Source organism: Lissotriton vulgaris, chromosome 8 (assembly GCF_964263255.1).
Source record: "Lissotriton vulgaris chromosome 8, aLisVul1.2, whole genome shotgun sequence".
Taxonomy (NCBI): Eukaryota; Metazoa; Chordata; class Amphibia; order Caudata; family Salamandridae; genus Lissotriton; species Lissotriton vulgaris.
Window position 1 is genome coordinate 34,750,904 of NC_141696.1, and position 284,477 is coordinate 35,035,380.

General features: G+C 44.0%; 2 protein-coding genes and 1 pseudogene across 2 annotated transcripts in view; 2 read left to right on the plus strand and 1 right to left on the minus strand.

Moving 5' to 3' along the window:
- LOC147693321 (extracellular calcium-sensing receptor-like) overlaps positions 1-17,930 on the plus strand; it is an 18,451-nt gene extending 521 nt beyond the window's left edge. The window contains exons 2-6 of the mRNA XM_086935928.1: positions 567-679; positions 11,786-11,844; positions 12,834-13,125; positions 16,144-16,986; positions 17,580-17,930. Of these exons, the coding sequence (XP_086792054.1) occupies positions 567-679; positions 11,786-11,844; positions 12,834-13,125; positions 16,144-16,986; positions 17,580-17,930 (1,658 nt within the window). The remainder of the gene's footprint in view (positions 1-566; positions 680-11,785; positions 11,845-12,833; positions 13,126-16,143; positions 16,987-17,579) is intronic.
- Positions 17,931-105,431: 87,501 nt separating this feature from the next.
- On the minus strand, positions 105,432-108,533 carry LOC147693322 (transmembrane protein 115 pseudogene; annotated as a pseudogene).
- Positions 108,534-110,552: 2,019 nt separating this feature from the next.
- On the plus strand, positions 110,553-224,588 carry LOC147693323 (vomeronasal type-2 receptor 26-like). Its single transcript, XM_086935929.1, has 5 exons — positions 110,553-110,557; positions 114,310-114,601; positions 155,854-156,081; positions 197,987-198,110; positions 223,666-224,588. The coding sequence occupies exons 1-5, from the start codon at positions 110,553-110,555 to the stop codon at positions 224,586-224,588; spliced, it is 1,572 nt and encodes a 523-aa protein (XP_086792055.1).
- Positions 224,589-284,477: the final 59,889 nt, after the last annotated feature.

The following is a 284,477-nucleotide window of genomic DNA, read 5'->3' on the forward strand; positions in this document are numbered from 1 at the left end:
CCCAAACGCCACCTCCGATCTGCCAGCCACGCCCTCGCCGCCGTCCCACGCATCCGCAGAGCCACCACAGGAGGAAAGTCCTTCTCCTACCTGGCCGCCAAGACCTGGAACTCCCTGTTCGAGCAGTAACGGCACCCCCTCCCCCCCCCCCCTTAGCGCCTTGAGACCCTACGGGTAGGTAGTGCGCTCTATAAATGTCTTTGATTGATTGATTGATGAGATGACAAGGAGGTCACTGGGGAGGCTGATGGGGAGGACCCTGTTGTCACGCAAGAACTTGTATCTATGACTAGTACGTTGGCAGCAGATGCGATCAAGGATAGCCAGCCCAATATGCCAGATCACCTCCCCTGGCACTCTCCCTCACTGCTTCCACTCCTTGCCTACACTTTGATTAAAAAAACTGCATAGATGGAAGCAACCTAGATGTAGCTAGGGGGCAAACATCATTCATTATATCAGACATTAATATGTTTAACTCCCCGCTCATAGAGGCTACGGTGGTAAATCATGCTGCCTCGTCAAACCACAGTGAACAAGATATGAACAGTTTTTTTCTCTCTCAGACAGGATTTGGTCTGTGTCAGGCTCTGGATCAGGGTCTGATTTATCGGAAGACTCTAGTGAGGAGGTTTCTGGTAGCGGTAAAGAAGAGACCGTAGCCACAATACGCAAAGCAGTAAGGAAGACAACTCACCCTAGATTGCAAAAGAAAAGATTAAGATGGGACCATTCAGGCGCAGATTTACTCAGTACCTGTATATTATCATTCCCTAAAAAGGATAATACAGTACCCTCAGAACACCCTACATTAGACACGGTCCTTCAATGCATTCTTTCCCATCACGAAGAAACGCGCCAAGATAGCAAACGTGCACAGACGGCTATGCGTAAGATTCAAGGGGCCATAAGGAAGGTGGTGAAGTCGTGCGTTGAAATTAAAACAGAACCTTGAAGAATGACCTAGCAGCCGAGCACACAACCACTAATACTTGTTGAAATGAAAAGGGAATGCTGTCACCCAAGACAGCTCGAATGCCGTAATCTCAGAGACTGTCCTGGAAATCCTCTAACACATGTCACAGCAGGCAGGAAATGAAATTCCCAAGAAATAAGTCGAACTTTAGTTCACCTCACCTGAGATCCTGCTTTTGATAATAGGGTAATGAGTGAGGATACGTTATATATTTTTGGCCAATTTTCTTCTTAAAATGCACCTTCCTCACAAATACTCTGAGAGGTACTTCTCACCAACAAGCAATGCAGAACTGCAGGCTCAGCATATAGATGTGCAGGATGGAGAGAGTACAGAAAGGGGAGATGACAGGGCTGGCCCCCTGCGCCAATGCGTTGCCAGTGTGGAAATGAAGTACTCTGATGCAGAGGTGAGTGAAAAATTCTAAAGCGAACTCTGAAGGAATGTTCCAAGGGAAGGAAGGAAGGAGGGAGGAGGGAATGTACCAAAGAGGGAGGGGGAAGAGGAGGAAGATTACAACAATACTCATGATGCCCAAATAGTCGATCTGCAATGGAAACTAGAGGACCATGAAAATCGACAGCGCCAAAACAATCTGCGGGTGCTCGGTGTACCAGAGGGAAATGAAGAGTCTGATGCGCTGGCATATATGGTCTAGCGTCCTTATTGCTCCCGGTCCGGAATGATACAGCAAGTCGGTTTTTCTAGCGCTGAGAAGCTGCGTGGTGAAAACAAGGTCTGCTTCTCTGTCCTTTGATTTGGTAGCGTGACCAGAAGGAAGGTTCCCCTTCCAGAGCACTCTGTGGCGTATTCCGGCTATGTGGCCCGCGCCCTTTTGAAAATTCAGTCCTGCTAGGACATCTTTTTTGGACTTTTATAAGGAGGATTTGACAAATTAGGCTTGTTGCTAACAAGGCTTGATTGCTATTCACTGACTTTGGTTGGTCTTGAGGAGAATCCCAAGATTTAAAGGGATTCGAAATGCGTAGGCCGTTGGGTCTGCCCATTTTGCCCTTTTGCTAATTTGTTTTTGCAATTCTGTTGGCAATAATACACCGAATTGTGTTGCATTTTGAATGAATTTAGTCATTTAACTTAATTGAATATGGTGTATTTCCTCGAACAGTACACATTGTAATTCATTCATTATTTCTTTGCTGGCAGACCTAGTACACTCAAACTGGTTTATACATTATCTATTTGTTTGAGTACCTGTTTGAATGAATGTGTAAGGTATGATTGTGATATGATTGAAGATTTATGAATGATGGTATGTGTGATTCTTTGGCTCATTTTTGTGTCCATTTTCATTGTTGTTATATCATTTTGTTGGAATTGTATTCTGAATCTCAAACTATTTATCTTTAAACCATTTTTTTTTAAATAAACAGCTATTGAATAACACCCAGATGCATTGAACTGTGGTCTATGCATTGGTGTCAACTTCTCTGTTTCAAATAGAGTATCAATATTGGCATTCTCTCTTATTGTTCAGGCATATATGGTCGACATATTATCAAAGGCTTTTCCGGATCTCGAGGGGTGGAACTGGTCATTGGAGGTACAGAGAGCTCATTGGGTCCCGTTCAATCTTAAGCACCCAGTGAAGCACGACACAAAGTCCCAGGCGATGCATGTCTATTTTGGTAATTTTCTACTCCGGCAGGCAATATACAATAAAAAAAAGCCAATATCGAAGCAGGCATACCTGTTGCATCCGGCGCGGTTGAAAGTGAACAAGGGAGATCATACTCCGTTCTTTACCTCTGAAATTAAAGTTAAGGAATATCTGGAAGCCTGGGACGATAAGAAATAGACCACTTTTTAGTTTCCGAACATCCAAATCTGTTAAGCTTTTCCCCTCTCTCTTTCTTGTTGTTTCTCTCTCTCCCTCTCTCTTCCCAGCATAAAAGTAGCAAATAACACTTTAGTGGGATGATGTTTTTAGTATGCTTTGGGAGGGTCGAGGGTGGAAGAGAAGGTTTTGAATGTATTTATTTTTTTCCTTCTCTGGCTTCGAGATACCTAGCTTCCGGGAAACTAATGCCGGGTTGGGGGGCAGCACTCATCACACCAGACTCCTTAGTCTGGATGCCTTTCTACAGGGGAAGGGGTCGTGGCAGGGTTTAAGGGCACGAGGGCTGAGGGACGGGTAGAGGAGCAAGAGCATTTAATTCAACAAAAGCCAAATGACCCAGATGGGTTGAATAACTATTTGTTCAGTTAATGTTGGTGGTCTTAACGATAAACAAAAACGTTTCAGAGTTGGTGAAATATTAAGAAGCCTAAAATCTGACATAATATGCCAACAAGAAACTCACATTCCCTGGGGGAAAAGAGACCTGCTAGCTATAAGGGGCTATAGCCTTCTTGCCTGTTCCACCCAAACCTCAACTATCAGGGGAGTAACGATCAATGCAAAGAACTGCATTAGTCCCGCTAAACGGGTATTGGAATATAAGTGGGGAAGATGGGCTATCCTACAGCTCTATTTGGGATTGATTATTTGCACGATATATGGCTCTAATGAAGATGACCCACACATTTTTAATGATTTAGAAATTGAGGAAGGACTCCTGGTGCTCTGATATATGTTGTAAACAAATGGGAGAGAAAGGGTGGTTAGACCTTAGAGGTCTAGTACGAACTCCTGGTCCCCTTAGATATAATAATTAAACAAATGGAGGAGTAACCACTAAGGATACTAAATACCTGTACAGTTATTACGGTATTGAGGTGCATGCCCTGCGACCCAATCTGGGACAATACTTTGTCCTTAGAAGAGCCCTCACTCACCAACCTAGTTGGTGATATGCTTCATCATCGGGGTCCCACCCGGATAGTCGAATGCCATCCAGGTGTGCTGCGACACCTGATTACAGTAGAGCTGGTTATTTTTTATAGTTGATATGATTAGAAAAGTGTGTTTAAAAGTTGTCTCAACACTACCCACTTGAAGACTTTATTCTGGAGTGGTTGGGCAACCAGTAAAAAATATATATACAATTATATTTACATGTGGCACCTTTGCTAGACCTACGTGCAGTCTGGTACTGCCATGCGGGCTGCGCAAGTACACCTACTTGCCAGTCCCCAAACCTTCCCTTAACTTCATGTTAGTCACACCAATGGTAGGCCCAAGGGCAGGGTGCATTATAAGCATAAGGTAGGACAAGCCTGATGAGGTTGGCATGTCCTAATAGTGAATCACAGCCATATTCGTTTTTCACTATTGTAAGGTTACCTGCTCTCAATCAGTTAGAATGGGATGCCAGGTTATTAATGCTATAATCTGGCTCGGGGAGCATGGTGCAATGTCGAGTTTGGTATCCCTGAACTCAGGGTTTAATAACGCATCCTTTTGGGTGGATGGTTTTTAGGCTCTGTGTTTGAAAATAGCACTTTTAGTGTCTAACTGTTACCGGTTTCTGCTGGTTTGGTGTGTGTGTGACAGGAGCTGGGTGGCTACAGAGGTCTGAATGAGTCAGTGTGGGAGGAGTGGGGCATTTGCATTGAGAGTAGGGGAAGAGTAGCTCCTGATAGCCTGCCCTGCCTGACAGAATGCTGGCTCCACCTCCTGTCAGGCGACTGATGGCTCTGTGCCTGCCAGGGACGATCCTGGCCCCACCTCCTACCAGGCAACTGATGGCCCTGCCCCTACCAGTGACAATGCTGGCTCCACTTCCTGCTGGGCGGCTGAAGACTCTGCCCTGCACCGTGAATAGGCCAGGTGCCTCGGCCTTGCAACACCCACAACAAACCCAGGATGGGGGGAAATTCCCCTGCATGGACAAAGGGATCAAAGCCAAAAAGGGGTATAAGAGAAGGACCCCTGAACCAAGAATTTAGATCACTTCTGACAAGGAAACCTGAACCAAGGACAAGAAGCCTGCTGATCCAAGGACTTGCCTACCCCTTCTGCCAGTGTGCTGTTTACTGGGGGGAATCCTGCAGTCACTTCTTTATTTTTGCCAAGGAACCAGGAGAGAGGAACTGTGTGTGTACTCTCAAGCTTTGCTAAAGAAAATCTCCAAGGACTGGAAGAGTGCCAGTCTCCTGCTGAAGTCACAGGACTAAAGGACTTCATCATCTGCTTGAACTGGAGCGTGGTGCTTCCAGTAATCTAAAGAAACCAGCAACCTCGACGTCGACGGACGCCGCCGAATCCAGCTCGACATCGTGAGTAAAGGCTTCAGTGTCCCGCTCCTTCGTCGCCGGCCGCTGGGCCCGATCGACGCCAGTAGCGACGCCAGTGAGTAGCCGCAGCCCTTCTCGACGCCGTGAGCGCTGCTCGCTCTTGCAACATCATCATCGACATCGACGACGATGCTGTATCCTGCTTCGCCTCGTGAGCGCTGCTCCTGCCTGACTTCGGTCGATGCCGCTGCAGATCGCCCCGACTCCGAGGCCCGATCGACGCCAAAGACGCGACGCCGGACATCTCGACGCCGCTGATCATCGTGTGCTTCGCTTTTCCAAGGTACTGTGTTGTGGGGGTCTGTGCGACTCCGGGCTCGACGTAGCGCTCCTCGCGGTCGACGCTGAACCTTTGGATTAACTTTGCCTCGACGTCGTGTGACTCCTGTGGGGGTTACATTGTTGCCAAGAACTGTGATTTAAAGAAGAAGAGTTGCTTTTGTTTCTAACGACTTTTTGCTAAGAAGAAACTACACTTCAACTATTATTTTTCCTTCCAAGAGTATTTATTAAGACTGTGGTATATTTTTGTCGTTATTTGGTCTTGTGCTAAGCCTTATATAAACATCCTTATTTTTATAATACTACTGTGTCGTGTCCATTTGTAGTGTCTTCACTTTATTACTGTATATGGTCATAAATGCTTAATGCACTGCCTCTGAGATAAGCCTGTCAGCTTTGCCAAGCTACCAAGGGGGTGAGCAGGGGTTATCTAAGTGTGTGATCCCCTTGCCCTGACTAGAGGAGGTGAGTCCCTATTTGTCAGAAGTGTATACCTCTGCCAACTAGAGACAGCCAAGTCTAACAATGACTCATGAAGAATTAGCAGTATCAAAGCTCCTGTATCGGAGCGTGCCGTGATTGAATAATAAATGGAATAATGCGGCGCAAAAACAGATCTTTAAGATCTAGTTAAAAACACAACTAACACACTAGCATACAGGCAGCACAAGCAGTCATACGCATGCGAACAGATAAGCAAAACGTTCTTACTCGAAGCACGCTGATTCAGGGCTTCATGAGCTCCCCCAACCCTGCTTTACCAAGCAACCACCATCTAAAACGAAAAGTGGTAGGGAAGTGAGAGGATCTGAACAGTTCCGTCGAACCTTGACTCATCGGGTCGGGAGATATTTGGACTTACTTGTGTCATCAGGAGGTCAGGCTGATTAACCTAGCAGCGGTTCGGTCGGGAGCTCCGTGGGAGTGAGGTACGGGCTCTAACACAAACCTAAAGTGTACTTCCGTGTTTGCCGTGAATGGGCGGGGCGTAGTCACGTGGGGCCCGGTTGCTAGGGTAACTAGTGCTCGAGGCAAACGCTAGGCTTACGCAGCCTCAGATGGTTGCGCTGCCCAGATAGCGTTGTGAGCTTGGGATTCAATGAATTAACTCATTTTTGGGACAAAAGGAGATGCTCGTCAGCGTTGTGTTGGACCAAAGCTAATTCTTAGTAATGGAGTTATCAGAAAGGAGGGGGGGGGATCACTAATTGATCCTACAGGGGACAGAATCTTGTAACGGGTCAGTATTCCATGAACTTCAAACAAATACCGGATAGTGATTTTAACTGGAGAGCACTGTGTTCCAGGGGATATTGTCGTTGAGACCTGTACTCTGGGTGGACAGTCTATATATTCAACGTTGCTCTTTTTCATAGAGTCGTTGGGATAATCTGTCACCCAGTGTTAACTGTTCTATGACAGTCCATGTCATATCATTGGGCATGTGGTTCATGGAAAGGTAGTGCTCAGTCAGTTTTGTCATAGATTTCTTGCACCGAATGGTGCTTCTGTGTTCGCCAATTCTTTGTTTAACCTTCCTGCTGATCATGCCCACGTGCGAAGGCTGCAGGGACAGATGATAAGGTATACTACGTTAGTGCTATTACAGTTGGTATGTGACCTGATGGTCCAAGTTTTTCCTGGTTCCAAAGAAAGAGTTTTCGTGTTCTCTGTCAGGTGACACTGGCTGCAATTGCCACATTTATAGTGCCCCGTGACGTTTGGGAGGCCCCACGCATTGAGGACTGTAGGTGTTGGTGTTCCAAGGTTTTTAGGTCTAGTGTTAATGACCGCGTCCCTTATGCTCCTGGCTCATTTGAAGGAGAAAAGGGGTTTCTCCCATTTCAGATTGGCAGTATTGAGTATTTTCCAATGTTTTTGGATGGCTTTGGTCACACTGTTTGATGCCGGGCTATAAGTAGTCACACAGGTCAGTGGAATGTCATTGTTGGTCTTTGTGACATCTTCCAGAAGTGTCTCTCATTGTTGATTTCTGGCTCTTTTCTGGCATTTGTTTAGAATCTTTTTTGGGTAACCTCTAGACTCTAATTTAGAAGTAAGGTCTCTAGCTTGATCTCTGTAGTCGTTCAGGTTGCTGCAGTCAGCGCACCAAGCACAAATTCTATGTCTGTCTGCACTGGATTAATTTGCCCTCACCGCACTCTTTCTCCCCGTTTTTTTCCACAGGTTTTTATTTGAAACTACACAGAGAACAACACTTTTTAGAAATCACCGGTTTGTGATTTCATCTACACAACTAGGCTAGGGCAGGATACACCTTAGCGTGTGTAGACCACCCAACCTAAGATACACTGGTCCTGATGAAAACCTCTACAATCACACGAAGGTTGAAACATGTAGACCTACCCTTTTAACTTACTTTACGTCTATTTTCTGACACCACAGCCTGCCTAACCAGGCAAAGGTGCCACATGTAAATATAATTGTATATATATTTTTTACTGGTTGTCCAACCACTCCAGAATAAAGTCTTCGAGTGGGTAGTGTTGAGACAACTTTTAACCACACTTTTCTAATCATATCACATATAAAGAATAACCAGTTCCACTGTAATCGGGTGTTGCAGCACACCTGGATGGCATTCGGCTATCCGGGTGGGACCCCAATGATGAAGCATGTCACCAACTAGGTTGGTGAGTGAGGGGTCTTCTAAGGACAAAGGATTGGCTCTGATATATGGCCATGAAAAGTAGAAATACCCTAAATGCTCAACATGAAAAAGTTAACTCTAAATATTCCCCATCAGTACTTGATCTTGAGGCGGGAAACTGGAAGTCCCATAGTGGGACATACTATGATGCCTTTTTCAACTATTTTGCTCAGTATTTTGGCCTAAAATCAGCTATCAGAAACCCCAGACACACAAAGAAAAAAGGGTTCCCATGATAACTGCTAGATATTAAACCAACATGTATTGGTGTATTATTGCACACTGTCATTTTATGAAGTACAGTTATTATAAGAGCATCTGTAAAAGGCTCTAATCTCCAAGGGGAGGAAGATTTACTACACGTCTAGAGATTAGTCTGTACTTCAATTTACCAGTCCCTGGAGGCATAGCTGCTTAAGTGGCTCTCTATAAAACCTTGGGCCAGGAAGCCCAGCAGTTAGCATGCACTTTGTTACAGTGAACCAATACAGTCTGTCTCTCATTCTTTTGCTTATATTGCATACATTAGCATACTTCTGGTTATTGAGACAGTCTAAATTAGGTAAATTAAATAGTACAATATTTGATACTACAACCAAAGAGAAAATTACTATGTCCAACTTTCCTGGACAGAACTTTAAAGAAGCCAACATCTTTGCAGAGGTAGATGGTAATATTTACTTCTCGGATGGGGCTGTGCGCATGTGCTGTGCTCCTGTTGGTCTCTGCTGTCAGAGAGGTGACTCTACAGTCTGCGTGTAAACTCCTGAGCTGGGAACAGGACAGCTATTCCAGGGATGGAGACCTTATTATTGGCGGAGTGTTTATCATTCATTCAGAATACATGTCCAGCGAACTCGTCTTTACAAAAGAGCCAGAGCCGATATCCTGTGAGGGGTAAGAGTGGTGCAGCTTACCTTAAAATGTAGAAACATGTCCATTAAGTGTTCTGTGAGAGGTAACTTGAGTTGGTTATTGTATGTATCACATAGAGTGTGCCTGCAACTGTACCAGAATCTGTATGAGCAATGAACCATAATACGCATACAAATCTCACAGCAAATTTCCTGTGAGAATAAGAGCAGAAAAGTCATAACTGATATCTTGTGAGGGTCAAGAACAGTTTATTAGCATTTGTATGGATATTCAGTGTTCATTAACACTAATTTAGTTGACATGTGATAAAGTTCCCCAGCCATAGTTTTTAAAGATATTCCAAGTCACAGAAGAGCTCCATGGCCATACAGAGGAAAGGTTGAGTTCCTTTATAAGGTCATGAAACTTCAAGGTACTGTGCAATATTCTGATATGTACGGTAGGGGGTACTTTTTACCTTATAATACATGGTGACACTATCACCTTTCCCAGAAATCACTAAAACATTGTTAAATTCCTTGGTTCATTGCTCTTTCGTATGAATAAGATATTTTACAAATATGAAAAGTAGAATCTATTTTGCAAAATTAAGCACACCAAAAAGCAATTAGATAATTGTTGCAAACATTTTGATACAAGTCAGATTTAATTTAACAACACTTTAGCTCAGAATATGTAGAAACAAGTGGAAAGATTCTTTCTTTTCAATAATTATCTAACCCCTGGTAAAATGAACATATAGACATGAATTTCCCTTCAGCTAATTACTGTTCATCTAAATAAAGTAGAAGAAAGAAAATACATGTTTCTTTTGCATTTTGTCCTGTCTTTCACCTTGCTATCTGTATCTAGCAGCAGGCAATATGATGTCAGAACTCAACTGTAATAAGTTATTACATTTGAGCAGCTATAGTGTTTCTTTATTGCAAGTGACTAGGTGCATCACAGCTTGCCAATAATAAGGACATTAGAGATGGGATTTATACAGGGATGGGAGAATCCGAAGAATTATAATATTACAGAAGTGTCATATGCCTGATGAAGCGAGGGATAAGAATAGGACCTTGCTGAAAGCATAGAAGTGTAACAGCTGACTATATTCTGCAAGCTGTAAGAACATCTTACTCTAGTGAGGGTTTACTACAAGCCTACAGCTGTAAATATGTGAAGCTGGAACTGCTGCTTATAACAATGAGTATCAAGATATGTATGCATCTATGTAAAGCGCAGACACAACAAAGTCCTACGGAGTGCTGGACCATAGTGCAAGCCTTAGCATTACATTTGTGATTATTAACAAGAGGCTAAATGCTCATGGGTGGTGGATGATTGAGGGTTTTGGATCTTAAGTATAGCTTCTGCTTTCGTACTCTTGTTTTTTCAAAATGTACTTGTGAATTTTGGTTTTGTCAGCTCTTTGATTTGATTTTTTGACCTAAAGTTGAATTATATAATGTAGAATATTTTTCCTGCAGGCTTTTCGAGTCAGTGTTTGCCTAGAAATGAAAGCACACTGTTCAAGTTTTGGGGAACGGTCAGAAATGTACACCCGGGCACCAGGCTTACCAATTGCTTATTTCAATTTTTCTGGGGACCTTTCGGATGGAGTTGGCCAAACTACTGGTCTCCACTGTAATAATTTTTGGGCACTTTGAAATATGGTAAACATGCATCAGTAGATGAAAGGATTGTGGAGGAAAGGTTGTGCCCTAATGGAAGATTATGAAAAGGTAACATAGACCCATCTAGAATGCTCAAGAACTGGGAACACATGCTCACTGTGGCCTGTGTAATGTGTGCACCGCTAGGTACTTTCTGAATTGCTGAAGGGTTGGGGCAGTTTTGATGTTTATGATTATGTTGTCCCTGATCCTAGAAGGGAATAAGAACACATTGGGCCATTTTAGAAACAAACTGCGATAAATATCACAGAGCACGCTTAGTGCGGAATTTTCTATCGCCAGCCATCGCTGGAATATATCGCCACGCTAATGCTGTATTAGCAACAATTAGCACTATGGCGATAAATATTCCAGCGATAGCGGGAGGGAAGGGCCAACATGGCGACAAAACTAGCGATGTAGCATGGGGAAGGGGGAAAACCTTGCTGATACAACCCTGTGGTCGTATCAGCATAATCCACTCCCCATGTTAGGTATTGTTAAGTCAGGAAAATAGCAGGTGTTAAAAAACCGGCAATGACCCCGTTTAGCGCGACTTTTCACGTTGCTAACTGGGGCCGGGGCCTCCTTGCTAATAGGCCATAGGCCTGTTAGCTGCTGTTTACCAGGTCTGTTGGTCGGGAACGCCTACTTTGCATGTCATTAGCGATAAATATCGCTGACATGCAAAGCGGCACCCACACCGGTTGCTTTCGTCAGAAAGCTGTCACTTTCTGCTGTTAGCAACAGCTTGCTGATAGGGCGATAAAAAAAATGCCGCTTTAGCAGCAAAAAGTGCAGCTAAAGCAGCGATAAGGCCCTTGGTAATATGCCCCTTTATTATTGTACCTATAGATGTGTCACAGGTGAGATCCTTTGAGGGAACTGGTAAGATGTGTTTATTACAGTGTGTACAGAACGGTCATTGGCGATACCGTGAAGTGTACACATACGTGTTGATCCCATGCAGTTGATGAGGGCAGGCTACTGGCACTTCAGACATTCTTTCTACATCGTTTCTCCCTCTCTACTCCTCCAATAGCACAGCTTCTGTCCTTTCTTACTTCCGGTGCAGTCCTCATTTATACAATTTCCCTGTAGATATATTGAATGTTTGTTCAGTATAGTGTTGAATATAAACCACAAGACAAGGGTTGGGAAAATCACAGCATCTGCAACAGGTAATGTCTGATATTCACACATCTGGTACAAGATTGTTCAGCACCTGGTCGCTGATACATATGTCTCCTCTTCACTGATAGCTATGTGTCCACTTCAATGCTATCTATGGGTCCTCTACACTGATACCTCTTTGTCCTTTTCAATGCTATCTATGTGGCATTCTTACTAAATTCTGTTTAATTGTCACTGATATCTATTATCGACTTTACAGATACCACATTGTTCAGCACCTGGCTACTGATATCTATGTCTCCTCTTCACTCATACCTATGTGTCCTCTTTACTGATACCTATGTGTCCTCTTCACTGATACCTTTGCGTCCTCTTCATTGATACCTATGTGTCCTCTTCACTGATACCTATGTGTCCTTTTCACTTATACTTATTTCTTCTTCACTGATACCTAAGAGTTATCTTCACTGATACCCATGTTCCCTCTTCACTGATACAGATTTGTCCTCTTTACTGATACCTATGTGTCCTCTTCACTGATACCTATTTGTCCTCTTTAATGATACCTATGTGTCCTCTTTAATTATATCTATGGGTCATCTACGCTGATACCTCTGTGTCCTCTTCAGTGCTATCTATGTGTCATCCTTGCTAAATCCTATGTAATCATCACTCATATCTATTATTGCTCTTCGCTGATACCTGTGTGTCCTCTTCACTGATATCTATGTGTCCTCTTCGCTTATAATTATTTCTTCTTCATTGATACCTAAGAGTTCTCTTCACTGATACCTGTGTTCCCTCTTCACCGATACCTATTTGTCCTCTTTACTGATGCCTGTGTGCCCTCTTCACTGATATTCATGTGTATTCATCAATAATGCCGATGTGACTTCTTCACTAACAGCTATGAGTCCTTCTCATTGATACCTTTGTGTTCTCTTCACTGATATCTATGTATCCCCTTCACTGATATATATGTGCCTGTTCACTGATATAGATGTGACCTATTCACTGTCTTCTTCTTTTTTGAAAGGTTTTACAATCGGTATTACAGAGATGTGCTGGCCATGGTTTACGCCATAGAGGAAATTAATCAAACGCCAGACCTCTTACCAAACGTGACTCTTGGTTTCCGGATCTTCGATTCCTGCATGTCAGAAATCCAAGCAATACGGAGTACTTTGGAACTGGTCTCAGGAAAGAAAGCACTTGTTCCAGGATATGGCTGCCCAAACCACCCACCACTGTTAGGAATTATTGGAGAAACATTTTCATCATTAACTGTCCCAATGGCCAGGATTTTAGGAGTTCTTCATTATCCCCAGGTAATGAAAATTGTCTTTCAAGATAAAAAAATGTTGTGCTACAAGTACTGTGGCATTGTGTACCTGTACAGGACTGCTAAACATGTACTAAGCAGAGTAAGACATAACAATGTATATATATTTCTCAGAACACACCATGATGGAAAGTAGGGGGAACCCACCAGATCCCGGTTCTGGCAGATAACTTACAGGAAACAAATGCTGAATTTGTTCTGGTGTCATATTCTGGCATAATTCAACAGGGCCAGCAGCTTTTTGGCATTCAGTTCGGTGAAGGAACATGCAGGCAGTGAGGGGGTTTTCTTATTTTAACATCCATCTGCAAGCAAAACAAGGACATAAAAGTAAAGGGCCATGATCCCTCCTGTAGTTCAAATATCATTCTATTGGGGAGCCATCTCAAGCCTAACACCTAGATGCCAACGCATAGGAAAGCCATTATCACAGGTTGAGAACCACTATATTAGGAATCTATTCAGGCTCCCGCGCAATACTCCTTTAATACCACTCAGATTAGATGCAGGACTGATGGCAATAGCAGAGGTGCTGAGTCTTAAACCCCTACTGTACTGGCGCCGTCTGTGGTCGACTCCTGAACTTCTTCCCTATAAGGAAGAATTGTCTGAAGTCTTGAAGTTGAGGGGTGCTGCCAAACTCCCCTGGTTGGCCCACATCAAGCATTTGTTAACAGATATGGGCCTGGGGATTTGTTGATCTGACCGGAGTTAGCCTGTACACTAATTTCCAGGAATCAAATGAAGGCTCATTATGAGAACTATAGAATGGCTTCCTTCATACTAGCTCTAAAATAGGCAAACTAACCAAAGCCTTTCTGTAAATAAAAGACAGTGCTAACCTTGAGAAAGTGCTAGATCTTATCAAACCTGTGACAGCAAGAAAGCTTTATCTACAATTTAGATTTGGGGTCTTGCCTCTTCGATGTTTTACATCGAACTGGAGAACCCAGAATGCGGTCTGATGTCCCGCTTGCAATCACCCCGAAGAATCAGAGCTCCATGTCTTTTTCATTTGCCCAGGCTATAACATAGCGAGGAAAAGATGGCTGGTGCAGATTTGCAGGAACCTGGGTAGCAGGCGCTGTATTGAAGTGTTTAGGATACTGAAGTATGATCTCAGTATCCCAGTTGTCTACTCAGTTGCAGGATTCCTGTTTTCTATGTGGTGCAGCAGAAGGTTTTTTTAATGCATCTAATGATCTATTGAGTAAGTTATAGCAAACAATAAGGTTATTATTGCTATTTGATATAATCTACCACTGTATCATAGTATATTGTCTTATAATGAAGGGTTTCCCCGTTGCTTTTTATCAAAGTTTTTATCTAAATTATTTACTTATTTATTGCACTATGCACTTTCCACAAATTTGTATGTGTATGTGTAACGATCGCACTTTTCTCCTTCGTCCCTTCTTTTTTAATATGGAATTAGTGTCATTTCTAAATCAAGTTTGTAATGTTTTTTATCTTCCTGAAATGTTATGTTTTAAAACTCCTTGACTGTATTTGCATAAACAAATGTTTTTTTATGCTGCGATTTTTTAGGTCACATTGACCGAAATAAAGTTTCTTTGAACTGAACTGTATTAAGTAGTTGGTGTCATAAATATATTTTCCTTTTTCGGGGAGAGCTGAAGCACTGAGATAGAATGTCAATATTCACTTCTATTGTGTGTTTTTTGAGTTCTGAATGTCTATCCCCACTCTAACTCTCTAACAAGTTATGGACTGCTCATTTTGCTGCTCTGAGAGTCAAGTGCTGAAAAGATGCACTTCATGCTCAGCTTTCAGGAGCTAGAGTAGGTCTGGTGTGGGGCTTTAGTGGTAAATAGCCTCCAGCCCACTGTTGTAGTCCAGAAACCACTGCTTGCCCTGGGACTCTCAGAATGGTTCTGACAATAAGTAATCAATACTTGCAGTAACAAAACTCCTTCTTCAAACCACCTTTTCCCAAATAAATGTTGTGAGGTTCCACTTCTTTTCCCACCCTGGAAGAGCATTCACTCCATCTTGCCACACAATGGGAAGTCTATATACAATGTGTGGAAACCTGGGAAATTGACATATACTTTGCTGATAAAATTCATGTGTTTTGTTCGTGGGTTTATGTTTAGGTGTAGTTCCCTGCAAGTAAATGCCTGTTGCTTTTGCCTGTTTCATGCAGATAAGCCATTCTTCTGTGCTGCCCTCCCTGAGGGACAAGCAACAGTTTCCGTCTTTTCTACGCACTGTGCCGAGTACGCCCACTTTACATCTCATTGAAGATGCAAAGGGATGCGTAGCAAAAAAGGGTGCTAACATTCGATTTTGCATGTTAGCACCCTGTTGTTGATAGGGCAATATTTTTATCTCCGCTTCTTTGGCTTTTAAAGCCAAAAAGGCGGGGATGAAGCCCTTGTTAATATGCCCCCTGATTCCCCAGCTTCAAACCCTAGCCGGTAAACCATACCCTCTCAAATTGCATCAAGAAATAGTAAATCTGGGCCTCAGTCTTACACAATCTCACTCTCCATCTGTCACTGACTATCACTCACTTTCTATCTCCACTCTCTGACAAGCCTTGGGTTGCTCACCATGCTGCTCTGAGAGTCAAGTGCTTAAAATATGTACTTCATGCCCAGCTTTCAGGAGCTAGAGTAGGTCTGTGTGGGGCTTTATTGGTAAATAGCCTCCACCCCCACTGTTGTAGTCCAGAAACTACTGCTTGTCCTGCGACTCTCAGAATGGTTCTGACAATAAGTAACCAATACTTGCAGTGACAAAACCCCTTCTTCAAACCACCTTTCCCCAAATAAATGTTGTGAGGTTCCACTTCTTTTCCCACCCTGGGAGAGCATTCACTCCATCTTGCCACACAATGGGAAGTCTATATACAATGTGAGGAAACCTAGAACATTGACATATACTTTGGAGATAAAATTCATGTGTTTTGTTTGTGGGTTTATGTTTAGGTCTAGTTCCCTGCAAGTAAATGCCTGTTGTTTTTGCCTGTTTCTTGCAGATAAGCCATTCTTCTGTACTGCCCTCCTTGAGTGACAAGCAGCAGTTTCCTTCATTTCTACGCACTGTACCAAGTAGCGCCTTCCAAAATACTGCCCTGGCACGACTAACAAGGCACTTTGGCTGGACCTGGGTGGGAATGGTAATTGCTGATACCGAGTCAGGTTTGCAGGGAGGAATGAACATAAAAAGGTCAATTGAAGATGATGGTGGCTGTGTGGCATTTATGGAGAGAATAAGTCCCCATTATCCCCAGGACAAGATCTTACGCATGGTGGAAATGATCCGCTCTCATTCAGCGAAGGTGATCCTGGTGCACAGTTCTGAGGTGTATGTCAAGGCATTACTAGAAGCCCTCCACGCACTGAAGGTGGAGGACAAGATCTGGGTATTCTCAGCTTCCTTTGCCATAACTCCAGGACTATTTGCAAATAAATCCTGGAAAATACTAAATGGTGCCCTAGGGATTGTTCCTTACACTGAGGCCATGCAGGGCTTTGAAAAGTTTCTATACCAACTTCACCCCTCCACGTCCACAGAAGACATATTCATTAAGCTCATGTGGGAGCAGGCATTCCACTGTTACTATCCAGAGAACAATAGGACCAAACCTGCAGGCCTCAAACAGTATGGAAGGCAGCTGCCACCTTGTACAGGGAAGGAGACATTGGGCAGAAATGCTTTCTCTTTGTTTGAGCTGAATGACTTAAGTTACACTTACCAAAGCTATCTAGCAGTATATGCCTTCGCAGATGCCCTTCATGCTCTGTTTTCTTGCATAGCAGGGCATGGACCATTCACTGATGGGGCATGTGCCAATCCTGATGAGATCCGGCCTTGGCAGGTAAGAGCAAATCAACTTTCTATCACAGACAAGCCAGCCAACAAATGCTCTCTAACTTGCACATCTCTTCCTCAACACCTTCTTTACATCAAGGGATGTGTCTACACTCTGGATAAAAGTTTCTTCTTCCAAGTATTTAACCCCTTCGATGCTCATGACGAGCTCAGCTCGTCCTGAGGTACACCTCTCGTGTGCTCATGACGAGCTGAGCTCGTCATGCAAAAGGGGGTTCTGAAAATTTCAGCAAAGGAGGGAAATATGCTTAGCAGCCAAGGAGTTAATGTGTGTCAGGAGTTAGCAGTGTGCATCACAAGCACATTTTACACTGGGCCAGGATTCTTTGCCATCTCATACACTGTTCCAGGTCCACTCTACAGACTGCAGTTGTCACAATTCAGAGAGCAGCAGAGTAGCCTGACCTATCTTTTGGTGTGCAGAGCTCTCCACCCCGACTGCAACTTCTCCATAGTCGTAACCTTACTATTAAACCATAGTTTATAAATACCGTAGAGTATTATAAGTTTACCTTTGTGAATGAGGCCCTGCAAATCTAACATATAAAGATATACCTATTTTTACGCCATCTCAAATAGGTCCTACATTACCTGAAAAATCTGCATGTGGAGCCAGGGACAAAGAGTGGAATATCCTTTGATATAAATGGAGACATCACTGCCTCCTATAACATCCTGAACGTGCAGATATCCCGCGACGAGGTCTTCCAGACTGTCAATGTGGGAAAACTCACCCCAAAAGAAGCGAATGGAAGAGATTTCATCATCAACAATACTGCAATCCGATGGAGCGATGGATCATCACGGGTGAGACCTGAGTATGGATATAACTCGCACACTAGCTACAATGCTTTTGACTTCACAATATTTCTACCAATAAGTTGCAATGCCTACAACTTCATTAAATACAAACTCATAGTAAACCAATAAAAAATACTTATTCAGAACCCTCTGATTTATAACGTTAATGGTAATGCATTCTGACCAGGAACAACATTTATGGCATTTGCAAATACTACATCATGATTGAGGTCATGAGGATTGCCTTTGATGTGCTGGTTCTGCTAGCGATGGTGGCTTAGAGAAGGGAGGATTTTGGAGTTAGCCATAACTGGTAAATTTCAATGGTCTTCTGGCTTTAATGAATAACCATTCCTGAACTTTAACTGCGGTTTTCAAGGGAATTTTTGATGTGTTTGTAAATATAAATTAAAGCATCAAAACCAAAACTGAACATAGCTTCACTATAACAATACATTCATCAGTAAGAAAGACAGAGATAGAGAGAGTATGTGTGTATGTGTGTTTGCATTTATATATTACCTAATAACACAGGGGCATATTATCAAGCGGGTTTATCTCCGCTTTTTTGGCTTTAAAAGCCAAGAAAGCGGAGATGAAATTATCTCCCTATTACCTAGCTGTCGCTAACACCAGTTAGCGAAAGCTAGTAGGAGATAGCGACCATCTTGGGCCCCGCTTTGCATGTCAGTGATATTTATCACTAATGACATGCAAAGTGGGCGTGCCAAGATGTTAGCGACTGGAAACAGTCGCTAACATCGCTATCTCCTATTACCAACTTTTGGAGATATTCGCGCTAAGCGCGAATATCTCCAAAAGCTAACACCTGCCCTGAGCAGTTCTTAGCCATGTTATCCAATGGGAGGTGGATAACATGGCTAAGAGCATTAGCTCCGTAATGCATGAATATCGCTGACTTTTCAGCGATATTCATGCATTGTGGCGATTTTTATCGCATTTGCGATAAACCTTGGTAATACCAAGGTTTATTTGCGGTAAAAATCGCCGCAGCGCTGCAGTAAATTTTTGTCTCTAACCAAGCAATAGCGATAATTATCGCTATTACTTGGTAATATGCCCCACAGTTCCTCAGTTTGTGACTCTAGTAAACAGATTACTATTACTATTACCCTAAGTCATTTTACAGAACGTTTCATACTCAGAGAAATTAATGATTGAGTCTGCCTCCTATACATTTGACCAGGCGATGTGAAGGTAACAAAAGAATCATTGTAGCTTAGGGAATATCCGTTTCAAACTCCACAGGAGCAGTAGACACCGTAGAAGGTTAGATTTCAGGGTAAGCTCTCCTCTCTCCTCTACCAAAGATCATTGGTTGTGTTCTCATTGCATCTGTCACATACAGCAGATAGCTAAGAGGCTTCCAGCCCCAAAGAGAGGGACCAACGGAAGCAGGGACTCCTAAAAAGAAGGAGGGGCTTGCCAGGTGATGACTGGAATAGAGCATATGGTAACAGAAAACCTAAAAATTAGGACAAATGCATTCAATCAAACCCAAGACCCTGGAAACCTTAAACCACAGAGCACTGGCATGTGGCTCCGAACAGATCCCAGCCTTGAGTCCTTGATCCTAGCTTTGGGTCAAAGTCAAGGCAGGGAGACAACTCCACCCACTTGGACCAGACATGCCTACCTGTCTGAACAATATATCCTGTAAAGTGTTACTCACAATTCACACACTCACACAGGAAAATAAAGCACTTCAGAGGTGACTTTTCTACGTGCTGATGCACACAGATCCATTGGGTTCAGACAGCCTGTGGCTCTTGTCAATGCAGACAGTGAGGATTGATGCCCTGAAGGTTTAGAGCTGTGTGTGAGCACAGCTCAACAGTTTATCAAAGTAGGAACCCTCTCAGCTGAGAGAATGCAAGAGTACAAAGTACTTGAAAATAACGTTTTATAGCACTTCATTCCACAGGTCTGCTATTTCTAAACACTTTTTTAACAGATGCAGTGGCACAGCTTATATTAGTAGAGCAGGTGCAGTATCACCGTGGCCCAGTGAACCATGATTAAAAATAATGTATTTATCATTTAAAAAGCAACTGGAGGGGCGTGGTCTGGCCATGAGGGAGAATGGCCGCCTGAGAGAAGAGCTCTGCTCCGGGAAGGCACTCATCCAGAGGCAGCCTCATTTGCAGTGAGCTTGGGGCTAATAATTAGACATTTTCCAGAAGGTGAAATTACCTAGTCATGAAGAGTGTGTTTTGTTCTGACTGTTGACCTTTTTTTTGGTGGGCTTTTCTCAAGCTGAAGAGTGCCTGAGGAGACCAGCGAGCCGGGCCTTTGACCTCATGACCTATTTGGAATCCCTGGCCTCAGGTAATGAAGAAGGCCTGAGGAGAGGAGCGCAGGGCCTTGCCTAATGCACAGGCCTGCCTTCGTGTAAACACTTGAACTTGACAGCAGAGATATGTGAGGCAGACAATTCTCTGGTTTTCAACTTTGAAATGTCAAGTGGTTCTTCACAGATAAAGGTCAGTGTCAAAGTTGTTATTCACAGAGTAAATGAAAGACTTTCCAGTCATGGGAGCTGTTCTTGAATTGAGGCACTTCTGAATTTAAAAAGAAGATAAATAAGCTCATGCCGGTAAGAACTGTCTTTGCCTTTCTACACTGTGGCTGAATTCTGTGACTGAATGACCCTTTCTGGGGTTAATTATGACTAAAATTATTATTTCATTGGCATTTTGAAAACCGAAGCTCATGTGAGTAGCTGAAGCATCTCACAAGCTGCCTTTCTGTGATGCCATTAACATATGAATTGCCAGCGCTTTAAACTCTGATTTACAACCTCTCTAATAGCCACCTGGAAACCTTTACATGAACATTAAAGAGCAGCTTTCCAGTGAACCAATACTTCCTGTATTTGTGGGGAATAATTATTTTCAGAATGTCACCAGCTAGATCAACAGCTTTCTAAAATAATTTACCACAGAATCTCTTCAATTGTCATTTGGAATCCTCGTGAAGGGAAAGTCAGAGAACAGTGCTTCCAAATGTATTAATACTACCAGCATCCTTGGAAGTCCTTTATTTTTCAAAATGTAATAAGTAAGACTGGCGCAGTGGTTTGAAGTTTTTATACATATTATCTCAACATTATGAAGTTTATAGTTGCAATCATTAGTCATTGCTTGCTTATAATGTTTTCCCAAAATGTTATGAGGAGCTTCAATCAATCAATCAATCAAAGACATTTATAGAGCGCACTACTTACCCATAGGGTCTCAAGGCGCTTGGGGGGGGGGGGGCGTTACTGCTCGAACAGCCAGGTCTTGAGCTTCTTCGTGAAGGAGAGGTGGTCTTGGGTCAGGCGCAGGTCGGTCGGGAGGAAGTTCCAGGTCTTGGCGGCCAGGTAGGAGAAGGACCTTCCTCCTGTTGTCGCTCTACAGATGCGTGGGACGGCGGCGAGGGCGTGGCTGGCTGATCGGAGGTGGCGTTTGGGAGCGTAGAAGTTGATTCGGTTGTTGAGGTAGCTCGGGCCTTGATCGTGTAGGGCTTTGTGTGCGTGGGTGAGGAGACGGAAGGTGATTCTTTTGTTGACGGGGAGCCAGTGCAGGTCTCTCAGGTGTCTGGAGATGTGGCTGTTACATGGGATGTCGAGGATGAGTCTGGCTGAGGCGTTCTGGATCCGCTGAAGTCTCTTCTGGAGCTTGGCGGTGGTTCCGGCGTAGAGGGCGTTGCGGTAGTCCAGTCGGCTGGTGACGAGGGCCTGGGTGACGGTCTTCCTGGTCTCCGTGGGGATCCACCAGAAGATCTTCCGTAGCATGCGCAGGATGTTGAAGCACGCCGAGGAGACGGCGTTGACTTGCTTGGTCATGGAGAGGGAGGAGTCCAGGATGAAGCCCAGGTTGCGTGCATGGTTAATCGGTTTGGGTGCGGTGCCCAGGGCGGGGGGCCACCAGGATTCGTCCCAGGCGGTGGGCGTGGAGCCCAGGATGAGGACCTCCGTCTTGTCAGAGTTCAGTTTCAGGCGGCTGGTCATCATCCACTCGGCTACCTCCTTCATCCCTTCGTGCAGGTTGGCTCTGGCGGCGGCGGGGTCGTTGGTCAGGGAGAGGATCAGCTGGGTGTCGTCGGCGTAGGAGATTATGTTGAGGTTGTGTTGGCGTGCGATGGCCGCGAGGGGACTCATGTAGACGTTGAAGAGGGTAGGGCTCAGCGAGGATCCTTGAGGGACGCCGCAGATGACTTCGGTGGCTTCTGACTCTTCCGTCGAGGAAGGAGACGATCCATTCCAGTGCCTTCTCCTGGATTCCGACGTTGCTGAGGCGTTGCACTAGGGTGCGGTGGCAGACAGTGTCGAAGGCCGCAGAGAGGTCTAGGAGGATGAGGGCCGCTGTTTCTCCGTTGTCCATCAGGGCTCGGATGTCGTCGGTGGCGGCGATGAGGGCGGTCTCGGTGCTGTGGTTGGCTCGGAAGCCGGACTGCGAGGGGTCGAGGGATCCGTTCGTCTCGAGGAAGGCAGCCAGCTGTTTGTTGACGGTCTTCTCGATGACTTTGGCTGGAAACGGGAGGAGCGAGATTGGGCGGTAATTCTTGAGTTCGGTGGGGTCTGCTGTAGGTTTCTTGAGAAGAGCGCTGAGTTCTGCGTGCTTCCAGCTCTCAGGGAAGGTGGCGGTGTCGAAGGAGGTGTTGATGATATCCCGCAGGTGGGGTGCGATGACAGCGTCGGCCTTGTTGAAGACGTGGTGAGGGCAGGGGTCGGTCGGAGATCCGGAGTGGACGGAGTTCATCATGCGGACGGTGTCTTCTATGCTGATCGGAGTCCAGGCTCGGAGGGCGGCGGTGGGCGGCGTTGCTGTGGTCGTGGCATGCGTCGGTTGGGTACTGAAGCTGTTGTGTATGTCCGCGATCTTGTTGTGGAAGTAGGAGGCGAGGGAGTTGCAGAGATCTTGCGAAGGGGTGATGTCGTTGTTTCCGGCGTTGGGGTTGGAGAGCTCTTTCACGATGTTGAAGAGTTCCTTGCAGTTGTGTGCGTTGTTGTCCAGCCGGTCCTTGAATGCTGTTTTCTTGGCGGCGCGGATCAGTTGGTGGTGCTTCCGGGTGGCGAGTTTGAGGGTGGTCTTGTTGTCCGGTGTAGGTTCCTTTCTCCAGGCTTTCTCGAGGGCTCGGCAGTTCTTCTTGGAGCTCTTGAGTTCGTCGGTGAACCATGGGGCTTTCTTGCTGCCGGGTCTGCTGGGCGGCGTCCTCAGCGGGGCGAGTTTGTCCGCGCAGTTGCTGATCCACTTCGTGAGGTTGTCGGCGGCCTGGCTGGGGTTTGCTGAGCTGGCAGGAGGGTGCTGGCTCAGGGAAGCGGCGAGCTGGTCGGCTGTGATCTTGTTCCAGCTTCTACGGGCAACCTGTTGCTGGTGGTGGTGGATCGTCGTTCTCTTGAAGGTGAAGTGTACGCAGCTGTGGTCCGTCCAGTAGAGTTCTGTGGCGTGGCTGAAGGCGATGTCTTTGCTGGATGAAAAGACGGCGTCGAGTGTGTGTCCGGCGAGGTGGGTGGGGGTGCTCACCAGTTGCTTCAGTCCAAGGTTGGCGAGGTTGTCGAGCAGGGTGCTGGTGTTGCGGTCGTTGTTGTTCTCCAGGTGGAAGTTGAGGTCCCCCAGGAGGATGTAGTCAGCGGAAGGGAGGGCATGCGGGCTGACGAAGTCGGCGATGTCCTCACTGAATTGAGTGCGTGGTCCCGGGGGTCGGTAGATCAGGGTGCCTCTGAGGGTGGTCTTCGGGTCGGTGTGGATCTGGAAATGCAGGTGTTCGGCGGTGGTTAGGGTGTTGTCGGTGCTAGTCGTGATTCGGATTGTGTTCCTGTGGATGATGGCGATGCCTCCTCCCATCTGGTTGGCGGTGCGGTCCCTCCGGGTGATCTTGTAGCCGTCTGGGATGGCGATGGCGATGTCGGGCGCAGAGGAGGCGTTCATCCAGGTCTCCGTGATGAAGGCTACGTCAGGGGCTGTGGCGTCTAGGAGGTTCCAGAGTTCGATGGCGTGTCTGTGGATGGAGCGGGTGTTGAGCAGGATGCACTTGAGGTGTTTGCTGCTGGTGTTCGGCTTGGCAGGTGCTGGTGCCGGGCAGGTCCGGATGCAGGTGAACTTGCAGGCGAGGCAGCTGAAGGGTCCGTGGGAGCGTCGAGGGGTGGCTTGGTAGCATCCTGGGGATCGGCCGGTGTTGAGTTCGATGAGGGTGGTGGTGGTGTACGTCAGGCGGGTGGGCAGGGGTCCTCGAGGGCCAGGGGTCCTGGCACTGGGCGCGGTCCAGGTGCAGACGGGCCTACCTTTGGCGCGCCTTCGGCGCACAATCGGTGCGCCCGCTGCGCGTGACCGCTGCGCGTTCGCACGGTCGCCATATATGGCGAAGTGCGCGGGGGGGCGGAGCAGCTGGGAGGCGGGAGCGGGGAGGGTACAGAAGGCAAAAGGGGCGGGGTTATCGGCGGTGGCGGGAAGCGGGGAGCGGGGAGCGGGGAGGGAGGACGAAGGGGCCAAACGAACACGCAATACAGAAGGCAAAAATAAACGGTTACAGGGAGACAGAAGGCAAAAATAAACTGGTTACAGGGAGACAGGCAACGATAAAACAATATTGAACAGCAAAGTCGATGGGGCAGGTCAGGCGGTCACGGACCACGCCGCTAGAAGGCAGGGGGCGTGGTCACGCGGCGGAGGCTCGGCTAGCAAGGCAGCGAGGCAGAGGCGGGGAAGACGCACGCAGCAGCTGGTGGCCGTGCGGCACGGGGGTGTCCTAGAACTAGCTTCATTTGGCTGTGACTATTTTGATGTTGATATGAGGTGAATTTCTACCTGTTTCTTCTCATTCCATGGCAATTCTGTTATTACTGACTTTTGCTATATAATGTGAGAGGGAATTTTTTTGGGACGCACCACACGACTCATTATTTCAAGAGGCTTTTCATAGCTATGATTTGTTAATCATATATGTTGATATTGTTTTACTAGCGTTTGACAAATAATATGAGAGTGAAATTTCTACATTCATTTATTCAAGAGGACTTTTCACGATATTGTATGCAATACTATGTGTCATCTTTGAGGAATGGTACATGGTCTTTTATTGTTATTCTGCAGAAAATAGCGTCAGCTAAGACAGTGGCTTTATATCCCTCGCAAACTATTGTTCTGCTTACACCTTAGATAACGCCTTTCTACCTGATCTTAGCCTTTCACCATCTATTGGATTGCTTCATCACCTCAGCAGCCAAAAAGAGTTCATATGTTCGTCACTCTGTCAAGGCAACATAATATTAAGAAAATACAAACTGCTTCATCTTTTTTGACAACTTTGCCCGCTATTGTTCTTTACATCTTTAAATGTTTGAGGCGACGCCCGATTTTCCTCAGCATGTATTTTTTATGAAATGTTATTATTGCTTTCACCTACGATATATATAACTTGCTCAGTTTGAGATATTGCATTTTATGTTGTATTGCTATTTTCTGCTTATTGTTGTCAATTGTGAATTTGTTTTCATAATTGCTTCTCACCACGTTACCACATCAATAGGTTACTGTAGAGCGTCTTTGAAGTGCAACATACAAATGTTTACTAATAGGAATGGGAGTAAAATACCTAAACAACCACTCTTTACAGAAGTTTTGAAACAATCTGCTGCTATGCCAACGAAAGGGAACTCGTCCTCTTCAAAGAATATGCCCAAAGTTGCGCCCTCTCATGGTGACCAGACTTTAACAGACACCATGCAACGTATATTGCAGGAGCTTTCTGGGGTCAATCGTCAATTGGAAGGGATGGATATCACAATTACATCTCTGGCTGAAGAAACTAAATCGATTAGAGCAGACCTTACAACTTTTCATACTAGAATTGAAAGTCTTAACTCTAAAATAATGGTCATGGAGAGTCGCCTTGATACAGTCCAAAGCTTAGACCAAGATCTTCTCTTTTTTCACAGCAAAATGATTGACTTAGAAGATCACAGCAGAAGAGACAATCTCCGCTTCTTTGACTTTCCTGAAAATATTGAAGGACATAACACGAAAATATTCCTCTGTGATACCCTTCCAATAATGACTGGAATTTCCTTTACTCCACCTCTTGAAATTCAACGAGCTCACAGAATTGGCCCTGTACGCACCGACCCTGCTGGGCGCTCGAGGCCAATTATTGCCTGTTTTCTTCGTCATGAGCAAACCCGACAAATATTGACTGCAGCTCGCTCACAAAGCTCTTTTCTTTTTAAGGGTCATATTATTCACGTAGCAGCGGATTTTTCTAAAGAGAAGAATGAAAGACGGAAGACGTTTCTCTCCATGCGGTCTCAACTACGTCAGTTAGACATTAAATATGGGTTGTTTGAGCCTGCACGCTTCCATGTTACCAAAAATGGAGAAACCAGGGACTTCTATGACCCTGAACTTCTACAAAAATTCTTAGATTACATCAAATCTCAGGACATGGATACGCAGTCCTCCCATTGTGAACAGTTCCAACCGTCTTCTTCCTTTTCCCCACAACTGCATGTGCAAAGCCCACGAGCATCTAGTAACTCCAGACAACGGGGTAGAGACTTGAATAGAGTCAATCGTTCCCAGGAAGATAAAGCCTCAGCTTTGTATTCTGTCTCTACACTTACAAAGGAGCCGCAGAGAGACAAATCTAGATCACCTCTTAAAACTCCTTCATATGCTGATTGAATAGTTTACTATTATTTAACTGTCTTTTCTGTGCTTTGTTGTACTTTTGCCATATCTTGTATTTAATTCGGATTTTTCTTCATCAATATTACTATTAGATCATTTATATTCAGTATTATTTTTCTGCTATGAGATGTTTATCTACCTATTATTAAATTGCCTGTTATATGCTTAGAAATAGTTCATAGTAAATTGCATGTTTTTCTTCATCCTCAATCCCGCTTCGGGGTATTGGAATTGCTTTATCCGTTTCTGCATGTTTTATCATTCCTATGTTGCTCAATGGTATTGGTATTCCCTTTCTTTATACGTCCAAATTCTATGATTATGCATATTCCCCCCCTTATTTTATTCTATAGTGCAACGCGTTACGTTTCATTATAGTATAACGTTTTATTATGTACTAGCAGCCTGTCCCGACGTTGTCCGGGTATGAATTGCTGCTGGTATATTATTTTGTAGGATTTCGTTTTGATAGCATTTCTTATCTGTGACAGGCCTGTGAAACGCTCCGCTTCACAGTGCACTGCTGATGCACTTAAGAGTGCGCCTTCAGTAGTGTGTGAACTCGAGTTTCCCTACTTTGTTTTTCCTTGCAATATTATATAGCGCGAACTCGACAACATGGCATGAGCACAATTTACATTACAGAAGAACACATTCATTTGTAGTAAGCACGGGGAGACAAAGCGATTTGCCTGGAATCACAGGATGTTGAGCTGATGCCGAGATTCGAACGTAGCTCCCCAACTCTAAAGTTCGAAATTCTAAAAATTGTGGCGGGAGGTGTGTCTAAAAGTGTATGTCGGTGCTGGCCATCAATGAAAGAGAACTGTGCATTTTTCAAATCGGTGGTGAAAAAATATGAGTATGTTGCTGGAGATGTGGGCCGCCATGCCGCCAATGTACTTACCGGGGAGGGTAAATACCCATTACTCTGCAACTTTCTTTCTGCATACAATCACTCCGCATACTTTCATTACGAAAGTACCATGACTACGCAATGCCATTTTAACGCATGGCATTAAATTTTATATGCTTTTACCACGCATACATTTACAACGAAATTTGTTGTAAATGCATGAATGGTAAAAGCATGTTTTTTTTAAATGTTTTCATAAGGTAGGTATGGGTATAGGGGTATATATTTTGGGGTACTGAGGTATATGTTTTGGGGTGTTTGGGTATTTTAAGTGTTCAGATATAGTTTTGGGTTATGGGGTACAGGGGTAGTTTTATGGTTTAGGGATAGGTATGGGTTTTGGGGTACAGGGGTATTTTAGGGTTATGGGGTAGGTTTGGGTTTTGGGGTACAGGGGTATTTTAAGGGTTCAGGGCTAGGTTTAGGTTTTGGGGTACAGGGGTATTTTTAGGGTTCAGTGCTAGGTTTGGGTTTTGGGGTACAGGGGTATTTTAAGGGTTCAGGGCTAGGTTTAGGTTTTGGGGTACAGGGGTATTTTTAGGGTTCAGGTGTAGGTTTGGGTTTTGTGGTACAGGGGTATTTTAAGGGTTCAGGGCTAGGTTTGGGTTTTGGGGTACAGGGGTATTTTTAGGGTTCAGTGCTAGGTTTGGGTTTTGGGGTACAGGAGTATTTTAAGTAAGTATGGGCGGAAAATCCGTTCCGCTCGCGGATTTTGCGGATTTTCGGTAAATTCGCAATCCGCGAGATTCGCAAATTTCCCGCAAAATCTGCAAATCCGCGAGCAGCGGATTTTATGGCTTGCTCGCACTGTTCTCGTGAGTTCGCGGCTTCCCAGTTCAACTTCGCGCCCCGCGAATAAGCGCTAAATTGCAGAAATACGATCTTAGCAAAACTGGACTACTTACCAGGTTCAAAAGTTCAAGCTCATCATTAGTAGCCATTTCCTGTAGTGCTTCCTGAGGGGCCCCTCCAGAGTTCAGTTGCCTACTTGCAACTATTATGTGACCCTGCTCTGACCCTCAGAATAGTTACACAAAGGTCCTGAATTACAGGTAAGGCAGACAAGCAGGAGCCAGGCTGGAAGTTCAAATCCAGTGACACATTAATCAGCCCCTAATTCATTATTGTCAGTTGGGGCAGGGCAGGTGTTGTAACTAATTTTGCAACAATGAAAGCACTTAGCAAGTGCAAAAGATCACTAATCAGGAAGCACTAAGGAAGCAGGTGCCAGCTAAAAAAATATTCTGTGACACATTAATCAGCCCCAAATTAATTCAGGTCACTTGAGGCAGGGAAGGTGTGCTTTGCTTTGCCACAATAATGTACACCAGAGGTTGCTGTGATGAAACAGAGGGTGGCATGGGTGGGCCAGAGGGTGGCATGAGTAGTCAGAGAGTGGCAGTGGTGACAAAGAGTGGCAGTGATGAAGAAGAGTGTCCCAAACAGGCTGGACTCGTAGAAACAACAAGTTCGCAAAACTTGCGACCCGACAGGTAAGTTCGCGTTTGCGAAATTGTACAAAACCCTCGCGAACTGGCAGAAACCCGCGCGAACACACAAAAAAAATCCGCAAATTCGCGAGAATTCGCGGATTTTGCGGATTGCGAGTTCGCAAATCCGCAAAATTCGCGAACGCAAGATTTGCAAAATTCGCCCATGCTTAATTTTAAGGGTTCAGGGCTAGGTTTGGGTTTTGGGGTACAGGGGTATTTTAGGGTTATGGGGTAGGTTTGGGTTTTGGGTTTACAGGGGTATTTTTAGGGTTCAGGGTAGATTTGGGTTTTGGGGTACAGGGGTATTTTAAGGGTTCGGGGGTACGTTTGGGTTTTGAGGTACAGGGGTATTTATAGGGTTCAGGGCTAGGTTTGGGTTTTCGGGTACAGGGGTATTTTTAGGGTTTAGGGATAGGTTTAGGTTTTGGGGTACAGGGTATATTTATAGGGTTAAGATGGGTTAGTGTTTAAGGGAGTTGGGGTATTTTAAGGAGTAATGGTGGGTTATGATTATGGGGTGCAGGGGTATTTAAAGGGAGCAGGGTGGACACCCGGTGCTGGAATGTACAGAACCTGGGAAGAAAAAACAATGAAAAATGTGGCACAACGCTCGCTTTTTTTTCCCCGTAATCCCGGGCCCCGCACACGCCAACAGCACACAATATGAGACATGGCATGAAGGGCGGAACGTAAAAACAACAGTTGATGGACAGAATGCAGAACAATGTCATACATTCCCCCCAGTACAGAGATCTGGGCCTAAATCCATCGTTTATTTGCACCCCAAACGACCCCAGTTCAGACATGGCCATATGCAAATCAGCCTTGACCCTGTGCCTCATGGGAATAGTCCAGCCCGAACTGCCAAGCCATGTGTTTCCTGGACCGGAATTAAGCATCTTAGGACTGGTTTCTGGCTATCAGCCATGTCTGAGCATACACATCCCACTCGTGGCGACAAAGGCAAAAACAACAGTTGATGGACAGAATGCAGAACAATGTCATACATTCACGCCTGGCTATCAGACATCATCAGCAAGGATAGCTTGACTCCAGTGGTCTGGAGAGCATGGGATTCATGTCTGAGCATATCCATCCCACTCGGGTGACAAATGCAAAAACAACAGCTCATGGACAGAATGCAGAACAATGTCATACATTCACGCCAGTACAGCGATCTGGGCATAAATCCATCGTTTTTTTGCACTCCACACCACCCCAGTTCAGACATGGCCATATGCAAATCAGCCTTGACCCTGTGCCTCATGGGAACAGTCCAGCCCGAAGGGTGGAACTACCACACTCCCCCAGCGTTTGTCACGCCCCCAGCACACGCCCACAGCCCAACGCAGACACGCCCACAAGGGACTACTTTGCTGGCACAGTTATTTTACCTTTTAAATGTATATGGTGGGCGTCTGCATAGCCTATGTCCTTCTGCTGCAACTGCCCTTTCCAACGCTGTATTGGGTGTTGCAATTGGTGCTGTGGTTCCTGAGATTACCCGCCTCAAAGATTTGGGCTCTCTCTTTATTATATTAGTATGGATTTCTCTAGCTTTAGCTTGGATATTCAGTTCTAATATGCTATGTGCCTTTTGAGTTCATTTAATTATGAGTGCTCATTTTATCAGTCATTCATATTTTGTTAAGAGCTGCTTTTATTTGAATTCCTCATAATTTTGCCATCATTTATTGCACTCTTTCCATACTGTATTGTTACTGTTTTACCATGTTAAGGTTCTGTTTGTTGATCTTTTGTTAATAAGCTGTAACAAGATACTGCAGGGCATAATTTCAGATAGTCATTATAGTATTTGGCTGATTAATTACTACCTAAGGCATTCTTAAATTGTTTTCATCACTCCTTTATCATATTCTACTGGATCTATCTCTCTTTGTTAATTCCTTCCCCAGGGCCCCTTACCTTACACTATCATCTACTTCGCTGATCCATACTTTTCTTTTCCTGGATGGGTCCTGTCCCGTGGCGGTGCTCTAGTGCGCCCAGGCCAGCGGTTCACAGTCTAGGTTTCCTAACTTTTCTTCATATCTTATTCTCACATCCACTTCTTCTAATCTCCCTTTCCCCTACTTTTTTCTATTTATATTTATTCTTTCAAATACATAACATCTGCCTCATTTCTACTTGACTACTCACATACCTCTATCCTGTTTGATTCCCTCCTTTCTCTGCACTATCAGTCATCCACATGATGAGGAATATACATTTTTTTCTTCCTTGCATGGCACATTTTCCCGTTTGGATTATTTTCTGTTATCTCATAAAGTGGTTCAATTGGTCACAGATTCTAACATTTTGGAAGCTGCTTTATCTGATCACTCTCCTGTTCTTATATCTCTTGATTTAGGTTTATCTAAACCAGGACGCAAACCATGGCGAATGAGTTTACAGAATTATAGAATGTAAGCTTCTTTTGCAATCTCATTTCCAAGATTATCTCACAATTAATGAGGACTCTGTCTCTTCTAAGAGAACAATTTGGTCAGCAGCAAAAGCCACTATTAGAGGGTAGTTAATGTGGGATGCTGCTCTTATCAACAAGAATAATATTGCAAAGCAAACAGAACTAGAACGAGACATTCAACATTACTCTCAATTATATATATTGGACCCTACTTTACAGAATCGCCAATTGTTGGAACAAGCACGCATGTCTCTTAATGGTCTCTTTACATCTAAGGCTGATTATGCATTGCAGAAGATGAAAGGGAGACATTATGAGCAAGGAGAAAAGGCTGGTCGATTATTGGCTGCACAATTGCATCAGAGAGAAGCTGCTATGGCTATTCCAGCTATTAAGTCGACCCAGGGTGAAATACTCACCAGACCTCAGGAAATAGTTAATGAATTTGCCTCCTTTTATAGATCTCTATATACCCCAAGTAATCAGCTTGATTTGGGTAAAATGTCAACTTTTCTAGAGAACGTGAATCTTCCGAAGCATTCGGATGATGGCAGAGCCTTACTTGAAGGTAATATCACGAGAGACGAGATTTCTTCGGCTATCACTGCTCTGCCATATCATAAAGCCCCTGGAGAGGACGGTTTCCCCGCCGAATTTTATAGATGGACTGGTCAGAATATGATAGATACTTTGCATGCTGGGTTTCTAGAGGCTGACAAAGAATTCCCCTTTCTAATAATGCAATTATAGCTGTTCTGCCCAAGCCAGGCAAAGACCCCTTTTATGCGGAAGTTATCACCCTATATCCCTCTTAAATTCGGATATTAAGATTCTAGCTAGTATTCTTGCGTCCCGACTTCGCAAAGTGTTACATTCCTTGATACATAATTCCCAAGTGGGTTTTGTCCCAGGCCGTTCTTCCAGAAATCATCTTGGTACATTGGCTCACACGTTATGGACTGCTAAACATCTTCCAGAAGATGCCTTGGCTCTATCACTTGATGCTGAGAAAGCATTTGATCGCATTGAATGGGAATATCTCTTTACAATAATGCATAGATTTGGTTTGGGTGACCAATTAATTAATAAAGTACGTTTATGATACGATAGCCCATTAGCTCAAGTCAACTGTGGAGGTTTCTTATCTACCCCATTTCCAATTCGCAGAGGTACATGCCAGGGTTGCCCATTGTCCCCTCTTCTTTTTCTCTTAGCGATGGAACCTCTTGCTGCTGCAATTCGCCAATCTGATGATATTACAGGTATCCCCCTTCCAAATGGCCATTCTAAAATGTATTTATATGCAGATGACATTCTTCTTAATCTTACTAACCTCCCCCGATCTCTCCCAGCCCTTCTTCAAATTAATAATGATTTTTCCTCCTTTTCTGGGTATAAAATAAATTGGGACAAAGTGAAGCATTACCTATTTCAGTTGGCACTACAAAATTAGCAATTTCTGGATTCCCTTTTCACTGGCAATCTTCACACCTTAAGTATCTCAGGATTCTGATTAATAGAGGTTTGGAAAATATGGTTGCGGATAATATAGCTCCTTTATTTTCTCAAATGCAGAGGGATTTTGATAAGTGGAAAGCTCTAGCATTATCTTTATGGGGTAGAGTTCAAGCTATTAAGAAGGTTACTTTACCAAGATTCATTTATGATTTGGGTATGCTCCCCCTCAAAATTCCTTTAGTTACTCTTAGATCAATCGACTCCAAGATAAAGCTCTTCATTTGGGGCACAGCTAAACCTCGCCTTGCTGCTGCTAAATTAAAGGCCCATCAGTTATATGGAGGCATGGGTCTTCCACTTATTGAACATTATTCACTTGCCCTACACATTTCGCAACGCTCATATTTTCTACCCAAATCTAAAGACATTCCACAATGGGTATCAATTGAACGTCATCTTCTTTCTCAGGATTCAGGACTATCCCTTTTATACAGTACTGGTACTAGTTCTTTGGATCCTAAAAATCCTATCTTATTAGCCATGCATAGATCTTGGCAGAGGGGTCATTGCATATTAAGTTCAAATTCGAGAATTCACATTAAAGCTCCCTTGTGGAATAATTCAGCTATTAGTATCAATGGTCGTACTTTATCCAGGCCTTTGTGGAGAGAAGCCGGAATTTCTTCTCTGGATCAACTCTTACATGATGGAGATTTTGAAACGTTCTCCCAACTTTGTGAGGAATTTAATCTTCCACTCCTATGTTCAACTTCAACAATGTCTTAAAAAACAATTAGGCTCTCCACCTTGGTTGCTTGAGGTTTCTGAAATATTATCTTATCTGCAGCTGTGGGGGAAGTTTAAGGGGGTGACCTCTGGTCTTTATAAAGCCTTTTTGCTCTCTCTTTTTTCACAACCTCTCTCACATACTCTTCGGACTAAATGGCAATCTCGCTTATCTATTATGTAGCCCAATGTTCAATGGGATCATATTCTGGAGGGGTTGCACAAAGGCGTATGAGAAGTGCGTCTCAAATTCTGTATCTTTAAAATTCTTCATGATTGGCACTGGTCCCTGGTTAAATTGCATCAAGCTGGGTTATTATCGCACACTTCTTGCTGTGGATGTTCTAATCCTGGTTGTGACATAACACATACCATTTGCGAATGTCCACGCACCAGACCCTTCTAGATCTTTGTTGGCAAAACTTTGAACTCTACAATGGCATTAATTTTACCACTTACATCTGCCACCATTATTTTACATGACTTCCGTGGTTTTCCAAAACTTTCTAAGCCACAAACTCGTCTTCTTCACACTGCTTTGGCTACAGTCAAAATTTGCATTTTACGCCACTGGAAGTCTTCATCCGCTCCTTCTCAGGAAGAATGGTTGGTGGCAATGATGCAGACAGCCTTACATGAACGCACAAATTACAATCTTCAGGACCAAGCTGACATCTTTCTTCAAACTTGGTCCCCCTTTTTGAAAACCACATTGGAGGACGATTCTAACCCAACTCCCTCTTCTAATGTGCATCCTTTACCTACTTAATTGTATTATCTCATATGCTTTTCCTGTACTATTCCATTCTCTTTATCCTTTCTCTTCCCTTCCCTCTCCTCCCCCCGTTGTTCTGGCACCTTCTTTTACTTATTTTTTTTTTAAATGTATTTATTTTTTCTTTTTCTTTTTTCTTCTTTTTTCTTTCTTTCTTTTAATCTTAATTATATTTATTAAGTCATTCCGTTACTTACACATAAGATACATTCATACCTTTAGTATTGTTATTTTACAACAGATTGTAGAGTATATACTGTTAACTTTTTCCTTATCTCTATTACTAGGAGTACATTTCATAATCTATCAATTCATTATTCTTTTCAAATATTTTGCAAATAAGGTTTTCTTATTTACCTTATTCACGTTGATATTTACTATGTATTTTATTGCATAATTCAATAAAAATTTCAACACAAAAAAAACAACTGATGGGTCTTTTTGCTTTTCTACACTAGGGCCCATGGTACCGTGCCTACACTACGAACAGATGTTACTATAGCTACCAACATTTTGGTACTCACTTCACTGTCCTTGGAAAAATGGAAGAGTGATTCGTCTGTTCCAGGATTTAAACTAATTATCTGTGACCAAATCACAATTAGTCCTGGAAACAAAAAATTGCCCTTACCTGGTAGCGCAACTGTGCCCACTGGAAAATTGCATTTTGTAGAGAATGAAGTAGTACTAAAATAATACTACTAATGTACTACAAAATGCAAATTAGAAACCCACATGTGCAAGTCTATCCCTTCCTCTCTTCTATCTTATAGGTATACAGTTCTCCTTGGGAGGCAGCAGAGATCTCCACACACATAGATATACCTTTTAGTTCTAAATGTGGGAGGGACTGGAGGAGATGTTGGAAACAGGGGATTGGTTAATGTGAATGGGGAGGGGATTGGGAGGTTTGAGGAAGCATTAGGAGAGGAGTAAGGTGTGGTTTAGGGAGGGACAGACACCAACACCCACCCACAAAAAAGTTAGTCCATTGTTATTCACAAACTGCACATCAATTGTTACTCCATCTCAAATTAGGGTAAGTTAAGCAGCAAACTTGGGCACCAGCGGGAATTGCAACACCATCCCATAGAAATTAATGGAGTTAGGGACCTAAAACAAAACCCCAATGGAAATAATTTAAAAATAAATTAGCTAATTTTACATTTTTTAAATATATAAAAAATGTCAAGTTAAAGAATAAAATGTGAATGACACATATTTTATTTTAAAATAATTAAAGGTACTTTTTCTAGTTTAAAAATAAATGTAACTTTAATTTCGACAATCAATTCACTAAATTAAATAATTCTGTGCATAATGTTTAGTAACTTTTATTATATAATATTTAAATAAATATAAAATGTTACTTTGTGAGTTAAATAACAAATAAAAATGATTTTAAATGTAATTTATTATTTAGTCAATAGTGCAATAGTTTTTTTAAATTATTCTACATTTGCAAATTATTTAACATTAACATACAGCTTTGAAAAAAATTTTTTTTAATTTAAATAAAACTATTTCCCTATAGGTTACCATAGGGAGCTCTGTTCCGTTATTAAGGAGGTACCTGCAAGAGTTGGTGGAACATAAAATATGGTTATACAGTTGCTGCTAATAGTAATTTTACGGTTACATTCGATATTTTTACTGAGTACACCCTTTATTTCTGGGGGTGTAGACATGTCATTGTACTCTTTTGAGTAACTTTGCCCTCATACATGGTATATAGTCAAAAGTAGTAAAGTTGTTCCAAAGAGTGACTTTACAAATGCAGATTTACTCATATTAAAAGTTACCTTTGGGAATAGCCCCAAGTGTATAGGAGTAAACTGCGTGATAGGGAAAGGTCAGGAAAGTGTTGTATTTATCATACTGTGGTGCATTCCTGTCTTTTCCCAATGCTGGCCCACAATGTGCTGCCGAGTGCCAATGCAGGCACCCTTGCACGACGGCGATAGGGTGCCTGCATTGTAAGCAGGGTTGTTTTTGTGCAGGACACCTCCCTGCACAAAAACAATCCTCAGAGGCCTTTTCCACTTTCTATGTGTGCTGAAAAAACAGCACACATAGAACGAGAAAATAACGAGGAAAAATAAATGCATTTTCCTTGTTACGCATCCCCTGGGAAAATGTAGCATTCTGACACATTCCCAGATCTACCAGTATCAGTAAATCTGGGACTGCAGCAGAATCCATGGGTGGATTCCGCACTGTTGACATTGGGGTGTCTGCCACGGGGTGCAGGGATGAACTGCACCTCTGCACTTCATTATGCAAGCATGCATTCCGTTCAGAATGCATTGCTCCCATTGTTAAGTATATGATTGCGACCAAACAGGGTTCAGTTGTATCATACTTGCAGGTCTGGAACCGACAACAAGAGGTTGTTCTGTTCCAGTTCCTGACCGATGTCGGATGGACTCTGGTCAATCCGACACTGGAATCGGCCACTTCGTTTTAAAGATTGACCTCAGCTCTCCGAATGTTCAGGTTTCCTGAATCTAATTTGGCACCATGCTCTCGGTCTTCAACCGCCCCAAAAACGTTCCCTTCTTTCAGTGGTGTTTATTTCATGTAAATATTAGAAATTAGAAATGTGGTCTCTGCTTTCTCTCTTTGGATATTAGTGCTCCTATTCACCAAAGCCTCCCCTCCGGTTTGGCACACGCAGAAGCACAATTGATTGAGCCTTAAAATGAGAAATTAAGTACGTTTTGGAATTTCTCACAGATATTTGAAACTCTATACATTCTTCATAGAATGTTTGGGATTTCCAAACATTTCTAGAGATGTTTATTCTCTGCCTTAAATTCTAGGTAAGGCAGCAGCTGTCACCATAGGCTTGTTTCAGAGACTAGAAGCTATCATCATAGGCTACTTTCACAGACTAGCAGCTATCATTACAGGCTAGCATTGCAGATTAGCCGCTGTAAATATGTGCCACTTTCACAGACTAGCAGCTGTCATTATAGGCTAGTTTTGCAGACTAGCAGCTATCATTATAGGCTAGGTTTGCAGACTAGCAGATGTAATTATAGGCTCGTTTCACAGACTAGCAGCTGTCATTATAGGCTAGTTTCAAAGACTAGCAACTGTCATTATCAGCTACTTTCACAGACTTGCAGCTATCATGATAGGCTGGTTTCACAGACTTGCAGCTATCATTATAGGCTAATTTCACAGACTAGCAGCTGTCATTATAGGCTAGTTTCACAGACTAGCAGCTGTCATTATATACTAGTTTTACAGATTAGCAGCTGTAATTTTAAGCTAGTTTCATACAATAGCAGCTTTCATTATAGGCTAGTTTCACAGACTAGAAGCTATCATCATAGGCTAGTTTCACAGACTTGCAGCTATCATTACAGGCTAGCATTGCAGTTTAGCAGCTGCAATTATGAGCCACTTTCACAGACTAGCAGCTGTCATTATGGAATAGTTTCACAGACTAGCAGCTGCCATTATAGGCTAGTTTCACAGGCAAGCAGCGGTCAATATGGTCTAGTTTCAAAGACTAGCAACTGTCATTATCAGCTACTTTCACAGACCTGCAGGTATCATGATAGGCTCGTTTCACAGACTTGCAGCTATCATAAATAGGCTGGTTTCACAGACTTACAGCTATCATTATAGGCTAGTTTCACAGACTAGCAGCTGTCATTATAGGCTACTTTTGCAGACTAGCAGCTATCATTATAGGCTAGTTTTGCAGACTAGCAGTTGTAAATATAGGGTTGTTTCACAGACTAGCAGCTGTCATTATAGGCTAGTTTCACAGGCTAGCAGCTGTCATTATAGACTAGTTTTACAGATTAGCAGCTGTAATTTTTAGATAGTTTCACAGACGAGCAGCTGCCATTATAGGCTAGTTTCACAGGCAAGCAGCGGTCAATATGGTCTAGTTTCGAAGACTAGCAACTGTCATTATCAGCTACTTTCACAGACTTGCAGCTATCATGATAGGCTAGTTTCACAGACTTGCAGCTATCATTATAGGTTAGTTTCACAGACTAGCAGCTGTCATTATAGGTTAGTTTTGCAGACTAGCAGCTATCATTATAGGCTAGTTTTGCAGACTAGCAGCTGTAATTATAGGGTTGTTTCACAGACTAGCAGCTGTCATTATAGGCTAGTTTCACAGACTAGCAGCTTTCATTATAGGCTAATTGCACAGACTAGCAGCTGTCATTATAGGCTAGTTTCACAGACTAGCAGCTGTCATAATAGACAGTTTTATAGATTAGCAGCTGTCATTATAAGCTAGTTTCACAGAATAGCAGCTGTCATTATAGGCTAGTTTTACAGATTAGCAGCTGTCATTATAGGCTAGTTTCACAGATTAGCAGCTAGCATTATAGGCTAGTTTCACAGACTGGAAGTTGTGATCCTAAGCTAGATTCACAGACTTGCAGCTATCAATATAGCCTACTTTCACAGACTAGCAGCTAACATTATAGGCTAGTTTCACAGACTAGCAGCTGTCAATATCGTCTAGTTACACAGACTAGAAGCTGTCATTATCGGCTAGTTTCACAGACTAGCAACTGTCATTATAGGGTGGTTTCACAGACTAGTAGCTACAATTATCAACTAGTTCCACAGCCTTGCATATGTCATTATAGGCTAGTTTTGCAGACTAACAGCTATAATTATGGGCCCGTTTCACAGACTAGCAGCTACAATTATGGGCTAGTTTCACAGACTAGCAGCTATCATTATAGGCTAGTTTCAAGGACTAGCAGCTGTCATTATCAGCTAGTTTCACAGACTTGCAACTATCATGATGGGCTAGTTTCACAGACTTGCATCTATCATGGTAGGCTGGTTCCAGATTGCAGCAGCTATCATGACAGGCTAGTTTCACAGACTAGCAGCTATAATTATAGGCCAGTTCCACAAACTAGCAGCTATCATTATAGGCTAGTTTCACAGAATAGTGTCTGTCATTAGCTGGATTCACAGACTAGCAGCTATCATTCTGGGCTAGTTTCACAGACTAATAGTTATCATTACAGGCTTGTTTCACAGACTAACAGCTGCCATTATCAGCTAGTTTCACAGACTAGCAGCTATAATTATGGCTAGTTTTACAAACTGTCAACTTTTTTTATAGGCTAGTTTCACAGGCCAGCAGCTGTCATTTTGGGGTATTTTTGCAGACTAGCCACTGTCATTAAAGACTAGTTCCGTAGACTAGCAGCTGTCATTATAGGTTAGTTTCAAAATATAGCAGTTGTCATGATAGGCTAGGTTCACAGACTAGCAACTATCATTATGGGCTACTTTCACAGACTAGCAGCCGTCATTGTGGGATAGTTTCACAGACTACCAACCATCATTATAGGCTAGTTTCAAAATATAGCAGTTGTCATGATAGGCTAGGTTCACAGACTAGCAGCTATCATTATGGGATAGTTTCACAGACTAGCAGCTGTCATTATGGGATAGTTTCACAGACTAGCAGGTATAATATAGGCTTGTTTCACAGACTGAAAGCTGTCAATATGGATAGTTTCACAGACTAGAAGCTGTCTTTGTAGGCAAGTTTCACGGACTAACAGCTGTCAATATGGGCTAGTTTCACAGACTAGTAGTTATCACTATGGGCTAGGTTTACAAACTAGCAGCTGTCATTAGAGGTCAGTTTCACAGGCTAGCAGCTATATTGATAGGCTAGTTTCACAAACTGACAACTATTGTTTTAGGCTAGCTTCACAGACTAGAAGTTATCATTATGGTAAGGTTTCACAGACTAACAGCTGTTATTATAGGCTAATTTCACAGACTAGCTGTTTTCAATATGGTGTAGTTTCACAGATTTGCAGCAGCCATCATAGGCAAGTTTCACAAACTAGCAGCTGTCATTATAGGCTAGTTTTAATAGACAGGCAGCTACCATTATATGCTAGTTTCACACACTAGTAGTTGTCATTGAAGGCTAGTTTCACAGACTAACAGCTTTATTAATATGCTAGTTTCACAGACTGGCAACTATTATTATAGACTAGTTTCACAGAATAGCAGCTATCATGATAGGCTAGCTTTACAGACAAGTAGCTATCATTATAGGCTAGCTTTGCAGACCAGCAGCCATAATTATAAGCTAGTTTCACAGTCTAGCAGCTGTCATTATAGGCTTGTTTCAAAGACTAGCAGCTATTATGAAAGGTTAATAACACAGACTGGAAGCTATCATTATAGGCTAGGTTAACAACCTAGCACTACACTTTAGCACTAGTTTATTGTAATAGCTGTATGGTTGATTGGTTACTAAATCAATCAGTACATTTGTAGTGCGCGCTACACACCCGTGAGAGTCTCAAGGTCCTGAGGAGAAGGGGAGGGTGCTGCTACTCCTCGAATAGCCAGGTCTTGAGGTGTTTCCTGAGGGTGAGATGGTCCTGGGTCAGTTGTAGGTGTGCGGGGAGGGAGTTCTATGTCTTTGCTGCAAGGTAGGAGAACGATCTTCCTCCCGTGGTGGTTCTGCGAATCTGTGGGACGGTGGCGAGGGCAAGGCTGGAGGAGCGGAGTTGGCGGTGGGGGTGTGGAACGAGATGCGGTTGTTGAGGTATTCGGGGCCCATGTTGTGGAGCGCTTTGTGTGCGTGGGTGAGCAGCCTGAACGTGATCCTCTTGCTGACTGGGAGCCAGTGCAGGTTTCTCAAGTGGGCAGATATGTGGCTCCGGCTAGGGATGTTGAGGATGAGTCATGTGGAGGCGTTCTGTATGCGCTGAAGGCCTTTCTGAAGTTTGGCTGTAGTTCCTGCGTATAGGGCGTTCCCGTAGTCCAGTCGGCTGGTGACGAGGGCCTGGGTCACCGTCTTTCTGGTTTCGGTGGGGATCCACCTGAAGATCTTTCGGAGTATGTGTAGGGTGTTGAAACACGAGGACGGGACTGCGTTGACTTGCTTGGTCATCGTGAGAGAGGAGTCGAGGATGAATCCCAGGTTGCGTGCTTAGTCAGTGGGTGTTGGTGGGGTGCCCAGGGACGTGGGCCACCAGGAGTCGCCCCAGGCGGAAGGGGATTGTCCGAGGATGAGGACCTCCGTCTTATCTGAGTTGAGCTTTAGGCGGCTGTGCCTCATCCATTCTGCGACCTCTTTCATTCCGTCCTGGAAGTTGGCTTTGGCGGTGAGAGGGTCTTTGGTGAGGGAGAGTATGAGTTGGGTGTCATCAGCGTAGGAGATGATGTTGATGTTGTGTTTGCGGGCGATGGTGGCAAGGGGGCTCATGTAGTTATTGAAGAGGGTTGGGCTGAGTGAGGAGCCCTGGGGTACGCCGCAGATGATTTTAGTGGCCTCGGAGCGGAAAGGAGGGAGGCGGACTCTGTGGGTTCTATCGGAGAGGAACAATGTGATCCAGTCCAGGGCCTTTCCTTGGATCCCAGTGTTGTAGAGGCGGATTATTAGGGTACGGTTGCAGACGGTGTCGAAGGCCGCCGAGAGGTCCAGGAGGATGAGAGTGGCTGTCTCTCCTTTGTCGATCGGGATCCTAATGTCATCAGTGGCTGCTATGAGGGCGGTATCGGTGATGTGGTTGGCTCAAAATCCAGACTGGGATGGGTCGAGCAAGCTGTTTTCTTCTAGGAATGCAGTCAGCTGTTTATTGATGACTTTCGCCGAGAAGGGGAGAAGAGAGCTGGGGCAGAAGTTCTTGAGGTCTTTGGGGTCGACTTTTGGTTTTTTCAGAAGGGCGTTGATTTCTGCGTGTTTCCAGCTTCCCGGGAAGGTGGCTGATGTGAAGGAGCTGTTAATGACGTTCCGGAGATGGGGTGTGATGATGGTGTCGGCTTTGTTGAAGATATGATGAGGGCAAGGGTCGGAGGGGGAGCCGGAGTGGATGGTGTTCATGACACGGATGGTGTCTTCAGTGCTGACGGGGGTCCATGCGCTGAGGCTGGTGGTGGGGGTCGTTGGTTTGGTGGTTGGAGGCGGAGTCTGGGGTCCGAAGCTGTCGTGTATATTTGCGATCTTGCGGTGGAAGAATGTGGCGAGGGAGTTGCAGAGGTCTTGCGACGGTGTGATCTCGTTGTTGCTGGTGTTGGAGAGCTCTTTGACGATGCTGAAGAGTTCCTTGCTGTTGTGTGTGTTGTTGTCCAGCCGCTCTTTGAATGATGTCCATTGGTGGTGCGAATCATCTGGTGGTATTCGCGGCTTGGGTTCTTCAGGGCTATCATGTTTTCTGATGTCCGTTTGTGGCGCCAAGCTTTTTTGAAGATTCAGCATGATTTCTTTGCGATTTTGAGGGCGTCTGTGAACCAGGGGGGTTTTCTGTTGCTCGTCCTGCTGGGTACAGTGGTAGTCATGTGCAAAGTGAGGCTCTGAAAGGAAGCTGCAAATGCTCGATGTCAACACGGCAATGCAGCAATATATACCTCTCTTGATTGCTCTCACAGAACAGAAAAGTACATCCCAAAGTGATGATGTCACCTGCTTGCAGCCACTGGAGATGAATGGTGGCTGGCAACAAGGGGAAATGAGAAATGTTGTTGATGCTGTCACTGTAAACCAGTGGCACTTTTTGTTACATCAGAAACCCCTGATAAGTTAGTGTGTCGCTGCTTTGATCTGTAAAACTAGTCTGAAAATTGACAGGGGCCGGCTAATCAATCTGAAATGGTGCCATAGACCATACTGCAGTGGCCTAGGGTCCTGTCATGGAGGTAAAGCATGAGGGGCGAGGTCATCTGTGCGGCTCCTGTGGTGACTTGCAATGGAAAGAACGGTTTGAGGCAACCTCCTCCCTTATGAATACCATGAGGGTGGCTTATTACATGTGTGCGCCAGAGGGAGACATTGTCTTTGATGGAGGTGAAAAAGAACTAGCAGCATGTTCATAAAAGCACCCCCCCCCCCTATTTAGAATTGGCAAACAAAGAGCCACTTTTCAATGTCCATAATTACCAGGTAAAAATAATACTCCCATGGCAAGGGTGTCAGTGTTTTATTCATTTTTTAAAAAAAATACAGCTTTGGAATATTGTTTTTGAAAATAAAAAAACATTGAAAGTATGCCCTATGGCTCCGCATTTTGTTGATGGAGGTGTCCGTCAATCTTTTCAACTCATTTGCAGGAACCACTGTCACAGCGGTTCCTGCTAATTTCCTGTGGAAATCTCTAAACTTGGTGAGCGGGTATTCTGTCCAGGAATTGGAGGAGAGGCTACAATCTTTGGTCAGATATTTTGCTAAGTATCGAATAGAGACTAATCATTTCAAAGATTACATACAGGGATAAATCGTGGATCATCTCCAAAACTGAATATTTGGGTGTTGTCATCTCTTTAGAGATTGACCAGCTCATCAAACTCATATATCAACTCGTATGGTAGTGCGCTGTGTCTCAAATGCAGAAGTGTGACTGGCTTCCCTTAGGTTTAATAGGGAGATGTAAAATTATGAAATTGGCCTGTTTTTCTATATTTATTACTTTTTATATGTATACTTCTATTTGCCACTGCAGAGTTCTTCTTGAAGGTTGAATGTACTTGGTCCAACTTTGCATTTCCACTATACCACTGGAACCGATTAGCAACCAACTGAAGAGGCTGAAATGGGCAGAATCCTGTCTTGGGTTGCTTGTGTTCCGAAGCAGGGACGACCTGGCTTCGGTGTTCGAGCCAGACTGTTCCTATTAGAGCAGATGAAGGCTAAACTACATGTGACTGTGGCTAACCTGGTGTGGTGGGCAAAGATAATTGGGTTGGAATGCTACCCTGAGCAAATGCCAGTGATTAGACTACTTCACTTTTTGTGTGTTTGCTATAAGGAATTGCAATCTTTAATATTATCTCAAAAAATGACAGTTGGCATAGATTTGGGCAGTTGTATAATATAAGGGAATATCAATATTAATATTGGTAGTGCTAACACTATAAATACATACTTAAGAGAGTCAATGAACAAGATTGGTACAGTTTGAGTATTTGTAATACTTTTTGAGTTTTCATAAGGCTTGGTCCAAGGCTTATAAACTAACCTGTGTGCGACGAGGATTCCAGGTTAAAACCTCATGGATTTATTAAAAAATATAATCATTACAAGAAGCAAAAAGTTAGTCAATTAGGAACTAGCATGTACCAAATGATCAACATGTGATCTTCATCTGAAAACAACCAAAGTTTGGTGGTCCTCCTGCGATGCCGCCACTGCGCCATCCACAGGAGGATCGCAAAGCCATGGTGGGCCTGCCAGCCAGATTACTAGTGTAATCCATGGTGGGCGGAGCTGCTGCGGTCTCACAGCGGTGGTTCGTTAGGCTCATAGGAGAGCCTAACATGCAGACCTCCACCGAGAGAGCGCCTGCAGCACGTGCCTACAAGGTGTGGCATGCACATTTTGTGCATTCCACAACCTGCAGGAACAGGGGTGCACTTCCAGGGGGGCACAACATATGCCCCCCTGCATGCACCCCATGGCCAGAATCGGCAAGGCAGCCTCTCCACCACTGTTTTCACAGCATCCTCACTGCTGTGAAAAGGGCGGTGAGCAGCCAACTCCTAATATGCTCTGCAGTGCCTCAGCGGCACTGCCAGTATATTAGTGCTCCTGACTGCTGTGCCACACCACGCGATCCTGGATGCAGCAGCCCTGTGGCGGTCCGACTGCCATACTCCTAATACTGTGTGCGCGCGCCAGTGTGGCGCTGGACCGCTGTGCTCCTAATAAGACCATAAATACAAATCAGTAAAAAGATTGATATAGAGTCTGCACAGTTAGAAAGGCAAATAGAGTCTAAATATGAATCAAGAAATATTTCATGTTTTGATATGACATAGCAGGGTTGAACTAGCAGACACATAAATCAATCATTATTCTGGTACACAAGATGCTTCTAGAGACACCAACTTCCCAATGCATTGAATTGCTTAAGCCAATTGAAGAAACAAATTGGCTTTTTATGTAACACATCAATACAATCGCTTGTGTATGTACTGAAGCTTTACTTTTGATTATTTGCTCGCAATGAAAAAACACCAAAGCATAGAGTGAGAAAGAGAATGACTCACTCACATAAAATAAAACTGCACTATTTTACTACTAATATGAATAGCTGTCAATGCAAGCTGAATACAGTCTAGTCATGCTTACTGAAACATGTTTATATTGAACATTATTTCTAAATTGTAAAAACTAAATTAATGTAGCATTTTAAAACAATCCAAGACATCTATTTTACACCAAAAAGTCACAATTGATGCTAAAGAGAGAACTTTCAGTTTTCATGCTCTGCTCATGAATTAGCCTTTATGTTACATTTACTCATCACTTCCCCCAAAATATAGTAATGTTGGAAATCCATTTTTGAAGAAATAGTGACCATAAAGGACCTCCAATATACACACCAGTGGCCAAGAGAGACAGAATATTGCATATTAGTCATGTGGATCACAATTGTATTGTGAAGAACAAATTTAGAATCAAGGACCAGTATAGGTGTCTTGTTGTTGATGCCTGTGTGGGGAAAATGGTGCATGAGTGTCATGACTGGTGCAGTTTGGACAAGTCACAAGTACTTTTGTTTTCAAAATAATTGCCTTACCATGTGCTGAATTGCCTTGATTGGCTCTTGATGTAGATATTCTGGGATCTATCTTGGATGATAAAGGACTGGACAGGTATGACGTGCTGTTATTTGACTTCTCAAATGGCTGTAAATGTGAATTATTGATAAGAATTATTTAAATAGCATACTTATATTCCTTGAAGTTTTCTAAAAGGAGGGACTAACTAGGTGAGTGATGAGTGACAATGGGGCCAGTTTCAGTTGATGTTTGTGACAGATTACTTTTAGGCAATGGAGCAGACCCGGACAGACACAAGCACATGCTGAATCATGTCTTGTTTGCTACTTGGCTTTCAATGCTTCAAACTTTTTAATTATGTGGAGTTTTATCAATTTGGAATTGTGCTCAGCTATTTTTGCACAGAGCTCCTCGCTCTTACCTCTTTGGGACTCTGTTCCCTGTCAGCTATTTTGCACAGAGCTCCTCGCTCTTACCTCGTTGGGACTCTGTTCCCTGTCAGCGCATCTTCATGCTCCTGCCAGGGCACCTTTCCTCCATGGGTTTTCCCATTTGATGTGGAAGGCCCGGCGCATATTCAGACTCCTTTCACGTTGGCTGGGGGGCAGAGCCAGGGGGTCAGAACACTATTTAATCAACATGGCCTGCTCGTCACGCAGCGGACGTGCCGCCGGCGTGCCAAGGGCATGCCAAAGTCAAGCCTGTCCTCGCCCGTCCGCGCCAAGACAGCGTCGTGCACCTGAGATGCTGCCACTCTTTCACCTGACCAGCTGGGATGGATCAGATATACCAGAAAGGTTCTCCTAGACCTTCAGACAGTAAGGGCTCCATGCCATCACACTATGGACCCTGAGATCTTAGCTAAGAAACAGCACAATGTATGCACATTATGTAGTACATTTGTGATGCAGGCATGTAGTGGGAACTTTCCCAGTTATAATGAGCTGACCAGGCCCCCTTCCAAAGAACAGATAGTGCAGGGTTATCTCATCAATGCAAGATCCCTTATTAAGAACAAGGTGGCTTTCAGAGACTTTGTCTCATTAAGGAATCCAATTTGGGTCTTCATTACCAAGACATGGACCACGGATTCTTCAGGTCCCGATCTCGTAAACACTATCCCTTCTGGGTACACCCTCGTTAGACTGGATAGGGTAGGCCGGCGGGGTGGGGGTTTCGGCATTCGCCATAGAGAGACTTTGGCCTGCCGTACACAATCGTTGACCGCTCCCCTGACTCCTAACAGGCTCTCTACTTTTCAATTAATCTGCATCTCACAGAAAGCTTCTCTGGTGTCCTATGTTATCGGCAACCTGGTTCCAGGGCATCTTCTGTCAGCATTTCAGTAGTCTTTTAGAACCTTACCTAGAAAGATCCAATCTTACTCTCCTTGGGGATTTTATTTTTCATCTAGATAACAATCTGTGCAAGGATACTCAAATTATTTTGGTAACCATGAGTTGTTGAGTTTCTCACAGCTGGTCAAGAGTCCCACCCATATAGCGAGGCATATCCAAGATGGCGTCTTTTCTAATGACCCTCGAATTATGGTTGGAGAACCTGTCCCCCTCGCCTGATCTAATCATTTTTCCATCCCTTTTGATTTACGTATCTTGGAATCAGGGATGGGTCTCTCTGGTAACAGGAATCTGGAGGAAAGGAGAAACTTCCTCCTTATAAGTAAGGAGTCGCTCTCTTACCTCCTCAATAACTTTCAGCCCACCAGGCACCATGATGCTAATCTGGCAGCAGCTGAACTATCGCATCAACTGTCAGTAGCAATGGACACTCTGGCACATGTGAGCAAGCACTATTCGGCAAGAAGAAACCCTTTGCTCCCTGGTTTACTGAGAGGCTTAGAAAGATGAGACAGGTGTTCTGTAACCAGGAGAGGCTGTGGCACAGAGATTTAGAGCCGTTGGGTAGGGAATTGCCCAAACAGTGTCTGAAAGAGTATAAAGTGGCTATTATGGAGGAAAAGGGGCTGTACTATTCAAAGATCACAGAATCAATGAAATACTCTAGGGATCTTTTTAATGTCATTAATTCTCTTACTTCCCCCCATTTCACAGATCCCCCAGAATTTTCTCAGGAGTTCTGTGATCAAATATCCGATTTCTTTCAAACGAAAATTACAGACATTTATTCCTTGCTGAAAGCTTCCAACTGTAATGTGGGGTTGCCTGCTCTGCCTATCACCCTTCCAAGTGAAGGTGTATTTACGGAGGAGACTCCCAGGCTACTCACTTTCCCTTGTATGTTGCCAGATGTTACCAATCGGCTTCTAGAAGGAGTCAAATCTGGCTCACCGTTGGATCCCTGCCCACTGAAGGAGCTAAAAATTGGTTATGAGATCATTATTCCTCACCTTACTGCTGTTCTGAATGTAACCATCTCAGAGGGACAGTATCCTACCTTGTGGAAGACTGCAGTGCTCAAGCCACTTTTGAAGAACCCCATACTACTCGAGCTCGGCGGGTATGGGTAGGTCACAACACGCGGACTTTGAAGACTCAAGCCACACCTCTAGGGCGCAGCTCTGTAGTTCTGCCCCGCCGATCACTCATGTGGCCTCTAGCATATGACCAATAGGCATAAGAGGATCCACTAAGGTAACAATACAACACATATGATATTAGCATGTTGTTGTTTTCACTTTGGTCCTGAAGAATCGCGGTCAATATACCAATAGCGAGAAACATGTTGACCACATGCACTTCTAGTCTCTTCTAGGGTCACACAACATAATAGGTTGACACCTAGGAAACTAGCTCCACCTTTTAACTGTAGCCAGGGGACCCCCAGAATAAAGTCCATTCCGGTACCCCTTGTTACATTTTAGCCTCCTTATCACAGGAATACACCATCCTGCCCACATACCCCCACTTCACCAAAAGGCAGTTGGAAAAAAGATCTCCGCTAAAGAGCCCCTCTCTGAGGTGTGCCCGTCGGGGATTGCACCGCCTCCCCGACGAGGAGCAACTGCCGATGATGAAGCATGACACTCTTCGGGGTGTGTGAGGCAAATACATCCAACATAATGGATGCCCCAGGGTATCATTAAAATCCCCCCTTGGTCACGCCAGAAAAAACTCTCCCCACCTCTTCTTCTTCTTCCTTCAGGAACAGTGCAGCAACCCCCTTTTTGATTTGACTCAAATATTGGTGCCCATCACTCACAGTATCAGGGATTCTCCCCTTAATTTTAGGAATTTTATGTAGGCAGTCTCCTCCTGGATGGTGGAAATTGAACGGTGAGAAGACTGAGGTCTTAATCTTCGGCAGTAAACTGGATATTTGGTCCAGTGATTGGTGGCCGGACACGAGTGGCGTCTGTCCCTGCCCTGCATCCCATGGGAAAAATTAAGGGGTCATAGTGGACAATTCACTCTCCCTAAGCCTGCAGGTCAGCAGGACAGTGTCCACATGTTTTGGGATTATCAAGATCCTCATAAAAAGTTCCCATTTCCTTTCTTATGACTCATGCAAGCAGGCTGTTATTGCCTTGGTAATGTCCAGATTGGACTCTTGTAATGCCCTTTACTTGGGCATTAATAAAAGCCTGGCACGACATCTGCAGTTGGTGCAGAATGCTGCGGCCAGGCTGGTGATGAGCCTACCAAAATACCATTCAGTCACAATCATGACGCTACACTGGCTCCCTCTGGACCGCAGGATCCTTTTCAAAACATTGTGCCTAACTCATAATGCCTATTAAGGCCCAGATGGTATAAAGGCAATTTTCCATTGTTATGCTCCCACCTGACAGCTCCGGTCCTCAGATAAAAATCTGTTAAAAGTACTCAGGTTCAAAAAGGCAAAATGGGGAGGTAGAGCCTTCTCTACTGCTACTGCTAAGTTTTGGAACTCCCTCCGGGAAGAGCTCTCTAGTCAGGTGTTACATCCTCTCTTCCGTAAAGCCTTGAAGACCTGACTTTTCTCACAGATTTCAGTTTGAGCATGCCATTTTGTCTGCACTTTCCGTTCCGCAACAGCACCTTGATGCCCTTGGGCAAAGTTTAGCGCTCTATAAGATTAATAATCATTCATTCATTCATGCAATTGTGCATATGAACACCTCTCTTTACCATCCTGCCTGTAAAGGAGCAAGGGAGAACTTCAACCTTGTGGAAAGTAAGAAATTTTTTTCGGTGTTTTGGATTGCACACACTTTGACTATTTTCAGTCCTTTTATGATCTTAAGGATAAGAAAAACATTTATAAAAGACCATTTTGCAAGAGTGTCCCCGGTAGACAAAAGGAATGGTCTCCTGAAATAGTCAGCACAAATATTGTTAAGGGCCACTTTTCTGGTAAGGTGCAGAATGACAAGAAGAATGGTGACAAGGAGGTGTATTTGGAAGATAGTCAATGAGTACATTTTATCCTTTGCATATGGTCGAGGAAGGGTGTGAGCAAGTTCTCCCATTCCCTGATGCTGGTCAAATTGCTCACTAATGCCACCAGGTTGGGTGATGGCAAGATTCAGCATTTTAGTTCCGCATTCCAGTGTTGGAGGCTTTACCCTTGTTGATGGTGGAGGGAAGACGGAGCCAGCCATGGAAGATTGGAGAAGAACCACAATCTCTCTGATTCAGATACTAGTTGTAACTAGGATCAGGGGCGGCTCTAGGCTCATGGTGGCCCTGGTCAGGGAGAGTAGGTAGGGGGCCTCGGAAGAGGGGGTCCGGGCGGGGCGGAGCGCGGAGGCCAGTGAAGAAAGGGGGTCAGGGTGTTTGGAAGTGGAACAGAGCCGGAGGCCGCCAAATCCCTGCCAGGGACCACCATGCAAATATGTATCCATCCTCAGAGGATTAATATATTAAGGATATATATTGGCGTGGTGGCCCCTGGGGTTTGGTGGCCCTGTGCAGGTGCACAGCTTGCACATGCCTAAGGCCGCCCCTGCTAGGATGGTGATTGTCATATAGCTAGTGGTAAATGTACGGTCCGGTGTTCTGGTTGGCGTAACAGAAAGGGGGAGCAGGAACGTGTTGTGACATGATGTGAATGCATAGCTCCCAAGATATTAGATATGTTTGTGCTGGGGTGACTATGTGAATTTGTGGTACACAGCTTCTCAAGTCACATTAGCCTTTTTTCTTCCCTTTTGATTGACTGTTTGCAGTTTTTCTGTCTTTTCTTTTTCCATCTTCCTTTCATTTTTTCTTTTATAAGGGGTGCGCTGTATTGTTTTTGCAACACATCCTGTTGCTATGCTACCCTGTTCCATTACATCATTGTGTTTTATTGTAGAATTGGGTTGTTACCTTCGAGGCACTTGAAGGATGAGTATGGAGATGGCAGCTGCTCCCAAGATCCACCTTTACTAATCTCTGACACAGCTTATATTGAATCGGGCAACAACAGCCATGCCTGTCCTTCCATTTCTGCAGTCTTTGTGACATTTTTATTTGGCCTTCAATTCCCCCTGTCATTGTTGGGTCCATGTCTGGCATTCTATTCCCCATATCCATGTGTCATCCACGTCAGTCTATCATTACCCTAGTCCCTGTGGCTATGGTGTCTAGCCTTCATGGCATCCATGTCTGGCTTCTATTTCCCTAATACTTATGGCTTGTACGTAATGATTAAAGCACATGGCTTAACATCATGTTTTATAAAACACATACACATTGTTCTGCCAGTTTAAGGTTATCTGGTGAAATGCCACAGCAATTAAGATATCTAATAAATGAGGTTTGGATGGATATGTTGTAGTATGTTGTATAGAGAAAGGAACAGTAACTTAAAACATCATAGTAATTTATTGCAGACCAGTAACCACAAATCAAGAAGATAAGGGCAGCTATGTCTGTCATTCCATTCCTCCTGTCCTTGTAGCATGTATGTGTCCATCCAACTGCTCAATGCTTGTGGTGTCCATGTCTGTCATTCCTCCAGTCTGTAGGGCATCTATGTCTGGCCTTCCATTCCTCCAGTCCTTAACGCATCTAAATATGGCCCTCCACTCATTACGCCATCTATATTTATATATGTCATATATAGGTCATGCCATTCCTCCAGTTCTTATGGTATCCATGTATGGCTAGCATTCCCTTTGTCCTTGTAGTGTTCTTGCCTAGCCCTTATTTCCTTCATTCATAGAAGCCTCCATGTCTGAACTTCCTTCTTTCACTCCATATAGTATCTGTGTATGGCCTGCCATTCCCCCAGTCCTTGATGTGTCCAAGTCTGGCCTTACATTCTTCCAGCTGCTGATTCGAGCAATACTTTTGTACTTTGCATTTGGTGTCTCTCTTTGTTCCAAAAGGCTTATTTCCTCTCCGTGATCCTATACTTTGCTCTCTTTAGTCGCCTCTTTACCATTTAAAAATGCTTTATTGAAAACGGAAACAGGAATTGGTAACATATATGGAATAGCAAAGATAAGTACAAGTGTATGTGAACGTGTTCACATTCATAAAATGTGATAGAATTCTAAGTAAAAGTAATGAAGCATAAGTATTCATCCTTTCAAAAAGCATATTGTGATGATGGAAAGAAAGGAGAGAGAGTAGGAGGAGACTCATAAAAGAAATTATACATGTTTCCAGAAAGCTAGAAAACAGTAATGTAGTAAAATTGCAATCATCAAAATAAACATTACCAAGTGGAACAACATCGCACACAAAGGTAGTCAAAAATATATATATTCAAGGAGGTTTTGAAACCTTTTCAGCAGTAATAGCTGACATTTTATCAAATGCACTAGAGTGATCAAGAAATAGTGTTAAAGGTGATCATATGCATTCTTATATGGTCGCTAATGCGAGAGGATGTACATTGGCTGTACGTAATGATTAAAGCAAATGGCATAACATCACGCTTTAAAAAACACACACATTTTTCTTGCAGTTTAAGGTTCTCTGGTGAAATGCCACAGCAATTAAGAGATCTAAGAAATGAGGTTTGGATGGATATGTTGTAGTATGTTGTATAGAGAAAGGAACAGTAACTTAAAACATCATAGTAATTTATTGCAGACCAGTAACCACAAATCGTGAAGATAAGGGCAAACAAACTGCAAGACACAACTAGGTGTTATACATGACCAGCAATCACCGTGCAAGACAACTTTACAATTCAAAAATTACAATTGGAGCGATAAGTGGTCTATTATATATAAAAGATAATGTTTGTGTAGTGTTAATGCTGACAATGGTTTATGGAATTTAGTCCAAATCCTATCCCAACAGTGAGTAGACTAATATCCCTAAGTAAATCTTATTACCACTGTATGCAAGTTTAGATTTCTGGTGAGTATGAGAGGGACAAGTAAGGTATTTACATATAATATATAACAGATATTTTAGTGCTGCTTTTCTTTAAGGGAATAAAACTGTGTTCAGTGTGTCCAAGTTAACTGTTTGATCATGAAACCAGCACGGTACATTGTCGTCTTGCAATTATAATAAAGGATCCTGAATTTGCTGGGTGAGTGTGAGTGTTGTAAATGTGTGAACAAAGGAGTGCAATAGATGGAAAATTGATCGTGCTGTAGGGAATGAGATGGGCATATGTTTATTAATTAAGTGAGAAATCAAATTGAATCCCTTATCCCTCCAAGATTTCAAAAATAAAGTTCTATTTTTAAGTTTGTGGTGTAAATTATACCATATAGAAGAGTGTATAAGGTCTGTATTATGTAAATGTTTACGGAAAAGGAGGTGTCTCAAAAGGTTATGTGAATGTGCAATAGATGGATGGGAAAGAGGTTGAATTGGTAGATAAGGATAAAAAATCCCCAAATGAAAGGGTGAAATATGATTGTTCAAGAAACAACCTTAGTTGTTTTGTAAAAATAGTATCAGTTTTTAAACCAGTTAGTACCTTGTATAAGGCAAATTTCATTGTGACATTTTTGGAAATTAGTTAACACCACATTGTTGTCAATTAATTTTGACAACTGAGAGAGCAATTTGAGGAGGTTTATTGCTCCAAATAAAACGTAAAGGAGTCAAATATTTAAATAAATGAAGGGGTAGTAGTAAGGGAATCATGGAAATTAAACATAGTTCATGAGGAGGAGCATCATTTTAATGGAGCTCGAGCTCCCACATCAGGATACAAATAGTGGGTTCTGTTCTACTTTTCTAGGATATCCTTAAAATTCATTGTAGTACTAATTTTAATTTGATTCCAAGTGAATCCTAATCTTTAAAATCATATTTGGTGCAAAATGCATTAAGTGGTAATATGTCATATTATCAAAGTTCTACTTCACTCAGTAAATGGTCACTACTAAAGATGAGGATAACAACTTTTAAAAGAAACATGCCTAACTATATGTATTTCTCCCTTTTTTCCCCCATGCTTTCCCCTAAATGTAATTCTTAAATGTGAAGTAATGCGACAAAAGGCAGAATGAAAATATATGAAAGTATAAGACAACAATGATTTAATTTTTGTCCTGATGATGATGCCCCTCATGTAACTAAGGCATCCAAACATTGTCGACCAAAAAACCCCTTATGCAATATGATATAGAAATATTGTGAAATGCAATGGTGTGTTTATGATAATCCTTGTCTGTAACACTGACTACAAGTACACAGACATATTTTTGCTTTGCCCCTTTTGGCCATTCTTTTCATTGTTTTGTCTTAAATGTTCATGGGTGGGTCAATGTCAATTCAATGTTGTGGGTCACGGCTGTGCCCACTTGTTATTAATTTTTCCACACTGCTCGTTTTATCTACTAGAAAGCTAAAATTATTTACCTGTCCAGCTGGACAAAAGACATAACACTTATCAGGTGTATGAATATTGTTTTGTACACAATTTTCCCATGAATAGGGACCACTGTTTTGTATAATATCATCTAGAGCAATGGCATCTGGATCATGCGGAATTGGGAATTGTGATGCCTTACCAAGGACATTCAAAAGGCATTGAGTATTGTCAGAAGAAAAATGACCATTTATAAATTTCACCTTGTTCCGGACCAATGATTTGAGATAATAGGGGGTCTAAACAAGGTGCTAGCACTTGGGCAAAAATATTATAATCCACCTTTTCCAAGGATATAGGGCGCTAATTCTTACATAGTGGTATCCTGGGAATGTGTAAAATAGTGTTAGAGTTAAAGAAGCCAAGGAAATAAAAGTGTTGATATCACTACGAGATATATTGCTTTCTAGTTAGGAAAACTTTACATGTTCCAACTTCGGTTTTGGAGTGAAATTCAAATAAGCATTGATTTGTTAGATCAAGGTATTGTATTCAGGGGGTGTAAGGACACAGGTAGTCTACGAGACTATGTAATAGATTCTATTTTTTTCTGTTTTTGTTTGACTTTTAAGTGATTGGCCCAAGGTTTTCCTGTTTTGTCCTAGCCCCCATAATATCAAGTGCTTTTTCCTAAAAGGGAAGAGGAAACTTGTTGAGTAGTTACTTGATTAAAGGGAAATTTAGCTTGTATTAGTTAATTTAATGACATTTTTGATGTGGAGGTTAGACGCGTATTCTTTAAATTTGTATTTCCTTTAGGAATATTTTTGATTGTTTGTCAATATCAGTCTTTTGCACTTAAAGTCGATGATAAATCCTCTTGCTGAGGCTTCAAAAGTATTCCAGAGAACAGATAAAGAAGTTTATTGAGGGGAATTAAAAATGAAAACTTCAGTCGCAAAATTCCTCAATTGCTTGTAGAAGGAAGAGTCCAGTAGCAAAGAATGATTAAATCTCCCTCTCAGTGGGGGAGATGGAATGGGCAATAAGTTGAAATATGTAATAGTGGGAGCATGATCAGAAATCAATATAGAGCCAATTTCAGATTTGAGAAGATGTTGACCCAGAGATTTAGATATAAATGAGTAATCAATGCCGGGCTGTGTATGGTGTGGTGGGGAATAGCATGTATATTCAACTCACCACATGTCTAATAATGGTTTTTGGGTTATGGCGGAACAGAAAGATTTATGCATTTCTGTGGGAAGAAATCAAACTTTAGAAGCTCTATCCATAAATGGATCATGGATCTAATTGCAACCCATAATGAAGTATTCTCTGGTAATGTTCAAAATTTGTTTTGTGATATCAGACCAAAAAGAATGATTTACTGTGGAGGGTCCATACATAAGAAACATTGAGGTGAGATTGTGTCTATTAATAGATCAATTGTAACCCATCTACCCTCTGTGTCAATGGACTGTGATAATGTTGTGACATTTAGGGGCATATTACCAAGCAAATTGCTTGGTTAGAGAGAAAAAATTATCGCCGAGCTGCGGCGATTTTTAACGCAGATAAACCTTGGTATTACCAAGGTTTATCGCAAATGCAATAAAAATCGGAAATAATGCATGAATATCGCTGAAAAGTCAGCGATATTCAGGCATTACTGAGCTAATGCTCTCAGCCATGTTATCCACCTACCATTGGATAACATGGCTAAGAACTGCTCAGGGCAGGTGTTAGCTTTTGAAGATATTCGCGCTTAGCGCGAATATCTCCAAAAGTTGGTAATAGGAGATAGCGATGTTAGAGACTGTTTCCAGTCGTTAACATCTTGGCACGCCCACTTTGCATGTCATTAGTGATAAATATCACTGACATGCAAAGCGGGGCACAAGATGGTCGCTATCTGCTACTAGCTGTCGCTAACTGGTGTTAGCGACAGCTAGGTAATAGGGAGATAATTTTATCTCTGCTTTCTTGGATTTTAAAGCCAAAAAAGCGGAGATAAACCGCCCTTGATAATATGCCCCAAAGTTGTTTATGAAAAAGCATTACTGTACTGTTTTACTTCTGTAGAGCAGGAGTGAAACAGACACAACCGACCAACTTTGTTTTAAGTTTAGGGCTTCAGATTCAGTTAAAAGTGCTCCTGTGAAAGTGGAATATTTGAATGTAATTTATACAGGTGTAAGAGAACTCTTTGTCAATTCAATTCAAATGATCTTTATTCGGATTAATACATCCATAAAAGTACATACAGAATGAGAATACATTAGAAACATTAAAAAACAATTCATACACATAAGACAATAATCGAATTAGGTTTTAGATTAAGCAGCAAGATGACTTAAAGTGCATAATATAATTTGTAAAGTGCATAGTGCCTAATACTAAAGAGTATTAATTCATCAATGTCCACAGTTACCCAATATAGTAATATCTCATAAAATCATTCAATATTATTGCTATTTAGTAACTGATACTCAAATACGTGAACCAACATAACTCTGTTATCCATTATCCAGTTTCCATGGTTGCCCTAGATTTTACACAGGCTTTTATAAAACAGCTAACAGAGTAAATAACATCATCCATATGCAGCATTTGCAAAAATTGTAGAGCAGGAATAGATTCCCGTAGATTATATTTACGTAAAATTGGTCTTAAATATTGACATGTATACAATTTGTAATGGCCACAAAAGAAGAAATAATGCAGTAGATTTTGTCGTCCACCTAAAGAACATGGACAATCCAATTCTTCTAAATTTTTATTGTAGCCAATGGGGAAGCTAAGCAGATAAACTAAGCTTCCCTCCCGGAACCTAAATAAAAGACTCCGGTTCCATCTACCTATTGGCAATGTCAAATATCTAATAAAACTGTTAGGATTATCAGCATCTGGGTCACAAATGCGTGAATATTTCATGACCACAGGTTTCCTAGATTCTGATCTCATCCTTTCCTCAGTATATACCTCCAAAAGTGCCCGTTTAATGCTGTTTTTATGGGCGGGTACAATTAAGTCAGGGGAGCTAAATAAAGATCCTAATCCCACCTGTTGCAGGCTAGTTTTGACTGCTTTTAGCCAAGGTATATGTTGAGATCTATCACTAGACAAACAGTCAGATATAATACTACGAGTCAATATTGCTGCTGGGTTTAACCAGATTTTAATCCAAAATAGGGCAGGCCTTGACTTTATAAAATCAGCAATGTATGGCAGCCTCAATTCATTATGGCAAATCAAAGTGGGAGCACAGGGGACTCCCCCTAGCACCCTCCTACAAAATCTATTTTCTGCCACCTGAAGGGCCGAGCTGTTACAATATCCCCATACTTCTGCACCGTAAGTCCCAGTAGGTCGACATTGGGTACGGTAGATGGAAAGAAGAGGGGTAACAACATCAGCCAGTTTCGGTTGGCGAAGGGATAGGATCGAGTTAATCGACTTGCCAATTTTGTTACTTGCAAAGGCTACATGTTGCTGCCATGAGCCTGAATTAGAAAATGTCAACCCTAAATAAGAAAAAGTGCTGGTGCATTTTAAAATATTATTACCCGATTTAATGGATGCAATGTTATACTTCTTTGGTCCACAATTCATTATAAAAGATTTTTTAAAATTGGTATTTAAACCAAGGTCGGACATGAAGGCAACAAAGCCGGAGATTAAAGTGCGTAATGCATTCGGCGTACGCCCCATCAGTACAGCGTCATCCGCATAGAGAAGAGTAGTGATGGGCGAGCCGTTTATTATGGGGACATCCTTAACAATCTCACTCAAAGTGTTGCTTAACCTATTAATATATAAAATAAAAAGCAATGGGGCGAGTACGCAGCCCTGTCTAACACCTCGACTAATAGGGATGTCGTCGGACAGATCACCATCATTGTTAATTCGTACTCGTGCTTTTAGATCCCTATGTAAATAAGAAAGGAAATACACCAGTGAATCGTCCAAACCATAATCAAGCAAAACTGACCACAACCTAGAACGGTTAACAAAATCAAACGCAGAACTCAAGTCCATAAAACCTAAATAAAGAGGGGATTTTTTAACAATAATATATTTAGCCATAATCAGGTTTAGATTTAAGCATTGTTCTGTGGTGCCCACCTTACTTCTAAAACCCAATTGGCTACAGTGAAGAATATTATTTTCTTCAGCCCAATCCCTTATCCTTCTGAAGATTACTCTTCCCAAGACTTTTAACGTATTGTCGATTAGTGAAATCGGGCGGTAGCAAGCGGGATCCGACCTATCGCCTTTCTTAAAAATCGGCACGATGACACTATTCGACCAGGATTCGGGGATTGAGCTGTCATTTAGGTTATTAAATAGGTTGCATAAAAGAGGAGCCCAGAAATTAATTTCTGACTTTATTTGGTCGATGGAGAGACCATCAGGGCCCGGAGCTTTATTGCTAGCACTATCAGTGATCGCGTCCTCGACCTCAAATATTGAAAAGGTCAAGGGTTCATCACTAAGGGATGGATGGACAGTGTCTGAAGGGGTAGCTGATGCGGCATAAATTTGGGAGAAATGCTCTACCCATGCCTCGCCCGTTATGTTACTGTTGATTTGGCTGATGTTAGAGCCAAGCGATCTTAACGACTTGACTTCTTTCCAGAATACCATTGAGTCCTTCAGTTTGGCGGTGCGCGTGAGTGATTCCCAATGTTTAATTACTAGGGTTTCAGATATAATATATAAGACCCTTTTATATTGTGATCTTAATGTTCTCACAAGTTGAGGGTCCCTCGGGCTGGTGTTAAGTGCAGCCCTCAAATCCCTGTTGGCCCTAGAGCAGGAGGTATCAAACCATCGGGGTCCCTGCGAGATGTTCTGCCTAACAGTTTAGATGATTCAATTTTAATTGCCCTACATAGATCACCAAAAGCGCCAACCACCTCATTGCCAGGACTTGTATGCGACAGGCAAGTCTCAACTGTCTCAGGGTGTTTTTTAATTACTCTGGAAAGTATCCCTTTATTGTCAGCTCCCTTCCATGCTAGTCTCAATCTATCGGTTGATAAAGCTAGGTTTAAAGGACCTACATTTGGTTTCACTGCACCCCTTGAGGTCTGGGGATTATGTATGTTAACTTTAAGCGGATAGTGATCACTGTATGCAGAACAGACGACTTCAGCTTTTAAGGTTATTTCACTTAACTCAGGGCATGTGAAGATATAATCAATCGTAGAAGCACAGCCCTGACCTATGAAAGTGGGGGTTGTTACATTATTTATACCTGTACCTGCAAATTCCATAGCATTAACTAAGTCATGGGAAGCTATAAAATCTTTCAATTCTGCCCCATTCTTACATATTGGGCTATGGCGATACAAGTGTGCATTAAAATCCCCTCCGATGCAGATACCATCGAAAGATCCATGCTTTTTCCCCCCCATAATTTCATCGATAAAATTAAACAATAATATAAAATTGCCATTTGGGCGACTAACAAAATCATTATTATAAAAGTTTATAATACATAATTTCAATCTGTTGATGTACTTGATGGCCATAAAACAACAGATACCTGGTGTAGGGATCAATTTAATATGCACCCCGTATTTCATCTTGGACCAAATAGATAGTCCCCCACTAGGTCGACCCATGGGTGACGGCAGAGCCTTAAGATTGTGGCAGCAGAAGCCCTCAATTGTTGGTGACATTGTACTCCATGTTTCTTGTAGCAACAATATATCACAATTATTATCAACCCACTTAAGCCACTCTGAAATTTTCAATTTAGAATTTAGGCCAGCTATATTCCAGCTAACAATAGACAATACTGAGTCCAAAGGCAAATGAGCAAGGGTCTGATGTTGTTTGCTCAGGGTTCTTTGAGGCGAGTTTCCGGGGCAATCAGGAGTTCGGATACCGGAAAAGAATCGACAAAGGTAGTCGAAGATGGTCAGTCTTGCATATCCAGGTCCGAAAGTGGTGCATATCTATTATACATTTGTAATGGGAAATAGGGTTGGTGGAATTGCATAGGAGGTGGGCGAAAATGCACAGGTGGTGGTTGAAAATGCATAAAAGGTGCTGGTTGTGAATGCGTTAATGGCACTGTGAATTGCATAGGGGGTGGGCGAGGTTGAGTGGCCGGTTGTCTGTAGAAATAACTCAAGGGTAACATAGTTGCAACAGTTGGGATGGTTGAATAATTGCAATTTCTGTTTAGGAGGTTTCTTACTGTCCCAGGATTATTAAAGTTGAGGACTACGCAGTCACCTTCCTTGTCCTTGAGTAAAGGGCCAACCCACGATACCCTACGCGCAGATATAATCTCTCTAGAGATATCGAAACCAACACCTTTGTGTTTAGTTAGCCAGTCTATGCTCTTATTCCGCAATTGCACCCACGATTCCCCCTGATCCTCCCTCAACGGCGGGACACCTGCTAGAACCAGAACAAAAGGACAGGCATCCGGTGGCAGATGTAATGCTGGTCCTTGATGTTTAAAAGATTTAGTAGACCCTTGGGAGCCAGTGCCCACGTTGTTATTAACCGCTGTCGGTTTTGGAGCTGCACTTAAAATGGTTGGGCCACTATTGTTGCTTGGAGCAGAGGTATTAGAAGTCGATGGAATGACAACTGTCCTAGGGGCAGGTATAGGAGTTGGTTTCGTGGATGTGTTAACCTTGCTCATAGCTGGCCCCTTTTTAGTGGTTGTGGGTTTTACTGATAATTGTTCCGTCAATGGAGAGGCAGAAACAGAATTGCTTAGTGCCCCACCCGAGGTCGTGATATTTACCTGTTTTTTTGATGACAATATATTGTTTGCATTTTCCAATTCCTTCAAAAGGCGATCTGCTCTAACTTGATCCAAGATGATTGACCCTTTCCTTTTTGTTTCACCAGTTTTAACCAGGTTATCCAGTCTATCAAGTCTTTTAAAAACATTATTAAACTGGCTGATCATTTGTTTTTCAATTCGATTAAAAATAGTATCAACTATGGTTTCTATCATATTTCCATTCTGTCTTGATAGATTAAAATTATCACCCATTATTGTAGTTTGGGTCCATATAGTTTTAGAGCTCCCACAAGAATTAGTGATGGATACATCAGAAAAGCTATCCAGGTCCGCGGATTCTTTATCCACTTTATCCTCTGTCAAGACGATTTGTACCCCCGATGATTTGTTTTTATTCCACAGACTTTGAGGTGTTGGTTGGTTTTTGTGGAATACAGACTGTTTTCTTTTATTCGCACTTAACTTGGATGTGCCTCTTTTGCGTTTCTCCCTGCCCGGCTTGTTACTACTGGAGTCGATGATGTCCACATTAATGACATCATCCTGCGAGGCAGTTACAATTGTAGTAACACTCTCTGTCTGAGTGGGTACCGGGGATATCATTGTCAGTGTTGGCTTTGGCGTTGCTGCCACTGGTGATGTCGAGGCAGAAACTTGTGCTGTGTAGATGACAGTATTTTCATCATCCTGAATTATGGGCACATCAACACAGGGATATGATGGTTTACCACGGTTATTTCTGGATTTATATGTGCATTACCATTGATGCCACTGGAGCTACTTGTGGAAGTTGTTTTGCTATTGATAGAAACCATAGAAAACCTTCGCTCGGTCTCCACTATTTCGTTAAAAGCGGAGTCTATCATTGACTCAAAGGAGGTAATAAGGGAAACAGAGGCGTCAGCAATCTTGTTTTCTACATCATCATTCTCGTTGTCGCCCATTTTAGTATCCGTAATAAGTGCTCACCTTTAAAAGAGTTGTTAGAGGGGTGGCCCGCCCGTCCACTGCAGTCCACTGACGGCCACAGACGGTCCCGCCCTTGTCCCGGGCTTCTCCCGGGACGCTCCCGCACGCTTCCGCTTAGCGGGAACTAGCCTTTCCTTATATAGGTGGTCCGTATGGTTACAGGCGGGGCGTGTGTCCAGGGAGAGCGGCCAGGTGACGGGAGGCGTGGTGTGCAGGGACTTCTGGGATTTGAAGTCCTGCCCCGCACGCTCGCAGCCCTGGACCTTCACGCACTGGTGCAGCAAGACTCCCCTGTCGTGCTGATGCGCAGCGGGACCCGCGAAGCGGGTTCCGCAAGTTGTAAATCCGGTAGCGGGAAGAAAAGGGTCCAAGCAAAGTCCACGACCCACAGCAAACACAACCGCTACGGTACTAAGGTTTCCCTTGTCATTTGATTGAGTTATTCAGACTTTCCCTTTCCATAAAATTACTCATAATTAAAAATAAATAAAATGTATATGCTAAGATAATGCTTACAGTATTATGAACATCAGAATGTTGCATAAAAGTAGCATTGACATGATAGAGAGTATATACGTGTAAATGAAGAATATAAAAAGAAGTGAAAGGAAAATTGGTTGAAAAAAGGTGGAGAATGATTGACGTAAATGAAGAGCAGAAAAGACAGAGAAGATGGTAAACATGAAGAAAAAGACTGTACAAGTCATTATAAAGATGACTGTATACATTTACATTTACATACCTAAGGGGAGAGAATTCTTCAGGGCACAGGGAGTGGAGGAAAATAGAAATTTTTGTGTGGTAAGATAGCTGTAAAGAAAATTAATGTCAGTCAAAATATATGTGATACAAAGAAAGTATAACCATTACAATATGACAAGTAGAACAGGGAAGCTATGAATGTATCTCTTCCATTTGGACTTCTCTGCACTGATGGAGAAAAGTCTTAGGTTTTGCAGGATCATCGAATGCCATCATTTTATTCTGCCACTTTAAAACAGCATTGGTGAATTATACCAAATCTTGCATTGATGGCCCGTTCATCTAGAAATTGCTTTATCTTTCACTTGTAACTTTTTCCACATTTTGAGAGAATTAACATTTGTGAGTAGACCATAAAATCTGCTTCTTCATTTTTGCTATGTTGAGGACTGTGAGAAGATCAATATGTTCCAGAAAGAGGAAGATATCATCTCTAGGTTTAAAGTAGTTCCAGAGCCAGGGTCTTTTGAGCATGTAGGATGTTGAGAGAAGTAAAGGGCTGAGGATAAAAACATTTGGCAGAAATGCTATGAAATCCTGAAGAGGGTCAGAGCCCTTCACAAATGGCAAACCATACATTTTAAAATTATTTATGTGGTTTCTATTTTCAAGCTCTTCCGTATGCCTCTTCGAGGTTTCTATTTCTGATTGCATCCGGTGCACTGTGGAAGTAGTGTTGTGAATATCACTCACTCATTGTTCTAAATCTGAGACACGTTGTCCTTTAAAAGGTCACTTTGCATCAAAACTGTATAATGTTTTTGTAATATCTTCTATAAAGGGTTTCAGAGCCTGTATCTCCCCCAGTATCAGTTCCACAGAGATGGGAGTAGGAGATTTAACTGAAGAGGGAAGATCTTTATGTGGTCATTTATGTGTTGAAGTTAGTGGAGATTTGACTGATGATTGAGATTTAGATATGATATTGGAGGGGAGTCAGATTGTGCCTCTGTCATTGGAATAGACGGTATATTGTGCGAGTAGGTTATAACAATGCAGAGAACCAGATGTCCTTTAAAAGGTCACGCTGCTGAAGTCAAGACGGGTGCGTGGACCCTATCCCTATCCCGAGTGCACAGAGACTTGCCTGCATCTTGTGACGACCCCCGTGCCTGGCCGTTTTCACCCGCCGGTTCCTCCCTGCTGAGACGCTAGGAACAACAGCGTCGCAGGTCGAAGGAACTCGCCTTCCCAGGGGGCACTGCGAACGCGCATCGGAGCGCGTCATCACCCAGCGCCAAAGCGGGGCTCCAATCAACCAGTGGGGTGTAACGCTGCTGAAGTCAAGACGGGTGCGTGGACCCTATCCCTATCCCGAGTGCACAGAGACTTGCCTGCATCTTGTGACGACCCCCGTGCCTGGCCGTTTTCACCCGCCGGTTCCTCCCTGCTGAGACGCTAGGAACAACAGCGTCGCAGGTCGAAGGAACTCGCCTTCCCAGGGGGCACTGCGAACGCGCATCGGAGCGCGTCATCACCCAGCGCCAGGCGGCGCTACAAAGCGGGGCTCCGACCGCAACGCGGGACGCGAGCGGGACGCCCGGGGCTAAGCCCGGGCCAAGGGCGGGCCCGTTTTAGCCCGTTCTAGACTGTGAGAGACTGGACTGGGCCATCCCTCTTACACTCATCCTCTACATGGACTAGTGGCAAGGTAAACATTACGACATCTACTGTGTGACTGGCCCATTGATCGTTGTTACTCATTGCTAGGGCCTCGTTGCCAACTATTGTTTGTTCAGCATGTCCAAACAAAAAACGCCTGTCACTCCGGCTAATACTATGCATAACTACTTAGTTCAGGTAGTGACAAAAATTAACAATAATCGGAGGTCCTCACTAGGTATGGGGGATTCACCACCTTGTGCCCAAATTAATCAATCTGGGGTGTCTCAGCCTGTAACTGATGATCTTATTGTCACTGACCCTAGTGAAGTCTTAATTGAGCACTTAGAAACTAATGGGTCAATGTCTTCTACGGACCATCAATCTGATCCCTTTACAGATCTGATCAATTTAGAAGACCAAGATAAATCTATAACAATTGAGGAGTCAGTTATAGAAACCAATACCTCCCCAACTCCGATCCCCGCTCCAAGAGCAAAAAAAGTGACCTCTAAGGTGCCACCTAGAAGAGGAGGTTTACGTTCTTCAAAAAACAAACTCGTAACCCCCCCTAGACGAGCGAAAAGAAAGAAAGAGGATGGGATAAGGGAGGAAGAGTATGAAAATGAAGAAGGGGAGGACACCCTTCTAATCAAGCTCATGGGCACATTAGAGTCCAAATTACTAGGTTTAATAAAACCCCTCATATCAAAGGTTGACCAATTAGTTACCAAGGTCAACAAGTTAGAGACCCTGTTAAGGAAAACCAACGAGGGGGTGGGAGAAATACCAAATTTAGTTGCCTCAAAAATTGAACAAATGGAGACTATGGGGAAATCACCAGGGGTGATCACGAACGATGGCCTACAAGCTTCTTCAGACCATGCCCAACACGCCACCGTTAGGAATGATAATACCTCGGACTTAACCCTATCTACTGAGGCAGCCCAATTAGTGGGTGACAGTATTCCTGAGACCCTAAACCTAGAATCTGCCCCAGTCGAGCTAATTGTTGAAGCCTCGCCCCTCATCTTAGTACTAGCTAACACTCCCTTGCTGAAAACTGGCCAGATCGAGTCTCCTGATTCCCTAAGAAATAAGGCTCTCCAGTGGTTGAGTAGTAACATGCATATATCCCACTGGGGTAAGGAAAAACTATCAGACGATCTGCTTACAGCAAGAAGAGTTAGGTGGATAGGTACTAAGCCAAAGAAATTCCAAGGGGATTGTGTGGTCCTGAACTTTAAGGGCCCCGACGTTCTGCCCGATGTCCTACGGAACATTCTTCCTCCGCAACGTAGGACAGCCGAAATAGTCCCACTGACACTGGACTTCTTCTATAGTAGAAGAGGTCTAGTAGCAAAGCCAAGTATATTAAGAACTAAATGGACAGTAGTGGGCAATAGAAGGGCTAGAACCAACCCAGCATGTGAATGGGGGCTAAGCTTGGATAACCAATATTCCGTGTTAACGGATTTGAATGAGTGTGATTGACTCGCATATGTCTCTCCTCCTACCCTGAATGTGTGGTTGGGCCAAGACCGTGTTAAGATTTCCCTGATAGATGAACCTATACCACCCTCAGATGAACTTTGTACTTATTGCTCGGAAGAACAAAATAGAGCTCAGGTGGAACAGGAAAAATCACTGGACGAAACTGAGTTGTTGTCGAGATCGAATAAAAGTGTAATACTAGGAGTAGATCCTGCAGAAACATTAATTACTCCTGATATTGTCCAGATATACTCTCAGCAGGCTAATCCGAAATTATCAATTATCTCATGGAACATAGCCGGAATAGCTAATAAGCTAAATATTCCCGATTGGGTTGATTTTATTGACCAGTACGATATCATCATGTTCCAAGAAACTTGGTCGCCTATACCAATTTTCAGGCAGGGGTATTTAAATTTCTTTGTCCCGGCAATTAGTAATAGAGTGGGACGTCCCTCGGGGGGCCTGTTAATTTGGGTGCGCCAAACTTTGAATTGTTCAGTCAAGCAAAGGTCTATATCCTCTAACGATATTTTGGCACTTGATATTACCTGGCAAAACGGTCATCAACTAGCCCTGTTTAACTTGTATTCAAGGGGAGTAGCCAGGGGTAAACCATCAGAGACTCTATCGTGCCTCGAGAGCAACATTGAACAGCTACCAGACCCCACTTATATAATAATAGGCGGGGATTTTAACACTACCTTCGAGCCCTTGGGTGAGGAGGATAAAGTCCTGGCTGAAGATGAGGATACCAAGTGGGGTATCCCCCAACTAGATATCCCTGTAATTAAGATTTGGAGTACGGTAGCAATACAATTGAAAAGCTTTTGTCTCTCAAGAGGACTTAGAGCAGCGAATGGCAGGACAGTGTCAGATTCTATGGGGAAAAATACCTTTGATAATGGTAGATCAGCCAGCAGGATAGATTATATACTCCTGGATGTAAGGCTCTGGGCTAAATTGGAAGATATGGAAGTGAAGGTTAAGATCGAAAGTGACCACAATCCACTGTGCCTGACACTTCATACCTACCATGATACATTTGAGCATCCCAGAGAGGATCATATGGTCACGCAGGACCTAGTAAGTTCTAATAACTCCCGTTACTTGAAGTGGAGTATGCTCCTAGAAGATCTCGCTAAAATAGAGACTCTAAAGGAACTAGTGGTGGGTGAAGTTGCTAAGATTAAGTCCCATTCTGGACAGACTAATTTTATCGACTACATGATGACTGCCCATGAAATACTTTTTACCACAATCCAAAGTTTTTTCCGTAAAAAAATCTCCACAAGTAAAATGAAGAAAGTACAAGAAACAAGGGGGTGGTATGATAAGAATTGCAGGGCAGCTCGAGATAACCTTGGGAAGGAATTAAGATTAGGAAGACCTGAAGCAGTAAGGCTGGCGAGAAACCAGTATAGGCAGGTTCAAAAAGTGGCTAAGAAGCGCTGGGACGAGGATTGTTGGCAAGAGCTTAAGGAGATTTGTGCCTCCAAGGATTCAAAGCGCTTCTGGGCCTCAGTAAAATGGGCAAAGGGTGGCATAGAACCCCAGCCTGTTAATAATGTCGCAAAGAACAGTTGGATAGAATACTTTCAACCACAGTATGCCCGTAATCCTATGTTTAATAATGGCAGTCTTCCTCCACAAGTCTACTACAAAACACCACTATTTGATGAGAGGGATGTGAATGTTGTTTTAGACTGTATAGCAAGGGGGAAAGCACCAGGCATGGATGGCATTCCGGCTGATATTTTTCTATCTGACCGGAAGTCCTGGTGCACCTACTTTACAATGTTGGCTAATGCAGTGGCTATGGGAGGGAAAGTGCCTGCCTCATGGAAGGGAGCAGAAATAATTCCCATATATAAAAAAGGTGACCGTTCCCTGGCTAAAAACTATAGACCCATTAGTTTAATCGATACAGCTCAAAAGTTAATGGGTAGACTAGTCCAAAATAAACTGCAGCAATGGATCGACGCAAATAACATTCTGTCACCCTATCAAGCTGGGTTTAGGCCCCTAACTAGTAGCGTCGACCAAGTTCTCCATTTTCTAACAATTTATTGGAGAAATGTCACCCTGAAGAAGGGGACCTTGTATGCAGTTTTTGTAGATCTAAAAGCCGCTTTCGACTTAGTCCCCAGGGAAAAACTTTGGCAGACCTTGGCGGATGTAGGCATAAAACAGGAATTGCTCACACTCCTTGTTCGCCTACATGAAAACAACTTCGCAAAGATACGATGGGGAAAACAAGGAGAGGTAACTGATTCCTTCCCGGTTGAACGTGGGGTGAGGCAAGGGTGTGTCCTAGCGCCAACCCTCTTCTCCATTTATATAAATGGTATTGTTAAACATCTAGAGAAGATTGCTAGTGACGCCCCTGTAATAGCCGGCTCTCGTGTACCAGTTCTCATGTTTGCGGACGATACATTATTACTTTCCCGCACTCCTAGTGGGTTACAAAAAGTAGTTGATGCCTTTGGTGTATATTGTGATGATAAGGGCCTAGAACTAAATACTACTAAAACGAAATTTATGTGCCTCAATCAAAAGTCCTCTTTTAAGGGTGTAATAAAATACAAAGGAACACCCCTAGAAAGAGTGGACTCTTTTTCATACCTAGGTATCACTCTGCAAGAAAACATGAGCTGGAAACATCACATAACCACAACCCTCCTAAAATTTAAACAGTTAGCAGGTGCCATTTCGCTAAAACACCGTACCTCTCTGACAAAGCCTCTGAACTGTGTCATGGAAATTTATTCTATGAAAGTCCTGGGGGCTTGTTTATATGGTTCAGAACTATGGGGTTTCTCAAATTTGAGCGACCTGGGCCGAGCGGAAAATAGGTTCCTAAGAGGGGTCACAATGGTCCCCCAAAGTACCCCAATAATTCCGCTAAAATTAGACCTGGGCAGAAAATCAGTTGTGGATATAGCGAGGCTTCGGCCTCTCCTTTACTGGAGACGAATTATGGTGACCCCAGAGTTAGGCCACTATGCAGCAGCATTGATGGATGTCATCAAATTCGATCGTTTCCATACTATCACATGGCTAAGGGAGTTGCGGGGTTTACTTACAGAATTGAAACTGGACCACCTATGGGACAACAAAGATCCAATTTGCTTCCCCTCTAAGGAGAAGCTAAAAGATCTATATTGGGAGATGATATATCTTGCAATGTTTAGTGACAGTACAAGTACAAAGCTAACATCTCGCTTTTTAAACTTAAAGATGTATCCATCCTACGAATGTTTTTGGGACCTAATTGAAAAACCGTGTGACAGAAAACTTTATTTTCAATTTCGCATTGGTACATTACCTCTAAATGCGTTTAAGAAGCATTGGTCTCAGTCATGGGATGAACATTGTCACCATTGTAATGAGGAAATTGAACACATCTCCCATTTTTTGTTTTGCTGCCCATTGTATTTGGCCCCTAGACGTAAGTGGTTAAAACCGGTATGCCTAAAGCTGGGAACCCGAAGCCAATCTGAAGCCCTCAGGATACTTGAATCAGATTGTACAACATTATATGTGGTTGGTGTAGCAAAGTATCTGGCATGGTCGTGGTTAATTCGTACCCGATCACTATTGGCTACTGTATTATAATGAAATTATGTATATCCATAAATTGTTTTATTGCGACAAACAGTATGTTTTTTAACCTATGAAATGTGTTTTTCAAATTGTAATAACGTGTTGTAATTTTATGTTCTTTTACTATGTCTTATTCGACATCAAATGTTTAATATGTATTTTTAAAAGTATTTTTATAAGTAGTATTTATTGTATAGGGCTAGGTGAATGCTTTTATGACAAAATGTCGAATAAAGCTTATAAATTGAATTGAATTTCTGATTGCATCCGGTGCACTGTGGAAGTAGTGTTGTGAATATCACTCACTCATTGTTCTAAATCTGAGACACGTTGTCCTTTAAAAGGTCACTTTGCATCAAAACTGTATAATGTTTTTGTAATATCTTCTATAAAGGGTTTCAGAGCCTGTATCTCCCCCAGTATCAGTTCCACAGAGATGGGAGTAGGAGATTTAACTGAAGAGGGAAGATCTTTATTTGGTCATTTATGTGTTGAAGTTAGTGCAGATTTGACTGATGATTGAGATTTAGATATGATATTGGAGGGGAGTCAGATTGTGCCTCTGTCATTGGAATAGACGGTATATTGTGCGAGTAGGTTATAACAATGCAGAGAACCAGATGAGGTGTTCTGTGGAGGCCTCCATTGATGTATTCTCCCCATAAACTGATGTTTAACTAGGTGGAGATCTATCCATAAGAAGAATATAGCAATGGCATGAAAAAATGTGGCACAGCCAAATCTCTGACAAACAGTAAAGGAGAAGCCACAGGAGAAGCAACATTAAAACAGAAATAGGGAAGAAGAGTCTGTTTTGAGAGAAATATGCCTACAAACATGACAAAGTACCTTAAGGTGTGGTTGACGATACGTGCAGTGAAGAAACACTGCACTTCTGAAAAGACGACAAAATGGTGTCAAAAATACTGCTAGTATGTGGAGACAAATAAATTAGGCCAAAGATCTTAAAGACCTTGCAGAAGGACTTGAAAGTATAGATATATACATTTTCATTGTTAAAAAAGTATTACTTTCAGGTGGTATAAGTAATAATTCCAAAAATTGTGAGCACTCTAAAATTCAAAATGGCGGCCGTTATCAGTGATGCATTGTAATTATGTGCTGAAGCTTGGTGACTTGGAGGAAAAATATCAAACTGCTCCTAAGATGAAGGTGAGCAGGTTACAATATACCACCATGGGGAAAATAGTCTGTCTGAGATTGAAAAAAGCAAGAAATTAGACCACCAATGCAGGCTGTGCAATCACACGTCCATTTTGTCTGGTGTCCAAGCCATGTCACCTCTTTAACAGTTGCATGTTGTGCACTGATTCAGCCTTACTAGTTGTGATCATATAGATCCCCCCAGGGGAGATTTAGCATTAAACTGTTCTTTTTTGCTGTCCCTGCAGGTCCCTTCATCAGACTGCAGTAAAAGTTGTCTCCCAGGTTTCCGTGAGGCTGCCAGAGAAGGGGAGCCAATATGTTGCTATGACTGTGTTCCCTGCTCACAAGGAGAGTTCTCTAGTGAAGTTGGTATGTTCAACCTCCAATTCTTCAACCTCCATATTAAGTGTATGTACACGTCCTGCCATATATCAACTTAGGGTAAACTCTAGGAGGAGTCAGTTGGCACCAATCCACTGAAATCACTAAATACCAACACCATTTTCATTTCTGAATCTATATATACTGCCCAACATTAAATCCAACGGTGAATTTTTCCTTCACTACAACCACAATCACAAAAATAAAAAGGATTTCATTATGTTTCATAAGTTGAGTTCAGTTTGAAGACAAAATGAAAAGAAAACTACATCAAAGTATGAACATATAGTAGTAAATTAGTGTGCTTGTTTAGAACTATGTCTTTCAAACAATGTGGAAACCCAATTCTGTATCTCTTGCAGACTTGGCACGTATAACACAGTACCGTTTACACACAGTGAGGAGGGAAATGTGTACACATGGAAGACTGTACTCTTTGAACACTCTTCATATAGAATGCTATGCACAATTGATTGTTCTGCCTGTTTTTATATCAATTCCATAGTAAATCCAAGGGTAGTAACTCAATGCAAATAATATTAATACGAGTAAGAGGTAGTATGTTACCAACAGGTTTAGGCTTGTTTACCACTGATAATGAATAACTTTCAGATATGACCATAACACAAGTGTATTCAACGTTTGGGTGTGGAGTTGCCACCAGCATTCTTTTAGTTATATCTGTGCACAATATTTCCGTAATGTAATATGGTAGTACCACATTTGAGGTATGACTGCAAATCTTGATCGGTGGTAAGAATGTGTGGCAGTCTTTACACACACTTAAAGGTGCTACATGTTTTTGCTTATGTTTTTGCAGCACACATTTGGCCTGAAAGTATTGGAGCGATGTGCAACAGTTACATTACACAAGAGATAGAGGGTCATATTTAATAATATTGCATGCAGTGTTGCACAGCAAGGGAACAAATGATCCATATTTACAAACCTATTAGGCATTTCTGCTCTTTGCTTGCACTGGTGCACTGTGCGCTGCCTAGTACCAATGCAGCTACATGTTGGCATAGTTCAAGGGTGCCTGCGTTAGAGACAGAAATATTTTTGTAGAGAAAGGGAAACCTGGATGCACACAAACACTCCACTTAGACATATTCCTTTTTACATGTGTGCTGCAGAATGCAGCACAAATGGAAAGAGGAAGTAACGAGGAAAAATAAAGATTATTCACCTCTTTTTGCTTCTCAGGATGGATCAGGTCGGTGCACCGAAATACATGAATGGAAGCATGGGAACTCCCATGTTCCACCCATGTTACGCCTTCCTGACACAAAGTAACCCGAGGCGGCGCTATGCGCTGTGTTGCGTTTCTTTGTACTTATTTGCATCAGGGATGAACCAAAAAAGTGAGGCAATCCCAACTCAAAATGATAGTAAACCTAGAACTAAGTAATTTGCTAAGAATTTGAAGATGTTGAGCAGATGTGAAACTCAAACGTGGTTCCCTAGTTCCAAAGTCTACAGCTCTGGATGTAACACTACAGCCTCTCATGTAGGCCTTGATGTATACCAGGCATAAGGCCCTCCGCTCCGCCAAGGCCTACGAACACCTCATTCAAAGAGGTAGATATTGTCGGGAATTGTATGGAGGTTCTTTCAAACCATAACAGGTCTGCGAAAAATTCTACCTTTTCTCCTCTTTCAATCAAGACAATACAGGCAAACATCTCAATTAGAAACCAGGAGAAATTGGGGTACCAAGAGATACCAGTGGCATTGGTTAAGGACAGGGGCTGAATATTGGCTCCGGACTTTTACATTGCAATCGCTCAGTATTCTTTGAAAAAGAAAACAACACATGAGTATGAAGATATATCTAGAGAAAAGGGGGAAGATATCTGTGAGGAAGTGGGGCAAGAGACGGTGATAACCACTTAGTGTGGGGGGGAGATACTGCAAAGCCACTAGTGCTAAATTTCTTTTAGGGAAGGGAAGGCTGGTAGCCATCTTGGAGCATTCATGCCTTCAGGAAAGAACCTATGAGAGGATGGAGAATGTACTACTTTGCATCACTCGGACATTGAACTACAGCAAGTCGAGACCTCTTTTGCACATTTAGGAGAGACATAAGGCATCTTAGATTTCTGGATATAACTTCCCTCACGGACCACAGTCATTGTTAGGCAATTGTCATACGATTTTGCTGCATTTGGAACCTTGCTTCACAGATCTCTGATTTCATTTCAAAGATGTCAGCAAAGCTTGTCCACAAACACCAATCAATCAATGTACGTTCAGGAAATATGGTGAGAAATCCTAAAAGAAATAGTAGATCAAAAGTGTAGGGATGAGAAAACTGGTTGATAAACTAATCAACTTAAAAAAAAGCAGAAACAAGTGGGGTATTGCCAGTCACCTGCTTTTGTGCATGAGTATGCTCTGTACTCTAGTTTCTCTACATGCCCCAGGAGTTCAGCCCTGGAAATCAGAGGTGAATCCCTATGAATTCAGCTCTGATTAAAAGAATGACCTCCAAATATCAGTCTTCCATAACCTCCACTCATTGGGAACTATCTGTAATAAATAGGAAAGGAAAATTTCCTGTGTGAGATACTGCAGGATTAGTGTGAGATACATGAAAGGCAGCACTTGAAGGTGTACCTGAGCAGAGCCTACAAAAAACGTAATCCTAAAGGGCCTTTACACCTGAAAACATACATGGGATGAGAACCTACAAAGTTGAAATGTTTAGTAAAGAGCTGCGTCTTATATGAAGGTGTAAGCCTTCAATATTTGTAAGTCTGGTTCAAATAATGTGCTTTGGCCTTTACGAGATGCTGTGTTGCCGACTGGCTGATGGCTCTTATCAGTGTTAAGAAATGTCATACAGAGGATATTGAGGCAGGAGAATTGGTCAAAGGAATGTTATGTGAATGTATCCCAAAGGAAAATGAGAATGGTGAAGTGCCCATTGAAGAATAAAGAGTTAATATTAGCAAATTCAGCAAGTGAGATTGCGTATTCCAGTCCATCTGAAATAATAATAATAATAATAATAATAATAAAAACATTTGTAGAGCGCATGGTTACACTATGTTCAGTGTGTCCCCGCGCTATGGTTGCAGTCCAGGAGATAAGTAGAGGATCCCTCAAATGCCACCACAGATATTGCTCTTTGGATTGATTCAAACTCTGAGTCTCACCATCTCTCTGATAATTGTAAGTATTGGATAGGAGATGTATGGTTATTTTACTCTTTGTTTATCCACCCTCAAAGTGTGCCTTTGAGTTGTGGGCCAATGCCTGTGATAACAATGTCTGGTAATCTATTAACTATGAGTACATTATCCAAAAGGATTAGATCAATTCAACCTTTGATGGGAGTCCTTTCATAGAAGTTAATTGACCCAATTTAGTGAAGGGATCTACCACCAGCATTGTGCTGTAATCTGGAGACAGAGTTTGTTGTACTATAAAGTCAGTAGAAATCATGGGCCACAATTTTCTTGGGTGAGACATAGAATGTAGTGACCCTGCTGGTTTCATGACTAAGCAGTTAGCCTGGACACCCTGAACTTTCTTGTACATATTCCTCAATTGCATTGGTCGTGCTGAGCCACCAGAACTGTGTTTTCTTAATACTTCCTTCGATTTTCTTATTCTGGGATGTGCTGCCACTGGCAGGTCATGACACAATTTCATATCTTGTTATTTAAATCTTATTGGGAAGATAAAGGGCTTCACATTGATATATAAGGTTTCCCCGTTTCTTTGTTTTCTGATGAGCTTCTTTAATCTAGAGTTCCATGTTAATCCCCTATTGGGTTGTTGTATCTTTTGCACGGAAGGATCACTTTAAATCAGAATTACTTGTACCTAAAGAAAGGATCTTGTAATTCACCATCAGGAACATACTTTACCCTTACTACTCTCTGGCTAAATGCATTTGCTACACTTGGTATTTGAGTGACTCTTGGATTTTTCACAATCCCTATGGCTTCAGTTATGTCAAATTAATGGCAGCACCCCCACTCTGAAAATTGTTTCAGTTCCACTGGTGTTTGTCAGCATCGGATTAGTCTCTGCTGTCAACATACTGAAAGTGCACGCACTTTTAAATGACGAGGGGAAACATTTAGGTTATTTGGGAGGGTACTATGTCATTGTTATAAAAGAGTTCCCTTTCTGCCAAAATCAAAATTGGGTCCAAAGTGTCCATAGGCCACTGCCTCATACCAACATGGTACTGATAATTGGTACTTAGCATCTGGGCCACAGACAAGATTGACTAGGGCAGAGTGATATTACATATGGACATAATAGTATTTCCTTTTAACAAAGTGCTCACTGTTATCTTTGACATGACCAATATTTCTTATGTATTGTTTACAATAAAAATACAAAAATAGTTCTAATGATGCTGAGTCATTTTTCAGATTCCACTGAATGCCGTAAATGTCCTGATGACCAGTGGTCCAATGAGAGACGTGACCAATGCATTCCAAAGGTGATTGAGTTCCTCTCGTACGAAGAGCCATTAGGTCTAACAATCACTATCTCTGCCACCACAATGACACTGCTTGCTGCTTCTGTCTTGTGTGTCTTTATCAAATATCGAGACACTCCCATTGTCACAGCCAACAATCGTGAGCTCAGCTACATTCTCCTCCTCGCTCTCATGTGCTGCTTCCTCTGCTCCTTCATCTTTATTGGTCATCCTAGTAAGCTCTCCTGCATGCTCCGACAGACTGTGTTTGGCATAATTTTTTCCATCAGCGTCTCCTGTGTTCTTGCTAAAACTATCATTGTTGTTATTGCCTTTCATGCAACAAATCCCAGCAGCTACACAAGAAAATGGCTTGGATCAAAGACACCAAAATGTATTGTGGCATCCTGTTCCCTTGTCCAAATTATTATCTGTCTCATCTGGTGTTTTAGTTGCTCTCCCTTTCCAGAACTAAATATCAAATCTAATACAGAGAAGATCATTTTTGAGTGTAACGAAGGGGATACCATCTTCTTCTACTGCATGCTGGGATACATGGGCCTCCTGGCCACAGTCAGCTTTGTAGTTGCCTTTCTCTCAAGGAATCTGCCTGGAAGCTTCAACGAGGCCAAGCTGATCACCTTCAGTATGCTGGTGTTTGTCAGTGTGTGGATCTCCTTCATCCCGGCGTACCTGAGCACACGGGGAAAGTACATGGTGACTGTGGAGGTCTTTGCTATCCTTTGCTCCAGTGCTGGACTGCTTGGATGTATATTCTTTCCAAAGTGTTACATCATTTTGTTGAAGCCAGACCAAAACATCAGAGCACACCTAATAGACAAAGTCAAAGGAAAACTGATCATAGATAAAATTGAATGAGAATAACTAATGTATGAGATAGTCATCAATTGTTCTTTGGATGTTCTTCTTTTTTGCATCCTATAAAAATTAGAAGCAAAATATGGAAGGCCTGATTCACAAAGTTAAACTTACACTTTTGTTTTTACAACCGCAGAGACTCCACACATAAAAAATAGGACTGTCCTATCTTTCTATGAGTGGAGACTCCACAGTGATAAAGATGCTACTTCTAAAATACCTTCGCGAATAGCAAAAAAACATAAACTTGCACTAAAGTGTAAGTTTATGTTTGTGAATCAGGCCTGGGGAGTATTAAAAAAACTATTGCTGAGATGCTTGTACCAAAAGAGCTGAAAAGTGAAAAGTTCTGCATAACCTTGACTATAATACAACTACTAACATATTTTTTTTTAAAAGCTGTGGGGAGACAGCTACAGCTGTCCATAGTTAGAATAAAAAAACAAGTTGATCACGGAGGTTACAGATGATATTTGTAGGGCAATCTTTGATCTGTGTTACTGTTTTGTGTGGAGTTCTGACCCTAGTTGTTATTCTGTGCTAAAACTAATACTTGGGCCAGATTTACGACAAGATTTAGCATGCGCAACTGGGTGTGCGACCCGTTTGTGCAAGCTAAATCTGATAGGGCCATGTACAAACAATATTTTGCAAGGGGCAAATAATTTGCGACTTACAAAATAGTGTCTAGCTAATCGATATTAGGAAGGGCCGTTCCCTTCCTAATACCGACTCACAAGCCATGTACGAATGTTTTTTTACTGCAATTGCCGTTGCAAAACACTCTCAATTTACCGCCCTCTTCAAGAGGGTGGTAATGCAGCTGCAAATGGAAAGAGATCCCAAGGGGACCCCTTTCCCTTTGCAAATGCAGGGGAAAATATTTTTTAGGGACAGGCAAGGAAAAGGGGGTGCATTTTTAAAAAACTGCTTTATTTAAAAGCAGTCCCAGACATGGAGGTCTGGTGAGCCCTGCAGGCCACCATCCGTGGGAGGGCCAGCCATTCCCAACGGTATTGCAAATTACGAGTGACTCATGAATATTGATGAGGCTAACAATTTGCGACCGCATTGGGAATCGCACTCAGTGTCTCAGACACTTAAGTACATTTGAAATTGCAACTCCCAAATTGCGATTCGCAATTGAGCGCAATTTGCTAATCGCAATTTCAAGTGGTCGTACATCTTGCCCAATACCCATACCATTTTGCAAATTACTTTCTTACAAAAGAAGATGCTCATGTTACCTAAAGGTAAACTTACTTATCAGTATTGTTCACAAAACTTTTTCTTGGCCCACACGTCCCAGCAATCCCAAGCAGAATTGAAAACGTTATTTGCTTAGGTCATGACATAGCATTTGAGTAGAAGGAACTAGCTGGAGAGAAATTGAGCACTGTTGTGATGCAGGGTCAGTACTCATTTGAATTTATTTATTTGAATGCTAAAACATAACACGTATATTCATAGCTTACATATGTGCACTTGATATATAACATTGATTATATTGAGTGATTCTATACATTTACTATAGATGGAGTATACTCATTTAGTTAGCATGAGTAATCATGGACCTCAGAATTACTGACTCCATTTATGAAATGTTGTGTTCTTGCTTGCTGTGCATAATCTTTCTCATATTGTAGGCACTGTTGGCTAATGTGAACTTCTTAGTTTGAAATACTGTTGTTTAACCCGTTTCTTGTTTGCGTTGGCCGTTGGCCGACGCAAGCACTACCTATGTGGTGCTGCGTACGTCCGTTGGCCGACGTAGCCCCGCCCACTGATTAGAACTCCTGCACCGCAGCAGAATTTCGCCGCAGTCAAGGAGTAAAACTTTATGTGAAGGCTATTTTTTGTAACAAATTAGCTCTTTGCCTCTGGGAAGGAGAGGAGTCGGGAAAAGAAGTTCTCCCGTTTGTCAGATATGTCTTTGTCTGATATGTCCAAGGCCATTAAACTGGAGCTGCTTGTTGCCTTTTTTTATGTGAAAGAAGCGGACAACGAGCCCACTGAGAATTTTCAGATTTGATGGTTTTTTACTCTGGGAGAACTTGTGCAATCTATCTTTAGATGTAATTTCATGCTTCAATTGTGTGATTCAGACCCTAGTTAGTTAGACTTCCCCCTGTCCACCTTTGCAGGGGGCCGTCCCTTTCCCTCTCTGAGACTTGATGCTCCTTGTATTTCTGATCTTAGATTTACTTTCTAGAGCAAGTACATTTATGGATTCCTTGATCAGAACTTTCATTTGGTTCTACTGGTGATAGCACACCTGCTGCTTCAATATTCCCAGGTTTAACCACAACCTTAGTTCAGCATTAGAGAGTTTTCCTTCAGGGGAACGGAATTTATCTAAATTTACATATGTTTTATTTTAATAACTTGTTTTCGCATTTGTTATTTGACCTGCATGGATTATAGTCACATATGCTGTTTTCAGGTGATTATCGATTTATGATTAAGGGTTCCTTTTGAGATTTTATCTTTAATAATGTGTGAATAAACCTTGATGGTTTGCAAAACTATTCTTCCCTGTTGCTACTGTGGCGCAACTCTGCTTTTCTCTCTTTGATATGTTGCTGAATTAATGATTTGAAGCCTCAGTACGTGATAAAGATTTATCCCCGTGGACATCTCGGAGTTTCGAGTTTTTGCTACATTTGCACGGAACACTTACCACCACTCTCTCTCACACTCTCAACTGAACAGTGTATGGGAGCCCTGAGTTATGATTTTTAGGTCTCACCTATGCAGCGCGCATTCGTGGTATAGGAAAGAGACCTCTTGAAATCGATTTGGCCTTGCAGGCAAAAAACGTGCACGCGTTGCATTGCTTACAATGCAGAGCGTGCACGTTCGGCGATTCCCTTGCGGGTGCGCGCCGCGCCATATGGCAGGAATTATCGCTCTCGCAAAGGAAACGCTGCCTGCTCTCGGCCGCAGTCCCCCCACCCCTACTAGGCGTTGAAGAGCTGCTGAGGTGCAAATCTTCCTTTCTTCATCAGCGCTTGGGCCGACATTCATTGCACGGTTCTGCTTATTTACAAGGGCACGCAGGGCACTGTTCCCAGCAAGTAATGGAGTAGCAGGAGATCAGTGAGAGACCACTGTCATTTGCATCACTGAGCAGAATAACACAAATAAATAATGACCCAGAGTCGCTGCCTAACTCATGCTCCCTGCCACTGAATTCATGTATCCATTCAAAATAAAAGTGTGCGCTGTACACAGCATCCATTGAACATTGTGCAAAGTGTTACACTTCTTAGCCCATGTCATCACTTACATGTCTTTTATGTATATTTCTTCAGCATTGCGGGCGTTTGGATCCACCGCCATCCCCCTGAAGCCGAAAATGTAATTATTTTGACACAGGACTGTTGTTGTTTATGCCCATAAAATAAGCAAATCACAGAAGGAGTCTCCATTTTAAATTATTGTTGTCTGCAAGAGAGATGGGAGGGAGGGATCCCCAACTGATTGGTACAGTTTTAAACCCCCATAAAAATAAAGGGTGGATTTGCCCATACTGTGAGTTGAATCTGTGGTGCTCAACCTACTGAGCTAATTTACATATTGTTCTTAGGTCTTAACCAGGGCCACTGGAATTTCTTGATTCTGCAGCCACAGCATTTTCTGTGTAAGTATAGTAGCAATCTTAGCCTCTCCCCTCTCCCAAACGCGTGTGCATGAGAGGTAACAAATACAGTTCATGAACCCTTGACGATTCTGGGCTTTCCAATGAGCGATGCTATAGAGAGTTCCTGCAGCTTTCAAAAACATCAGATGTAATGCGATACCCATGCTTTCGGGACAATAGTTAATCTAAATTTAGTAAAAGCAGGACACCTGGCTCTTCTCCCTACGTGGCAGACAGGAGGAAGTTCTAAAACAAAAAGAACAAATCTACTGTCCCGTTGTTTATGCCCCCACCCACCCACCTCCATAACAAATATAAATAATAACAAACCAGCATTATAACAGGCAGGAAGAAGTTGCAAGCATGACCAGGAGAAAAAGACTAGGGGGCTTTTTATCAAGGGTGGCGATAGGCAATTTTCGCCGGTTTAGCGGCCGTTTTCGGCCGCTAAGCGGCGATAATTCTATCTGAAGCAGTCGCTAACGTCACTATCACCTATTAGCAAGGCAGGCGATGGAAAGCGCAAATATCTCCAAAAACTAGCGCCTGCTCAGACCAGTTCTTAGCCATTATATCCAATGGGAGGTGGATAACATGGCTAAGATCCTATTAGCGATAATGCATGAATATCACTGTATTCTCAGTGATGCTCACGGATTTCGCCGCTATCGCCGGTAATTTTTTCGCTTTTGAGATAAACGTTGCTAATAGCACGTTATCTCAGCGATAAAATCCGGCGATGTTTGGCAATAGAAAAATTGTCGCTAAGCCTATTTAGCGATAATTTTCGCTACTTGTTGGTAATATGCTTCTAGAAATCTTGTTAATGCTTTTTGGATAGGGACGTTCAATTGTACCTATTGTCTTCTTGGTTAAATATTTATAACGTAACAAATTTTTATAATACTTTTTTATTAAAACTTTTCAACATGCTTAAAGAAATTGGCAAAGGCAATTGCTCTGGCTAAAAACTTTTAAGTTCCCAAAGGCGAGACCTATTGGCTATGCCAATATTGTTAACATTGAGATTAGATAACATGAGGGAGTGTGGTAGGTTCTTATGCTCTCTGAAGGAATGAAAGTAGAGGGGATAAATTTCAGGAAAACTGAAACTTGTCTGGGGTGGCCCAGCCCCATGAGTTATGGGCGACTTTCTCCTTCATGACGGATGTTTGCCTGTTATCCAGTGCTTAAGTTGAACTGGTGATTTCCTGCACTTATTCATCAACACTAGCGCTTTTCATGAGCACCAGTTAAGGACACAATCATTTAAGGGGAGATTCCGTGATTTGCTCAGAATCACAGGATGGTGAGCCAGCGCTGAGAGTCAAACCTAGGGCCTCATTTATGAATCATCATTGCGCAAGGAATTACAGATACGTCAATATTTCTGACGTATCTGTAAGCGCAAAAGTGACGCATTGCTGGAGTGTGTCACAAAAGTGACACAACTTCAGCAATGTGTCCTTTCACATGAGGTAAACCCCATGTGAAAGGGCCTGCGTCAGTCTTACGCCTGCTGTGAGGCAGGCGCAAGATTTTGTCGCAACGGCGTCCTAGAAGTGACGCAGTGAAATCTCATAGATTTCACTGCGTCACTATTACGAGGCTTTTTGCGGGGGAACGCCCCCTCTGCATACATTATACCTGACGCAGGTATAATGTAGCGCAGGGGTTTACAAAGTGACACATCTGCTTAGATGCGTCACTTTGTATATAGTGCGCAAAAGGAGGCATGTTTTACGCCGCCGATGCGTCACAAAAAGTGACGCACCGGCGGCGTAAAAGTGACGCACGGCCTCATAAATGAGGCCCCTAGTTCCCCAGCTCCGAAGTCGGCAGCTCTGGACTTTACACCATATCCTCTCCCCCCTTTCAGTGTTAGTAGTTGGTTCTGTTTTAGGCGGCGCTAACAGGGGCAATGGGCTGGTGCAAGTTGCTGCCTGAGGACAGTCTTGCCACTTATTTATTTTTACAAATTAACCACTGCTGGAAACTGAGCTTCATGTAAAACAACAGGGTTGCCTGCTCCGCAGGCTGTCCACGCCTTTCTAGCTTTACCTTTTAAAACTCCTTCATATAAATGCATCTAAAGTGCTGCGATAACTGCTGAGCACTTCCTTCCTCAGGGTGGGTCTCTATCTGGTAACAGCTCTTCATATACATTGTCCTGGATAACACAGCTCCACTGGATGTCTATAAATTTCATCCTTCTAAGGGTGTTTATCTGGTGACAGCACTTCAGATAACACGTCTTGGGTGGCACATATCCGCGGGCTGTCGATGGCTTTCATCCTTCTAAGAGTGTTTATCTGGTGACAGCACTTCAGATAACACGTCTTGGGTGGCACATATCCGCGGGCTGTCGATGGCTTTCATCCTTCTAAGGGTGTTTATCTGGTGACAGCACTTCAGATAACACGTCTTGGGTGGCACATATCCGTGGGCTGTCGATGGCTTTCATCCTTCTAAAGGTGTTTATCTGGTGACAGCACTTCAGATAACACGTCTTGGGTGGCACATATCCGTGGGCTGTCGATGGCTTTCATCCTTCTAAAGGTGTTTATCTGGTGACAGCACTTCAGATAACACGTCTTGGGTGGCACATATCCGTGGGCTGTCGATGGCTTTCATCCTTCTAAAGGTGTTTATCTGGTGGCAGCACTTCAGATAACATGTCTTGGGTGGCACATATCCGCGGGCTGTCGATGGCTTTCATCCTTAGTTCAGCCCTTTGGCACTGAAGCAGCACTTCATATAGAGTGACCGGGATGGTCATGGCGTGGTTTGTTGGTGACTGTGGTCCTTGAAATGAGTGTTAAACATTATTTTAACTGCTTCGTCTGTCCCAGCTTTCCAGGTAGGCAGCGACTGGCTTTGACTTGCCAAAATGTATCGGGTGTAAATGTCATAGTCAGAAAAATCTGGCAAACTCAGAATTTGACATCTGTGTGAACAGTGGTCTAAACGAGTGCGAAATGTAATTAAAAGCTCAATTAAGGCCGCAGTGTGCTTGATTCGAACCCTTCAATAGCCTCTTAGTGATGGTCAGCCACCTGAACAAACAAGCCAATTTACAGCCCCAAGTTACCTAGGGGCAGATTTACAAGCCCCTTGCGCCACGTTTACGCCGCCTTGCGTGACGCAACAGCGGCGTAAACGTGGCGCATCCCTGCGAGGCATTTACAAAGTGACGCATTTTGGGAGATGCGTCACGTTGTAAAGCCCTGCGACACATGTGGGCGTTCCGGCGCAGGGTGGGCGTTCCAGGGCAGGTGCCCCTGGCAAAAGTGGCTGAGTGAAATCTACAAGATTTCACTCAGTCACTTTTAGGCCAATGCTGCGTCAAGACCCTGCGCCTGCTTGAAGCAGGCGTAAGGCTTGATGCAGCATTGGACAAATAGGGCACCCCCAAGCCTTGCTGGAGCTGCGTCGCGCTTGCGACGCAACTCCAGCAATGCGTCACTTTTACGGCACAGATGCGTCACGCATCCGTGCCGCTTTTGCCCCATGGTGCGCCGCATTGTAAATGCAGCGCACCATGGGTGGCGGAGCTGCAGTGCACAATAACTGGCGCATCCCTGGGGAGGCGCCAGTTATTGTAAATCTGCCCCCAAATGTTTGCAAACATTTTAGACAGAAGTGCAAACATACATGTAGACATAAGTGGGCGGGGCTTTCAGTGGGCCGGGCCTCAGGCTCTGTAGAATTAAAAACAGATATTGACACTGACCCCTACTGTGCCATACATTCATGTCCGAGAATGTTGGCATGTTTGACTTACTCTTGTTCTCCCTTAGAGTGTTAGCTCTTTCCAGGATGTTGTGTTTCTGTCTTTTATTTTCGTGTAGGATATTACGCTTGTATAGTTCATACTTTCAACGGACTCACCTCCAGGTGTGTCTGGGAACACGATTGAGAGGTGTGGAGTTAAGGGTGAAGGTAGTGCCAGTTTCTCACAGTGCCTGCTGGGGGTCACAAATGTGCTGAGAACACAGGCTCATCCACTTCTTGGCATCTCTGCAGAGAGCACAGAACAATGGTCTTGTATTCCAGTTCAAACTGTGATTCAGTGTGTTAAGGAGTTACACAGTTGTACAAATATTGACAAGGCGTAAAACAAAAGGCAGTGCTCACAGGTGAGTGGGTGCGTTGTGTGTCTGAGGGGTGGTGAAGGGAAGGAGCTGTGAGGAAGTGCATTCAGGAGAGAGTGAGAAGATGGACGATGAGGTGGAGGAGATTTGGGTATAAATTTGCATATGTCCAACATGAAGTTAACATAAGGGGGTGTGTGAGACCCTCTGAAGACAACCGTTTAATTCACAGTCTTACAATTTCAGAATTGAAGCATTTTCAATATTAATTATTTACAACCCTGCACCTCAATTATCATAAGCAGCTGGCAAGCATTGGCAGGGCCAGTAGTCTAGGCTGGTTTAACCCCTTCGCTGCGGCGGCTATTCCGCCGCAGAGCTAAGGGGGTGGGGAGGCCGCGCGGCAGGTGCATGCTGGTGACGGAACCGCTCTGTCACCAGCCGCGGTTGAGCTGTGCTCATGATGGAGCGGTTCCGTCATGGCCCGCCCCGCTCAATAGAACGCGCCGTGCAGGCGCGAAATCAGGGTCGCGCAGGCGCAGCGGCTGGGCCATGACGGAACCGCTCAGTCATCAGCACAACGCCACCGCGGCTGATGACGGAGCGGTTCCGTCATCAGCATGGAACGAGTTAAAGGCCATGCCAGCTGTTGTGTTACATATTCAGATGACATAACAAACCTCAAAGAGGAACCACAGTACCAGTTGGGTGGCACCGTATGGGAACCACAGAAGTTGAGAGTACGTGTTTAATCCACAACTTTAATGTCATAGGTAGCGCCCCTTTAGAGCCCCCCACACTTGTAACATCCCCTGAAAGCCCTGACTGTAGGTGTACCTGACCTCAACCAATGACAGTGCAGGGAGTAGGGAGTGGCTGGTAAACAATAAATAGAAATGATCAGTCATTAGAGAAAAGCTGGTCATCATTTGGTGAGGAACTGCCTGATCCTTCTGGGTAGACATCCAAAGAGCTCTGCTCTAGGTCAAAGGTCATCTGTCGATCGCTCACAAAAGTGGCACAGAACCAAATAACCATTGCAAGATACAACATTCTAAAAACATCTGTAAGGTTGCCAGAGCCGGGAGAGTCAGAGACATTTGCCCGTGTCCTGCTCATGCAAACCTGGTGAGGAGAGAGCAGTTAACAGTGCATTCATTCAGGCAATCAACACCTCTACATCCAGTGACAGGGAGATTTCCAACTATCCACCTGGTGATACTTCCATATCTAAAGATAGAGTAATGTATACAATCCACCCAACAGTACTTCCATATCTAAAGATAGAGAAATGTATACAATCCACCCGGTGATACTTCCACATCCAATGGCAGGGATATTTATACTATCCACCCAGCAGTACTTCCACATCTAAAGATAGAGTCATGTATACTATCCACCCAGCGGTACTTCCATATCTAAAGGTAGAGTAATGTATACAATCCACCCAGCAGTACTTCCATATCTAAAGATAGAGTAATGTATACAATCCACCCAGCGGTACTTCCATATCTAAAGATAGAGAAATGTATACAATCTACCCGGCGATACTTCCACATCCAATGGCAGCGATATTTATACTATCCACCCAGCAGTACTTCAATATCTAAAGATAGAGTCATGTATACTATCCACCCAACAGTACTTCCATATCTAAAGATAGAGAAATGTATACAATCCACCCGGTGATACTTCCACATCCAATGGCAGGGATATTTATACTATCCACCCAGCAGTACTTCCACATCTAAAGATAGAGTCATGTATACTATCCACCCAGCGGTACTTCCATATCTAAAGGTAGAGTAATGTATAGAATCCACCCAGCAGTACTTCCATATCTAAAGATAGAGTAATATATACAATCCACCCAGCGGTACTTCCATATCTAAAGATAGAGAAATGTATACAATCCACCCGGCGGTACTTCCACATCCAATGGCAGGGATATTTATACTATCCACCCAGCGGTACTTCCATATCTAAAGATAGAGAAATGTATACAATCTACCCGGCGATACTTCCACATCCAATGGCAGCGATATTTATACTATCCACCCAGCAGTACTTCAATATCTAAAGATAGAGTCATGTATACTATCCACCCAACAGTACTTCCATATCTAAAGATAGAGAAATGTATACAATCCACCCGGTGATACTTCCACATCCAATGGCAGGGATATTTATACTATCCACCCAGCAGTACTTCCACATCTAAAGATAGAGTCATGTATACTATCCACCCAGCGGTACTTCCATATCTAAAGGTAGAGTAATGTATAGAATCCACCCAGCAGTACTTCCATATCTAAAGATAGAGTAATATATACAATCCACCCAGCGGTACTTCCATATCTAAAGATAGAGAAATGTATACAATCCACCCGGCGGTACTTCCACATCCAATGGCAGGGATATTTATACTATCCACCCAGCGGTACTTCCATATCTAAAGATAGAGAAATGTATACAATCCACCCGGCAATACATACACATCCAATGGCAGGGATATATACACTATCCACCTAGCGGTACTTCCATATCTAAAGATAGAGAAATGTATACAATCCACCCAGCAATACGTCCACATCCAATGGCAGGGATATTTATACTATCCACCCAGCGGTACTTCCATATCTAAAGATAGAGAAATGTATACAATCCACCCGGCGATACTTCCACATCCAATGGCAGGGATATTTATACTATCCACCCAGCGGTACTTCCATATCTAAAGATAGAGAAATGTATACAATCCACCCAGCAGTACTTCCATATCTAAAGATAGAGAAATGTATACAATCCACCTGGCGATACGTCCACATCCAATGGCAGGGATAATTATACTATCCACCCAGCGGTACTTCCATATCTAAAGGTAGAGAAATGTATACAATCTACCCGGCGATACTTCCACATCCAATGGCAGGGATATTTATGCTATCCACCCAGCGGTACTTCCATATCTAAAGATAGAGAAATGTATACAATCCACCCATGCAGTACTTCCACATCTAAAGACAGGGAAATGTATACTATCCACCCAGCAGTACTTCCATATCTAAAGATAGAGAAATGTATACAATCCGCTCAGCAGTACTTCCACATCTAAAGATAGAGTAATATATACAATCCACCCAGTGGTACTTTTAGATCTAATGATAGAGAAATGTATACAATCCACCCAGTGGTACTTCCACATCTAATGACAGGGAAATGTATACAATCCACCCAGCAGTACTTCCATATCTAAAGATAGAGAAATGTATACAATCCACCCGGCGATACGTCCGCATCCAATGGCAGGGATATTTATACTATCCACCCAACGGTACTTCCATATCTAAAGATAGAGAAATGTATACAATCCACCTGGCGATACTTCCACATACAATGGCAGGGATATTTATACTATCCACCCAGCTGTACTTCCATATCTAAAGATAGAGAAATGTATACAATCCACCCGGCGATACTTCCACATCTAACGGCAGGGATATTTATACTATCCACCCAGCAGTACTTCCATATCTAAAGATAGAGAAATGTATACAATCCGATAGAGAGACAAAATATTGAAATTAAAATATCGATATACAATAATATCGATGTTTTAATTTCGATGGTATAGAATATCGATGTGCAATAATATCGATAGACAGAAAATCGGTATTAAGGTATGTATGTTACTAATATCGAAATTGTGTTTAGTGTTATGTATTTTATTATGTTCTTTATATGTTTGTTAAACATGTTTTTTAATGTATGTTTAGAAATTAGTAATTTTGTTTACGTTTTGAGTTTTAGTATCAGAGCGGATTGTGGGTTTATAGGGGAATAGGGTGGGAAGTAATTTAATTATAATGTATTAATTAATATTTTTTTAAATATTGTTGATTAATAAATTATTATTAATTAATAATATATTGGTAATTAACTATTATTAATTAGTTAATTAAATTATTTAGAGTTAATGTAGTAATATTTATTATGTTGTGTTATTGTTAATTAATAATTAATTGGTAATTAAATATTATTAAGTGATTAAATGACAAATATATTTTTTGTGTGATTTATTTATGTGTAGTTGGTTGTGTGTTTATAGGGGAATAGGTTGTGACATAATTAAAATAAATAGTTAAAGAGATTGTATTTATTCATTGGTATTTATTGCTAATTAATTGTTAATTAATTCATTGGTAATTAGTTTTTATTAATTATTCCATAATATTAATTATAAATAGGTTACTACTAAATATTGTTTATTCTTGTAAATATCTTGTTAATTAATTGTTAATTGGTAATTAATTAGTAATTGGTAATTAATATGTGTTAATTAGTTAATTAATAATTACATCAATGCTATAATATTAATTGTTATTAATTGATTAATTGATATTTATATTAATTGTGTTTTTTGTATGTGTAGTGTGTTGTGTGTTAAAGGGGGAGTAGTGTGGGAAGTAATTTTTACCCCCATGCTATCCAAACCTTTCCCTACTGTTACACCCTCTGGAGTGGGAATAGTAATTTTTACCCCTACGCTATCCAACGCTTTCCCTACAGTTGCACCCTCTGGAGTGGGAATAGTAATTTTTACCCCGACGCTATCCAACGCTTTCCCTACAGTTGCACCCTCTGGAGTGGGAATAGTAATTTTTACCCCTATGCTATCCAACGCTTTCCCTACTGTTGCACCCTTTGGAGTGGGAATAGTCATTTTTACCCCTACGCTATCCAACGCTTTCCCTACTGTTGCACCCTTTGGAGTGGGAATAGTCATTTTTACCCCTACGCTATCCAACGCTTTCCCTACTGTTGCACACTCTGGAGTGGGAAAAGTAGCTTTTACCCCTACGCTATCCAACGCATTCCCTACTGTTGCACCCTCTGGAGTGGGAATAGTAATTTTTACCCCTACGCTATCCAACGCTTTCCCTTCTGTTGCATCCTTTGGAGTGGGAATAGTAATTTTTACCCCTACGCTATCCAACGCTTTCCCTACTGTTGCACTCTCTGGAGTGGGAATAGTAATTTTTACCCCTACGCTATCCAACGCTTTCCCTACTGTTGCACTCTCTGGAGTGGGAATAGTAATTTTTACCCCTACGTTATCCAACGCTTTCCCAACTGTTGCAATGTGTGGAGTAAGTATATATATTCATTTATATGTAGAGTTTTTGATTTATTTTAAATGTATATGTATTAGTTATTATTTTTTAATATATTTTAATGTTTATATTTATAATTTGTTAAATTATATGTTTTTAAAAATTATTTTTACATAATTAATAATTCATTTAAAAAACAATATTTTTAACTTCGATATTTTTGTACTACGATATATTTTTTTCGATATTTTTGTGGTTACCTTTATGTAGATAGAACTCCGATATTTTTGATGTTGAAATTTTTGTGTCAATATTTTGTATGTCTATATTCTGTCTGTCGAAATTATGTCATAGATTCATACAATCCACCCAGCGGTACTTCCACATCTAAAGATAGAGTAATGTATACAATCCACCCAGTGGTACTTTCACATCTAATGATAGAGAAATGTATACAATTCACCCAGTGGTACTTCCACATCTAATGACAGGGAAATGTATACTATCCACCCAGCAGTACTTCCATATCTAAAGAAAGAGAAATGTATACAATCCACCCAGCGGTACTTCCATATCTAAAGATAGAGAAATGTATACAATCCACCCAGGGGTACTTCAACATCTAATGATAGAGAAATGTATACAATCCACACAGCGGTACTTCCACATCCAGTGACAGGGAAAGTTCAGACTATCGACTTGGTGCTACTCTCACATCCACTGACATAGGGAGAATACCACCCAGTGGTACTTCCAAATCCAGTGGTAGGTTGATTTCCAACTATCCACCCGTTGATACTTCCCCATCCAATGACAGATATTTATACTATCCACCAGGCGGTACTTCGACATCTAATGACAGAGATATGTATACTATCCACCCAGTGGTACCTCCACGTCAAGTGACAGGGAGAGTTCTATCCACTTAGTGCTACTCTCACATCGGATGACCGGGAGATTACCATTGGCAGTACTTCCGCATCCAGTGACATCCACCCAGTGGCTCTTCCACATCCAGTGATAGGGAGAATTCTATCACTATAGGTCTACTCTCACATCCAACAACAGTGCAATTACCACCAAACAGTACATCACCATTGAATGATATTAATACTATCCAGCTAGCGGTACTTCCACATCCAGTAACAAAGATTTCCAACTATCCACCCAGTGGTACTTCCACTGACAGAGATATTTTAACTATCTACATTCAGTGACAGGGACAGTTCTATCGATTCAGTGCTGCTCTCACATCCAATGACTGGGAGATTACCACAAGGCAGTACTTCCACATCCAATGACTGAGGTATTTATACTATCCACACAACGGCATTTCAATATCCAGTGATGAAGATTTCCAACTATCCACCCAGTGGTACTTCCACACCTAGTGACAATCAATCAATCAATCAACGTATTTGTAGAGTGCAGTACTCAACTGTGAGGGTCTCAAGGCGCTGAGCGCCGGGGTGCAGCTACTACTCGAACAGCCAGACCTTGAGAAGTTACCTGAAAGTCAGCAGGTCCAGGGTCTGTCACAGCTGTGTGGGGAGGTTGTTCCTCGTCTTGGCCGCGAGGTAGGAGAAGGATCTGCCACCGGTGGAGGTCCTGTGGGAGCGCGGGATGTCGGCAAGGCCTATGGCAGACCGTAGCTGGCAATTCGGTGTGTAAAAGGTGAGACGCTTGTTAAAGTATGTTGGTCCGGTGTTGTGCAGTGCTTTGCAGATGTGGGTGAGGAGCTTGAAGGTGATCCTCTCCTTGACTGGGAGCCAGTACAGATCCTTAAGGTGGGCAGTGATGTGGCTGGATGCGTTGGAGTCTCTTCTGGAGTTTGCCCGTGGTTCCTGCATAGAGGGCGTTGCCGTAGCCCAGCCTGCTGCTGACAAGGGCCTGTGTGACCTTCCTTCTGGTTTCGGTGGGGATCCATCTGTAGATCTTGCGGAGCATGCAAAGGGTGTTGAAGCAGGAGTAGGAGACTGCGTTTACTAGCAGGGTCATTGAGATCGATGAGTCCAGGATGACTCCCAGGTTGCGTACATGATCAGTGGGTGTGGGTGCGGGTGCGGCTCCCACTGCAACTCGCCACCAAGAGTCGTCCTAGGCTGAAGGGGTGGATCCAAGGATGAGGACTTCTGTCTTGTCCAAGTTAAGTTTCAGGCGGCTGGTCTGCATCCAGCTGGCAACTGTCTTCATTCCTTCGTGGAGGTTGGTTTTGGCGGTGGCAGGGTTTTCGGTGAGCGACAGGATCAGTTGAGTGTCGTCGGTGTAGGACACGATGTTGAGGTTGTGCGAGCGGATGATATTGGCGAGTGGAGCCATGTAGATGTTGAAGAGGGTAGGGCTTAGGGATTATCCTTGGGGTACGCCGCAGATAATATTGGTGGCTTTGGAACAGAAGGGCGGGAGGGGGACCCTCTGGGTTCTATTGGTGAGGAAGGAGGTGATCCAGTCCAGGGTTTTGTCACGTAATCTTGCATCGTGTAAGCGTGTGCGTAGGGTGTGGTGGTAGACAATGCCGAAGGCGGTCAAGAGGTCCAGGAGGATGTGGGCCGTGGTTTCGCCGTTGTCCAGTATGGTCCTGATGTCATCTGTGGCAGCGATAAAGGCAGTTTTGGTGCTGTGATTGCTGCAGAAACCGGATGGGATTGGTCCAGGATGTTGTTCTCCGTAAGGAAGTGGGTTAGTTGCTTGTTGACGATCTTTTCGATGACTTTCACCTGGAACAGGAGGGGAGAGATGGGCTGGAGGTTTTTTAGGTCCTTTGGGTCCTCTGTGGGTTTCTTGAGTAGGGCGTTGATCTCGGCGGGCTTCCAGCTTTCCAGAAAGGTGGTGGTCTCAAAGGAACTGTTGATGATCTTCCGAAGTTGGGGGGCGATGATGCGGCTTGCTTTGTTGAAGATGTGGTGAGGGCAGGGTTCGGTTGGTGATCCAGAGTGGATGGTGTTCATGGTCTTGATGGTATCCTCGTCATTGAAGTGGGTCCAGGAGAGCAGCTGGTTGGTGAGGCTGTGGGGCTATGGTTTTGCAGTGTTGGCGGCTGTTGGGTGGGTCTGGGAGTTGAAGCAGTCGTTGATGTCTGTGATCTTGCTGTGAAATAAGGTGTCTTTTGAGTCGCAGAGGTCTTGCGACGGCGGGATGCCGTTGGAGCTGGGGTTGGAGAGCTCCTTCACGATGTTGAAGAGCTCTTTGCTGTTGTGTGCATTGTTGTCGATGCGTTCCTTGAAGGAGGTCCTTTTGGTGGCTCAGATGAGTTGGTGGTGTTTGCGGATGGCGTTCTAAAGGGCTGTGTCATTTTCCGGTGTATTTTTGTGGTGCCATCTTTTCTCGAGTCTTTGGCAAGTCCGCTTAGTTTTTGGGAGGTCGTGGTGAACCAGCTGGCCTTTCTGTTGGTGCACCGGTTTAAGGTTTTTTTGATCGGGGCGAGAGTGTTTAGTGCAGTCGTTGATCCATTGCCTGAGGTTGCTGGCAGCTGTATCAGTGTTGGTGGTGTTTGTCTTTGGGTCTCGAGCAAGGGTGGTGAGGAGCTGGTCTTCAATGACCTTGTTCCAGCTGTGGTAGGGTATCCTTAGAGGGTGGTGGTAATGGTGGGTTTCTCGAAGGTGGAGTGGATGCAGCAGTGGTCGGTCCAGTGGAGTTCGGTGGAGTGGCTGTAGGTGACGTGGTTGCTGGCTGAAAGGAAGGGGTTGAGTGTGTGACCGGTGGTGTGGATAGGGGCCGTAACAAGTTGTTTGAGTCCAAGACAGGGAGATTTCCAACTTTTAACCCAGTGGTATTTCCACATCCAGAGACAGGGAGATTTCCAACTATCCACCCAGCGGTACAACCCATCCAGTGCAGAAATATTTAAACTAACTGCTTACACATCCAGTGACAGGGAGATTTCCAACTATCCATCCAGTGGTACTTCAATATCCAGTTACAGTCATATTTCAAATTATCCACTCAGCAGGACTCCCACATCCAATGACATGGAATTTTCCAACTTCAAGCCAACATCTCTACATCAGCTGAAGTAAGTAGAACACCTTGCAAACAATGAGCAGAATCAGCCAATCAGGCTGGTTGATGCTACTACATTGTAGTGCACTACATCAACCCTCTGCTAAATAACACTACATCAACTACCGCTACTTGAACCAGGTATTTACATAACGTAATTTACCATTCCTAATGTTTACTTAAGGCAAAAGCTAACAATGAATTGAATAATAATAAATTAACCCTAATGCAAAGCCAATGCGTGAATTAAATTAAATTAAGTTAAATTAAACCAACCAATCTGAATCATGTCACTAAACGAAAGTTCTAGTAATTACAGCTGCCGTTTTTGGACTGGAGGGACCATGTTTGAAACCTGAGCTTAGGTCAACATTTTGTGAGTTTAGCCAAGTCCCTTAATCTCCCAGTGCCTAAAAATTGAAAAATGGATCAACTGCCTGGGTCTGTTGTAAAGATTGCTAATGCTTTTGGGCTGTGCTCCTGCAATGAAACCCAACTTCTATTCCTAACAGAGCCTTTAACCATGTGGTGTTACTAACAGCGTATCCTAATCTGGTTTCAACAAAGTGTATGCTGAGCGGCACATTTACGAAATTTTGCACTGATAGTTGCGTGAAAGGGAGAGAGCAGAAATGCTTCATAGTTCTGCTCTTTCTCCTTGGGCTGGTGCACTGTGTGCACCTAGCCAACACCGTGCATTTCAACATTTTGGTAGAGAAAATCAGGAGTTTTTCAAAAATGATCAGAAGAATATATTTCTCCCATTGACTTCTACTGCGGCCCCCATCTGGTCTATCGGCGTGTATGGGACTTGCAAGTGTGCTGCTGCTGGATCGGATATCGGAAATGAAAATCCATACCTGTGAGGAGCAGGAGGAGAAAACATGATACAAATGTTGTGCACTTGCTTGCAGGAGCCGGTTACTGTCAATGCATAACTCCAGTCACACAAGACCAGCACCTGCCATGTAAATGTAAATGTACAGGAATTTATATAGCGCAAATCACCGAGCGGTTTCTAAGCGCTTGCTTAGGGAACCCGTCCTGGTATTCCCCTGTGAGATAACCCCAGCAGGGTATCTGCAAGGTGAAAGCCAGGCATCCCACCGCGAGGGGCCGTTGTGGAGATTAAGCAAGCTAATGCCCAGAGTCGCAGAGTGTGAACCCATGAATCGAGTAGGCACCGGAGCGAGAATTGTCGAGTCCATGGACATTTTAGGACTCAAGACCCCGCCGAGCCAGGAATTGAACCCTGGTCCCGGGTTGACCTCTGCTTCCAGGTCTGCCTCCTCTAACCAGTGAGCCACACTTCTCCAAAGACCGCCGAGGAATCAGGTATTTGCATGCAGGAAGTGGGAGGCGGGAGTGTAGCCTTGAAATCAGTAGTCTCCCTCCTGAATCGGGAGGGTTGGAGTGTATGCAACGCAGGCACTCTTGTGCCATGCTGCAAGGGTGCCTGCATTACTGGCAGGATTGTTTTTGTACAGAAAGGAACACCTTCCTAGACAAAAACAATCCAAAGTGGAACTAACAAAGAGAAATAAAGATATTTTAACTTGTTACGCCTCTGTCGGCTAGGCGCACCTTTTTGGCCCAAACCCAGGTTTAGAAGACTTTGTAATTCAAGGATTGTGTCAAAAGACATGAGTGGATGCATGAGAACATCCATGATCCACCCGTGTAATGCCTACCTGATGCAAAGGAAGGCTAAGTGGCTTGCTTGCCTTAGTCAATGCCAAAAATTATTTTGTTTCGGGGCTGCGCCACAAAGATGATGCAACCTTGATGCAAATCATAGTAAATCTGGGCCTCAGTATATGTTTTCGGTAAACCAGCACATGGTGGTCACCAACTTCATTGAGCAGAGAGGACCTGCCTGGTTAGTTGGCCTTTGCCTCGGTGCCCTTAGGCACAAGAACGTTTCTGGCATTGCCACAAAATGGTTGGGCAAGGCCACCAACAGTCTAACTAAAATGTGCCTGATGATCACCTAGAAATTTCAGAAGGCCTCCATATTTCAAAGGGATGCACCCAGAGCACCCCAGAAAGGAAATATGGAGTATTTCAGGCAAGAATTCCTTCTGTGACAAGATGCACATAGAGTGTCCTAGGACTGCAAAAGACACCAACCATAACAGAGGGAGGCAGTCGGTGTTCTTGCAAGACCCAGGCAAAAGGACAACACAGAAAACAGTACAGGTGTACACTAATGATTGGGGTTCTAGTGACTTCCCCTAGTGTGACAGATACTCGACAAACCATGGAGGATGACCAGTGGGGACCACTGATGGGTGTATAGTGCTTTTCTTGTATGCTCTCTAGAATAGCCGTGCCTGAGGCTCGGATGCAAAATACATTCACTGCAGGGACTTGGGTCTACTTTTTGTTGCATCTGTTGCAGTACAATGTTTGCTGTGTTCACTGTGTGCATGTATTTGTGTAGCACCTTGATTTTTTTCATTCATTGGATGCATGGTCTTCTTTCAGGGTTTCCATGTAAATCCGTTAGTGGAGCTTGGCCAAGGAGTTCATGCCCTTGGCAGATCAATAAATAAAGCCCTTTCGGACTTCATGGTTCATGTTTCTAAATGAAAAATCATGTTACTTATATTGCTGTTAAGTTAATGTTAAAATATATTTTTCATCTTGAGGTAATTGATACTCTGGCCAATGTAATCTAGGGGTGGGCCTAACTCGCATAATTCCATATAGTGGAATCACGCAGAATTTCCTAAGAATGCCGCTGAATTACACGAGAAGAGTAATTCTTCACTTAGAGCTATTTCTTATTGCAAAATACCCCTGAAATCCAAAGTGGAGACGAGGATGCATTTTGTGCTAAGAAATAGCGCTAAATGCAACAGAATACAAGGAGCAGCTCAAGCTCAAGAAATGTGCTCCTGGGGTGGAAACTTCCCTCAACTTAATACCAGCATTTATCACTGTCTTCTTATCGCAAAAGGTATCCACGCATCCAAAATAATGTGAGGATGCAGTTTGTGCTATGAAGCAGCGCTAAATGACACAGAACATGAATAGGGGACACAAACTAAACTTCCACTATCTTTATGATTTTTCCTCTGTATCATTATTAATTATGTGAGCAGTCTGCATCAAAGAGTAATGTTGAATTACTGAAATTACTCTGATCACTCTGTAGTCCCCGAAATTCTGCTCAGGCATAAAGTAATCAGATTGTGAGAACTGAGAAGGACTCTTTGCAGCTCCCAGGGCAGACCCCATGATCTGTCCGTACAATTCTCAGCCCAGGCCACATGGACTAAACCCAGCCAATCCCTCATGTTTGTTGCTTTTCTCTTTCTGTCCATTTTATGTCTGGCGTTACCAAGACTCTTTGAGTTTGATAAGATTGTACAAGAGATAAAGCAGCCCCTGCCGTACATTTTAAGGAAATTGCAAGTCATAGAGGAGTTCCATAACCATCTAGACGAACAAGGCCGAAGGTTGAGTTCCTTTAAAAAGTTATGGAACTCCAAAGTGACTTGCAATATCCCTATCATGTATGCCAGGGGATACTTTATTCCATATAATACATGGCCACACCACCACCTTTCTCACAAACCACTTAAAAACTTGGTGTGTAGCTTGTTTCCAAACATAAAGAATAAAAATAAAATCTCTAGTGCAAAATGAAATACATCAAACACCTGTTAGATTTTTGTTGCAAACAGATATTAGAAACAGTGCAATACAATTCTGATCCACACATAAAAGGAGTACCCCTCACTGCCATAGACTCGTATCATCGTGTGTGCATTTTGATACAAACATATTTTTGCTTTCAGCCAATGATTCTTTTTATATTTGCTAAGGGGACGGCATGTCCCCAAGAAATAACGTTTTACAAAAATCATTGCAAAAGTAAACAAGGACTGACAAAGCCAAAAGGCAGGCAGACAAAGCCCAACCTACTGGTGCTCTCTCCAGACCCATCAATAGTACCTGCAGCTCAATCCATGCCCGCCCCTATCTCCTGTAACATAGATTCTCAAATTGTGTTTCCCAAGTGTTCTAAATACTATTGATGTGAAGCAATGACTGAACTGTGTCGATTCCATGTTCAGTGCCTTCTAGAAGTCAGCACTGCACCAAATAATTCCATCACATTCAATTCTCCAGCTCCTTAGAAAATGCCATGAAACAATAATAAACATATGAGCATTCAAGATAAGCATACAATTACAAACCAAGATATTACACCTATTATTGTAAAGAATGTTATCTTCCAAATAACTGTAATTATAAAAACCAATTAACACCAGCTGCTCTCAGGATACACTGTAAGTCATGGAGACACACTCTACATGACTCTATAAAACCCTGAGGCTTACAGAGACTGCAGACTCGTGCTTAGGAGGGTCAGATAAAGGACAGTGCTAAGAGTATTGCTGCATTGCAGCCATATTCAATCTGGATTCATCTGAATGCCATATACTGCCCTGGAGTTTGCTAGTGTTTGAGTTTTTACATAAAACAATCCTCTCTTTTCGAATAATTTGGTTCAGATGTGGGTTATCCGACATGTCTCTTGTCTCCCTGGAGTAAGATTCTCAGCAGAGCGACAGTGTCTGGAACGAGTCCAGGATCAATGGGCCGGTGGGGCTTGGTAATACTTCTTGTGCTATGCCATTTTGTTGAAGGGACCATTCAGAAGCTGTGTAACATTTCCAAATGGAGGCAAGAATCCTATTCTCGAGATGGGGACATCCTCATTGGGGGGCAAGTGGCTGTTCACTCAGAGTTCACCACACCTGGAGCCCCCTTTACCCAGGAGCCATCACCGGCAGAATGCAAGGGGTGAGTTAAGTGCTTGGCAGTGAGTTGGTACATGTGTCATCTATCATATCTTGTCTGTAGATGCTGAGTTTACTGCTATTGATGTATTAGAACATACAGAAGAGTCACAGCTGTTTTAATGGAACAGCTCATCCTGGTGTATGACTGTCCATGCTCCGTTGTTGATCACAGGATAGCTTGTGGCACTATGAAGAGAAAGGGAGAGTGTACCAGACCTTTGCAAGGTCCTTTCTTGAGTACAAATAGATGGAAAGAGAAGGAGGCTTGCATCTCTGCAGACTTAAGCACTGCCTTGCTTTCCACACATTCACTGCAGCCTTGGAAGGGAATCACAACTGACCTGGAGCCAGGATTCCTGATGAACATAGTCCTTTATAAGGATCCAGTAGTGACAAGTAGGTGCCACTGAGACCAGTCTGTGCCGGGGCAATATGCAAGGGAGTATAGTTGTCAAGTAACTGGAAGGGCTGCTGTGTTAGCAGCAGATTCTACAGAGATGCAAGGCAAACTTGTGGCACAGATTGTGATTAAGAAGGTAGCATTAAGAACATGCATTGCACCACGTAGCACAGGGTGTTAGAGATGTCTCCTGTGATGGCCTTAAAGTGGGTACACATTTTACAAGAGTAACATAAAGGTAGGAGTACACACGGAGAGTCGTATACCCTTTGTGGAGACCACATTCCAGAAGAATTAATTTAATTTAAATGTAATTTTACTTATGAAACCTAATGCATGCATTAAGAGTTTACTGGTTATTATGATTTTAGATCTGGCCATTCTCATGGCATTCATGAGTGGTTAAATGTTTATACAGAAGTGTTGTGCATGCTGACATCTGTAGCTGCTAACATCTGTCGGCGCTGATATTTTAGCACTATCGTTGAAAAGACACCTTGTGCAGCCTAAGGAAGAGGGAGGGTTTACTCCACAGCTCTCACAGCTGATGGTTTGTGCCACTGCTTTAATACTAGGGTTCATCTTAAGTGGCTGTGATAGACACCCTTGAGAAAAAGAGGATAGAGGGACTCCTGCTTTGACTGAGGCACAGTGTGCTGTGAGGGAGGAAGGGAGGGAGGGAGGAAGGTAGTGAAGGAGGGAGGAAGGGAGGGAGGAAGGGAGGGAGATGGGAGGACAGAGTGTGTTGCTTTCAGGGCTGGGAAGGCAGACCCTTCCTGAAAGCAGCATCCCAGCCACCACTGGAATGAGGTAACTAACCTCTTACAATCCATTTGCTCAACCCCTCTGTACATGTTCACACCCTGGGACATACTAGGGGTAGTTAGATCAAACTTGGAACCGCGTTACATTTTGGAAAATACATATACTAACATGGTCAAATAGTTACGTTCAGTGTTATTTCTGTTTCAGTACCAGATAGTATACGTTTATAGTTGTCTTTTTTGGATTCTCACACTCCGAGGTAGGCAGTGAGTTCCATGTGGTGGGCATATCTATAAAACACCACAAAACATAACATTATCGGTTAACTGCAAACAAAACTATGCTGCAGCCTCGTCAAGGCAGAGTTCAAATGAATTATGAGGAACTCAGGTTGAAGAGCTGAGATCCCTCGCTTCTGTGCCTTCATTGCTTGGTCTTGCAGTTTTCTGCATATAGCGTAAACTCGACCCAAAGGTATTGGAGCGCTTTACATGAGCACCACTTACATTACACAAGGACACATTTTATTTGGTAGGCACAGGGAGATTATGTGAATAGCCCAGAATCACAGGAGGTTGAGCCGATGCCGAGACTCAAACTGGGATCCCCAGGTCTGAATTCGGCAGTTCTGGCCATTAGACCACATCCTCTCAACACCCACATGTTGCTGTATGTGAACATTCACAGATGGATGTAGCATGCATGGCATGTCCAGCATTGCTCCTCTTGTTCCAGGTATTATCTGCAGCTTTCAGAATGTGAGCCATGAGATGACATTGCTACCCTCAGCCAAGCTTGCAGGGTTCTCTCCTGAAAGGCCACTGTGATTTCTGCAGCTGGGCTTAACCAAGTGTCTCCTGATGAGAAGCAACAAGCCAGCTTTGATGAAAAGAAAGCCACAGCTTGCCGGTCTCTGCTGATTACTCTGGTACTGCAAATAGGGCGCAAAAAGATCAGGCAATTTCCAGTTAATTTCTGCAATGCTTAATACCTGCACCTATCACTGTGCCTGCCACCCTGCCTCGGTACAAAAGGGGGTGGTGATGGACGGAGCATCTGAATCAATCAAACAGTCACACCCAGTCAAAAGATCTGGGTTTAATCCATCACCGTTCTTTAGCCCACTCTGCCACCCCAGTTCAGCCACCCTGCCTCAGCATCTTGTATCTGTGACGGTGGCACATGGATTGGTGTCACTACAACGCATGCTTTTACATCGCATGCCTTTACAACGCGGTTTTTACCACGCAGTCCATTACAACGCATAATGCTTTTAGGTGCTGGATAGTGAATTATTTAATTTACTATTCCAACTCCAGTCCCCGTGGATAGCAGGGAAGGTGTTGGATATAAGCATGGGCGGAAAATCCATTTCGCTCGCGGATTTTGAGGATTTTTGGTAAATTCGCAATCCGCGAGATTTGCGAATCTCCCGCAAAATCCGCAAATCCGCGAGCAGCGGATTTTGCTCGCACTGTTCGCACTGTTCGCGTGAGTTCGCGCCCCGCGAATAAGTGCAAAATTGCAGAAATACGATCTTAGCAAAACTGAAACTACTTACCAGGTTCAAAAGTTCAGGCTCATCATTAGTAGCCATTTCCTGTAGTGCTTCCTGAGGGGCCCCTCCAGAGTTCAGTTGCCAGTTGAAACTATTATGTGACCCTGCTCTGAACCTCAGAATAGTTACACATATGCCACAAAGGTCCTGAATTACAGCTAAGGGAGACAAGCAGGAGCCAGGCTGGAAGTTCAAATCCATTAATCAGCCCCTAATTCATTATTGTCAGTTGGGGCAGGGCAGGTGTTGTAACTAATTTTGCAACAATGAAAGCACTTAGCAAGTGCAAAAGATCACTAATCAGGAAGCACTAAGGAAGCAGGTGCCAGCTAAAAAAATATTCTGTGACACATTAATCAGCCCCAAATTAATTCAGGTCACTTGAGGCAGGGAAGGTGTGCTTGCGTTGCCACAATAATGTACACTGACTGGACAACCAGAGGGTGCTGTGATGAAACAGAGGGTGGCATGGGTGGGCCAGAGGGTGGCATGAGTAGTCAGAGAGTGGCAGTGGTGACAGAGAGTGGCAGTGATGAAGAAGAGTGTCCCAAACAGGCTGGACACGTAGAAACAACAAGTTCGCGAAACTTGCGACCCGACAGGTAAGTTCGCAATTTGCGACATTGTACAAAACCCTCGCGAACTGGCAGAAACCCGCGCAAACACACAAAAAAAAACGCAAATTCGCGAGAATTCGCGGATTTTGCGGATTGCGAGTTCGCAAATCCGCAAAATTCGCGAACGCGAGATTCGCAAAATTCACCCATGCTTAGTTGGATAGTAAATTAAATATATTCCCTATCCTAGAGCGCCCCCCAGCGCAATGCGTTGTAATGGTATGCGTTGTAATGGTTGCGATGTAATGGTAGTGCGTTGTAAAAAATGCGTTGTAAGTGATGTTCCCCTGGCACATGATTCCTTACATCATGAGATATGATCTTATGACATTCCATTACTTAATGTATTGCTACAATTACTTACAGGGTGCTTTTTTTATCTGAGGCCCGCTGCATGCTGCTGCATCCTCCACCCGCTGCTGGGCAGTAGACCAGGGTGTGTAAAATCCAAAGTGGGGACACTGGTCACATTGTCCTGACTCTGGACATTTGACTGTTCAACGCCAAGGAGGGACAGGCTAATAATTATTTGCTGGCGGTCATTAATAACGTGCTAGGACTGCTATGACTGATGATGGACGGACATGTGACGCTCGCTAAGGCAGGGAACCCCACCCGGCAGTTACTGGCGGTCTGTGCCACATTATGGTAAGGAGGGCGGCTGTGGTGATTAAGTTAACATGCATTGGCATAGCCAATACGTCTCGCCTTTGGGATCTTATAAGTGTTTAACCAGAGCTATAGGCTTTGCCATTGTTTTAAGCTTTGGTGTAGGGAATTGTGGACGTTGTGCAGCATGTTGAAAACTTCTAATAAAAAAGTGTAATAAACACTTTTGTTACATTTTACATAACCAAGAAGACATTATGTATAACTGAATGAGCCAATTAAAAAAGAATAAATATAAAAGATGTATTGTAGTTTTTTTGTTCTTGCAATTTTGGCCACTTCTTCTGGCCGGTTCTAATGTTGATGTGGTGCTGAGTGATGCTGTGGTTGTGCTGAGTGATTCTGCTGTGGTGTTTAGGTGGTGCTAAGTTGGTGCTCATTTCAGTTGGTGTCGTTTTGAGGGGATGCTTGTTTTATGCTGAGATGATGTTGCACTGTAGGATATATGTTTTAAGAGAATGAATTACACAATGCATCATTTAAGCAAGGCAAGCTCAAAGAAAGCACCTCCTCCTCCTAAACCCTCTGTATTGCATAAAAACAGAAATGATCCTGAAAAGCCTCAAAACTAATTTTCTTTCAAAATACCTATTTTTCATCAACCCATAAAACATGCGATGTAAGTATGCTCACACAAAACAGACGGCATAACATTACAAGAAATAATGGGATGACTGTGGCTCTCTTCTTACTATGAAAGACTTCTATCCTATGCACTTCTTGCTATGAAAGACTTCTTTCCTATGTACTTCTTACTATGAAAGAATTCTATCCAATGCACTTATTCAACGCTCCCCCCCTAATATCGTGTGTCATTTTTCACTTGATTTTTCTGACAGTTTAGACTAGAACGTCATTTCTTTTAATATGGCTTTTTGTTGGCTGCCCTATGCTACACTCTGCGGTGGGGGCAGGGGGAAGAGGATCATAAATGTAAATGAAAGACTGCAGACCAATTGTTATATTCCATATAGGTACCATAATATAGACCTTGGTAAGCTCGTTACCCTTCACCTATATTCTCTCCCTACCTTACTCTTGTCACGGTTTCCCTTTTACCTAGATATTACACTGCATTCAGAACGCGGGTTTTCCCTCGTTTGAAATCTCATACATTATTCATGAGGATTCTTGGAAGCACAGCAGGACCGCCATCTCCTGTATAAAATCTATGTATAAAGTTCATGCCCGATGCCATCCTTAGGTCGACACAGTAGCACAGCAAGGTAGGGCCCCTGGGGAGACCTATGGGTATATATACATCACACCTTGCTAAAATAGACAGAGGAGACCGAAACTTCCCGGCCAACACACTGACCAGTGACGCTGACATTCCTGCATGCAGACACTCCAGCTCGCAATGGTATACCATCCCAGGCGGGGTGTTCAGCTCGAGACCAGGTTGGGGTCTCACACTACAGGTAATGGAGTTGACTAAATCCTAGAGGGATTATTGGCTGAACACCTACACCCATGCTAGGTACACTTAGGTACATCCAGTTAGGGAGGCATTGTACAAGTATGCATCTTTTATCATGTGTTTCATATAATTGGCTGTATTCATGAATTTAGTAAGATGGTAAACTTTACCATCCTTTCACCTTTATAGTACTGCAAATCAATTACATCTTATCCTGTCTAACGGTTGTTGCAGCACACCTATTTTACTCCAGAATAACAACTGTTCAATAAATGCTTATTGAAAATGCCCAGCCTGTTTTATTCAGTGTATCTCTCGGAGACAAACTAAGTAAGCACGAGTGACTGAGCGAAAGGTAGTATATTGTTTCCACGGACTTGAGGGATCATGGTTTTCATGCTCAATGGTTGCCAGGAACTATTCTCTCTTTGGTAAGAGGGGATTCTAGTGGCACTGTGAGCTAGTTGGAACAAAAGATCAAACATACCCGGCGGGGGGGATCAGAGCTCGTCTGACACCAATCCTACAGGGGCAATGAGGGCCAGCAGGTATCTCCTGTTGAACGATAGCAGAGCAGCAGCTGCTTCAAGAGAAAGAAAGGGCCACCATTAAGCAAAATGGATGTTTCTTTATCCATTCACTGCAATGGTAGCACTCTTTTGGCAAAACACTTATATTTGATGTATACAGCTACTTTCTTCCAAAATATTTACAGAGTGATACACTTCAATGGTTTTCTCTAGAAGGTGCTAAAAACCTAATATACAAAAAGGTTTATAAATAGAAAAAATCTTGAAAATGCGTCCTCCGATTGATATCAAATTGGTTTATAATCCATGGATATCAAATACAGATCTTTCGGTTTATCCCTTGTACTTCTGAGTACAGTATGGTGCACTATTTGCCACACAAACATTCAGATAGAAGACACTAAGCTGCCTACTACACTCATATATCTTCCACTTATTGCCACAAGGAAGCTGTTGTCAATCCAGGGGTAATTGTGAGGGACTTCAGCCAATGAACTATGGCATGCCATTTTTCAAACAAGGGCAGGGATTGAAAATAGCAGTTTGTTATATTAAGCTGCACACAGCACATTTAAACACAACCAAATGCTGGTTTTTGTCTGCCTCTAAGGAGTGAGAATAGCTGAGGGGATTGGAAGGTGGTGCTGGGCATCTCAGTGACACATTAAGCCAATTTTGAGCGATGGTTTTTAACATCAACTTGAAAAAGCTTTTTTCTGAATTCTGACTGCAAAAGTCAATATATTACAAAGCTACGCCTATTTTATTAACAACGAACACCTTGCTGCACCTAAAAAGAAACTACTTAACGGAAAAAGGCTTGCAAATGCCACAAAACATTTTATAGTACAATCAGGTTTTATTTTTCAGGCTAACTGCAGAGTGTATCATTTTTAAAACCATATGGTAAATCAAACCAAGCCAATGAAACACCCTTCCCTGGCAAAACTGTTAAAAGCGCCACTTTTCTCTCTGCCACTGCATGCCATGACTGCAAGAAGAACACCATTCCTTAGGTATGACATGACTTTAAGCGAAATTGTAAATTGTGTACAATTTTAAAATGATATAAATTACTTACTGTAAATCAGACATCCTTGCATGCCAACTCAAAGTAAAGATTTGTTTTTTTCAACTGCCCTTTTGCATGAAATGATTGAAAAGATAATGCATCTTACAAAAGTCTTAACACACCACATATGTAGCAGGAATTGTTAAATGATGAATTATAGAACCTTCTTTGGTCAGCATCCTGAGGGTCGGTCCTTGGTAAACTGATGGTGATAGAAGATGGAGCACCAACATCATATAGCTTCACTGCTCAACAACATATGTGCACTTTCACCAAGACACCACGCACCAAGTTGGCAACCAGTACCACAAGAGGCTGCAAGATCTCTGGGAAGAATGTGGCAAACGCAAAATGATCAGACCCCGGTTGTGCCTTTGGTAGAAATGCAGGTACACCCAGGTTGACAGCAGCCCAAATCCATATGATACCAGCAGATTGCTCTCAATCAATGTAGTCAGGGCCGACTTTAGGGCAGTGCGACCACGCTGGGCGCTGACCTGTGGAGGGGGCTCTGACTTGGGGAGGAGTGGTGCTGCGTCTAACAATAACTAATGATTGCAGAGATGATGGGCACTTTTGACCTGGTGTACCCAGAGAATCCGAGGAGGCAGTCATGGGTGTGGGGGCGCCAAAAATGGTTGTCACACCGGGCGCTAAAGCCGGCCCTGAATGTAGTTACTCGCAAGATAACCAGTATCAACAGCAGGAGCTTCGGAACTACTTTCCTAAGAACTTGTGGGGCCTTCAGGGTGATGCCATCACCCATGGTTTGTTTGAGAGCCACCATAACAACCGCGGGCAGAAACCGCGGCCACCATAAATTTGGATATTAAACAGGTATGCCAGATTGAAAGTTGCTACCTATGTTAGAAGGTATAAAAAGCACCCACAATTCACACAGAAATGACTACTACAAAACAAGTTAACAGTTCCAGTGCCCCCCCAGAGAGGTACCAAGATCAGGCCGGCTACCACCACTGTGGCCAGGCTCACACCTACAGCCCAGATGTGCTTTTCTACCGCGCCATGGGTGATAGGTGTCCAAATGCAGCAGTTGACTGAAAAGGAATCTAGGGTTCACATCTGGTGTGGATGCAGTGTCTACCCTGAAGGTAATCAAGTACAGTAGAAGGAGAGTAGCACAGATGGACTTCATCACTACACTTGTGCTGGCCAAAACCGCCAGAAAGCCCTGCTGAGCGACTTGGAGATATCTTTAAAATCAATGTACATAAATGGAAAAAGCCATTCCCTACAGCCAGTTTGGAAACTCATAAAAAGTTCTAACAGATGCAGTTAGAATTTTTGGTGTTTTATCCTCTCACGAGGATTATTACCCCAATCCACGTTTTTGTATTACACCTCAGTGGTCATATCACTGAAGAGGTTTGAATTTTTTTTTATTGTCTACGGGTGCTTGTGGAAGACAATTTCTATGGACTTTAATCTACAGAATGCTAAAATGATTCTGGTATTTTACTGACCCCTGATGGAAGCTTTCTATCAAAAAAGATAAATAGAGGCAGTTGCCAGAAGAATTAAAAACAGAGAGTCCCTAAGCAGAAAGCAATTGTGGTATTTTACTGACCTCCACTGGTCGTTTTCTATCAAGACAGTTAAATAGAGGCAGTTACACAGAAATAAAAGTCCCTAAGGGGAAGCAGGCAAGTCCTAGGGCTGATCTCCAGAACTCACAAAGTACATACACATATAAGTACATACTAAAGTAAATTCAAGAGGTCTTGAATGCTCGACCTTATATAGAAACCCAGGGACCACATTTTAGTTTGCATGTCACAACTCTGTGCTTTGGCACTATGGCATGGGATATCATTATTTTTTTAAACAAATGTCTTGTTGCATTGTGGGGCTTGTACTTTTTTTTTTTTAATTGCATGATGGACTCCAAACCCCATTATCCAAGTTGCTGCTGGATAAAATGCCAGAATTGGTCCCTTTTTAGCTGTGTTTTCAAATGTTGCAAAGCCGTCATGTCAGCTGTTTTCAAATTTGAGAAGGTCCCCTACTTCATTTAAAAATGCTTTTTTCAAATGTAAATCAAAAAGTTAACTCTGTTTATATGTTTTCTGAGGGTTCACTCATTCACTCACATCATTTATGAAAACAAGCATTGGCAATGTGAATCATTTTGTCTTAAGCGATTTATACCGAGCTTCAACTCACCATAAATATACAACATGGGCGGCAGCAGCGCAGAAAAGTTAAGGACAGGTAATAGTGGAAGAATGAACTTGACACGTTTCTCTCACACATACAGGACAGACACAGCACAGGCATCTGACACAATAAAGAGCAAGTGAGAGGCAATTGAACGACACAGACAGAAATACAAAAATCCTGCCAGCCAAACCTCTAATGGAACCAACACACATTCATGCAGTCATACAGGAGGATGAAGGCCGCCTACCTAGTGTGGAATGTAGCAGGCTTTCTATCTTGCTCTAGTCTCCTAGTTACAGGATTCCGAATTTTGCATCAAGGTGAACTAAAAATGTTGTTTACTGGCGTCCCCCTTCCACAGGATTAAAATCAGAAGGGCTGACCTTTGGACCCTGCTTCTCTTTTCCATCAGCATGTTTCAGGGCTCGGATATTACCACCTGGGGTTCAAGTGTCGTCCCCATCAAGTGTGCAGATGGGAGGGGTGTGAAGATGGGGCGCCTTTCCTCAGGTCTCACTGCTTGAAGAGGCCATGATATTTGCTATGTGAGGCTTCTCAGACAGAGTCACTATAATAATAGACTGTGCCATGAATGAGGTCACACCCATGCTGCCCAGTCACAGCCACAGCTGATGGGGTGTGGGAAGGGGGGGTCATTGTCTTTGAGACCCCAAACCACACGTCCAGCACCGAAGCTTCTCCCGCTCCGCCTCTAGTGCCAATAGGCCTAACGGAGCTTCCGAGAGGACGGGCGGGCAGGAGTCCAATCAAAAATGTGTTTTATTCTCCTTCAGAAGAGATTGTAGTTTGGAATTCGAGATGAAGAGGACCATGAACGCTAATCTTTGGGCTGCAGCTTAACTGCGATTCCAGGTCTTTCCTACTGAGAGTTTGTACACCGGGAACTTGCTTCTTTGCACCGTCTGTCTCGCCAACACCCTGTTCTTGAGGGAACTGCAGATATTGATCGTCTTTTTCGTAATTGGAGATCCACTTTTGGAACCAGGATGAAACCAGCACCATTGAACGAAACACTTGTCTCACCAGATAGAAGCATCTTTAACATGAGCATGGGGGTAAACTGGATGGGCCCAGAAATGAAAGCATCAGATTGGTTGATTGAAGGCTAGTCAGTACATTTGCAATGGGGAGAAACTGGCCAACTGCTCCATCCTGGACCTGTTGGCAATGCTCCAGAGTTTGCCACACATCGCAATACCTTCACCTGAGCTGGATGGAAGGACAAGAGCGCCCTTTAATGCTGCATTTTTGCAATTGGCTTGAATCAAAGGCAGGAATATGCACACAAAGCCTCCTTCATTGCAAAACATTACCAACAGACCAACGGGGCCACCTTCAACACACTGACCCGCAAAACCACCTTCCACCACGAGAAGATTCAACAGAAATTACAGCTGTGAGCAAAGTGATCTCCAATCAGAGAGAAAACTGCCAGCTGTGGTCTCGGAAAAGGGGAGCAGGCTACCAGCTCAAAGCATTCTGGGAAATCGAGATCAATTTCCTCGATAAATTGAGGAACCCTACACAAAGATTCCCAATAAGGGCCAGATGTAAAAAAAACTTCATCTGTGATTTGTAAAATTACAGGGTATGCACCTGCAAAAGGGCTTTTTTCGACAACCTGAAAAAGGAACAGTTAGGGGCTGATTATGATTGCGGTTTTCCTGCATCCTCCGGGCCGGCGTAGGCCACCGCCGGCCCGGCGGATGCGGGAAAACCCCTGCGGAGCCTCCACAGACCCACCGCCAAATTAGGATGGCTAGTCGGTTTGGTATTCCGTCCACAGCTTTTCCGCCACAGTCGCTTCCGACCGCGGCGGAAAAGCTCTAACATGTTTGGCGGTGTCTATCAGACACCGCCAGGCATATTAGGATGTCTGTACTTCTATGCTTTTACACGGCGGCTTTTCCGCCGTGGAAAAGCATACGGACCTTCCCTTCGGGGGCCCGTTGCGGACCCCAAGGGTGAAGGGGTGGTGGGGGGTGCACATGGAGGGTACCTATGGTACCCCCTGCACTTGCGTGAACAAAGCAGCAGGCACCACGCGGTGCCTGCTGCTATGTGCACGTAAAAGCTGTGCATGCATTTTTAACATTGCGGCGGGGGCAGCTTGAAGCTGCACCCGTCGCAATGTTAAAGATAGAGGATGTGACCGCCACCCTGGCGGTCTCATCCTAATCTGCACAGAGGGAACGCCGCAGCCCATGCGGACGTTCCCTCCTACTCTGGGGTCGCGGACAGACTCAAGTCCGTCCGTGATCCTAATGACCCCGTTAGTGTGTAAAGCATTTATGATCATACACAGTAACACGGTGAAGGACACTACAAAGGGACACCACACAAGTAGTTTAAAAAATAAGTATCTTTATATATAGACTTAAGACAAGACCAATAACTGATAAAAAGCCACAATACTGAAAAAAGGGGTTACTCTTGATAGGATGGAAAAATAGTTCAAATTGTTCAAATGGGGTTCAGTTCAAAGCAGGGGTCTCTGCGACCCTTTTACTTACAAATTACCTGGATTTCGTAGCAAAACAAGCAAAAAGTCGCAAAGGAGCTGTAGCGATGATTTTCCCCGCGCAAGGCCGGCGATGCGTTGAATCCTGGCCGCAAGGGAGGATGATGCGCCGGGCTGCAGATGTGTGCGGGACAAAGCGACAGGTTTCCTCACGCTAGGCCAGCGATGTGTTGAATCCTTGCCACGAGGGAGGATGATGCGCTAATCCTGTTGCATGTGCGATCTTGTTGCGATGAAAGAAAATGGCGCACCCGCGAGGGAGCGCCGATCCGGGTGCAATGCGTGGAAAATGGGGGACGCACAGCATCCGCGCTGCGATGATCTCGAAGCGATGATCCGGGGTCAGCGAGCCTTTGAAAAGCCCACAAACGTTTGATGATCTTCAAAGATAGCGAGCACTTTGGATCGCAAGCGTGCGATGCGATGATCTTTGGTTTGCGAGCGCTCGGCGGCAGCAGCTCATGGATTTTTCTTACGCTCTCGGCTACAGCAGCTCGCAAATGAGGTTAGCAACGATTTTCAGCTCTCTCTTCTGTGTAGTAGAACTAGAGTCCCTGGAACGCACAGGGGCCTCACCTGCAGATAGAAATCCTCGCTGGGAGGAATCAGGAGGCTGGTGGGGGGAGTCAGATGTGCCTGTGACTCCAGCAGGAGGCTAGCTCTCTACTAGCCCTTGGGTGATTGCTTTAGCAAAAATAAAAGTCTCTCAACAGTCCTTTTCCCTCTTCTTCCAAGTCCAAGGAGAATTACTGCAGGCCAGCCCAAGAAACAGCACACAAGCACAAGGACAGTCTTCTCCTGCAGATTCCTTCAGTAACACAGACAGAGGTTCCTCTTGACATCCAGGAGCAGTACGCAGTGTAGGGGTTTGGGCACAGATATTTATACCCCAGAAGTCTTTGTTCTCAGAAGTCGCTAGTCACTGAACCCAGCCAGAACCAGTTCTGCTCAGGCCTGGAGCACTTTGTTTACCAGGCTGCATCCTTCCTTTCAGAAAGAGGGGGTCTGCCATCAGACGTACAGTAGGAGGTGGAGCCAGCATCACCTTGCCAGGCACAGCAATATTCAGGACAAGGAGCTGCCCCTCTCCAGTACTCAATGCAGATCTCTCTATTCAACCCAGGTCTGACTCAGCCTGCCTTGCCCCTCTAACCCCAGACAGCCAATACACATAACAGCAGAGCACACTGGAGGCTTAGGCAAGAAAATACCTTTGTACGGTCACAAATGGCCCACTTCACAGGATCAGGGGTTTGCAGCCACAAAAAAGGCTTTCCCAATGTACCAAACGTTATCTTGTGGTTCAGTAACCTATTAACGAATCTCAAAACGGGTTAACTAATCGCTATTAGGAAGGGGCGTGTTTAGGGCTTCCCTTTCTAATACTGAATTGCATTGCCTTTGACGTTGAGTCGAGCAATTTTACAAAAATCTTATAGTAGCTTTATCTCACTTTAAATGCACAATTCCGCTCTTACAGTCCTGGATGAGGGCCCATTTAAAGCTATTCTTAAAAAATATGACACCATATCTTAGCTGTGACCTAGATTCTGTTCACAGTTTGCACCTATCCCACTATAGATCATATTCAGCGTCTCTTGAGTACAAGACCTACCAGAAGTCTTTGAGATTTACACTCAATCATAGCGTTTGATCCTCTATATCATGCTACGCTTGGGGTTCTTGCCTTTAGACTCTCAAACAAGTGCTAAAACAGGACAATGTAAGCTCGGTGGTAAAGGGGGGCAATACATAGCGCAGGTGCTATACATCCGTTCAAATACAGTGGTGTTAGAACCCCTGCATATGTACAAACAGTTATCGCCATGGGAACGTCACATTTTAGGACATTCCTGTGGCGATAGGGGATTCACCTTATTTACTTAACGTGGCTTAACAAGCCTTGTAAATAAGGCCCCCTTTCACGCTATGCTTAGTGTGAAAGGGGTGGGCAGAGGGTTCCATCGCAACACCCATTGATTTTGAAGCTGCTCTCTATTTACAAAGACAGCGTAAATAGGTTCCAGAGCCAAAATAAGGAGAAATGCTTTATTTCTCCTCGTTTTTGCTGTTTTCTTGCTTTTTCCATGTGCGCTGCCTGGAATATTCTATGTGTAGGAAGTTGACCCCAGATACATATAAACAATCCTTAATGAAATATGACATTTTGTAAATTCCATGGGCCTTATTTATAAAGGCTTTGTGCCACCGGTGCGTCACTTTTTCCCATTTTAAAAATGACGCACCAGCGGCGCAAGGCCTTCATAAATAAGGCCCCATGTGTGCTGCATTAAGCAGCACACATAGAAGTGACAATTAGGCATTTGAAGACTGTTCATGTGCAGGAAGGGACACCCTCCTACACATAAACAATCTTCCCCTACACGCAGACACCCTTGCACTATGGTGCAAGGGTGTCTGCGTTGGCGCTACACTGGTAAGTGTAGCGCCAGCACGGAGGAAAGCAAGGCTGCATTATATCTTTGTAAATATGGTGCAGCCTTGTGTTTCTGAAGTTGCGGAGTGAGGCGTTAAGCCATAATGACTAACACCTCACTTCACCACTTCTTAGTAAACATCCCTCTTCAAGGTGTCAGTTGCTCATGGACCATTGATGGATGGCTAAGACAGAGTTCAAACTTTTTCACCTTATCCTCACAAGAAACAGATGTCTACTCACTTTGTAGGGTAGTTTTTCCAACAATTTCAAAGCATTTTCCAGGGTATATTTTTGAAGATCAGTCTCCGTTCTGATTAAAACCCAGGAGGAAAAATCTGACCCTAACATATTAGGAATTCATGTTTTTTCAATGGCTCTTTTCCGGATTCTATTCTGTGACTTGATTGTGCCTCATTGTCTCTAGGTGACGTAGGGCCTCATTTATGCAATTTTTGTGTAGGGCAGCTAGGCAAGGCAAAATGGCAGCAAAGTGAAAGGGCAGGAATGCACCGTATTTAAGCAATACAGTGCATTTGTGTTGGTTATGCCTGCGCTGGCAACGTTTCGCTTCCAAACACCAATGTAGGCCCCCTTGCACCATGGTGAATGGGTGCCTCCATTGCATGCACAGTTGTTTTGTGCAGGAAGGTGCACGTTCCTGCACACAAACAAGCCTACGAGTTATTGTTATATGTGCAGCAGAATGCAGTACACTCAGATAGAGGGAAAAACAAAGAGAAATAAAAAGAAATCTCCTTGTTAAGCCTGCTCCAGAGAGGCGTAAGGGTTTTGCATATTCCCCAAGTTTACATCAGTTTGTAAATCTGGGGCAATGCCAAACTCCATGGGTGTCCAATGAATGCCTCACAGGTGCTGAGTAAGGTGACGCAGCAATTTGCACTGTGTCACCGCAACTCATGATTTATAAGGCCACCCAAAGCATGCGAGTGGCTTTGCAGGACTTAATGAATTTTTATGAGAGTCCTGCACATACCACTTTACATTGTGCAAAAGTGATGCAAGGCTCTCATAAATAAGTCCCATTGTGTCTATCCTTGCTGCACATACCTACGATGATCTTCTCAGGCGGGACTTTCTTTAAAAGCTGCACCGGATCCAGAGCATGTGCTGATTTAAGAAAGTTTCCCATTTGAGAACAGGAAAATAGGCATGGTGGTCTGTCCTTTACCATTACAGGTTTTTAGCCAAATAAAGGAGGCCTGGAACAGTAAGCCTGCCTAATTAATATTTATTGGGCAAGTCATTTTGTCTGCCCCTGCAAATGGAAATGATGTGGGTCACACCACAAAATTTCATTTGTTTTTTCAAATAGCAAGTCCACATTTTTCAGCTGCCTTTTGCGACCGGTCTGTTTGTACATCAGCTCCTATCCTTGGTAAGTCATAGGTTTAAAGGAGCACTTGCCCAGTTAATGTGGACATGTACTTGTATTGAGGATCCAAAGACAGCTGGCAGGATTGATTCTGCCCAGTAACATCTGGCTTCTATGATCCAGGAAAGAGGTTGACCCTAATTGGAAGGCCTCCTAAAAATAAGAGCTCCACAAGGCAGGTGTCGCGTTTTTTGAATGACTACAGATTGCTTCTGTAAACATTATAGCTTTACATGAACGAAAGGAGAGAAGATCCATGTGTACTTAATGTTCTTGTGCCATTGATTCATTTTTATCTTCTACATAGCAACCATTGGCTGATGTTAATGTTTCACTCATTCTACTCAGTTGTACAATGAGAAAAATGTCCTACTGGTCACCTTGTTGGCTGATATAAATATATTTATGCTTCTTTTTACCATAGGTTCTATATTCGTTATTACCGGGATGTGCTTGCTATGGTGTTTGCAATTCAAGAAATCAACCAAAGTCCAAGCTTATTACCAAATATCACTCTGGGTTTCCATATTTCTGATTCTTGCATTTCTGAGAACAGAGCTGTCAAAAGGACACTAGAGCTGCTCTCAGGGAAGAGTGGACCTGCCCCTGGGTACCGGTGCCCAACCCACCCGCCACTCGCCGGCATCGTTGGAGAAACATTCTCAACCTTGTGTGTTCCGATGGCCCGGATATTGGGAGTCCTTCACTACCCACAGGTAAGGCAGAGACCTCCCTTATGCCAAGCACTTAGTATTCTCATCTATCTGTACTAATATAATAAATAGAGAGCCCAAACCATTGAGGCGGGTAATCTCAGGAACCACAGCACCAATCACAACACCCAATAGAGCTTTGGAAAGGCCAGTTGCAGCAGCAGGACATAGGCTATGCAGACGCCCACCATATACATTTAAAAGGTAAAAGAACCGTGCCAGCAAAGTAGTCCCTTGTGGGCGTGTCTGCGTTGTGCTGTGGGTGTGTGCTGGGGGCATGACAAACGCTGGGGACGTGTGGTACGTTCCACCCTTCATGCCATGTCTCATATTGTGCGCTGTGGGCGTGTGCTGGGGGCGTGGGCGTGTGCGGGCGCGGGATTACCGGAAAAAAAAGCGAGCGTTGTGCCCAATATTTCATTGTTTTTTCTTCCCAGGTTCTGTACATTCCAGCTCTGGATGTCCACCCTGCTCCCTTTAAATACCCCTGCACCCCATAATCATAATCCACCCTTGCTACTTAAAATACCCCAAACACCCTTAAACACTAACCCATCTTAACCCTATAAATATACCCTGTACCCCAAAACCCAAACCTATCCCAAAACCCTAAAAATACCCCTGTACCGCCAAACCCAAACCTAGCCCTGAACCCTATAAATACCCCTGTACCTCAAAACCCAAACCTACCCCTGAACCCTAGAAATATCCCTGTACCCCAAAACCCAAACCTAGCCCTGAACCCTAAAAATACCCCTGTACCCCTAAACCCAAACCTACCCCTGAACCCTAAAATACCCCTGTACCCCAAACCCAAACCTAGCCCTGAACCCTTAAAATACCCCTGTACCCCAAAACCCAAACCTACCCCTGAACCCTAAATATACCCCTGTACCCCAAAACTCAAACCTAGCCCTGAACCATAAAAATAACCCTGTACCCCAAAACCCAAACCTACCCCAGAACCCTAAAATACCCCTGTACCCCAAAACCCAAACCTAGCCCTGAATCCTAAAAATACCCCTGTACCTCAAAACCCAAACCTAGCCCTGAACCGTTAAAATACCCCTGTACCCCAAAACCCAAGCCTACCCCTGAACCCTAAAAATACCCCTATACCCCTAAACTCAAACCTAGCCCTGAACCCTAAAAATACCCCTGTACCCCAAAACCCATACCTATCCCTAAACCCTAATACTAACCTTGTACCCCAAAACTATATCTGAACCCTTAAAATACCCAAACACCCCAAAACATATACCATTGTACCCCAAAACATATACCCCTATAACCATACTTACCTTATCCAAACATTAAAAAAAAACATGCTTTTACCATTCATGCATTTACAACGAATTTCGTTGTAAATGTATGCATGGTAAAAGCATATAAAATGTAATACCATGCGTTATAATGGCATTACAGAGTCATGGTACTTTCGTAATGAAAGTATGCGGAGTGATGGTATGCGGAAAGAAAGTTGCGGAATAATGTGTGTTTACCCTCCCCCGGTAAGTACATTGGTGGCACGGCGGCCCACATCTCCAGCAACATACTCAGAATCAGAATATGCTTTATTCGATTTTAACAGCAATTAAAAATCATAAAAGCAACAATAAATATACATTTTATATAAAATAAGTATCTTCCAAGTTTAAAACATTTAAAAAAGTATTCAACAGGTACATTAACGATCCAAAGCATTTACATACTAAAAATTATCAGCCATTAGATTCCGTTTCCTCAGGATACTTTTTAGGAAGCCAATCACAACCATAATAAATTTTCCATTTTCCAGTCTCTGTAAACTTAAGTAAGCTGGTCTACATTGCCTCCAGAAACCCTCTCTCAGATATTGTCTAATCCATGTTCTGCATTCCTTCTCATAATATTTGCAGAATAATGTTACATGGAAGGTGCATTGTTGTGATAAATTATCACAAGGACATGTATCCAAATTCCTAGACCAGTTATTTTTTGTAGGAAAAGTTACTAGATGATGAAATAAATTAAACCTGAACCTGGTCAGAATAAAATGTTCAAAACCCATGCTACATAATGCTAAATACGGTTGGATAGTATAACAAACCAGTGACAGGTGATGTTGGATAACAGTTTTTTTTACTAAGCTCAACTGAGCACCTTAGCATTTCATAGTGGTCCATGCACAATTTTTTTAGTTCTTTCCTAGGTAATCCAGTTAATAGTTCAGGGTTATTAAATAATTCTGGTCTTTGTAAATCATTAAATGTTTTCCTAATGAACTCAAGCCAAGGAATATATTTAGTGTTATCCAAAGTCATTACATCATTAAAAATTTCCCTATTAAGGGACAACACTTCTACAGTCCACACCCTGTGCCAAAGTAAAATTGTCTTCAACTGTATGAGGTCAGAAATATAATCCATTCCTAGCTCTGCATGGCAATTAAAAACTGCCGTACCCTGAGGGAGTAATAACAAATATCTAAGGAAACCGTTTTCTACTATTTGAATGGGTGCTATACTTTGGAAGCCCCAAATAACCTCCCCATAAAGAGCTATACTTCTACATTTTGCCTTATAAATGTTTAAGATATTTCAGGAGATCTATTCCCTAATTTTTTGGCAAAATTTATTAAGGCCGCAATGGAACGTTTGAACAATAAAGTTCTATTTTTGACAGCAGAGTTCCATGACCCAGACCCATCTATTAACACCCGCAGATATGAAAAGCTTTTGGTCTGTTCAATTGTAAGGCCATCAGTTTTGATGGCCTTGCATTTAGCTCTTCCTTTCCCGCATGACATAATAAAGGATTTTTTGGCATTGGTTTTTAGACCCCTAGATTCCATAAACTGTAGATGTTTAGCTAATGCCTTCTGGGCACCAACCCTGGTTCTGGCCATTAGTACAGCGTCATCCGCATAGAGAAGGGATACCACCTGCTTTTTCCCATACCTAGGTGAGTCCACTACAAAGGCCTCCAATTCCTTCTTCAAAGTGTTCATGTATATGGAGAAGAGGAATGGGGCCAAAACACAGCCCTGTCTGACTCCCTTCTCTATGCGGAATCACCCCGTACACTCTCCTCTCAGCCCATGTCTCACCTTCGCCGTTGTACCTGAATACAGCTGTCAAAGAAAGTTCAGTATTGCAGGTTCCACCCTGTATTCCTCCAAAATTTGCCACATTTTGTCGTGATCCACGCAGTCAAAAGCTGCTGACAGGTCGACAAATATGGCGTAAAGACAACCTTTTTTGGCTTGGGTGTATTTTCCTTGGTCATCACAAAGTTCAATACCTGCTCTACTGTACCCATCCCATCCCTGAAGCCATACTGGACTGGGCTTAGTATGTTGTTTTCATTTTCCCAATTTTGTAATTTACCAAGGACTACCCTACCTGCTATGTTCATGAGGGAGTCCAAGAGGAATATGGGCCTATAATTACTTGGGGATTTATAGATATGGATGATTATTGATTCTGCCCAGGTTTTAATAAAACCTTCCGCACAACTGGCCCTTAGGACACGTGTACAAACTGGGGCCCAGAGTTCAGTAGTCAGTTTGAAGATGTCATTTGGGACTCCATCAGGGCCCGGTGCCTTATTTCCTTTGCTGTTGTTTATGGCATACAAGACTCATATGAAATTTCGATGTCTATCGGGAAATTATTCTTCTCTTGAGTTGCCCGGTTATTTGCCATTGCCAACTTTACCAGATTCCCTTCCTCCTTTTTATATACCTTTGAAAAAATGTCTATCCATGTACTTTCGTCTATGGCGACTTCAATTCTTGCGATATCCAGTTTGGTGAAATAGGGAACGTTTACTGCTTGCCAAAGCATTTTGCAGTCCCTATGCTGCGAAGCTTTAAGTACATTTTGCCAGGCCACTTCTTCTATTTCCTTTTTCCTGTTAATCCGAGCTTGGTTATAGGTCTTTCTACAAGCCCATATTAAACAGGGGTCCCTGGGTTTAGCACTAAGTGCTCTTTTAAGATGGTTATAGGCTTTGGTGCATTTTGTATCGAACCATCCATTTGTCTTGTTGCCTTTTTTAGTATTTCTCTTTGTAAGGGAATCTTGTATAACTAATGTTACCGTCCCGTAGGCGACCAAGATTTCAGTGTTAGTAGATACCTCGTCTAAACACACCATAATGGATCTTAGGGCCTTAGATATAATGGTTGTATTTATTTTCACCGGGTCCAGTTTGCCCCATTTCAGTACATAGCCATTTTGACATGCCAGCACTATTTCTTGGGTCCACGCTAAGGATTCAATAGTAGCGGAGGTATCACAGACAGGAAGGTTTAAATGCAGGCTAAGAGGTAAGTGGTCACCCAGGTTAAGTATCTTACTGGAAAAATAATAAAGTCAATAATAGATTGCAAACCCCTTGCTATAAATGTAGAACTAAATTCGACCTTCGGGGTGCACATCATGTTTGCAAAGCCTAGGTCATGTGAAGCCATTATATCATTCATTATTTCCCCTCTGTCTGTAGGTACTAGATGGTTCTTATCCTCACTTTCCTCCTGTACATAGTCCCTTGATCTACAAACGTTGGAGTTGCAAACACTGATATTGAAATCCCCTCCCCATATCAAAATTACATCTTTCCATTTAGCCATATTTAGGTAGTTAAGGTCTGCCTGAAGCTTGCTCATCTCTCCATGGAAAGCAGTTGTTTTGATGTTGTTATAAAAATTAACCATCAGTAATTCTGTGCCTGAATACAATATGACGGAAACCATTTGGTAATAGGGGGAGTGCTTAATCATTTTAATTCTCTGTACACTCAACAGATTTGAAACATATATGCAGATACCTCCTTTATGTCTACCATGGGCGGACTGTTCCGCTGGGGTATGATAAGTTTTAAAACCACCCAGGTGTAGTTCCTTCAGGAGCCAGGTTTCCTGGATACATAGCACATCAAATTGCTGTATAAATTCCCCCCAGACAGGAAAAGACACTTTAGTTTCCAGTCCACAGATATTCCATGAAGCTATCTTGAATATACCATGCGACGAGGATTGGTCTGCAAGTGCAGTGGTGGCATAGTGATTATTAAGTATTGGTTTTTCCCTTTTAGCAATGGCATTTATAGGTAGTACATCTCCCACCAATATGGGAATATCAGCTTCAGGGGTCGCCTGGATATTACAAGCAATTATCGTGTTTACATGTGTATTTATGGAAGCCCCGGGGTCACCCATGTTGTGTGCAGGATCCATTTTAACACCATGTGCTAACTCAACTGGTTTGTTGTTATCATTCAGTCAGTCGCACTCGTTAAGGCCAGATAGTGCTGAAAATCTATTTGGTTCTATTGGGAAATAGTGTGACCCCAGTCTTGCCCAATATAGAATCGCTGCAGGTTTCATCCATAATGGTCTCGCACACTGTTGTATTCTGTACTTAGGGGCCCTAACCTGTTGCCACCCATTCCAGCTATCAGGTCTTAGTCGGTGTGGTGCACTGTAGATATAGCCCAGAGGCAATATCTCGATACTTGAGCCCCTTGGCCTTCCATCGTGCGTAACTTCACTTAAGATTCTTTCCGCTATTATCAGGCAATTAAAGTTGACCACAATACAGTCTCCCCATTAGATTTTTTTGACGTACCAAGCCAAGATACCCTTCGGACCATTATAATACTGTGACCAAAGTTATTACTTTCCATGGTGTTACATGACAGCCAATGGGTGACCTGTTCCTTAGCTCGGGGTAATCTTCCCTGTCTCCCTCCATAAGTGGTGGGACATTACCTAGTACCACCACTAACTGTGATGATTGAGGGGGTAAATTAATGACGGGGTGAATAATCGCATTTTTACTGGGTTCGACCAGGTTTTTTCCCTCTTCATGTTGGGCTGCTGGCAAGATTGGTAGAGGGGTGGTCTGGCTACTTGATGTATATCCCCCCCCCCCAGCCTTCCCTGCTTCCGAGCTACCCTTTGTGACCCCTTTGTTAATTTTAGCTGGCCGTATTTCGCCTGTTTTCATCAGTGGTTTTGCGGGAGTTTTAAGGGGAGGTGTTTTTACCTGTTTCCTTGTGCCTATTGTCCTGCCTATATCGATCGGGCTGGATGATAACTTCGCTATGGCATGAGTATTTTCTGCAGAAGCCTTCTGTAGCTTATCCATTTTGTCATTAATTACTTTTAATCTCTCGATGATTGGGAGTGTGAATGACTTGAGACTTGGGATAAGGTGCATGTCACCTCCATAACTATATCTAAAGAATGAGGTAAAGGCAAGGGGCTAACATTCGATAAGTGGTTAGGAGTGGAAATGACTATAGTAGAAGCCTTAGTTGATTTAATCGAGATTGGCAGTGTGGAGTTTTTCGTTGTTTTTGGCACCTTTGGTTTCCTTCCTAATTGGCCCCCTCCACCCCGCTTTCTTTTGCCTTTATGTGCAGGACATGTAGATGGATTTTTAGTCATGTTTTAAATGTGTCTGCAACCTGTGTATTCTTTGTAGTGTGCAAGTCCTCCATAGATAGACTATCAGAGAATGTAGTATTAAATGAAGTATTCACAGTAATAGTAGAATGACGCCCCTTGATGCTTTTGCCTGGAGATTTAAGTGCACCCGGCCTTTGGGTATCAGCATTATCAGGTGTAACAGCGTTTCTAATGTCGCCCAGGGAAGACCTTTTGGCGGCTATCAGTTCGTGAGATAGCCACTTCTCAGTCAGGGCTATCTCCCGCTCAAGCACAACCGCCGCTCTTGTGATGAAGTTAGCAAACGGGCCAGTAATGGTGCCCCCTGTGATGCTAGATGCTGGCTTACCCCCCTTCCCCAGATGGCGAGCCATTTTTAAGCAAGCGATTTACAGCGAATAAATAGTTGTGTATAATTTGAAAAACGTCTAGTCCACACTTAGTGAAAAATACACAAACCCATATGTGGGCTTACCAGGCATATAGTAGAGGTTAGGGGGATGGCCCAGTCCATTCTTGTCTTGCCTTGGACGGCCATAGAAGGCTGTAGACGGCCCACCCTTTGCCCGGGCTTAGCCCGGGCGCTCCCGCGCACTCCCGCAACGCGGGGAGTGACGCGGATATTTGTGCGCCTCCTGGCGCGTTGTCCTGGTATGCGGCTTCCGGCCGCAAGGTCTACTGGGTCTTGTAGTTTTTAATGGGCCCAGGAGCTTACCCCCACTCGGCGGCCGCACTGTAGATGGAAAGATGTGGCTGCGGGGGGTAAGCGGGAGCACCAGCACAGGGGAGCGGGTCCGCCAGACAGATCCAGGTCGCGGTTTAGACACCTCCCGTATGGCAGGTAGGGATCACCAGGTTCTCCAATCAATGTGTGCAAAAGGCGTCTCACTTCACCGGGAGTGACGCAGATATTTGTGCGCCTCCTGGCGCGTTGTCCCGGTATGCCGCTTCCGGCCGCAAGGTCTACTGGGTCTTGTAGTTTTTAATGGGCCCAGGAGCTCACCCCCACTCAGCAGCCGCACTGTAGATGGAAAGATGCGGCTGCAGGGGGTGAGCGGGAGCACCAGCACAGGGGAGCGGGTCCGCCAGAGAGATCCAGGTCGCGGTTCAGACACCTCCCGTACAGCAGGTAGGGATCACCAGGTTCTCCAATCAATGTGGGCAAAAGGAGCAACATACTCATATTTTTTCACCACCAATTTGAAAAATGCACAGGTCTCTCTCATTGATGGCCAGCACCGAGATACACTTTTAGACACACCTCCCGCCACAAGTTCTAGAATTGCGAACTTTTGAGCTGGGGAGCTACGTTCGAATCTCGGCATCAGCTCAACATCCTGTGATTCCAGGCAAATCGCGTTTTCTCCCCGTGCCTACCACAAATGAATGTGTTCTTCTGTAATGTAAATTCTGCTCATGCCATGTTGTCGAGTTCGCGCTATATAATATTGCAAGGAAAAATAAAGTAGGGAAACTCGAGTTCCCACACTACTGAACGCGCACTCTTAAGTGCATCAGCAGTGCACTGTTAATCAGAGCGTTTCACAAGCCTGTCACAGATAAGAAATGCTATCAAAACAAAATCCTACAAAACAATATACTACTGGCCGGCAGCAATTCATACCCGGACAACGTCGGGACGGGCTGCTAGTTTGTTATAAAACAAAATCTTACCTTTCCAAATTTCAGGAATGAAGTTGAAATTCCAGCATTTTTGCCATTTGAAAAAGTCTAACCTTTTTTCTTCAAATATTTTTTAAAAAATCGATCATCGCATCATCCTCATCTTAGGAGAGAGGTAGCCTTTGGACTTTAATTCATGTTAGCTCATCTATTTCCTTACCAAGCTTCTACTGAATTTAGATGTACTAGGACTTCCATCTCACACAAGAGTCAGATGGTCCTGGCTGAAGCAGGATTTGCTGCTATGGTTACATCAGACCCAGGAGAGTATTATTGGTTCCATTGCACAGGAATCTGCACGGCGATGTTTGCTGGGTACTAATTTCCGTTTTTCTGGTATATAGCCCAAGTATTCTGTTTTTAGGATAACTAATGTTATGATTTAAAGTTTACACTGGTGTTGAAAACTGTGCAGCGTGGGCTCCAGGGTGCCATTTGAGAAAGGTCTACTCCTACTGAAATGGTTAACAATGCCAACCAGTTTGAAAGTTGGAATAAGGCTACTACCAAATTTATTTGACTGAAGGGCCTGCTGTCGTTTCTACAGCTAAGAAGCAAGGATACCCCCACTTTAAAATGGCTGTTGGATCTTGGTGAACAGTTGAGTTATACCCAAGCTTCTTGGTACACCAGGGTCAAGGTTCTCCCTCTCCTCTTGTTTAGAGTGCATGGCTGTTCATCCAACATGAGGTATTTGCAGGGCTGGAAATGCCTTTTTTCCACTGGGCATTTCCCTGGTGGTCTGGAGCCCTTGAAAACTGGTTTAAAATTCCAAGGTCACTCCTAGTCCCTCTGTAACTTTCCCCGCTCCTCAAGGTTAATTGAAGCAGGCACTGGGACATTTCAAGCGACTGAAATAAGGAGGGAGAGACTGGGGGAGAGAGGGCAAAAGCAATCAAAGGGATCACTGAAATAATATCTACTACCAAAATATCGAGTTCCCAAAATATCGATGACAAAATATTGAGGGACATAATATCGACTTTCTATCTTCACTAAGGTAAGTACAAAAATATTGACTTTAAAATATCGAGTGTTAAAAATATAGACTGTCAAAATATCGATTTTTTTATGTGTTTAAAATAAGTTAAAACTATTATAATATTACATATATTTAATATAAACATTGTTAAAATTATTAAATAAATGTAACATTATTACATAATTAATGTAAATTTAAACATTAATCATAATAATACATATATATATTAATACATGTTATTAATAAAACATATAGAATATATTTACCGTGGCATAGCAAAAGGTTTAAATTTAATGTAACCACTCCAGTGGGTGCTACATTACAGAGATCGTTGGATAGCGTAGGGGTAAAAATTACTATTCCCACTCCAGTGGGTGCTACAGTAGAGAAAGCGTACGCCTGTACCCCAAAAACTCAAAATTGACCCTGAACCCTAAAAATATCCCTGTACCCCAAAAACCCAAAACTGACCCTGAACCCTAAAAATACCCCTTTACCAAAAAACCCAAAACTGACTCTGAACCCTAAAAATACCCCTTTACCCAAAAACTGAAAAACTGACCCTGAACCCTAAAAATACCCCTTTACCCAAAAACTGAAAACTGACCCTGAACCCTAAAAATACCCCTTTACCCAAAAACTGAAAACTGACCCTGAACCCTAAAAATACCCCTTTACCCAAGAACTGAAAACTGACCCTGAACCCTAAAAATACCCCTTTACCCAAAAACTGAAAACTGACCCTGAACCCTATAAACACACAACCCGCTACAGAAAATAAATTTAAAAAAATTAATTATTTATCAATTATTTATTTTAAATTAATTACCCATTATATTTTAATTATTTACCAATTATTATTTAATTAACAATTAGATTAAATTTACATAATTAATTAATTATAATTAAATTACTTCCCACCCTATTCCCCTATAAACACACAACCCGCTACAGAAAATAAATTACTAAAAATTAATTATTTATCAATTAATCATTTTTAATTAATTAACTATTATATTTTAAATATTTACCAATTATTATTTAATTAACAATTAGATTAAATTTACATAATTAATTAATTATAATTAAATTACTTCCCACCCTATTCCCCTATAAACACACAACCCGCTACAGAAAATAAATTACTAAAAATTAATTATTTATCAATTAATAATTTTTTATTAATTAACTATTATATTTTAATTATTTACCAATTATTATTTAATTAACAATTAGATTAAATTTACATAATTAATTAATTATAATTAAATTACTTCCCACCCTATTCCCCTATAAACCCACAACCAGCTACAGATTTATATTACTCACATATTATTAAATATTAATAACTTACCTTATTTTCGATATTTTTGTTGTCTATATTTTTTCTAGTCTATATTATGTCTAGTCTATATTTTTGATTCGATATTTTGGCTATTCTAGTCGATATTAGTCGATATTTTTGTTGTCTATATTTTGTCTAGTCTATATTTTGTCCAGTCTATATTTTTTACTAGATATTTTGTCCAATCGATATTTTGGACTCGATATTATGTCTGTTTACCAAAATAAAGGCGAGGAGAGAGACTGCATGGATGGAATGTGAAACATTGCACAAGGAGACAAAAGGACTGGTTTGAAAAATTAATTCACAGCTGAATTCAGCTTCTCAGTCTGGGCCTGTGTATTTGGTAATGTGTGCAACTGCATGGGACCGCTAAAGGTCACTAGGGGGTAAAGTTAAACTTAGCCAACTTAGGCTTGATTTAGAGTTTGTCAGATTGGTTACTCAATCACAAATGTGATGGCTATACCGTCCACCTTATTAAAAGTCAGACATTCTTTTCTTCTCTGAATTTGCGTGCCCTCCTTTTCCGGGGCTGCTTCATGGATGCCCGCACTGACTCCCCCTGCTGACGATGTCTTGACATTAACTTCGGCGCCCTCCAGCCTTCCTCCCGCCAAATCTGGGGGCTACCTTCCACATTTCAGCCCTACTCCGGGGGTATATTTCCTTAGTGACTTTGTGTTTCTCCGTAGTGGCTTTGAGTTTGGATCTCTATCCCTCCCGCAATCCCGCCATTTTGTTCAAATTCCACGACTTGGATCCCCCCATCATGCATCTACGACAGATCACCTTGATCATTTCTTGCCGCTGGTCTCCGCCTGTGCCACTCTGACCACTTAGTCATCCCCTTTTTGATGACTCTTACACCCTTCACTACTTGTTTTGGTCATGGTGAATCACACTTGTGACCCGTATGGATCCTTTTTTTCGACACGACGCAGCCATGATGTACAGCATTAGTTGTGGTTTTAACGGATCACTGACAAAATATCGACCAACAAAATATCGACCTACAGGAATATCGAGTCAAAAATATCGAGGGCAAGAATATCGACATCCTATCTACAACATGGTAAGTACAAAAATATCGAAAAAATAATATAGATGTTAAAAATATCGTTTTTTTTTCTTTTAAAATATAAATGTAAAATAAAGTAAATAACATTAATAAATAAACTGTACATAGTTAAAAGTATCTAATAATGTTTAAAATTAATAAACAATATATATATAATAATAATACATTAATTAAATATATACAGTAAATATATAATATATATGTACTGAACAATAAGTAGTAATAATTATTTTACTAATTTATAAATTAATAAAATATATTCTAATTTACTAATACATTTACAAACATAAACAATAATATAAAATGTAAAAAATATAAATAATTAAATATACTTATAATATTTTTAACATTAATTATTAAAAACATTGGATAGCGTAAGGGTAATAATTACTATTCCCACTCCAGAGAGTGCAACAGTAGGAAAAGCGTTGGATAGCGAAGGGGTAAAAATTACTATTCCCACTCCAGAGAGTGCAAGAGTAGGGAAAGCGTTGGATAGCGTAGAGGTAAAAATTACTATTCCCACTCCAGAGAGTGCAACAGTAGGGAAAGCTTTGGATAGCATAGGGGTAAAAATTACTATTCCCACTCCAGAGAGTGCAACAGTAGGGAAAGCGTTGGATAGCATAGGGGTAAAAATTACTATTCCCACTCCAGAGAGTGCAACAGTAGGGAAAGCGTTGGATAGCGTAGGAGTATAAATTACTATTCCCACTCCAGAGAGTGCAACAGTAGGGAAAGCGTTGGAAAGCGTAAGGGTAAAAATTATTAATCCCACTCCAGAGAGTGCAACACTCCTGAAAGCATTGGATAGCGTAGGAGTAAAAATTACTATTCCCACTCCAGAGAGTGCTACAGTAGGGAAAGCGTTGGATAGCGTAGGGGTAAAAATTACTATTCCGACTCCACAGAGTGCAACAGTAGGGAAAGCGTTGGATAGCGTAGGGGTAAAATTACTATTCCCACTCCAGAGAGTGCAACAGTAGGGAAAGCGTTGGATAGCGTAGGGGTAAAAATTACTATTCCCACTCCAGAGAGTGCAACAGTAGGGAAAGCGTTGGATAGCGTAGGAGTAAAAATTACTATTCCCACTCCAGAGAGTGCAACAGTAGGGAAAGCGTTGGATAGCGTAGGAGTAAAAATTACTATTCCCACTCCAGAGAGTGCAACAGTAGGGAAAGCGTTGGATAGTGTAGGAGTAAAAATTACTATTCCCACTCCAGAGAGTACAACAGTAGGGAAAGCGTTGGATAGCGTAGGGGTAAAAATTACTATTCCCACTCCACAGAGTGCAACAGTAGGGAAAGCGTTGGATAGCGTAGGGGTAAAAATTACTATTCCCACTCCACAGAGTGCAACAGTAGGGAAAGGTTGGATAGCGTAGGGGTAAAAATTACGATTCCCACTCCAGAGAGTGCAACAGTAGGGAAAGCGTAGGATAGCGTAGGGGTAAAAATTACTATTCCCACTCCAGAGAGTGCAACAGTAGGGAAAGCGTAGGATAGCGTAGGGGTAAAAATTACTATTCGGACCCCACAGAGTGCAACAGTAGGGAAAGCGTTGGATAGCGTAGGGGTAAAAATTACTATTCCCACTCCAGAGAGTGCAAGAGTAGGGAAAGCGTTGGATAGCATAGAGGTAAAAATTACTATTCCCACTCCAGAGAGTGCAACAGTAGGGAAAGCTTTGGATAGCATAGGGGTAAAAATTACTATTCCCACTCCAGCGAGTGCAACAGTAGGGAAAGCGTTGGATAGCATAGGGGTAAAAATTACTATTCCCACTCCAGAGAGTGCAACAGTAGGGAAAGCGTTGGATAGCGTAGGAGTATAAATTACTATTCCCACTCCAGAGAGTGCAACAGTAGGGAAAGCGTTGGAAAGCGTAGGGGTAAAAATTAATAATCCCACTCCAGAGAGTGCAACACTCGGGAAAGCGTTGGATAGCGTAGGAGTAAAAATTACTATTCCCACTCCAGAGAGTGCAACAGTAGGGAAAGCGTTGGATAGCGTAGGGGTACAAATTACTATTCCCACTCCAGAGACTGCAACAGTAGGGAAAGAGTTGGATAGCGTAGGGGTAAAAATTACTATTCCGACTCCACAGAATGCAACAGTAGGGAAAGCGTTGGATAGCGTAAGGGTAAAAATTACTATTCCCACTCCAGAGAGTGCAACAGTAGGGAAAGCGTTGGATAGTGTAGGAGTAAAAATTACTATTCCTACTCCAGAGAGTACAACAGTAGGGAAAGCGTTGGATAGCGTAGGGGTAAAAATTACTATTCCCACTCCAGAGAGTGCAACAGTAGGGAAAGCGTTGGATAGTGTAGGAGTAAAAATTACTATTCCCACTCCAGAGAGTGCAACAGTAGGGAAAGCGTTGGATAGCGTAGGAGTAAAAATTACTATTCCCACTCCAGAGAGTGCAACAGTAGGGAAAGCGTTGGATAGTATAGGAGTAAAAATTACTATTCCCACTCCAGAGAGTGCAACAGTAGGGAAAGCGTTGGATAGCGTAGGGGTAAAAATCACTATTCCTACTCCAGAGAGTGCAACAGTAGGGAAAGGGTTGGATAGCGTAGAGGTTAAAATTACTAGTCCTACTCCAGAGAGTGCAACAGTAGGGAAAGGGTTGGATAGCGTAGAGGTTAAAATTACTAGTCCTACTCCAGAGAGTGCAACAGTAGGGAAAGCTTTGGATAGCATAGGGGTAAAAATTGCTATTCCCACTCCAGAGAGTGCAACAGTAGGGAAAGCGTTGGATAGCGTAAGGGTAAAAATTACTATTCCCACTGCAGAGAGTGCAACAGTAGGGAAAGCTTTGGATAGCGTAGGGTTAAAAATTACTATTCCCACACCAGAGAGTGCAATAGTAGGGAAAGCGTTGGATAGTGTAGGGGTAAAAATTACTATTCCCACTCCAGAGAGTACAACAGTAGGGAAAGTGTTGGATAGCGTAGGGGTAAAAATTAGTATTCCAACTCTAGAGACTGCAACAGTAGGGAAAGTGTTGGATAGCGTAGGGGTTAATAACATACTTATAAATAAAAGCTTTTTTTGGTAATAAATATAAAAACTATTAAATAAATTTAAACCACACACAATACCTATACATAATTATTAAAGACATGATTATCAAAATAAATATTTAAAAATACCATTTTATAATATTTCATTACCAATTAATAATTAATTATCTATTATATTATTAAAAAAACAATTAATTCAAATACATTATTACTTAATTACATTTAAATTACTCCCCACCATATTCCCCTATAAACCCACTACCCGCAACAGAACACATTTATCTATTTATGAATTAATTAAAATTATTTACCAATTAATTACAATTAATTCCCAAATATTTAAAATTAATTGCCAATTAATTGAAATTAATTAGCAATTAATTACAAATAATCTATAATTCCTACTAATTAATAATTAATTCAACATAATTAAATTACTTCCCACCCTATTCCCCTATAAACCCGCAACCCACTACAGAACATGTATATCAATTATTCAATTAATTAAAATAAATTACCAATTAATTACATTTATTTACCAATGATTTAAAATTATTTATTAATAACTACTAATTAATAAATATTTTTACATAATTAAATTACTTCCCACCCTATTCCCCTATAAACCCACAACCCGCTACAGAACATCTTTATCAATAAATTAAAATTATTTTCCAATTAATTAAAATTAATTAGCAATTAATTATAATTATTTTATAATTCCTACTAATTAATAATTATTAAACATATTTAAATTACTTCCCACCCTATTCCCCTATAAACCCACAACCCGCTCCGGTACTAAAACATATAATTTGCTTATAAATAAATGTTTTAATATATTAAATAATACACATATAATATTATTTATTTTAAATACTTAAGTAAAACATATAACACATACATAATAAAAAACTAAAAAATTATACAAATATCGATATTAGTGTCATCGAAATTAGTGACATCGATATATATGCTATCGATATTACTAACTTTGATATTACTTACATCGATATAAGGAATTTCGATATTACTTACCTTAGGGTCGATATTCTGTCCAACAATATTCTTGACATCGATATTCTACACCTTTGAAATTTTAAGCACAATATTATGGTAGGTCTATATTTACAACTCGATATTTTGACTGTGTACCGGTTTTAACACCGGTCCCCTTCCGGTTTGTAGACCCTCATACTCAGACTTTTTCTTTGATGTCCCCTGTAGTAAGTATCTTCATGAAAACCCCTTAACTATCCCCCCATCCCTCATCATGCTCTACAGGACTGACTCTCTATTTTTATTTAATGTCCTAGCTACAGATGTAATTTTATATCTCGGTTTTCTCTATGCTATGTTTTATTCTCTAATAACTGATGTAACTTTGTAACTGTTGATCTGCGGAATTTGATATTAATTTAAACTCATGATTGCTTCTGCCCTATTCCCTCCTCCCTCTACTCTGTTGCTACTTTTTCCTATTGTTTACACCTTGCTCCACCTAATTTCCAATGTTTTTCTTGTTCAATGCAATCTGCATCTACGCATATGTTACTTGTGTAATCGCTTATGTCAAGTGCTCTGTTTCACCCGGGTCTAGCCAACTAGCTAAATAAGTATGTCCTTGTCTAAAGCACTCCTACTCCCCTTCTTGGGGATGGATCCAGCATCTTTGCCCTGGAGTCCCAGAGACCCCTCTGAGAGAGTCCACAGTGATAAGGGTATCACACATAGTGGAGGACTGCGACCGATCCCCTTTCCACTGGGAACCGTATCCTACCCTGCCGGACGTTGGACACTGTTGTCACGCTGGGTTTTCTACCCCCTCCCACCACCTATTCCCTCCTTCAGTCTTCTGAATGTACCCTTGACCAAAACCCTCCTCTTCCCTTCTTGCGGAGGGATCCAGCATCTCTGCCCTATAGTCTCATTGAGCCCGCTGAGAGAGTCCACCATGTCAAGGGAATCACACATAACGGAGGACTGGGAATGATCCCTTTACCACGGGAAGCTGTCTCCCACGCAGCCGGACGTCAGAAACAGTTACCTCCTCGTCTCTATGCTGTATCTGCTACCCCCTCCCCCACCGCTTCCCTCCATCTTTCTTTGCTTACCTCCCCCTATTCCTTTCACCTCTCCCCAGAATTTCTCTCCCCCTGCCTGCTTGATTTATCCTCATGCCTATGCTCCTCTTAATCTCTCTCCCCGTTAACCTTTTACATTAACCCCTTACTCTTCCAAACACCTTGAACCAATGGATGTAACCTGTAACAGAGGTACTTTCTGCAACAATGTGTAATTTGTAACCTATGTAACTCGCCTCATGTAAAGTGCTCTGATACCTCTGGGTCTAGTCAGCGCTATATAAAACGCAAGTAAATAAACAAATTATGAAGTACGGCAAATCACCCGTGAGGGTCTCGAAGCATTGGTGATGTAGGCTGCTGGGTGGTGGTTTGTTCATTCGAACATCCAGGTCTTGAGTTCTTTCCTAATTGCTGGATTGACGGTGTTGTCCTAAGCAAGGGGAGGTTGTTACATGCCTTGGCCACCAGTTGTGCACAGCCTTGTAAGCATGGGTCAGCATCTTCGACTTGCATCTCTTCTGTATTAGGGGCCAGTGTCATTTCTTGAGGTGAGTTCTTCTGGGGAGCAAGGATCATTCTTCTTTTCAACACCAGTGCAAACCTTAAATCATAACATTACCACCAATTATACAAACAATGTATATCATCTACAAAAAACACATAAAATACATAAACATAATTAAAAAATGATATATTTTACAACTGTTTATGTAAACAACATTCCTGCATCACAATATGTGTGTATCATTGTTGGAAACAGGTAGCGTGGTGCAGAGCGGGTGAGCCAAACTCCGGAGGAAATGTGTAAAGCATCTGTGCAGCACACACAGGTGACACACCCGGCACACTACAAAAAGAGACTCCACACCAGGTTGCATGAAAAATAACTTGTGTATTATACCAAACACAGTAGAATGCAATCACAGTTGTGGACACGGCGCCAAATGGCACCAGGTAGCCATATACAGGGGATTATTTAGAGGGCAGGGCCAATCGGGCCGCTGCCAAAATCATCACCAAGTACACAAATAAATTGAAAGTGCATAAGCAGTAGTTACTGGCCAGACTATGCCCTTAGTAGAAATCCTTGGCATAAACATCTACAATGTGCACCCTAGGAAAAAGCATTAGGCCCATTAGCACAACCATAGGTATGAATTGTATAAATCACTTTCGCATGAGGCATAACCTGGAACATCAAAACCTGACATTATGGAACTTCATATGCATTAGGCATCAGTAGCCATGGAAACCACCACAGCATGAAGCGGGCATAAAACTGCATTAGCATAGGTATAAATCATGAACATGGGGCACACTATGCATAACCATAGGCACAAAACATATGAGCATGGAGGGATAAACTTATTTGCATAAATCACTCTAGGCATATACTAAGTAGGCCTTGGACATAGAACCTAATGCATGGCATCAGTAAGCAGGAAAACCTGAGCATGGGGGCACTTTACACAAACCCCACTTAGGCCCAGGATCAGCAGCGCCAACCTTTGGGAAAAAGATATTAGGCAGGATCACAGCACCTCCTAGGGCGCGAAAACACAACGTGCAGATATTCAGCTTCTTATTGGCATCAACCTCATTGGCAGTGGGCAAATAATGAAAACATCATAATATGACAATAGGCATAGAAACCCCTTAGGCATGACACTAGGCATGAAAACCGTAGGCATGAAAACCTTGTTAGGCATAAAAGCCTTAGGCATGAATTACATTTGTAGGAGGGATTGACATGTAGCATACGGCCACAGAAGGCCTGCCAATTATACTCTGCACCAATCCTAGGGTATAAATATATTATCATGTGACACCTCTTTCGCAAGAACGCAATAGGCCTAAAATCAGCACTGCAAACCGGAGGGAAAGCATTAGGTATCATCCTAGGTACAAATGCATTATGCAACAATATTATGCAATAAATCATATGGGGCAAAAGGCTTCGCCAGCATAAACACAGTTCACCCCAACACGGCACGACACTCTGAAACTGGCCCCAGGCCAACTGGCCTCCCTCCGGGGCTCAAATGCCCTATATCCTGCAAAGTCAGTACTGACTGCAAAAACAGCAAAAGCAAAGTGCGCAAAGCTCTGGGGAAGGGCAGGAGTGTCTCTCACTCCTCTCTCCCTTCTCCTGAGGAGTACAATGCCCCCAGTACGTTGCAGCTGCCTGCGCACTCGCAGGGCAGCTGGGAGTCAAGCCCAAAAACAAGCACTGGCACCACTGAGCAGTTGGGAGCCACACTCTGGGACCCCTGAAATTCACAGTGCTCCCCAAGGTTTCAGCTGCCCGCTGTCAGACGGGGCTACTGTAAGGTCAGCACTGGCACTACGGTGCCCTCAGAGCGGCAATGGGGTGAGGCGTGCACCGACAATGTGCCCCGACACCACCCCACCAAGCTGGGACTGAGCCCTACTCACCGGGCTCTCTGGAGTCCTTGCGCAATCTCTGGGCACCGGCACTGTGCTCCTATAGACCTCTTCTTGCTGGCTGGTGATAGTGGCAGCCGGAATGGAGCACGCACTGCTCCCGCTTCTTTGGTGGCTGCGGGGCTCTCTCTGGCAATAACATGGGAAGTCCCACAGGCCTTCTCCGTGGGGGGGAGGGTTGAAATACAGCACACAGGAAAGTAGCGCCCATGCTCCTCACCTCCTTCTGGGGCATAGCTGTAGCGCTCACGAGGCGCTAGAGTCCTCCCAATATTATGTATAGACAATATCCTGCTCTCCCTGGAAGCACGCGCAGCAGGCCCAGCGCACCTTTTTCTCCTGGGCAGGTGCTGGAGGCAGCGCTCACCAGGCGCTAGAGAGGCCCAACAGCTCCAGGGACAACAGACAGTGCTCCTCTTATCTGGCAATGTAGGGAATGGTGCCCACATGGCAATGGAGGGCGGCAGGAAAGCACAGTCCATTACAAAAGAGTGCGCCCAAGGCGCTAGGGACCTCACAAGTCCAGGGCCCCACAGAAGAAGGTAGTTCAAAAAAGCGCCCACGTTCCTCACCTCCTTGGAGTGCAGGCAGACACACGATAGCGATCACGAGGCGCTAGGGCAGGAGAGCAGGCAGGGCAATGCTGTGCCAGATCAGCAGTCAGTGGGCACTCATCAGTACAGGACAGTAGCTCTTAGAAGCAGTCATCTCCCATAAAGTGGCACTCCTCCTGGCACCATAGTCTCCACTCCAGCAAAGGGCTACCACTAGCCCAGTGGACAGCAGAGGGGTACTGTTGGGCACAGGGGCCAGCACAAAGGCCCATGCAGCGGTACCTCCTGGCAGAGTGTCTCCTCTCATTCAGGGCCAAGCTCAGTCTGATCACATGGCATCTCTACTGCTCTACATATACACCCCTCCTACCACCTACCGGAAAGGGCTGAACGCTTCTAGAAGATCCCTGGCAGTTCCAGTCTCAACTGTCACTGTTGGGGAAGAGTAGAGCACCTTGTCACTTCAAACACTAGACCCCCAACCCACCTCAGGCAGGCGGCACAAGCAGACAGAAATAGTGTCCATTTTAAAAGTAACGTTTTACAAAGGTGCATTTCTACAATGGTGGAAATAAAGGTGCGTGCACCATTGCACAACATTTATTATTTTCAGTTCAGACACACCATGTCAGTAAAAGGGTAGGGGGAAAAGCGTAAAATGTTAGGACAATGAGGGCCAAGTCCAACACAACCCGCTCCCAGCCAAAAGCCAGGGTAGACTGATCAATGCCTTGATGGGCTTCCCTGCTTGGGGCGAGAAAACATAGACGCGGGCCCGCACCTGCCGGGGCACCCACAGGTTCTCCACCACTCTGGAATCCGATTGTTTCTTCTCTCAAACCTCCCTGGACCAACTAAGCCACCCCACTGGTGCTCCCTAGTCGGTTGCAGCCAGGACCCGCCCCTAGGCCATCCAGATATCTCTGGCCCTTGCTCGTTCACAGAGTGGGGAGCAGTAGCCCCAGGCCCGTAGTACCCGTTGATCACTCTACTTCTCCTCTGTCCAGTTCCAAACTGCCACTGGTACTCCCACCTGCGGTCCGTACCCTCAAGCTGACCAGCTGTCAGGGGCGAGGCTCTCCTCCCCCTACCTCTCCTTCTGGGGTTCCGCCCTCTCCTCCTATGCGGGGCACCCTCAGAAACCACTCTCTACCCAGTCCAGGGCCTTGACCCTGCAACTGATCCACCAACCTAGGGTCTAAACCCTTAGGTTGAACCGTTGCCAGGGGCGAGCTCTTCCTCCCTCTGCACCCCCTCCCAGAGTTCTTCCCCCTCCCACCTGGATAAGTACCCCTGAAGTCAACTTGGTAGGTACACTGCTGACAGACATCCCTCCGCCAGGTCAGGTAGTACCTGCCCCTGGCACCCCAGCCTAGGATCTAAACCCTGTGACTGAGCAGACCCCAGAACCCCTGGAGTTCTGATTACAGGCGCCCCTAGTTCTCCTGACACTAGAGGCTCCCCTTCACTGGACGGCCTATCAGGACAGCCTAGGTTCCCTACCTAGGGCTCCCTTATGGAACTTTCCAGACCCTGAGACTGCGGTTGGGGCACCTCGGGACACCTCCCCATCTCACTCCTTCCTGTAAATAGGACATGAGGCCCTACAACCCTTTTACTAACCCGGGACCAAGCTGGGCTATTCTGCACCTCTCCCGCCTCGCTGGGTCGGAAGATCCCTGCACCATTCCCTTCAGGATCACTCCCCAATGCTCTTTCAGACTCTCTGGCATGCCCCCAAAGGTCTGCCTCCTGTGCAAGCTCCCTAGGGTCAGAGAACCCACATTAAAACTGGTGTTGGCGCAACTTGGGAAAACAACTCCTGAGCACGTGCTCCCTGATAATCCGATGGAACAGACCTTCCCAATCGATCACCACGCCACACTCCATCCACTCCTCCAGTGCGGTCCAACACACGCCCACATACTCTCCCCAAGACTGATGGGACTGTTTCTTGCCGCCCCTAAATTCCAACCTGCCCCCCTCCTCCTGGAGATCAGGCACCATCTTCCGGGCTCTGGAAATAGGACTTCCCACACTGAAATCACTCTTGCTGCCACCACTGGATAGCACCCTCACTGGTGAATCCAGACTCTTGAAATCACTCTCAGGAGACAACCTACCCTCCTGAGCTAGTCTCTCTCTGGCGAAGGACCTCTCTGCCTCCGCCATCCTTTCCTGCGCTAGGACCTTCTCGGTCTCTAGCCTCTTTCATTCCACCCTCAGCTGCGCAATCCCTAGGCGTGCTCCAACCATAGCTTCTCAAAAGCCAGCTGATGCTCCCTTTCTTCCCTCCTATCTACCCACTCTCCTGGGGACAGGGAAAGGGGTGGGGTAGTGCCCCCGGGACTGGACCCAGCAAGGGACTCCCTGACTATGGTGTCCTCATTCGCTACTGCCGTCTCCGCCCTGTCATCTTCTTCCTCCACAGTGTCACCACCCTCCAGGGTTATGGACCGGGAACCATCACTCTTCGAGTCCTCCTCACACTCGAGGTCCTCCTCCGGGTCTCCACCAAATCCAACCTTTATATATACGGAGGGGTAATATGAAAGGTCCCCAGAGAGCTCTACGGGTTCTCCCCTTTTAAAAACTTCGAAGAGGAACAATTTTCTGCAGAAGTCACCTTCCATTGGTATCCCCCCTTCTCTGCAGAAATCCATATCTTCATCCTCAGTGTACTCCCAAAGTTCGTCCTGGTCGTAGACCAACCCCATCTTGGCGAGATATACAGGCACAGTAACCAGGGGAACACAATTGTAAAACAACACTTTCAGGTGGAAAGATAATCACACTCAATAATCCCCAAATCCGTGATTATTTTAAATGCTCAGTTTGCAGTGCAACCCATTGTCGCTGTGGTACTGCGCAAACACAAGTCTTATCCCACCGCTGCCACCAATGTTAGAAACAGGTAGCGTGGTGCAGAGCGGGTGGGCCAAACTCCGGAGGAAATATGTGAAGCATCTGCGCAGCACAAACAGGCGACACACCCGGCACACAACAAAAAGAGACTCCACACCAGGTTGCATGAAAAATAACTTGTGTATTATACCAAACACAGTAAGATACAATCACAGTTGTGAATACGGCGCCAACTGGCACCAGGTAGCCATATACAGGGGATTATATACAGGGCAGGGCCAATCGGGCCGCTGCCAACATCATCACCAAGTACACAGATAAAATGAAAGTCCATAAGTAGTAAACGTATAACAGCCAGTAGTTACTGGCCAGAAATAAGGGCCAAATCCAACCATCATGATATTAAAAACTCGATAAATATGTGACTCAATATTTTGTCTGAATAGCTCCCATGGTAAGGCATACTGTATGTCTCTATGCATATGTATAACTGAAAACTACTGCTACAGAGGAATTCCAGCCCTCCACTCATATATCAGGAACACTTTGAGCACAGCCTGCACCATTCATGCTGGTGGTGGCTTTCTGGGATATTAAGACTCATAAAGGTTGGCAAGCACCTGGTCTATATACACTCCTGATAGACCTACTATATCCCAGTCACCAGTATGGGGATGGCACCCCCTAGTACTTGCCAATAAAGGGTTGCCGGCAAGACACCATTAATTGTGGACCAGCCCGCTTAGTAGACAACAGCTAAAAATATTTGGCCAATTGCTGCTGAATCATTTTGAGTGGCAGGGCCACTGTGACTGTAGTACTCTCCCCCTACCAAGCAGGCTTTAGCTCTTGAATTATTACCATTAATATCATAGATCATGTTCTCAGATGCTATCCACTGTAAAGAAGTATATGACATTTTTAAAGAATCATTCAATGTGCTAGGTGTGGTCGTTTTTGTGGAATGTCTGGGATCATCAGCAAAGCTACTGAATCAGGTTATATCAATGAGTATAATTACAAAAGAGTCAAGATGGTAAATGTTGAATTAACTAAGAGCCTCATTTTTAGTTTGGTGGGTTGTCTACCCTCTGTGGAGATCTCTAACTATGACGGGCTGTAGTCGGGTCAGGATGGCAGAGGTAGTACCCTCTGTAGTGCGCTTTGCAAATGTTCTGATTGAGTGATTGATCGATGGTCTGAATGTTATACTTAGTCATGATGGAAATTGATACAACCAAGATCAGCAGAGTTAGTATCATTCAATCACAGAGGGCAGGGACTGTTCCGGCTTTGCTAAGAGGTTGGGAGGCTGGACAATATATCACCAGCCCAGAGAGTGTATAAGGCTCAGGCATGCTAAACATAACTAAGAATATGTTTTAAAAAAACCTCTTGAATCTTCCATGAAACACATATAACCTCTCCCTGTATTTTGAGCTGGGCAATGAACCAGTGAGAAAGGGGTCCACTTTATACACTATTGTATAGGATGAACTAAGGAATGAATGATTCAAATTCTTCAGAGGCATCCTACAGTGGGAAAGGGTGATCTAAACCCCAAACAGGTGCAGCAAAAGCTGACTAGTCTGGTCAACATTTGGTAAATTCCTGTGTCACTTAACAAGGGTCCCCCCAGATCATAAACAGCTTCTAAGCTGTAGAATTAACACGAAACCTTGAGGTATACTAGCTGGGATACGTTAAAAGATCAGAGTCTCATGTGTATTTTCTCGACTGGTTCAAGAAATATGTAGATTATGTGGAGCCAAAAGGTGCCTGGAGGAGGGTAACACAATTCCTCACCATACAAGGACTCTGCTGCTCTAGGACTTACCTATATCAAAAACAACACCTTAGGATATTGCCATTTTTGCCAAGTTAATATGGTAACACAGGTATGTTTTATGTTTGTCTCCCCACAGTTCGCAAAGCCACAAAAAGCAATAGTAGCAGAGAACACAGGCATAAGACATTATGATGATGCCTTCAAGGTGTGCAGAGTGGATACTTCAGGGCCCCTAGTGTATGGTATTCACAAATACTTGATCAATGCTAAGCACTTACAATTAGAAATCATCAGTGCAGGACATGATGAGCACACTGGGCACTAGCTCGGTGTAATTGAACTTTTATGCCTATTAACTATGTAAATGAGTTTTTGTTGGTTAATCCTCCTAAAACTGTGATTTTTCAACTATAGATGAACCTGGAAATAGGTGTGTATGTGTTCCTGCTTGAGTAGCAAGAAGTTAGTTGGTGTTCAACCTGGTATTTTCTATATCTATATTCAAATTGTATTGCGAATATAATGTATGGCTCTTTAAACATTTGAAATAAACAAATAAAATCATAGGATCTAACTGTAGCAGTCATCTGGAACAGAGAGGTATTAGTCTGGATAGTGTAAATGGAAATAGTTATTAAGCTACAGTCAAGTGTGTTAATGCATAACATGATTCAAGAATTTGAACTTGAACAACACAAAGTAATGTTGTTACAGTAACTTGTGAAAGACAATGAATCTTGATATAAGTTTACAGTGGTTACGTTTTTCTGACCTTTTCTTTGTCATGCAGCTATGAGGAATAGTATTGTAAGATACTGTTATGGCCGAGGGATATCGCTGAGAACAGAAGTGATTATTGAGCAGAGCTTAGTCACAAGAGGCATGATTGGAGTCAGATATTGATTGGGCAGGGTTGGGCTCAGTGGCTGGATTTGAAAAGGTTTGGGATTCTCACCAATGTGTGTGCTCTGCATGCCTACATCATCATTTTAAATGAGAGGGATACCTCAAATGGGTTGAACTTTTATTGGGGGGATTTTTGGATCATGGCAGGAGAAAATTATTTATTTAAAATATGTTGGTTTGATTTGCCATGAACTCTGCCTCAAATCAACAATTATAGTATAGCCTTTAGGATACTTGTGACAGGAAAAAAAAGCAACATTTTCAGATTTGAGATGGTGACTGCTTGACTCATATACATTATAAACCGACGTATGAGCACAAATGTGATTTTTATGGGTCTAAAACAATTTCAATTTCTGCCAGATCAGCCATTCATCAGTGCTCTCCACCCTCAGCGACAAACGGCTCTTTCCATCTTTCTTCCGCACTGTGCCTGGAAACACCTTCCAGAACATAGCCTTGGCACGGCTGATGGGATATTTTAGCTGGACGTGGATGGGCATGATCATCTCTGACACCGAATCAGGTTTGAAAGGAGGGCAGGACATGAAAAGGCAGATCGAAGGGAATGGTGGATGCGTGGCTTTTATGGAGAAGATTCACCTCCTTCACTCCCAGGTGAAGGTCTTAAGACTGGTTCAGATGATAAAGAATCATTCAGCATCAGTGATCATTGTCCATAGTGAAGAGGTGCACATCAAGCTCTTTCTAGAAACCCTTCACCAGTTGAATGTCAAAGATAAAGTCTGGGTTTACTCTGCAAATTTTATTATGGCTTCTGGACTCTTTGGAAAGCAGGTCTGGAGAATACTGAATGGATCTCTAGGGCTTGCACCTTACACTGGCAACATGCCAGGATTTGAAGAGTTTCTGCTCCAACTCCACCCATCCACATCTCCAGATGATATCTTTATGAAACACTTCTGGGAGCAGGCATTCCACTGCAGATGGCCACAGACAAATGACACTCAACGTTTCTCCCCGGAAGGGAAGGGAGAAAATATTGTGTTCTGCTCCAGGGATCAAAGGTTGGATAAGCAGGCCATGTCTCTATTTGAACTTGATGATCTTAGCTATACCTACCATGCTTATGCAGCAGTGTATGCCCTTGCTCATTCTTTACACACCCTGATATCCTGCACACCTGGGCGAGGACCATTTGTGAACGGAACGTGTGCCAACATAAATGACATCCGATCATGGCAGGTAACAGGAAGCAAGATGTCATATACGTATTAGGAAAGGGCCAAGTACATCAGTGGGAGATGTTTTATGATTGATGTATTACCTTGAACTGAAAGTAATAAAAAGAAAAATGTATATTTACTGAAGGAGTATGATACATGTAATCAGACAAGACCTGTTTACTTTAATATGAATATTGTCATAAGAGATCAGACTAAAATCTGCAGTAGAAACAATTGCACACTGACTGATCAGACAAAAATGTCCTTTAGCATGTCTCAGGAGAGCATGCAGCCATGCCTTGAGTTTTCTATACAGCGAGCGTCTGGTTACTTTGAGTTTTGGCCAAAGACCACATGACACTTAGCTATGACAAAGATTGTGATCCAGAGCTGGGCTCTGTAGTCTGGAGGAGAACACCACGTCCACCCTTCCTCTAATGAGGTTGACTATCACCACCTCTCTAGGTTGTAGGTGGCTGACAGTGGCAACAGAGCATAGTAGTAAGAGAGGTATTTTTACCTCTGCCTGCAGAGCAAGATATCCCTTCTCACCTCTCTTTTCTAGAATGATCTGCAAGTGCCCTTGCTCAATTCATTTGTACGTAGCTGTTACTTGAATGTTTACACAGACTGTATGTGGATAAGTGTGGAGACTGTGCTTTGAGTGACTGGAATCCATTTGTGATCTCCTGTGTGGAGTAGAATACACAATAGATGGAGAGGGTGTGGCCTAATGGCTAGAGTGGTCACCTGCAAATCTGAGAAACCGGGATTGGGTACTGGCAACGATGTAAAACATCCTGTGATTCTGGGCAAATCACGTAATCTCCCTGTGCCTAACAAACATGAATGTCTCCTTGTGTAACGCAACTGGTGCTCATGTAAAGTGCTCTGATACTCGATACATTTGGGTCATGTTCGCGCTATATAAAACTCTGAAAATAAATAAATAGATGGTTAAGAGTGCCAAATCATTCCTGAGGGCAGTGCGGTATGTGACGTATGATGCTCACCTTAGACCCAAAATGTCAAGAACACTCTGACACCAGTCCCAGAGATGTGCCTGTTGAATCTGCAAACTCTGTCTGTATGCTGAGTATAAATTGGAACTGAAGAACCCATTGAAAGTTCCAGGATTCTCCGTTGACCACTTCAAAGGGTGGTGCATTAGTAAAGGATCTGGAAAGACTTCTAAGTTCCAGGATTGGGGTCCCTGAGTGCCACCTCCCTTTGCTAGGGATTGTAGCAGACACCTAGTAAGTTCTGAATCCTACTTGAACCACCATTAGGGTAAGAGCATAGTGACTGCTGATTACTACAGAAGACAGATTCAGAGAAGCGGTGTTAATGGCATGTGTCCAGAAAATTCATTCCTCTTCTTTACCAATCCACTCCAAAACAGCAGGACATTTTGCCACCACATACAATTTTCCTTCTGTCTTCCTACCCTTAAATTCAAAAGTAAGAGTCCTAAACCTTACCATCAGAATTCGTTCACATGTGAAAGTAACAAGGTGAATGTCAGTGAGATGCAACATATCCCCGAGGGTTCTCACAAATGTGTCCTCCTACACTGAGCATTACACAATGGTGAACAGTGAGCGTGAGTCAGCCACGATATTTATATCCACTTCCCTGATGTACATCATACAAGTCAACTTATTTCTTAACAATGTGTCACCATTGAGTTTGGGACCATCAATGCTTAAAATACTTTCAGTGCTTGTTGGTTTTTCTTCATACACTTGTTCAACATCTGAAAAATCCATTACACATTTTATTTTCACATTCCCACTCTTTTTCCTGCGCACCCTTACAAAATGACCTATAATTCCACAATAGGAACATATTGACTTACTCGCTGGATATTTATCTCTAGCTACATGACCCTTATTTCCACATCTAAATTAGAATCTTAAAACAGCTTTGCTGCTTGTCCAAACCTGAAATGTCACTACGTCAAGCTATGCCTTAGCTCTCTAATCTTTCCCATCCTGCTTCTACCTCCTATTCTCCTTTTTGGAAGAGGACTCAGAAACATTGCATACAGAAACCAGCTCAGCAGACTCAGAACTTGTATGGAAGCTTGAGCACATCTTCTAGACATTTCTGCTTTTTTTGACAATCACAATGATTTCCTTCAACAATGCATCCCCACACACTTTTAACTATTTTTGTATGCTAGAGATATTTGTGTGCATAATAATCTAATCCTGGATAAGTTATTCCTGTACGGACCCACAGTTACAAAAAACAGAAAACTTCTTAAGGACAGACTCATAATCCTGCACTGTTTCCAAATTCCTTTCTTTTAGAACTGATTGCATATGTCAATAGCAGCACATACAGCTGGTTGGTAATAACAATTTAAATATTCCAAGGCATGTTGAATCACATCAACATTTACCTCTGGTCCTGGTTTCTTTTCTATTTGCTCATACATTTGTAAAACCTTGGGACCTAAACTTTGCAGTATAATTTTATTTTTCCTTGTAGGTGAAAAGTCATCAAACCCTTCCTCTTCTTGAGCTGTAATGTAGTTAGGGAAATACTCCTTCATTTGCGGTTCACCAAGATAAGGAAGTCAGAGTAGTAGAGTAGGAGGAGAAAACATTTGGGCAAGCATAAAAGAAATGTGTACTTCACTAACACACATAGAAAGAACAATATTGAGTGAGTAAAATTCAGGAAGTCAAATTAAAGTTCACTCTTTGCACACTAAGGGGCCGATTAGGATCGTGGACGGACTTGGGTCCGTCCACGACTCCTGAGGAGAAGGGAACGTCCGCAGGGGCTGCGGCGTTACCTCCGAGCAGATTAGGATGTGACCGCATGGGTGGCGGTCACATCCTCTATCTTTAACATTGCGGCGGGAGCAGCTTCAAGCTGTACCCGCCGCAAGGTTAAAAAAAAAATGCATCCCATTTGCATGCACAAAGCGGCAGGCACCGGGCGGTGCCTGCTGCTGTGTGCAACCAAATGCAGGGGGGAACCATAGGTCCCCCTCATGTGCACCCTCTACCCCCTTCACCCAGGGGGCCTGAAATGGGCCCCCGAAGGGCAAGTCCGTATGCTTTTCCACGGCGGAAAAGCCGCCGCGGAAAAGCATATCTTTACCACCATCCTAATATGGCTGGCGGTGTTTGATAGACACCGCTAGCCATGTTAGAGCTTTTCCGCCGCGACCGCGGTGAAAAAGCTGCGGACGGAATTCCAGACCCACCAGCCATCCTAATATGGCGGTGGGTCTTTGGAGGCTCCGCAGCGGTTTTTCCGCATCCTCCGGGCCGTCGGTGGCTTCGGCTGGCCTGGAGGATGCGGAAAAACCGCAATCATAATCGGCCCCTATCTTAGGGCACCACAGCACCAGAAAATAGGAAAAACTCAAGGCGTGCTTCATCAGGTGTACTCATTCCTGTGGACACAAAGAATAAGAATAACATCAATCACATCCAATACAGAGTGCGCATCACTGCAGACACTCAGAAATTACAGCACCATGAGGGCAAAAGCGCCCAGCACCTGCTCAATAGGTGCACTTACTAAATGCGTAACAATACTAAGCTCTGCATGTTTAATAAGGTGTATGCATCACCGTAGATTGCAGAGATCAAGGCACAATGTTTGTTGGTTCCTGAGGCGGAAGCCGGGAACGTAATTACTGTGCTTTAATTTCAAAAATTGTAAAAATCGTAATAGTTTCGTTTTTTACTCACTTGTGTTCCTTTTGCACTGAATTGCTCTTTTAAAATTCCCCTTGGTGCATACACTGCCTGTATTGCTAATTTCGCCCCCCCGGCAGCCGACTAGGTGCTGCCTCGGAGCATTCCCTTTGGACACCTTCTTGCGTGAGTAGAGGGCAAGCTGACTAGTTGCTCGGCCCTCCCACCCTTACCAGCATAAGATGCTCACCTTTCCTCGGACGCGCAGCGGACGAGCGCAGCGGGCGTGCCGGCGGTGCGCTGAAGGTTCGCCAAAGGCGAGCCCGTCTGCGCTCGTCCGTGACCGGTCGCGGCCAGGGGCCAGAACCCATGCCCACAGTGATATGAGGGGGCCAGAAAGACTGTGCTACACTAGAGCACAACTGGTGAAACTGCGCCCCGGGATTGAAGAGGAATGTAAGCACAGGATGCACGTGGGGTGGTATTGCAATGATACACAAAAGGGAGTTACCATGCACTTTGGATTCTATAAAAATCATGAATAGCGAGGCGGGGTTCTTAACCATAAAAATCTCCACGAAAAATACGATTACTGGTTTTTTGATATACCGACCCCCGGGTGCGACCGCACAGTTTGCTGATAGCTTGACAGAGATTGCCACCCAGCCTGCATTAGGCTACAGCAAGTTCTTAATCCTGGGGGATTTAAATCTTCACCTTGAGGATACAATCCTTAGGGAGGCACAGGAGGTTGTGATGGCAATGAAACCCCTAATGCTGGAACTTCAGTCAGTTACGCACCAATGTGGACACCTGCTGGACCCCATTTTCTCAAATTGGGAGGGAGTGGAGTCTCGCCCCCCATTAGGGTACGTTGGTCGGACCACTGTCTTATTCCGTTTAGGCTGAATCTAGGCCCAGTAGAACGGGAGGAGTCGAAATTCCCGCACCCTAAACGTAGGAATTGGAAAAAAGTTAATCAAGAAGCTTATAAACTGGCACTGCTTAAGGAGGCACCACCTTTGAGTGACACCCTGAGCGGGGCTTGGAGGGTCCATGAAGAATGGATGGCGAAGGCCTTAGATATGGTTGCGCCTTGGGCAACCAAGGCATGGGCCAGGAAGACTAAAACTGTGCCGTGGTTTAATAAAGAGCTAGGGGCGGCCAAAGCGGCGTGCAAACGTCTTGAACGTAGTTGGCGTAAAAACTACAACTTAGAGTGCAAACAGCAATATAAAGATAGTCTGAAAAAATACCATAGACTCATAAAAATAGCAAAAGGTGCATTCCTGAAGGAGAGGCTAGAATCTGCGGATAATTCATCCACGGAACTGTTTACTATATACAAAGAGCTTACGGCTCCAACTAGGATAACAGCCCAAGACATCTTTTCCGAAGAAATCTGCGAATCAATTGCGGACTACTTCGTGACTAAAGTAGAGAAAATATACGCCTCCTTTCCGGCTGAGACTGATCGGCTTACTAATCATTCTAACAACAGAACGACACCTGTCAAAGAAATTTATTTAAAGTGCTTTACAGTACCTTCCAGACAGGATATGCTGAGACTAGTGAACAGTATTCAATCAGGCTCCCCTAGTGATGCAGATCCACCCAAGCGTTTTAAGAACCAGCTTGAGGTGGAAATAGACCATATTAGCAACATGGTCGCTCTCTCATTCAAGGAATGCCACGTGTTAGATGAATGGAAGAAGGCTCAGGTGATACCCCTGAAAAAGAAACCTAACCTCCACATCTCTCAGCTTGCGAATCTTCACCCTATTTCTCTTCTCCCGTTCTGTATGAAAATAGTGGAAAGTTGCCAACACTCAGCTCATGGAGTTCTTGGAAGAGGGCCAGCATCTTCACCCGTCTCAGTCTGGGTTTAGGGCTAGATACTCAACCGAGACAGCCCTTCTCTTCTCTACAGAGAGGCTTAGACAAATAGTAGATGAGCGACAGACGGCAGCGTTGGTACTATTAGATCTGAGTGCGCCGTTTGACACTGTATCTCATACCACGCTGCTGACCCGCCTTACAGAAATAGGAGTGGAAGGACCGGCCCATGAATGGATACAATCCTTTTTAGAAGATAGAAGCTTCCAAGTTCACTGTCGTCCATTTAAATCTTTCCCTAGATGGTTAAGGCATGGCGTTCCTCAGGGCTCGAGTCTGAGCCCGACCCTATTTAACATATACATGGAACCCCTGGCTAGAATTGTGGCACCGTACGGAGTGTTATTATTATTACAGATAAGACAGGAGTATAACCCATAGACCAAGTCAGGACTGGGTAGGTAAGGTGCAATTAGAATACAATGTCCTGAAAGGTAAAAGTCAATAGCCACTAAGGAAAAGTGCGCCTATTAGTCAGGATGTTGGGTCAAAAACAGCCTGACTAATAGGCGCACTTTTCCTTAGTGGCTTTAGACCTGAACCAAAATTAACTGTGCCCACTGTGATATCACAATGTCACATGCGCCGTTCTAGCCACCCACTGTAAATAGTTTGCACTTTATGCACAGTGCGCCGACTACGCTGTTTTCTCTCACTTGCGTCGCCACCTGCACTATTTATTCACGTTTGCTGCACCAAGTCCCATGTGGTTGTCAATACATTCTATGCAGTGCTGTTTCTAACTGTGTATAACCGACCTTGAAATGATTGTTACCACATAAAGCTGAATAAGTACCTTTTGACAAAAAAATGAGTTATCTCCTTCTTGCCCACCCAAGTAATGCTATATGCATGCTATGAACAATTGTCTATTGACTTTTACCTTTCAGGACATTGTATTCTAATTGCACCGTACGGAGTGGACATCGTGACGTACACAGATGATGCGCAATTGATGATCACCCTAGCCCAAGGCCAGAATGAGACAGCAGTGAACTTTTCCTCCTGCCTCAAGGAGGTATCTGAGTGAATGAATGACAATTGTCTACGCCTTAATGGTGATAAAACCGAGTTACTGCTGATTGGAAGAGCTCCCACAATCTGGTCATCAGCCTGGTGGCCATCTGAGTTGGGGCCCACACCCTCCCCCTCAGAAATGGTGAAACACCTTGGTGTCTTCTTGGACTCCAGCCTATCCTATGGACAGCACATTGGAAGGCTATTGGGCAAATGCTATGGAGTCCTTAAAACCATACGTAAAGTACTCGACTATTTGCCCATTGACACCAGGAAATCTGTCATACATGCACTAGTCACCCCCCACCTGGATTATTGAAACTCCCTGTTTATTGGCCTGAGTAAGAAAGGGTTACAGCAGCTGCAATGCGTTCAAAACTCTGCTGCCAGATTGGTCCTAAAATTGTCCAGAAGAGCCTCAGGGAAACAGGCTCTTAAGACCCTCCATTGGCTACCCATGCAGGAACGTATCCTATTCAAATCACTGTGTATTACACATCGTGTAGCCCAGGGAAAAGGGCCAAGCTATCTTCAAAAGCTTCTTACGATCCATCGCCCAAAACGCAATTTGAGATCATCTGGGAGCATGCTGTTTCAGGTTCCTCGCATCTTCCAAGCACGAATGGGAGGTCGCTCAATCGGATACTTAGCTTGTAAGAGATGGAATGAGCTCCCTATCGAACTCCGTATGGAACCATCAGAAGCAAGATTCCGACTTAAATTGAAAACATACCTATGCCCTCAAACCTAAGCCCAGTACTTTTACCTCTCCCCCCCTTGTGGTACCAAGTGCAGAAGGTCTGGCTTGCTGGACGGTTTTTCTCCATAGCGCGGGGACACACTGTTGTAGTGTAATCATGCGCTCTACAAATGGTTTTATTATTATTATTTTCAACACTTGCTTAATTAGGTATGTATAACAAATATTAATAATAGTAGCAAGCACCACATGTCTAATAAGATGTGCATTTCACTGTAGACACACAGTACTGCTTATGCATTCTAAATTGAGGCATCACAGCCAATTCAAAATGGATGAGATGTAATATTGCTAAAGTGATTTCCTTCCCAAATTAAAATGTCAGACATTGTTGTAGTGCATCACAAATCACAGGTATCCCTGCACATTCCCCTTCTCCATGGGACTCGCACACACAGCTCGTGCTGATCCAACTCCAAACCATGTGGTTCACACCTCCAAAACACTCCAATATCAGAAAAAAACTCCCTTCACACCCAGTACGGAATTGTCTCCATTCATTACAGCCAATCTATACTGCCTGCACTACTTGTTCTCACACTCACTACTTGTTCTCACACTCATCAACGTCCTAGTGGAACAGAGATCCTGCAGTCTTTCACTTGAGTCCCACTGGTTCCATCTACCTGATAGAGGTGCAAGCAATCACCTTCTCCTTGTTGCTGATCCAACAGCAATCTGAGACTAATAATTTTTCACAGACAAGGCCCAATTTCATTACCCAACAAGTCCCTTAACGCTGGGTTAATTAATTACTAAACACATACCAAAGTTACCAAAATCCAATTTGTATCTTTATTTCTAATATACCAATTAAGGCGATGCGATCTCTATATCGTTGACAGGGTTTGGCAAACTAATACTTGGTTCTAAAATACTCATAAACTAGTAAAACACCCCTAATAAAGACAGACTCATTTGTATATTTATAATGTTGATATAAATAATGTGAAATAAATGCTCATCAATACTCAACATATAGTACAAATCAAAGATCATCACAGAATAACAATATCAAAGAAATAATGATAAAAAAACACATCTCATCAGACAGTGTATACAGGAGTGGAAAGGCAAAGAGACAAAAGGGTCAAATACAAATACATTTGCAAATGATTACGCAAATTCAGTTTTCTGTCTATACTAACCCAGTTGAAATAGGAAAACTACTCCCTGGCCATGAGAGCAGTAAGTCCCCTCAAGAAGAGTTGAAGAGGCAGAGACTAAGTCAGGAATCAGCAGACAGGAACAGCCAGCCCAAGAATAGGAGAAAGCAAACAAGGCCTCTCCTCACGCAGGTAGGAGAGCAAGCCTCCATCTAACTTAACCCCTCCTACCAGGCACCTCAGTTTTACCCTAAAACCCAGATATCCAAACCACATTTGTGTCAGAACAGAACATTTCTCTACAACTGATTGGTTGAGGAAGGGGTGTACTGTCACACCACACTTGGCATGCCCATCTCACTCAATGTCTTATTGTTTATTTATTCAATATATCTACTTCCACCCCAAGAAATACGAATATCAAGCTAAGTTCATAGTATTCATTTCCTTCATTCCAGGTCATGTAGCAAATTCAGTTTGTCCATCCGTGCCACATTCAGAGGCAATGTTCTTTTACTCAATCAAAAAACAGTTTCTTCCAGCAAAGTCTTGGCAGGCACACAGGACCCATGAAGGACACTCGTCTTCAGTTTTCCCCATTTTCGTTCAATATATTTTCTGAATTATATTTTTCATTTCATTAACCCCAAAGGATCCCAGCAGAGTATGAAAACCTTGCTTCTACGAGAAAAAAAAACACAGGGATTATTAATCACTTATAATGCTTTCCATTGATACAGTGGTAATTTCATGGTAATTTCTCAATGCAAAACCTCATCTACCTCTATTTTACCACTGAAAAGGTGTTGGGCCCTTGACACAATATATTACCTTCAGGAGACTTTACATAAACATGAAAAATCAAAATACAATTATTATTTACGCCAATGAAGAGAGTTGGTGAGTATTTTAAAGGATTTTATTTTCTAGTTAAAAATTAAGTTTTTTTTTCTGACCCTTTATTCATTAGTCAAATATCGATCAGGTTACAGAATTTGGGAATTTGAAAAAATAACATGAATACAGAACATATTACAGTCTGCATATAAAGCATCATATGTAGAAAAGAAAATGTGGCGCAAAATGTCTCTTAAAGAGTTTCTAAAAAAGAGTAAATCTTGCAAGGCAATTAATAATTTGCAAAAATCTCCCATAAAGAGAAATAAATGCATAAGACAAATAAACGTTTCTAAAAAAAATTAATTAGTCAAAGCAGGAGTAAGAGAGCCTGCCCTCAACAAGTTCACAGAGGAATGTGATCTGCCTTGCCAAAAATATGATGTGCAAGGACTCTTTGAAAAAATATGAGCAAGAAACCTCTCTCTATCTCTCCTCGGACGCAATCTCCCAGGCTGCACCGGCGACGATCACGTACCTAGCCCATATAATATCTGGTCTAATCTGCTCCCTCTCAACAGCTAACACCCCCCTTAAGCCTAACACGCCTCCAAAGAGGTAATTATTTATACTCTAATTCTTGGCAGACTACACTAATAATGTACCAGCAACATTCCGTCCATGATCTTGTGTGTTTTGCTGTTCTCACCCTATGTGGGAAGGGAATGCCCAGACGTAGGTCCCATGCTCACTAGGCCACTGGAGTCAAGCTATCCTGGCTGAAGACGGCTGATAGCCAGAAACCCGTCCTAGGATGCTTGATTCTGGTCCAGGAAAGACATGGCTTGGCAGTTCGGGCTGGACTGTTCAAATGAGGCACAGGGTCAAGACTGATTTGCATATGACCATGTCTGAACTGGGGTGGTTTGGTGAGCAAAATAACAATGGATTAAACCCAGATCTGTGACTGGGGGTGAATGTTTTGCCATTGTGCAACATTCCGTCAATCATCTTGTGTGTTTTGCTGTTCACCCTATGTGGGAAGGGAATGCCCAGACGTGGGTCCAGTGCTCACTAGGCCACTGGAGTCAAGCTATCCTGGCTGAAGATGGCTGATAGCCAGAAACCCATCCTAGGATGCTTGATTCCGGTCCAGGAAAGACATGGCTTGGCAGTTCGGGCTGGACTGTTCCCATGAGGCACAGGGTCAAGACTGATTTGCATATGGCCATGTCTGAACTGGGGTGGCTTGGTGAGCAAAATAACGATATATTAATCCCAGATCTGTGACTGGGGGTGAATGTTATGCCATTGTGCAACATTCTGTTCATCATCTTGTGTGTTTTGCTGTTCACCCTATGTGGGAAGGGAATGCCCAGACGTGGGTCCCGTGCTCACTAGGCCACTGGAGTCAAGCTAACCTGGCTGAAGACGGCTGATAGCCAGAAACCGGTCCTAGGATGCTTGATTCCGGTCCAGGAAAGACATGGCTTGGCAGTTCGGGCTGGACTGTTCCCATGAGGCACAGGGTCAAGACTGATTTGCATATGGCCATGTCTGAACTGGGGTAGCTTGGTGAGCAAAATAACGATGGATTAAACCCAGATCTGTGACTGGGGGTGAATGTTTTGCCATTGTGCAACATTCCGTCCATCATCTTGTGTGTTTTGCTGTTCACCCTATGTGGGAAGGGAATGCCCAGATGTGGTACCCGTGCTCACTAGGACACTGGAGTCAAGCTATCCTGGCTGAAGACGGCTGATAGCCAGAAACCGGTCCTAGGATGCTTGATTCCGGTCCAGGAAAGACATGGCTTGGCAGTTTGGGCTGGACTGTTCCCATGAGGCACAGGGTCAAGACTGATTTGCATATGGCCATGTCTGAACTGGGGTTGCTTGGTGAGCAATATAACGATGGGTTAAACCCAGATCTGTGACTGGGGGTGAATGTTTTGCCATTGTGCAACATTCCGTCCATCATCTTCTGTGTTTTGCTGGTCAGCACAGATGACCAGAGGGTCTCACCATCCTGTTCTCATTGGAAATTCCAAACCATTCCGGTTTTAACAAAAAAAATCATTACTGATTAATACAATTATATGTTTTTAGCAACATTTACTAGGAAAAATATTTCAGTCTATTTCCTCCTTCCTGTCACATCGCACACAGAACGAGCCCATTCCACAAACACTGATACATTTGCAAGATACCAAGAATGTACAGTTCATGGTAGCGTTGACTCCTTTGGCTCTTTACTTGAGGCACTTGGTAGTCCTGAGCATGCATTTTTCAGCATGATTCTCAGCCATACTGGATTCTTAGGCAGCCATTTAATCTTAGGCCCAACAACAAAAACAAACACAAAAGAGTATTATTTTTATGTAAATAAACCCATTATGTTTTCCCACCCCATACTAGTACCCTGTATAAATGATTACCTAGCAAAAGCTTTTAGTTTAAAGCAGCTCTTCTATTATTTGTGCACAACATGAAAATAAATGTGCAATCTACAACATAGCATAAAACATGTACTAGTATAAATTTTTAAAGCGCACACAGTTAATACATACTCATAGCAACATGCTCTAATATTTTAGATAGAAAAAAAAGAGTTTTGCCCCGTGTGTAGTGTTTGTGCATGTTTAATTAACATACATTATAAGATGTGTTACATACATGTCTAAATATGCAACAAAGCCTCTTAAGACACGAACAGGGGTGTCGATTTCAAGAAAAAGAGCTGGGAAGAGAGAACACATTCCATGGTTATATTCTAAGCTAAAAAGGCCACTGAAATCACAAGTTTTCTACTACACTGCAAAAACACATGTTAATTCAGCACAAGCATTTCAGACTGACAAGGCCTCGCACCAAAATGTGCATGTCAATTTAAATGCAGTCTGTCTGAAGCACAAAATAAAGCAATGCCTGATTCCAGATGAAATCTAAGCTACATCACCATTACGCACCCACCCAATGCTGCATTTATCCATGCGCAACTCGAGGTAATATTTTCCTAGCAAATGTTAATAAAGATCACAAAAAGCATAATTATTCTTTCATTTTTATTTGTCAAGAAGCATTTGCAGCCTACTTCAGTGCTTTTAGTACGCGCTTGCTAAGGAGCATTTTCCCTTGTGTTAGGCTCTTTTCCGTATTAGTTTTCACAGCACACACTGTTAATTAATGTTACTGAAGGTTCAATTTGAGCAGGTTCTATTTAGCAAAATCCCTGCTCCATCATTGCCAAATTGTAAGAACGTACACTGGACTAGATCAAGAAAAAAGAAAAGCAGTACATTCAACTCCTCAACATCTCCTAACTGTAGTTCCCTGGTTCAATTTCCCCCAACATTCCAGAACATAGTTACTTGCATGACAACCAGTAACCCAGATACCACAGTGCCTCCCTTTATAGCAGAGAGATCCCCATAAGGCAGGCAGGGATCTCTCGATCTGCTCGGATGGCGGAAGCCATGGTTTTACACCTAATCGGGCTGAGGGTCCGTCAGCAGGGACAACATTACCCTGTAAGTGAATCCTTCCCATGTTTAGCTATATCAAAGCATTACTTCTTGAACATTCAAATACATTTCTACGTCTGTTTTTCTCCCCAGTAAGCTACTTACATAAATAGATTGCTTTAGGCAATAAACCATCTTTCTTTTGTATTAAGTTTTTTTTATTTAAATCTATATTAAAGGCACAAAGGGGTACCCTTCATTTTTATATACACCAAAGAGTGTTTCTATCATCATAAAAAACATAGTAGAGTACAAGGATATGTACCTTTTGACTTTCTTCCTGTTTAATATCATAGAGGCTGTCTTGCTGAGTGAATTTGCCACAATGCCATTATAATGCGAACTGGGTAGAGAGTTTAGTCACAACACACATTTGCTTCATTGCCTTGGTAGGTACAAGTGAATGTTTATTTTCAATCACCTCCTGTAACCAACTAAAATGTAGACTTTGTTAGTCATGTGTCTAAGTCAGTTTTTTTATTAGTTTGCTAATAGACTTGGAAGGGGGCCTGACAAGGATTCTCTCAGTGCAAATCTTCCACTTCAAGGGTTTGTCTAAAGGGGTAACCAAAAATCTAAATCCCTGCCTCATATGATAATCTGTGCAATATCATTTGAACAAAATACCTCTTTCCAGGCTGCAACACAGTGTGATAACAGCCCACTCTTAAACGTCTTCTGGATTTAACAAATGCTTTACACACAATAAATATGTCAGCTCTACTGCCTTTGTCATAACTTTTCTCATTAAACTGACCCAGCCCATAGCTTTGATCATTATCCTGTCACCATAACAAATCCGGTCTCTGCCGCGAATGAGCATAAGATTTTCCACAAGTCAAAAAGTGCAATGCAAGCACTCTTGTTCTGTGGAAGCACAGGTCTACCCAGGTCTACCCATTCAAATGTTGTATTCAAGGGAAGCAACATGGGGGAGCAGGATTAGCCCCACCCCCATGTCAGAAATACATATGAAGTTTCTTTTTCTGTTGATTACATAAGGTCCGCGGCAGCAAGCTTTCAAGCCAGACGTAACTAGGTGCAACTGGGGATTTTAGGAATCAACCCCCAAATCTGGCTACAGCTAGGTATTTAGATATATAGAGGCACAGCTTCAAAGCCAGGTCCTCCCTGGACCGGAAACAAGCATCTTGGGACCGGTTTCAGGGTATTACCCTTCATCAGCCAGGCTAGCTTGAATCCAGTTGCACAGTGACCAAGGGACCCACATCTGGGTATACTCATCCCAGTTAGGGCGAAAAGTGCTACGCAAACAAATGATGGAAAGGAATGCTGAATGAATCAAACATTCACCTCCAGTCAAGAGATCTGGGATAAATCCATTGTTCTTTTGCTCACCGTGCCACCCCAGTTTAGATACAGCCAAATGCAAATCAGTCTTGACCCTGTGCCTTTTTATCTGAGTGTGCTATCCTTATAAGTCATATTAGAAAACTCCCTGTGCATCAGGAGCATTTCTCTTTTTTATGAAGAGAGATTCCACCTCTTTATTTCTAAAAATAAAACAAAAATTCATGGACCTCCATGGCAGTAAGGCCCAGCAGGCATTATGGTATTATCAAAAGTGCACCTGGCTAATTGATTGGATTATCTTTACAGAAAACGCCCATACAAGTGTTGGGAATCCTTAAATCTGTCAGACCAGTTGCCACAGGTTAGCAGTCCCTAAGAATGTCTATGAGGCCTAACGTCACTGTGCGTGCCATATGAAATAATGGGATGCACTCTAACTGGCTCAACACCCTACTACAGTTCTCCAGGCATGGTGCTCTTAATCACCCTTTATAATGATGTCCAGGTAATTACTCCCTGGCAGGGCTGCCTATTGGTCAGTCTGTCTCTTTGTCAGTGCATATATATCTGCTAATGTGTCTATCTATCTATCTATCTATGTATCTATCTATCGATCTATCTATCTATCCATCTATCTAGTGTGTTTTATCTGTTCATTGATAAAAGTTAAGATAATAAATGTGGATATGGAAATAGGATATTCTGGGTGTGCGTGTGTAATGATGCAGACAGCATTATTTTAACTTCTACAGATTCTTCACTATATGAAAAATCAACCTTTTGAAACAGCTAGTGGGGAGAAATTGTTCTTTGATGCCAACGGAGATGCTCCTGCTACCTATCTAATTCTAAATGTTCAGATATCCCCAGATGATGAATTCCAGCTCATTAAGGTGGGTAAGCTGGACCCCAAAGCATCAGAAGGCAACAATGTCCATGTCAGCATGGACGCCATCCGCTGGAATGATGGATCGTCAAAGGTGAGAGTAAAGTACAAGAGTGGAACATCAGTATGTGATACCCTCAATATCTTAAACTGGTTTTATGAGCAGTGGAAGTCTTATTGGATGTGATATGTGATCCTTAATCAATAAATGTGTGTTGGAAAGTAGATTATTAGTTAGGGTGGATGATAGTCCCTCACAGGTTATATTGGCACTATTCTTGATGGGTCCAGTAAAGGTTTCAGGAAATCAAACCTAGGCTCAACATGTAGTAGCTATGGCACAGAGCACACAGGCTGAACTTAAGAAAATGTGTAAAGCATTTAAAAGTACAAAAACAGTTAAAATGTCAAATATACAATTCAATAAAATTCTATCTTCAATTCATAAAAATAGAGAATATTTTAATGAACAAAATGAGACCAAAAACCCAGGAACCAGCGATTTGAATTATTTATGTTTGATTTAAGTTTTAGAGTGAAAAACCACAAAGCACCAGCCACTGGCCACTGCCACCGCGAAGTTAAAAGTTAAGGATCCTATCAAATCACCCAATCCAATGATCGCTTCCACACTTATTCAATATTCTAACCCCATGCTACAAAGGCAGCTATAAAATTTACATCTTTGTTTATTGCAAACGTCAATTGACGTCATGGACGGTGTACGAAAGAAGGACAGTGTTGGAGACTTGCAAGAAGGAAGCGTGGGACATAATTGACATTTGCAATAAACAAAGATTGATACTAGAAGAAGGATGGGCGCACGACATGGAATTTAAAGACATATGATTATCATGATATTGGAAGATGTTTGCAATAAACAAAGATTGATACTAGAAGAAGGATGGGCACACATCATGGAATTTAAAGACATATGATTATCATGATATTGGAAGCCCTGATGATGTCCGCATAGGACGAAAAGCGTTGGCTGGATAAATTGGATTATGTACCTTTGTGTTAAAAAATTGGATTGAATAAAAAATTTGGAATCGGCTTTCAAATTAAACAAGGCTCATTTGGGAATTTCTTGATTGGATACACAGAGAATGGACAATATATGAGCGCACTGCTTGGAACGCTATCATTATTTGGATGAATCACAAGCTCCTTTTCGATAGATTGTAGTTCAGTTCAGTTCATAAGCTTTATTCGATTATTCAATAAACAATCATAAAAGCATACAGAATTTTAAAAATGTCACATTAAAAAATATTACAAGGTATAGAATTACAATATATTACAAAGATTGGAACAACTCGAAGAGGCAAAAACCATGGGCCAAGCAACTGATTATACAGAAGGCAATGTTAAAATTCCAGGCTTTTTCTAGTGGACACTGATTTTAAAATAAAGGTTGCAATAAAAAAGCAGATATCCGGGGTATCGAGTGCAAAGAATAATCTCAGGGCATTAGCAGTTGTAAACACAGAGTATTTCTTAAAAAGGGGTTTGAGATAACAAATACAAAGGTGCATATACAGTGGACAAATTAGCATAAAGTGCAACGTGCTCTGTTTGGAGGTACCATCACACAGGCAAGGAGTTGAAGTATAGGTTTTCATCCGTGGGAAAGCCACCAGGTTATGAACAGTGCCTAATCTCAGTCTAGTGAGGACAAACTGATGTGACTGTTTGGTAATAGCTTTTAAATACTTAGGCATGCCACAACCTTCATCCTTGTTGGTTGAATAAAAACATGAGTTGTAAAATGGCTACATTGAACTCTACGCCTATTGGATTTGTTCCCCAGAAAAACACTTTTAACCTCCTGTTTAGATATATTGATGGCACATAGGGGGTCACTGAGAACATCCAAATCAAAGATTTCCTTATAGGACGTTAAAACATATTTAACCAGGGAATCTGGTGGACTTTTTCCAAGCGAAGACAGTCTTGAATTATTCGCCTGGTAAATCCAGTTTCGTACTTAGCCCAGATTGACCTCCATACCATAAGTGGTCTCAGTCCTGTTAGGTCAGTCAAGTATTCCAACCCCACCTCTTTGTGAATCAGTTCGGTGGATGCCGAGGGGGGGAGACAGAGGAGTCTCTTAAGGAATAAGTTCTCTGCTACTTGCAGATCCCCTTGGTTGCAATGGCCCCACACTCCTGAGCCATAGAGGGCAATTGAAGCACATCTGTGCCGGTAGACGTTCAACATATCAGCGACGACTGCCCAGTTTTGAAGCAAAACAAAATACTCCTGAGGACCCCTTACCCATCTTGGCCCTGACATTAAATAACTCCGGTGCCCACGTCCCACTACTACTAAAAGTTATACCAAGATAACAAAATTTGTCCACTACCTTGATTCAATGTTCCTTGAACTGGAATGATTTAAGTTGATTCACCTTTTTCACACAGACCATAATAAAAGTTTTAGAATTATTGATTTTTAGTTTCCTCCCCTGAATAAAATCATAAAAGTGGTTCATAAGTTTTTGAAGACCTATTGGGGTTCTCAAAAGTAAGACAGTATCGTCTGCATAAAGCAGTACCGGTACTGATTGGCCTTCGACTTGAGGGGCGTCAGCTTGGACCCTCTTCAGGTCGGACTCCATAGAATTTATAAAAAGGGAGAAAAGTAGCGGGGCCAAGACACAGCCTTGCCTGATGCCAGATTTAATCCTGATCTTCTTGGTGCATTCCCCCGCTTGTCCAAAGCGGATCTGAGCTGACAACTTGTTGTAGAGTCTAGCCAGGAAGTAAATTATTGCTGCCGGGGCACCCATTTCGAGTAGGGTGGACCGTAAGAGAATGTGATCCACCAGATCAAAGGCACTTGAGAGGTCTGCAAAGCAAAGAAATAATGAGCCCTGTTTAGCTTTGGTGTATTTCCCTATGATAAGATCTAAATTAATACACTGCTCAATAGTTCCGAGACCCTTCCGGAAACCAAATTGGGAGTCTGCAAGGATATTATTGGCTTCCGCCCAATCCTCCAGTCGTAACAGTAGGACCCTGCTCATAATTTTTAATGAGGAGTCCAGAAGGGAGAGAGGGCGGTAGTTCTTGGCCTCTCCTCTATCCCCCTTCTTATAAATCGGCAAGATTATGGATTCACTCCAGGTAGAGGGAGTACTATCGGTAACGGAAGCATTAAACACCTGGGTCAGGAGAGGGCTCCATAGTGCCAGATCAGTTTTATAAAGGTCGACCGGAACTCCGTCCGGTCCTGTGGCCTTCCCCCCCTTGCTGTTACGGATGGCATTATCCACTTTTTGTAGTGTGATCCCCAGGGGTTGTTTAAATTCTATAATATCAGCGCTAAGACTAGCCTGATCCTGCCTGGCCGGATCAAAAATACCTGTAAAATATTGGACCCAGCTATCCTCACGAACCTGGGCAGTTAAAACTGGGAATTCCTCCTTTTGGAGGAATGGGCTGTTGACAGTACTCCAAAATAACTTACTGTCACGCAGCTCCGCCGCTTTGGTTAGGTTGTCCCAGGCTTGCTCCCTAAGTTCCTGTTTTCTGCGGGTCAACTGGTGTTTATAGGTCGCCCTAAGAAGTGTAACTGCGTCCCTATCTCTGTGGTGTCTTGACAAAGCCCTCTTTAGTTCTTGTAATGAATTTGTACAAGCACTGTCGAACCAACCTAAAGCAGCCCTCTTGGATATACCTTTAGTGATTGTGAGGGACCTTTTAATTATATCGCCGAGTTTCTCAAATCGGTGATAATGCACCAGGGGGCAGCATCATTGTCAAGACAGCGGAGTAGCACTTCGGAACCTGCTCCCACTATTTTCCGCAGAAGTTTATCAGAATTATCCCCACACCATTAAATCCGAATACCATTTTGCCTACAAGGGGTGATCTCATCAACAATCCTGCGCTTATGACTGGACATGGTCCCCCAGATGGAGGTCGACATAGTAATGGCATTGTGATCACTAATACCAAAATCAACAATGATAGGTACCGGACAGAGTGGGGCAATATGTACTGATAACAACAAATGATCAATGACGGAGGCTGAATTCCTCCCAACAAAAGTTGGTGCAATATTACCCTCTTTATCCGCAGCAGGTTGGTGGATTAGCAAGTCAATATTTAACATAAGAGTATTAATGGAGTCGCGGTAAGGTGTGTGGATAAAATGGGCCCGGTTCTCCCCCGTTATCCCCGTCAAACCCACATACATTAGTAAATGAATAGGGACAAGTCTGGATATTGAAATCCCCTCCCCAGATGATATCATAGAGCTGATGGGTATCTCTACAAATGTTCTTAACAGCTGTCTCGAGATCATCTACAACACAAGTACTCGTGGAATCAAACATATTCTTGTAGTGATTAATTAACAAGGTATCACGACCCCCTCTTTGTTCCAACCTTAGAATTTGTGAGTGGGATCCTACAGTAGAATGTGATTTCACACGTACAGGGAAGTTCACAGACAGTAAAATTATTAGCCCACCTTTTGCCCTACCCATATTGGACACTTGTGCTAGATTGTTATAGGACACAAAGCCGTCAAAATGGATATCTGTCACAGACCAGGTCTCCTGTAAACAAAGGACGTCAAACTGGGAGAGGGATTCCCTCCAACCCAGAGACAATAGCTTCTGGCGCCAACCAGCAATGTTCCAGCTCACAATTTTTAAACTGGGAGACAAGGGGCAGACTCTACGTTCTCAAGGACACTAGGGGGCACTGAGGTTGGTAGCTTCTCCTCTGGGATATCCAAAGAGACTAATGGATGGTGGATTTCCGCTAAGTCTGTTTCCAAGGATAGCTCCAGGGATTTAATAGTGGTAGGAGAAGGTACCTTCATAGGGACTACACCCATAGTCAAGCATTTTACAGGGGACTTTTCAGTAGTTTCAACCTCTCCAGCCAGTATACCATTACCGGTGTCGGGAAGGGAAGATCTTGAGTCATGGGCTGGGGGTAGTCAGTCAACTCCGTCTAGACCATCTAGACAATTGAACCGATTAAAATCACAAAAGGGAGCATACGGGGGCATCATAGCCGGTCTTAAATCATATCTTCTTTGTCTACCCCTCCGCTCAACCCTGGTCCAGTCATCTCTATCTCTACCATGGTTCATATAATTAGGTGGAAAGAAAAAGGACACTGGGAGCGTCTGGATGGTGGAGTCAAAGGATCTATTAAAACCCGCACAAATATGCGAGACGGTTCGAGGGTCTCTAAAACTGACCGTTATACAGTCCCCATTTATGGTCTTAACAGTTTTACCCAACCAAGGCACCCTTCTAACTATGATGATTTCGATGTGGAGGTGGGCCGGGAGAGGTCTATTCCAATTAAGCCACCTAACAACTTTACTTTTTAGGGAATTAAAGGTTTCGGCTTCTCCGGCTTCCAGAGTAGGAGCTCCTGCTAAGACTACCATAAAATGATTAGCTTCCGGTGGAAGGTCTGGCAAATGTGGTCTGGGGGCTCTAGGTTCTTTGGCTGGGGAACCTGTTTGACCATTGACCGTTAACCCATTTGCATTAGCATTAGTTGGTAGCGGCCCAGATGTTTGCTGCGGGGGTACATTAATAACCTGGGTGGGGTTAGAGCAGGTTAGATTTAGGGCCTCTTTAACTAGTGGAGGACCAGGGATAGAAAGGGTAATTGGCAGGGAACTCGGATTACTGGGCTTGTTGGAATTAGCCAATATGGCAGCTGTGGCTTTCTCTATATTTGACAGTCTGAGTTCTATTTGCTCCATTTTGGCCTCTAGGGGGAATAGGATCGATTTGAATAGGGCACCCAAACTATCAATTGATACCTCATTGCTAGGTAGGGATTGGGTTGATCTAATTGGGGGGGGTGGTGTCATGCTGTAACTTCGCTGATTTAGACTTTCTACCGGCTTTCTTATTGTAAGACCTCTTGCGTTTAGAGGTAGCCCCTTCTTTAACCCCCTGTGACAGAGTGTTATTAATAGTATCATCAAGTTCAGAGGAAATGGATACCTTATTATCAAGGACTAAATCAATTTCGGGAAGTATTTCATTAACCAAAATGTCCAAGTCCAATGATGCCTGTTTGTTAACCTCAGATATGGGAGCTTGGCCAGCCACATCGCTGATAACGGTATCGATGGGTCTTTCAGGGGTTTTAGCATTAGCTATTGTTCCCAGGGAGGATCTCTTGATAGCCGACAGTTCCTTGGACAGGCGTTTTTCAAGGACATTAATTTCAGTGTCTATGATTGATTGTATTGGCTCTAATGAGAAATGATTCCATACCTCCGACTGTAGAACCTCCTGTTAGCGAGGTCTTACTCCTTGTTTCACGTCCAGCCATGTGCAGCCGAAGATGCTGGCAGGGGTTTGGACAAATGCAAGCGGGGGGCCCGGTCCGGTCAAAACCGGTCACGAACGGGCACAAACGGGCCCACCCTTGGCCTGGGCTTCGACCCGAGCGCGTACCGCGTGCGCGCATAGGGAGGGGCTAAAATAGGCGGAGGACGGGGGCGGGAAGAGGACCAGCTGCGGCTAATGACCCGCCACGCTGATGGCTGGTCCTCGCAGTCCCGCAAGCCTCCTAGTCCTAGGTGCCTTCTCCCGGTCCCGTGCTCACTTCTTCTCCAGGCACTTGCACGAACCAGCGGGCGAGCGGCACCCGCGAAGCGGGGACCGCGAGAGGTGGAGTGGGGGCAAACACGAAAAATCTCCAAGTTCCATTCACTCCCCCAGCCGACTCCTTCCGATAACAGATTGTAGTTATTGTTGGTGGCCCAGTGGTGGTGGGACCACATAAAGTAGAGCGTGATCAGAACTTTGAGAATAAGTATCCCAGTATAGACACCTGTGCACACTTTGCTTGCCACCCTCACTGCCAGCTTGTGTATTATTGGTCTTTATCCGTGTCTCTTGTCCCAGCGTTTCTTCCTGCCTATCTATCCCAAGCCCAGCTTTCCTGTGCAGCTGCACCACTCAACTTCCTCCCCACTGTTCTGAGTGCTTTTTCCTACTTTTCCCTTGTTTTTCACTGCTTCTCCTTCCTTTTTCCTCATTTGCCTGTTTTACTGAGTGCTTTCTCCGGCTTTTGCCTCATTTTTCCCGCTTTCTCCTTCTTCTCCCCCATTTTCCTGAGTGCTTTCTCCTGTTTTTCCAATGTTTTTCACTGCTTCTCTTTGTTTTTATGCTCATTTTCTGCTCCTGCCCATTTTCCCACCTTCTACCTATCCCCGTCTACCACCTCCCAGGGGCCCTCCCTCCGCTAAGGTCGTACTTAATCGAGGCTGCACTGCGACCCTATTGCGAAAGTCCCAGGCCCAACTCTCATGTGAGGCCGCACAGCTGTGCTTCCCCTCTAGTTTTCTAAGTGCCTTCTCTTGCTTTGGGAGCATTTTTTTGACTGCTTTCTCCTTCTTTTGCCCCTGTTCTACTAAGTGCTTTTGCTAAATTATTTACTGCTTTCTTCTTCCTTCCCTCCATTTTTCTGAATGTTTTCTCCTTCTTTTGCCTTGTGTTTTACTGCTTTCTCCTTCCCCCTCTTTCTTCTGAGTGCTTTCTCCTGCTTCTGCCTCATTTTCACTGCTTTCTCCATGAAGCAGCTAGCAACTCTAGCACCTTGAGACCCTCTCAGGTGATTTGCTGTGCTTTATAAATCTTAATTGATTGAGTGTTTAAGTCTCCCTGTGCTTTTATTCATTTCCACATTCCTGTGTATGTGTGTACCTCTCCCATGACTAGTCTTTTGGCATGATTACAACTGGTATAGTGTTTTCTGACCCCTACATAAACAGATGTGTGCTCCCGGCTTGAGCATACGATATTGGGGTATTTACTGCATCCATTATTCACCAGGTGTGTTAAATATCTCACTCTATTCAAATTTAGCAAGTCAAACTTGCCTGAACCTAAAAGAGGAAAATTGTATGGTAGTTACCATGTCATGTGGATTTTAGTGGAGAAGCCTCAAAATCCATGTTATCCCCAGGAATTCATAATAGGTGCTATGACTTGCACTCAATAAATAACCTGCCCCAATGTACTGGTATTTATCTCAGATGATTAAAAGAACCTGGATTCTGACAAAGTCACAATTAGGCCTTCTTCTTCTGTTTCTTTTTCCTGGGGCTGTGTCTCCCTGTGATAATGTTTGTGTTAGGATCTCATACTATACAAGTTGTTGTCCTCTCCTTCTGCCGTCCAGGTAAGTGTCTCAGTGCCCCACTGTGTCTTCTTATCTGTGTATACATGTCCACGTCCGCAGTCACAGTGTTTATGTCTCTATCTCAGTGTCTGCATGTTAATGCCACAGTGTCCTTATCTCCCTATGCAAGTCAAAATTCCCCTAACATTAAGACTTAATATAGTGCTATAAGGTCTTGGAGCTGGGATACCGTACAGTAGTTGCATCTCCTAATCTCTGGGTTCCTCCCATAGGCCAACTTCTATGCGTTTCATATCTTGAGTATGGTCTGCTCTACTCTGGTTTTCCGCTTTGCACATATTTCGACAGTATGACATTTTTAGAGAAATTAAAAGAGACTTTCTTTTTTTAAGTGGGCATTTCCCCGAACAGTGTGGGTCTCTTAAACTTAGGACATTCACAGAATCTTACAGAGCCTTTAGATCTTTACCAAGGCCTTGCTTCGGAATCCTAGTGAGGAGCACCTATTTGTCGCAGCCTTCGATTTGGGTAACAATGAACATCAAAGACCTGTTAAGGCCAGAGACCATGTGGGGGTGAAGGTGCTAGAGGCCTTTTATGTAGAGTTCCGTTGGTAGACTTTGCATCAGACCACCATGCATGACAGTATGACTGCCCAAGTGGGGTTCACCTGGTCAACCGAAAGGCTTGAGGGTGGTTGTTTTGTAGCATAAAGTAAGTCATAAATCTTTAGAACTCTAACTTCATATCCCGCTCTCCCTGGGGAAACCACTGATCCTATTTAAAACATCTTCAATGTCCTGAACAAAAGAAGTTACACATCTAACATATCTAAACTTGTCAATGGAAATAAGAACAAGCATTGGCATAGCCAATAGGTCTCGTTTTTGGGACGTTATAAGTGATAGCCAGAGCTCTTGGCTTTGCAATGTCTTTAAGCTATGTTGTGGAGCAGTGTGGCTGCTGTGTAGAATGTTGAATAGTTAAATTAAAGTGTTATAAGCATTTTTGTTAACGTATATATAACCAAGAATACATTATGTACAACTGAACGGCCCTATTAGAAAAAGAATTAGCATAAAAAATGTCTTCTCGTTTTTTTGTCCTTGTAATGCTGACAATTACTTCCTGTCTGTTCTAATGGCATAAACAATGGGATAGTGGAGGTTGGGAAATAGTGCCTGAATTACAACTCGCACAGGGGACGGACAATAGGGGAGAATCAACAGATGCCAGATTCAGAGGGAAGACTGAAGAGGTGCTGAGGTGATGCTCAGGTGATGCTGTATGATACTCAGGTGGTGCTGAGTAAAGCTGAGGTGTGTACTGGTGTGGAGGTGATTCTCAGGTGATGCTGTATGTTACTTAAGTGGTGCTGAGGGTTGTTAAGGTGGTGGTGTGCTAGTGCAGAGGTGATGCTGAATGACACTTGAGTGGTAGTGATTGATGCTGTGGTGTTGAGTCATGCTGAGGTGGTAGTACAGCAATGATCCTCAGGCGTTGCAGAGTTGGTGCTCAAGTGGTGCTGAGTCATGCTGAGTTGGTACTGTGCTGAGGTGATGCAGCGTGAATGCTTAGATGGTGCTTCACTGATGCTGAAGTGGTGCTGCATTGGTGCTATATTGCTGCGGAGGTGGGGCTATGCTGGGGTGGTGCACTGATGCAGAGGTGGGGCTGTGTTGATGCAGAGATGGTGATGTGCTGATGTTGAGGTGGTACTGCACTGGTGCTGAAGTGTTGCTGTGCTTGCGCTTAGATGGAGCTGCACTACCGGTGGTGCACTGATGAGGATGTGGTGCTGTGCTGATGCTGAGATGGTGCTGTGCTCACACTGTGGTGGTACTCGGGTGGTGCTGAGTCATGCTGAGGTGTTGATGTTGCACTGGTGCTCAGGTGGTGCTGAGCTGGTGCTTAGGTGATGCTGAGTGATGCCAAGTTGGTGCTGTGCTGAGGTGGTGCTATGCTGATGCTGATATGGTGCTGCACTGATGCTGAGGTGATGCTGCGTTGATGCTTAAGTGGTTCTGTGTTGGTGTTGAATTGCTCCTGAGTTTGGGTTGAGCTAGTACACATGTTGGGCTGAGGTGGGGCTGTGGTAGGGTGGTGCACTGTTGCAGAGGTGGTGCTGTGCTGATGATGTGGTGCTGCACTGGTGCTCAGGTGGTGCTGTGCTGTTGCTCAGTTGGTGCTGCTATGGTGGTTTTGGTGCACTGATGCGGAGGTGGTGCTGTGCTTATGCTGAGATGGTGCTGTGCTGATGCAGAGGTGGGGCTGAGGTGGTGCTGTGCCGATGCTGAGGTTGTGATGCACTGATGTGCTGGTGCTGAGGTGGTGATGCACTGGTGCAGAGTGATATGGAGGAGATGCTGAGGTGGTGGTGTGCTTGTTCAGCGGTGGCACTCAGATGGTGCTGAGTAATACTTAGGTGGTGCTTAGATGATGGTGAGTGATGCTTTGGTGGTGCTCAGGTGGTGCTGAGTGATACCGAGGTGATGCTTAGATGATGGTGAGTGATGCTTTGGTGTTGCTCAGGTGCTGCTTAGTGATACTGGGGTGATGCTGAGATGATCGTGAGTGATGCTTTGGTGGTGCTCAGGTGATGCTGAGGTGATACTGTACTGGTGCTGCATTGGAACAGTGTCCAGGAAAGTGTGTCTGTAAGAGTGGATGCACTGCATGATGGACAGACGGATGGATGAGTGGTTGGGTAGATTGATAGAAGGAAGAATGAAAATCGCATGTGAATAACTGAATGATGTTTGTGTGAATGTGTACATGGATGGGTAGATGAGTGAATGGCAGAGTCTGTCTAGAAGGGTGGATGCATGCATGCATGACCAGACGAATGCCCTGGATGATGTAAAACGTTATTTTAATGGATAGATGTACATATGTAAAATTGATGCATGGATGAATAGATGGTAGAATGAGTGAAAGTAGATGGCTAGGTGCTCTAGTCAGTGCTTATTCTATTTTTTTTTAAAATAGGTGCTTTGGCCAACGTCACAACATTGCTTAATAGCTACTGGTGAGTTTATCTGCTTCAGGTGTGGGGGTTCTTTGCCCAGAAGGTCACCTATTAGAATGACACGGGGGCTTGGATCCGGACTCATATTCAGGCTGTAGACTGAGACAGGTAGCAGCACTGCGGGCAGGCTGTGGGCCTTTGCTGGCAGCACAACAAGGTAGGCGAGACCACACGTTTCTTGAAGTGCAAAGCTAGCGGTGTACAGTGTGAGTGCAGCTGAGCTGATCAGAAAAGTTTCAGTTTGAATTGGTGGTGGGCATAAAGCACAGGAAGCAGAGGCACCCAAGGCACTTTGGCTAGGGGCTGGGCAGGGGTAGCAGTGTGGTAAGAAGTGAAAAGAACCCTGGCCCCCCAAAGTAAGGGGTGAGGATGCCCACTGGCAACCACCAGCAGAAATTAAGTAATGGCACTGGCAACCACCAGCACAAATGCAGTACTGGTACCGGCAACCACCAGGACAAATGCAGTACTGGTAATGGCAACCACCAGCTCAAATGCAGTACTGGTACCGACAACCTCCAGCACAAATGCAGTACTGGTACCAACAACCACCAGCACAAATGTAGTACTGGTACCAACAACCACCAGCACAAATGCAGTACTGGCAACCACCAGAACAAATGCAGTATGCCGCAGGTCACTGAGCTAGCAGATGATAATTGATCTCCCATTTGCACTCTCTGCGTCCGGACGGTTAAGAAGGATTTAAGCCATTTAAATGCTTGCCCTTTTATTCCCAGTTTCGATACGCGGTTCAGCAAGATGGCATGGCTGACCGTGTCGAATGCTGCTGACAGATCTAAGAGAATCAGGGCACCTGGCTGTTTATTATCGGCCCTGATTCTCAGGTTGTTGACAACAGAGGCCATCACCAACTCAGTGCTGTGGTGTGATCTAAAACCTGCCTGTCTGGGATGGAGAAGTTCATGATCTTCCAAATAGCTAGCCAGTGTATTCAGGACCTGCTTTTCCAGGATCTTCGCCAGGAAAGGGAGTTGGGAGATGGGCCTGTAGGTTTTTAAAACTTTTGTATCCGCCCCTACTTTTTTCAAAAGGGTGATAACCCTAGCTTCCTTCAAATTCACTGGCAGATATCCTGAGTCTAATAACTCATTGAGTAGATCCAGCAGCTGCTTTTTCAAACCCGGCAGGGCCATTTGAAATATCCTCGGGGGACAAGGGTCCATTCTAGAGCCTGATTTGATCTGGTGAGCTATTACCGCCAAACTCACTTCATCAAAGCATGGAATACTATTCGGATTCCTGCTCAGTTCGGGGGGATTGGGTGGATGTAATACACTGAGGTCAGTCGAGGTTCTAGTAATATCCAGGATGATATCCCGGACTTTCTGGAGGAAGACCTCCTGGAAAGTGTCCCAGTCCGGGAGGTCATTTATTGGAGCTTTACCCCCCATCTGCGTAAGTTCCTTCAGAATGGAGAAGATCTCTTTTTGTTTGTTACCAGCTCGGCCAATTCTGTCCTGGTAAAAGGCTGCCTTCCTGGGTAGGATGTCTGCTTTATATTTAGATAGGAGAGCCTTATAGGTGTCAGAGTCCGCTAGCTTAGAGTTAAGTCTCCACCTCCTCTCTGCTTGGCACAGACCTTGTTTTTTCTCTCTTAAAGTGGCATCGAACCAAGGAGCTCCTTTCCCTTTCACTCTAACCCTCTCTATCCGTTCAGGGGCTAGTGCATCAATTACGACCTGGAGACAAGATATTAATGCTACACTTTTTTGATCTAGATTACCCTCACGCATGGCTGGGGGTCGGTTGAAAGAAGCGTTGAGGCTAAAGATTCAGACTCCACTCTCTTCCAAGATCTAACCTTCTTCCACAAGGGGACTGACAGTAAAGGTGAGCAGTCACACGGGACCCAGCATTTTATCAGGAAGTGATTCGACCAGACACAAGGACTGATGTCAGTTATCTCCACCCGAGGTATAGAGGACCAGATCAAATCATGAGTGTGGCTCTTGACATGAGTGGGGCCAATTACCAATTGTAGCAAGTCCAGAGAGGTCATGTTTGTTTTGAACCCAGCCTCTACAGAGTCTCTAGGTAACTTATCCCAGTGATAATTAAAATCCCCTACCACCAGGAGATGTTTATATCTTGATCCGAGATCTGTTCGGTGGGCAATACACTACCAACATCACAATACAGGAGGATTTCAGGGAGATTTTTATTCCCAGAAGCTCCGCGCTGTCACAGTTTTCTCCTACAATTTGGGTCACTAAGAGACTCTTTTTAAGAATAGCCGCAACTCCCCCACCCCTAGAATCCCCAGGTCGGTTATACCATAGCGCATCAAATTCTATAGGCAGTGCTGCCAGAATATCTGGGATGGAAGTATCCCCCAACCAGGTTTCCGTAAGAGCTAAGATATCAATATCCCCTTCGAAAAGGAGGGAGAACACTTCAAGATGGTCTTTTTTGCAGAGAGCGTGTATTGAGCACTGCTAACTTCAGGCTATGAACCGTATTCACATGAGAGTGTCTCTGAGACAGTGTAGATCCTTTCACTCCCTGAATGGAATCCCTCAATAATGACTCCTCTTGTTGCCTAACTCGCGCGGTACCCTTTAACACCTCAATGCCTGTTTTCAGTGCTAAAAGTGTCTCAGCTGAATAAATATGGTGTTGAACAGGGGTCCTGGCCCCTGGGCCTGGCGGGGCGCGAACGGGCTCAGACGTGCTTGCCTCTGGTGCGCCGCCGGCACGCCAGCAGCGCGCCCGCTGCGCGCGTGCTGCGATCTTGCAGTCCTGATCTTCAAATAGTGTTGGGGCAGTATTCCCTGCAACACTAGTGCGTTAACCAAGATTGCGTCTTGGAAGCGTGATGGAGTCCCTGGTCCCTCACCCAAAATGGCGGTCGAGAGCAGAGAGGTCAAGAGGGCTCACCCAAATGGTGAGTTGTGTATAATTCAATTTTATGTGCAGGCAATGCGGGCAAGGAGGGGACAAGAAGCGGAATGAGAATCTCAGGTGAACAGCTAATTTAGGCAGCAATTGTAAAAAGTTACCAGCTCAAGTTAAAGAATATATTAAACAACCTAATTCATCAATGGAAAGTGCAAAGTGCAAAAGCAGCATTTCAGTATGTGAGAGCAGCGTTCCAGCTTGTATCAGCGTGTTGCAATTCTAATTTAGCCCCAGCCTTCCGCCCGTGCCCTCTCAAACAATCCTGTTACTATTCAGCTACCATCAGTTACCACATTGCTGCTTTGCTGCTGCCTTCCTCCAACTACCCTTCACTGACCCATTGTTTACAGAGCCTTCTGAGCTTGCCTAGGGCATCCTAGAGCCTACTAGTACCTGCTAGTACCCCGGACTGGGATTGGGGCGTTCTTGGCCAGCCAGACTGATCAGTTAAGATTCTAGGTCTGTGAACCTCTTCAATCTTTTTCTCACGCCTCAGTAATATCTCGAGGAGAGATGATCAGGATAGGGTCAGGATGAGTCAATGTCCTTAACGTACTCTAATCTCTAACTCTAACCAAAAGTACTAAGTTAAAGCTCAAGACTTTAGCGACAACTATAGTCCCAGCACCAAAATCAGTTACATTATCGACATTCAAGGCCCAATACTAAAGGCTCAAAAGACTTGGTCTAAGTGAGAACCCCCGTGGTTGACCTTGCCGGGGGGGGGGGTTCATCAAGGGGGAGGCACCATAAGCACTAAGCACTCAAGTTATAAACTCAACACAACTAACCAAAAGGAAAAATGGGTTAAACTAAACAACAAATAGGCGCTATGACATCTGGTAGAGTTAGGCAACCCCTACTCAAACCAAAATCCAACTCCAAGCCCAAGTCAACGAAAAGGAAACTGGATCCAATAATGTCATTACACCCAGTCAACCCTGAGGAAGCAAACCCCAATGTCTATAATACAGACAAAGAATGACCTACTATGGCAACTTCAATGCCAACTGCAACCATAACTATAACCTCAATTGTAACCTCAAATGAAAATGAAAACAAAAGGGACATTGTACCTCCGACGGCAAACAACTCCACTACATGTTCAACTGTGGCTCATCCGCAGCCATTAAGATCATCGACCCCACCAAAGATTTTAGAGCAATTCCCACAGCTTTCACAGCTCTCATCGCCCCCTACATCAAAGTCATCATTAAAGGACCTAAACGACCTCATAGCTATCGAAGGAACGCCAGTGAGGAAAAAGAAATGCGCCCATCAACCTTTTTAAAGGACCCTGGAACAGCCATCTACTCCAAGACGGGGAACATAAAAGGACTGCATACACCGCTTCTACCAAGCAAATCTGACTGCAGTCGTACCTACAGCAACCTAGCTGATTCAACCCGGTCCGCCAGGGGTCTTAATCACCCCATCACTGAGGTAACGTCTGTAGCATTAACATCACCTGTAACCAGAAGAGAGGTTGAATCCTCCTACTTAGCAGGTCAAGGAGCTAACAACTAAAACAGCCAAAGCAGTGATAACTTGGACACGGCATGCTCCAGAAAAAAGACTGTTAACGACTGCTCACGGAGTCCACTGAAGACAGTCGAGCTTGCCGAGACAGCGACCCATTCATACTCAGCTAGCCAGGCAGCGACACACTCTAGGAAAGTAAGCACATCGCATTTAGAAAACCGACACTCATTAATCAAAATCAAGGCTCAGATCCACAATGGTGGAAAAGGACAAGACTCACTTCTTCCCCAACTGTTTAGTAGTTCGCCAAATCCAATGAAGACAATCCAAGAAATACAGACAGATCAACCAACAATGATTAAAGAGCGGGAATGTCGGGAAGAAAAAAAGGAATTCAAACTAAGACATCTCAAATATTCTCAAATGGCACCTGGGAACAAACAGTAACAAATAGCAAACCAACATTACAGATGTCATCGGCATGCCGTACTTTATTACTATATAATGACTCCCAATCCATGAACAACTCTTTAAACAATGATATGACCTTTATAGCAACGCAGGAATGGGAAGAACTAATTGCTTCTTATAACCTTAAACCAGTCCACGCTAACTCACCCAACGAAGCAAATAATTCCCCAAGACCAGATAAAAGCAACAACATTGGAAATTTGCTCCCCGAATCCGTATGGACAACAATTTTAAACACCTTGCAAAACTCAGCTACAGCTCTAGAATTTCAATCACATAAAATGGACTTGCAGCTCTCCGTCTTACAGACAACGGCTAACTCTATTTCAGGAATCGACAGGAAAATTAAATGGGCTCATAAAGAGGGGCCAAGACGCGGTTTACATGACTCAAACGATACCACCACCATAACCCTGTGACCCGATCTTAGACAAACTATCATCTCTACCATCCATGTTAGGGGACCTGATACGCGATTATAAATCGACAGTTCCACATATTTCAGATCTTAGCTCAGTACACCGTGAGACACAAGCAACGTCAGTGACCGAGCCGCCAGCCGAACAGACTGTAAGTATCAATTCACCCCCAGGTGGTAGAGAAGCTGTACCATCATTGTCAGGGGTCATGGAAATTGAACCAACGAATTACAACGCAACTCTAGTTGAATCGGCACCAGTCAACGCTCAGGCCCTCAACAAGACCTGTAGAAAGAAAAAAAGGAAAGGAAGAAACCGGTTTTCAACTGGCGCAAGATCCAGTACAGAAACACAACTAAATTCATCCCCAGTAGTAACAACTTGTGGTCGGAAATCCAAAGAGAAGGAACAACCTCTACTCATATCCTTGTACAAGGACCCAGAGAGTCTGCTACCATCGCCTCCAGCAATTTTAACAAAATCAAGAGGCAGTTCCACCAAGAAATCTCGACCGAGCGAAAGCAAGCAGAAGCTTCTTTAACCAAAAACAACCCACCTAGCACACAATATAGACCTAACAACACCCGAACAAATTCCAACAATAGAAACGCAGGACGACGCTATGATCAATTACACAGAGCTAACCCATTAACCAATACGAAGATCAGATACTAATACAAGAGCACCGAGGACTTATAATAATCAAAGTGAGCAATCAAATTGCCAACATATTGGCAGCCCAAGCTGTCTCCCCCAGTTTGGTCAACATAGCCAAGAGGGACCATCAATAAACCCAATAACAGTCCGCCATCGGGACAGTCTGATGATCATCCTCTTCACCCCTGAATATATGTCCAGAGGCAGGAACGACATACTGAACAGGGGAAACATACTAAGATTTCCACACTCGGTTACAAGCCTAGAAAACATCATCTCCTCTGATCTCATTCAAACAGAGTTCCTGCCAAGCAACGATTCACGAAGCTCAGAAATAACAAAAACAACCTGGAACTCCTTTGAGACAGCTAAGAAAATTTTGGAAGAAGAAGCAACGTTCCAACAATTGGGAATAAAATTGAGACTTGAAAAGCAACCTCGCTATCCAACGCCGTTTTTACCCCTCATTAAGCCACCGGCGCGAAAAAATACCAACTCAGTACTAAAAGGAACTAGGAGCAATTCTCCAAGGGTGTACTCCCAAGATAAAAAAATATTTTTACCCGAACAAGAACTATGGCAATGTGATCACGTCTCGCCAGTCACCCTCCTTAATTGGAAGTCAATTCAACGAACAATCAATACAACTAATGACACAAATTGACAAAGGGGAAAAAACCTTGATAATCCCTCAGAAAAGACCAGGGTAATCAGCGCGTGCTCCTGGAACATCAATGGCCTAGCCAGTAAAAGCAACGATCCAGAGCTCTTACAATACTAGAAAGGCAGAGTGCGAATGTTACCAGCTGGCATAAGATTCGCACTGCCGAGGTTGGCTCTTTTAGTTCCAACGTATGGGAAGAGCTACTTCGACACCATAAATCCTCAGCCAGAGACTATCTACTTGACTCATTTCAAGTCCTAGGTATATCTGGGACACCCCAACAGACCTATTGTCCTTCAAAAAAGTTGCGAAAAAATCGGCATGTATTATTTCAGCCATTGAGGACAAGGAGGCATTAGCAAAAAGAGCACATGGCTGGATCACGCTTAGTGATTACAGAAAACCGTAATCACAAGCATACCTCAACATTGGTATGAACCTAAAAACTAAAGAAAAGTTTTTAAAATTATGCCTCGGCATAATTCCAGTAGCCCCACATCAGTGCCGCCTGTGCAAAGCAGACAAGGAAGAGATTGTCCACACGATTTGTATTTGTCCCAAACTAAATGACTTGAGGAACAATTTATTACGGTCCTTCGGACATGCAGGCTGTTAAACTGTGTTTTAACCCCAGCAACACCAAATTAAACTGCCAGGTAGTAAAGTTCTTTGATTTAGCAGAAAGAAGATATAAGACCGCCTGATGAACATTGAAAGATTTTATGGACAATCATGAATAGATATTAATCAACTTTTAATCAGAGAGATTGCGCACAAGTGAAGTTTCCAAACAATTTTTAGTAATGTTTTATAGTTTTGTAAAGATTTTAATTAATCATGTACAAATAAACGATTCATTAATTCCATTCATAAACAAACTTGCAAAACCCCCTAGGAAATATTTGGTTCTTCTGTAAATATGTGTCTTCCTCCTTTGTGGTGAGATGTGTTGCTGGCAGCCACAAAGGAGGCCGAGTCACAGAAACCATTATATCAACACTATTTCCAAATAAGAATGCCCCCAGCCGCCTAGTTAAAGGGTGGGCAGTAAGGTAGAGGAAAAGATACCCAATGGCTATAAACAGGGTCAAACAAATGGCCTATCCCTCCCCACCACATGGGAACAAGGGCCGCCTGCTGCTCTGTAATTGGGAGGAAGTTACCCTCACAGACTGGAAAGGGCTGGAAAGGGTTACTTGCATTTACTGAGCAGCAGACAGGGCACAGGCAAACCAAGCCACTCACTGGGCAGAAGGTGCAGCACAACAGCAAGGAATGGGACAGTAAAAAGAAACAATTATCAACACACCTTTTACTCCAAATCACTGTTTTAAACGTGTTTAAGTAGCATGCGCATCGACAACAGCCCGAGTGTACACTGAGACATTGTGATACAACAGAAATGCACAAATGCTGCGGCAGAGATCAGTAGACCTGGACTCCCAATGCAGTAAGAAAAGTGTTTGCTTCTCCTTGTGCGGCTGGCATTCGATTCGAGGCGCCAGAAGAGAGCACAGCCTGTTAATAAAAGGGCCTGGGTGCGCGTGCTCGTGGCCAGGTCCAGTTATAGCAATCATAGGGCCTCATTTATGAGAAATGACGCATCACTGCGTGAAAGCAGCGATGCGTCACTTCTCAGTGCGCACTCCTTGCGACATTCCCGATGCGTCATATTTAATGTATGACGCATCATGTCGCAATGAGTTACAGATACGTCAGTATTTCTGACGTATCTGTATGGCGCAAAAGTGACACATTGCTGGAGTGTGTCGATGTGATGCGGCGTCCTCACATGCCCGTCCGGGTCCGCGTCACTTCAGTCCTTCGTGTAAAGCCGAGATCCCAGCCAGAGCGTCCATAGCAACAGGCCGACCCACCAAATGTCCAACCCTCTGTCCTCTGTTCCAGGACCCAATCCGGAACGGCGGACACCCGGAAGCAATACCTCCCGACCCCGGAAGTACCTCCCCCTCACGGGATCCGGACACTAGAAACGCCGGAACCAGGAAACAGTCCAACGTCGGATTGAGCTTGTGGCAGGAGACCCTGACCGGAGCGGCGAAGGAGAAGACGACCGAAGAGGAAGAAGACTGGTCCGAAGATTGGTGGAGTCCACCGGAGGTTGCTGGGGAGCGGCCGCAACTCAACTTGGAGAGTTGCGGCGGAGCGGGTGAGTGAAACGGAACCACCCCTGAAGCACGCTAGGTGCAGTGTAAATAACTCCTTCTGTATAGATCAACCCCTTTAGGCTCACGTCGCCACCCGTAACGCTGTGTAAATATTGTGAAGCACTTATCCACTTTGTATATAAATCCTCGACCCCTCACGTCCCATCACCCAACACCCCTACTGCTTCTCGATACCCAGCTTATTTCTGTACCTACCCCGACCCTACCGTCCCCTCCTCACTTTCGTCTTCCTACCCCTCACAAACCCAGGTGTTGGTAACAGGGATCCGACGAGAGAAGTCCGGCAGGACTAACGGCTCCTTTCTTTGTTTCTTTGTTTCCCTCCCGGTACCTCCGAGGACGTCCCAAAGACCGGAACACCAGGAGAATCAGCCGGAGACGTTACCGAACCCGGACCCCTCTTCCACCCACGGAGCTGTGACTTTATTTTGTGGAACATTGAAGCTTGATAAACCCCCTTGTTTTGACCCAAAGTATCGAAATAAATCAAACATTGCCCACTATATACGGCCTCCGCGCTTGGTATTCCGGTCCGCCACACCCCCACGCAGACAGTCACAAAAGTGACCAACTCCAGCAATGCATTCTTTTGCATGGGGCAAGCCCCATGTGAAAGGGCCTGCGTCAGTCTTATGGCTGCTGTGAGGCAGGAGCAAGATTTTAACGCAATGGCGTCCTAAAAGTGACGCAGTGAAATTTCATAAATTTCACTGCGTCACTTCTACGACCCTTCCTTGCGTCAATACGTCCCCCTTGCATACATTATAACTGGCGCAGGTATAATGTGGCACAGGGGTTTACTAAGGGACGCACCTACCTAGATGCGTCACTTTGAAAATATGGTGCAACAAGGCGCATTTTTTACGCCACTGGTGCGTCACAAAAAGTTGTGCACCGGCGGCGTAAAAGTGGCGCACGGCTTCATAAATGAGGCCCATAGTGTCTGTGTCATTATTTGCTAAGCATGTGGGCCGAGGGCCCACAACATTAAACACACCAGCCACAACTGGCTCACACGGACTGACCCCTGGCTGGTATTGCATTCAGGTATGTACAGCCCCCAGATGTGAAACTGGCCACAAGGGGCTCACAGGCAGTCGGTAGCCACGCCGCTCTGTAGGGGCAAGAGTAGGTGCCCGCGGCACATGCAGCTGTATCTACGAATGAACCAAATCCCGAAAGAAGCCACAAACTAACGGACAGCGTGCGGCTACAAAACTGAAATAAGCTCTCCAGGTGGCAGCACTGTTTGGTGTATTTTCTTTCTGGAACTTTTCATTGCACAGTGAATTGTATTACTGTAAACTTACGAGCAGCACCGGGTGGCAGTTCCCAAATTCAATTTGGGATCAAAATTATACAAGGTAATTTCGAAAAAAGTGCAAAACTCTGTGCGGTTGCTCCTGCCCACACACCAGAAAGTGTTAAAGCAGGCACAATGTGAGCCTCTTTGGCTCTCCTGTTGCAGGGCGAGGTTACAGGGAAACAGGGGAGCATGTTGAAAGTAAATAAAGAGCCTTGCCTGGAACAAGACTGGGTTGATAGCACACGCCGGGTGCCCTTGGGCAAATGTGAGGAGATTGTGGGGCATATTACCAACGTTTAGCGATATTTACCGCTAACGATGCTTAGCAACGAATTTTTTAACGCTAAGCATCGGCGGAAATTATCGCAGAGATAACTTGCTATTAGCAAGGTTTATCTCAGTAGTGATAAAAATCATCGCTCTAACTGCCAATTGAGAGATTATCGCTGGAAAACCAACGATAATCTCTCGAAGTTTGGTGTTAGCTTGATAATAGGGGCTCACAAACTTAGCCATGATATCTACCTTCCATAGGATATCATGGCTAAGTCTTTTTTTTTTTTTTTTTTTTTTTTTTTTTTTAGTAAATATTACTTTTATTTGATTTCATTAAAAATCATAAAAGCATGAGAGCATGAGAAAAACACATCTTGCATAATGATTAGCTAAGGTTAAAAATCTATGAAATATAGACGAGTAAAACCAATGTCCTTTCGTAAGCTTTGGTCACTGCGACAGTTTAAGAGATAACCATATAAGAAGTTCATTGCAGTTCGATGTGAAAAGAGCAGTACTTGATACCAGTGCAGATAGGCAGTTACCGGTCAGTCATATGCCTTTGCCATGTGGACTATTGTCTTTTTTGTCCAGTTCTTTAGCTGCTATTTTCCAAAAGGTGATCGCTCGACATGACAGCTGGATTGACAGTCCACCAAGGCATTGTATCACTGCAGCTCTGCACGATCTCAATTGGTGCTTCCTGAAAATCTCCCGAAGAATTGTTTTACGATGTTCCAGTAGTGCAGGGCAGATGCATAATAGGTGTAATAACGACTCTTCTCCTTGATCACACAGGCGACATTCTCTTGTGGGCCATGTAAACTTCCATTTCGGGGTTAAATCCTTTATAGGGAACGAACCCAAACGCAGCAGCGTCAAGTAGTGCTTTTTGTGATGCGAGAAGTGTTCGGACAAGTACGGTTGGGGTTTCAAAAACTGGTATGATTGAATCACTGCCCATGCGTGTTTTTTCTTAGCTAAGGCAATTTTGTCCGTTAGTAGCGAAGTTCGTTTTATTGCGCTGTTCACCATGTTTTTGAACCCTGAATATGACGTTGCTGTGTGCCATGCCTCTTCAAGATGTAAATCAGCGAGTGATTCTTTTAGGATTGATGCAATGGAATTTTTTTGCCTCGCCTGATTTTCAATTTCTTCCCAACAGCAGTGGGCTAAAGTGTCGTCTTCAGCTTGCCTCATCCGCCAGTAATATTTAACCATCGCCCCTTGTCTTGCTGGTTTCTGATTTTTCAGTCCATATTCCAGTCGGACTTGCGCCTGAGAAATATGTCGAGGAATTAAAAAGAGGCGCTTGAAGAAACTCGATTGGGCTAGATTTAATGTGGCTGCATCTTTGGTGTTCAAAATTTCCGACCCATATGATATTGAGGGTAAAAATTTGGCTGCGATTATCTTAAGCAACTGGCCTGTTGGACTACCTTTTAACTTCTTCTGTAAAGTTTTGAAGGCATACAGGAGTTGTTTTGCTTTGGTATTCCCTTGGTCCAAATGTAGCTTGTATTTAAGTGAGTGGTCAAGTTGGAACCCCAGGTATTTGTATGATTCCACCTGGGATATTGGTTTTTCCTCCAGTTTCCAGATGAATTTTCCTTTTGACCCTTTTTTGTGGTGATTGCTGAAGCATAATACCTTTGTTTTCTTAAGGTTTATTATTAGTTGAGCAGAGGTGATATAAGATCCTAGTTGTGACAATGAGCGCTGCAGGCCTATTGGTGTTTGTGCTCGGAGCACAATATCATCTGCGTATTGAAGGCTCCTGATCGGTGTTTTGCCTAATTTAGGTGGGTCGATTTGCACTTGTTGGAGGCACTTCTCAAAATCAGCTGTGTAGATGTTGAATAAACAGGGGGCCAACACACACCCCTGTTTTAGACCGTTTGATGTTGTGATCTTGTTTGTTATAGTGCGGCCATCTCCTTTCCTTATCTGCACCCACGTATTTGAGTAAAGATTGATTATTGCCTCCAAAAGTTTGGATGGTGCCCCCCAGGTTTGCATTTTGGCCCACAGCTTCTTTCTCGGGACCTTGTCAAACGCTGCTTTAAGGTCGATAAAGCATGCGTACAAGGTTCGAGATTTTGCGTAGGCTTGATTAGCTAGTAATGTTACAGCAGAGATATTGGTAAGGGTGCCCATTCCGGCCCGAAATCCAGTTTGAGTATTCGGTATCAGGTTTATACGTTTGACCCAATCCTCTAGATCTGCCAAGAGATTTGCAGCATATATCTTGGCCTCCACATCGATCAGTGCAATCAATCTATAGTTTGCAGGGTCTGCTCGTGAACCCGTTTTGTATATTGGATTTAGAATACTTCCTCGCCATGAGTCGGGGATCGAGCCGGTTGTTAATGCGTACGTAAACAACGGAGTTAGAGTGCCAGTCCAAAATGGAGGGTCGTGCTGGAATAGTGCATTTGGCAGGCCATTAGGACCTGGTGCTCCCTCAGATCTTAAATTTTTTATAATTTTAAGAACCCGGTCTTGTGTAATTTGTAACGGAGGGTCTGGAGATTCTAACTTTTGTGTTTTAAGCGTGGTTTCTAATGTGAGAACTTCCTGCTTTGTTGCATCCATGGGTGGGGTAGCGTTATATGTCTGATCAATATGGTCTCTCCAGGTATGTTCCGTTATGTCTGAATTAAAGTGCCGGTTCTTGCCATTTGTTAACTGGTTGATAACTTCCCAGAACAGCTTAGAATCTCTCTGCTTACTAGCGTAATGAAGTTTCGCCCAGAGATTTTCGCTATAGTCATTCTTGGCCACCTTGATGTCTCTTTTTAGCCCTTTTCTTTTTTTTGAGATTAGGGCAAAGATGTCACGATTGGGATCTGGGCCTCGGAGTCGAAGTTGTCTTAAGTATTTGTTTAGTAGTCTTTTTTGTTTCCTTAGGCTGTTCGTGAACCAAACTGCCCCTACTGGAGTTCTACTTTTGCGTCCATCACCTTTTCTTGAGAATTCGTTGTTTAGGTCGTGAGTGAAGGATTCCCAAGCCTTTGGACACAATGGTTCAGTTTTGAAATTCTCGAGAAGAGTAATGCATGTAGCCATGATTTCATCTATTTTCCCCTTATTCCAAGTGAGTCGTTTTAGATTGTAGCATTGCGTTGGTAAAGACATTGCATTGTCTCTTATGGGATTTGCCATGCTTATAAGCAGGGTGAATGTTTGGGGATAGTGATCACTTTCAGCTCTCTCTTTTATTAGATAGTTTGCAATATACGGAAGAATGTCCTGATCTGTAAATGTGTAGTCTAGGATTGAGCCTGATTTTTGAGTAACCCTGGTGTATACTGGGGAGCCTTCTAGCGGAGCTTGACCGTTGAGCGCGCACAAGGAAAGTTTTTTCAGCAGGAATACACATCTATCACCGTGTGTGTTACTTTGTTTTCTTCGTTGTGTGTAGCCTGCTGATTTTCCTTTCCTGACATTTAAAAGGTTCATGTTGAAGTCTCCGGACAGGAGGATGTTAGCATGTGGATGCGCTAGTTTAAGGGTGGCTATTGTTTCTGTTAGTTTCTCTATCCTTGACATCTTTTGTTTGAATGAGGGATGGATGTAAATATTCAGTATAATGATGCTAAAAGAAGATGTAGCCACTAATTTGATGCATAACATCCAGGTCGTGTCGAGGTCTACTACGGAGATATCCCAAGAAAGGTTGGTCGAAGCGAAGATGGAAAGACCTCCTTTTGCTCTGCCATACTTGGAATCCCTCTTTGCTGGGTTGAAATACTCTTTATACCCCACGATTGATGTTGGATTTGTCTGCCAAGTCTCCTGGAGGATGAGTAGATCATGTTGAGTTATGAATTCCAAAAAGTCTGGGTCTTCTAATTTTGCACTTAGGCCATTCACATTCCAAGAGCAGATGCTACAGTAGTTAGCTGGTTTTGGTGTTTTGGATCTGTTTGTTCATGCCGCGCCGTAACTGGTTCCAGTTTGATTCCTCTGCTCCTGTCCCGGGAGATTGTCTGCTGCGGGGTGAGCGATGGTGATGGTAATTTTCCTACCGGTATGAACTTTGTCAATGCTTGGGCTAGGTTGATCTGGACCTTTCGCGCCTCTCAACATGCCCTTCTGTAGATTTGGTAGTTGTAACGGTGTTGGATAACGCAGCGGAGCAAGCTTTTTTATCTCTATACCCCATTCGGCAAAGGCATCTTGTTGCTGCCAAATCTGCTCAGCAATGGAAATGTCGGAAAAAGTTACTCTAGTGATTTCATGACCCGTTGAATCAGAGTTGTTTCTGAATTCTATACTTTCCAATTTACAGGTGTCTATATGACTCAGTGAAGGAAGTGCCTTGAATAATTTTAAAAGTACGCCTCTGTTGAGAATATCTTGAGTTCCCCTCGAGACGTAGTGGGGGATAAATTCCAACTTAATGTTGTTATCGGCCTTATCCGGCCTTTGTTTGCAATCTATGCTCATTTCACTTTGTTTCACCTCGACAATATGCTTCGGGGTTGTTCCGCGAAATTGCTGTATGTTACGTGTATTTCTTAGTGGATGCGTGTCCATGGCATTTGCCGGTGATATCAGGCGACTTCCCAGATAGTATCTGTTTGTTTGTTCAAGGTTACTCCCCTCCTCCTCATTTTCTCCCTCCTTAGGCAGGTTGACTTGTTTTATACTAATAGCAGTAGAGTCCATCGTGCTAGGCCCTGGTGGGGGTAATGTTCCTATAAGTTGTGTGGCCTGAGTTGTTGTGAGCCGTTTCTTTCCCTTTTCTGAAGTCTTAAATATGCTATAGACTTTTGATGTCTGGCAATTTTCCGTTGTAGGTTGACTGAGATTTTTCAAGATGATGGGCTTTTGAGTTGATACGATCGGATGAGCCACTGGGCTTGCTTTCTCTATGGTTATGTTTGTTGCATTTGTTTCGTATTGTGTTGCTTCTGGCTCTGACATAGTGTTGTTTGCATTTTGGGCCTGTCTTGTATGTTTTCCCTTTCTGGCCTTTCTCAGGCGTTTTCTCTCTCGCTTGCTTAGAGGTGCCGTGCTGTTTGTTTGGTTAGCCTTTCGCTCGTGACTGTTATCCGCTTGTGCCAAGGAGTGTATTGTGTCCGTGGTGTTTGATTGCTGTGGTGTATTAGTAATTCCCGGTGTTTGTGCTGCGTTAATCTCTACGACTCCTGCATTTTCCTCCGTGCAAGGGCTCTGGTGGGCCTGATCCTCTTCCCTCTGTGTTTCTTTTGATCTTTCTGTTGATGAGTTGATTTTTGAAGGGGTCGCCCTAATAGCCCCCAATAATTCAGTCATTATGGTTGGAACTGTGGCTAATTGGTCTATTATTTGGGCGCAATGGCAGTGATATGATTGAAAGGTTGTTTCTCTGTCTGCCTGCACCCTTGTGATCATTTCGTTAAACTTTTGCAGCTTTTGTTCCACCCCCTGAACGTAAATAGCAAGCGTGTTTAGGAGATCCACTTGGGTATCTAATTTATCTGCATGATAAGTCATAGCTTTACCAATGGTATCCAAAGTGTCTAGCAGGTGTGTCCATACTGTTTGTGGTGGAGAGCTTGTTCTCTGATCCTGAAGGCGGTGGACGTCTGGAAATGAAAAAACCGGTGCGCCTGAAGACTCCCTTGATCGAGCCCTTCTTTGTGACAGTGGCATCGTCAAGGAATTATCAAGGTTCTTGTCATCGTACTGATACATGAGCTCATGACTATTTGGATGGTGTATTTCCAATAACCGAGATGGCAAGGAGAATTGGTCTTGCTTGTTTGTGTGCATTTCTGCACAAACCTGCTCTTTTACAGATTGTATCTCTGACAGAAAAGGATTATTATGGATTAGTACCTCCGTTGTCTTTGCATTGTGGCTTTGTCTGCTTTCTTGGAAGGCTGTGGAAGTTTGGAATTGCATGCCTTGAGCTTCAAAATCTAATATGCATCGAATATCTGGTTGTTTCTCCCCGAGCTCTTCGATTGAGGATTTGCTGCTTTTTTTGTTTATATCTCGGAAGACATTTATTTCCGTTAAGTTTTGAACTTCTATGATTTTGTTATTGGGATTGAGATTTTTGTGATTTGAGCCTATTAGATCTGTTGAAGTATTGGGGTCATTATGGGCTTTGATTTCCTTATTTCCCTTAGTTGTTTTGATTGCCACACTTAGGAAATCTGTGATTAATGACAGTCTACTGCTATTGGGGCATGAGTGGTGCCTTGATGGTACTGGTGTGGCTGATGGAGTTCCTTTCTTGCCTCTGTCTTGGGCGACATGAGGGGCTGATTCCGTGACACTTTTGCTACTGCTGTGGGTGATTCGCTTCACACTTGCCGAACCAGGGTTTACTGAGATAACGGACGTGACAGAGGTAGAGACTCCCGGCACCTGCGGCCTGTCACCGTCTCCGTCATCTTCATCATCAGGTTGCCCCCGTCCTGCATTTGTCCCCTCTGGAGTTACTCTGGGTGTGATTTCTGGTGTGAATTTACATGGCTAAGTCAGGAAAATACCAGGTGTAAAAAAAGCAGTGCTAACCGCGGTTAGCGCTGCTTTTTTTATCACTAACAGGGTTAGCGAAATCCTTGATAGTAGGAGAAATGTCGCTTAACAACATTTCTCCTATTATTTTTCTCTGGAACGCCCCCTTTGCATCTCATTAGAGATGCAAGGGGAAGCGTAGAGAAAAAGGGTGCTAACATGCGAATTTGCGTGTTAGCACCCTGTTGCTAATAGGGAGATCATTTTATCTCCACTTTCTTGGCTTTTAAAGCCAAAAAAGGGGAGATAAATCCCTTGATAATATGCCCCTGTAATCTTTACAAATCTGTTTATGGGGGAAGCCTGGGGCAGTGACCCAGATGATGCATTCCTCCTTCTGTAGACCGCACTGGGGGATTAAGTGAAGTAGGCTGCAAACAGGAGCCCCAGCAGGCAGCAAACAAGGAAATAGTCCCACAAAACACCAGGGGCCTCATTTATGAGGCCGTGCGTCACTTTTACGCCGCCAGTGCGTTACTTTTTGTGACGCACCAGTGGCGTAAAAAATGCGCCTTGTTGCGCCATATTTACAAAGTGACGCATCTAGGAAGATGCGTCACCTTGTAAACCCCTGCGCCACATTATACCTGCGCCAGGTATAATGTATGCAAGGGGGGCGTATTGATGCAAGAAGGGTCATGGAAGTCTCGCAGTGAAATCTATAAGATTTCACTGCGCCATTTCTTGGCCGCTAATGCGTCAAAATCTTATGCCTGCTTCATGGCAGGCGTAAGACTGACGTAGGCACTAACAACATGGGTCTTGCCCATGTGAAAGTACACAGTGCTGGAGTTGCGTCACTTTTGTGACACGCTCCAGCAATGCGTCACTTTTGCGCTTACAGATACATCAGAAATACTGACGTATCTGTAACTCCTTGCGACATGATGCGTCATACATTAAATATGACGCATCAATCATGATGCAAGGAGTGCCCAGTGAAAAGTGACGTATCGCTGCTTTCACGCAGCGAAGCATAATTTCTCATAAATGAGGCCCCAGGTAATCACACAAAGCGTAATGATACAGTACTCGGCTCCTGCTCCCTAAGACAACAAGCATTTGCAATGCAATAGGTCTTGCATTTGCGACACATTTAAGCTAGTGGCATTGTAAATGACAATGGCTTTTATTTATCTCCAGGCTGTAACTAGAAGGCTGCACATTTACCTGAAGAATGTGCTGAAATCCAACTGTTTTTAACCTGCTCGAAGGCCTTTCTTTTTGGTGCCCTAATGCCGGACCCTTCACTGAGAAAAGGGGGCAGTTGGACGATTAATTTGTCCATGAAATGTGAGCGCACCCAGCCCCTCGCTCAAACAGCATACCAGCAAAGAGGTCTCGGAAGGAAGGGGCGTGGCACGGAGACAAAAACCAGGCACACACATGACTCCTAAAATCCCAAAACGTAGGATGTGGTGGTTTGTAACGGGTTCACCAGCCCATGAGTGCAACACAGATGCTGCCATGGTCTGCACTTAACCCCCACCCACATATACAACTGTAATACTAGATTGTCCAGTCTGCTTCTCGACCCAGCTTTTGAGAATGTGCACAGCTCTGCCTTCCTCCCTGTCCTCATTCATGTGCTCCGAGGCCAGGCCTGCCTCGGCAGGTTCGGCGCCTGCACATGTTGACCTCCCCCCGGGCAGTGGATCCGAGCTGGGGCAGGACAGACAGCTGCCAACAAGTCACCAATGAGTAAGGGCTTCTGCGTGTCAACTGTCAGGGCTGGGAAGAGAAGGTACTTTTAAAGGGCGCATACGGACTAACTCCAAACTCATGAGGCATATCAACGGGTGTAATCAAGAAGAGGTTAATGGTGATAAAGAAAGCATCGCATTGGAAAAATAGTCCGCGTTTGACCTGCTGCTCCCAATGGCCCTCTCATCTCATCTGCTTCAGAGCTTTTTTTTTATTGTGTGTCCTAGAATGCATGCAAGGAGGAGACGCAAGAGTTGTGTTTAGATTTTTTTTTATTAAAGAAGTATCGCATTACCAGACAGCGAGCCGCGCGTTTCTGTACTGTAGTGTATTATATGTCTGTAAAAAAAACAATAACATTATTGTAAAAAAAAAAGGAATAATCGCATTACATTTTGTTTAGCCTTTCCATACACCTGGTGAAAGCGACTCTCAACCCCGCTCTATATTCCCACCAAGACGCATGCAGTGGAAATCCGGGCCAGTCATGCCTGAAAAAACTGCAACACCCTTACCCCCTCCCCACCCAAGCCCAGGTGAGCTGCTTGCTCGCCCGTGTGAGGGAACAACTGCGCCTTCCGGAACTTTTCCTGATTAGTAACATTTTTAGGCGCTAAACCAAAACACTGAGGGGGATATTACCAAGCGTGGCGATAGGCAATTATCGCCAGTTTAGCGGCTAATTTCGGCCGCTAAGCGGCGATAATTCTATCGCTCTATTAGCAAGCTGTCGCTAACTGATGTTAGCGACAGCTTTTAGGTGATAGCGAGCGGTTTGGGGCCCGCTTTGCATGACAGTGATATTTATTGCTAATGTCATGCAAAGTGGGCGTACCCAACCTGTTAGCGACTGCAAGCAGTCGCTAACATCACTATCGCCTATTAGCAAGGCAGGCGTAGCAATGGAAATATTCCCGCTATCGCCAAAAACTAACACCTGCTCAGACCAGTTCTTAGCCATGTTATCCAATGGTAGGTGGATAACATGGCTAAGATCATTTCGTCGCTAATGCGTGAATATCGCTGTATTCTCAGCGATATTCACGCAGTTCGCCGCTATCGCTGGATATTTTAGCACAATGGAGAAAAACGTTGCTAATAGCATGTTTTCTCCGCTAACATATCCAGAGATAGGCAGCGATAAAAAAAATGTGCTAAGCGCATTTTGCGATAAATATCGCTATTCCTTGGTAATATGCCCCCAAGAGCGAGGAGGCTGCAGGAAGGGGCCGCCGTCTTGGCAGCCCAGGCGTTGCCGTTTGTATGGTACACTTTGAGTGCGCCGCGTGCCAGCGCCTGCACGTGTTCAGCGAGTGAGCGGCAGACAAAAAAACACAGGGCATTGTGGATGAGCTTTTGTTCCCAAAAACCGTTTCAAGGGTCTGGAATTACCAAATACAACGTAACAGGATCTCAAGCGCAGAGAGTGGGGCGGAAACAAAGGGAACTCGGACAACAGGTGGGGAGTGTGAGCATGGAAAACACAGACCACAGGAGGCGGTCGGGAATAAATGGAACGGGTACAGACAATGGGAGGAGATGGGAGGAAGGATACACCATGGAAGAGATTATGGCCTTACAACCAAAGCTGCCGATTTTAAAGCGAAGGAACCCGGTTCAAGCCAGGGTGTGCGATCCACGTCAGTGATTCTGGGCAAAGCAATTAATCTCCCCGTGCCAAACCGAAAACAAGCTGTCAGAAATATGATCCAGTAGTACAGGCATCCTAAACATAAGAAATTGCTTCACGACAGCCTAAAAGCAGACGATCTAGTACTGATGGGCTGGACAAAAAGGGGATAGGGTGGAAATCAAAAAGCCTCAGTTTCAATCGCCAGCCAATGAAAATGAGGGGTGGGGCTTCAAGTCCCCTTCTGAAATCTCCTCATCCACAATATGTCTTGCAGAGCGGGCACCGCATGGGTGCTGCAACACTAGGAAAGACCTGAAAAGGAGGGATAAAGAGGCAAGACTGACCACTAGCAAGCAAGGATTTTTAAAGGACACCGAAGCAAACAAATGAAAAGCAGGGGATATCTATAAGCCGCTAAAAATTATACTGAAGTATACTAGAGGTCTTGAATGCTTGACCTAAAAATGTGCAATAATCAGTCAATAATGTACACTATAGATCCACCTCATAAATGATTGAGTAATTTATGGATCATGGGTGATAAATTGAAGAGTAGGCTGGCTCACACCGAAGAATTTCCTTTATCAAGCTATTTTCTTCCAATAATGATTCCCTGTGGTACAATTTCAGTTCACAAAATATTTGGCACAAGGGAAATCTATAGAATGTGCACCAATGAAGCAATCCCTTACTGAACGCCTATCATTCCAGTTCGATTTGACACCGTCTCACTCCCATGCACATATTAGATGTGTGCTTAACATTGAGATCAGAGCCCGGTCAATGCTGTCTGTTCACTGCTGCAAGAAACACAGAGTATCAAATAAAGGGTGTCCTTATTTCGAGGCGTGGCTAGTATACTCCGCCTTTTGTTACATTGAAGTTAGGCTTGGACCTAGAGAGGTGTAGGTGCCTGTCACTGTTTGGGCTTTGAGAGACAGGTTTGAAGCCCTCTGCCCCACCCTAGTCGATGACGTAATGAGCTGCAGACAACAAAGTAAACCAATCTTTCAATGTGACAGATATATTTTTTCCAGTGTTCCTCCTGGCCTTAGACCCTGCTGCCCACACTGCCTTGCTCACCTCTTTGGGAAAATAATAATCCCTTGTGCTTCTGTTTTTGAAATAGCCCTAATCACTCTATGTAACACACCTCTTCCCAGCACCTAGTGGAAGCACCTTCATCTTATCTTCCATAAGGCTTCACTACACTCATGCCTTGTACTTTCTCTATTTCAACTCACTAGCTCCACCACACACATCTGAAAACAGCAAATATGTTGGTTGCAGTATTTCATTCTAATGAAGGGTGTAAAATGTTCTTCTCTTTGCTTACCTCCCTGACCTGAAACTCACTTTTACTAACCTTCCTTCTTCTAACTCTGCCCTCTGTTTCCACATCACGTTCTCTGACATGTGTTCAGTTTGTACATTGTAGAATGTAATCTCTCACCTCATTTTCTAAGTCTCCGTCATATTTTTTTTGCCTCCAATACCCCAACCACTCTCTCCTGATGGTGTCATTGATTCCAATAGTTATTCCATATTCAAATCCACTCCTTCCTGCATCATCTTTCCAACTGCATTTTCTTCTCCGAATTCCCCGGACTTGGGCTTTCCATCTTTTAAAAGCTCTTTTGGATCTACCCAGATTAGTCTCCTGAATCAGATCCAGGTAATATCATGACCCCTGAATCCTTGCAGGAAGATGGCGCGTTCTGCCACAAGGTGTGCGATGCGCCTCTCACCAGCTCCAACACGATTAACTCCAACATCTCCTGGTCCCTTACTCCCCCCACTCAAAATATCCAGCCTCGGACTCCTGTCACCAAATATCCCAACATAAACCTATTGTCTTACAACTCAATGTTGGACTTTCCCAATGTTTCCATGAATGAACCCAGATCTGTCTTTATCTGTCCAGAGGTCTGCCCCTGACAAAGCCCTCTCCTCCACCATTTGTACCTTGCACATACACTGAACTTATTTTTAATACGATGAATCAATGTTTGTCCACTCTACCCAACATCAATGCAGTTCTATATTCAAATGGCCTGCACTGTTCCAGCCTGACACCAAGACCAATGATATGTGAACTGTTCCAGAGAGCACCCTTGGCCATCTTCCTCACAGAATAAACTCACTTTTGCTGCTCCAAAATGGCTATAGATGATCCCCTCAGAGATTATAATCTCTTCACAAAATGCTATTAGTGGTTTCCCAACAGGAAAATACTGCACATCAAAAGGAATACTATATGTAATCTCCAATCAATACTGTGTGAATAAACCTCATTCAGCTCAAGGTGCTGTGTAGGTCCGGCCACCTTACTACCAAATGGTGCTAATTGCAGATTAGAAAACGAATGTGTTCCAAACAATAAACGTATTAGAACCTTCTTTCCAGCGTCTCTTCAATAAACTAATATGCCATTCAGTCATCCATGTAATAGCGGCTTGAATGTAATATTCCAAAATGGGCCCAATTCAAGACCACAGTTAGTTTTCTCTCTTCTCGAGACAGAAATAAATGTGGAAGTCCAAAATGTTCATTAATTCCACCATTGTTTTATTATTAGTCCAAAGAACATCTGATAAGATTATCTTCAAACATCAACTCAATCAATCAATCAATCAATCAGGAGTTTGTAAAGCGCACTGCTCAACCATTAGGGTCTCAAGGCGCTGGGCGGGGGTGCAGCCACAACTAAAACATGCTTCTTATATGTTGTATGTCATGTGGTGTCTCTCTTCACGAGTTTTTTTAATTTGTACATAACCACTTATCTTCACAAGACATCGTGTGTGATAGAATTCTTCCACGACGGATAATTGCACAAAGTAGCTGATAGTACACCCACCATAGAGGAGCACATTGATTGAGATAAGACGCTGCATGTATTAAGGGCCTGCCAGCTTGACTGGTGGGCAGACGACTTTTAATTTTCCTTTTGCTATATTTTCTACAGATACAGCGTGTCAGTGTTTAACCGTATGTATTAAGTATTAGGTGTATAAACATTTGGTGTGCACTTCATCGTTTCTGATTCACAGGATTCTTTAGGAGGGATACGCATGGGGCTGGCCCTGAAGCAGAGCTTTTAGGGGACAGCTTGAAACATGTCGACCCAATACTAGGGACACCATACTCATTACAGTTAGGCCTTTCCCTAGTATTAACACCTGATTTTAAAACATACCAAATAGGAGCAGGAATAAAATATTAGCTCACTAGCTATATATTTTTAACCTATTTTTTCTGACTTCACATCACTGCACCACATTTATTTTTAAAACTAATTACTCCTAATGTAGTTAGCAATTCCCAGCGTGCCTCAATCCACAGCGGATTGAGAGGAGACCAAGGAGGAAGCATGCCACCTAGGGGCAAACCTGGTGGGTGAGGGGACTCTAGAAAAGATTTTTTCTTTCTGCAAAGAGGGTTTTTCACAAATGTTCAGTGGAATCCCTGTTCCTCCTATGGTTAAGTTTCTTAATCCTGTATTCCGGATGTTGTGGAACTGTATTCAGTAAGGACGGTGAACCTAACATTAACCTCTACCTCCTCACATTTTTTGATAGGATTAATGCACTACCATTCTCATATTACAGGAAAATACTGACAGTCTTTCTACCGATATGGACTTTGTTGACAAGAAAATCACAATCAGACAAACAGTTAATGTATTTGAAGTCAGCAATTATTTTTTTAAATATTAATCAAGCACAGAGTATTGCCAACATCTTAGCAGAAGTAAAAGTTCAAAGCAAGCCCCTTAGAGGCGTCATCAGTGGGGGGGATCTGGCGTAAGGACCCAAGCTGCCGACTTTGGAGCCGGTGGGAACAAGGTTTGAGTCTCAGCATCAACATCATGTGATTGGGGCAAATCACTTAATCTTCACTGTACTGACGGAGCCGCCTGGCCCCGTTTACACACACGCACGCATGCACACACGTACATACGCAGGCATACATTCATACACCCTGACGGCGGGCTCGCCTGACAGGTATAAATAAATGGGCGCGAGACCGCTCGTGGTCTTCGGCCCGTAGCTGTCAGTCAGTGTCCGTGTGGAATCCTTCGCAGTGTGGAGATTAGGCCCCACTCTGTGGCGTAGGCGTTCCCTTCCCCATTTGACAGCACTACATCTGGCGATAGAGGGCGGGATTTCGCAGGCCTTGTCATCGCGGTCGCCCGCAGGCAAAGGTCAAGCCCTTGCGAAGCTCACGCCTCGTTGTTCGAGCCTGAGGCGATCGCGGCACAATCTTGAAAGTGCCTGTCAAATAGACCTGCTGACCGGCTGTTGAACCCAAGGCCTGGCGCAGACCTGCCCCAGCGCACTGTCCTCGCGCCCGGCGTGGTGCAAAAGTGAGCCATCAAATTAAAGCCGGCTGCTGCGTGTGGCTCTGTAAAGCAACAGCGCACAGTGCACTCGGCGGCACGGCCGCCCTGAGCCTTCTGGAGGGACGAGGAGGAAATTACCTGAAACGTGAGGGACATGCGTCCCATTTCCAGCCCCACCCCCCCACAAACCTCGTAATTTGGTGGCACATCATCACAACACCTCAGGAGGGGAAGAAACGGGTGGCACATAAATATAAAAAATAATAATAATAATAATAAGCTCTTCACACAAAGGAAACCCTGCCTATCATTTGGCTCCTCACGCACCAACCTCCCTGCGCAGCCTGTCAGCAAAGGAAGATTAAAGCACTCTACGTGGTCACGAAAACCCAGCCTGTCGTTCGGCTCATCAAGCACCAACCTCTTTGCGCAGCCTGTCAGCCCCTGTTAACTGACACCGAGCAACGTTGAATGTTACTCAAAGGATAGCAGTCCAGTCATCCAGCGCTAGTAGGAGGTAAATCGTCGTGCGTGGTGCAGTTATTCGGCCCACAGTCGCAAACAAGCGCAGGACCATGAGTCAAACTGCCGCCACAGACAGCACCGCGGGCCCCGCCACTCAGGCCCCACAAATCGCTGCACCCCAGAATGCTGCAGTACCGCCGGTTGGCGTTGGCGCACAAGGGTCCGCCGCAGCTACCCCACCAGCGCATAAACCACCGACGCATCTTGGGCATGGTGTGGCTGCTCCTCTGCCGCCTTCCAGCAAACTTTCTGATCCCTCGACTGCGGCAGCCTGAGGCGGTTGTGGATTGGTCGCCTGGATCACTACTTTGTCGGCGTAGGAGAAACTGACGGAAGAGTAAAGCGATCCTTGCTAATGTGCTACGGAGGTGATGAGCTATATAAGCTGTTTGAGACCCTACCTGACAGGGGTGAAGCTAATGATTACACAGCGGCAGTCACTGCTCTAAATCGCTACTTTGACCCACGTGTCAACCCAGACTATGAATGGTTCAAACTACGCCAGGCGCGCCAAGGCGAAACTGAGTCCATTGACTCCTACTATGCGCGCCTACGCAAGCTTGCGACAGCTTGTGAATTACCGGACCAGAGGGCAGAGCTTAGGGCTCAACTTATACAGGGGTGCAGGTCGGTCCAGCTTCGGCGCCTCATCCTGAGACAACCACGCATCACGGTCGATGCGTTCCTTGTGCTGGCCCGGTCGCACAAATTATCCAATGCCCGTGCTGATGAGATGGAAGCAGCGCTTCACCGATCGGGACCCACAAATCGCACGCCAACCATCAAGGAGGAACACCTCGATGTAATTCACCGGCAACAGCAATCGGTTAGAGGACCTGCAAGGGTGAGCCCTCAGTCATCCTGTGGGAACTGTGGGATGGACCACCCCCCCAGTGGGAGATGCTTCGCGAAGAGCAAGACGTGTTCCAACTGCGGAAAACAGAACCATTTCGCGAAGGTGTGCCGGAGTGGCCACAATCGTCGACCGTCCAATGCAGGCGTGAGAGGCCCTATACGAGGGGTGCATCAGTTGACGCTTGAAGACCCCGGTCCTTGCAGCGACTCTTCCCGCGCGGCGTTCAGCCGGGATGATGAAGATGATGAGGTGTACTTTGTATCCTTTGTCGGCAGCGATGGTGCCCGAAGACGGCCGCCACCGATGTGCGATGTGCGGATCGCAGGATCCCCGGTACACGCTCTGATAGATACTGGGGCCTCAGAGAACGTTATGGACAGCATCCAATATGATTGTCTCACCCCTCACCCGTCTCTCTCCATCTAACGCAAAAATCTACACCTACGACAGTGAAGAACCACTACCCCTTAGAGGTGTAATTGATGTAGTTGTGTCCATCAACGGGCTTGAAGTGAAGACGAAGTTCCACGTCACCGGTGGAAAACGTGGCACGCTGCTTAGCTGCCATACAGCCGAAGCCCTTCAACTGGTGTTCTTCGCTAACCAGGTGCACGAGCTGCACGCCGACATGATGCTTAAGGACTTTCCCACCCTCTTTCGGAGTCTGGGTCGACTCAAGGGCAAGTTATTCAAATAACACATTGATCGGACAGTGCGACCGACGGCGCTGAGGCACAGAAGGGTACCGTTCCACCTGCGGCCGCAGGTGGAAGAGGAACTACGGAAACTTGAGGAACTCGGCGTCATCGAGAAAGTCTCTGGCCGGACACCCTGGGTGTCACCCCTCGTGGTCTCCCCAAAGCCAAAACAGCCCGGTGCAATTCGTTTATGTGTGGACATGCTCCTCCCAAACAAGGCCGTCAAGAGAGAGAGACACCTCACCCCCACGATGGACGACATTGTTGCGGACTTAAACGGGGCCCGGTGGTTCTCCAAGTTAGACCTTAATGCGGGGTACCACCAATTGAAGCTCCACCCAGACAGCCGCAATATAACAACCTTTTAAATGAACGTCGGCCTACGGCGTTACAAACGGCTGAGTTTTGGTGTCTCCTCTGCTGCTGAGGTGTTCCAGAACACGATCAAAGAAACTCTTTCTGGGCTTGCCGGCGTCATCAACTTAAGTGATGACATCCTCGTCTAGTCCAACACACTTGAGGAACACCATGCACACCTTTTTTTGGGGGGGGTTTTATAGAGCGCATAGTAACCCGGAAGCATCCCAGCGCTAAAACCAAGACAGCAGATTTGGTGGGGTGACCAGGGAGAGAAAAGAAGGAGTGGATCAGAGGAAGAGGTGCGTTTTCAATAGTTTTCTGAAGCGGAGATGACTGGATTCACTCCTGAGTTTGAGAGTTAGGGCGTTCCACATTTTAGCCGTGTTTACCGAGAATCTCCGACCTCCTGTGCGTGCCTTTTTTACTCTGTGGACTGTGATGAGGTGTTCGTGATCCAAACGGAGAGGCCTTGTGGCTTTGTAGGGCGTGATTAGGTTTTTGAGGATGGGGGGACCCTTGTCCTGAAGAAGTTTATGCGCCAGACAGAGGGCTTTGAATTTCATTCTTTCTCTTATTGGGAGCCAGTGCAGGAGTTTCAGAGCTGGTTTGGCCGAAGTTCTGGCCGGGGTGTTTGTGAGAAGCCGGGCAGCAGCGTTCTGAATTACCTTAGGGCACCCTCCAGTGCCTAGCGGACCACGGCCTTACCCTGCACAAAGCCAAATGCTCCTTTTACCAGGTGTCGGTGGATTTCTTTGGATATGTTTTCTCGAGATGGACTGCGCGTCGACCCGAAGAAAGCAGAGGCCATTCGATCGGCACCTCGACCCACGTCGAGCACAGAAGTCAGAAGTTTCCTTTGGATGGCAACGTATTGCAGTCATTTTATCCCCAACCTAGCCTCCCTCGCTGAACCTTTGCACGCTCTAACCAAAACTGGACAACCTTGGATAGGGTCAGCAAAAGAGGACGGTGCGTTCTCAGCAATCAAGGAAGCCCTGATTGATGATAAAGTCATGGCCTACTTTCGCCCACATCGCCGCACGGAAGTGGTAGTGGACACAAGTCCGGTCGGGCTCAGCGCAGTGCTTATGCAAGAGACAGAGGCCCACGTATGGGTTCCCACAGCCTATGCCAGTCGTGCCCTCACAGTGACCGAGATGCGCTACGCACAGATTGAGCGTGAAGCCTTAGCGATTAAATGGGCCTGCCACCATTTCCACCTGTACCTGTATGGCCACGAGTTCAGGGTCGTCACGGACCACAGGCCATTAGTGCCTCTATTTGCGGGAACAGGCTCCCCCCCCCCGAGGATAGAACGGTGGGCCGTTCAATTGCAAACGTCTCGCTTCGAAGTCATCTTCCGGCCGGGAGCAGACAACCCTGCGGACTTTCTGTCTTGACACCCAAAGGTCACGTCCCCCGTGACGGATCATGAAGACACAGAAGTGGTGGAAGCATTCATAAAAATGCTGACGCAGGATGCTTGACAGAGGCCCTCACGCTTGAAGATATAGGGAAAGCCACTGAGGAGGACGAATACCTCCGCTGAACCAAGGCAACGCTGGCAGATCGCAGCTGGAAGCACTTCCTGGATGGAGCAAGAGCCCTCACGGCAGAGGAAAAGGTTTTTCGTCAACAGATCTGGCAGGCTCAGAGCGAACTTAGCGAAGGACCCCACGGAATAGTCCTGCGTGGCACCGCCATTGTGATTCCCACATGCCTGCGAAAAGAAGTGGTGCGACTCGCGCATCAGGGCCACCAGGGGGTGTCGAAGACCAAAGTGCGGCTGCGCAGCAAGGTGTGGTTCCCCGGAATAGACGCAGCAGTTGAAGAAGCGGTGCGTAACTGTCACTCGTGCAACATCACAGGCCGAGACCCTGCCCCACACCCGGTCATCACAGAGGAGCCATGCACAGAACCATGGACAAAGTTAAGCATTGATTTTGGAACCTTCCCAGATGGGAGACACACTGTGGTGATAATAGACTCGCACTCACGTTTTTCCGTGGTCGAAGTAGTGCCATCAACTGCGTTTGTCCATGTCAAGGCAGTGCTAGACCGAACATTTGCCATGATGGGCCTGCCTACTGAAATAAGGTTGGACAACGGTCCACCTTTTCAAGGGAAGGAGTTCCAGGCCTACCTGGCAGCACGGGGCATCCGTCACAGGAGGATCATGCCGCAATGGCCTCAGGCAAATGGTGAGGTTGAGAGGTTCATGCGCACACTAAACAAGGCCCTTCAGATCGGGGTTGAGAGAGGAGAAGTAGCAGAGGAGTGTTTGTCGCAGTTTCTGAGTGCGTACCGTCAGACGCCCCATTGCACCACAAAATGTGCACCAGCGCACGTACTGTTTAAAAAGGTTCCAAGAGACAGTGTGCCGACGGGTCCCTCCTGGCATCCGCCAATAATGGACAAAAATGCTACTCAGCTAAGAAGGCAACGGACAAATGAAAGAGCAAGCTGGTCAAGAAGGGCGAGACCCAGGTCTCTGGTAGTTGGTGACAAGGTGATCTTGAAGAATCGATACCGCAACTGGAAATATCTCAGAGCATATGAACCCGAGGTGTGGGAGGTCGTAAACGTACAAGGCACCATGGTATCAGCAACCAGAGACAATAGAGCTGTGACGCGGAACATATATTGGTTTAAGCGTGTCACAAGGAGTCAAGAAACTGATAGGCACGTGTCTGCAGATGTAGATTACGAGATAGAAGAACAGGCCCCAAGCGAGACACTGCCAAGCCAACCAAGGGAGGTCACCTCCCCAGCAAGATCGGGATTGGAGACGAACGTGAGCAGCGAAGGTGCAACAGGCGCAGCTGGTAGTTTGGAGGAGTGTGCTGGAGAGGGAGGAGGCAACGAGATCCAGCGGAATCAGAGATATAACCTCCAGCCCAATCCAACTCCCAGCCAACGACTGAAAGACTTCGCCTGGACATTGGGTCCTGGACAAACAACCCTGTGAGATGGACTAAAGATCTATGAGCTTGGAGGGATGTAATGACGGAGCCACCCGGCCCCGTTTACACACATGCATGCATGCACACACGTACATACGCAGGCACGCATTCATACACCCTGACGGCGGGCTCGCCTGACAGGTATAAATAAATGGGCGCGAGACCGCTCGTGGTCTTCGGCCCGTAGCTGTCAGTCAGTGTCTGTGTGGAATCCTTCACAGTGTGGAGATTTGGCCTCACTCTGTGGCGTAGGCGTTCCCTTCCCCATTTGACAGCGCTACATCCACGTGCCTATAATTCAGCCCCTTGAGACACTCAGGGTTGATTAGCCGTGCTTTATAAATCGTAGATTTATTTATTTATCTGTGGTAATTTCAGATACATCTCCTTTTTTTTGCTTTACTTGATTTATTTCTTGAATTTCTTTCTATTTTATTGTGTCTATACATGTATTGTAGATTCATCACTCACTCACTGTCTGTTCTTCTTTCTTTTCTTTCACTCTCCTAGAATTCTCACACAACTCTCTTCTTCCTCTCTCGCTCTCAATCTTTCTCTCATTGGAATCCTTACTTACTCCATCTTTGCTCCTACTCTTACCTTATTTCTCTTTCTTCTTTCACCTCCCCCATCCTTTCATTGCTCTTTTTTGCATTCTCTGACTCCTTTTCCCTCTCACTTTTCGCTTCTTCTCTTTTTCTCTCTAGATCAGAAACACACACACACACACATACATTTACTCTACCTCTTCTCCTCGCTCTATCTATCTGTCTCTTTCACTGACACTGTCCCTCTATCTCTCTTGGTGTTTATATTTGTCTCTATTCTCCACCTGCAGGTTCCTCTGTCTGTCTGCAGTGAGAGTTGTCCTACTGGGTACAGGAGAGCTGCCAGAGAGGGTCAGCCTTTGTGCTGCTTTGACTGTGTCCCCTGCTCACAAGGAGAGATCAGTGATGGCAATGGTAAGTTTGCTGTTGGTGTTTTCTTCTCAACATTTACCTCCACATAGGAAGCAGAGTGCCTCTCTGCAGTGGAGTCCGGACACTACCAGTCCTTATAACTTTGCATTCCTAGTATATATGCACCCTCTTGGTTTATGATGTCACCAGGACCCCTATATGGCAATATCGGTCCCTGTTACACAATTATCTATTATATTTTCTTTGTCTCTTGCCATATATAGAGTGGCAGTCTCTACTGTTAGTGTTATTCTTCTCTTATATCTGGATTTGTGGAACTTGTTTGTCTAGTACTGCTTATAAAACCTGAAAATTGAAAATTGATTGTGGCAGCTGCGGTACTGTCTCTCAGTATGAGGATTTCCCAAGTAGAAACCTGCCTGCAGCAGCCATGGAGCAGAGCGCCAAGAAGCTTTACATTGCTGCTGTACGTTTGTGCATCAGAGGCACAGGCAATGATACAGGCTCGAAATTATGATTTTTTCCCATTCTTTCATTATCCTGATGTTCCTAAAAAGGGTTTGTTTGGATAGAAATACATTCTGATTAGGAAAGCCAACCTTAACCACTGTGTTACATTTTGAATCCTGAATTTGTGCTTCTCCAGACCAAGTACTCTTAAAAACCGCCTACCATTATGAATGACGTATCTTATGTAACATTTTCTATACACTGATTTACACACATATGATTGATTGTCTCTGTATGTGTGTGTGATGTATATTGCTCTAACATCCTACACTAGTATGAGAGGTGCTATAAAACAAAAGAGATATTTATTGGAGAGGGCCTATGGAGAGATGAGGTGCACTGTTGGAGGGTGAAAGTGAGGCAATCAATGAAGCCTGGACAAGGGGGAAAAACACATAATTGTTATTTGTTATTTGTTATTTGTAGAGCGCAACACTCATCCCTAAGGATATCATGGCGCTAATACCAGGTTGATAAATCTGCAGAACTAATGCTAAAGACTGATGCATTATGGATTAGAGAATAAATGTGTTTTTAGTTTTTTTCCGGAAATGAAGGTAGTTGGCAGTGTATCTAAGGTCCTGGGGAAACTCATTCCATTTCCTGGCTGCCAGGTAGGAGAAAGAGCAGCCCCCGACCTAACTTTGTTTATGCGTCTTGTTCTGGCAAGAGCTGATTGGAGTGACCGAAGATTTCTGGTGGGGATATAGAATTCGATCCTCCCCTGAAGTTTTGTTGGACCTGTTTTATAGAGAGCTTTGTGAGCATGGGTCAACAACTTGAAAACTGCTCTCTGACGCCTCGGCAACCAGTGCAGTTCCTTCAGACAGCCAGAGGCAGATTCGAACTTTCCTTTATTGCAGACAGGTTTTGCCGCAGCATTCTGCAATACTTGTAGGCGTGTGAATAAATGCTCATTCATGCCTACGAACAGGTCGTTGCCGTAGTCCATGAGGCTGACCAGCAGAGCTTGTGTTACCGAGCGTCTGTAGTACAGCGGTATCCATGGCAACAATCTGGCGAGGAGTTTCAGGATGGCGAAGTCCCTGCCACAAAGAGATCGTATATGATCCTTCATGGAGAGGGCGTCGTCCATAATGATGCCCAGGTTTTTGGCATGCGTTTCGGGGTAGGGGCTGTGCCTAAGGTGGGCGGCCACCAGGTAGCATCCCATACACGTTTGGCGCCGCCAAACAATAACATTTCGGATTTGCCAACGTTCAATTTCAGGCAATGTGTGTGCATCCACTGGGCCATTTCAGAGAGACAATTATGCAATTTGGATTTGATGATGTCTGGCTTCTCATCCAAAGCCACCATAGTTGCGTGTCATCCGCATAGGAGCAGAAGCCAATACCCCACTTCCTGCCAATTTTTGCTAAGGATGATAGATAGACATTGAAAAGGGTGGGGCTTAATGAGGCTCCTTGGGGGACACCGCAACTAATGGGGCTGGGTTTAGAGTGAAATTGACCCATGTGAACTGCTTGGGTGCGGTCGCTCAAGAATGAGTGTAGCCAGCCTAGGGCAGTGGAATGAACACCTTTTTCATACAGGATGTTGAGTAGGCAGGTATGGAAGACCGTATCAAACGCTGCCGACAGGTCCAACAGTATCAGAGCCATCGCCCCACCTCGGTCGGTGCATGCTCTGACACTGTCCGAAACTGCCAGCAGCGTTGCCTCCATGCTGTTGTTAGCTCTGAACCCTTCTGAGACGGGTCCAGAAGGTGATTCGTTTCCAGGTTCCTAGTCAGCTGGCCATTTACTCGTTTTTCTAGGACCTTGGAAAGGTATGGGAGCTGGGAGACAGGGTGGTAATTTTCGGGGTTAAGGACGTCCGTCCCAGCCTTTTTCAGGAGGGGAATCACTGATGCGTGTTGCCATAAATCTGGGAAAATTGCGGTTCTTAGGGATTTGTTGGAAAGCTGAGTAATCAGAGGGCCGACCGGGAGGGCCATTTTTGAGAAGATAAAATGGGGGCAAGGGTTCGATGGGGAGCCTGATTTTACTTTGCTCATAACTTTAAGCACCTTTTCTACGGTCAGGGGCTCAAGTTTCAAGTTTCAAGTTTAAATTTATTTGTTTGATTAATTAAAATCTTACAAAAATGTGACCTTAGAGAAAATATCAGCATCAATACGCATTTAAAACATCGTGCAAATGGTAAATGTCATTAAAAAAAAAATAACAAGAAATAAATGTAACTAGATCAAATTTTCCTTAAGACGTTTGGCAATCACATTTAAAAATTTTACAAAAGCAACATTCATTGGTAGGTCATTCGGGCATAAGCACGCCATTATTGCTTGTCTACAGGTTCTTATTTCTTGTGCATTAAACAACCTCCTGAGGATTAGCCTCCTTTCTGAGTCTATGGCAGGGCACAGACATACCAAGTGCACAATGTCTTCTTTTCCCCCCTTGCACAGTCTACATAACGTATGGCCCTCGTTTGACTTCCAGGGTGGAAGATGACACAAACCTGGCCATAGACCAAAGCGTGCTTCTATAAATGTTCGCTTGCTTGGGACTGACCATGTAGTATGAAGGTAAGCTTGGATTTGTTTTCTTTTGTAGCTGTTTATGATTGGCCATGAGTGCTTACGTTTTACTAATAGAGCTTTGTCTTTTAGCAGCGATAGGTGATTAACCAGCTTATTAATTATTTTTAAAGCTTTCCTGCTTTATTGTGTTTTCCCAGATTGCTGATATTCCAAATTCTTCTTTTGCATTGTTTAGGTATTTCCACGCTAGCAGTTTCTGGTTATCTTTAACCTCTCTCCACAAAGCTATAGACAATTGATTGCCCTGATCATTCTTTACTCTATTCCAAACTTTTAATATTTGGCCTTGCCGGACATATAGCTGATTGTTCATACCAAATTCCATCCTTATTTGCGCTTGTGAGGCATTACATGGTAGGGTGAATAATATTTTATAGGTTTTTGCCACAGCATTGTTGATAAGTACAGCATCCTTCCAGTTTAACACTTCAGCACCGTATGTTAAGGATGGTAATATGTTGGCAGCTATGATTTTTAATAGTGGCCCGTATGACAGTGCAGATAGATTCTTTTGCAGGGTTCTAAATGCCGCAATCAAGCTGTTCGCCTTCCTTACAATATCTTCCCTTTGTGGTACAAAACTTCCGGTCTCATTGAAAAGGACACCCAGATATCGATAACTCTCCACTTGCTCTAGTTGTGTTTGTCCCAGCAACCATTTCATCTTTTGTCTTTTTCTTCCTGTCACAACCATTATTTTTGTTTTAGTCTCGTTTATTGTCATTTGGTTATCCTTCGCATATTTAACTGTACGATCGATCAGTCGTGGCAGACCCACTTTTGTGTGGCTCAGCAACACCACTTCGTCTGCATATAGCAAGTTAGACATTTGTTTTCCGGCTACCCTAGGTGGATGTGAGTTTACCTCATTTAATGATGTGACGGGGTGGGACTCGTGTCCGGAACATTCAGTCCCGATAACCTAAAAGACTGGTGGTCAGCTGTTCCCCTTTCTGTTTCTGACAAACAGCCGGACTCAGCCTGGTTCGACGAGTGGACTAACGCAGGCGCAGAGGCCACCTGGGGGCACGAGACTGGAATCGACTACGGTCCCTAACTCTTCCAGCGAAGCTTCACCCACCTGCGACGTCGCACGCTCAAAAGAAGGCTGAATCGTAGAAGCAACGGACAACGTTCTTCCAGGAGAAGACGGACGAGGCTGGAGACGAAGTACGGAACCGGAGCCCTGCAGAGAAGAAGCTGTGACGAGCCCAGCAGTGGACAACAAGCCAGGAGGCCAACGGTCCTGCGAATCGCCCCGCCACACTCCCGCGGGAGGAGTGTGGCTTGCTAAGGTACGGGGCAAAGTGGCGGGCTGGGTGAATCGTAGTAACACAGTAAACGAGTGAATACTGCTAAAACGTAGCCTCTTTGTCCCTCTCCCTTCACGAGCACTGCTAGGCACTAGCGCTTACGTTTATTTTGCACTCCTTCACTCGGTGTCCCTCACCCCTGGTCCCTTTTAGTCCTGTGAGGACGTCAGCCTGATTCCCTGTTGTTTATTTTCTTCCGTTTCATGTTTGGAGTTGAGGACCTTGGCCCCGACGTCCCCTCTTCATTTCCGGTCTGGAGAACTACCGGCACCTGCGTGGAAGAAACGCCCTAGAACTCTCAGCGTTTCCTAAAGGAGTCAGGACGGATCCCAACGGGTTTGCTCATGTTAAACAAACTACTAGAAGGCGAAGAGCTTACTTAAAAATAAAGCCCTCTTTGAAAACTTTATTCAACGTGTCAGAGTCGGTCCCTTCCACCTCTCCCGCTCCCAATCCCGTACAACTGGTGTCAGAAGTGGGATCAACATCACAGTCCGTCTGCAACTCCGAGATGGACGCCCTCATCCAACATCTAGTGAAGGGACAGGAGAAATTGGAATGGGCGGTAGAACAGCAAAGAACATACGCTCAAGCAGACCGAGACATGTTTAGAAACACTATATCTGCCCAGTTGGACAGCCTTCAGAAAAACATTGCAACGCCCACAGGTACAGTGGCAGTGGAAAACAGAGTGCATATACCCAACCCGTCAGGAATAGCCCTACAAAAGTATGTCCACGGGGAAGATCCTGACGCTTTTCTCATGAACTTTGAAAGCGCCGCCAGAGCACTTGGATGGCCGGAAGAGAATTGGCCGTTTTTTCTTGCCCCCTTGCTAACAGGTGAGGCCCAGTTTGCGTACCAGGTGGCCAACCCTGTAGGCAATGCTCCATATCCCCTGATCAAAAATGTGATCTTAGACCACTTGGGGTTAGACTCTGAGGCGTATAGATGGTTGAAACCTGAAAATAGTACTAAGGAAGACATCCTGGTCAAAATATATCTTGAACAATTTATGGATGCCCTTCCATATGGGACACAAAGATGGTTGAGACAGCACTCAAGTCTTACTGTGGAACAAGCCATTGAGATGGCAGCCAATTATGCAAGAGCACAACCCAGAGGTACTGTATGGGAACCGGAGAAGTATCAAAAAAATCAACCCTCGGAAAAACCAGACAAAAAGCAGAAACTGATACCCGAACCAGTGAAACCCAGACCTTTTCGAATGGAATCGCCCATGACCCGTGGTCCCCAGTGCTTTGAGTGTGGTGAATGGGGCCACATTGCTCGCCTGTGTCCACGAAAACACCCTCCAGAAGAACCAATGGAAGTAGGCTATCTCCCGAAAACCATCCTCTACTCTGCAGAAACAAGAACTTCCTTTCATGTGAGTATAAAGATAAATGAACAAACCGTGAAAGCCCTACTTGATTCAGGCTGTAGACAGTCAGTGGTCCAAAAACATCTAGTTCTACCTAGTCAATACCTCCCTGACTCTCTAGTGCATGTAAGATGTGTCCATGGGGATGTTAAGCCCTATCCTATAGCTGTGATTACTGTGCAACTCGTAGGCAAAACGCCAGATGTAGTGAGGGTAGGCGTGGTGGATTCCCTTCCTGAAAAAATGATTCTGGGGGTAGACAATCCCGACTTTCTTGCTCTGTTTAGAGAGACTGTCTTTGATCGCCTCCTGACTAACGATGCTTCTAAAGCAGCATACATTACTCCTGATCCATGGGTGGTGGATCACAGTTTTCGTTTTGCACAAGCGGAGGACAGAACTCTTTTTAATGCATGGGAAAACGCACATGCTGCCCAAGATTCCTCTGCTCCTTCCTTTCCTAGGTTCGTTATACGTAACGACCTCCTATATAGAGAAGCCGATATGGGAAAGAGTCCTCAATTGCTAGTTCCGTTAGCTTTCCGTGAACAGGTTTTGTTCTTTGCCCATGCTCACCTAACGGCCGGTCATGCTGGCAAAGAGAAAACGACAGATAGCATTCTATGTCATTTCTATTGGCCTGGGGTGTACAAAGACGTGCAAGACTACTGTAGGAAGTGTGAAATCTGTCAACGAAAAAATACTCACAGACCACCTGCTGCACCCTTACAACCAATGCCGATTGTCGGCACTCCATTCGAATGGGTAGGAATGGATTTAATAGGACCTTTGCCCAAGACAGCTAGGGGGCACCAATATGCTCTAGTTATTGTGGATTATGCCACAAGGTTTATTGAAGCCTTTCCCCTAAGAGCACCCACTACAGCCAATGTGGCCGAGAAGTTTGTGGAATTGTTTTCCAGAGTTGGTTTCCCTAAAGAGGTCCTAACCGATCAGGGGACCCCCTTCACTTCCCGTATGATGAAAGAAGTATGCAAGTCACTGAATATCCATCACCTAAAGACTTCAGTCTATCACCCCCAAACCGACGGGCTCGTCGAAAGGTATAATCAAACACTGAAAACCACATTAAAGAAAATAATGTCCTCCGAAGGCCAGGGATGGGATCGCCTGCTGCCTATAGCTTTATATGTGCTAAGGGCACAGATGCAAAGCAGTCTAGGCTGTTCATCATTTGAATTGCTTTATGGACAAGTCCCAAGGTCACTCCTAGAAATCACGAAAGATACTTGGGAGTCACAAGAAGCCCAGGAACAGAAGTCTCTGTTAGACTATACGCTACAGCTACGTTCCAAGCTAGGAAAACTAAGAGACCTCGCTCACACAAACCTTGAATAACGAATGCATAAACAGAAAATGCATTACGACAAGGGGACGAAACTAAGAACCCTGAAGGTAGGAGATTGGGCCCTGCTTCTTTTGCCATCTGTCACACACAAATACGAGTGGGTAGGACCCTATGAAGTACTTGAGACTATTGGAGACACCACTTACAGGCTCCGTCTGTCGGCTAACAAGACCCAGACCTACCATATCAATCTGTTGAAGAAATGGATCGGTCCAATTCCAAAGAGCAACAATCTGGCACTCCCTACCCTGTCAGACAAAACATCAACCCTAGACCAACTGGTCATAAATGAAGAACTGCCTGAAAAGATGAAAAAAGACCTGCAAAGTATATTACATCCCTTGTCCACAATCTTCTCTGATCTACCGGGCAAAACGACACTTGTAGAGCATTGCATAGAAACTCCCGCTGGGAAAATCGTGAAGCAAAGACCTTATAGGATCCCCCCTTCTAGACGGGAAGATGTCAGAAAATAGGTACTCGATATGTTGAAACTTGGTGTCATAAGGCCTTCTAAAAGTAATTGGGCTTCTCCAAGCGTTATGGTCCCGAAACCGGATGGTTCAAAGAGATTCGGCATGGATTTCAGGGCCCTGAATGCCATCTCCACTTTCGATGCCTACCCTATTCCTAGGGTCGACGAGCTAGTGGAAAAACTTGGGGACGCCGTGTTTATCACCACCCTTGATCTGACCAAAGGGTATTGGCAGGTGCCTCTCCGTGAGGAAGACAAAAGAAAGACAGCCTTCATCACAGATGAAGTATGGTACGAGTTCACCGTTCTTCCATTCGGCCTACACGGCGCACCTACTACTTTCCAGCGTCTTATGAATCAAGTGCTGAGTCCCTATACATCATTCAGTTCGGCCTACTTGGACGACATTGTCATATACAGCAAAACCTGGGAGGACCATCTACAGCACCTACATACCATCCTGACTGCCTTACAACAAGCTGGTTTACATGTAAATGCCAAGAAGTCTCGAGTCGCCTTCAATACCGTCAAGTATCTCGGATATGTACTGGGGAAAGGCACTATTGCACCACAAGTAGAGAAAGTTAAAGCTATCCAGAACACCTCCTTTCCCACCAACAAGAGAGACTTGCGAGCCTTCTTAGGCTTAATCGGCTATTACAGACGGTTTGTTCCCAAATTTGCAGAGATCGCAGCTCCTCTGACTGATCTCTTGCGTAAAGAGACCCGTCTGCGGGAAATACAGACTCCCTCAAAAGAAGCCAGAGACGCTTTTGAGACCTTAAAAACCATCATTACAAATGCTCCAGTCCTTGAATCACCTGATTTCAAGAAAACCTTTGTACTGGCCACTGATGCATCCGACATAGTAATAGGGGCTGTGCTTTCCCAGGTGGGGGACGATGGAATAGAACATCCCATACTATTTATCAGCCGTAAGTTGTTCCCCAGGGAGTGCAGATATTCTACTGTAGAAAGAGAGTGCTCGGCTATCAAGTGGGCTATTGACAAACTGCACTACTATTTGGAAGGGAAGCCCTTCCTTCTTCAGACAGATCCCGCTCCCTTAAAATGGATGTACCAAAACAGAACTGTGAATGCAAGAGTACTCCGCTGGTTTCTTTCTCTGCAACCTTATTCCTTTTCTGGGCAACATAAAAAAGGCACGGCAAATGGAAATGCTGACTTTCTTTCAAGGGTCTTTCCTTTCCCCGATCGGGAGAATCCAGGGGGGGAGGAGTGTGACGGGGTGGGACTCGTGTCCGGAACATTCAGTCCCGATAACCCAAAAGACTGGTGGTCAGCTGTTCCCCTTTCTGTTTCTGACAAACAGCCGGACTCGGCCTGGTTCGACGAGTGGACTAACGCAGGCGCAGAGGCCACCTGGGGGCACGAGACTGGAATCGACTACGGTCCCTTTAACTCTTCCAGTGAAGCTCCACCCACCTGCGACGTCACTCGCTCAAAAGAAGGCGGAATCGTAGAAGCAACGGACAACGTTCTTCCAGGAGAAGACGGACGAGGTTGGTGACGAAGTACGGAACCGGAGCCCTGCAGAGAAGAAGCCGTGACGAGCCCAGCAGTGGACAACAAGCCAGGTGGCCAACGGTCCTGCGAATCGCCCCGCCACACTCCCGCGGGAGGAGTGTGGCTTGCTAAGGTACGGGGCAAAGTGGCGGGCTGGGTGAATCGTAGTAACACAGTAAACGAGTGAATACTGCTAAAACGTAGCCTCTTTGTCCCTCTTCCTTCACGAGCACTGCTAGGCACTAGCGCTTACGTTTATTTTGCACTCCTTCACTTGGTGTCCCTCACCCCTGGTCCCTTTTAGTCCTGTGAGGACGTCAGCCTGATTCCCTGTTGTTTATTTTCTTCCGTTTCATGTTTGGAGTTGAGGACCTTGGCACCGACGACCCCTCTTCATTTCCGGTCTGGAGAACTACCGGCACCTGGGTGGAAGAAACGCCCTAGAACTCTCAGCGTTTCCTAAAGGAGTCAGGACGGATCCCAACGAGTTTGCTCATGTTAAACAAACTACTAGAAGGCGAAGAGCTTACTTAAAAATAAAGCCCTTGTTAAATAATCCACAGGAACTGGTGGGGAAGCAGGTTGATTTATTAAGCAGCACAGCAACATAAACAGTAGTCTCTTGGTCCACAGGAACAGTGCAACTGACCTGTAGGCAAGAACACAGTAGTGTTCTAAGAACACTTAAAGAAAAACATGCAGGATTTAAAGGTACAGGAAAATGCAATGAGGTGAAAATGTAACACATCTCCCTTTTATAAAAAGGAAAGAAAAAAGGTTAAGAAACATAATCATGAAATTTCACAGGGAACGATCTGGGGCGGTTAGATAACTTAACCCTTGAAGCAATGGAACTGCTGGTAGGCTTGGGAACAGCGGAAATGGAAGTTTGCTGCACAGTGGGACACTTTGCAACCCGCTTAAAATTCCATAACCTGCCATCCTGGGTAATGACACTATTTCTAAAAACTTTTACAAGTTTCATTGGCTTACTAAACTTATCAGAACATTTTGAAAGAATACCAGGTCTCTTGATCCTCACCACATCTCCCACAGAAAAATCAGGAGATTTAACGTTCCACTTTTTGTCATACCACAATTTACTTTTTGATTGTTTATTCTCAACTTTCTGAGATGCTTGTTCAACCAACTCTTGTGAAAAAGACTTGTTGAGACATTTATCCCTGAACCACCAAGGACAAATGGTAGAAGCAGGATCACGTCCTTTAAGCAAACGAAAAGGACTGACTTCAGTGGTTGAATGAGGAGTAATTCTGTAACACCACAACTTTTCTCTTAAGGAGGTTTTCCAATCTGACCCAGACTTACAGACTTCAGATATGAAACCCTTCAAAACTCTATTAAAACGCTCCACCAAACCATTTTCATGTGGTTCATAAAAAGAAACAGTGTTGTGCTTGATGGAATGTAATTTGAGAAAAGTCTCCATTTCTAGTGAGGTAAGTTGCACGCCATTATCCGTGACCAAAGTGGACGGACAGCCCTCTCTAGAAAAAACTTCCTTAAAAAATTCTATCACAACATTGGTGGAAGTAGAAGAAACAAATTTAACTTCTGGCCATTTTGAGTGGTAATCCATAAGCACAAGTGCATAGCGGGAATCAGAGGGAAGACACATAAAAGGACCAGAAATGTCAAAGGCAAGTTTTTTCCAAGGCAAAGTGGGCCAAGGGGTCGTCTTCAATGGGGGAACATTAACTTTCAACATTTTGTCGTTTCCTACACAAACAGAACACTCTCTGACCTTGTGTTCAGACAAACGATCCAACGATGGCCACCAGAAATAATTCCTAATCAATCTTTTCATGGCCGACATACCTGGATGTGATTTATGTGCAAGATCTAGAATCAAATTTTGTATATCAAAAGGTGGAACACATTTACCAGATTTAAAAACTAAATCATTCTCCAACTCAAGCTCAGTTGAAATATTAAAAAATGGCATAACATTTTCTTTTAACAATTTTTTATCAGGCCAAACTTCTAGAATGAATTTTTTAATATTTTGTAAAGTGAGATCTTGTTCATCAGCAGTTTTCCATAAGTCTTCAGAAATCTCATTGAAAGAGGTAGAGAGGACATCCTGCAAACAAGTGACCACATCAGTGTCATTCAAACTCTTGCACACAGAGACTGGAGATGGATGACGAGACATGAAGTCTGCCACCACATTTCTTTTTCCAGGGACATACTCCGGAGTGAAAGAATATTCTTGGAGTCGTGAAGTAAGTCTGGAAATGCGAGCTGTGGCATTCCAACCTCCACCTGGGGACAGAATGTTAACCAATGGTTTGTGATCAGTTCTCAGAACAAATTTATTTCCCCAAATGAAATTTCTAAAGTGCTCAATAGCCCAAACACAAGCTAAAAGCTCTTTTTCAATGACCGCATATCTACGTTCCGTATCATTGAGGGTACGGGACGCAAAACACACATTCCACTCATCTTTGCCAGACCTTTGAGACAAAACAGACCCAAGACCATACATACTGGCATCCACCGTGATGACACACAACTTATTCAAACAGAAAGGTCTAAGTGTTGGAGCATGCAAAATATCAGACTTGATGCGTTCAAAAGCTACCTGTTGTTCCCCTTCCCAAACAAACGAATTACCATGTCTCAAAAGCTTCCTCAGAGGCTCCATTTTGGTGGCAAAATTATTTACAAATTTACTGTAGTATTCACACATTCCTGCAAAGGATAATAACTGGTCTTTATTTGTTGGCGGTGGAGCATTACTAATACCATCTACATTCGATCTTTTCGGCACTACACCATCACCTGATAATGTGTGTCCCAAATATTCAACTGAAGATTGAAATAACTTGCACTTGCTGGCTTTCAAGGTTAAACCGCTATTCCTTAGCTTTTCACACACAGATCGTAAATGACCAATATGGTCCTCCACAGTACCAGAAAAAATTAAAATGTCATCTTGAAAACACTTTACAAACTGATCCACATCCCTAAAAATATTGTACATGACCCTTTGGAAAACTGAGGCAGCTGAGGCTAAACCAAACGGCATTCTGTTATACTGAAAAAGACCATGAGGAGTAATAAATGCTGTTAGACACTTGGATTCATCAGTAAGTGTGATCTGGTGATAGGCCGATCTTAAATCCAGGGTAGAAAAAACCTTAGCACCTTCCAACATGGAAACCACCTCATTTATATTTGGAAGGGGATGACAGTCCACAATAATGGCCAAATTAAGTGCCCTGAGGTCCACACACATTCTCAAAGATTTGTCCGGTTTCCTGACCAAAACAATCGGGGAAACCCATTCTGCAGAATCAATAGGTTCAATGATTTTTTCAGCCACTAAATCATCTAACATTTTCCTCAGATCTTCCCTCACATTAATGGGTACCCCTCTCAGCTTTTGCCTAACCGGAACAGCACCAGATCTCAGTTTTATTTTGTGAGAAAAATTTTTAAGCATACCTAACTTATCAGAAAAAACATCCTTAAATTCACTTTTAATAATATCGGTTCCTCCTTCATTTGAAATAGAGGAAATGCTATTATCTTCAAAAATTTCACCTAAAATAACAGGATCTTTGGCACGGGGATTTAAAATAATACCAAATTTCCACAAATCTTTCCATCCAATGACATTCACGCCTTTGACTGCAATATACAATTCAATATCAACAGTCCTGGATTTGAAAGTAATTTTGACTTGAAAAAGACCTAACATTGCTACATTAGTACCATTGAAACTAATTGCACTAATCTCAGAAGGAAGAATGTCTTTAAAATTCAGAACCTGTTTTAACCGTTCTTCAAAATAATCCTTGGTAATAATGGTCCAAGGTGAACCCGAATCAGCCATCAAGTTAAGGCTGACACCCAAAACAAACATCTCACAAATGGGTTTTTTAATAAGCTGATCATTGTCATCGATCAAAGAAATCTCTTCAGCCAAATAAACTACAAAACCTTTATTGGATGTATCACAATGCTCTAAACTAATACAGGCACAACTGCAAGTTTTTGAAGGACCTTCTGTAACAACTGCTACTTTATCTTTGGGACTTTGCATATACATCATTGAATCTCTACAAACAGTGGAGAAATGTCCTAACCTTCCACACTTCCTGCACTCTTTGTTGATAGCAGGGCATCCAGCATATGAAGCAACATGCATTTTACTACCACATTTATAACAAATCATAGCTTTCCCATACCTCTTAAAATTACTTGTGTTGTTGAATCTATTGGTATTGGCAAATGCGTGTTGACTTTCATTGATTTGTCCTTCTTTATGTTTAACAAGACAAACTTCATCATGGGAATCAGGCTTATTAGTAACATGTTTTTGAACAGTGAGCATCCATTTCTCAGACTGTTCTAAAGACTTCGCAATAGCAATAGCTTCTGATAACTTTGGATCACCTAACTCCCATAAGCGTTCTTGCGTTTTCTTGTTTTTCACATGGACTATAATCTGATCTCTCAACATCTCATCACAAATGGTACCAAAATTACAATGAATAGACAAAGATCTCAATGCAGTCATAAATTCATCAAACGATTCAGATTCTTGTTGCGCCCGAGTGTAAAATTTATACCTATTTAGTGCTATATTTGAAACTGGTTTAAAACGTTTCTCAATTCTAAGGAGAGCCTCTTTATATACATTAGTACCTTCTCCTTCACCTAACTCAGGCGGAATAGGAGGTAAAGCTCTAAATACCATTTGCCCCTCAGAACCCAGACAGTGTAAAAGAATACTTTTCTTCCTTTCAGCACCCATGCGTTCCCCATCTATTGCCTTCATGTAGTTAAAAAATTCTTCTTTCCAATGAGTCCATGGAATGGGTGGATCACCCTTATTCTGCAAAAATTTTTCAGGTGGGTCAAACTGCATATTCTCTATTTTAGTGCCTCTTTTTTTTAAAATAATGAAACTAAAATAATAATAACTAATTTGTCAGATAAAACAAGTGAACACAGTTGTACATAGCTTCTGAACCAACACAATAGCAGGTAAGTCAAAACACAACAGTAAATGCTATATATGCCTTCTGTAACTTGCTGATGAGAACCTTGTCCCATGCGTTTTCCTTCAGAGTAAGAACAAAAAAAAAAATGTGATTAATAAAACAAAATGTGTGATACCAGAATAGTGAAGATATCCTTGTCTCTCTGTTGTTTCCTTCTAAAAGTATCCTCGTTTCTTAGATAATAACTTAAAAGAAACACGAGTGAGAAAAAAACGGAGAAATGCGGTGATCGGTTGCTGTGGAAACGCGATTTGATTCAATCCCAATCCAAAATGGCCGCCGCGCTTGAGATGAATGCGTGATTACGTCACCACGCGCTGATCTGCCTTTGCGCCAATGTCTCTCCCTTCTGACGTCTTGCAGCGCGAGCACTTCTCAGCTGAGCAGCTGGCGCGGGTGACAAACCTCGCGCAAGATAACGAGATGATGCAATCTCGAGCTGAATCTCGAGCGCCGACGAGCTCGTGCCACACAACAGCTGATGCGGACTCGCGCTGATGCAGTCTCGCGTCTGTCACACGCACAACTACCGATCCACCAGCCAGAGTCAGATAATTCAAAGGTAAACAAGCAGAAATACCTTAAAATGTTGCAAAATCAACAAATTTGCGTTGGTAGGAGTTCTTTAAATCGGATTTTCTTCTTTTGTTGAATAAAGTTCTTGTCAATCTTCCTAGATGCTTCTTAAAGGGAAGAAGTTCTTGATAGTAGGTTTTCTTTTTTAAACAAAAAAAAATCGATGAACTCCACCTCTGTGCTGCTCTTCAACCAGTTTAAGGTCACCCTCGTCGCCAATTTTGTTAAATAATCCACAGGAACTGGTGGGGAAGCAGGTTGATTTATTAAGCAGCACAGCAACATAAACAGTAGTCTCTTGGTCCACAGGAACAGTGCAACTGACCTGTAGGCAAGAACACAGTAGTGTTCTAAGAACACTTAAAGAAAAACATGCAGGATTTAAAGGTACAGGAAAATGCAATGAGGTGAAAATGTAACAGCCCTCTTTGAAAACTTTATTCAACATGTCAGAGTCGGTCCCTTCCACCTCTCCCGCTCCCAATCCCGTACAAATGAGTTAGTAAGATCGGCCACAAATAAGTTGAAAAGTAAAGGTGCAAGCACGCATCCCTGCTTAAGGCCACGAGTCACCAGTATTTTATTGGTCAAAGCTCGGCCATCACCTATCCTCACCTTGACCCAATTTTCAGAGCATAATAGCTTAATAAGAGTCAGTAGTGAGCCTGGGATTCCGTAGCCCTTGAGTTTTTTCAATAGAAGGGACCTATTTACTAAATCAAAGGCCGATCTGAAATCGACAAAACAAAAGTAAAGTGACTGTTTAGAAAAAAGTGTCTTATCCATTAAAACTGATAAAATTAACAAATTAGTTGTGGTGCCTAAGCCCTTAACGAAGCCAGTTTGGTTTGGTGGAAGTATTGACTTTTCCTTGACCCAATCTGCCAAGATTGATAATAAGAGTCCTGCGAATAACTTGGCGTCCGTATCTTGCAGGGTGATCGGGCGGTAATTCTCCGGTAGTTGCCAATTACCCTTTTTGAACACGGGCGATATAATTGACCCTCTCCAGGATTGTGGTATTTGCCCTGTAGGGATAATTTCATTGAAAACCTTTGTCAGATAGGTGGCCCATAATAGGGGGTCCTCTTTGTAGAGGGCAAAAGTGATACCGTTGGGGCCCGGAGCTTAATCCTTTTGTCTCTTTATTAAGTTTGCTACCTCAGTGTTTGTGAAATTTATCACCTGATCCGTTTCAGTTGGTCTTTCAGTGGGCTCTTCGTGGCCCCCACCGTTGGTAAATAATTCAATTTCGACGAATAGGGTTTTTTTAAGAAACCTTACCCAGTCCTCTTCTGTTATTTGATTTGTTGAAGAGCTGAGTAATCAGAGGGCCGACCGGGAGGGCCATTTTTGAGAAGATAAAATGGGGGCAAGGGTTCGATGGGGAGCCTGATTTTACTGTGCTCATAACTTTAAGCACCTCTTCTACGGTCAGGGGCTCGAAATTACCTAAGGTTGGGGTTGCTTCTGGGTCTGGAGCAGCTCCGACAGTTTTTATTGTGTGAGTTGTGCTAGGGGAGCTCTGGGGACTAAAGGTAGCGTAAATTTTCCAGATTTTTTTCTGTGAAAAAGGTACTGATTCGTTCGCAAGCCTCTACCGATGGGGTGGGAGATTGGATGGTACTGGACGGTTTATTAAGCTCTTTGACAATTTTAAATAGTTCTTTAGCCCAGTTGCGGTTTTCATGAATGTGTTGGGAGAAATAGTTTCTTTTTGTCTTTTTTATGGTGAGGTTGTGAGACCTCATTTTGAGCAAATAATTTAGTTTGTTTGGTTTTTGGATTGTCTCCACAGGTGTTCCAAGTTCTGGCACTCCCTTTTGAGGCTTTTTAGTTGGGCGGTATACCATTTTTCCGTATGGGGCCTTTTCCTAAGTTTCCGAGTGGGGGCCAGCTTGTTTAGAGTTAGATGGATCGCATTTTCGAGGGTGTGTGTGTCTACACATACTGTGGTGTCGTCTGAAAGGTCTAAGTTAGCGTCGGTGAAGTGTGTACCAAAGTCTGATTCATTGACTAGCCTCCAAGTTCGATAGGATATTTGATGGTTTGCCCTGGGTCTTGGTGGTTTGGTGGGTAGCCCCAGTGTGAAGGTTATGAGGAAGTGGTCTTACCAGTGTAATGGTGTGATCTCGCAGATATCTGTGGCTTCAATATTGGTTAAGAGTAGGTCTAACGTATGGCCAGCTATATGGGTGGGGTCCTCTGTCCGCTGTTTTAGGTTTAGGATCCCCATATCACTCTCCATTTGGGAAACAGCTAGGGTGTCCTTTTTTTAGTAATGCATGTTAAAGTCTCCGACTACTAAATAGTTATTATATTTTAAACAAATTGGTAGGAGTTGGGTGAGCAATTTGGCACTAAAGTTGGCTTGTTGTCCCGGGGGATGCTAGAATGATGAGGCCATTATAAAGTAGTTGAAAAGGGAAAGTTTGGTGTTCCTTATAGGAGGCTGTCTGCTCCGGGCGGCACGTCAGGTGGTCTCTAAATATAATAGCAACCCCCCCTCCCCTGCTTCCAGCTCTATCCTGTTTGATGATTTTATAGTTGCTGGGTAATGCATTGACCAGGTCGGGGGCGTTCGTGCCGGTCAGCCATGTTTCAGTAATGAAGACCAAATCTGTTTTTTTTTTCCTTCAGTAGATCCCATATATCTATGGCGTGTTTAGGCATGGATCTGGCGTTGAAGTATAAACAAAGGAACTTCTGATAATCATGAGTCTTTGGACAGCCTAATTGTGCTTGGCCCATACTGGACAATCTGCAAGTGAGACAGGAGAACGGGTCATATGAGAGTCCAGGGGCAGTCATAGTGCAAGATCTGTGGTTATGGTTGGAATTGCGTGCATATGCCAACAGCTCGTCATGGGAATAACGGATGGCAGTGTACGAGGGTTGGGTGACACTGGCAAGGGATATGGCCCCTGGTCCCTGTCGGTCACGGACGGGCGCAGACGGGCTTACCTTAGGCGCACCATAGTAGCGCCCGCTGCGCACGTCCGCTACGCCTCGGCCAGCACATTGGGATAAATAGGGAGAGGGAATTGTGGGCTCCTGGCTCCGCCCTCCGGCTCGCAGGGGATGACCCCTGATTGGTCTGCCTACCTCCCCTATGGCGCTCCACAAAATCGGCACTCAGCCGCGGTGGAACGGAGCCCGGGATTTGGCAGCCGAAACTACTAGGGTAAAAGTCCTCACAAAGTGAAAAATAAGCAATTTAAAATGAAGAGGAGCAGCCTAACTCGCTGTCGTCCTCACGAGGTCAGTGCAGGTAAACAGTTTTAAAAATGCGAGCAATTTGTGCAATTATTAAAATAAGCAAACACAGCGCTATGGCTACCGCAACAATTTAATCAAAGGCCAATGTTTAAATTAATTCAATGAACTTCAAATACATGTTCCACAGACCTGAATAATTGTGATGCATATGGTTTGTTTACACCCGTCCATTAGGGAAAGTATTCTAAGGACACATTATTATAAATGCTGCAAGTAATTGTAAACTCTCTAAGTAAGCTGAACAAAGTTGACTTTGCAGGAGAGCAACAATGTTAAGAAATTGCTGAGATTCTCAGTCTCCATACCTTGGACTGGGAGTTCTACTCTATCTATGCTTCTGCTTAACACATACTTAACACATGCTGATTGCTGGGTAAGTTGTGTTCAATGTTTACAGTGGCACAGGCATTGCTTGCTACGAGGTGACCTGATTGACAGAATGTCTCACATTAGCAGAGGGCAGAACACATACAATTCAAAAGTTATTTTCCCACACAGGACATCCCTACCCAGTCCATCCTCCTCCTCCGTCCTCTTGCTTTCACTTTTGAAAGCTGCCATTGCTGTTTGCTCCACGTGCCAGTCACAATCCCCGGTACATAAACAGTGCCAGAAACCCTGGCCCTACGCACACCCCGCATGCCATTGAATCTGAGCACTAAGTCTTCCTGGGAGATCGCAACTTCCACATAAACGACCCCACAGACACCAACTCATCAGACCTCCTCAAATGATTGGACAACACTGGGCTGAAAACACCTGGTCACAGACCCCACACACAGAGCAGGACACAGTTAGACCCCATCTTCACGTCCAGTACTAGAATCAGATACAGCCAAACCACTGAACTCACCTGGTCGGGCTACTTCATCATGCACTTCACCATTACTGGACCTCCCCGCATAACCCCCACCCTCACAGCACACATTTCTGCAGTTGGACCAAGGTCACTTAGCAACAATGCACCAACACCCTCAACATCACCCAACCGATCATCACCACAGACCTGAACAAGGCAGTAGAGAACTTCAACACCTGGATAACCAGTTCACCCCAGAACTTAGCTCAACTAAACACAAATGTAAACAGCTGTAAAGACAGTGGCAACCAGCAGGAACAACACAGACCAAGCCACCTACAGATCAGCCCTCAACAACTACTACCACCATCTCAAATCCATAAAAAATGATGTCTTTAGGTGCCTGATTGGGACCAATGCCAACCAAACCAAGGAAATATTTGCCGTCATCAAATAGTTCACATCCCTGTCTACCACCAAAAACTTGATCCAATCCTCACAGGAACTCTGCAATACCCACTTTCACAACAAGATAGCAACCATATACAGACACTTCAATCCCCAACCCACACACCTCCTCAGCATCCCATCGACTACCGCCGCCGACCACACTCTCTCCTCATGGGAACAGCTCAGTACACAGAACACAAATATGCTAATGAACTCCATCCACTCTGGAGCACCCACTGCCCCCACTGACTTTTCAACCTTGGAAGAGATGAGATCAACCACCAGCTCACTACCGTCCTCAACACCTCCATCACTGCATCCACCTTTCCAGATGTTTGGAAACATGCAGAGGCCTGAACCCTCCTGAACCATTGGCAGGCCCCAGCAAACGCCGGAATTACCATCCTATCCCTCTGCTCCTGATTTCTGCCAAAGTCCTGGAAAAGGCCACCAACCTCCAACTCACTGGCCAACCGGCGAGAGACAACCTGCTGGAACCTTCTCGATCAGGATCCGGAGCCAACCATAGATCTGAGGCAGCACTAATCACTGCAAAAGACATCCACACCCTACTCTACAGAGGAGAATCAGCCGCCCTTATTCTGTGCTACCTTTCTGCAGCCTTTTACACCATCTCCCAGTACTCACTCATCACTGGGCTACGACATATCAGAATCACAAATGACATACTCAAATGGATGGCTTGTTTTCTTATGTGTTGGACCTAGAGAATATGTCTCTCTCTTTTCACCTGTGAACCCAAGCACACCATCTGTGAATTCCCTCAATGCTCTTCCCTCAATCCAACCCTCTTCAACATCTGCATGACATCACTCAAGGACATTGTCAGAGCCCACAGCATCAACATAGTCTCATATGCCAACAACATCCAGCTCATCCTCATGCTCTCAGCAGATCCCACCACCACAAAGATCAGCTTCCACAACTGTATGAAAAATGTCTCAGCCTGAATGAAGAACAACTGCCTGAAGCTAAACACCTCCCTCTAGAATGACTCCTGATAACAATCAGGACTTGGACCCACCTCCACTCCGAAGGACCATGTCCACAATCTCGGACATCTTAGACACCGAACTTTCCTTGAAACGCACGATCAACTCTATCTCCTCAGCCTGCTTCCACACTCTCCGCATGCTCAGCAAAGTCATCAAGTGGCTCCCCATCAAAACTAGGAAAACCATGAAGCAGGCACTCATCACAAGCAGACTGGAGTACTGCAATGCACTCTATGCAAACACCATCACCGAAATCATGAGCAGACTCAAGACTATCCAGAACTCAACAGCCAGACTCATCCTCCACCTGCCAAAGAGGACCCCAATCATCCAGCACCTGACGGACCTCCACTGGCTCCCCATCCAGAAAAGATGTCAATTCTAGCTCCTGAGCCATGCCTACAAAGCCCTCCATGATTACGGACCCGCCTACATGAACCACTGCCTAAACTTCCACCAAACTCATAGGAACATCTGATCCGCTCATCTCACCCTCACACATATATCACACATCTGATGCTGCTGGACCGAAGGGCGCTTCTTCTCCCACCTCACCGCCAAGACCTGGAAAGCCATTACCTTCCACCTGCACATTTCAGCCTTGTTGACCCACTTCAAGAAGGGTCTCAAAACCTGGCTTTTTTTACTGAGACCACAGCACAGCACCTGGATACCTTCTCAGGTAGAAGTGATTGATTGATTGATAACCATAGTAATTGGCTCTGTTCAACTCGCAGCCTGCAGCTAAATGCTAGCAGAGTCAGCTCATGATAGATTTAACCCATGAAGGGCCTGCACTAGAATTTGGACTCTAAGTAGCTTGAATATTCTCCTGGAGTTCGAAATGAGCACTTTACTTTGCGTGACAATTTGGCAAAGTGCTGGAATGGAGGAAAATGATTTAATTGGTGTTAGTTTAACCCCTGATGAGTGGCATTTGGCAGGGCTGAGCATATACCCATTGTCCAATGTTCTGAAACCTTTCGTGTTTGATGCTCCAACGGGCCGGTATATGTTCTACAGAGGCAAACAGTCCCTCGTGCCACCGGATTTGTTAAATACCCGTTGATTGGTGAGTGCACGCCATGTGGGAGATGTCCCATGGGTCATGCCCTACACCACCCACGTCATTTGTTTAGATACAACAAACGCCATCTTGGGTGTTGTTTGACTCTGCCTTGATGTTACTGCATAATTTGTGTTGTTAAACGTCACTGTATGGTTTGATTTACTCCCTTAGGCGTTATCAAAATCGGACTTGATATTAATAATCAATTTCCATCAGTTAAGAAATATATTCTTTCATAAGTGAAGCCATCATATACATAAAGCGAGGTCATTAAAAAATAGATTAAAACTTCAAATATATCTAGATTTCCCTTGATTGTATCACGTATGATTTATATTCAATTGTTGGGCAATATTTGATAAGATCAAGTGAGAATGTCTTGCCTTGCCAGACATTTTTTTCTATTTACTTTTTAATTAAGATTATCTAACTTTTCCTATTTCCTTTTGAATGCAGTAATCTAACCCAGTAGTAGTAGTAGTATATCATCTTTATTGTTTGATTACTTAAAATAATTGCAATCACAGCATCATAATTAACCTAAAGAACATAATTACATTTTAAAACAAGAGATCTTCTCTTCACATAATTAAAAAAACAATCCCATATATACAGTTTAAAACCTTGTTGATAGGCCCAAATCTAGCCACCTTACATCTTAAATTACATAATACAGGTTAAAGTGACGGTGTGCTTTACATACTTTTCCATGAATATCATAAGGAAATATTATCGACCAATAAACATTCATTTCTCATCCTTTCGAATGATCTAATGTGCAAAAAAGTGCATCAGTTTGCTGCAATGGTAACCCCTCTGATATTACATTTCAAATTAATACCATCGTAAAATAAATTATTAATTTATTCAAGATTATAAATCATTAAAATTAATAGCACCAAGGCCATAAAATTAGAGGGGATCTACCCTATATTAAACATTTATCTACTGCCATTAAAGATTTTACCTAATTGACATAGAAGTGGAACCGATTTACCGGACAATGACATGATTAATGACTGACGAGCAGATCTCACACCACTCATCAGGAAATAAGGTCTCAGAAAAAAATGTCTAAGATTAGTCAACCTGGGGCATACACATACAATGGGGTCGATTCTGATTCGGGAGAAAAAACGTCCGTACGATTCGCACCCGCTGCCATCTCCGTATGAATCGTACCCGTCCGTCCGAGTCGCGTATTACGATCCGTATTTCGTCAATCCGTTCGAATCGTCGTGATCCGTACGTATTGCAAGGCTGAAACCATGAACCGTACGACTCGTAGACATGCCGTACGACCCGACGAGTATGATCCGGAACGGGGTATGAGGATGCGATTTGTACAGTCCACGTCAGGTAAGGGCGATTCTTACGGAAAAGCACACAATCACATACACACTGTAGGTCCGTATGCCCCATGATCGCGGGGTACGGTGTGTACCATTGCGATCATGGGGTGTGCGCATCGCACCCCTGCGATTGCAGGGTGTACGCATCGTACACCCTGCGAACATGGGGTATGGTCCGTACGCACCATGATCGTTGGGTACGATGCGTACCCCCCATGATTGCATGAGTATGCACCGTATAAGCATGGGCGAAAAATCCGTTTCGCTCGCGGATTTTGCGGATTTTCGGTAAATTCGCAATCCGCGAGATTTGCGAATCTCCCGCAAAATCCGCAAAATCCGCAAATCCGCGAGCAGCGGATTTTGCTCGCACTGTTCGCGTGAGTTCGCGGCTTCCCAGTACAACTTCGCGCCCCGCGAATAAGTGCAAAATTGCAGAAATACGATCTTAGCAAAACTGAAACTACTTACCAGGTTCAAAAGTTCAGGCTCATCATTAGTAGCCATTTCCTGTAGTGCTTCCTGAGGGGCCCCTCCAGAGTTCAGTTGCCAGTTGCAACTATTATGTGACCCTGCTCTGAACCTCAGAATAGTTACACATATGCCACAAAGGTCCTGAATTACAGCTAAGGGAGACAAGCAGGAGCCAGGCTGGAAGTTCAAATCCATTAATCAGCCCCTAATTCATTATTGTCAGTTGGGGCAGGGCAGGTGTTGTAACTAATTTTGCAACAATGAAAGCACTTAGCAAGTGCAAAAGATCACTAATCAGGAAGCACTAAGGAAGCAGGTGCCAGCTAAAAAAATATTCTGTGACACATTAATCAGCCCCAAATTAATTCAGGTCACTTGAGGCAGGGAAGGTGTGCTTGCGTTGCCACAATAATGTACACTGACTGGACAACCAAAGGGTGCTGTGATGAAACAGAGGGTGGCATGGGTGGGCCAGAGGGTGGCATGAGTAGTCAGAGAGTGGCAGTGGTGACAGAGAGTGGCAGTGATGAAGAAGAGTGTCCCAAACAGGCTGGACACGTAGAAACAACAAGTTCGCGAAACTTGCGACCCGACAGGTAAGTTCGCAATTTGCGACATTGTACAAAACCCTCGCGAACTGGCAGAAACCCGCGCAAACACAAAAAAAAAATCCGCAAATTCGTGAGAATTCGCGGTTTTTGCGGATTGCGAGTTCGCAAATCCGCAAAATTTGCGAACGCGAGATTCGCAAAATTCGCCCATGCTTAGCACCGTACCCCTGCGATCATGGGGCGTACGCACCCTACCCAGGGGGGCCGTTCTGTACCTGTTTTGAGGCGAACTCTGTTTTTACAACTGTTTTCGGCTGTCGTAGGAAAAGGGTCGTACGGTGCGTACCCGACACGATTCGTACTTGCTGGATCGGAAATACCAGCCGCGAACTGTATGGATGTCGTGTACAGCAGGTTCCGAAAGAGAATCGTGCGGAGATGCGAATCGTACAGTCTTTGTACGATTCGTACGGAGTCCTGCTCCCGGTACGAATCGTACTTCGACGTACATGCGGGGGACGTGGCAGGGTACGAATCGTATGGGAAAAACGCTCCGAACGGCTACTCGGAGCGGTTTTTCCCGATTCGGAATCAACCCCCATATGTACAAGAGTTTCCTGTGGCCAACCACAGAATCTACAATTAGGGTCCGGCCACTGTTTAATCCAAGAACAAGTGCCCTCCTTTGTTGGGTTTATACCCATCCGTAGCCTTATAAATATTTTTTTAAACTTTACAGTAAAGAAGACATTTAAATATGGCTGAACACGCGGGGATTGATGTGAATTAACGTACCATGCATAGTTTTTTTCCGCTAAAGCAATTTTATCCAATTTATACGATTCCGCTTTGATATGCTGGAGTCCCATAGGAATGAATGTCAATTACCGAATCGGTAATGACCCTTTCAGTAAATACCAAAAAATTCAAGGGTGGCAGGGTGTCACTTTGACACCCTGTTGCACCCCTGATTAGTGCTTGTGTGCCATGTGGTACACATACATGCCCTTAGGGCATGTATGTGTGCCACATGCCACGAGTGTAAATGCACATATTTGCTTTTACATAGGAATTTGTTATTTACCACCAACTAATAGTTGGTGGTACATTGTTGTTGGTGGAGGTGCATTGTTGGTGAGGAAGCATTGATGTTGGTGGTGGTAGATTGATGTTGGTGGTTGTGCTTTGAAGATGATCATTGTGGGTTAGATGTTTTTGTGCTCTGGAATACTTGTTCATAAATATTTCAAGGAATGTGCCATAATGAGGGAACTGTTAGCAAGCTTATCCGCAGCTACATTTGATGGCTTGAGGGGCCAAGGAACTATGTGAATGCTACTCAAAATATATTGTAACATGCATTTTAACTGTCATAGACGTTTATCTACTTTGTGTACAAGAAATGCATTGTTTTACCCGGAAGAAAGCCATTTTAAAGGAAAGCAGGTGTTTATGGAAAGTTGTCCATGAGTTTGGTAGCTATTAGTTTCTGCAAGAAAGGTAATTGACCCAGAATTCTGGAAATTACCCCAATATCGTATTAGCCTGAAGAAGATTAGAAATCAAAGTGTAATAACTGTGGCAAAAATAGTTCTTTTTAGTACATTTAATATCAGACCCTTTAACCCAGGCCCTAGGTGAATGCTTACTTCACACTAGCAATAGATTTGTACCACCTACTTGCCAGTTGCAGATCACTGTGAACGTATTGTGAATAAAGAATAAAAAAAATTAATAATGATAACAATTGTGAACTACTAATTTAAGTATGCTCCTACTGTATATTGTATTTACTTTTACGTTGTATGATGGCCTTAGAAAGGGAATATTCTAAATTTACTTTTTTTTCAGATACTGCCCGATGCCAAAAGTGTCCTGATGAAGAATGGTCCAATGAGAGAAATGACGAATGTATTAAAAAAGTGATTGAGTTCCTGTCATATGAAGAGCTACTGGGTCTAACCCTGGCCATCACAGCTGGTTTGCTGTCCTTCCTCGCTGCTTCTGTCCTTTGTGTGTTTATCAAGTACAGAGACACTCCTATTGTCAAAGCCAACAACCGTGGACTCAGTTACCTGCTCCTCATCGCACTCATGTGCTGCTTCCTCTGCTCCTTCATCTTCATCGGCCGCCCCAGGAAGCTCACCTGCATGCTGCGGCAGATCGTCTTTGGTATCATATTTACTCTCAGTGTGTCGTCTATTTTGGCTAAAACTATCATTGTGGTCATTGCCTTCAAGGCGACCAATCCCAACAGCTCAGCAAGGAAATGGATTGGGTCAACAACTCCTTGCTGTACCGTCATCTTCTGCTCCATGGTCCAAGTTTGCATTTGCTGCATTTGGTTGACTCAGTCTCCTCCTTTTCCAGAATTCAACATGAAGTCTGATTTCAGAAAGATAATATTTGAATGTAATGAAGGACACACCATCTTCTTCTACTGCATGCTGGGATACATGGGCTTCCTGGCCACAGTCAGCTTTGTAGTGGCCTTTCTCTCAAGGAATCTGCCTGGAAGCTTCAACGAGGCCAAGCTGATCACCTTCAGTATGCTGGTGTTTGTCAGTGTGTGGATCTCTTTCATCCCAGCATACCTGAGTACACGGGGGAAGTACATGGTGGCGGTGGAGGTGTTTGCCATCTTGTGCTCCAGTGCAGGGCTGCTGGGGTGTATATTCTTTCCTAAGTGTTATATCATTCTGTTGAGGCCAGACAGGAACACAAGGCAGCACTTAGTTGGAAAAGGTAAACTGGTCCATAAAAAGGGAGAATGATGAAACTTAAGAAATCAGAACTTTGACACGTTGGACGATATGGTTGCTATAGACTTGTTCATTCATTGTATAAAAGCACTGTAACTTGATCCTTTTATCCTTAAAAAACTCATAAGTGTTTGTTAAATCTCCACAATAATGAGTGACAATAAACCTTAATTTAAATCAGTTGCTGTGAATGTGATCAGGGCAAATGTAGTAATATGGCTCTAACTCAAAGGTTAACACAAAATTCCTAGTGCTATTTTAAGTATTATTGTATTGTGTAATTTTTTGCTGCTAATTAATTTTAACCTTGCTAACACTTTGCTGCTAATTATTTAAAAGAGTGAATCTTGCTCCTACCGTTATCTTCGTGTATTAGCTGCACATATATTGAGTCCCCAGAGAGTGCCGACCCCGGTCCAGCACGGCTGTTGTGCCGATTGAATGGAGAGACCATTACCAGGATCCTGCCTCAGCCAACCTGACTTGTCAACCAATCCATCTCTCATTTCACTGGCCACCACCAGGTGCAACAATTGATTCACATTAACCCAGTTATGTCTTCACACCTCAAACAGCCTTTGCAGTTCCTTGTGGACTTGGATAGGGTTTTCTTTAATGTTGGTGGACTGTTTCTTAATACTGATTAAATCAGAGGGAGTACAAGGGATGTGGATGGTGACTCACCCTTGGGAGTGAAGTAATCTCTTATCAGAAGAAGTGTGTCTGGAACAGGGAAAGTGGAGTCTGAAAGGTCTCGGGTAATAGTGGGGCTGCCTTTGCGGGGATCTCCTATGACCAGCAGGGTCTGAATGCATTGTCCATCTGGACTGCTCCACAATAGTGGAGTCTTCATCTCATCTGGGTATTTCTGCTCCTCCATCTAGCACTTAACTGTCAGTTGCTCCCATCGCAGCACTTGCTAGTGCGTTACCTTCTTTGTGCCCCACCCACAGGCAGCCCCGCTGACGTTGTCCTGTTTCCAGGTGAAGCCACTGGTGTATGGGTATGAGCTTTCTTCATGCTTTCGCGAAGTGAGAATCTTAACAAGATGTTACACTTTAGACTTCTCACCGCCTTAATGGTTTGATCAGCAATTAATTTTTAATTCAATTATGAAAATGTCTGCTATTGGAGCCTTCCAGCTGGATTGATTTTTGTACAGGTTGAAGATGATACAGAACCCCTCAGCCTTCCTCTTCTGCTTGCTCATCCTTTATTCCTTCCAAAACCCTAATTAAAAACGGTCCAGTAAATGTTGTGATGTTTCTAAGACTTGACAAACCTGACTCAACTGAGTCAGAATTTATTGGGTGAAATACATTTCACCCAATTGTGACTGCTTGGGTAATAAAGTCTGTGTGAGTCTCTGTCTATCTGTCTATCTATCTATCTATCTATCTATCTATCTATCTATCTATCTATCTATCTATCTATCTATCTATCTATCTATCTATCTATCTATCTATCTATCTATCTATCTATCTATCTATCTATCTATCTATCTATCTATCTGTCTATCTATCTGTCTGTCTGTCTGTCTGTCTGTCTGTCTGTCTGTCTGTCTGTCTGTCTGTCTATCTATCTATCTATCTATCTATCTATCTATCCATCTATCCATCTATCTATCTATCTATCTATTACAATACACATATGTGTGTTTATTGGTACGATTTTCCTAAACTTTCAATTACTCCACTTGTCAGTTGTAAATGCCAGCGCAAAAAGTCATTGAACTCATGTGCACCTATAGAAAATCTACAGTATTGTGCCGCCGTGTGGCTGTGACCTGACCTCTGGTCACCCCACACGCCGCACGGCTCCCCCTGTGCCTGCGTGACCCTTCCTGCTGCCTGGAGGCCGCCGCTGGTGTGCCCCTGCTCCTGGGACTAATATCGCCAGTATCGTACTTGTGCTGCTGTCTGTATTTGGTTTTCCTTTGTGCCCTGTATTTTGCTCCTGTGACCCCGGTATCGTTTTGTACTGCTGTTTTCTGCCTTTGTATTTTTCTCCCGTGATTCCTGGCAACCCCCTTGCGCCCCATTTACCCCCTCCCGCCCCACGGTCCCCGCCACTGCTCCCCTGCCCGTCTTCCCTTCTGTTAACCCTTCCCTCGCCCATTGGCTGCCCCGCTCCCGCCTCCCAGCTGCTCCTCCCTCCCACTTGTCCTCTTATGGAGGAAGCCGCGAGGCAGTGGCTGTGACCTGACCTCTGGTCACCCCACACGCCGCACGGCTCCCCCTGTGCCTGCGTGACCCCTCCTGCTGCCTGGAGTCCGCCGCTGTTGTGCCCCTGCTCCTGGGACTGATAGCGCCGGTATCATACTTGTGCTGCCGTCTGTATTTGGTTTTCCTTTGTTTTCCTTTGTGCCCTGTATTTTGCTCTTGTGACCCCAGTATCGTTTTGTACTGCTGTTTTCTGCCTTTGTACTTTGCTCCCGTGATTCCTGGCTTCCCCTTGCGCCCCTTGACCCCCCCGCCCCACGCGCCCCACCACTGCTCCCCCGCCCGTCTTCCCTTCTGTTAACCCTTCCCTCATCCATTGGCCGCCCCGCTCCCGCCTCCCAGCTGCTCCTCCCTCCCACTTGTCCTCTTATGGAGGAAGCCGCGCGGCAGTGGCTGTGACCTGACCTCTGGTCACCCCACACGTCGCACGGCTCCCCCTGTGCCTGCGTGACCCCTCCTGCTGCCTGGAGCACGCAGCTGGTGTGCCCCTGCTCCTGGGACTGATATCGCCGGTATTGTACTTGTGCTGCTGTCTGTATTTGGTTTTCCTTTGTTTTCCTTTGTGCCCTGTATTTTGCTCCTGTGACCCCAGTATCGTTTTGTACTGTTGTTTTCTGCCTTTGTATTTTGCTCCCATGATTCCTGGCTTCCCCTTGCGCCCCTTGACCCATCCCGCCCATCTTCCCTTCTGTTAACCCTTCTCTCGCCCATTGGCCGCCCCGCTCCCGCCTCCCAGCTGCTCCTCCCTCCCACTTAGCCTCTTATGGAGGAAGCCGAGCGACAGCGCAGCGGACGCGCGCAGCGGGCGTGCCGATTGTGCGCCAAAGGCAAGCCCGTCTGTGCCCGTCCGCGCCTGGCCCGCGCCCAGCACCAGAACCCCTGGCCCTCGTCGACGCCAGCCCACCCGACGGACCTACGCCGCTGCCACCCTCCACGCACTCAACGCCGGCCGAAAACACCGCCTGCTACCAAGCCACCCTGAGGTGCACCCACGGACCCTTCACCTGCCAAGCCTGCAAATTCACCTGCCTCCGAACCTGCACCGCACCCACCAAGCCAGGCACCAGCAACAATCACCTCAAGTGCATCCTGCTCAACACCTGATCTGTCCACAGGCACGCTGTCGAACTAGGGAGCCTCCTCTACACAACATCACCAGAAGTCGCCTTCCTCACAGAAACCTGGATGAACACCTCCTCAGCCCCCGACATAGCCATAGCCATCCCGGATGGCTACAAGATCACCCGGAGGGACCGCACCAACCAAACCGGAGGCGGCATCACCATCGTCTACAGAAACACCATCCGAATCACGGCAAACTCCGACGACACCCTCACCGCCGCCGAGCACCATCACTTCCAGATTCACACCGACCCCAAGACCACCCTCAGAGGCACCCTCATGTACAGAACACCAGGACCACGCTCACAATTCAGCGAAGCCATCGCAGACTTCATCAGCCCACACCCCCTTACCTCCCCAGACTACATCCTCCTAGGAGACTTCAATTTCCACCTGGAGAACAACAATGACAGTAACACCGCTGCCCTGCTGGACAACCTCGCCAACCTTGGACTCAAGCAACTGGTGAACACCCCCACCCACTACGCCGGCCACACGCTTGACCCCATCTTCTCCTCCAGCAAGCACATCTCCTTCAGCCACTACACTGGTCTACACTGGACAGACCACAGCTGCGTCCACTTCAACTACAGGAGAACCACTACCCACCACCACCCACAACAGGTTCCCCGCAGAAGCTGGAGCAAGATCACCGCCGACCAGCTCACCACCTCCCTCAGCCAGAACCCTCCCAAAAAAACGACGGACCCCAACGAAGCAGCCCGCATCCTCACACAGTGGCTCACCAACTGCGTCAATGACATCGCACCACTGAAGAAGCCTCCCAGCAGACCCGGCAGCAAGAAAGCCTCTTGGTTCACCGACGACCTCAAAAACTCCAAGAAAACCTGCCGCATCCTCGAGAAAGCCTGGCGCCACGACCAGATATCAGAAAACATGAAAGCCCTCAAGAACGCCACCCGCAAACACCACCAGCTGATCCGCACCACCAAAAGCACCACATTCCTTATCTTCCTCAGCTGGAAGAAATGAGTGGAGGTCCCTGCTCCTATTTGAGATATCATAGTGAGATCCCTTTTGATGATCACTCCCAGACTTTTAGCTGAGGAAGAAGGGTTAGGTGGGGAGCCTAGTTCACTTGGCCAGAATTGTGCGTTCCAGGGGTCAGGGGAACACCTATAAGCATAATTTCTGTTTTATCTGGGTTCAGTTTTAACTGGTTGTTGTTCATCCAGTCACGTATGTATAACATCGTTGCTTGGAATTCAGATATCGAATCAGGTGAATTATCGATTGAAAGCACTAGTTGCAGATCATCTGCATAATTATACGTGCATACCTTCCTATTTTTAGAGAAGTGAAGTAAGGGAAGAAGGTAAGACTGAATAGGTGAGGGGGCAATGAGGAACCCTGTGGTACTCCACATGTCCTTAGAACAATTGGAACGTGTTTACGATCCTGTTGCGGGCGCACAGCTTCAAGTTAATTGTTAATGTTAGTTTTCAAAAATTTACTGTTGAAGAAGAAGTTTGTCTTTTGTAAATTCATGCCCAGAAAAAAAAGCTTGGATTAGCATATCTGAGGAACAAGAAGGTGTTCAAAGACTTATTTTTCACACGTGCGATGTAAAAACTGAAGAATAAATGAAGTAACACAGAAAATTTCGGAGTACTATGTTTTATTAAGCAAATGAATATTTGAAAACTAACATTAACAATTAACTTGAAGCTGTGCGCCCGCGACAGGATCGTAAACACGTTCCAATTGTTCTAAGATTTATGTATATGTGCGAACCAGGGTGGAACACGCACTCGGGCTGCACGCGCAGCAGTGGCTAATACGTTGACGGACAAACAACATGGATTACAAGGGTGTGCACAGGAACTCTCTCTTTTTTTATGAACTTCACATGTCCTTGCCATTTTAGGTGCACAGAATTGTGAGAAACGCACTAACCGTGTACGTTCCTCAAGAAATGACTCAACCCAGCTGGCCCTCATCCCCTAATACCCCCGTCCTGACACAGTCGATCAGTATACCATGATCGACCGTGTCAAATGCTGCTAACAGATCCAGCAGCACCAAGGCCTGGGAGGAGCCCTTATCGGCTTCCTTTCGAAGCGTATCCAGTACAGTGAGTATTACTGCCTCTGTAGAGTGGGCAGGGCGGAATCCAGCTTGGTTAGGATCAACGTACTTTGATTGCTCAATAAAAGTAAAAAAGACATTTGGCCACATCAGATTCCAATATTTTGGCCATATAAGGAAGCAGGGAGATAGGCCGGTAGTTGGTCAAAGTCCCAGGCTCAACACCTAATTTATTTTTAACAGGGAGACAACTATTGCTTCTTTAAAAGCACACAGCCCTGTGTTAGAGAGTCACTAAGGAGCGCCAAAGCGGTTCGGGGTAAAATGGTGAAAACTTCTCTTAAGATGTGAGGCGGGCAACTATCCGTAGGTGATCCTGACTTTACTTTAGACAGAATGTCCAAAAAACTGTGACTGTCTCTTGCTGAGAACTGTTCAAGAGAGCAGGAGTTTTCCAACATTGAGGGTGAGCCCTCAAGAGCAGGGCAACAGGGAGTACTGGCTTTTGTTTTAGCAATTTTATCAATAAAGAACGAAATGAGAGAGTTACAAAAAACTTGACTGGGAGTAGATGTTAATGGTACTCTATCAGGATTGGATAATTTGTTCATAATAGCAAATATTTATTTGGACTTGTTGGTAGAACTCATTATTTTTGAAGAGAAATAAACAGCCTTTGCTGAAGAAATTGCTTTTTTATACTCTTTCAGTTTAGTCAAAAATCTCTCTTTTTTTATCTAGGGAATATTTCATTCTCCGTTTCCTTTCAGCTCGACGAAGTGCTAGTTTTTGGCTTTGTAAATCAAGGGAAAACCCTTTTTTGTGCTTCATGGCGTCTTGCTGACTGAATTTTTTTTGGTGGGACGTATTCATTGCTGGCCGCAGTAAGCCATGCTGTGAGATTTTTCTTACTTGAATTAATTGATGTCTGGTGGATGGGAACTGTATTTGCTAGAGTGGCATGGAATTGGGTTCTATTAATATTATTCCAGTTCATAGCTACTAGTTTTTTTAGACTTGGAGGGTTTTACTATAGCAATGTCATTGATAGTAAACTGAATTAGGGAGTGGTCAGACCAAGTGCAGGGGGAGACGGTCAATGCAGATACTATAACGTTGGCTGTCCATACTTGGTCCAACGTATGTCCCTTATTATGTGTGGCCATAGTTATTTGCTGACTAAGGTTTAATCCAACAAAAAGATCATTCAGTTCTTTAGCATGGGGTCAACCGTGTGTGTCATTGGCCCAATAATTAAAATCACCAATCAGTAAAATGTTTGCATTGTTGGCAATTTAGCCGAGCCAGCTGTTCAGCTATGGAGTAGGGTAACGAGGGCATATTCTTGGACCGTCTACAGAGTAGGACGCAGATTAAAGCGGTTGAGACTGACTCCACTTTGAGGACTAAATTATCTACGAAGGCTAGGTCAAGTGGGATTAAGTTTGTAAATTTTAAGTTTTGACGCACAAAGGTCGCTACTCCCCCACCTACGTTCCCTGACGTGCGATTTAGCTGGAGGATATAAGTCATTAGGGAGAGCTGCTAAGATGTCAGGAGCTGAGTTCTGTGACAACCAAGTTTCCGTTAGGAACAGAATGTCAGGGTGGCTTAAATCCAAGAGAGTGAATATGTCAAGCTGGTGTTTCACCAAGGAGCGGGTGTTAAGGTCAAAGATGGTAAGTTTGAGGTCAGTGTCTCTGGTCTGTTTAATTAGTCTCATGTTAGTATGGGAATTGAGAAGGTAGTTACCAGCGTGCAAGACTTTTAGTTCTTGTAAAGAGTAAGAGAGATTTTGGGCATTATTGTCTGTCCCTGGTCCTGTTCGGGTGCGGATGCGCTCAGACGTGCTTGCCTTAGTGTTATGGCTGTCTTTCTGCTAGCTCTTTGGAGAAGGAGAGTGATGGAGAGTGACTCCAGCCTATCACCCCCATAGCATAGGGAGTAGGCCGATAGACAGGGACCCTGTCTTACATATATTAGGGCATTTTCGTACCATTTTCCTTAGGGTAAGGCTTATGAACTTAAGTTAGGGGATAGATATATAAGTATTAGTCATGATTTGCTCATTTGCTAACATGCTAGGCTACTTTTCATGGAGCTATGCATATTATGGGCTCCGTAGGCCTTAAACGAGACAGACTCCATTTTGCTTTCTGCCCAGTAGCTCGAGAAGGCTTTTTAGGTGAAGAGTAATGTTTTAGTTTCAAGCTGTTATTCGCTTGGAGAGAACCGGTTCAGGCTGACCCTTATCGAAGGAATGTATTTTTCTCCACTCCGAAGACACAACTTCAGGCCGGCCGGCTGGGAAAGTGTCCTTGGTACGGGGAGGTACAAGAATTTGGTGGGCGGCAGGTTACTGGCCGTAACTTTCCATGAAGGAACGGGCTTTGATATTAGCGAAGGTGTTAGTCAGTTTGTGAGTTAGTCCGTAGGCGGCATCTAGCCGTTAGCATCTCTGCCATTATTCATGTTCATGGTGGACAAGTCGCCATCTTTGAAGTCGGAGAAAGATTTAAGACCGAAACTCTCTGAGATAGACTGAACGAGAAGTAGCGCGGAGCGCACTAATACAGAGAGAGAGAGAGAGAGACGGTAGCTAATAATCAGCAAGGTTCCGAGGTCCTGAGGGGAAGCAGACGAGGTTGAGCCTAGCGGTGCAGACGTGTACTTGTGACGGCTGAGGGTGACTGCGAGGCGAGCCAGGACACAGAGACGAGAAGGGAACCTAGATGACTGCCGAGTCCAAACTTCATATTAATCAGGTGACGTCCGACCAGCTCTAATCTTTATCTTTTCTTTGCAGAAGTTATGTTGCATAGTAATGTGATTTGTGTCTATTGTTAATAAATACCCTAATTCTTATGGAATTATCGTGTGCCTTGTGTTCCTGTTCAATCTCGGTAAATGCAACTTCTAGTCGAAAGTTGTTTATGTGAACGGATGTGTAATCCCGATCAGGTAAATGGTGATCGAACAAAGAGGGAGTGAGTGGACCTTTGATGCCAAGAACAGAAAGTACACCATACAATTTGGAACCATGTTTAAAGTCATTATTATAGTTTTATTCCGAGTAGGTAACTGAGATATTATCCTGATAATTGTTCATAGGAATGTGGTCGTCGTTGATATACGGCGTTAGTGAGAACACTGGGGAGGACTACCGGTGCCGATACCCACAGGATTGTGGCTTGAATAAGTGAGAGCGCCAGGGGGGATACTGACGTGGAGTTCGACAGGATTGTTGAGCGTTTGGAAACGGGAGCATAGGGTTCTGCAGGCCCGTGTGTAGTCGCACCGGATTGTGCGCAATATCTGCCCTAGGGTAGATCGGTCTGGGTCAGGGTGGCCGCGAGACCAACTGGTGTGAATAAGATATTGTAGAAAATCTGTATATGTATATTGTCATTCCCCATTCTTAGGTGCAACCTGTATATTTATCTGTATATCTACTCATTGTGAATACGATCTAAGAAGGGAAGGTGAGTACGTTTTGGCTGGGTCACAGGGGCCCCTGGGGGCTGATCCCATCTAAACAGAAAATCCAGCCATTACATCTGGCGTCACGAACTGTTTACGAAGCCTGTGTGCATTGTGTTGTTTTAATCTTGTCGGTTTGCGCTCGGCTTGTACGTATAAAATTTTGTTTATAATTGTGTATATAATTTTTTGTGTATCATTATGTTTGCGAAAAAATCATCGTCGGTTTTCAAATTACCGATTCAGATTCCCGGCTGGGAATGTACCCCTTACGAGGCCTTGGCACGTGAGTGGGCTGATTCTACTGGTTTGAGTGAAAATTGGTCTTCATGTTTGGAGCAGGCGGAGCCTGCCGATGTGGTATCGTGCCTGCAGAAAGCGCCAGTAGTGAAGGGTGATGAGCTTCCTATTTTAGGACGCAGAGGGTGGATTGTTCTTAATGCGTACAGAATATTGCATGAGAAGTTTGTTCAGCTACAGAAGCAGTTTAAAGATATGGAAGGACAGTGTATTGAATTACAAAATGCACATACTCTGTTGCGTTGTCAAAATAAATTGCTTGCCGACAAACTTGAGACATATCAGACCATTGCTGAAAGAGCTGCGGTCCGTATTGCACGATATAAGTATAAACATCGTCGTGGTCGTGTATCTACACGCAAAGTGCGTATGGTTGTAGCGAAAGCGGGAATGGATTGGAACCCCGATGAGTGGGACAGTAATATCTGGGATTCTCATACTTCTGACTCCTCGGCAGAGGAGGGTGACAAGCGCGAATCTTCTCGCTCCGGACGTGATTGTAAATCTGCTTCATGCATTGATTCAACTCCCGATTGTGACCGTGCTCGTTCTTCCCGTGTGGATGACGTAGCTTGCCCTGATTGTGCTGTTAAATCTAAGATGCGGGCTTCCTCGGAAGCTCTTCCCGCAGTTTCTGCTCACCCGATTTTTCGAAGGAAATTACAACAGGCCCCTGGTAATCCGGGTGGTATTGCTCTTGATTGTATTGAAGATTTTACTCAGCAGGAGGTTAGTGACATTCTGCAACGATTTCGACAACGGCCTGGTGAGGCCTTGCTTACTTGGATGGTGCGTCTTTATGAGCTTGGCGCTGCCGGTATTATGCTCGATGCTGTTGATTGCTTACGATTTTGCTCTTTGAGTTCTGATTCTACGATTCAGGATCACTTTCGGAATTATAATGGTGCTGGTCAAATTTCTTTGCTCCAGCTTGCGTCTGATGGCTGTAATCATAAATATCCAACAGAATCTGATTGGCCTACTGATGAGAAACCGTGGTACACTCTGCGCGATGCGTCGCAACGTTTGAAAGAGGAGGTCATGAAAATGGCTATCTTTCTTAGTACTGCTGATAAACTTTTGGATGGTCTTTTAACATCTTCTGTGCGTAATCGCATTATACGTTCTGCTCCTGTTGCTTACAAGCAGGTCATGATGACATTGTTGATTAACCAAACTGGCAACCCTTTGTCTGTTGTGCTTGAATCTGTTCGTCAGCTTGGTGAGCTGGGTGAATGGTTTAAACCTGAAAGACAATCTCGGCCTGAGGGTCGTACTGGTGGTGATTACAAATTCTCTAGACGTGACATGTTCCTTGCTCTCATTGCTGATGGTGTCAAAAAGGAAGACATTGATGGTGAACCTAATAATCGCTTATGGGATATGTTTCGTAAGCGTGGTCTGGATCGAAAGGAGGGTGCCCGTCGTGTGCGAAAGAATGAGTATGATCGTGGTTCGGATGACAGTGGTGATGAGAGACGATGTGTGAATTCTGATCGCCGTGGTGATCGGCGCTATGAACGTGATGGATCCCCTCGTCGTAATGATGGAAGGGGGAGAGAGGATGATCGTGAAAGAGGAAGTGATGATCGTGTTTCCGACAGCCGACGAGATGCAAGGAGTTATTCCCCTGACGTACGAAGGAGGGAGGGTCGTAACAGACTCTCTGACCGTAATTCACATCTTTTTGAACCTGACACTAATCCGTTTCGTACTGGAGACGGATATGAACAAGACTTTCTAATACCAAAGAAAACCGAAAGCATTTACCCTGATTTATCTTGGTTGACAGAACGCAGGAAAAATGACTAGGAAATAGGTCAAGCTCCGGTACGCAAGTGGGCCCACAGAGATTACAGACCCTATGTAGATATTGAGATTTTTTGGAAACATCGTAATATCCAAAGGGCCCGAGCGTTAGTTGATACTGGGGCGGAGGCCACTCTAATTCATGGTAAATCGAGAAAGTTTCATGGACAGTCCTTTACAATTACTGGTCTGGGTGGTAAAGAAACACCCGCGGTTCAGACTGCACTCGAAATTAAAATTGGTAGAATCCCTCGTAGAGAATACTCTGTGTTAGTTGTGCCACTTTTGGAATACATCATTGGAATTGACATTTTGAAAGGTATGACTTTGCATCTGGATGATGGATACTATCAATTTGGTACACGACAGTACATTTCGACCAGACCCGTACGGGTTGGCCGTTTACGCATACCACCTATTAAAATACCTTTGGCAACAAAAGTAATTTCTCAAAAGCAATATCGCATCCCAGGTGGTCATGATGAAATTACCGCTACGATTCAGGATTTGGTTGACGCAGGAGTCATTACTTCGGTCACATCTGCCTGGAATAATCCCGTTTGGCCCGTGCGCAAAAGTGACAACTCTTGGCGCATGACTGTTGATTATCGAGAATTGAATAAAAATACGCCCAAATTGACTGTTGCAGTGCCTGACATTGTCACACTGATTGAGAGAATTCAAAAACATCCAGGTACACGGTATGCTTCCATTGATATTGCTAATGCATTCTTTTCAATTCCGATTGCCCCCGAATGTCAGGAACAATTCAGTTTTACTTGGAATGGACGTCAAATGACGTTTCGGAGTCTTCCTCAAGGCTATGTACATAGCCCTACGATCTGTCACCGGCTGGTGGCTGAACATTTGTCTGAAGTACCCACGAATCCACAAGTTCAGGTTTGTCATTATATTGACGACATTTTGATTCAAGGTGAAACGCAAGATCAGGTGCAGTCCCATTTAGATCAGATCATTGACTGTTTGCGAGCGAAAGGTTGGGAAATTAATCCTGACAAATTACAAACCCCATCTCAAGCTGTGAAATTTTTAGGAATCAATTGGCATGAGGGTCACAGAGAGGTGATTCCACAGGTTAAACGAAAAATACTTGATTTTGCTGTTCCCAGAAGCAGGAAAGAAGCTCAATGTTTTATTGGTTTGTTTGGATTTTGGCGTCAGCATATTCCCCATTTGAGTCAAATCTTAGCTCCACTGTATCGAGTTACTCGTAAAAAGAATGCGTTTGAATGGGGTGAACCTCAACAGACTGCTTTTAATTTGGCTAAAGAAGCTATTCAGTATGCTTTGGATTTATGGCCCGTGAGTGAAGGTGATGTGGATTTGAATGTGTCCGTGGAAGGCCTGTATGCCAATTGGAGTTTGTGGCAAAAGCAGGGCAGACAAAAAGTGCCATTAGGTTTTTGGACTAAAAAGTTGCCAGAGGCTGGTGAGCGTTACTCACCTTTTGAGAAACAGTTGCTTGCTTGTTATTGGGCTCTGGTGGATACCGAGCAATTGACCCTAGGCCATGCTGTGATTTTGAGACCTGAAATTCCCATTATGCAGTGGGTTTTGAGTTCACCAAAGTCCCATCGAATTGGACATGCTCAGGAGGCTAGTGTGATTAAATGGAAATGGTACATTCAGGACAGGGCACGTGTGGGTCCGAAAGGTGTGGCAGTCTTACATGAGCGAGTGGCGCAGGCGCCCTCCAATGAGGCGGAAAGTGAATGTTCGGTTCCCGTAGTGCAGGAGTCTCCCGTGCAGTGGGGTAAATCATTTGATGATCTGTCCGCGGAGGATAGAAAACATGTGTGGTTTACGGATGGTTCTGCGAAGTTCATTGGTGACAAAAGACATTGGAAAGCTGTCTCTTTTAACCCGGTTACGAAGAAATTGTTATGCACAACTGGAGACGGTAAGAGTAGTCAATATGCTGAACTCTATGCAGTTTACCAAGTTTTGAAACAGGAGCTACCAGGCACATGTCATATTTTCACTGATTCTTGGTCCACTGCAAATGGACTAGCGGTGTGGTTACCAACATGGCATTCTCATAATTGGGAATTGCATTCCAAAGAATTATGGGGTAAAGAACTGTGGCAAGAAATTTGGGAATTGCTCCCGCAGAGTACTGTAACAATCTTTCACGTGGATGCTCATACTCCAATTGACTCCCTTGACAAATTTTTTCATAATATTGCAGATGAACAGTCTAAAATTTCTGAGGCAGTGGTTGACATGCAAGATTCTGATTTGGCGGGATTGGCGAAGTGGGCCCATCAGAAAGCAGGACATTTTGGAGAGAAAGCCACTAGCAGGTGGGCTGCCGATAGAGGAATTCATATTCCTTTTTCTTTAATAAAAGATGTCATTCTACATTGTCCCATTTGCCAGCATTCTAGGAAAAAAGAGGTGCCTCAGATTGTTCGAGGTCACTTACATCGAGGTAAATTGCCTGCCCAAATTTGGCAGATTGATTATATTGGTCCGCTCCCTATGAGCAGAAATTGTCAATATATTTGCACAGTGGTTGATACTTATAGTGGCCTTTTGGTCGCTTTCCCTTGTAAGAATGCTACCCAAGTGAATACGATTAAAACCCTGGAGCTGATTATTTTGTACTATGGTGTCCCATTCCAAATTCAATCAGATAACGCATCCCACTTTCGTGGAAGATTGGTGCAGGAATTCTGTACGGAAAATAACATTGATTGGGTGTTTCATATTCCATATTATCCACAAGCTTCAGGACTGATTGAGAGAATGAATGGCTTGTTGAAAGAACAGTTGCGCAAGTTGACTGATGACCGTTACAGCCAGTGGAGAGATGTTCTACTTCAAGCTTTGTTGATTTTAAATAATCGTCCTTTGTTACATGCTGAATCTCCTTTGATGCGTTTGTTTCCTCCACATGTTGATGCAAAACCTAATTCTATATTACATACTGTAATATATTGGGAAATTACCCCCGGTGCTTTGGCTCCATGTAGAGCAACCCCAGGTTCCGCAGGCCTAGACCTGCATGCATTAAATGATGCACATTTTCCAGGAAAAGATCGAATCATTGTTGAAACTGGCATTGGTGTCTCTATACCTGCCGGTAGTTTTGGATTAATTGCCCCTAGATCTGGCCTGGCCCTGAAAGGTGTACAAGTACTCGGAGGAGTGATTGACAGTGATTATCAGGGAGAGATTAAGGTTCTCCTGCTTAATAGCAGTGAGACGGATTTGTTTATCAAAAAGTCTGACCGTGTTGCTCAGTTATTGATTATGCCTGTCTTCAGTGGTGAGATCAAAAAAGGCTCTGCTCCAACGTTGCTAACTGTGCGAGGACAAAAAGGCTTCGGATCGTCTGATCTTCCTGGAGCTAAAATATGGGTGCAATCGCCTAAAAATCCTCCTGAACAGGCTGATATTATTGCGACCGGTCATGACAACACCGTTTTGGTGATGAAGCCAGGGAAAGATGGCTGGGAAGCTGTCCCAGCTGATAAATGTTATTTACGAGAATGATTAAGGCCTGTGTTTGTATTCTTTCAGATCATTCTTTGGATTGCTGCTGCAGGATGTGTCGGCGCTGGACTCCTTTTGGCTTGCTACGCCGGGAGAGGAGAGGATCCACCGACGCCGGTTGATGGGATAATAAGAGCCCCGCGGTCCTCGTGGGTACAGTCATCGAATTTCTGGGTCACACTCGCGAAGCGGGTGACGAACTCTCCGCAATTTTGCCTTACACCCATGAAGAGCGTTACTGACATTTTAGCGACCTGTTTGGTAGCTATTCCTGCATCTACTGAGACTCTTCGCTATGTCTTTAATGTATCTAATGCCCGACCTAATGTTATTCTGGGTGATTTCGCGGCCCACGAGTTTTGTCCCTCATGTACTACTATTCCAGACCTCGATGTCCCTTTACATTCCCGAATCATTACTTATAATATTACTCCTGGAGACCTTTGCTTCATTATGACCTGTGACCCTAAAGCTATTACCGAGTGTTTGCGGTTGAAGCTCCAAGCCGCTACTACTTTTTCATTTCATCAACGTTTGTTATGTTCAAAGAGACTTCCTAATTCATGTCTTTCAGTTAAGAATAATATGACCTGTAAACGTTTAGTAGTAGCCACTAGCCATTATCGTTCAATGCTATTACCAGCTGGATGGCTCTTTTCTTGTGGGAATTCATCTTGGCCCTATATTCCTGCGAATATTTCTGGTGGTCCATGTGCCATCACTAGATTAAGTTTGCTAATGTTTTCCTCCCATCCTTCTTCACATTCACGTATGGTCCGAGATTCAATGTCATTACATGAAGACTGTGATTCCTCTGTTCATCTTTTTTCCAAATCAGAATATCTTGGTTTAGCTTTTTCTATTATTGGTGTGCCAGCATTGGCCGTTTATAATGCCAAAACAATCGGCAAAATGGCCTGCTGGATGGTAAAATCAATTAACCAAACGTCTACTGTTTTATCAGACTTATTATTAGATGCCCAAGGTGAACGTAGAGCTATTTTGCAGAACAGGGCTGCTATTGATTATCTCTTGCTGAAACATGGACATACATGCTCTGATTTTGAAGGTCTATGTTGTTTTAATTTGTCTGACCATTCTAAAGCTATCCAATCCCATATTGACAAACTCCACGACTTGACTGCAGAAATTAGACAACATATAGATCAGGGTTTCTTTGATTGGCTTTTTAATTGGCTCCCTGACATGCATTCCCTACGACAAATTTTAGGGGGGGTTATTGTTGCTATTTGTATCCTAATAGCTATTTGTTGCTTTATTCAGTGTATCCCTTCCTTGTTACAATTTTTTAGACTTAGTAAGGGTCGTAGATCAGTTAATTTTGTTTCATATTATTCGTCTACTGACGTTAGCTCCATTTAGTTTGTGGTTAATAGACTGGAGTCAAGGGGTGTAATGTTATGGCTGTCTTTCTGCTAGCTCTTTGGAGAAGGAGAGTGATGGAGAGTGACTCCAGCCTATCACCCCCATAGCATAGGGAGTAGGCCGATAGACAGGGACCCTGTCTTACATATATTAGGGCATTTTCGTACCATTTTCCTTAGGGTAAGGCTTATGAACTTAAGTTAGGGGATAGATATATAAGTATTAGTCATGATTTGCTCATTTGCTAACATGCTAGGCTACTTTTCATGGAGCTATGCATATTATGGGCTCCGTAGGCCTTAAACGAGACAGACTCCATTTTGCTTTCTGCCCAGTAGCTCGAGAAGGCTTTTTAGGTGAAGAGTAATGTTTTAGTTTCAAGCTGTTGTTCGCTTGGAGAGAACCGGTTCAGGCTGACCCTTATCGAAGGAATGTATTTTTCTCCACTCCGAAGACACAACTTCAGGCCGGCCGGCTGGGAAAGTGTCCTTGGTACGGGGAGGTACAAGAATTTGGTGGGCGGCAGGTTACTGGCCGTAACTTTCCATGAAGGAACGGGCTTTGATATTAGCGAAGGTGTTAGTCAGTTTGTGAGTTAGTCCGTAGGCGGCATCTAGCCGTTAGCATCTCTGCCATTATTCATGTTCATGGTGGACAAGTCGCCATCTTTGAAGTCGGAGAAAGATTTAAGACCGAAACTCTCTGAGATAGACTGAACGAGAAGTAGCGCGGAGCGCACTAATACAGAGAGAGAGAGAGAGAGACGGTAGCTAATAATCAGCAAGGTTCCGAGGTCCTGAGGGGAAGCAGACGAGGTTGAGCCTAGCGGTGCAGACGTGTACTTGTGACGGCTGAGTGTGACTGCGAGGCGAGCCAGGACACAGAGACGAGAAGGGAACCTAGATGACTGCCGAGTCCAAACTTCATATTAATCAGGTGACGTCCGACCAGCTCTAATCTTTATCTTTTCTTTGCAGAAGTTATGTTGCATAGTAATGTGATTTGTGTCTATTGTTAATAAATACCCTAATTCTTATGGAATTATCGTGTGCCTTGTGTTCCTGTTCAATCTCGGTAAATGCAACTTCTAGTCGAAAGTTGTTTATGTGAACGGATGTGTAATCCCGATCAGGTAAATGGTGATCGAACAAAGAGGGAGTGAGTGGACCTTTGATGCCAAGAACAGAAAGTACACCATACAATTTGGAACCATGTTTAAAGTCATTATTATAGTTTTATTCCGAGTAGGTAACTGAGATATTATCCTGATAATTGTTCATAGGAATGTGGTCGTCGTTGATATACGGCGTTAGTGAGAACACTGGGGAGGACTACCGGTGCCGATACCCACAGGATTGTGGCTTGAATAAGTGAGAGCGCCAGGGGGGATACTGACGTGGAGTTCGACAGGATTGTTGAGCGTTTGGAAACGGGAGCATAGGGTTCTGCAGGCCCATGTGTAGTCGCACCGGATTGTGCGCAATATCTGCCCTAGGGTAGATCGGTCTGGGTCAGGGTGGCCGCGAGACCAACTGGTGTGAATAAGATATTGTAGAAAATCTGTATATGTATATTGTCATTCCCCATTCTTAGGTGCAACCTGTATATTTATCTGTATATCTACTCATTGTGAATACGATCTAAGAAGGGAAGGTGAGTACGTTTTGGCTGGGTCACAGGGGCCCCTGGGGGCTGATCCCATCTAAACAGAAAATCCAGCCATTACACTTAGGCGCGCCTTTGGCACGACGGCTGTGAACCCGCTGCGCGTCGGCACCATCGGGCAATTTAAAATTTATTCCAGTGGACGAATAGACCGCGCCCCAACCGGATATGAGTTTGGGGGAAGTGAGGCAAACTGGTGGTAATGTGTCCACCCTCTGTTCAATCGGCACAACTGCTGTGACAGACCTGGGTCGGCACTCTCTGGGGACTCAATGTATGTGCAGCTAATACGCAAAGATAACGGTAGGAGCAAGATTCCCTCTTTGAAATAATTAGCAGCAAAGTTTTTGCAAGGTTAAAATTAATTAGCAGCAAAAAATTACACAACACAATAATACTTCAAATAGCATTCTCAGCACAATAGTGATCAGTTTAAAAGCATAGAAGTGGAGAAGTGTGGCTCAGGGGTTAGAGGCTTTTTATAGTACATGGGGACCCAACGGATAGCTAAGTACCATGGGTATAACTACGTTATAAAGAACAAGGGTCCTTAGCTTATTCTAGAATCAAAACAATACAGTATAGGTACACAATGGAAGCTATACGAGTTTCCAGACCCAGCCGGGAAAGGAGTTTATTTTCTGGAGGCAATATCCAATCTTACAATATAGACAAAATAGCTTGACACAAGCCTGTGCCGTACAAAAAGGAGGGAAAAAATAGTAAGGATAGCAAAAAAGTGAAAGTGGTGTCTTTCAGGCAAAGGAAAGGAGCAAGGACAGGGTACTGTAAAGAGTCAAAAATTAATATCAGTATCGCCTGGAGTTGGGTATACACAATCACATTTGACAATAATACAAGTGTAAAACCCAATCATGGGTGTCGACGTTTCGATCCCTTTAGCTCAACTAAATACACGGGATCATCATCAGGACTTTTATAATAGACAAAAACATGCCTGAATGAAATAAACAAAGCCTGTTAGGAGAAAAAGAAAAGAGCAAAATTTTTCAAAGACTTAAGAGAGTTTTTCACATATATGCCAACTTTGTAACACTTTTTCAGTGTGTGACCATGTGCACAGTGTTTGTGCCCTAATAAAAGCCAACAATATTTACATATTCCTCGGAATCGCAGTGTCATGCGTGAAAAATTACGTCAAAAAGCTGTGTCGTGAGGGTGCTTAGACACGGGGAGGAAGGATATACATCGTGGAGTGAAAAGTACCAGTCTAAGTGACTAAGGGTGGTGCAACTGGAAGGTGCCCTGCCGGTTCAGTATTGGAACTGGGGTGTTCATACCTCCGTAGGTCGGGGAGAACGACCTCTAACGATTAGTGGTCCTTCTCTTCAAAATACAGCGATGGTGCTGAAATAAGGGCAGACCATAGAGGGGAATTAGGGTTGGTGAACCTGGAAGGTCATGAGAGTAGTGAGGAGTAGGATAAAAATGCACCTACCACGTAGATACACGTCAGGGAGGGCTTTAAGGGGGTCCGGAGGAAAGTTACTTAATAAACAGGTAAGTGGAAGTAACTCGAGGTCCGTTTCCAACTGCAGGTAATAGCAGCTCTGAAAACACAAAGTTACATTTAGCTTGGGCGTGTGGAAATGGAAGGTGCTTCCCATCCAAGGGGGTAGGGTTTAAGAGGACATACCTTACTCCACTCTGTATGTGATCAAGGAGTAGCTTTAACAATGCAGGCAGCGATGGCCGTACATGTAGAATGCCAACAGTGTGGCGTTAAGGACGCTGTGAAGAGACAAGGGGGAAGCAATTCAGCGCATGATTATGCTGCCGAGCCAGTCACCGGATGGGAAACGAAGCCAGCGACGTTCACTCACCAAGTCTGAATGTAGACGCGTCTCTCGTGGGGCTGCTCGGTCGATGCCGGATGCTTCGCAACGGTCGCTGTGTACGGGCGGACTGGATAAAGCCTCGCCGGTCACGTGACTGGTGTTGCGAGCGTCAAAACTGTTAGTAAAGGCGGGGGCCATCTTGGAGTGGATAGTGGCGCTTTCACTGTGGGGGAGTGCTCGGAATTACCATTAGTGACAAAAGTGAAGCATTCACAGTTTGTGACAAAAGTAAATTTTAGATTTTAAATATCAGAATAGAAACCAGGTGCCGACATAATTACATTACTTCTTATTATTCATACTTCATGTATGAATCCAAAGTACTGTTTCTTTGTGGTAACATTCTGTTTATGAGTACCGGATTGTTGAATATAAACAGTTTTTACCAGTTTGTCATTCCGTTAATTTTTTCTTGGTATAGTCTCTTGCTTCTGCATACTCTTGGTTCAATCAAAGCAAAGTAGTCCAGTCCTCGCTGCGATTGAGTCCTTTTTGGATGGTATTGAACTGGATGATTGATTTCAGTTCTTCACGGTTCAGTATCTGTTGTAGGTTACCACCTCTCTGGGGTAATTTGATGGCCTTCAGAACGGTCCAGCGGAGATCATCTGCCGTGTGGTTCAAGTGGCCAAAATGTTCAACAAGGGGTGCGTTGGGGGTTCCACATCTTATGCGACTGCGATGCTGACTTATTCTTGTTTTTACTTTTTGTGTAGTCTGGCCCACATACATCATGGGGCAAGGACATAAAATTGCATAAATAACATTGTGACTGTTACAGTTTGTGAAATCCCTCATGTCAATCGTGATGTTATTGTGACTAAACGTGCGCCCCTCAAGTGTCAGGTCACATACAATACATTGTCCACATTTAACGTGACCTCTCAGTGGGGGTAAGCCCCAGTTTGACTCAATTGTGTTCATGGAAGGTGGTGCTGGTAGGGCTGCTCGAACAAGATGGTCTTTTATATTCCTACTTTTTTTGAACGCAAATAAGGGTCTGTCAAAAGTTAGCTGGCCCGAGTTTAAGGTTGGCCAATGTCTTAAAATTGTTTTGCGGATTTTATTCGAGATTGGTGAGAAAGTCGTAACACACGCTATTCTTTCTGTGTTGGGCCTGGTCTTAGGTTGGAGCAGGACCTCCCTGGGGCAATACCAAGCCCGTTTAGAAGCGTTCCTTACTATTCTGCTTGGATAGCCTCGTGCCTTTAGTTTGGAGCATAAGACGCCTGCCTCTCTAAAGTAATCAATTTTTGAGGAGCAATTACGTCTGATGCGCAGGAACTGCGAATAGGGGAGTGAGTCCTTAAGGGCCTTGGGGTGGTTGCTGTCGTACCTCAGAAGAGTATTACGCTCAGTGGGTTTCCTGTAGAGGCGAGTGAGAAGTTCACCCGACTCATGGTAGATCATAAGATCTAGGAATGGTATTTCCGTCTTGTGATATGTGAGCGTGAACTGCAAGTTGTCGCAATTATTATTCAACCAGTGTAGGAATGAATTAAGAATTTTGCTCTCTGAATTCCATATTAAGAAGATATCGTCTATGTACCTGCGCCAGACACCTATGCTGGTTATGAAAGGGTTAGTGTCGGCCAGGATGGTGCCTGTCTCTAGGGCATCCATATACAGCACCGCCAGATGGGGAGCAAAAATTGCCCCCATCGCTGTGCCTTTGATCTGCTGGTAGAAAGTACCTTCAAACACGAAATAATTTTTCGTGAGGCAAAGTTCAAGTAACTGCAATCTGAATAACGTCGGTATTCTATGGGGTCTTGGTCTAGAGTCAAGTATCCTTTCTACTACATGTAGAGCCGCTCCCTGGGGGATATTAGTGTAGAGCGACTCTACGTCTAACGTGCACAATGTCTGGGTGTTGGGGTCATAGGGCTGATGTTCAACAAGATTAATCATTTGCATGCTGTCACGGACGTAACAGCATGTGGCAGGCACAAAGTCCTTAATGAAAAAGTCCACGTAAGACCCTAATGGCTCCAAAATAGAACCGCAGGACGAAACTATTGGACGTCCCGGCGGGTTCTCAATGCTTTTATGAACTTTTGGGAGGGTATAAATGACGGGGAGACGGGGACATTTGACATTTAGGAAAGCAAATTCCTTTTTGCTGAGAAAACCCTCGTCTCTGGCATCTGTAGTGATCTTTTTAATCAGGGCTTGGATTTCACCCGTAGGGTTACGGCCAAGTCTCATGTAGTGTTCCCTGTTACCCAACTGGCGTAGGATTTCGTTTTTGTAGTTGTCAATATTCTGCAGGACGATGCCCCCACCCTTATCCGCACTTTTAATGATTAAATCAGTATTGGATTTGAGTGAGTCTATTGCCTCCTTCTCAATTTTGGGGATGTTGTAAGGGATATATAATCTCTTCTTTTCACAGATCTCCAGCTCTTTGAGAATAAGTTTCTCAAACGTAATTATCTCTGGCGGAATCATGTTTGACGTTGGTAAGAAAGTGGAGGGGGGGCAAAAAGGGGTGTTCCGATTTGGTTCGGGTGCTGGGTGCAATTGGAAAAATGCTTTCAGTCGAACCAATCTGAAAAAACGAAGTAGCTCTGTTTGTAGTTCCATGTAGTTGGGACGCACAGTAGGGACAAAAGAGAGACCCTTCTTCAAAAGTTCAAGCTCAGAATGTTGTAAAATGTGGTTTGATAGGTTAAAAATGGGCAGTGTTTCTGTCATGTCTTGTGGTGTGGGTATCACCACTGGTAAAAGTTGTTGCGGGTCCTCCGTTCGCCTGCTCCAGGCCGACGTTATTCAGATTGCAGTTACTTGAACTTTGCCTCACGAAAAATTATTTCGTGTTTGAAGGTACTTTCTACCAGCAGATCAAAGGCACAGCGATGGGGGCAATTTTTGCTCCCCATCTGGCGGTGCTGTATATGGATGCCCTAGAGACAGGCACCATCCTGGCCGACACTAACCCTTTCATAACCAGCATAGGTGTCTGGCGCAGGTACATAGACGATATCTTCTTAATATGGAATTCAGAGAGCAAAATTCTTAATTCATTCCTACACTGGTTGAATAATAATTGCGACAACTTGCAGTTCACGCTCACATATCACAAGACGGAAATACCATTCCTAGATCTTATGATCTACCATGAGTCGGGTGAACTTCTCACTCGCCTCTACAGGAAACCCACTGAGCGTAATACTCTTCTGAGGTACGACAGCAACCACCCCAAGGCCCTTAAGGACTCACTCCCCTATTCGCAGTTCCTGCGCATCAGACGTAATTGCTCCTCAAAAATTGATTACTTTAGAGAGGCAGGCGTCTTATGCTCCAAACTAAAGGCACGAGGCTATCCAAGCAGAATAGTAAGGAACGCTTCTAAACGGGCTTGGTATTGCCCCAGGGAGGTCCTGCTCCAACCTAAGACCAGGCCCAACACAGAAAGAATAGCGTGTGTTACGACTTTCTCACCAATCTCGAATAAAATCCGCAAAACAATTTTAAGACATTGGCCAACCTTAAACTCGGGCCAGCTAACTTTTGACAGACCCTTATTTGCGTTAAAAAAAAGTAGGAATATAAAAGACCATCTTGTTCGAGCAGCCCTACCAGCACCACCTTCCATGAACACAATTGAGTCAAACTGGGGCTTACCCCCACTGAGAGGTCACGGTAAATGTGGACAATGTATTGTATGTGACCTGACACTTGAGGGGCGCACGTTTAGTCACAATAACATCACGATTGACATGAGGGATTTCACAAACTGTAACAGTCACAATGTTATTTATGCGATTTTATGTCCTTGCCCCATGATGTATGTGGGCCAGACTACACAAAAAGTAAAAACAAGAATAAGTCAGCATCGCAGTCGCATAAGATGTGGAACCCCCAACGCACCCCTTGTTGAACATTTTGGCCACTTGAACCACACGGCAGATGATCTCCGCTGGACCGTTCTGAAGGCCATCAAATTACCCCAGAGAGGTGGTAACCTACAACAGATACTGAACCGTGAAGAACTGAAATCAATCATCCAGTTCAATACCATCCAAAAAGGACTCAATCGCAGCGAGGACTGGACTACTTTGCTTTGATTGAACCAAGAGTATGCAGAAGCAAGAGACTATACCAAGAAAAAATTAACGGAATGACAAACTGGTAAAAACTGTTTATATTCAACAATCCGGTACTCATAAACAGAATGTTACCACAAAGAAACAGTACTTTGGATTCATACATGAAGTATGAATAATAAGAAGTAATGTAATTATGTCGGCACCTGGTTTCTATTCTGATATTTAAAATCTAAAATTTACTTTTGTCACAAACTGTGAATGCTTCACTTTTGTCACTAATGGTAATTCCGAGCACTCCCCCACAGTGAAAGCGCCACTATCCACTCCAAGATGGCCCCCGCCTTTACTAACAGTTTTGACGCTCGCAACACCAGTCACGTGACCGGCGAGGCTTTATCCAGTCCGCCCGTACACAGCGACCGTTGCGAAGCATCCGGCATCGACCGAGCAGCCCCACGAGAGACGCGTCTACATTCAGACTTGGTGAGTGAACGTCGCTGGCTTCGTTTCCCATCCGGTGACTGGCTCGGCAGCATAATCATGCGCTGAATTGCTTCCCCCTTGTCTCTTCACAGCGTCCTTAACGCCACACTGTTGGCATTCTACATGTACGGCCATCGCTGCCTGCATTGTTAAAGCTACTCCTTGATCACATACAGAGTGGAGTAAGGTATGTCCTCTTAAACCCTACCCCCTTGGATGGGAAGCACCTTCCATTTCCACACGCCCAAGCTAAATGTAACTTTGTGTTTTCAGAGCTGCTATTACCTGCAGTTGGAAACGGACCTCGAGATACTTCCACTTACCTGTTTATTAAGTAACTTTCCTCCGGACCCCCTTAAAGCCCTCCCTGACGTGTATCTACGTGGTAGGTTCATTTTTATCCTACTCCTCACTACTCTCATGACCTTCCAGGTTCACCAACCCTAATTCCCCTCTATGGTCTGCCCTTATTTCAGCACCATCGCTGTATTTTGAAGAGAAGGACCACTAATCGTTAGAGGTCGTTCTCCCCGACCTACGGAGGTATGAACACCCCAGTTCCAATACTGAACCGGCAGGGCACCTTCCAGTTGCACCACCCTTAGTCACTTAGACTGGTACTTTTCACTCCACGATGTATATCCTTCCTCCCCATGTCTAAGCACCCTCACGACACAGCTTTTTGACGTAATTTTTCACGCATGACACTGCGATTCCGAGGAATATGTAAATATTGTTGGCTTTTATTAGGGCACAAACACTGTGCACATGGTCACACACTGAAAAAGTGTTACAAAGTTGGCATATATGTGAAAAACTCTCTTAAGTCTTTGAAAAATTTTGCTCTTTTCTTTTTCTCCTAACAGGCTTTGTTTATTTCATTCAGGCATGTTTTTGTCTATTATAAAAGTCCTGATGATGATCCCGTGTATTTAGTTGAGCTAAAGGGATCGAAACGTCGACACCCATGATTGGGTTTTACACTTGTATTATTGTCAAATGTGATTGTGTATACCCAACTCCAGGCGATACTGATATTAATTTTTGACTCTTTACAGTACCCTGTCCTTGCTCCTTTCCTTTGCCTGAAAGACACCACTTTCACTTTTACGCTATCCTTACTATTTTTTCCCTCCTTTTTGTACGGCACAGGCTTGTGTCAAGCTATTTTGTCTATATTGTAAGATTGGATATTGCCTCCAGAAAATAAACTCCTTTCCCGGCTGGGTCTGGAAACTCGTATAGCTTCCATTGTGTACCTATACTGTATTGTTTTGATTCTAGAATAAGCTAAGGACCCTTGTTCTTTATAAAATCAGGGGTTAGAGGCGGCAGACCTGGAGCTTGAGTTCGGCCCTGGACCAGGGTTCAATTCCCCGCCTCGGCGGGTCTTGGGCTCAATAATTCCACGGACTCGATAATTCTCGCTCCGGTGCCTTCTCGTCTCACGGGTTCACACTCTGCGACTCTGGGCAATAGCTTGCTTAATCTCCACATCGGCCCCTCGCAGTGGGATGCCTGGCTTTCACCTTGTGGATACCCTGCCAGGGTTATCTCACAGGGGAATACCAGGACGGGTTCCCTAAGCAAGCGCGGAGATGCCCCAGGGTAAGTCATGCGCTATATAAGCTTCATACATTTACATTTACATAGAAGACAGGCTAATTGTAATGAGCACCGACAGGGCTTACTTAAGTCCGCTGCATGTCCGCATCATCGGGCAATTTAAAGTTAATTCCGGTGGACGACTGGACCGCGTCCCAACCGGATATGAGTTTGGGCGGAAGTGAGGCAAACTGGTACCAGGATCCTGGTAACTTGTTGACCGGGCGGAAAAGCGGCGAACAGCCTTTCCGTCCACTGCAGTCCCCCCCGCTATAGTAATATGGCGGGGGAAATGGGTGGCGGGCGGGGTCGGATCTCGAGCGGATTCCCACCGCCCGCATGTCGGTGGCGATCCGCCCGAGATCCTAATGGGCCCCTTAATGTCTGACCTTGTTTCGATCATCCTAGGTACCTCACCAGCTAATCTATTGGTTCGATAAATACTTTTCAAACTTAACCTTGACCTATTTCTGTATATCGAACGGACTCTACTTCAGTGTATACAGAATGTCCTTGCCATGTTGAGCAAAACAGATGGGCAGCTTGTTACCAATAACCCTAAAATGTAAAAGAGGTGGGGGATGTTTTCCCAAGTGGACTTCACAATATTGTCCACAGAGGCCAAAGACATGGGGTGCATTTCCTCTATGGATCCTAGAAAGATAAAGACACTCCATGGTGCATCTGTTCTCTATTCCACACCATCCTTTAAAGCCAGAAGCTGAAGCAGAGGTTTGACCAGTCAACAGACGCCTCATCAACCAAGGTGATTAGTTGGCAATTATTATCAGATGTAAAACGTCCCTATTTCTTATTAAGATAGAGGGAAAGACCAATGTTTACAGATAATTACAGGACCTGTGTGCCATTAATAATGATATTATCTCTAGTTTTCTTGTGGTCCCCTTCCCGCCATCATCCTTTCCTGCATTCCTGAAAATCCCCAACTGTGGTACAGATGTGTTTCCCCTTCTTCTCCATATATATTTACAAAGAAACTATAATGTTCTTTACTCTGTCCTGTCTGCAAGGTCCTCTGGGAACAGGCTCTTTGAGGAGACACTGCTTCTGGCAAGTTGTTTGCCCTCCCACAGGCAATTCCAGTATCAATTCATACTCCAGATTCAGGCCATCCTCCTCCTCAGGGATCTCCTGCTGCACCTCTGGGATGTCATCCTGTGTCTCTGCCCCGGCGCTCAAAGCTTTCTGTAGCTGCACCTTCCTGATGAAGCCCCTTGTAAAAACTTGACGTCCTTGGAGAAATCTTTCAGCTGCTGCACAGTGTAGCCGTTATCCTGCTCAGCTCAAATGCACTTCCTGGTACAGGTGTGGCTTCTCGGGAGAGAGAAATGATTGAGCAGAAAAATAAAAAAGGCCAATCAGTGAGGACTGAAAAAAGCTCAAATTGGTCCTAGGTATAAAGTTGAAGTGAATTCTATTGGTCGATTCACAAAAATAAACTTAGAAAAAGTCTAACTTTAGAGCGGAAGTCTAAGTTTAAACCGAAAGTCTAACTTAACTAGTAGTACCACTCTCCAGTTGGGGTACATTCTGGCATGTTCTGCGATCAGATGACATTTGGAATTAGATGGACAGATGGTAGCAGCAAGATCAATCAGAGAACATGGTGATGGGCTGCTCTCCACTTTGTACGGAGCACAAGAACTGGGTCCAGTCCCCAGCCACTGCCTAATGAGGACCCAATGACAGTGGCTCCACCATGGGTAGTGGCCAACATACTTCTGAAGACACTGCTGAGGAAGCTGGTTCAGCAAAGGGGCAGCAAGTCCTTGAACTGCCCCAGGAGTGACTGACTCTGAGACAGAGGCAAGCTCTAAGATGAGGTCCAGCAGAGCCAAGACTTCCAGATGTCTCCTTCTTTTACAGATGCAACATCTCTATATTTGTATCATTTGGGTTGAGCTACCTGCAAATACAGTCGTCCTTTATTCCCAATTTCCATTCCCTCGTCATGTTTATGTAATTTGTTGTTGTGACTCTGTTGGTAGAACTACAAGGCACTTTGAGTGGTAAGGAGTTGTAGACCTACAATTTGGTAGTTTAGGGTAGGGCTGCTACGGTCCGAATAGTGTTGGGGGGCGTAAATAAGGTGTTCCCTGGCTCACTTGACACAGAGTTTTTGGTTTGGTGGGCACAAAAGGGTAAGAAAGTTGCATGATGAATGTGAGCAACAAAACTGATAAGGCTAAGGTGGGGCCTGCACTTCTATGTTCACCAGGAGCTCCTTGTCCATGAATAGTCTAAGGGATAAAGTAAAGCATGAGCCGGGCCCCGTTTCTGCACAGGCATAAACCCGAGGTGCTCATGCTTCAGGAGCTTCTTCTCCTGAGTAATAAACGTTATTTCCTTGATATGTGAAGTATACTCCTCTAGCTCAAGGAATCTACATGGTGGATATTTGCACTCACATGGCCATTGCATTTAACATGTCCAATACATTGTTGGACTCTGGTGGTTTCTATGCTATGCTGACAGGTTTGTTGTGGTTCCTTAACATAACCATACTGTGGCCTGTTCACAAAGGTAACTTATACTTTAGAGCAAGTTTAAATGTTTAAATAAGTTTACTAATTCTCATTATTAACAAAATGGTAGTAAGTCCAGCACTACACATTACCAACTTAAGGATTTTATTTTAAATACTTACCTCCCATCTTTTCTGTGAATGGGTGTAGCAAAACTAGTGGTTGGCCCTATGTATTGGACATACTACTTGTTTTCAGTAGTAACTTACACTCAGATTGGGAATATCTAACAGTGGTATACTTACTAAAAAGTGTACAGTTGCTACAAAGTGTAAGTTACATTTGTAAATCATGCTCTTGTTTTGATGCCCAAAATTAACCAAAAATATGGTTCTCTCAAAACTGCCTAGCCTACTTTCTTAAATCACTAACTCGCTCCACTTGATAGGATGGGATTTTATTGATGAAGTTAATTTAGATTGATTGGGCCAAGGTGTTTGCGTAAGACCAGGCAACTGTCAACGTTTGCAAACAGAATAGTCAGAGAGACACATGAAGTTTAGAGCATGCTAGTGACAAACAGGCTTCTTTCCTTCCCAAGATTGCATGCCCTGGTGGTTTCTGGGTGGAACATTTTAAACATTTGTTGGATGACTCTCAGTACAGGAATACACAGTTCATATAAGTTATTATATGTGTACTTCCTATCCATCCCACTGATGCACTACCCTTTTGAAAGTGAACGCTAAGGGCCTGGTTTAATTTGGCGGGCAGGGCATTCTGTAATTACCTAGATGACGGTCTCAGTCCAGCTGCTCTCTTCTGAATTGGGTGCACTGTCATGTTTCGGGCGGCGTTGCTCTCAATTGCTCTGCCATTGGAAGATGTATTCCAATGGATATTTGGAGAAGGGGCCTTCAGAGTAGGGACATCAGACATTTAATGCCAGGAACAACCTGGCTATTGTAGACAGAGAACACAAGCATTGGAAATGCAATAGGTCTCGCATTAGGAAAGTTTGAGCTATTGGTATTGTAAATGACACTTTTTTTTATTTATGTGTTGGTTTTGAAAGTAGCAAAATTAATAGCTTTGTCAGTTACAATGTCAATAGTTTTAACTTTTGCAAATGTGACACCTATAGCATTTGCAATGCAATGTGTGTTGTATTTACGTGACTTAGATGTCTTGATATTACAAATAACAATGGCTTTTCATTTTGTAAATAATTAATACTTAAATAAAAGTTATTGTAATTTATAATGGCAATAGCTTAAACTTTTGTAAATAACTTTTGTGAAGATTATGTTCAGTGTATTTTATTGTGACGAAAATCCAAGAACATTGCATTTGCACCTACACACACACAGAGCCACACACATATAGATGTGGTGGTGGTGGATCTGGGGGATGTGGTGGTGGTGGATGTGGTGGTGGTGGTGATGGTGGATGTGGTGGTGATGGTGGTGGATGTGGGGGTGGATGTGGTGGTGGATGTGGTGGTGGTGGTGGATGTGGTGGAGGTGGTGGATGTGGTGGTGATGTGGTGGATGTGGTGGTGGTGGATGTGGTGGTTGTGGATGTGGTGAAAGTGGTGGTGGATGTGATGGTGGATGTGGTGGTGGAAGTGATGGTGGTGGGTTTGGTGGATGTGGTGGATGCGTTGGTGGATGAGGTGGAAGATGAGGTGGTGGATGTGCTGGTGGTGGATGCAGTGGTGGATGTGGTGGCGGTGGTGGATGTGGTGGTGGATGTGGTGGTGGTGGATGCGGTGGAAGTGGTGGTGGATGTGGTGGTGGATGTGGTGGTGGATGTGGTGGTGATGGTGGATGCAGTGGTGGTGGTGGAAGTGATGGTGGTGAGTGTGGTGGATGTAGTGGTGGTGGATGCGGTGGTGGATGAGGTGGTGGATGAGGTGGTGGTGGATGTGGTGGTGGATGTGGTGGTGGATGTGTTGGTGGTGGATGCGGTGGTGGATGTGGTGGATGTGGTGGTGGTGGATGCGGTGGAAGTGGTGAATGTGGTGGTGGATGTGGTGGTGGATGTGGTGGTGGATGCGGTGGATGTGGTGGTGGTGGTGGATGTGATGGTGGATGTGGTGGTGATGGTGGATGTGGTGGTGGATGTGGTGGTGGATGTGGTGGTGGATGCGGTGGATGCGGTGGTGGTGGGTGTGGTGGTGGTGGTGCATGCGGTGGTGGTGGATGCGGTGGTGGTGGATGTGGCGGATGTGGTGGTGGTGGATGTGGTGGATGTAGTGGTGGATGTGGCGGTGGATGTCATGGTGGATGTGGAGGTGATGGTGGATGTGATGGTGGATGTGGTGGTGGTGGGGGTGGTGGATGTGATGGAGGATGTGGTGGTGATGGTGGATGTGGTGGTGATGTGGTGGATGTGGTGGTGGTGGATGTGGTGGTTGGGGATGTGGTGAAAGTGGTGGTGGATGTGGTGGTGGAAGTGATGGTGGTGGGTGAGGTGGATGTGGTGGTGGTGGATGTGGTGGTGGTGGATGCGGTGGTGGATGAGGTGGTGGATGAGGTGGTGGATGTGGTGGTGGATGTGGTGGTGGATGTGGTGGTGGTGGATGCAGCGGTGGATGTGGTGGTGGTGGTGGATGCGGTGGTGGTGGATGCGGTGGAAGTGGTGGATGTGGTGGTGGATGTGGTGGTGGATGTGGTGGTGATGGTGGAGGTGATGGTGGATGTGGTGGTGGTGGATGTAATGGTGGATGTGTTGTTGATGGTGGATGTGGTGGTGGATGCGGTAGATGCGGTCGTGGTGGATGTGGTGATGGTGGATGCGGTGGTGGTGGATGGGGTGGTGGTTGTGGTGGATGTGGTGGTGGATGTAGTGGTTGTGGGTGTGGTGGTCCTGTGGGTTCCATAAAGGTTTGTGACAGAGAAAAGATGATCTTATTTCAATAACATTTAAATTTGTGTCTGTATTTGTGTCTAAGACAGATTCAATTCTTCCGGAATTTAGAACAAAGAGTACATTGCACAACCAACGGTGGAAGCCATCCCGAAAAAAAAAAAAGCATCCTGCTGTGAGTTAGAGGCCATTGAGGACCGTGCTGCAGGGGTGGCCTGGACGTCGCGCTCCATGGAAGGCTGAGAAGGCAGGCCAAGCGCCCAACGGGGCATTGGTGCTGTAACCTGCGGACGCCTAGGTTGGCAAACCCCAAGCAGGAAGAGCGCAGGAGTAGGTGAGGCTCCTAATGCTAGCCATTGGTGCAGACTTCACGACACAGGCAGGGGAGGGGGCGGAGTGGGGAGAGGGTGTTAAGCAGCAAATAAAATATATACAACCGGGTGCCTGCTAAAACATTAAGCACGGCGCCCATGTAGTTAATACTTAAAGTTACAATGCAGGACAACGAGGAGCAAATAGTGGAAAAGCGAGCGCAGAGGTGCACCCTGAGTGAGGCGCCAGAGTTGCCCAAAATAAAAAGAGATGTTAACAGAGTTGGGCAATGTGCGGGGGTTATTAGTTTTTTTTGCTTTTCAATAATAAACTTTCCACTTTGGGAGTTTGCAAACTTTGAGGGACTTCAGAGGAGCCTCTATGGGGCAGCTCCCTTGAAGGCCCAGAGATCACCACAGGCCGCAGACATCTCTTATTTGGGGGTGGGGTTGTGGGGTGGTGGAGGATAGTGTGGGAAGAAGAAATTAATGAGGAGGCCCCCTTAGGTAGTTGTCTGGGACTAGGGGGAATAGGTATAGAAAATATAGGATGTCCCACGCGTGTGGATCTACAGGTCCTATTTGTCTAATAGGACAAATTTGCATGTGGGCGGGTCTTGGGCGGTCTTAGTATGGATTTGACAATAATATACGGTTGCTGTTTAATATGCTTGTTTGTAAATAGACAATCTTAAACCCTTTGGAAACATATTCAAAAGACATTGAAAAGACATAGAATGCTTGTACTACAGGGTGACTCTAATCAAAATTAATGTGAAAACAAATTGCGTTCTAGTAGAAAAAGTACACATTTTTTTTTTCAATGCAAATTAAAACATGTTGTGGTATTAAAAACAATGATAAAAAACATGAACATCAATACACACAATATTATACATATAAATAAAAATAAAAACAAATTGGATACATAACATCAAGAATCGAAGGTTTAGGTCAGTGTGGGCCAGGCGGAGGAGGAGGTGACTCCTGCCACCTTGATGGATGGCGGGCCTCCACCAGGGTCTAGATCCAACACTAAGATTCTTGCCAAAATACTCGCAATCCGGCCATGACATACCTCAGCCAAGATTCGCAGTTGAGCCCATGTTACCCTTCGAATTGGCTCGGTTAACTGTGACATTGAGAAGACATTTGGCCACTGAGTGTTGGTTTTCAGAATATAGATTCAAGCTCCTCTTTTCTATCATGAGTGGCCTTTATTCTAAACTACTATTTAGGATCAATAGAGCGTTTATTGTATGTTCTGGCTGAGAGTAGCATGATGCAATAGAGCCTCTGACATGCGACAGGAAGTTACCTTGTTGGTGCAAGGGCCACGCACAGGGGATACCATGCCGTGACACCGTCACCCTATCCCTCCAGGTGCGCTCAAGAGGGTGAGGGATCCAGAAACACTCCTGGACATTTGATTGGATTCATGCAGAACAAAGCATTGTTGCCAGACTGTCTTTCATTCCCAGTGTTCTGCATCAGTGAGGCGGGCAGGCCTAGCGGGTCCCTGTGGGCAGGATCCACTTGTTTCTACGTGGGGTCCATAGCCCTGACCTGTAACATGCATGTATTATAGGATACAGGGCCTGCACGGTTCCTACTCTGAGGAGTCGCAGTGTGTGTACCCTCCTGCCTATCCTGTGACATTCTCCTATGTGACAGACCCCTGCAGAGGCCTCCTGGGTTGCGTTTACGGGGCTGATTATCCTAGGCCCACATGCATCAAGCATCCATTTTGCGATTCCTTATTAGCGAAAAATAAGGATTCGCTAATAAGGAATAGCAAAAGGCTATGCATGAAGAAATCGCTCAAAAAATTGCAATTTCTTAATATTCCTTAATTCCGATTCGCAAATTGCGAGTCAGAATTAAGGAATACCTCCCCATGCATTCCTATGGGCCTAGAGGCCCATAGGAATGAATGAGAAGATATTCTCAATTTGAGAATCGCAATTAGCAAATCGGAAATTGAGAATGAGATATTAAGGGTGCAGGGGTGTCCAAAGGACACCCTGTTGCACCCCTGAAATTGATATGTGCACCTAACATGGGACTTTGAAAAATGCACTTTGATGCTTTTTTCAAGGAAATCGCAATTTACCATCACCTTTCATTTGATGGTAAATTGCGATTCTTAATTGCGAAATCGCAATTCTTTTTATTTTATTGCATTGCATTTAAGGAATCGCAAATTGCGATTCCTTAAATGCAATTGCAATTTAGGAAATCGCCAAAAAATGGTGATTTCTTACATTGCGAGTGGCTACTTATTTCATGCATTGCAAAAGCAAATTTTGCGATCGCAAACGGACGATTTTTGCGAATCGCACCGTTACTTTCTTAAAGGGACCTAGAAAAGGCCCAGCAAGAAGTGGTTGTCTGTGTGAGCCTCGCCTGGCGCGCCGCTGCAGTGCTGGGAACCACCCTGCACCGCGTGGAACGCATCAAAGAGCGTCACTGCTTTTACTCCAACATATCATTACCTGCACTGTTATTATTTTTAATACAGGTCATATGAAGTGCACCCCTAGGCATTATGCGGCAGCTGGGAGAGATGCCCCTGGTATCATTATGCGGCACCCGCGAGAGAGGTTCCTGGGTGCCCCGGGGTCAGTCTTCTGATATTTGTCCCCTGGGGGCTTCGAGGAACTTTATAACACCCTTCTAAGGTGGCGGCGGGTAGAAGGACCTCGCGCTGACATGAGCACGGGGCATGAACAGCGGACGCTGCCCTGTTTGGAATATTTTAAATGTAACCTCTGTACACTTCTATTTCCCATCGCTGGGTCAAGATGACCTATGACTTTCCATCGCTGAGATGAACCGCACATTGTCGTGCTGAGACGAAAACACAGCGCAGACGTCACGCAGTTGTAGCGCCTCAATGGGTCTTGCTTTCTGCGTGGCGCTACTTCTGCTGTGCTGCGCATGCGCAGATACTCGGGGGTCTGCTTGCAGATTGCATGTCTGGAAGCAGGAGTCTTACTCCAGGGATGGGGACCTGCTCCTGGGGGCCTCCCTGGCGGTCCACGCCGCCCACAGCGCCTCGGAGCCCCGCTTCACGGAGGAGCCGAAGCCCATCTCCTGCGAGGGGTAGGAGAGCGCTGTTACACTGTAGGGGGGCCTGTGAGAGGGAAAGGGGCTTATTACAATGTATACAACGATGTGATATACTGTGAGGGCTGAGAAACGTGTATTACACTGCAGGCAGGGTCATGTGAGAGGTGAAGGGGGGTTATTACAATATATACAGATAATGAACGGCCTTTGGAGAGCGCGCGCCTGCTCCGAGAGTGTCCCAGCCCTGGAGAAGGTTGTCTGCGCGCTAGAATCTGGATGTATTTTCTGACTTGCTGAAAAGCCAAGTTTTGAGCTTCTTCCTGAAAATTGAAAGTTCCCGGGTGGCTCGAAGCGCCAGCGGAAGTTGATTCCAGGCTTTAGCTCTGAGGTACGACGTACGGAAATGACCTTCCACCCTTTATGGTGCAGTGGGTTTTTGGGGTGGTGGCTAAGAGGCCAAGAGTCACCTGTAGTGTCCTAGGAGGGGCATTTTTTTTTGTTCAATAATTTTATTAAATTTTAAAAAGCATATGCAATAGTTAATTATAATTCAAAGTGATACAATCAAAGACTTATAAGTGCTACATCAGGGAATCAAAATATCCGTGAACGGTATCACTATTATGAATGGAAGAAGTAGAGAAAGAGAAAAAAGGAAAGTAAGAAAACAGAAAGAGAGCAGAAAGCAGAATAAAAGAAGAAGGAAGGCAAGAAAAGGGGTAGACGTGGAGAAAAGAAGGGCAAAAAGCAAGGGGAGGATCCTCTGTAATACTACAAAAAAAATGCACCACCCAACTAGAAGACAACAATCAGTTGGAAGAAACAAAAGGATACTGATCCACCAATCCCTTCGAAGCTACATCCATATATGCTTCCAGAGCTTTCCAAACCTTACTAGAAATGGTAGGGGTAAGATACGCCACCTCAACTGAAATGTGAGCACTCCGTAAAAAAGAAACCCATGCCCACCATGTATGATATGATACAAAAGAAAAAGACTTCCGTTCCATAAGGATAACCTTAACAGCAACTGTCAGTAAAAGATCCAATAATTGTAAATCTAAGGTATCCAATGGCAAAGGACCACGAGAGGCGGGAAACCAGTGGAGTGAATATTAATGTGGGTACAGATGGGTTCTAGGGCTGAGACTGAGAACTAGTCTGACCACTGCATTCTGAACGATTTGCAACCGGCTTGAGAGATATTTAGGCAAACCTAGATAGAAAACAATGGCATAATCGACTCTGGATGTAAACAGGGCATGTACTACTGTTTTTCTGGTATCAACAGAAAGAAGGGTACATAGTAACCGAAAGCAGGTGCCCACCAGAGCCTGAATTTGCGGTTGCAGGGAATGAGCACCACCAATTTTGATCCCCATATATTTTATCGAGCTCTGAAGAGTGGCTGGACGAGGGGCATCCTAATGTCACCACGATCTCCAGATTTCTGATGAAGTTGTGCCAAAAAAGAGAATCCCTGACTTGCATTTTAGTTGGCTGAAAAACATCCAGTTGATCACCTTAGATAGTCAGGTTTTAATGATTTCTCCCTCAAAATCTGCCCCCTTATCACACGTAAAATAAGGTGAGTATCGGCAGCATACAATATCACTTTGGCACCACAGGTTTCAGCAAGAACGGCTAGAGGAGCAAGAGAAGCGATTGAATAGCACGTGGCTCAGTGCCAAACCTTGAGGAACACCCACATTCAAGTTCTGAATAAGGTATGAAAACAGGGGATCCATATTTCTTGGCTTCTATTGCCCAAGAAGGAAGCCAGCCACTTTAGAGCCTGGCTGCCGATCACAATGTTATGTAGCCGATCCAATAGTCATCCGTGAGTTATGGTATCGAAAACCGCCGTAAGATCCAACATGATCAAGACGGCCTTGTCCACACAATCAAGCTTATCGTTATTGTAATCTGTAACCTCTAACGAGGCTGTTTCAGTCCTACAGCTTGCTCTGAAAACCGATTGACTAGGATGCAGCAGATGGTTACTTTCTTTTTTTAAAAAAAATATATTTTTATTGTATTTTTTTTACATAGACAGGATATACATACAAACAACAAAAAACAAAAAAAACGTAAACGAGTACATATGCTCTTTCTGACGCTTCGATAGTTTCTCTTTACATCTCACACTCTAGACAATTGGGTGATCTGTGCGTTATTTTGAGTGAATTTAATTTTTTTCTAGCACTTTTGAGAAAGCAGGGAGAAGAGAGATAGGTCTATAGTTGGCCAAGGCATTGCGGTTGGCAGACGGCGTTTTAAGCAGTGGGAGGATGTTGGCGGGTTTCCATTTTGGAGGCACCCTCCTGATGACGCCTTTAAGACTTTGTTAGCCACTGTATTAACAGCCTGAGCCACTTTAGCAAAAACCAGGGTGGGCTAGGATCGGCGGGAGAGCCAACCTTCAGACACTTAATGGCTAATAGGGACTCATCTATGGACACGGGTGGAAAGTAGAGGAGTGAGGGGGCCTTGCCGAGGTATGTACTTGATGCGGGCTTCTCAGTAACACCCCTATCAGCCTGTGACACATTCTCCAGACTGGCTTGCATAGTGACTATTTTCTCATGAAAAAACTCTGCCAGTTGGTTGACCTAATCGACAGTGGGTTGTTGGTGTTCCGTTATAGCCTCTGAGTTCAAAAACAGTTTAAAAATTTTAAAAATCTCTTTAGATTTTTTGTCCAATTCTGCTCTATTGGTGTATTTGTCCTCTGGATTGTAATTTTTTTGACATATCCTTTGAAGGCGCTTACAGAGTTTTTTTACTTCTCTTAAGGTTGTCATTAAACCAAGGGGCTGACTGTTTAGATCTGAGAGAGCGCCATCCCGAGAGTGGGGATAAGTCATTTATGATGTAAGTAATCCAGTCATCCATTTGAATGGCGTTAGCCTCAGCATCTCCTGATAGTGTAGGCGGAACGTTTTCAAGGGCAGCGCAGAGGTCAGAAGGAAGAATTCTGTGAAATGCTCTGGTCATAATGCTAGTTTCTACAGGGAGAGTCTGTTTTTTAGAAAGTTTAGACCAGTTGAAACCGACTAAATAATGGTCTGGCCAAATGTATAGTTGAGGGCAACCTGCCTTGACGTTATATTAGAGACAATTTGGTCTGATATATAGCCAGCCCGGTGAGTAGGTCTCAACACATGTGGGGCGAAGCCGAGAGCAGACAGGGTATCCATGCGAGATGCTACCTCCAGTGGCTTGTCCATGTGGAGGTTGAGGTCACCGAGCACTATAACATGTATATATTTTAGGGGCCTGGGTGCCAGAATATTATTTAGTGGTCTCAGGAAGGGACTGGCATAGTCGAGAGCTCTGTAGATCAGGACTCCACCCACAGACTGTTGAGGAAACAAAGAGCAGAGGAAACCCCAGCTTTCAGCTCCATCTAAACCCCCAATGGTAATAGGGACACAGTCAAAATTATTTTCATAGATGATGGCCGCCCCCCACTCCTCTGCCTATCGGGTGGTACCTCCTGAGATTTTTATATCCCTGAGGGATGGCTGTTGCTAGGATGGGGTTCGAAGACTCGGTGAGCCATGTCTCTGTTAGAAAGAGGAGGTCTGGTTTATCATCCTGAAGCAGTTCAAAGACATGCATATCATGCTTCTGCAGGGAGAGGATGTTCCACAGAACCTTGAAGAACTCCCCTGTGTTAAGTCTAGTTTTATGCAAAAGGGTAGGGAGGATGCTCTCACCTGAGGCTTTGTGAGCCCATTAGCGTAGTGGGCAGCAGAGATCAGCGTTCGGAACACTGCGAAGAAAGTTTTGTGAGCCGTTTGCCTCAGTAGAGAAGTTGGTAGGGTGGCCTTATGATATGATAATCTGATCTTGCCACCTGTTTTAAAATGGGCAGAGTGGATGGCGCTAGCTGCTTCCTGGATGCTGACGGGTGCCGACGGTCTTGCTTTATGCACGCCCACTGTGCGCATCCGCTGCACGCATCCGCTGCGCGTCTGCTGCGAGTCCGTGCTGCAACTCTCTTTATATACATATGGTCAGGTACTAGAGCACTCACTGAGTTAAAATGGTGCCTCTAAATGTCCCAGAGAAGGAAAAAATGGCTGAGAACCCAACATGTGAAATCACAGAGCTTTTTTGCTGCTCACTCCTCCTTGCAAGCCCTTCAAATTCAAGCGGATGTGCAATATTAGCAGAAGTTCCCAACAATTTACAGGTAATTAAATCACACAAAAGTTTCACGTTCCAGGCATAAAAATTATAAGTAAACAGTATTCAGTCAAGTTGGCAGAGAGACCATACCAAATACCAACTATGTGATACTGTGAGGGCTGTGTGACGTTTATTACACTACAGGTGGGATATTACAATATATGCAACAATGCCAAAGATGTGATACTGTGAAGGCTGAGAGGGGCTGATTAAAATATGTATAAGAGTGTGACACATAAAGTATTGTGAGTTAGTAAACGTATTACAATGTCATGAATGAGTTCCTGCAACAATAAAAAGAAGTCGATTATAATCAGCACCTCAGAGTCACAGACGGAATCCTGTGAAAGGAAACTGGGGTTTACTATAACATATACAGCGGTGTCACAGATGGAATCCTGTGAAAGGAAACTGGGGCTTATTATAACAAGCACAGCTGTGTCACAGGGGTTTATTATAACACATACAGCAGTTTCACAAATGGAATCCTATGAGAGGCAACAGGGGTTTATTATAACACATACAGCAGTTTCACAAATGGAATCCTATGAGAGGCAACAGGGGTTTATTATAACATATACAGCAGTGTCCCAGACTGAATCCTGTGAGAGGTATCAGGGGTTCATTGTAACATGTACAGCTGTGTCACAGATGAAATCCTATGAGAGATAACAGGGGTTTATTATAACATGTAAAGCTGTGCCACAGATGGAATCCTGTGAGAGGTGACAGGTTTGTTATAACATGTACACTGGTGTCACAGATAGAATCCTGTGAGAGGTATCATGTTTGTTATAACATGTACAGCGGTGTCACAGATGGAATCCTGTGAGAGGTATCAGGTTTGTTATAACATGTACAGCGGTGTCACTTATGGAATCCTGTGAGAGGTATCAGGTTTATTATAACATGTACAGCGGTGTCACAGATGGAATCCTGTGAGAGGTATCAGGTTTATTATAACATGTACATCGGTGTCACTGATGGAATCCTGTGAGAGGTACCAGGTTTGTTATAACATGTACAGTGGTGTCACAGATGGAATCCTGTGAGAGGTACCAGGTTTGTTATAACATGTACAGCGGTGTCACAGATGGAATCCTGTGAGAGGTATCAGGTTTAATATAACATGTACAGCGGTGTCACAGATGGAATCCTGTGAGAGGTATCAGGTTTGTTATAACATGTACAGCGGTGTCACTGATAGAATCCTGTGAGAGGTATCAGGTTTATTATAACATGTACAGCAGTGTCCCAGACTGAATCCTGTGAGTGGTAATGGGAGTTTATTATAACATGTACAGCAGTTTCACATCTGGAATCCTGTGAGAGGTATCAGGGGTTCATTGTAACATGTACAGCTGTGTCACAGATGAAATCCTATGAGAGATAACAGGGGTTTTTTATAACATGTAAAGCTGTGCCACAGATGGAATCCTGTGAGAGGTGACAGGAGTTTATTATAACATGTACGTTGGTGTCACAAATGGAATCCTGTGAGAGGTATCAGGTTTGTTATAACATGTACAGTGGTGTCACAGATAGAATCCTGTGAGAGGTATCATGTTTGTTATAACATGTACAGAGGTGTCACAGATGGAATCCTGTGAGAGGTATCAGGTTTGTTATAACATGTACAGCGGTGTCACTGATGGAATCCTGTGAGAGGTATCAGGTTTATTATAACATGTACAGCAGTGTCCCAGACTGAATCCTGTGAGTGGTAATAGGAGTTTATTATAACATGTACAGCAGTTTCACATCTGGAATCCTGTGAGAGGTATCAGGGGTTCATTGTAACATGTACAGCTGTGTTACAGATGAAATCCTATGAGAGATAACAGGGGTTTATTATAACATGTAAAGCTGTGCCACAGATGGAATCCTGTGAGAGGTGACAGGGGTTTATTATAACATGTACATCGGTGTCACAAATGGAATCCTGTGAGAGGTATCAGGTTTGTTATAACATGTACAGTGGAGTCACAGATAGAATCCTGTGAAAGGTATCATGTTTGTTATAACATGTACAGCGGTGTCACAGATGGAATCCTGTGAGAGGTATCAGGTTTGTTATAACATGTACAGCGGTGTCACAGATGGAATCCTTTGAGAGGTAACAGGGGTTTACTATAACATTTACAGCAGTCACAGGTGTAATCCTGTGAGAGGTAACAGGAGTTTATTATAACATGTACAGCGGTGTCACATATGGAATCCTGTGAGAGGTAACAGGTTTTTATAACATGTACAATGGTGTCACAGATAAAATCATGTGAGAGGAATCATGTTTGTTATAACATGTAGAGCAGAGTCACAGATGGAATCCTGTGATGAGAGGTACCAGGTTTGTTATGACATGTCCAGCGGTGTCACAGATGCAATCCTGTGAGAGGTAACAGGGGTTATATGCGAACATGTACAGCAGTCACTGATAGAATCCTGTAAGACATAACAGTGGCTTATTATAACATATACAGCAGTGTCACGAATGGAATCCTATGAGAGGTATCAGGTTTGTTATAATATGTACAGCGGTGTCACAGATAGAATCCTGTGAGAGTTATCATGTTTGTTATAACATGTACAGCGGTGTCACAAATGAAATCCTGTGAGAGGTATTAGTTTTGTTATAACATATACAGCGGTGTCACAAATGGAATCCTGTGAGAGGTATCAGGTTTGTTATAACATGTACAGTGGTGTCACAGATAGAATCCTGTGAGAGGTACCAGATCTGGTACTGATAAATCAAACACCCACACATACTCATGGCCATCTATTGGACCCGGTGTTTGCCAACTGGGAGGGCATAACCACGAGTATTCCTTACCCACTTCCCTGGACAGACCATTTTCTAGTCCCTCTTGGAATTTGCACTTTAGGTAGCACTGACCCCCAGTTGGGTGGCAACAATAGTTACCCTTACCGCAAATGGAAATTTTTTTCACAACCTATCTTTAACGAGATGCTAAGTTTAGGTGGGATGCCGGGAGGCACGGATAGTGAAAGTGCTAATCAAAACGTAGAAACCCGGATCCTTGATGCCTTGAACAGGGTAGCCCCTCTATCCACGGCCAAACAGGGGAACAGAGTTAGGAGATCGGCCCTATGGTACACTATAGATCTGCAGTCAATCAGATCAGAATGTAAAAAGCTGGAAAGACTTTGGCGCAGGGATATGAATGAGCGCACTAAACTTCAGTATAGAACAGCCCAGAGAAGGTACCATAAGCAGGTTAGAGCTGCTAAAGCCACATTTTATGGAAACAGAATTAGTGAGGCGGACTGTTCATCTAGAGAACTCTTTAAAATTTATAAAGAAATCTCAGCCATCTCAAATTCCAATGTTCCGGAGACTGACTCCGTCATGGAATGCAAGAAGGTGGCAGAATATTTTGCCAACAAGGTTAAAAAAATCTACAGCTCTTTCTCCAGATGTCCTGCTGATGGAGAAACCTTCGTAGAACTGAAGGAAGTGCCATCGTTGAAGTCGGAGCCGAGATTAGAGTGTTTTACCGTACCGCCCAGTAAAGAACTTGAAATCATTTGCACTAGTATAAAATCAGGTTCTCCATGAGATCCCGCTCCTCCGAGGGTCCTGGGTGCAAGCATAGTGGCTTTAGAACCTTACATCCGCCATGTCCTTTTAACATCCTTTGACTCCCAGACCCTTCCGATAAACTGGAAAAAGGCCATTGTGTTACCTATTAGGAAAAAACATAATGTAAGCCATGATGTCCTGGAGAACTTACGACCCATTTCTCTGCTACCCTATACTGCGAAAATTGCAGAGAAAATTGCAAATGTGCAATTGATGGCATTTGCGGAGAAGACTAATCTCCTGCACCCCTCCCGATCGGGGTTCCGAAGGGGTTTCTCTACTGAGACGGCCTTATTACGAGCCACCAAAACTCTACGTCAAGGAGCTGACACAGGCCTAACCATGGCACTGGTCATGGTAGACCTTAGTGCAGCGTTCGACACTGAGCACATATCACCTTGCTACAGTGTCTGAACAGAGGAGGTGTGACTGATAGAGCACTCGGCTGGCTAAAATCATTTCTAACGGGCAGAAGCTTTCAGGTCCAGCGGGGCTCGTTTCAGTCGGAGGAGATGGTATTGGAACAGGGGGTGCCACAGGGCTCTGCTTTGAGTCCTACCCTTTTTAACTTATATATGGCCCCCCTGGCTGAGGTAGTTCAATAGTTCGGCGTAGAGATTGTTTCCTACGCCGACGATACGCAGCTCTTACTCACCCTCACCCAAACACCTGCAGCTGGAGCAAATAACTTCCGAGCCTGCATGCAAGCATTGGCCACCTGGATGGATACTCACTGTCTAAAACTGAACGGCTCCAAGACAGAAGTCTTGGTGGTTGGTGGTGATCAACGGCTCTGGACATGTGACTGGTGGCCTAGTTGCTTAGGCTCTACCCCTACACCTTGTCCTGAAGCTAAGAACTTAGGGATATGGATGGACCCCACACTCTCTTACGAGACACACATCAACCGTTTAGTGGGCAAGTGCTTTGGAGTCCTAAAGATTCTCAATAAAACCCTAGACCTCCTTCCTTTGGAGGCTCGGCGCACTATGACCCAGGCACTGATTACGTCACGCCTCGACTATGGGAATGTTCTCTTCTTGGGAGCTTCTAGTAAAAGTATAGGACGACTCCAGATACTGCAAAACGCTGCAGCCCGCCTAGTACTTAGACTCCCAAGAAGAGCCAATTCCAGAACCGCCCTGGAGGCCCTCCACTGGCTCCCAGTGAAAAAAAGAATAATGTACAAAGCCCTCCTAATATGTCATCGGATCCTTTGGCATAAAGCTCCCGGCTATTTGGCGGGTCTGGTTACCTGGTATGAGCCACACAGACCGCTTAGGTCGGGCGGCATGGGCACGCTTGTGACCCACCGCTACAGGAGAGAAAAAATGGGAGGTCGGTCCTTTAGAGTGGCCGCGGCTATAGGCTGGAACAAACTTCCCATCAGTCTCCGCCTGGAGCCTTCAGAAATCAAATTCCACCGTCAACTGAAAACTCACCTGTTCTCCTTATAAGTCTACATTAATTTCTCTGGCCTTGCTCTGTCCTCTCCCCGGCGAGCTTTTCTTCTCTCTTTTAGCGCGGGGACACGCCGGGATGGCGTAACCATGGCGCTCTGTAAATGTCTTTATTATTATTATTATTATTATTATTATTATTATTATTATTATTATTATTATTATAACATATACAGCGGTGTCACAAATGGAATCCTGTGAGAGGTACCAGGTTTGTTATAACATGTACAGCGGTGTCACAAATGGAATCCTGTGAGAGGTATCATGTTTGTTATAACATGTACAGCGGTGTCACAAATGGAATCCTGTGAGAGGTACCAGGTTTGTTATAACATGTACAGCGGTGTCACAGATGGAATCCTGTGAGAGGTACCAGGTTTGTTATAACATGTACAGCGGTGTCACAGATGGAATCCTGTGAGAGGTACCAGGTTTGTTATAACATGTACAGCGGTGTCACAGATGGAATCCTGTGAGAGGTACCAGGTTTGTTATAACATGTACAGCGGTGTCACAGATGGAATCCTGTGAGAGGTATCATGTTTGTTATAACATGTACAGCGGTGTCACAAATGGAATCCTGTGAGAGGTACCAGGTTTGTTATAACATGTACAGCGGTGTCACAGATGGAATCCTGTGAGAGGTACCAGGTTTGTTATAACATGTACAGCGGTGTCACAGATGGAATCCTGTGAGAGGTACCAGGTTTGTTATAACATGTACAGCGGTGTCACAGATGGAATCCTGTGAGAGGTACCAGGTTTGTTATAACATGTACAGCGGTGTCACAGATGGAATCCTGTGAGAGGTATTAGGTTTGTTATAACATGTACAGCGGTGTCACAAATGGAATCCTGTGAGAGGTACCAGGTTTGTTATAACATGTACAGCGGTGTCACAGATGGAATCCTGTGAGAGGTACCAGGTTTGTTATAACATGTACAGCGGTGTCACAGATGGAATCTTGTGAGAGGTATTAGGTTTGTTATAACATGTACAGCGTTGTCACAGATGGAATCCTGTGATACAACAAGTAACATTACACCAACAACAAGCTAGGACTATTGCATTTGTCAATGGCTGTTAGTTGCATATTACTAAGGACAATTGAAAGATGTACTTCTTCTGTGGGCTTGTTTTAATAGCACCATGGCGTTTGAGGCCACATAATATCTAAGACTATATTATCATAATCACACTGAACCAGTGATGGCATCCATTGGCATTCTAAAATATAGAATTTATACTCATTGTTTTTTTTGTCTGCAAAGCTAAAAACTTATAAGGTACCAGAAGCGAGACCGATTGCATTGCAAATGCTTGTTTATTTTAGTTCACTTACATCAAAAAGTGTTTTGAGGCCATGGAGGGATCCTAAGAACTATTTCAGGGACAGCAATGATGGGAACATGTTCTAGCACAGAAGAGGAGTCACTGAAAGCTACACAACAAAAATTAGGTTTATGAAGTTTAGACTTGGCTTGTTGCCCGGTACTCAACATTCTCCACCCTGGCTGAAGGAGAAGGCGGACCCTAGAAGCCGCCTATGCGGGTTAGCATCGGAAGACCTGTTGCATCTATTATGCTCCTGTAAACAACTCTCGCAAGAACGTCAAGAAATATTAAAAGCAAAATTCAACCAGCGGGAAATTCGAACAAGGAGACAAGCAGTTCTGGCATGCCTTGCTCCAAGTAATCCTCAACTAAACTGTGCCCTGGGAAAATTTTTGACAGCATGCACTAAGAAATTGTCGGAAATTAAAAATACTGACTGAAAACTAACTTTTAATATTTATCCATGCATTTATAAACAAAGTATTATATCCAAGAATTACCGTTGTGTAAATAATTGCGATATGCATTTCAGGATATAACCTGCCTGATCAAGTGTTTGCCTATATTCAAACTTTTAATGTACAGTCTTTTTAATTAAATGTTTTTCCTTTTTATAATTATGAAGATGTTATGGGTTTGTAATGAAATATTTTTGTGTTGCAATGGTTTTAACAATCTATGCAAATAAAATAAACTTGAAACTTGAAACTTACACAACGTGAATACTAAATGTGTGAGAAAAGAATTCAAAACATCTCAACCTATCAGCTTTGTTTACATCATTTTGTTTAAATTGATATGGTTGATCAATCTATCAGAAATATTTGTGACCTAAAACTATTAATATACCATCCTTGATATATTGCAGGTTCTATTTGCGATATTACCGGGTGGTCCTGGCCATGGTTTTTGCCACTGAAGAAATCAACCAAATTCCAGATTTTTTGCCGAACATCAGCCTGGGTTTCCAGATCTTTGATTCCTGTGTATCCGAGAAACAAGCTCTGCAGGGAACCTTGGAGCTACTGTCTGGGAAGAAGGAGCCAGTGCCCGGATACAGCTGCTCAACACGCCCCCTAGTGGCGGGGATAATTGGGGAAACATTATCTTCCTTAACCATCCCCATGGCCAGGGTCATGGGGGTCCTTCACTACCCCCAGGTAAGAGAGACCAGCGCTGAAAGTACAGACTAATGAATGGCAGACGGTAAAGGTGGAATGATGCTCTCCATAGTCAGAACTTGAGGATGTATTCTATAATTGTGAACACCTCACTCATGGAGTGTTTCATGATGCTCTTAGAAGGTGAGGAGTAGGGCGGGGCCAGGATCTGACCCATGTAATGAGACACAAGCAATGTAAAGCATCTCTATCTTGCTAAAGCAAGAGAAACCAGGGCCATGTGTCTGCTTAAGCTGCCATTGGCCTCCGATGAGTCTAGGCTACTGGCAAACAGGAGGCATCAACCCCTTTTTCTTTCACCAACAAAAAAACTCTTAAAGAAGCCATGCGCGCATTGCACATCAACTGCAGGGCGCTGTGGGTGACCTGAAGACATCAGCTGTGTGCAGCTGGCAAAAATGAAGAACTGACTTGGCCGTGAACAAGAGAAGGAAAAACACACAAACGGGAAAAAAGGTGGAAGAAAAAGACTGAAGAACCTGCCTCAAAGGGAGAAACAGGAACCTGCAAGCGCAGAATAGAGGGTTCAGGGGTGTCTGATATTGGAGTAAAGGAGCATGAGGTGGATTGAAGGCTACACATCCTTGGCATTGTTCAGTTGAGTTCTTTATTTATTTCGGTGGTTAAAAAACCATCATAAAAATACATAGCATACATGTCCACATATAAACATTTCTGAACATTACAATATTAAAAACACATTTTTTGAAAATTATTATTTACAGACTTTGATCGAAAGGAGGGAGCAGTTAGTTCATGTCATCCTACCTCAACCCCTGGTATTTCTTAATTTGACCACAATTTTTAAAAAACTCATGATAGTACACAAAGTACGCGTCTCAGTTGCTCTTTGCAAAAATAATAAAGCAGTTTTAGCATGGTAGATTTTTGATTCCTTTAGAATGTCCACCAAAAATCTTTGGCGCGGGATTTTATAAAAAGAACAAAGTCATACAAAATGAAGGGTGTCCTGCGGAGACCTATTGTCGCAGCCGCAGGCACCCTTCTGCTCAATTGTTAACGTAAAACCAGACGGGTAAGCTAAAATGTGATGTAACAAATTGAGCCTAAAACAAGTCATTAAAAATCTCTCATGTTGACTGTACATTAAAAAGAGATACGGTTCCATGGCCAATTCATTACTTACAAGGGAGTGGGCTACTACAGAGGATTTGTTAGAGTCAAGTTAATTCCTCCTTGGCATTGACTGGCCTCAGGCTTCTGAGCACAGCTTCAGGCACCAACATCTTTTTTTCACAAATTAAGCACTGCCTACCATGGAGTTCAGCAAGACCCTAAAGAGGCATCACTGCAGGCTACAACTCTCCTCATTCTGACCAGGATGGGAACAGTCCCGTGTTTCCAAAGCAGAATACAGCTATGATCATTCTTCAGCAAGTAAAGAATCAACCTCTTTCTGCAGCATTGCAAGGGAAAGAAGGTCCTCTTTAGGCCAAAGAACCTGGATGGAAGGTTCTCTTGAGCTTATATAAAGGAAACAAGGAAGAGGACATATTATAGAAGGCTCAGCCCTCTCTGACGGACTGTAACATCTCAATAATGTAGTCTTTAGAAGAGGTTTATCATTACATTATTATTATTATTATATCATTACATTACATTATCTGAAGGAGCCTGTGAATCTTACTCTGCACAGCATGGTTTGCAAGGTTCCAACCAAGAAACAGAAGGAGGTTGAGTGGCATTCAGTTTCAGGTTACTTATAGAAACAAATCATTTAGGACATCTTGCAGAAGAGATTTCTTTAGTGGTGCAAGTGGAGTCTTTAACTGCTGGGTGGTCGTCGAAGGGCACTATAATTTCTGGCAAGGCTACTCCATGCGATGCCATCGACAAAAAAGTAGAGAAACTTGTTTAGGATTGATCAGATATCTCCTGTGCTGGTTTATGTGCAGCAGCAGGGGCTCCCAGGTCCTCCATAGTTACTAGAAGCCACTTCATAATGAGGTCTTGATGAGTGGACAACTCAAAACCTCTTCAAATGCACCTTCATTTCACCAGGGCAAAGCTTTACACTGTATAGTGCAAGAAATTGTGAAAATGTCTGCAAGGGCTCAAAACTAGCATGTTATGTAGCCCTGGGGATAGTTTAAGTTCTAGAAGATTTTTTTTTAAATGGGAAGAAAACTACTGGTCAGCCGTTTTTAAGCTGGGATGTGGGCGGAGGGACTTTCAACAAGCATACCTGATCACAGTCAGCTGTTATCCCTTTGATTCACCTTCCAACAAAAGCTTGACTATTTATATGCTTCCAGGGGTGGTTGAATAAATACATTTTTCATTGAACGGGGAACATAGGTGTAAGAAATTGAAGTATTAATTGAGAGGGGAAGTTACCCACTTGAAGTATTAATCACAATCCTTGTCAGGGTGAAACTTTAATGCCACTACACAAACAAGAGGTCAACCTCCTGACAGCTATGTCACTGAGCAGACATACTTAACTTAGAGGCAATGTGTGAAGTAGTTATGCAATAACATAAAAGTAATAAATTCTCAACGCAACACAAGAAAAATACCTAAACAATTCTGAAACATGCAAAATATTTCAATAAATAAATTGCAGTCATTCAGGTGCGCTTGACCGGTACTAGGCGGGAGTTAAGGTTGACTGCGGATGGAGTGAAGTTCTGATACAAAAAACAAGCTTGATCTGGTTCGCACTTTTATGTTTGGCCCTAGTTTCTGAAATAGAATACAAAAATATTCAGTGAGACAAGACAGCAAGGTGTGTATGCAGAGGCTTGCAGATCTTCATAAGCCATAAGACAAGATTCTGGTGAAGCCACTGACTTTTGGATGGAAAGCTCAGAGCTAGACAAATGTGAAATTTGCAACCAGAGAATTTCCCTCCTTGGCAGGATTTTTTTAGCACTGTTTCCTGATAAAGATTTCTACATTTGAGCTTATTCGCTTTTTTGGATCTTGGATTCTTCCAATGAGGCAGGCTGCAAGTTGTAGCCGGAGAGACCTCCTTGAGGCTAGATACCATTTGCACAAGGTCATACTGAAAAGTACTTGCTGCTGAGAATAAGCTCCAAGCAGGGAAACCCGAATCCTTGGCCCAGTCTGCATGCATCTTTGTCAGATTGGCTTGGCAGATTTCTCCTAGTCCCAACAAGGCATATGGAGCCCAAAAATGTCTAAGTCCAAGATTTTCAGTGATGGTAGGAGGGGGGACCTTTTACACCATACAAGGGCCCGGGACCTTGTGTACAACACTTGGGGGTCAAGACTCTCTTCAACAGAAGCTACCAGCATGGTTCAGGTCAGCTCAAATTGCAGCTGGTCAGATGGGCAGCTGCAGGAAAGGACTCTTGTAGCTTGTTTTGTCACTGTGGCTTGAACAGGTCAGCCTTATGACACGTATAGTCTACTTCTGTGTCCTGAATACGAGAAGGAGAGTATGTCTAGTCCTTCAGGGCTCTTCTTTGCTTTTAGACCGCAGGTTCAGTTCTCCTCTCATCTTCCATAGTTCCAGTAGTGTTCTGAGGAGAGTAGGGATAATGCCACATTTATGCCTGGCACCAGCTTGTGGGTGGGGGTGACTCCTGCCCCCTCCCTGATATAAGTTCCCAAGGATAACCCTATCCACATTTGCAGTATTTCTTAAGTGCCCTTCAACAAACAATCCCACAGTTCCACTCTCTGCCTAAAACCTGAAACCTTTTTCCACTTTTGTAGAGCCTGTGTGCCAAGCTCACAGATGTGGCCACGGAAATGGGAAACACTTCCTTTGTTGTCCATTCAAACTAGTGCTAGGGACAGCTCCCTCCCCACTGTGAATGGAATCTGACTGGCTGGAGAAAAGTGAAGTGGCCTATCCAGGTGCCATCTAACATCTGCTTGTGACATTTGAAGTTAATTAGGTCCATGGGCCATGCCCAAATGGTAATCTCATCAGAGAAAAAGGCACACCTCCCCACACCCAAGCCTTTATTTCCTGCTCTCTGGGTCAGTTTTGACACCTAAGTCAGGGTTAAGCATTTAGAGTGCTACAGCTGGATGATAATACAAATTAGCCTTCTGAGGCTTTAAGAAGGGAAAGGTACCTGTTCCTTAATATTTATTACAAATAGGACTTCACCAGTGAAATAGGCTTTTAATGAATATTAGAAAGAGTCAACGAATGCTGTTTCTAGGTGTTTCTTAGCCAGATATAACATTAGTAGATTTAGTATTGCACGACCAGTTGCCTAAGTGAAAGGAAATTTGGCGGCCTTTTCCTGTAAGGACATGTTTGACATTAAATTCACACATGTCTTACTTTTAAACAATACCATACACACTGCCTTTTGGGCAGTAAGGCCTACTTAGGAGTGACATTCATATTTAAAAACAAGGTTTAGACCTGCGTACAGGGTCTATTTTGAAAGGTCAAATTGCAGTTTAAAAGGGTTGGAATATTTAACTGTTTGCAATATTCTAAACAGGTGTAAACAATTTCATCATTTTGAAAGTGGGAGCATGGGCACTTTACCACTGGTTAGTAGGTGTAATGTGCAAAGAGTTCTACAGTCAACAAAACAATTAAGGTAATTTCCTGGAGCTAGTTTGGATACTAGAGTCCTGCAAGTGATAAGTAAGGGTTACAAGATTTAGTTTCAGGAGCCACAACTAAAAGCTGTTCACCCCATTCAATTTGCAAAAGTGTCCAAAAACAGATACACTGGGAAAGTTGGTGATTATACCAGCTCCATTCACAGAACTTTGTCCAGGTAGTTACATCATTCTGTATCTGGTTCAAAAGACTTCAGGAAGCATTCAGCCAGTGCTAAATTTGAATGCTTTCATTACTGAACATTCTTTCAAAATGATGATTCTTTAATTAGTGATTCAAATGTTCAGGCCATGAGACTAGCACCTATAGATCTGATAAACGCATATCTTTATTTGCTGATTTGTACAGATTCCTGTAATTTCTGTGCTTTTGTGTTCAAGATCACCAGTACCAGTTCCAAGTATTTCTGTTTGGCCTTTCCTCATTTCTAAGAGTTTTTATAAAGATCATTGTTCCGCTAGTATGTAAGCTTGACTTACAAGGCATATTACCCCATTTGAATGACTCACTCATTTCTTCATCTATTTATTCTAAGAGTTATGAAGAAGTACAGGGAGTTTGTCAAGTTCTTCAGAATTGTGGACTCATGTTGAAATTGAGAAAGTCTGATTTAGTTACATCTCAATACCCTCAGTTTATTAGAGCAATGTTCAGAACAGACTTCTGACAGGTTTTTCTTCCAGCTCCAAGAAAGGAAAGACTATTTTCTCATTTATCACCTGTGATGGAAAGAACAAAGATCTGAGACTACCAAAGAGTACATGGTGTGATGACCTGCTGTCTTCTAGATGTTCCTGTGACCGATTTTAGTTAAACACCTCCTACAACGGTGGAGTCCAGCCTCGGAGGACCATGCATGCCTAACACCTGTTGCCACTCAAAGCCTCAAGTCTCTAAAGCAGTGGCTTATTCCATAAAGAAAAAGTCTCTGTTAGACCCTAATCCCTCTGATACTGATTAAAGATGCAAGCAGGGTAAGGGGCAATGTTGGGAGAGAGCTAAACTTAGTGTCTGTTGTAGTTGAAAGTGATGAACAACTCTTCCAATTGGAGGCTGTTAGCTTAATACATCAAGCTCTAATAGATTTCCTTCCTCTAACGGAAGATTGATCGGTTCAAGTCTGGATAGTGAATCAGATGTTAAGGGCCTACATCATCCAACAAGGAGTGATCCATGTACAAAAATTACCTACTCTTGTATAGAGATAGAGAACCATCTAATTTCTCCAAAAGCAGTTTAACACATGTGAAGGAACTATGGGCAAGCGATTCAACTCAACTGTGATTTTCCATTCTCAGTAGACATGTATCTGACCCATTCCATCTTCCAAACAATATGGAGGTTTTTTTCCATCCTTCGATAGATCTAGTTCCTTTGGAAAATAATCCTCTCCTTTCTTCTCTGCAGGAGGGTATGAGGATGAAAGTGTTATTGCATCCTTGACCTCAGGGGCTGCTGTATGCATTCCCTCCAACACATCTGATTCCTAGAGGAATGTGCAAGATTCAGAAAAATCAGGCAACGGTTCTGCTGGTAGCCCCATGGTGGTTTCAGTGTGGTAATCCATACTACAGCTCTTAACAAATTTCTGTTTGATGTTTCAATGGCGTCTCTGCTAGGGGACTTGGAGCTCAAAGAAGCTAACGCTTCAGGTCTAGGGATGTTCAAGTGAGGTAGCTGAATGTATTCAGCAGTCACTTTGCTCTGCTGCTCTTAAGGTGTATGCTAGGCATGTGTTCATCTTGAGGATTAAAAGCAGCTTCTTGCAGTCCTTCTACATTTTAGGATTTCTTCGTAGATTATATTTTGTTAGGTCTTGTTTTCTCCACTTTAAGAAGACACTTGAATGAGATACAATCCTTTAGATATTATAAGGTACTTTATATTACTAAATTGATACCTAGACTTCTCTGAAGCTTTTTTCTCAGAAAGCCAGTGATTCATTGCCCAGCTCCTCCGTAGGACTTTTCATTAGTTCTTGATATTTCAGAGGAATCTCTATTTGGAACCTCTAGAATCAGTTGAAGTAATGTATTTTTCAACAAAGGTTTAGTTTTTAATGGCTAGCTCCTAAAGGAAAAATGTATGAGAAATCAGAACCCTATTGTGTACTTCCCAAGTTTTACATTTGAAAGTTGAAAGTTGAAAGAATTTATATAGCGCACTGTGACCAAGCGGCTTCCTGGCGCTGGGAGAGGAAAGCGAAAACAGAGTGAGAGGGGGCCAGGAGATTATTGAACAGAAAACGCTTGAGCAAATAGATAGGTTTTAAGTGCCTTGCGGAATGCCAAATAATCAGGAATAGACCTAATGGAGAATGGAAGATTGTTCCAGAAGCGCGGGGCGAGCATAGAAAACCTTGTGCCTCCAGTTCTGATTTTTCGGAAGCGGGAAACACTAAGGAGAGCCTGGCTAGAGGAACGAAGGTCACGAACAGGACAGTAGTGGGTAATCCTAGAATTGATAAAAATAGGGGCCGTATGAGCACGGGCCATAAAAACTATGCATCCCAATTTAAAGAGGGATCTTTGCAGGACAGGGAGCCAGTGGAGGGACTTAAGTAAGGGCGTGGTGTGATGAGACCTGGGGAGCCGATGGATGAGACGAGCAGCCTGATTTTGAATGGTCTGAAGGCGGCGGTGCTCGTAGGCTGGGATGCCCACGTACAGGCAATTCCCGTAATCTAGTCTCAAAAGGATCAGAGCTAAGACAATTATCTTGAGGGCGTCAAATGAAAAAAACGGGATATCTTGCAGATGATCCGGAGGGAAAGGAAACAGGATGACACCACAGAGCTAATTTGCGGACGCATGCAGAGGTCCTGACTGACCTTGATTCCCAAGGTTCTAACAGAAGAGGAGGGAATCGGAGGAGGGCCAAAGATGGAAGGCCAAAAGGCAGGAGCCCAAGGGGTAGTGGAGCCACCCGTCAGGACCAACTCCGTTTTGTCCGGGTTTAAATTAAGATGGTTTTGGTTCATCCAATCAGAAATGAAGATAAGGGTGGTTTGGAATTTGAGAATGGACTCAGGAGAGGGGGACAGATCAAAAACAAGCTGTAGGTCATCAGCGTAATTGTATACGGAGACCCCCATATTAAGCAGTGAAATATTAAGGGGATAAATGTAAAGATTAAAAAGAAGGGGAGAGAGGGAGGATCCTTGGGGAACCCCAGAGGGCACCGGGAGAAAGGGGGCAGAGAAACCAGAGAGGCGGACAGCCTGCGTCCGGCCCTTAAGAAAAGAAACAAGCCAGGAAAGAGCGGTGCCCTGTATGCCTGCTGCCCTGACACGGTCAAGAAGGATGGAATGGTAGACCGTGTCAAAAGCAGCAGACCGATCAAGGAGCACCAGGGCTTGAGGAGAATTAGAGTCCGCCTTACTTTTCAACTCATCCAGTACAGCAAGGACCACAGCTTCGATCGAATGGGCCGGGCGAAATCCCACTTGGTGGGAGGCCAAAAGATGGTTATTCTCAATATAGTGTGACAAGCAGGAAGTGATGTGGCTCTCCAGAATTTTGCCTAAATAAGGGAGCAGTGAGACGGGCCTAAAATTAGCAAGGACATTAGGGTCAGAGCCGGGTTTTTTCAAGATAGGGATAATGGTAGCTGATTTAAATGAGGTCAGAACAATGCCCTGAGAGATGGAAGCATTCAGAAGAGATAGGGGAGGTTCAGGACAGCCCGAGAATAGGTCCCTTAGGATACGGGCTGGGGCGTAATCAGCCGGAGAGCCTGACTTGACCTTTTTGAGCAGGGCGAAAAAGGATTCTTTCGAAATAGGAGGGAAGTGTTTAAAGGAGGAGGACAGAGAAGGAAGAGGAGGAGGGAGGAGAGAGGAAGATATCAGGGGAATGTTCCGTTTAATGATAGCAATCTTCTTAAGGAAGAAATTATTCAGAGAGAGGCAGAGGGCTAGAGAAGGGACAGGATTGGGGTTGATACGGTCAGATGTAGCCAGGTCATGGACGATGGAGAAAATCTCCTTCAATTTATTGGCCGCGAATAAAATTTTTCTGGAAAAATAGTCAGATTTAGCTGAGAGGATAGCTCTCTTATAGTTCTTTAACAGGGACTTATATCAATCCCTCAGGAGGGGACAGTAGTTGCGCCTCCACTGGCGCTCTGAGTGTTTCAGAGCCGTTTTAAGGACTTTGAGCTCACTAGTAAACCATTTATTGGCTTCGTGGAGGCGACAAGCCTTGACCCTCCTGAGGGGAGCGACTGAATCACATGATGTGGATAGCCAGGTGTTAATGGCAGCCACCTGATGGTCGAGGAGAAGATCAAGTAGATCAGGGCAAGAAGTCGCCAGAGAAGATTGAATAGCATTAAAGTCTACCCGATTCCAATTTCGTGCTAAGACGCTCTTGGGTAAGAGGGGCTTGTCCCTAACTGCAAATTCAATAAAAAAGGTAATAAGGGAATGATCAGACCAAGTACAAGGAATCGTATCAATGGAGGAGATGGCCCGATTAGCTGTCCAGATCTGGTCCAGAGTATGACCTTGGACATGAGTGGGGGTATGAATATGCGAAACAAAATGAAAACAACGGAGAGTGTCCGAGAAATCCTTGGAGGTTTGATCTTCCCTGGGGTCACCCGGCCAGTAGTTAAAGTCGCCCAATAAGAGGACTGACAAGTTGTTAATCACCAGAGTGGCCTGCAAGTCTTGGAGACCCGACAGAAAATGGGGCATGGTTTGGCGGGTGGTAAAGAAGGACTATAGTGAGGATAAGGTAATTTCTGTGAGGATAAGGTAATTCTCTGCTTTGATCCTTTCCTACTTCTTAATATCCCTTCTAAATGTAATTGATCCCTGATGTTAGTTTTACCAGGATTTCCCTTTCTTTTCTGTTCTAGAAAGTAGAGTCTCCATGCTCTGGTTGTGCATAGAGTTCCTTTAATGTATTTGAGCTTGTAGATCCCTTTTGGAAGGTAAATCTGCTGCTTTTTTACTATATGTACTTCAAGTCAAGGTCAGTGTTCTACTACAAGCACTCATACTATTATAATGGCTAGAAATGAAGATGTATAAATCCTTGGTCAAATCCAGGGCTCTTGTAGTAGAGGATGGCAGTATCTGGGTGGACCTCAAAGGAGCATCCATTAAGGTTATTTGTAATGCTGCCACATGAATATGCCACTACTCTCATGTAACACTATTGTCTGCAAATAGGGGGTCATTTGTCTTCAGATTTGGGTTTTCACATTCTTTCATCTGTAAGCTCAAATCAATAAAACCTTTTGTTTATGATTCCTATAAAAGTTTTACTGGTGTCTCAATGTTTGGTAGTGTCTCTTTTTAATTGAATGGAGTACATATGTATTTAATAATTTATATAGGAAAGGAACTGATAAAGAATTCATGAGTTTGACGGAGCCGAGAAGGCCACTTAGTGGCATGGGTACATCCTCACACTTTTAGGACTGGGATGAAAAAAACAAACTTGGAGGTAATAGCCAGTTACTTACCAGTGACATTTATTATACTAAGTACAAGCCTTCCTCATCACAGTACTACTTCCCACAAATTCCCTCCCTAGATGAGCAAGTGTCCAAGGTGATGATGGTTTTTACTTGGATATTTTCAACAAATGACATAGCTTCAACCCTCATTTTCTTGTTGCAGGAATGGGTTGATAGTAGCCTAAACGTTGAAGGTTATATTCTTATTTTTTAGCTAACATAGGTAAAATGTTTCTCTGTAACAAGGTAAACACTTAAACAGTTAGGATTCCGATCACAAAGATTAAGACTTCGTATAATTAGGATTACTGGTAAGTAAAAGGCCATCTGTGGTTTAAGAGAGAGACCAATTGTAAACAATATTAATGTCCAAATACCTACATAGGGTCATACATCAATTAAGAAAAACCTTTAGCTGTCCTGTCCTTCAATTTTAGGGACTTCCTCCTTCACGAGTTGATGAGTGCCACCCTTGTAAAACATGGGGGAAAGTATAAGATCCCTCAAAAATGCCCCAGGTGTCTACTGATTGAGTTAAAACTGACTGACACTAAACATTATATTCATCCCATCAATAGTCCTTCTATATCTTCTCCTTTCAGAAGCTGCTCTGTAAAGGAATAATTGACAATATCGAAAACAGTTGATAGATCAAATATTATATAGATCCCAAAGCAAATGTGATCCTCCTCAAATCTCAGACCATCAAACCTGATAGTACAATACTCCCGATGCTCATTGGCAGAAACATGTATATAGACTACACCACAAAATCAGGACACTCTGCGACAACTTCAATGAACAGAACCAAGGTACTGACGAACATCTTCCACCAGCAACTCCAGCCTGCTGACCATCCTGGCCTGGACCCATGTCACCACAGAAGACACCGCAAAGACCAGGAGGAGCATACGCTCCAGAGTACCCACGGACCCCTGCCCGCCGCACATCTTCCACAGGGCACCACTGCCATCGCACCAGAACTACAATTGACAATCAGCAGCACCTTTGAAATAGGCATGTTCCCCGATAACTGGAAATGCACAGAAGTCAAACCCCTTCTTAAGAAGCCCTTCGCAAACCCGACCGACCTTAAGGACTACAGACTCATCCCCCTCCTCCCCTTTGCCACCAAAGTCACAGAGAAGATCGTCAACATTGAGCTAACCAGCTTCATAGAATCCAATGACATTCTCAACACATCTCAATACGGCTTCTGCAGCAACCAAAGCCCAGAGTTCACCCTCCTAGCTGCCATGGACGACATCTGCACACTCCTCGACCAAGGCCACTCTGCAGCCCTCATTCTACTAGACCTCTCATTAGCCTTCAACACCTTCTCCCATCGCACAATAGCAGCCAGACTCCATGACGCCGGCATACAGGGAACTGCCCTAGACAGGATCCGCTCCTTCCTCACCGGCTGAACTCAAAGAATCATACTCCCGCCCTTCCTCTCTGAACCTACAGAGATCAGATGCGGAGTTGCCCAAGGATCAGCCCCAAGCTCTTCAACATCTACAAGGCCCCCCTCGCAACTATTGTCAGAAAACCCAGACTCAGCATGATATCCTATACCCATGACACCCAGCTCATCCTCTTCCTCACCAAGGAACACGACATCACCTGACACGACTTTGAGGAAGGAATTAAAGACATCCCAACCTCGATGAGCTGCAGCTGCCTGAAGCTCAACTCAGTGAAAACGGAAGTCCTCATCCTCGGAGCCACACCCTCTACATGGGATGACACCTGGTGGGCCCCGCCCTCAGCAACCCTTCCACCCGCACGAACCACACCCACAACTTTGGCATCTTGCTCAACTCTTCCATCACAATGAACTGACAGATCAATGCTGTATCATCCACATGCTTCAACACCCTCTGCATACTCCGGAAGACCTTCAAATGGATCCCCCGAATCCAGGAAGACGGTCACCCACACGCATGGACTACGGGAATGCCCTCTATGCCGGAGTCAACAAATCTCTACTCCAGAAACTCCAGACCATTCAGAACACCGCAGCCAGACTCGTCCTCAGCATCCCATGACAAGACCACATCACCCAGCACCTATGAGACCTTTACTGGCTCCCCATCAAGAAAAGAGTGACCTTCAAGCTACTCACACACACCTACAAAGCCCTCCACAACACTGGACCCCAATACCTCAATGAAAGAATCTCCTTCTATGTCCCCAAGAGAAACATCTGCCCCACAGAGGCAGAACAGGAGGCAGATCCTTCTCCTACATCGCAGCCAAGGCCTGTAATAAACTCCCCCTCAGCATCAGACAAACCCTCACAGTGCTAGCATTCAGGAAAAGCCTCAAGATCTGGGATGACCGGAGCAGCCCGAACTTCCCCCAACCCCCAGCACCTTGAGACCCTCATGGATGAGTAGTGTGATTATAAATCCCTGATTGATTGATTGTGTTCATCCCTACCACTCCCTCAGTATTTTAGTGAGATAGCATTTGGCAGGAGGAAACAGGGCAAAAACTAACTAGAGAAGAGGTATTGAAGGCAGGCGTGGGTTGTTTTTAGGTCTGACACACAGTTGTATTAGCTGTCTTGAATGAGCTTTTGCAATCAATGCAGAAAGCGGGTCCAAATCAGGATGCCCAATCCCCTCCTACTCACTTGAGATTTGGAAAGGGTCACAAAGGCCCTTTTACTAGTCGGAAATAATATTTCCTCTTTTAAAAGGAATTTTGACCATTGTGAAAACGTCCTTTTGCAGTTGTAAATCCTTTGATGAACTGAATAACAGGGTTTGCAAAACACAAGGATATTGTACATGTGACCCCAAGCTCCTCCAGACAGTTGAAGGGAATACTGTCACATGATGGATCTCTAATACGTTTGGTCTTTGTACTATTGACACAGAGATAACTTTCCTTCAGCCATAGTTGTATTTGGAAGTGCCATTGGTGCATTATTCCTTTTGGCTGCCCAGGTTGATAGAGAGTGGACAATTATCTCTGTGCCTATGGCACTCAGACATACCCTGGGCCAGAGATCAAATGCAAATGTTGAAAAGATTGTAAGAAAATGTAAATCCATGTGGACCGAGTTGACAAACTCCTCACAGGTCAGAAGGAGACAATCCTGATTAAGTGGCTGTGCTTTGAAAGGAAAGACTAGCACCATTCAGGATAGGAATGACTGGCACCATTTAGAACCATTACCGTAGATAGTACATCAATTATCATATTGATCTTGTGGAATGTTATGATTTGCTGTATGGTAAGAAGCCAATAGGTTACAAAGGATTAGGATTACAGATTTTTCAATCTTAACTGAATGAGTCCTGTGATGTCTATCTATTTGGCTCTAAAACTAGCCTGGAACAAGATAGTCTTATCTGTAGGTTAGAGTTTGACTCTACAAATTCTGCAGTTGTGGTTATTGCCTTACCCCCCAAAATCTTGATGATAAAGTGGAAGTTTGAAAAGGGTCCATAGTAAGCTTATACATGAGGTCAGTTGGTACTGATAGCTCATTAATAAAGGCATGTTTATTGTGTATTATCATAGATGTAAGATAATGCTTGACTTTCTGTGGCTTTCAGTTTACCAGTTCAGTCCTGTGAAGGAGGAGAATGATGCTCAGAGCGCAAGGTGGTATCTCCAACCTCTCTGATGTCATGGCCCACATCTTCAGGGACTTTTTCTCAAAGAAGACCATGACATTTTCACACTATTGGTCTTAAGTGATGACAGGATAGGTCAGAGGGAGCAGTGGTAACAATGCTTCTATTGTATTTTAACAAATTACCTT

Excerpts from the sequence above, each read along its gene's own strand:
- LOC147693323 (XM_086935929.1), top strand. Across the intron at positions 114,602-155,853 it reads GAGTCCTTCACTACCCACAG|ATTCTTCACTATATGAAAAA; the intron begins GTAAGGCAGAGA and ends TAACTTCTACAG. Across the intron at positions 156,082-197,986 it reads GGAATGATGGATCGTCAAAG|GTTCCTCTGTCTGTCTGCAG; the intron begins GTGAGAGTAAAG and ends CTCCACCTGCAG.